The sequence below is a fragment of the Labrus mixtus genome, chromosome 13 (assembly GCF_963584025.1).
Source record: "Labrus mixtus chromosome 13, fLabMix1.1, whole genome shotgun sequence".
Taxonomy (NCBI): Eukaryota; Metazoa; Chordata; class Actinopteri; order Labriformes; family Labridae; genus Labrus; species Labrus mixtus.
The window spans coordinates 14,924,643-15,186,923 of record NC_083624.1 but is presented as its reverse complement, the minus strand read 5'-3'; the positions used below and the strand labels follow the sequence as shown (position 1 = coordinate 15,186,923).

At 40.5% G+C, this 262,281-nt stretch overlaps 5 protein-coding genes and 2 non-coding genes across 7 annotated transcripts; all 7 read right to left on the bottom strand.

Moving 5' to 3' along the window:
* Positions 1-2,441: 2,441 nt before the first annotated feature.
* spegb (striated muscle enriched protein kinase b) lies at positions 2,442-43,498 on the bottom strand. Its single transcript, XM_061053837.1, has 41 exons — positions 42,400-43,498; positions 32,463-32,546; positions 32,196-32,262; positions 30,519-32,041; positions 30,204-30,347; positions 29,285-29,467; positions 28,395-28,561; positions 27,541-27,629; positions 25,115-25,290; positions 23,559-23,819; positions 23,292-23,450; positions 22,829-23,018; positions 22,295-22,524; positions 21,258-21,377; positions 20,887-20,991; positions 20,589-20,795; positions 20,384-20,507; positions 19,840-20,012; positions 19,642-19,754; positions 19,339-19,507; positions 19,113-19,209; positions 18,754-18,954; positions 18,469-18,526; positions 17,249-17,326; positions 16,911-17,083; positions 16,780-16,806; positions 16,509-16,661; positions 15,450-15,492; positions 15,284-15,352; positions 12,415-15,163; positions 12,147-12,296; positions 11,199-11,315; positions 10,649-10,816; positions 10,414-10,536; positions 9,980-10,144; positions 8,930-9,698; positions 7,278-7,517; positions 6,931-7,154; positions 5,239-5,314; positions 4,813-4,962; positions 2,442-4,327 (listed from the first exon to the last, which is right to left on the bottom strand). The coding sequence occupies exons 1-41, from the start codon at positions 42,815-42,817 to the stop codon at positions 4,063-4,065; spliced, it is 10,797 nt and encodes a 3,598-aa protein (XP_060909820.1). The 5' UTR covers positions 42,818-43,498; the 3' UTR covers positions 2,442-4,062.
* A 3,099-nt stretch (positions 43,499-46,597) lies between these two features.
* Positions 46,598-49,230, bottom strand: LOC132987057 (C-X-C chemokine receptor type 2-like). Its single transcript, XM_061053836.1, has 2 exons — positions 48,998-49,230; positions 46,598-48,598 (listed from the first exon to the last, which is right to left on the bottom strand). The coding sequence occupies exons 1-2, from the start codon at positions 49,002-49,004 to the stop codon at positions 47,514-47,516; spliced, it is 1,092 nt and encodes a 363-aa protein (XP_060909819.1). The 5' UTR covers positions 49,005-49,230; the 3' UTR covers positions 46,598-47,513.
* A 2,715-nt stretch (positions 49,231-51,945) lies between these two features.
* nabp1a (nucleic acid binding protein 1a) lies at positions 51,946-56,585 on the bottom strand. Its single transcript, XM_061053835.1, has 6 exons — positions 55,655-56,585; positions 55,328-55,466; positions 54,520-54,591; positions 54,030-54,114; positions 53,427-53,496; positions 51,946-52,922 (listed from the first exon to the last, which is right to left on the bottom strand). The coding sequence occupies exons 1-6, from the start codon at positions 55,746-55,748 to the stop codon at positions 52,711-52,713; spliced, it is 672 nt and encodes a 223-aa protein (XP_060909818.1). The 5' UTR covers positions 55,749-56,585; the 3' UTR covers positions 51,946-52,710.
* Positions 56,586-57,786: 1,201 nt separating this feature from the next.
* Positions 57,787-57,868, bottom strand: trnas-cga (transfer RNA serine (anticodon CGA)). Its single transcript has one exon. It is a non-coding gene; the product is annotated as a tRNA-Ser (tRNA).
* Positions 57,869-61,370: 3,502 nt separating this feature from the next.
* Positions 61,371-79,139, bottom strand: cavin2a (caveolae associated protein 2a). Its single transcript, XM_061053834.1, has 2 exons — positions 78,422-79,139; positions 61,371-64,606 (listed from the first exon to the last, which is right to left on the bottom strand). Exons 1-2 carry the CDS (start codon positions 78,974-78,976, stop codon positions 63,692-63,694), a joined length of 1,470 nt encoding a protein of 489 aa, XP_060909817.1. The 5' UTR covers positions 78,977-79,139; the 3' UTR covers positions 61,371-63,691.
* Positions 79,140-91,254: 12,115 nt separating this feature from the next.
* On the bottom strand, positions 91,255-91,336 carry trnas-aga (transfer RNA serine (anticodon AGA)). The gene has a single exon. It is a non-coding gene; the product is annotated as a tRNA-Ser (tRNA).
* A 1,101-nt stretch (positions 91,337-92,437) lies between these two features.
* On the bottom strand, positions 92,438-220,312 carry tmeff2a (transmembrane protein with EGF-like and two follistatin-like domains 2a). The gene is made up of 10 exons (XM_061053833.1): positions 219,479-220,312; positions 203,256-203,365; positions 167,374-167,503; positions 153,898-153,924; positions 118,564-118,660; positions 104,497-104,645; positions 101,470-101,520; positions 101,116-101,245; positions 95,510-95,668; positions 92,438-93,295 (listed from the first exon to the last, which is right to left on the bottom strand). The coding sequence occupies exons 1-10, from the start codon at positions 219,657-219,659 to the stop codon at positions 93,199-93,201; spliced, it is 1,131 nt and encodes a 376-aa protein (XP_060909816.1). The 5' UTR covers positions 219,660-220,312; the 3' UTR covers positions 92,438-93,198.
* Between the last annotated feature and the right edge of the window lie 41,969 nt (positions 220,313-262,281).

The following is a 262,281-nucleotide window of genomic DNA, read 5'->3' as shown; positions in this document are numbered from 1 at the left end:
TTAAATGTGTCGGTACACTCATTTGTATTATCGTAGAGCTTTAATTTTTTTGTCTTCTATTATTTTTCCCACCAATCTTTCTTTTATTAAATTCTCTTTTGAAAAGCACTTCGGACTGCAAGTGAATTTGTGAATTTGATATAAAGTTTGATATGTTCATTGATTTGAGGTAGCTGTGGCTCAGTTGCTAGTCAGTTGTCTCTTAAAGGTCCCATATTATGCTTTTTCTGGTTTTATATGCCCTTTAGTGTGTTTTCCTGTGCATGTTTAGGCACATCTATGTGCAAAAATTCAAAGTCCGCGGAAACGCGGCTTCTCCTACCTCCTCCTGTTAGCTGTAGCATTAGCTGCATGTAACGCTCGGTTCTAGCCCCGCTCGATAAAAATTTGTCAGTGCGGCGTCATTGTCAGTGTGAGATCACTGATCTAAATCCATTGGCTCGTTGTGGCAAGCCCAGCAGCTCATGTTGTGCTGAGCAACTGACCAATAACGACAGAGCGGTTCGGCAGACCAATCAGAGCAGACTTGGCCCACGTGGGGTCTAACAGTGTGGGCTCAACAGAGTGCAGCTGACGGACTCAGAGAGGAGAGGGAGCAAGGAGGAGCAGTACATGAAAACAGAGACTTTTTTCAGACTTTAGCTATTGTGAACTTACAAAAGTAGGTACATAGATTAAATATACAAACCCCAAAAAGGGCATAATATGGGCTCTTTAACTGGTAGGTCGGGGGTTTGATCCCCGGCTCCTGCAGCCACATGTCGGATGTGTCCTTGGGCAAGACACATATTTACTGCTCTTCATGTCCACTGTACAAACTGCGACACTACTTCCATATATTTGTCATATTTCCTTTATTGTTCATAGCCTTAACAGCTGTCATGCCTTTTCCATGCCTGATTCAGAAAGTCCACAAAATAAAAAGCAGAAGCTATAACAAATACAGTCACTCAATAAATAAACAAATTGCGAACCACACACAAAGCAGCCACATCCATATAATCCAAATCAAAGAAGGTGTCATTCGTTTAACAAACTATTTTCTCTGTGTGTCTAATATCCATCACGAGGCACTGCAACACATTCCACAAAGTACGGCGGAGGATTTTCATACAAAATGTGGAGCGTTCAACATCTTTTGCAAAACCCTGTTGTCTGCTTACAAATAGTTGAGGTGTCATTTCATGTGATTCAAGAACATGATATACTGTATATTGCACAGACGTTTAGAATTGAATGCAACATTGCATTCTCATGCTGATCTTGCATGTTTTTCATTCCAGTTTTAAACGACTTTCCGGTGATTAACTTCTGCTCTGCATAGAGGGAAAAGACGTAGAGCTGCAGAAGAGGGTAGTATTTATCGAGCAGTAGCGTTAGAACATACAAAACTGGTCAAATGATTTCAGAAGAATTACCAACAATCTCTGCCAGTCTATACACAAATAAAAAGAACTCATGATTTTCCCAAATCTGTGCTGTGTGTAAAACACTCATCAGTGTCTGATGGTGATCGTTAATGCACTTTTTAACATCAATCCAACCTGTTGTGAACTGCTGTGCAAATCTGTACTCATCGATACAAGGATTTTTGTGCAAATGCTTTACATTCATGTCATAACTTCACAATGTAAGCAAAATGGAAGAGAGAATGAAACTTGAATTTACTGTAAATGAGTGAGGATGGAAAAGTCGAGTAGTGTGTTACTGATTTATGATCCGTGGAAAAGTTTGGAAAATGTACTTGTACAGACTGTATGCCTTTAGTAAGACTCCTCAAACAAATATTGAGGATGAACTGTCCTTTGGCAAAATTGGAAATGAGGTTTCTCCTGACAGGTGAGACTTAACTTTCTTTAGACACAGACTCAGGTCTTCAGAATAGTCCCTTAAGAGGAAATGTTAGTTTTTTTTTTTAGTTAACCAGCATTCTCTTGATGATAGAAGAATACAGATTAAAAAAATAATTGTATATATGGACTTGTAAAGAGATACATACCTCATGTAGAGAATTAAATACAAGCATGCTTCTCATTTCTGTTTCTTTGTTTACTGTCTCCTTGAGCTCCATGGATGCTGTTTCATTTCAACATTTATAGTTCTGTTTTGGACAAATTTGCACAAGTATTAGGGCGCACTCACACTAAGGCCCAGTTGCTCCGTACGGTGCTTAAGCACAATTGACCCCCCCCCCCCCATTCTCCCGTGGGCCTGCACTCACACTGCTCCAGGACTAACCGGGCCTGAGCACGGTTACCTCTTGTAGCCTTCATAGCGTCCCAATAAAACACATGCATGGCTTTATGAGATCATGAAGCTGGCTTAGTTCACAAGACAGGCGGACTCAAACAATAAAATAATTTAGAAAGGGACGCGTGGTCGAGTCCGTGTCTGCACATCGGGTTACAGTGAGTACAAGACAGCTACTTTACTGACTTTGGGGCTTATTTGGAGTCATTTTAGTCAGATACAGACAAAAGAATCCCTCCATAATGAAAGCTGTCCATGTTGTGTACCCCCGTGGTTGTCCTCAAATACATGAACATTTGAGGGTGAAACGTGCTTAGGCACGGTATGGATTGCCTAGTGTGAGTTGACCCTTAGTGTTGTACGAGCTGGTGTGTGACACATGCTTTAGGGAATACATTAAGAATATTGTAAGGGAAATATAATGCTGAATATACATTTTCTGTCTTATTTAAGTTTTATACCTTTTACTTATAAAACTTTATGCAATTTAAAAACTGTGATTTATAAAAACCAAATAAAGCAGATCCTCAGAGCAGTAGCTGTTAGCATTTGAAAATTACAGCAAAATTAAGAACACTCAAAGTTGTCTATTAAATATCCGCTCTTATTAAATATTCTATCTTAAATATTAAAGGTTTCTCTTTTTTTATGCTGACTAATGCTAAGTCTTAAAGGGCACTTGGATGCACCCCGGTGTCAACAGCGGTTTTTCGACTGCGACTCAATTCCCCACCCACCTCCTGAAAGAGTGTCTGTGTTTCTACATGGCTCATCAATCTGGACTGTTCACACTGGGCTGCAGTGACAGAGTGACGTTTACCTGGAAGCCAATGTGATGCTCGTTAGCTTATTTGTGCTGAAGGGACTCGAGTGACTGCTAACACAGTGACAGATCTGCAGTCCACATTTTCCCCAGGGCAAAAAAGATGACCTAATAACTAATTATATGGAATAAATTCTGCTTTTGAGAATACGAAAATACTTACTATCCTACTTTTGATCACGAGATATGAATTTTTTTGCTCATTATAGGAGTGCTTTTTCTTATAGCCCTTGCAGAGAATCCTCCGACACTTTTTAAAAACTCCAAACTGGAACAGCTACATTCTTACAATCCTGACCGTCAGTGAGATGCTACAGCAGTATAAAAACTCGGGAAACTGTAGCACAGATAATGCTGCTTTGATTCAATCTCATTTAAGATTATGAAGGGGAAAACATGTCTTCTAGGTTGTAGTTTATCTGGTACATAGAATTAGACATCATAGAATGAACCTCTGGTCAGGGTGATACTATTTGATTAGCTTTCCTTGCTTTCTATTCCTACATTGTCATCATTTTGTAAACTGGTAAAAATCCTTTTACTTTCATGACATAATGTTTTTAACATCCATAACATCCATGTTAGGCCTTTCATGGAGGGTTCTAACAATGTATTTAATAAGTGTCCCCTCTAATGGTGATAGAGTTGACCGTAAGAAAGGAAGTGTTTTATCTAAAAAGTATAACAAACCTTGAGGTACAAACACACAACATCCTGTCTGGTATGAACAAGGTCCACCATAAAAAAAATGCAGTCAGGCTCTTGTAACTTTGTAAGAGTTCCCTTCGGTGTTAAAGAATCTTTTTAAGATTTCTTTTCAGAACCAGAAAAGAAAAGAAAGTGACGTCTTTGAAGAACACAGCTGCTGCTGGTTTCTCTAGTTTCCTCTGACCAAGCTCAACAACTCAAACCTGAAGCGACAGACCCGCCTCGTGGCCCAGAGTCTGGTCCTCCTAAAGTCCTGCCAACAGGTTTGTGGAAGCCTCGTTTCACTGGGCGATGGGTGTTGTTGGTGTGGTGGGTGTAGTTGGCACATTCGGCGTGGCAGGGCTGGTGGGGGTTTGTGGTGAGCTCTGGTAGGACCGCAGGAGAACTTTGTGCTTGGTGGCCACCTGCTCTCGCCTGCGCTGCTGGTCGGCCAAGAATTCCTTGAGACGGGTGGTCGTAAAGGTGAGAGTCTGCCTACGAAGGCGCATCAGGTAGGCATCTTGAAGCCAGGAGTTATTGAAGCAGTCCTTAATGGAAGGGCGGGCCCTGTTGAAGACCAGACAGTGAGGGACCAAATGTAACGACACCTGTTTAAAATCAACACTGTACTTCTGTTGGCTTAATCTAAATAGGTCATTTAGAAACCCTAATATAAAAATTGCACAGAGAGTATGGAAGGAGTCTATGGAGGAGGAATCATACAGTACAGTATACAGATATTATCAGAAGCCAGCAGAAAAAGAGCAACACAAAAAATGGTTACCGCTCAAGCCTCCAGCAGAGACTGGCTGGATAGACATTGTGACCGATATCTGCGATGCTGGGATAAAAGGATTGTGCTTGTAACCTTGAGACGTGACAACTAAGCTGCTATTATATGAAAGCAAAAAAAATAGACAGAAACAAAGAGAAAGCACTAAAAAATCTATTTTGTTGTAAAATCAGGTCTGAAAAACAGGGAATAAAAAATACAAACCATGTAAAATTCTGCACAATATAATGATTACAAAAAGGATGAATATTCAGCTTACCAAGGGTAGCTACAGAGGATCTTTTTAAGGAACAGAGAGGCACTTTGGGACACATTCTGGTAGAGTTTAGATAGGTCAAACTTTGCCGCCTGGATCCTGGCTTCTGTCTCCTGAGGATCATTTTCTATAAAAGGTGACCTGCCGCTCAACCTGAAAAAAATCAGGGAGAAGTTCAGACACTAAAGAAACCCTTTAGATACCTTTAAACACAAAATGAACAAAGCACTGTCACATCTCAGATGGGTCACTAGGTCGGTTATGATTTAAATCAATATCACAAAGAGACAAAAAAGGCTGTTCACACGATTAAAATGACTGTAGAGACTATGCAGTGGACACATACTCAATCACAAGCCTCATTTCACATGGAGATTATGTCTTTTTAAAGAGGGCTTGCTGTGTGGAAGCTGTGAACGCTGTACTCACATGATGAAAGTCAATACACCCACGCTCCAGATGTCAGCTGGAGGGCCCACAACATCGCCTTTCAACATCTCTGGAGCTGCGAGGGGAAGAGAGGGGGAATGCAGAGCCTTCATCATTCTACACAGAACTTAAATTACATCTGCAGAAAATGTCTTTGAACCGCTGAAACGCTCGATTTATGATTAACTGCCTGTGATTCGCTGTGTGTACCGACTTCAAGGTGAGTTCAGCTTTCAGAAATGTGTGAATACAAAGTTTTAGTTAGTCCTGAATTCTCCTGTGTTTTCACAGCTAGTGCTCGCCCACTGACTAAACACTTACATAAACTGTCCGCATGAACAGGAATCACAGATCTGTTTCATTAGGCGAGATCTACAACCTATCAAGAGCTTTTAATTATACTCTTTCAGCTTAATTCTTTTATGCTTCTGGAAGTGTTTTTTGTGTCATAACTGTTCAGAAGTTGGTTCAGAAAAGATCACACCCTTCCAAAAATATTGTTTTCTACCCCAAAGGGGTTAAACGATTTGTACAGATAATTTTTACTATTTTAATCATTGGGGATCCCTACATTAACATCCAATGTTTCAACCGTTTCATCAATAAAATGGTATAGAACCGGGGTTCCCAATTCTTTCAGCCCTCGACCCCCCAAATAAGGTGCTAGAGACCGCAGACCCCTACTGTCCCTGGAGGCGGTTAAAACATGTAATGTTGCACACAGTGTGAACACAGAAAGGTCATCGTTCAAGTACAATGTCAGCTGTTCTGCTGTAAACACACTGATTAATTACCTACAAAACAAAAATGAAATGAAATGAAATCTCCTATTAGTCATGTTTTGGTCTCAAACTAGTAGTAACCTCTGGTGTTGAAAAATAATACCAAAGCAGAAGTGAAAAAAACTGCAGTTCCTCGAGTGTCCACCTGACACTTAAAACACCAGTGACTGCAGAAACCAATGAATCCCCATTACAGTACATGTATGCACCATACTATATTAAAATGATACACTTTAACAGCAGAAATTAAAAAGTTTACAGCCTGGAAAAAAAGACAAGTTTGGTCTCAAATGCTCTTTTCTTAATTGATACACACTATAGTTGGTGATTTTTTAATAACTCATCCATGTTGATTTTAATAAGCCCAAGAATTTACATAATTAGGGGCTGAGTTGACGAACAGGTGGACGTGATATTGCTGTTTGACAGGAGGCTTTAGACCCGCCCCCTCTCACCTCTGCCTGTGGCTAGATTGATAAAAACATAGGTAGATAGTATTTCAAACATGGCAACCAGCATCGTTGGGCTTCATAACACCTTTTCAAAACAATAAGTGACATCATTGAGACTAAGTCCATGTATCATAGAGTGTATGGTCTCAACCAGCTCCTATGGGAGAAACATGCCTTTTTAGCTGCCAGTCAGCTAGTTTCTAGCTTTGTATGTTAGCTGTCGTTGTTGGGCAGGTAGCTAGCAACTTACATTGGTGTAGATTTAGTCAAATTAAAATAGGCAAAAGATACTAAATAGCTCGTCAGTGTTTGGTAAATTGGCAAGATTGAATGATAGTTATCTATGAGTTTGAAATCGAGTGTATGCTTATGTTGAATTATTGCAATAAAAACAAAGGCAATAGCTGCTATAGTTTAAACATGAATAAATAAATTCCCAGTATTGTGTAAACTCTTACACATGTACTCCAGCGTTCCGATGGGAGGACTGAACTGCTTGAGGAAGAGTGGGTTGTAGGTCTGAGCGCTGCCAAAGTCGATGATCTTGATAACATTCATGTAGGTGACGATGATGTTCTCTGGCTTTATGTCCAGGTGGAGGATTCGTCGGGTGTGGAGGTAATCCAGACCCTGAAGGATTTGCACGATATAGGTGACGACGTCATCCTCTGAGTAACGGAACCTGAAACAAGACAGGAAGCAGCTCAGAGCAGCAGGTCTTTGATACATCTCTACATAAAATCTGCTCATGCAGCATAAATGGGATTATTTCACATCTGACAAACAAACAGCTGTTTGTCTTCACCTGTCTATGAGGCTGAAGAGCAGCTCCTTCCCGCTGCAGTACTCGGAGATGAGCACCAGGTAGCGCGGAGTGACATAAGCTTCATGCAGAGCCATGATCCTGTCGTGATGAAGTGACTTCAGGATGTCGTATTCCTGCAGCACCTCCTGCTTGCTGTCTGCCTCGTATGGAACAATCTTAGCCATGAAGAGGTTTCCAGTGGCGTTTTCCCGGCACTCTCGGATCACACCAAAACGACCCCTGTGTCATAAATAGAAGTCAGTAGTTGCTTATTCTAAATACTGTAAGTCCATTCGGGAAAAAGGGGCAGTGAGAGGACTATGATTTTCATGCTTAGAAACACATTCCTGCCACTGTTGGTGCGAGTCAGCTTGTGTTCAAACAGTTTGATGATTCATAGCAAGAAGTGCCTGGCCCAGTGTAACACACGTTCTATAAGATGACACTACATCAATGTCTCACCTATGAGATGTGTAATTATTTGCCTTTTTTGATTAATAGAGCCGATGTCATGTGCCCTACAAAAATCCTTTACAGTCTCTGCATCCAGGTACTATTTCCATAATCAATTCAATACAATTTATTTTCATTCAAACCCATCAGATGCTTTGTGTGTTTATTTCATGAGTTCTGGGAGTTTTTCCTGCATTTTACACCCCAGTACATACAGCTGCATATCCTAAAAGCGACACCAGATGGCAGTTATTTTTTATTTGTGGTCAATTAGAATTCAAATTAAAGTCGTTTGCGCTTAAAAATGTTATGTGAGTTTAAATCTTTGCCCTAAAGAAATATTTATTTTTAGGGTTGTGGATCTGAAGGTTTAAACATGTATTTAAAAAAACTCGGCTGGCCTTTGGAACATGATTCAAGATTCATAGTGACAGAAAATTACCTTTGGTTAGAGGCTCAAATGACATCAATCAATCAATCAATCAATAATTATTTGAAGAGCGCAAATTCATATCAAGTGTTATCTTGAGACGCTTTACAAAAGATAGGATGCAGGAAGGAGTTCTCCTTTTATTCCCCACCTTCCTGTTGTCCACACTTACTTGTCGCGGGGTCGGAGCAGGCCATAGAAACATGTATTGGCTTAAAATATTCCACTTTTCTTAAAAGGAGGGTTGGTGGTGTTGACCTGAGCGATATGCCTTAAAGCTTTGTGTTTGCTACTCGATTTCTTATGTTATTTATTTATTTAACTATTTATATTTCATTTATGCCATGTCAATCCTGAGCCTCTCATGTCCAAAATGAGTTTTTACTTCCTCTTCTCTCTGCCTTTTGAACATTTAAAAATGTATAGCCTATATAAAGAAAAACACTGGCATGACTTTAACTTAAAGTAACTTGGCAAGGTGGAGGGGTTTTTTTTGCACCCAGTTTTTCTGAAGGGAAACTCTAATTTTTGTTTTGTTTTTTGCTGCTAATTGCTGAAATATTTTTACAGGCTAGATGCTAACTGTAACAGAGTAGAAAAGGAGCACGTGGATCTTCATTTAGTAACTCTACTTTGATGAGAGGAGTTAGTTTGTATTTGTCAGATGATATTTGAGTATGTTTCCACTGATCTGGTTCTTGATGTATAATTTAGTCAAGCTCCATCTGTTCCCTCTCCGAGGGGTTACTGTAGGGGTCGTGGTCATTACCTTGCTTTTTCATCCATGAAGGTGTAAGGTTTCTGTGGAACTCCCTGGCGCAGAGATCCCTCTCCAGGCTTGCCCAGCGGCGTCCTGCGTCCCGAAGGTGTTGCCCGCCCTGATGGTGTGACACGTCCTGATGGGGTACCACGGCTGTCCCCTCCCTGCACCACTGGCGTCAAGCTCTGCACCACCACAACGGGTGGAGAGATGGTCACAGGAGTGACTGAAGGGGTGGTTGTTGGAGTGGAAGTAGATTGAGAAGACGGAGTAACACGAGTGGTCGCAGAAGGTTTGTACATGGGAACAGATGAGATAGGTTTCCCGATGACAGGCACAGGGGAAGGAGGTTTGTTGGTTATGGCGGGGTTTGCAGATACAGGACTCCGAGGTTTGGGTGGGACAACAGGAGGAGGGGCCAGTTTGTTTTGTGGTTTGCTGACACTGATGCTGAGGGTGGTCTTGGCTTTAGCTGGCGGGGCTGTGGTGGTCTGAGCAGGAGTTTGTTCGGGTGTAGGTGTACTAACAGGCGGAGAAACTGCAGGTCGGATCACATCAACCTGCATAGTGGGTTTGATGGTTACTGGAGAAGGAGGCTTAACCACGGTTGGAGCAGGAGCTGCTGGAGAGGGAGTGGTTGGTGTTGGTGCTGTAGCAGGTTTACTGGGAGCTGGTTTAATAGGAGGCACTTTCATGGATGACATCATCACCACAGGGGGAGGGGAAGTACTAGCAGGGACTGTCTTGACCACCACGGTAGCGCTGGATTTAGCAGGTTCTAAAAAAAAGACGAGCAGAGGACAGATACACATCAAAGATTTGATGAAACATTTAAAATGGGCACTACATGCCACGCAATGACCTAAAACATGGCAGTCTCTTCAAGACATCTCTGACCTATAATAAGATGAGTCAAACGAACACTACCCTAAAGAAACACTATATCTTTTTTAAAGCCAAACATTGATAGGTAAATTGAATACAACTAAATTCATATTTGAAAGCGTTATCTTAAAGAAACACAAAGTTATCTGAGATAACTTTTTAAACAAAACTTACCTGAAGCCTCCAGGCTTACTACCTCTGAGAGGTTGCTGTACGGACCCTGGCCAGCCTTGTTCACACATGCCACCCTGAACCTGAACGAGCCCCCTGCTGGCAAGTCAATCACATTGAAATAACAGTCGGCCACCCCTGTAGCGACGATCAACCAGGAAGTCTCACCTGGGAAACAAAATGCAGATATTTTGATTTCAAAATAGAAATCAGTACAGCGCGAAAAAACTTGGCTGTTTGCGTTCACACATATATCTCTTCCTGGAAATATCAAGAGCTGTTTTGGGAGTTTTCTACAAGTGTGAAAGCCCAGTTTGACACACTCCATTAAACTTGGATGTTTTTGACCCTGTTATAACTTTCAGTACAAAACACAAATCTTAAATCTGACATTATCCATCTTAAAAAGGAATGACACCAGTGTGAGTAAAACTGACCCTCTGTTTTCCTCTCCAGAGAGTATGTGCAGGGGGCCAGAGTGTCTGAGGGCCTCCACAATACCAAGGCTGTGTTGTTGTATTTTTGAGGTATTTCAGGGGTCCCGGGACGATTGGGCAGACCTGTGAAAACAAATGCATCCAAAGTAAAAGCATATTGTGTATATTTGAGCTCTTTCCTTGCTCACAAGTTTAGCCCTGTTCACACGTGGGTGATAGTAGTAGTATTTCTTACGAGCTAGAGATATTGTGCAGGAGCTGGATATAGCAGCCAGAGGGTTGGTAGCAACACATTCATAGACCCCTGCATCTTTCTTGGTGGTCTGCATGATCATCAGCAGCTGCCGGCCATCAGGGCAGGCGATCAAATTCATCCTGGCATCAATCTGCAGCGGCTTCTTATCTGAGGAAAGAATATACATATATATGGTGATCTGTTAAAATGTAATAAATGAAATAAAAGAGTTTGGATATGATAAAAAAACAACTTAAGAACTAATCATACCCTGATCTGAGGGCAGTCAGACACATAATTGCAGGTTTAATCTGTTTCTTAATTAACAAGGAATCTCAGTTGTTTACCTTACCTCCTGTGCTGCTTCTGTTGTCATGGTACCACACTGAATGTTAGTGTGCAGCAAGATGCAACGTAAGACATTATTATTATGTCTCTGCACTCATGCACCCAGGAGTAATTAAGTAAATTACTATTTTTTATCCTGTGAAGCTACACTGATCATCCACCTGTGAGAAACGTTTATTCGTTTTACAATAGAGATCCTCACCTTTCATCCAGGTGATGTTCGGGTGGGGGCTTCCTGCCGGCAAACAGCTGAGTGTAACTGGATCCCCCTCCAGCAGGACGTGATCTCTCAGCTTAATGTGGAATACAGGTGGGAAATCTGGGAGTGAAAGACATCACAACCCTTCGATTACATCCACACTTTAACTCTCCTGCTTCATGATGTTCATAATGATCTGATGTTGCTGCTCTATGTATGAAAGGATGCTCTATAAAAAAACGTGCATTGCCTATCTTCTCTTTTCTCTAATAGGTGGAATTAAAAAGAATGAATTACATCATAGTGCCCTCTGTACAACTTCTGGCCTATGTTCAGGTTTTTATTTTCTACTTCTGCTTTTTTGACATAGCAATGAAAAGATATATTTGTACCAAGGCATCACATGGAAACTCATGAGGTAAACAGTTGCCATGGATTTACTGATATCAGTGTGCATCTATGTGTGATGGGATGGTAGACCTCATAGTATACAAATTTAAAAAAGGTAACTTAAAGAAAGAGTTTGACATTTTGGGAAATTTCCTCTTCCCTTTATATCTTGATCATTGATTCGGAAAATGAATACCTCTGTTTTTCCTTCAGCATGTTAGCTAAGATTGGCATTATTTAAAAGAAACAAAATCAGCTACTTATCTGATCCTGTTTGACCTGCACTATAAAAATGTAGACGTGCTTATTTCAAGAGGGAGGTGGTCAAGACTATTTCTTGGAGCAGTTATTCTCAAAACATTCTCAAATCAACAACAATTTTTTCTTCACTAAGATAATCAGCCGCCAGTTCTAGTCTTATATTCAAGACACGAGACCTTTATCTCATTCTCAGGGATAAGCAGCAAACCAAAATGTCTTTATTGCTTTATGCTGTGATCACATGACTCTGAGACAGAATGCAATCAAAAGCTTTGCATATGAACACTCCTGATGACCTACCAGAGGCTAATTTGGAGTACTGGCGTGAACGCAGGGCACTATTTTCTCTTGAGATTGCCGTTGGTATATCAGGCTGTGATACAGTCTTGTCTCGTCTCCCTCTGGTCAGCCCCCAGCGATCCCAGCGGGACCGACGCTCAGCCTCCACACCTTACAAAAAAAAGACAATCAAACCATCAACCATCATACAAATAGGAATGTACCATATGTAGTCAACTGTAGGGTTATGACTGACATAAAAGTAGTTAGTACAGTAATCGCTTCATACCCTTTGATGTGTCCGACTTTAGGCTGGACATTGAGTCTAAGGACTCTGAGGAGGCCCCGTTACTGGTTTGAGCTGCTAGCTGGTTCTGAGGAACACTGGGGGCTTTTGGAGCACGGCTCTCTGATGTGGCTCGGCGAAGCATGGAGAGAATAGGTGTCCTCTTGGTTTCCTTATCCTCTGAGGCTCGTCTCTCCTCTGAGAAGCTGCGAATTCTCGTGGAGATACCCGCCACTGTCGATTCAATCTTTTTGCGCATTGCCAAAACTGGTGATTGATTAGGTTTCTTTAGAGCCTTTTCATCTTGCTCTGCTAATGAATCACCTCCACCGTCCATGCGCAACATCTCTACTTCCTTTTTGTCCTGTGAGCCTCTTCTGCCCAGAGTCCAAGAGAGCCTACTCCTTGAAGAAACTGAATCATCTTCTTTGGTCACTTCCTCCTTGCGCTCAGTCGATGGAGTTCTCTTCAGCCGCAAAGAGAGTCTCCTCATAAAGCCTTGGTCCTTTTGAGCTTCACGAAGGTCCTGCACTGACTTCGACTTCTCCTCAAGTCTCCTTGATGCTAATTCCAACGGTGCACCGATCGGCCCGGGTCTGTATATCTCTTCCCCTGACTCGGTGGAGTCTGATGAAGTCGCTTGTGATTTCTCCTCATTCTTCGACCGTGACAGGAATTTTAGACTTCTTGAGAGGGAAGACTCTCGTTTTTTAAAGCGGGCCTCAAAGACCTCCTCAGAGGTAATGTCCTCAAAGTCCACTCCTGCTGAGAGCTCTTGTTGGGATGAGGAATGTGGGATCATTTTTGGTGGGCTCGGTTCTTTTGTGATCAGTTCTGGTGAGGCCACCCTCGAGTATACAGCAGGGTGCTCAGTGGTTGAGATGATGGTTGGCTTTGGTCGACCAGGCAAAGATGAAGGAATACCAGCTGGTGGAGATGTTTGTAAATGTCTTTCATTTGATACTGATGATGCAGAGGTGTCCTGCACAACAGCGGGTGCCGATGGTGCTAAAGTTTGTTCATTTGGAGGCTGAAGTGATGGCACCATGATAGTCTGCATAATACTGGCATAGGCTGAGGTCCTTCCATCTGGGAGAACAACTTTAGCAGGAGGCGAGGGTGTTACATAAGTAGTCAGAACATTTGTAGGGGGATGAGAAGATTCTTGTGTTGGGCTCACCATAACTGAGCTTGTGCTTATGACCATATCAGAAGACTGTGGAGTCATATTTACTTCTTCTTCCTCTTCTACCTTTTCTTCAGAGACGTCTACATTTTCCTTAGCATTTGATTCAGCAGTGCTGATTTTTCTGTCATCTTCTTGCTCTTTCATAAACTCTTCTTTTCCTTCCTCTTCATCCTCCATTTTTTCTTCTAGTGTAGAGCTTTCGGCCACAAGAGTAGGAGTAGGAATTCTCTGGCCTGCATACTCTGATTCAAGCATTGGTTCTTCTGATATGCTCATGTCCTTCTCTGAGAAGCCACTTGTGCTTGATCTTTCATCAAAATTACTATCAGTAGTCAGCCCATCCATCTTTTCATTAATACTTTCATCAGGCTTGATCTCTTTCTCAATGAATGATTCCTCACTTTCTGTTTTGGTTGGACTTTCCTGCAATACAGACTCTGGTGTTGGTGCTTTCGGTGAAGGATCCCTGGGTGTTGTTGGGCGGGAGTCAAACCTGGATTGCTCAGTGAGTGATGACATAGATATAGCTTCCTTGAGCCTTCTCTCTTCTAACTTTTCCAAGGGAATCTCCAAGGGAGCTCCAGATCGGCGGTGTAGAGCTATCGGTTCTGAATCTCCTTGACTGAAAGAAGCAGTTTTGCGCAAAATTTTAGGTTTGGGAACCTCATCCCTTGCAGAATCGCTGGATGCAGCTCTAATTAGCGGAGGTGGGCCGAGACGAGCAGTACGAGAGTAACGATCTGAGGAGATCGCTCGTTTTTCATCACCCATTCCTAAGGTTTCCAGCAGAGGTCCTCTCAGTCCACTCATCTTGTTGTCCACAGAGCCACCTCGCAGCAGACGCTGTCTCATCAGCTCCAGTTTAAGAGCGTAGTCCTCTTGACTCATCTTTGCAGTTCCTGGGCTGGTGCTCCTCCTCGGTAGTTCCATAGAGACAGCTTTCTTCAGAACTCTCCTGCCTTCCTCTTGGTTTCCTTCTGCAGCACCTTCCTCAGGTGTTATCCGGAGCAGCAGAGCACTGTCAGCGGAGCCCCCACGTCTCAGCTCTCCTCTTCGTCGCCCTCCCTCTGGTTTGTCGGACTCCATGCTTGAACCCCTTCGCAGAGGTTTCCTCGAAAGCTCGGACTTTTGTGGCAGTTCAGCAGGTGCGTCCTCATCTGAGGAGCCTCTGTCATTGTCTGGTGATGACCTTTTCCGCATGCGGCCTTTACCCGTTAAATCGACCCCTTCTTTATCCTTTTGACTGGGGTCACACTCCATTGCCTCCTGGGCTTGAGCAGGAGACCCAGACCATTTACCACCGCTATCTTGCTTTCCTGTTTCCTGCTCATTCGTCTGGATGTCGTTCAGGGACATCCTGGATCCAGAGAACTCCATGTTGAGTGGCATTGGAATAAACGGCAGTTCATCAAGGTCTTCATCTGAATCTGAGGATGACGATGGCAAAGGTGACCCTTCTTTAAGGTTCCTGGGAACTGCGATGGAGATATGACTGGACGAATCGTTCAGCAACTCAGGTATAGACCTCATGACCATTTTTGATTTGTAGCTGATTAGGGAACGCTGCAGAAGAAACACATGATCCAGTCAAAAAACTAAAAAGCTGTAACCACTCAAACTTTTTAAAGGCCTTTGGGGTGTGATATAACGGACAACCAGAATAAGAAGTCAAATTTAGCTCACCTGCCATTTTCTGCGAGATACAAACTTCTTCAGGGCCTCTGTACTTATGGCCTTCCCCTTGTGAAGTATCTGTACAACAAAAGACATAAAATGCATGACATTAAATTAAGAATGGGACGTTGAGAGTACTGTAAAATAAAACTATCACAGTTATAAGTGGTCTCACCTTGAACCATGGGTGCCGAAGACATTCCTGCGTATCGGGTCTCCTAAAAAAAAAATATTGCATTTTATATTTTTATAAGTTTGTATGTATGTGTGTTTCTAACGACTGTATCTTAATCAAGTTATTCCCAAAATGGGGGTCGGGACCCCAGGGGGGTCGCAAGACACTGTTAGGGGGGTCATATAAACATTTAAAAATGGAAAATTGTAGATTTTTCCCATTATTGTGAAAATACATACATGATAGTCGTTTCTTACAATAAATTTAAAAAATAATATGATGGTGTTTGGGCTATTGTGTGGTGTTCTAATGCCAGTGGTAGGAAAGGCCTAATAGTGTGCTTGGCTGTATGCAACGTTAAATGTTTAAACCACCTCCAGGCACAATGGGGGTCCCAAGTCTCTAGCACTGGGGGTCACAGGCTAAAAAGTTTGGTATCCCCTGGCTTAATCAACTGTACCATCTAAACGATCTGAAATGGAAAGCACTACTAGTGAAAGGCAGCAGAAGAGTTGAAGACATGGACCAGAATAATGAAACGGAAACAAGAAATGTAAAAAAAAACAAAAAAAACATTAACGAGTGTCTTTGTCCTAATGAAGAAAAATACCTGATGCTGTTACAAATTGGAGAGGAATATGTTGAGAAACCTTTAATATGTGAATGAAACCTTAACCAGGGTTGCTGAAACACTTTTTAATCCTCCATGTTGACCTACAAAACCTGCACTGTTTAAAAGACTTCATTCTTATTGCATCAGTTCTGGCTAAAAAGATGTCCTTTTTATTGAGCGTATTTTTATCTGATTTCCTGAATTGCTTGTTGCAGATCTAGATTGTACAATTTATATATTTTTTTTATTTTTTTTTTATGTTTTTTTCCATAAGGCAAAGTGAGGTGAGTTTATTTATACAGCGCATTTCAGCAACAAGGAGATTCAAAGTGCTTCACAAAAGACATCAAAAGTAATATGACAAAGGGCAGACCTGCAGTTTTCTGGGAGTTTGTTCCATAAAACAGATCCTGAGAAAAAATAAGATATTCAGCGTTGTTACTCACAGCCTGTCTGCTACGAGCAGTTTTATGATGAACCCTTTGGCCTCTCTGCAAAGATCAGCAAACATGTTTTCCTCGAAGGCCACATTGTAATTCCTGATGTTCATTACGGAGCTGCGGTCATTCTCTCCAGCAAATGGAGAAACTCCTGTCAGACTGATAACAGAAATAAATACTTTCATTTAGAGACATGTGTAAAAAAAACAAAAAAAACAGACATGGATACTCAGTCTCCCAAAATACACTAAAAACGACAGAAAACAACTGCACTCACCACAGATATGCAATAACTCCAACGGACCTGGAAAAAATAAAATAAAGAGAATCAGAAAAAATGGTGCTTGAGTCATACGAAGTAAATACATGAATTATAAAGAGTTGTGTTTGAAATTCAAGACGTTTTACCAGATGTCTGTTGCTTTTGACACAGGGGTCTGATTGACAATTTCTGGCGCAACAAATTCCGGTGTGCCGTATTTACAGTATTGAGCCTCATCAGGTGTGAACTCCACTGCATTTCCAAAGTCACAGATTCTGATCTGATCGCCATGAGGGTCTGCCATGAGGAGGTTATCAGGCTGAGGAGGGAATAAGAACATAAAGATGAATCTATTGTGTCCAATGATCCGAATGAATAAAATAACAGCAACAGTGAATCTTTGTTTCCTGTGTTTGGATACAATTTATTTATATTCAACAGAAGATGATAAAAACTGATGGGAGGGAGGATCTATGGTATCGACCTTAATGTCCAGGTGTATGATGTTGAGGTGATGAAGGTAGTCCACTCCCTCGAGCAGCTGTCTTATACATGAACGCACCTGGAGGTCCCAAAACACAAATATTTCAGTGCAGCTTATTCTCATAGAAATAAAATATATACATTTGATCTTTACATTGAAAATGATTAAATCAAGGGTAACCAATTCATTTCAGAAACATTTTTCTGATCTATTTCCTGAAATTATCTTCAATGAAATTCTTTGCCCATATGTACATTAACCTGGCTTTCACACTTGCAGAAAACTCCTGAAAATCTCCTGATATTTCCAGGAGGACCTGATGTAAGAAGGCAGCAAGATATTATCCTGAGCATTCACCTCGAGCCAGTAGGAGAAGGTGGTGAGTGACGTTTATATCCTGTGAGTGTCAGTCAAACTGGATTTTTGTCAACTTTACACAGACAGTTAAAACTAAATGAAGCACAATGACATTAGGTTTCATCTCTCAAATTTTTGCATGACAAACCTAACCTATAATGGAAAGATTCATGGGATATAAGCTTAACATGAGCAAATTCTGAGCAGAGAAAGAGGTAACAGAGATGAGACTGAACATTGTCAACAATCAAATTGGCTGAATTAATTTCCCCAGCTGACATTCTAACATAAGGGAGGAAATGCAGTGCTGACCTGTTTTAAGGGCACTAAAGAGAACATTACTCCGCTACGATCTCTGCACACGTGATTTAACGGCTGTATTATGTTTTCTGTTCATCAGTAAGTTGTTCTCTGCAATTTTGTTCATATTGTGACTTCGTCGAACTACACATAGCATTGATATAAAGACAAATATTCTCAATATAGTGTCGTAAAGCGGAGTCTGTTGCTTTGTTCGCTACTTCTGCATCATTTTTTTTACATTACATCTCACCTCAGGAGACCCCCCCGCCCCTCCTCCTGTCTGACAGGGATAGTCTCCAGCTGTGAGGAGCATATGTGAACAGCCAGGTACTAAGAATATCCGGAGCAGTCCACTTGAAATTATCTAGATATTTTCAGGAGTGCAAATGTGAAAACAGCTATTCATGTGTTTAGGGGCTGTTGTACAAAGAGGGAGGCCTGGGATGTTTCTCAGTTGGTTACTTTTAAAAATCCAGCTTACTCCTGCTGGTTCCTCTAAAGTTGCCCACCCAAGCTTTAACTGGAAGATTTGCAGTGTAGTCACAAAACACAGGACTTACATCAGACTCCATTATGGAAGATTTCCTTGTAAATCTGTCAAGCAGCTCCTCGTGGCATCTTTAGAAGTTAATTAAGGCTGTCCTCTCTGGGAACTTAGACTCATTGCACAGTAATTGCTTCTTGCTTGAAAACATGTACAGTATGCACATAACAACAAAAAGTGCAAATAACTGAAAACATCTAACTGTTTTTCTGCACATGATAACATTTCACCTTCTTTCCTAGCCTCATTGTGTACTCTGCATCAGACTTCTCTCTCTGTTTTTACTGCGTAACAAGGATACAGTTCAGTGATGATGATGGCTGCGTTCTTTTTCTCGAAGGCATCATGAAAATAAAGCACTCTCTCGTGATCCAGCTTGGAGAGTAGATTCATTTCTCGGAGTGCAGACACCTTCTTCTTGGCCCGCGTGGAGATGAATTTAGCGGCATACTCCATTTTGCCTTTCTTCTGGGTCACACGTTTCACGTAGGAAAATGCACCTCTGAACACAAAAACAAACAAAGGACCAAAACTTTATGTTATTCTGAGCTCATTAATACTGACAGGTGGAATATTTAAAAATCAGTTCACAGTAGAAAGACAGAGGCTGTAAGAAACAAAGTAATACAGCCTTACTCTGAAGATTTAAAAATGGTTTACCTTCCAATTTCCTTGTGGATGTCATAATAGTCAGTCAGTCTACGCATTTTCCTGAGAATGGTCTCCTCATCCTCTGCTGGATCTTCTTTAGTTTTGGCTACATGTGCAAGTTAAAAATGGATAAAGAGAAATGCCTGACTCACCAAAGGTACAAGAAAGATGTTGGCTTTATTATATGTTACTTCCTCCACTGTTTTTGATGGCTCTGATAAGAGTGATTTCTTACCTTCATGAATGGTGAGTTCAGCTTTGCAGGACACAGATCCTGCCAAGTTCCTGGCAGTGCAGGTGTAAACCCCCGAGTCTTCCGGACGAGCGTTGAGGACCACCAGGGAACATTCATTATCGTCGTACACAAATGTGAAGTGACATCCCTCTGACAGCAGGGTATCATTCTGAAAGTGTCAGCAAAGGTTCTCAAATTATATTACAAAAAAAGATCTGTTTGAGTACATTCTCGTCTTAATTTCAAATATTTAGCTAACTGGGATTATGTAGTGTATGGTGGTAGTTATTTATTAAATCAAACCTTGAACCAGAGGATGTCAGGAATGGGTTTGCCCTCCACAACCACAGCGAAGCGAGGGGTCTCCCCGGCACTAACGTCCAAGTCCTCCATGATAGTTTCAAATGTTGGTGGAGCTGTGGACACATTTTTAAAGGAACAGAACAATGTCACATTGGCTCTTGACAGATAACTGGATAAATAAATAAATCTACTGTGTACCTGCCATCTCCACGTTGAAGGTACAGCTGTCATTGCCGTACTTGTTGGAGGCCAGGAACGCCATCTCTCCGATGTCAGAACTCTTCACTTTGAGCAGCTTCAGCGTGTGCTGGTCGTCATCTGGCATGGTCATCTCATACAGGCCGGGCTTGCTGGACAGGACTGCTCCCCTCCTGAAGAAAAATGTTTGTACTTGTGAAGCAGCCTAAACATATTAAAGTTAAGAGAAAAGCCGACTATGACTGTGCATGTTTGGCTGTTGCTTGAGGTTAAGTCAGGACACTAACATAGACTTCACTGGTTGGGAATCTTTGATAATCCTTTAGACTTAAACAGCTGCCTGTTTGAGCTGTCATACTTATTTATGTCTGCCTGTCATGCACCCTGATTATCCTGTAATACAATGGGCCAACAAAAGTGGCAACTTCAACCTCAATAATATGTTCTAACCAAAGGATGTTACAGTGAAAAGTGTTATAAGCCAATGACTCAACCTCTTGGAATATTTGCAGTTATTGACACTTGATGGAAAAGACACAAATACCTCTTCCAGATGGCAGCAGCGTTGACATGATTGAGCGTGACAGTGATGGTGACTGACTGGTTTTCAATCACATAGACGATTTCTGGCTTATCAATAATCACTGGAGCCTCTTGAAGATAGGAGCCTAGAAGAAACAGATCATTTTACTAAACTGGTAGCAGACACTTATAGATGAATGGGTGCTCTAAAAGAGCAAAGAATGTACCTCTGTCCAGGAGCTGCACCGGGTCTGTGGCAGGTGAGGGCTTGCTGAAGGCTTTGGAGGTGATTGTCAGGACCCTGAAAGCGTAGCGCACGTTTTTGGAGAGGGTGGTGATGGTGTAGGTCGTCTCCTTCAGGCCAGAAGCTATGATGGTCCACTGGATGGAGCCTAATGCCTGTTGTTGGATGGCATACATCAGGGAGCTGGGATCTGAAAGCAAATTGTTGATGTTGATGCTACTTTCCTCTGTTCTCAAAAATATGTAGTGCATAAAACCATCCTTAATATCCCTCTTGCGTACCAATGGAAGGGTCCAGCCTCCTTGGTTTCTTCCAGCTTATAATGATGGTTTTGCCAGTAATAGATTCAATCACTGGTGTCCCATCTGGAGGGTCAGGGAGGATATCTGAAATGAATCACAATATAATTAGAGGTCCTTCCTTTCTCTGAGCTGTAAAGGCTGTGTCACAGAAAGATTTGAATTACTAGAATTCAGGGGGACAAAACAGTCACAGAGGTATTACATTTTAAATGATTCTAAGACAGATATTACACTATTTCTACAACAACGGGTGCTTGTTGACAGATATCTGCTTGAAGACTCTGCTCCAGTTAAAATTAAGTTTCCTCTCAACAGCTGAGAATAATATTCTACTTTTGTTAATTCTTCACCTGTGACATAGAGATGAGCGTAGCAGGTGGCCTTGCCAACTTTGTTAGAGATGACACTCTTGTAGACTCCACCGTGGGCGTGGCACACTGAGCGGATGACCAGGCTGTGGACGTCACGGACTGCATGGGAGAGAGCAGAGATTAAAGTGTTTTTGATATAGACAGTTAGCGTCTTTGAGTCTGAATTTAGAGGGATACAATTAAACAAGATCCCTGCAGTTAGAATAAATCAGGACTAAAAAAAAACATTGACTTGTGTCTGAAAGCAACCTCTAGGGCAGTAATCATCAACCCGCGGCCCATGGGCCACATCAGCCCCTCCCCCCCAAAGCTTCCCATCCGGCCCCCAGAATATAAACTATCTCGGGTGATTAAACAATAAACATAAAAATAATATACCAAGGCTGAAATACTCGCATGAGGTAACACCAACTCCTTCACAGCGGGCTTGACAGCTGTCAGGATTATGAACCATCATATTTTAAAGTCCGGCCAACACACTGTCTGTGTAGAAAGAAGAAAGCTAGCCCTTGTATAAATGTTGATGACCCCTGCTCTAGGGGCTTCGCAAGTATCAACTGCCCTTTCAAATTATAAGTGTGGTATTGGCACATCGTTTCAATTCTTCTTATAGAAGAGAATTGGATGGTGAGTGAGGTGAACAACAGATTAAAGCAGATGCATAAACTACCTGGCTTTAATTAAACACGTTTGGTAACAGTCTTATGGGTTGTTTGAGAGGGCACTAACATACTTGTAATAAAGACAGACAGTGTGCAGCGGCTTATTTCAGAAGAGGAATGAGTTAGTGAACATTATACTTTACTTGTTGCTACAACAGAGTCTGTTGTAGTTATATAATATAATAAAGTTTCCTCTTTTTGCAATTCATAAATGCTTCTTAATCATCTTTTTTTCTATAATATTAATTCTACTTAAACTTCAATAAAACTGCTGTATAATTGCTCTGTAATGTCATCAGTGCTTTGACAGGGCCTGTAAATTGGGTGAATATTAATCCACTTTGAAACACTCACACTGCGTCATCTTCCTGTCCTCTGTGCTCTCAATCCTCTTGCCGTTGTGGAACCAGACAATGGTGGGATACGGCAAACCAGCCACTTTGCATTTGAGCACGGCTTCCTTCCCCTCGATGACGTCCAGGTCATAAAGGGGTTTGATGAAGTCAGGCATAGTGAAACGTTCCACCTCGTTCTCTGGGACCTCCGGCTCCTCTGGGATTGAGGGCATCTTCTCCAGTTTTGCCCTGAATGGGAAGGGAAGAAAGGGGAGAGAGGGAAATCACATTTTATAGGCCATAAAAACACAAGCCCTTTGTCCAAGAAAATAATTTAAAAACCATGCTCCTGGGATGGTGGTAGCCTACTGGTTAAAGCGAGGAAATGAGGCTTAAGACCTCGAGTGGAGGGGGCCCGGATTGGAATCCAACCTGTCGCTCCTTTCCTCCATGTCGTTCCCTACTCTCTCTCTCTCTCCCCTGTTTCTGACTCTATCCACTGTTCTATCCCAAAATTAAAGGTATGAAAATAAAAAATAAAACACACTCTTACATCTGTGAGGAGATGGCTGGCCGATGTTCTTGTATGTAGAGTTCAGCCGAGCTCTCTGCATCCCCGTGCCCGTTGCGGGCTGTGACGGTGTAAAATCCTTCATCATCATTGGTCACATGAGAAATGATGAGAGAGTGGCGGCCGCCTTCCTGAAGAATACGAACATCTTCACTTTCTGCGAGTGGATGATCTGAAGACAAAAGAGGAACCTGTGTTTATACACCACATTTTATGAAGGCATGTAGAGGAGTAATGAATGATTGATGATTTTTTTTTTTAAATGAAAAAAAGACAAAACATTTCCCCCCTGTAGTTCCCCAGAGGGATTCTCCAGTCTAACCTTAGAAACATTGAGTTAAAGGGTCTGTGTCAAGAACATTTTATAACTACTGAAAGAATTTCCAACTTGTGAACAGGCTGTTTTCACACGTTGTAGGTCCTACTGACAGTGGTACAAACTTACCAAAGTGACTCCAGATGACTTTGGGAGCTGGCGTCCCGCTGACTTTGCAGTCAAATCGAGCGTTACGTCCCTCAATCACTTCTAAAACATCCAGTTTCCGAGTGAATAGCGGCTCAAGTGAAGGGAGGACTTTGAGTTTGCCGCATGAAGTCACTTCCTCTGGATTGTAATGATTTGAATTCAGAAGAAGAAACAGAGACGATGGGATGATTAAGACACTTTCAATTCTAAATGGAGCACCTTGTGATGTTTACTCTTTAGATGTACCTTTAGCGGTGCTAAGCTTGCACATGTATGTCCCGCTGTCATCCTCGTGGACCGAGTTGAGCAGCAGACGGCACTTTCTGCCGTCAAAGTGCATCTTACAGTTGAGCAATGCCGGCTGGATCAGTTTCCCGTCCGCCAGCCAGTCCACGTCAGTGTCCTTCGGGCCGATGACATGACACTCAAACAGAACGGTCTCTCCGGCCTTGGCTGTGATGTCCCTGACCGGGCGGACCACAGCCAGACCCGGCTCAAATGGTTGAGCTGGGTTTAAATAGAGGACACAAGAGTGCTGTTAGATTACACCTGGAGGCTGCTGTTGTGAACTAGTGTGTGTTCAAAATAATGGGCCTCATTCACCAACCATACTTAAATCCTACTTACAAACTTTTAAGAAGATTCTGGGATTCACCGATGTTTTCTTCTGTGTGATTTGTTCTTAGCTAAGAACAGAAGTTACGAACACTCAAGAGCGCTCTTACACACATTTGAGTGCTGACCGGCTCAGATGGAATGACTAGTTATTGCATTTAAATCTCCAGTTGTGTTATATTATAGGGTTCATATTACAATATTTTTTTCGTAATATATAAAATATTTTAAAAAATATTTGTGTGATCATTAAATTCCCAGTGGTCTTTTAAAATGAATAAACTCAACATGTCACTTCACTTCACATACATTCATTATATTTATTGCATCCAATGTTTTTATTTTATTCCTGTGTAACAATTCCTCACACTGCTGAATAAAACAGCTTGTTTGCTGCTGACCTCCTGCAGTAGTACCTCCACTTCACAACAATAAAGTTCCTCTGTGTGACGCTGGGGCCATCTTCAATGCTCTCCACAAACTTATTTTAGGCTAATTGGGAACGATATGCACACGCTTTCAACTTATGAACACAGAACAAAAGGAGATAAGAACACAGCTGCGAACAAATCAGTCGTTTAAGAACACGTTGGGGAATCTGACGGAGAGTCTTATTAGAAATCTTCTTAAGAACAACTAAATAAAAATCTTACATCAATTATGAAGAAGATATTGGTGAATGAGGCCCATTGTTCTTATTCACTTGTAGTAATGCTATACATGCTTAAGATATTTCATAAGATACCTATCACTAGGAATTTACCTTTAGTGTAGAACACCTGTAGTGTGTAGAACACAATGTAAACATTTTTAAAAGCAAACTCAAGAACTACCTTTTTAGTAGAGCTTTTAACTGAATCTCATTTCATCTAGTTTTATTACATTTTGAACCTCCTGTGTTTCCTCATTTAGAATAAGTGATAGCGTTTCCTCAGTACCTGTTCTTATCTAGTTATTTTTACCTTAGTTTTTGGATTGTGGGATAGGGGTGGGGGAGGGAGTCATGTTGTTGCTGTTTGATTTATGTTGATGTAAAGCACTTTGGGATACACTTGTTGTATGAAAAGTGCTATACAAATCAAGTTTGATTGATTGATTGATTGAAATGGTTAGCCAAACTAAATTATTCACAAACTCATCCATACAAAGAAAAGTCAAACATGTCAAGTAATGTAAAAGAGGCATACCTTTCACTTCCAGCTTTCCTTCACACTGCTTTGTCCCGTACTCGTTAATGACCTTACATGTGTAAATCCCAGAGTCTGATTTCACGGCTGACTTGATGGTCATCTCAAAAGTGCCTTCTTCCGCCTCCCGGACGATGTGACGTGGGCCTGATTTCACCGTAACTCTGTCCCGCAGCCTGCAAAAGAAGAGGATCGTTGCTATGACTCAAAACAAACTGATGAATCACTTGTTCACCACTCAAGAGTTTATTTTTCATATGATATTTATGCAATAAAGGATGACCAGGCACACTCTATTTCAGCTGCAGGCTCTCTTCTGGCTGGTAGGAAGGGGATGGGGGTGTGATACATTATCCACGGCTGCCAATATTATGTTTAGCACTTTCTTTTCTTCTATTGTCTCTCGAGAGCCATGACTAAGTCCAATGACTGAACCTGCCAGAGTGATTCAGCCTATTCTGGTTTCCTATATTCAAGAATAAGGCATGACAATATTCTGTATGGCTCTAAACGACAACAAATCCCTAAAAGACCAACGCCTACAATGTGTTAGTCAATCTCTCATGACAGTCCATCTCTCCTGCTGAGGCTGACATTTAAATTGTAAGCAGCTTGAAATGTGTCTTGAACGTCAGAGTGCCAAACGGTAAATAATGTTTCCCGACCATGTGAGAACTTTTATAAAGATTTCCAATTAAACACTAAATATAGAATAAATGTGAATAAATGAAAGGCACTCTGACACAGTATACAGATCCTTAATTAACAGGGCTATGTCTACTCCTTTGACTCATCTGAGTCTTTGTTAGGACATAATTATTGACCGCCTTTCTTCACAATGAACTTTGTTTGTAATCAGGACAGTAATTTATTTATTTGCTTCTTGACTTCTGTCCCAGGTTCCTGAAGAGCACCTGATGCCTCTACATTTTTTGACCCAGTGCAGCACTAGCTTCTACCTTTTTTCATAAAGAAATGTTTGCTTGTCACTTAACCCCTTGTAATAAATGGTGTTCTTTATGAGTGATGTAACTGACATTAGTAATGCAACAACCATAGGTTACTTTCATTACTATGCTGTTAATGTAAGTTAGTGCTGATACTCAAACCTCGATCTTCTTATAAATAAACGTTGGTTATAATTCACTCAGCAGACACTTTTATCCAAAGCGACATACATCAGAGATTAATTACTAATCCATTCATACATCGCCAGTGAAGCAGCAGGAACAATGTGGGGTTAAGTGTCTTGCCCAAGGACACATCGGACATGTTGCTCAGCTGGGGATAGAACCCTCGACCTTCCGGTTGAGAGGCGATGACTTTACCAACTGAGCTACAGCCGCCGCACAAGTTGTTAAGACATAAACCCCCCTGTATGACCCCCCTACACATACTTGGCTAAAACAACTGAATCTTGTTGAATTTTTCTTCGCAAGTTCCATTTTTAGGTCAAACCATATGAAGCACATTTATTACTGCTCATTATTGCTTTTGAAATATTCATGATGTAGTAAAACATTGCTATTGCAATGGCAAATACTATAGCATAGCATAGCCGTTTAGCTTCACTGCACGTCTCAGCAGGTGCGAAGAAGATGCAGAGATGAAATGTTTATACAGGTTAAAAGATGTTTTTTTCTTTTAGATATTGATCACACCATTGAAGTGGAGGTGTTCCTATTGAAATGATCAATCTTTAAAAATCACTTGTTAGTAGTTTCATTTTGAAAAGAGCTCAATAGTTAACCAGAACAGCTTGGCACTATAGTGTTCAGATACCATTATTCAAACAGAAGTTAATAGTGCACTTTACTAGGAGCTATTTTCAGCTGTAGATGAATCCACATTTGGTGCACTTGTGAGTGTTTACAGCTGCAGGGTGGTGTTTGTAGGGTTGACTCAACAGAAGGAGCTGGGCACATAAGAGAAAGATGTAAGTTTGGTCTTTTTGGGGATTCGCTAACAATAAGAAAAATGTGGAATATAGCTGAGTATATTATTGGAAGCTGGCTCATGGAAAATATGAGGAGACTCTTCTAACACTCAAGGACCTGTCCATTGTGATGAAGAGCAAACAGTTCTGGCTCATTTTTGTATGGCCTCAGCACTGCAGATTGTTATCTAAGAGCTCATTAGTTTAGCCAGACATTTGTGTTTCTGGGCACTGAGCAGCTCCGTGGTAAACAGAAGACGCTTGTTTTTCATCCCCTTTCCTTATTAAGACTCTTTCTGTCAGCCAGGAGATTGTTAGGCAGTAAACATTAAGCTTCTGCCTCCTTTAACAGATGAAATCAAGTGGCATGCTCGGAGACAAACTGTGCAGTCAAGCAAGCTCTGCTCATGGTTTGTGATGCAGACAAAGTCTATTCCATCTCCCGTGCATGCAGAGCCTTGAAACACTCTAAAGCAGGGAAGAGACTTACCAATACAGCATGGGTTTGGGCTGTCCACTTACACGGACAGACATGGTGACTTCTTGTCCTTCAATTACGGCTTGATCACTCATTGTTACCTGTTTGAAATGTAATGCATGTTAGAAGCTGAAAGACGCATTTCAACTGCAGCATTTTTTTAATCAATGTGTCGATGGGGAGATGATAGAGTGAGTAACATGATCAAACAGGAAAACGAATATGGATAAATCAGTTCTGTACTAGGGGTGGGAATCTCAGTGTAACTCAAGATAAAATACCATACTACACGTTAGGACACAATACAATATGATGCGATACTATATGTTCCCTACCATAATAATATCATGACACAGCGATTATGTGATTTGATCTACTGCAAGATAATCACATGACACATCATAATATCGGTTTCACTGAAGAATACAAAATGCCCCTAATCGCTTCATTCTTAACCTCTTTATATCCCACATCTAGCTATTGTGTCCCGCTGTCAGCTTCTTTGACCAGTTAAGTTCCATTCATGTTACCGTCATTCATACTATGACGGTCATACTTCGTACTAAACCACCCCCCACCCTTGAGGAGTTATGACATATTGATGTGATGAGGCATATAGGCAGGGACGTTCGTTTAGATCGCCATTTTGTTTAAATGAAAACACTGACATTTGGCGCCAGTGTATCGATAATTGAGTCAGGGCGACGTTATATTGCCATATTGATATTTTGTCCCACCCCTATTCTGTACATGAGAAATGTTGTTCCTATACAAGAACTAGCAAGTGTCAATGCAAAACCTAGAGTACATTCCATGTGAAAAAAAAGTACCTAATTAGGCCTCTCTATGTCTATGTACTGTCTCACCAGGAATGAAGGGGGTCTTCTGAATCGTGTATCAATATTTCGAATAGGCTCTGGTCCTCCAAAATCCATGCCCTCCTCCAGGGGACTGAGATACTCCTCATCAGATGTGATAGGGCTGCTGATATCCACAGGCACACCCAGGTTTCCCCTCGCCTCATGTACAGACTCTGTAAAAGCAGCAGGGTGATATGTTGTTTTGTGTTGTAGGTTCATGTAATTCTGCTTACAAGTGAGTCCTATAAACACCTTTCATTTTCTCTCTGCCCACTTTGTTCTTTTTTTTGTTACAGTAAGCACAGCTGTGACGACAAAGGAGTTCAAGGAGGTTATTATTCAAGAAAAAAACCCAACAAAGCCCACTTAAAATATAATTAGAATCTGAGATGTCAAATGTGATATCCAAACAATAGTGGATTCACAGTGGGTGGAGCCAGTGAGCCTCACTGGGCAATTTATAGGTTCAGTTTCGCCTCTGAGTTGCTATGGTAACTATAAGTGAGGTTGTTCAGCTAGAATATATGGCAGAGACATTTTGCTCAAAGAGATAATGACAAGGGAGAAGGAGAGAAATCAGCAGAAACACAATGCCAGAGTGGAAAGAGGCCACAGGATGTTTTTGTCTGAGAAGAAGATGTAAGGTGCATTAGACCGTTTTTTGAAAATGTTGGCCATCCTTTATTCAATCAGTCAATAAATAAAGAATGGCCCACAGAACACAATACATGTTCTGATCCACCTTAATTCATGTGAATGTAAACAACGCTTCCTTTGCATAATAACGCTGATTTAAGAATGTAAGATTAGATACCAGACCTATTGTAAATCCCCACATGGCAGTACTGTAGTGATAAATAGTTTAATCTTATATCCCATCAAAAAGTCGAACTTACCTGGTTTAATCATAAGGGTGGCACTGCTGGACGCTCTGCCCACCTGATTGAAAGCAGTTACACAGTATTTTCCCCCATCGGTTAGTCTGGCTGATTTGATGAGCAGACTATGCCGCTCACCCTCCACTTTGACGGTGTAATTAGCATTCCCTGTGATTTCATTGTTGTCTTTCATCCAGGTAACTTTATGTAGAAAACAGAAAAAAAAAGTACATTGGTTCATTTGCATATATGCATTATCACCTTCTATCAGTCCTCCCCATTTCTTTTCCATTATAAGTGCTAATGTTAATATAAGAATGATCTGTCTATTATCATACTTTGCTGTTACCGCTATTACTAAAACATACTATTACCATTATTACTGGCATTGTAGCTATAACTTCCTTTTATTCATTGTTGTTGTTGCTCTGTTTTTCTCTCCCATCTACAGCATCTCCCTCTATCCCTCTTTCCAACCCAACACAGTCGCTGCAGATAGCTGTTCAACATATGTAAGTCTGAGTAGAAGGAAACACTTGCCCTTCAGCCACTCCACAAATGGAGGTCAGTGCTCTCAAAGAAGGACTGAAGACATGCACAAAATAATTCAGCGGATACATTTTTCAAGAGAGGAACCAAAGAAAATACTGGCGCACACAAATCACTCAAGGCAAATCTAAAAAGGTCTGATTCTGTTCAAGGTTTCTGCCTTTTTTAAAGGTAGTTTTTCCTAGCCACTGTTTCTTTGCTAAAGGTCTGTAAGTAATACAACTAAGAGTAAGGTCTAGACCAGCTCTTTTTGTAAAGTGTCCTAAGATTGTTCTGAATTTGTGCTACATATATGATTGATTGATTGATTGATTGATTGATTGATTGATTGATTGATTGATTGATTGATTTAGGTATTTGCTGGAAAAATACAAATTTCAATGTGTACCTTCAGGAATGGGGGTTCCATCAATGATACATTTTAGCAGCACATCTGCTCCAGCAGATGCTACAGTATCCTGCAGGGGAAACTCAAATACAGGGGCCTCCATTGGGTCTTCTCCAGCAGACACATAAGAATCATCTGAAGAATCTGCACAAATAACATAAGACAATTATAAAGTCATTTTGTGTCTTTTATCCAATTAGAGGAATAACCCTTTTAATAAGGACGCCATAATTTATTGGCTGAACATGCTAAATTACCAGAATGAAACTTCAAACTATTAAAGAGAGCAAAATCAGAAAGCAATACAAATCTAACCTAACTCTGGAGACATGGGTCGAGGGCGGCGCTTCTTGGCTTTGGGTTTCAGCTGTAGTCCCTCTGGGGTGCTGGAGGTAATCTGCTGAGGCTCTCTTGTCTTCACAGTAACATCCTCTTCCATCTTTTCATCTTCGACAATAATTGCTGGGATCCTAATTTTCAAGGCTGGTTTAAATGGCTCCACTTCCATTTTCTCCTCTGTTGGACTGAGCGGTGACATCCTTGGGGGTTTTGGAGGAGGTTGAGAAGGAAAATCTTGCACCATGATACCTCTTTTTTGAACCAGTGGACTTTCAGGTCTGTTCTCAATTTTTCGTAATACTACTTCTATTGGCGTCTTTCTCCCTGAAGGCTGGTCCTTTTGTGATGTTTGCGCAAGAGATTCTGGGATGTGCTGGGATTCCTGCATTCGAGATACCCTTTGTACAAGCGGACTTGGGGGCCTTCGCTCAACCTTACGTAATGTCATCTCAGCAACATTTCTACTCGGGGACCCTTCCCTTTGTTGATAATATAAAGCAGGTGATGATGATCTCTGAATGATCTCTGTAACTGGACTGACTCTACTTAATTCTCTCACTGATCGTTGTCCTGGTAAGTCGGATAACTGCATGGACTCTGGGGTGCCTGCAACCTCTCCAAATCTACTGACTGTTACACTTGTTGAATGGGTACTTGGTGTCCTTTGGGCCGTTGGTTGTTGCTGCTGCATTGGTTGCTGACTTTGTTCCTTTTCTCTCTGTTCCTTTGCCCACTGGGCACGTTCCCTTTCTTGGAGCTTTTGGAGGACTTGTGGAGGAATAGGTTCAATTTTCCTCAGAGGCTGTCGCTGCTTGCTCTTCAGAGTCAGCTGCTCTGTTGAAAACGACTTCTTCAAATGAGGTTTACCCACAAGTTTCTTGATGCGCTGGAGTTCCTCAGTGAACTTGTTCTCAATATCCTGAACTTTTTGGGAGTAGCGAGGTTTCTCTTCCAGCGAAGCAGCTCTCTGTCTAAACATAGATCTACGCTCAGCAGCATCTTCTTTCAAAGCCTCCCTTAGATCCTCCCTTGAACTTTCTCTAGAGATGCCCAACCGGCTTCCTCCATCATCTGAATCTACAGATCCAGCACGGTTGAACCCAGCCCAGGATCTTCCTGAGATGGATCCTTCTGGAATATCAAGACTGCGTCTCCGCTCTTCTAGGCCGCGGACCTTCTCAAAAACCTTTGAGCTTGCCCTGGTTAGCTTTGGAGATGGTCTCGGAGTAAGTTCTTTCCGGGAATACTCGCTCACTGGAGTCTGTGGCCGGGAGTCCTGGGTGCTACTTTGTGTTACAGACTTTGGCTGCTTAACCTTATCCTCAAACTCTCCAGGCACTGTGTCTTGGTATTCAGTTGGCGACACAATTTTCTTCCGCAAGCTAAGAGGTGTAGTTGAACGACTTGGCATTGGAGACGTGGAGGTTCGTTTGATGAGTCTCGGGGACGGGGGTGGGAGGACTTCTGAGGGAGATTCTCTTAAATAATTTTCTGACTGGCTCCTGAAATAGAGGATTAACAGTAAAATCTGTTGGAATCAGTATGTGGTAACTAATTCACAATCTGCTGAGAATCTGTTAACAGGAATGCAGTTAGAACATTGAAGTATTTTATTCATTATTAATAGGAATTTTTGCATGTTCATTTTCTTGCCTGGTTGTGTTCAAGTGATCTTCATGTCCATGCGTTCTACTATCATCTTCTGGACATTTGTCCTTCACTGCATCACATGTAAAAAGGAGATATGACATATGGGTTAGTAATGAGGTACTCATGTTAATTACTCAACCAATGCTGCTTTCTTTGAAACACAATTTCCCATTTACATCATGAAGTTAAGTTAAGATAAAAAAAAGGAATCACAAATTGTTTGAATATTCGAAAATCGATAGCTGTCAGCTGGAATGAAATGTTAGCTACCTGTATGCACATCCTGGTCCTCAACATCCCCAACCTCTTCTTTGGTCTCAAATTGGTCACCTTCATCCTCTGTTGTTTCAGAATCTGAAAAACAGATGATAAAAGTCACATATTATCATCTTTTTAATCAAGTTAAAATAAGTCTCAAGAGCTCCCCAAAACATGTCTGTGAAGTTTCTTGTTCTAAATTCACTCTGATCCTGTATTTGATCATGCCTATAAACCCCTCTATTTCAGCCCTGCTCAGAACAGGCTGTTTCTGTGTCTGTAAATGAGCTCTGTCTGACCACGCCCCTCTCTGGAAGGGCTTGGATGGCTCAGGCTTTCTTGCTCCATGCCCAATTGTTTAAGGTTCGAAGGCAGCCTCAGATGGCAGAGTAAACACCTAGCTGTGGGAGTGCCAACCTCCTGGTTTGTAACAAAAGCAAAGTTTGAGAGAAAATTGGTAGAGTTTGTGCAAGGTCATTTTATTCTTGGAATAAGAACCAATGACGATATGAAGTATTGTTCAAAATGTTTTTTTCATTTTTTTGGATAATGCTGTTGTCATGGTGGTAGCAGCAGCATTGGAGTGATGGTCCTGTATTATTCTAAAAACCTTAAGGCTTAGTTTTCCATTACAGTCAACTCTTTAATGGTGAATGACGACTGCAAATTTACAAATTGTGGAAAGTTATATTAAAAGGTGCATACTTCAGTTGTGCAGCTAGGGAGAGTAACCTTACCTTATACAGAAATATACTGTATCATAATAAGTATTTCAAAAACTGCATATCAAAGATTAACACCACCTTCGTAAACTTCAAGGTAGTTTTCTGACATATTGGACCATTTCTCTTTCTGATTCTCACGGTCCATTTACTTGAAAAGATGTCACCCACAGGGACTAATTAGTAGAGCTAAACTAAGTGTCATAAAATTGCTGCAGCTGTATTGTTGCTGAGTCTATAGCATTCATAATTATCTCATAAACATCTACAGAGTGATAAAAAGAAGGGATATATATATAAAACCATGGAGCAAACAAACAGTTGCGCTTGTATTTTAGTTAGAAAAGCCAATTTCTTTCCATTTTATCCCTTTGAAAATAAAAGTGTGTTCCAGTTTAAACCACCTGAAAGATGACTGTTTTCCCTAGACTGAGATCAAACTCAGTCATTGGTAGAACTCAAAATAGAAAGCACTATTGAGTCACTGCCATCCCAGCAGCTCTCATGAGGCGTTCACTTCACAGTAGGTGTTATTGCTTATAATAAACAGAAGCTATCCGTTGTTCTGTTGCAGTTAAAGAACACAATAGGACAATGTTTGTTATATCGAATACAGTAGACGAATACTGGAAACACTTGCATAAGTCATTGGAAAGGTTCATTGTACCAAATGTTACACAATAAACTTGTTTAATGGACCTTATTTTAAGAAACAAAAAAAAAATGCAGTGAACTCAGCTGAACCTCAAATTGGTTCAAATGTTGAGAGTGTGTATAGAGTTCATAATATTACTCAAAGCTTTTCAAATCTCCATTGAAATCAAGTTTAATTTTACATTACATTTTTCAGCAAATGTCCACATTGTCGATTGGATTTTTTAAATGCAGATGTCCTACATATGGCCAAGAGTCTGCATTATGAATATGTTTTACATAAAACTGACTAAATGAACAACAATTTCTCCAGAGCATTCATTAGTATCAGCAGATATTCTTTTCCAAATTTCACATACTGAAGCAGTTTTCAGATAATGACAAAAATGAATCACACAGCAATCATAAAAGTTGTGAAATAATGAAAAAAAAAAAAGTACTGAAAGGTCTATTGATTAAGCTGCTGTTATAGCTGGCTCTGCATCTTGTTGGCAATGTACTGTAGTTATAGAAGCAATTAGAGCTCTGTTAGTCGTTACAAGCTTCTCTCTACTTTGCCTTGATAGAAAAACAAAAAGGTTAAATCATGCTAGGTAAGTATGAACATATAAACTAACCCCTATACTAACTGCTAAAAGACTGTTATATTTAGATTTGTCATAAATATTGGATTGGGGACATAGCATTAGTGAAGTTGACAATAAGTAGCCCTTTTTAGAAAAGATGGTGGAAATGTGCAAAGAAGATGGCACACATGGATGTCATCAGTGGAGGTAGCAAACTATTTAAACATTTCATCTGCATGGATTGGAAAACAATTAAATTATGACTATCTACTAGATTGACTGACCATTTTTTTCTTCATACAATACATTACCTTCCTCTGAGTTTCTAGCATGCAAATCTCCAAGAGTGTGAAGACATTTAAATCTATAAATTCATAGTGAATACAAATTTAAACATGTATTAAAGGAAACTCGGCGACGTTGATACCCAACTTGAACCCTGAGCATGGTCCTTAAATGGCGAATGGACATCACATTGCTTAATTAGTTTTGCTTGACGGGGGAATGATCGCAGAGTGAGTGCACAGGGTATTACTGTACATATCCAACTATAGTCCCATCCATGAACGTGTGGATCATAAACCTGTCACTGCAACCATACAGAAAACCACATAGCTCAAGTAACAGCTTCTATACAGAGGTATATATTCTGCTGATAGTTGATTGTCTTTGTTTATATGGCATTCTTAGAGGGGAAAGGAGATAGTTCTGTGTTTAAATGACCCTCTTGATCCTATTTTAATACTTCTTAATAAACTATCACCATGTACTGTTAGGGTTGGACAATATGGTTTTATTTTGAATCTTGTATATTGATGAAAGAAGCCAATAACTGTGATAAGGAACTACAAATCCATTCTTACATAAGCAGCATCAGTCAGAGCAACATCCCAATATATCAGCGTTTTAGTGCAACTCTGAAAGACTTCTTTGAAGTTAGTTCAAAGCTGTGGTTGTGCCATGAGCTTGGTACATCTAATCGAAGTTTAACGCTGGTTTTTGTTGGCTAATGTTATTATACCATCCACTGTAACACTGGTCTAAGCTAGTTTCCCTTTTGATGAGTGTTTTACAGAATAGCTTCATCATATTTAATCACTCTCATTGTATCTAGACTGTTTATAAGAAACACAGTGTTCCAGTTGAGAAGCAGCAAATTTTTTAAATGTACTCAGTCAAGATTTCTTGTGGAACATTTTTTTGCCTTGTATCTACTTATTACCAATGACTGAAAACAATAAAGAAGGAAAATAAATCGACAAATAATTGACAAGATAACATATAAGCACTTGCCTGATTTTTTCTTTGGTCTGGATTTTGTTCATGGCCACTGTTGGTATATCCTCGAAAGGTATTTTTTGTCTTGGCTTACATTCAGCAGCAGCAGGGTATTCCCCAAAATACAGGGGGGTTCCGAGCCATTACTACACGCCTAAATCAGGCATTTTTCTATGAAGACATCAGCAAGAATCATCTGACTTAGGTGAAAAAGATTCAACTTGTTATACACTGCAAGACTGCCGGTAAAAGCTCCTCAATCAAAATGCAAAGAAAAGGAAATACAAGGCACTTTGGTCCATTACATAATAAGTTGCCCCTCACAGTCTCAGCACTTCTTCTGAGAGGATCCGTCTCTGAAAAGCAAAGAGAATAGACCTCCGTCCGCAGGTGGAAATGTCTGTTGAATGCATATCATCCACACTGAGGGAGCCCCCCTGTCCACACAATAGCCAGCGACAGTGTAAGCATCTTCCCCCGCTGCGTTCCACCCCACAGGCAGTGCACACCGATAGGCAGAAAAACCAGTGGGAGTGATCCAGCCCTCTTGAGATCAGTGTTCTACGGCATTGGTTGACATTTTTCATTTTTTCCTTCCTCCCCATGTGTCTGTGTCTTATTCTCCACCTGGTGTAATGAGCCGATGGTGTGTTGTCGGCAGAGAAGGGGAGAATCACTGCAACAGCAACAGGGAGCTCCTCGCTCCTCACTGCATTGCTGGAGCTCTGTTAGCTCTCACAGAAAAAAAAATGTGTTACAAGGCGCAGCTATTTCCAAAGCATGTGAAAGATGGAATTGATGTGCTCACGGCTACAGCTATGCTCCTAAAATCTAAAAGAGCAACTGTGTTATTGTACAACACAATTTCAGTTGCTGCTAATGTACATCTGGTATAATAAATCCTGAATATCCTGCATTCTGTAATACAACCACATGCTTTATTTCGAATGACTCAGTATGTAAGAAGTCTTTCCCCCTGAGGGAAAGGAAAAGGCATTACTGCTTACACATTTAATTTCACCACCAAGAATAAACCGCTACACAGAAATAACTGCGCTTATTTCAATCCACATGTTATCACACTGTACTCAGTACAATGTAGCACTGCTCACACACCAACGAATATTCACACCTAGACTGAATAAGGACTTTTTTTTTACAACCTTATACTTATAGATATATCAGTAATGGTTGCATCCAAAAATGCAGTTTTCAACCATAACATTGCATATGCCTACAGGCTTAATTCAAGTGTGAGTGTGTTTTGTAATCTCAGGTCATGGAGAGTAACTTCCTGTTTCAATGGAAGCTGCACTTTATGTGGACTTCTGTTTTTTTTTTAAATAATGTATTGGATTCAACATTGATTAAACAAAGGAGAAATGAAAAATGATTCTCAGCCTAGTAACAAATTAACATGTATAAATGTTCACTGCAGCATGCTATAGCACAGGCTTCGTGCTGAGAATATAACCTGTAGTGGAATAATTGCTTTTCTATTGCAGAGGTGAGAATGTGTAAAAAATCATGTAACCTCAAACACTGCTGATGGCACACAATGAATACAGAGGCTGCCATTATGTTCAATAAAACCCTTGTGGTTAATCATTTATGTGCAGCATGAAATTTAAGCTAAAATGCTGTAATGCAGTGAAACGTTTGTTTATTTTAATTAACAATAATTTACCATAGATAAAATAACATGCAATGTAAATGGACTTGTATGGCGCTTTTTTAGGCTTTTGATTACTCATGGCGCTTTTTACAACACAGGTCACACCTACCAATTCACACACTGATGGCAGAAGCTGCAATGTAAGGCATCCACCAGTATTAACTAATCCATTCATTCACAATCAGAGACGCCGCCGAAGCTGCGGGAGCAACTTGGGGTTAAGTGTCCTACCCAATCACACACCGGACATGTGGGACTGCAGGACTTGGGGACTGAGCCCCTGACCTTCTGGTTGAGCAACGAATGACTCTGCTACTGAACCACAGCTGCCCTGTGTAATATAATAAGGGTTGCTTGTGAAGAGATAATCCCCAAACTCGTCAGTTCTACTGAGTTTTTTAGTCTTATTTAGCTGTTTTGCTTCTTTGTTTTGGAATTTACAGCCGGCATAGCAGCTTTAACATATTTCTAAGTACTGGTGGGCATTAAGCATTGGCATGCAACTACTCGGAAAATAAAGCATTTTCATGAACTCTCTGAGAGCTGCATGATGGGAAATTTGCCACAAGTACGTTCTTGTGCTGTTCACCTTTAAATGTAAAAGAATGTAAATTGAAAGAAATCCCATATTTATAATGGTGATTTATGACATAATTTACTATTCTACGAGAGTATTAAAGATTCATGTTTATTTCAACAACATTTACTCTTCCTAAATTTGAGCACATGAACTAGAAATCTGTCCTGATTAAACATTTAGCTTAAGAGAAATTCTGACAGTCTGTCACTCAAACTCATCTTACAGCTGTAATAAACCTCATAATTTCCCTTTGGGTTTTCTTGTCCTTTCACATTGATTTGTTGATGTGCTTTTCAATTTATTAAAGCAACATGGCCGTGAAGGGGATTTCCACAGTGTGACTTCAGCTCCACCTGTTCGCTCACATTCATGCTCTCAGAAGAAGACAACATGGAGAGGAAACTATCCAAACACCCTGGAAAAGGGCCATGGTCACACTCAGGGGGCGACATCTAAAGCTGCCAGCAGTAGGGCTCTGCAAACAGAGTTAATCTGCAGGCTTTGAACAGACTGTATAGATTTTTGAATTAAAATCACTGCTGCGCCCAGAGAAAAACCCAGATCTACATTTCTCATCAGCTCTATGCAACTTTTTAGTGTCTTTAAGTCCTTTGTTTAAAAGCCTGCAGTTTACTGTGCTCATCATATACTGTTAACCAGTAGTGGATGAATGCATCTATTACTTTACCTTCCTTATTTGTTTCATTTCAGTTCATATATGAGCCTTTCATCTACACATATTTCATTGAAGTTGGACAGTTTATCTTTTGTTTTAATGAATGAATTGATCAATTTGTCAGATCAGTAATTAATCAACTGACTGCACAAACAGCAGCCAGGATTTAAAGGGGGATAGAGACTTTATGGGCATAAAAACTGGATAGATCATTAAAGAAGCGCGACACCGCAAAATGTGGCAGACATCTTTATGCTCCTGCATATTTAGTAGATGTTGCAGATTCATAATAAGACCTTTCCCTGGTCAGTAGAGAGAAAAAAGTCACACAGGGCCGGGCTAAAATTAGAGGTGATGTCTTCCTATGTAACAGGAGAGACGTTGGCCTGCTAACATCACAAAAATCTAAGGCCTGGCACATTCCTCAGTATAAATAACCAGGGAGAGTTGGTGGATGAGGGGGGCGGTACAGAGAGACATTTTCAAAGAGGGAGAGAGAGAGAGAGAGAGAAAGGGTCCAGGCAGTGGACCACTGAGTGATGGGACAGCTGTAGACTACGCACATAGCAAAGCAGCAGAGAGCTGAATCAAACTGAAGGTTAAAATGGAGAATCAAAGGAACACTTCTGAATGGAGATGTCATTTTCAAACCTCGTTTAAAGGTTTTAAAGTAGCTGATAGGATTGTGAGAAGTACTGAGGATTTACAACAGTGTGTGACATCTAGTATCTGCGTCACAATATAAAGTTGCATAAAAAGACAAGACCTTTGTTTGTTATCGATGATCATTTTTAAAGGACCACACCACAAAACACAGGATGCACGGGTTCTATGGATATGGACTACTGAATATTAAATCTTTTACTGCCTGTTCATACTAACAATGCTATGTTATGTCCAGCCACAAGTGGAGAAACTAAACTATGAGAGTCTAGATGACTATTACATGAAACCACTATTTGTGAAATGTCCCTAGTGGTCCACGTTATCACGACTACTGCTTTCATATTGTATCACAAGGGTGTAATGAAATAAGACTTTTATCTTTTTCCCTATAGTATCTTAATTCCGATCATCATGGCTCCCCTATGAAAACTGTGAACACTGAAAATACCATTTTAATTATTCTGTTAAACTATAAAGTTGGAGAAAAGAGGATTGACTCAAAGTTTACTGATGCCTAAATCTCTGTTAAGTAATTGCTTCTTCACTTAAACCAGAAACATGTACAATTTCAGTCTGAATTTCTACAATTCAAGCATTCACAATAACAAGAATCCTGCTGCTTTATATGTATTTGAGTACAATCTTATTCAAGAAGGGAGGAACACAAACTTTACAGGAAGAAGCTGAACTAGGAACTCGACTACGTCATAATATTAATTTTCAAATGCTAAAATGTGATGGTGAATCTTTTATCTGGTCTCTGTCCAAGCATTTATATTAATAAATTAAATAATTAAAGTATATTTAATACAGTGTGCTTTCTGCAGCCCATACTAAAAGGAATCCTTAACATCATGTTGTCTAGTCTGCAGACATCATCACTCTTTAAGTATCCAGTTTTTGTCTCAAGCTTGCACAGAGCAGCTCTTTTTTTTTTTTTTTTAAATCAGCAGGGATTGTTATGTAAGCACCCCGTGCTTTGTTCTACACCATCAGAGTAAACTATCATTTGCCAAAAAACTCAAAACTGATTGTTAAACTGATTGAACTGTGTTCGGCAGTGATGAGACTTGACATTTTTGTGCATACAAATGCATGCCTCATGTGCTCTCTCAGCAGGAAAAGGCAGATTTAAATTGAAGAGTGAGTTTCCACTAGACACTCACGCAGAGCTCTGCCAAACAATGACAGACTACTCGAGCTGATATATGAAGGGCATATTTGTGGGGATGGTAATTTCATTTTTCACAGCAGCTGAGGTGGTCAGAGCGCTCAGGTGAGATGAATTCAAATCAGGGCTGCAGATGACACAACGCATAAGAAGAGGTTTAGATGATCAGAATGCCGGTGTTTTAACAGACAGGAGCCGCACTGGCCTTCAGAGCATCCTCATCCAGACGGGGAGAAATCAGACTGAAATACACTTCAAAAGCTCCCTCTCTGGATAATTAGTCAAAAGCCAGCTTCGTTTAAAGAACTACTCACTTACAGTTTCCCTGCAATCATTGTGGAATCTAAACAAGTTCTCACTTATATGCTCATCTCAAACAGTGATCTCCACAAGTCTTTATAAATAGCAAAAAAAACATGAGCAATAAAACTCAAAAGCAGAGAAGCCATTTAGATAAACGGCTCCCAACAAGTGAAAGCTAAATTATACTTTAACTCAGCATCTGTGCTAAAAAAAAAACAATGATCCCTCTGTGCCTATATCAGACAAATCTACAGTGATTCAGATAGGAAGTGTTGCCTCAACACCACAGTAGTAACATCAATCATCACTTCATGCAGTTTGCAAAATAGCCAAAAAATACAATATTCATTTTGGACACTATGAGTAATTATGTGTAACATGTAGTTTGAAAAACATAGAATAATTAAAGATATTGATTTCCATGTAATAATTGGCTATCATAGATTCAACTAATGTTGGGTCTTTGTAGATAACATAACAATGAGTAAGGTATTTTACCTGCTTTGTAAAGGTTCTTGAGATAACATTTGTTATGAATTAGCGCTTTAAAAGTTGATTGATTGATAAAACACAAGTTATCCAAATAACTGTTGTTGACATTGATGTCTTACAATTAGTACAACAACAATTTATTCCAATACTTGATGCTTTTGTGCCCTTATCAGATTCCATCAAGGGAAAAAAAACTAATTCAATCATTTGGAATTAAAACCTCCTTACTCTTTGTTTATGTGTGAAAGGTTGAAGACAGTCAAAATCATAACACTAGGACAAATAAATATGAGATTTCCATAGAAGAAAACCTCAATCTTAAATAAAAGGGGAATTCACATTTGAATGTGTAAATCAAAGTGAGGCTTTGTGTTTGGCCTTGACATGTTAACACAACATATGTCTGTAAATATGTGTAAATTAGTGCTTTACATTAGAGTTTGAGTATATATGCCAATGCAAGTTTATGCATTTTGTTTCCTCTCTCTTCTTTCCATTATTTTTTAGCACGACTTCTTCTCAAATCAATGAGCAGAGTTAAAAACAAAAAGCAAATTATCTACACTGCCTGGCATACCAGAGAATGACAGCTACACTTTAGCTCTTAAACTACCAAAATAAAAGCTCAAATATTAGAATATATTAGACAGTTGTTGCATTTACATCAAAACCCTATTTAGAGAAGGTGCAGTAGCAAGTTGGGATATCAGCCAGCATCATCACTCAATATTCCAGCTAATGGAGGCGACATGTTTTCGAGATACTTCCTGCTATGGGGAGGCTGGGACTTTTGGATAACTGTGGCATTCTGGGTAATTAACATAGAAGTTAGTAGAGTAAAAGATTTTGTTTTCAGAACTGCATTGTCACAGTGGGTTTGACAATGATTTGACTTATATTGCTGAACATATTTGGTCCCAAAGTGTATCGGATGACTTCCTTATTCTGGAATATCAGATAGTATTCTACATTATAATGAAGGTCTGCCAACAAGGAACTGTAGGTGTTGTGTCTGACTGCTCTGACTACAAATTATTTAGTAGCATCTTAATCTGATTGATTTAGACTCATTTAATGCTGAAAATAAACTCTAGAAACCACAAGGTCATCTCTATTAGAAGACCATACTGTATACCTGTGTGACGTTTTAAATTCATGAGCATTACCTTCACCCAGATCCAAGACGGCGAGTACAGCGCTGCTCCGGGCCTCTCCCAGGTGATTATTGGCGATGCATGTGTAGAGGCCTGCATCACTGGGTTTGCAATCCCTAATCCAAAGTCCTCCGTACTCCTGGTTCTCCATGTTGAGGAGGTCATCATTGTGGTACCAGTACAGGGAGGGCTGGGGGTCTCCAGCCACAGTCACCTTGAGGCGGATGTCGCATCCAGTCCCTACGGCGGCATTCCTCATTTTGCGGATAAAAACAGGAGGAGTCGGAGTGGGAAGACCGGGTTCTCGAGGTTCCGGGGCAGCCTGCTCCAAACTTGATTTGGACCGTTTTGGGGGGATGATGGGGCTTGGGGATGCCACTGTTTCATCTGCCCCTTTTTTCAGGGTCATTTGCACCTCAGCTTTTCTCATGGTGGAACTGATTTGGTAGATCCTTTAATGGATCCTGTAACTGTACGGGTTTTGAATTGCACTAACACTGACTGGGCCCTCTCTTAGTTTTGTACACCAATATCAAGAGAGGCCATTAGATACTATGACAGATTAAGTATACATTACAGTAAACAAAGTTCTCACATTTTGTATTCAAGATTTAGAACTTAATTTAATTTGATAAGCCCAATTTAAATATTTACAAACACATCTGCCATGGATAAAGTGTCCTAGAACCGCTGCTGTCTGACCTCAGTTGTTGTTTAAAGAAGAAGAAATTGTCGTTTACCAGGTAATTTAGGAGATAGCGATAGCTGCCACTCTCTTAGAGGTATTTTTAGGGCAAGACCCACTGGATCAAGTTGCATTAACAGCTCTCTTGACTTGCCTCTTGGAAGTGACGGCCTTGCTTGTCCCCTTCCTTTTCCTGCCCTTTCAGACTGTTGTGAGGATTTCCAAATATGTTTAACTTCTCGAAACTTCTCTGCAGAGCAAAGCGTGCGAATCTTCCTTCCAAGTTTCCTTTCTTAATCCCAGCCTCCTTGGTATCTGTTCCTGCTTAGCTTCTGTGTTTGAATGCAAGTCCTGTCCAGCAAGTTGCACAGTGCCCCCCCCTTTCCTTGTCCCATGAGCTAGACCACCCCACTCATGATCTCCCCCTACCTCTGCCAGTCAGTCCGAAGGGGGAAATGACAGCCACAGCCCGGCAGCTGCATGGTGATCCGTCTGCCCACTCACCGCTAGGCTCCCGCCCCCTTGTCATTTTTAGCCAACCTGGGGTCAGTAGAACATGTGAGATGGTGCAACACTTGGCGCTAAGCCGGGGGTGGTGGGTATGGGACAGATATTTAATTTGTAGGTCAAATGTAGAGGCTGATGTTGGCCTCATAATTGTGGTGAGGTGGTCAAATACCGTAAAACGTAAATGTTATCGCTGTGTTAACATTGCAAGTTGGCAGCTGTAGCCCAATGGTGGATATTTTAAGCATCTTCTATTATTACTGACTCAGTTGTGGCAGTATCTTAGACTGCATAACAGAGGCATTGGACTGGTTTTCAAGATTTGTCGTAGTACTAGTCAATGAAATTGTTGCCTCTGTAACAAAGGAAAGACCTGAAAAACAAAAACACATTTGGTCAAACTTAAATGAAGTGATGCTTATGCTGTATAAGTTATTTACTGCTAAGTCAGTTTAATGCTAGATACCATGGTTCCCAACCTTTTTTGGACTGTGACCCCACTTTGACTTCACAAAACTCTGGCGACCCCAGACATCCAAAACACACACAGCTTTTTTCTAAAACATCGGTTTTCAATCATGTCCTAGTTTTTCTATTGTGTTGTTTGTAAACATTGATACTAGATCACATTTAGGATTTTTTGTGTATTTTTTGTTGACAGAGGAAGAAAGGCTGGATGACTTCTGCACAGTGGTTGACAGACAGAGACAGCAAATTTCTTGTTGAGGCACTGGCTATGGCCCACAGTAGCCTGTGTTCAATATATTTGAATGTACAATATATTATTTCATTAATCAATAAATAAAAACTTCAGGCGACCTCTTTTGAATTTCATATTGGGACCGGGACTCCAAGGTTGGGAAAGCATGCTATATAAAATTCTACTGCAAGCTTGTTGCTATGAGAATGACAACACAATAATCAAAACGAGGTCAAATCACCTGTGGCATTAATGAATCTGGAAAGCAACTTAAACATATTGCTAGTTTAACGCACATGTAACAGAACTGTTAGCAAATAAGTTGTTTATTGTTTTAACTAGATATATGAAGGGTTAGGGAGTAAGCTAAGTTTACTAACTTTTACAAGACTTTATTCTAGTTATTGCATTTCGTAAAAAAAAATAAACATGTCTGATTGACATTATGTAAGTGAGCATTGCTTACCACTCGGAGCTTGATATTGACGCTTTAAAATATTAGTATTATTAATTAAGTAGCATTTCTTGAACAAGTTACAGTACCGTTTCATATCTGTCTTTGTGGACGAATACTTCGTTATGCTACAAATGTAATAAATTGAATAGCGTGGAGTAAATGCGAAATACCCGAAATAATCAACAAACGAGCTCCGCCTGGCTGGGTAGCAATATTCGATATAACACGGTGTTACGAACACGATAAAGTTTACAATTAAAGATGTTAAGACTTACCTTTGAGAAGAGTAGACAAGTCAAACATCGTAAGCTTATTGTTGATTTATCAAGACTGACAGACAATTTTTTGTAGCGACAAGAACCGACAACAACATGAAATGTAACTTGGTCTCTTTACAGGCAAAGCACACCTGGCTCTCTATCGAGGACTGTGATTGGTTAGACTATTTAGTTTATCAAGAGAGAGGTGATAAATACATCTGATTAAATAACATCACTAAAGAACTTTTTTGCATTTTATTAGAAGGCTACTATGAGCAGTGATAGCTGTATTGGTGGAAGCTGTATTATTTATTTAATCATTTTGAGGCTACTTTTTCTTGTAAAGGGATCATAAACAATATTAAACATAAATGTTGCCATGCATTGTATCAGAGTTATCTTAGAGCTAGTTTACATCTGCAGTCCCTCTGCAGGTCATATCAACCATCTCTGTGAGGAAATACATACTGGACATACAACATGCTTAACATGGGTGAATTATTTTAAGATCATATATTAATCAATTAATCAATTAATTAATTAAATACTTGATTTTAAATAAAAGCTAATAAAAAACAACCAAAAAAAGTAAAAGAATTAGGGTAGAAGTCAAACTTATATATCCCTATCCCCGTAACGAGTACCCCCAGTTAATTTTTCACTGAAAATAAATAAACAACAATCTCAGTGTATTTTATATATAAATTGATTTTTTCCTCTGATTTTGATTTCCATAAACTCCTTCCTGCATCTCCCTCTATCCCATTTCTCAAGCCCAGTGCAGTTTTGGCAGATGGCTGTTCATCATGAGTCTGGCTTTGTTTTTTCTTGCAGCTGTAACTTTGCTAAATGTTGCTTAGTGCTCATGATAGATTAACGCTGGGTCGTTGTACTATAGCAATGAGTAGGCCTACTTTTACCTGCTTTTGATAACGTGTCTTGAGATGACACTTGTTATGAATTGGGGCTAAACAAATAAAGATTGATTGCTTGACTGATTGATAAACCTGAAACAACTCTCATGTACCAACAAGCAAAATAAAACAACTTCTTTTTTTAAGCATAGGTTCAGCTTCACCTTCCAGACATAATTTTGCAGTCAAACATATTTTTAAAGAGTTTTTTTTATTTTTTATCTGAATAGTGGCAGAAAATTCAGATTATTTGACCTACCATGTAGTGCTTGCTGAAGTGTTCCTGCTGTTGCACAGCTTCTGTTATTTCAAGCTGCTCTGCTTTTTAACAAACAAAAGAGAAAACTGGTAAATCATATCCTCTATCACTTGTTTATTCCAAAGATAAAAGTAGCCTGTGGGGTGCGTCAGTAGTTACTGGTAAATGGACTTGAGCTTGTATAGCACTTTTCTAGACTTCTGACTATTTAAAGAGCTTTTTACAACATAGGTCACATCCACCCATTCACACTGATGGCAGAGGTTGCTATGTAAAGTGGCCATCAGCAGGAGCAACTTTGGGTTAAGTGTCTTGCCCAAGGACACATCGGACATGTGGCTGCAGCAGCTGGGGATCGAACCCCCGACCGTCCACTGATCCACAGCCGCAGTGGTGTTATATAAATCAGAGACAAAAAGCAGTGTACATTTTTATAGAAATATATTTTTATTTAATGATGAATGCAAGTGGAACCCACCTGCTGTCTAAGGCTAAATACAAACAATTAAAGGCACTCTTACATATCCAAATTTGATAAATAAATCTAAACAAAACCTTATACAGAGTTATACAATATTGTGAAGGATAAGTGCTGATAGGGGATTACACCTTAAACTGAAGGACTGAGCTGCTCTTTCAAAGCACAGTGATGTTGGGAAATGTATTTTCTCAGACTTAAAAAACCACCAAGTGAAATCAGAAAATGTTTACCACACACTGAATTATCTTTGCTTAATGTCCAGTTCTCCCTGAAGCTACATTCTCATCAGTGAAAGCTTTGCCTTGGTGTTGACGTAGATCTATTGTGTTGTAATGAAGTCTCACTTGACAAATGTGTTTTGCACAGTTTCCTCAAAACTAACGCCTGAGAAATGAAAGGATGGGAAACCACAAAAACATATATGGTTGAGTGAAACCGAAATTTATTCGGCTTTGTTTTTTTAGTTTTTTTTTTAGCAAGATTAAAAAAATATATATATATATATATATATATATATATTCATCACAGGAAAAGAAACATTTATAAATTTGATTACAAAATTAAAGCCAAACAAATTTTAAAAAGATATTAAAAAAAGTTAATAAAGCATGAAATATTATTTACATTACACGGTGAAACGCTCAAGACCGTACTGCAAAATTAACTTAAAGGGATAGAAAAATAGTAACAAATATTTTCATTTTTTTATGCAAAATAGTTGAGGCTAACCGAGGGAAATGTTGTACAAAGTTGTTTTCTAAAAGACTGATGTTTAGCAAATATGAGCTGCACTGAAAAATGCACATATGTATCAAAACGAGTTCTGTGGGGTCTTTGAGTCTAAAGTTTCTCTTCTTCTGTTCTCACATGAACGTGGACGTGATCTCTGAAGACAGTGAAGATCTGCTGGATCTTGACAAAGACGTTCTCTCCAAGACGCCCATCTTCTTCAATATATGTGTTAGCCTACTCCTGAACTTCTCGCCCACAAACGCATACAGCACTGGATTAACACAGCTGTGCAGGAGGCCCAGAATCTGCGTGGCAAACATGGCCTGATCCACCGCCATCCTCGCTGGGCACTGGTACGGCACAATCTTAGACCTGAAGAACGTGTCCACCATCACTGCAAGGTGGTATGGAGTCCAACAAAGCAGGAAGGCAACGACCACAAAGAAAATCACTCTCATGGCTTTTTGGCGCTGAAACCCCCCACGGATACGAAGGAGGCGCTTGATGGTTACTCCATAACAGGGCAGCATGACGGCCAGTGGGATGAGAAAACCCAAAGTGTGGCGGAGAACCCGGGTGGCCAGCCTCCAATTACTAGCACTGCCAAGGGTGTAATGTTCTCCACACATTAACTGACTGGAGTCGTGAGATGTGTCAGGTTTGTAAGATGAATGTAGAAGCCCAGGCAGAGAGAGAAGTGTCCCAATGCCCCAGACAGCAGCACAAACTCCCCAGCTGACCATCCGTCGGTTAGCCCTGCGTGCCTCCATAGCTCGCACAATCACCATGTAGCGGTCCATGCTAATGCAGGTCAGGAAGAGAATGCTAGAGTAGAAGCTCAGCTCTTGGATGATGGTGACAATTTTGCACATGACATCTCCAAACACCCAACCCTGTGTAACAGATGTGGCCCAAAACGGGAGGGTTAAAGCCAAGAGGAGGTCAGCGACTGCCAGGTGGAGGAGGTAGAGGTCAGAGGGAGGCAGCGTCTGCTTACTGAGGCCGATCACAAGCCCCACAACCAGATTACCAGGAATGGCCAAAACAAAGATGAGGACATAAAACGCACTGACAATCGCCGTCAAAGCATCAGGGATGACGAACTGTTTGCACGGCTGTGTGTCAGGGTTAATGTAGAACTCTGATTCATTGTAGGTGAAGTTGAGTGAATCATAAGCTGAGCCAAAGTCTATGTAAAAAGAAGATGTGTTTGGATCTGAGGACAGCAAGTGAAACAGAACTTTAGTCATTAAGGTATACAAATAAAAAACATAGGAACATAGACCTACTGAAAATAGTGAATGTGCTTCTTAAGAAATCAGACAGACTAAATGCAGCAGGTTATCACAAAGATCAGAGAGCATTCAAATCTCTAAATTACCGGCAACATTAGAGTTAAACTAGGGGAAGTGTTCCCAGGCATAAATCTCTAATCACATCAGTTTTAATCTTTGCAAAGAGACAGGAACTAAATAAATGTCTTTACATTTGCACATGTTACATGTCAGTTTTATATATCAGGACCAACACATTCACAACTGTCTTATTTTCTATAAACACATGTATCAATTAACTATGAATAAAAACAAATAATTCAAAAAAAGAAAATGCTCACCAGTCATTGTGATGTCTTCTTTGTGGGTGGCAATGGGTCTGTCACAAGGAGATAAGGAACAAACGTTGTGTCTCTCTTCACCCCTCCCCTCATAATAACCAACAGCCTACTTTTTCCTTTTTGCTTCATGCGCACATATTTTTAATAATAGAAAGAAGGTTGTTTTTCTCACCTAGCAAAGTAAATATAGGTTATCACATCTTCAAAATATAGTTAAAATGCGTAGAAGAGCTAGAGTTATATATTTCTGTAGATGGATTTAACCTAAGGGACATAAATCTCTATTTCAATGATACTCTGCTTGTATGAGGCTGCAATCATGTTGTAAGAGAGGTATTTTATTTGTATTCAAAATCTTATTATTGTTATTATTGCAGGGGGTAGTACGTGTACTGACGTCTAAAATGAATTTGTCACTGTCACAGTTTATAATAAACATGTTTAATCCATTTTTTGGGGCTTTTGGTGCCTTTATTTGAGAGATAGGAAAGTGGATAGAGTTGGAAATCAGGGAGAGAGAGAGTGGGGAATGACATGCGGGAAAGGAGCCACAGGTCGGATTCGAGCCCGGGCCGTCCGCCCGGAAGACCACAGCCTCCACACATGGGGCTGCGCGCACAAACCACTGTGCCACCAGCGCCCCGTTTAATTCTTAACTGTAATATTTTAACTTCAAGCTGGCTGTTTGTTTTTTTCTACCAGGTGTTTATTTCCAATAGTCACAGTGAGGTTTTCTATCACCCTCAACACTTCTCTATAAACAAAATCAGGCCACATGATCCGAGTCATCGTGGTCATGAGATGTGCTGTCACATTGCATTTAAAATCGAAAGAGAAACTATGAATGACTATTGTTTACAGATACAAAAACTCTGGATCAAACATCTAAATATTCCTGAAGTGCAGCTTCTTAGAATCCGATGAGTTTCACTGTTGTTATGATGAAGTTTATGAGTCCCTGGTTTGTACAGGACTGTATAAAAAGACTAAGTAACTGTATAAGAGTTAAATAAATCAGGCAGATGGTATTTCAATAACTTGATAAGGGCCAAAGCTTGTCACACTGTTTCATTTAGATATCGTATGCCACATGATGTGACCACATTTCCGATTGACCGTCGCAGCTGAGGAAGTTCCCAGCTCATGACATGCCTGTGTTGACACATGAGCGACTAACATCACATTTCCTGCCACACTTCTCATGTGTTTCAACTTCCTAATGTCACAAGTACTGTTGTTTATTTTTTTTTAAATCAGAACATGAAAAAAAAGTCCCCCCCCCCCCATTTCATCCTTTTTGGCCACTCGGGTCTCTCATTTGAGGGAGAAAACTTTCACATTTAAGGATGTTGTCTGTACCCCATCGTGTGATTTCCAATACACAACCCCATTTCATAAAAGTAGGAACTTTGTGTAAAATGTAAATACAAACAGAATGTGATGAATTGCAAAACATTGAAACTCTATATTTATATGAAAACAGCACATAGACAACATATCAAATGTTGAATCTGCAATTGTTTTTTGGGAAAAAGTATGCTCAGTTTGGGTAGATGGATGTTCAACAGTGGCAATTCTAGAGTATGTTGGGGCCCTAAGCAAACATTTATGGGGGGGAGGGCCCTCTTTTTTTCTCGCCTATAGACGAATAATTCCTCTTCATTTCCCTCTGTTGACTTTCATGGATGGACCGAAGTTCATCAAAAGTTGGGACATGTGATGTCCATGACAGAACTGTGTCTGTTTTTTAAAAGCAGTGCTGTCTGAGGATCTGAAGATCAAGGTCATCCAATATTGTTTTTCTCCTTCGTTTCTTAGTCTTCTTCAGGTTCTTTTAATTATTTTATTACTTTTATCACCAAAAATTACTTTGGATAAGACTCTTTTTTTAAATAACTTATCATGTTACTAACCTGAGGCCAGTTAAGTTATCCATTCTGATTTGCTCTTCCAGGTGTTTTCTTTTGGGATTTACACTTCCAGGCTTTAGTCACTGTCCCAACTTTTTTGCAACATGTATCTGGCATAAAAAAAAATACAATTCAACTTCATAACATCTACATCTATGTTGTCTTTGTGCTATTTTCAATCACATATGGGGTTTAGTAGTGCTGAAAATCATCACCTTTTGTTTTTAACTTACATTCCCCACAACATCCTGACTTTTTAGGAAATGGGGTTGTTATCAAATGAACTCATCTTAATTGAATTGCCTCCCTTATGCTCATTAGTTAGGAAAAAGTTAACTGTAAGAAAGCGTAAATGCATAATGAGTGTCAAAGGATAACATGAGAACCAGAGGACAGAGTTCAGGTGCTTGGTGCAACAAAGGATATGAAGAAACAGGTCTTGTATGCAATGTGTTGTTTAAAACTGGAGAATGCAACGTGAAGGTGTTTGGACTTCAAATTGTGACAGAGGAAGTGAAAACGAGAGAATATGGTTTCTCAACTTGTGCTTCAAAGTGATGACTGTACCACAACCCAGTGCTCACATATCAAAGCAAATGTTTTGTAACATGTTCTAAAAAACTGCAGTAATTTGTTTGTGAGCACTAGATGGTGCTGTTGAGTAAAAGCAGATTGGAGATTGATGGACGATTTGCTGTTAGTGATAGTATCACTATTATATACTGACAGATTTAACTCATTAAAGTGTTTATTAGAGGAGGTCTCCTGCTATTCTACTTACAATGATCCTCTACAGGCCTTTATGATGGAACTGTTCATACTTGTGGCCAGAAAATGTTCGAACACCAACATAAGAAAGAAAAAACTGATAGGGGAAAAAGACGACTACTAATGAACCTTTAAAAGTAGACCTATTTTGTGTAGTCAATGTATTTTAGTTTTAACTGCAATTTACCCAAATGTAAATACATGTTTTTGAATTATTAGTAGGTTGTGGTTTATTGTCAAAGACACTGCAGAAACCAATTGTTGGCAGTATAATTTCTGTAAAATTTATTCGGTGAACCGTTTTGCCAGTTTTTACGTGGTCCCACCTTGGCTATGGTACAATTGATAGCAATGACCAAGAAAAACATGTCCTAAGAAAAAAACAAAAGTCTCATAATTCTATTCTTAAAATAGTCAAAACTTACACCTTTCCCGTCACAGTCACTTCAGATACAGTTTGGTTTAAAGAGAAATGTCACTCCTGCATTCAGTCACAAAACAAATTTTCACCAACTTAAGGCCTTTCCACTAGAAAGTAGAAATCGATTTCCTGATTTAAATGACAGGCAACATTGCCAACATAAGTTAAGAGAAGAAAGTGCGTCAAGTGTTCAAGTAGGGTGTATAGTTTGAAAGAATATAACAGGGTAGGGCAGGGGGAGGTGACACTGGCACAGAGCTGGCAGAAGTTCTAGTGAGATTCAGAGGACAGGGGTGCAGAAGGCAGACCACAACTCAAGCATCCGAGGCTCAGCTATGTAAGAAGTCCTGATAGTGCATCAAGTGGTAGATCACAATGACATTGTGCTGCTTACTGAGTGCACTACGCTGAAAATCCAACACAGTTGATAAGCCTGTAAAAAAAAAAAAAATGATGCAAGTCTCTAATGACGTAGTCTCCAATTCAATTCATTATTCTGAAAGCCAGCATAGGCTGTGACGAGGAGGGGGCACAAATGTTTTTTTTTTAAAAATGGGGATGGGAGACATGGAACTGTCCATCATTTCCCCCCATGATCCCCCATAAACCCACTTTCATCTTTTGGCACGTCGTGGGTCCCTGCCGTTGGTAATGGTAACTGAAGACTTTGCTGCAGTTGGAGGTCCTGCAGCTGTAACTGGAGATGCTCCATTTCCAGGTGAGCGACCATTGGGTCGCCCAATGCCCCCATACCCAGCCTCACGTGGTACACCAGGCGGTGGGTTGTTGTTGTTATTGTTGGCAAACGGGGGCATGGCACCATTTCCTGAGGATGGAGGGAAAAAAAAAAAGTCCACACAGAAAGTTATATCGAGACTTTAATTTTTTTTTAAAGGCTTTTGTCACATAAATCCTTGAGACACACCGCTGAAGAGAATTCACAGGCGTTAATAATACAGCTAATGACAGCAGGATTTAAGTTGTTTCAGTATTTGGTCATGGTGTTAAATTAGTGACACCTGTGATTTTGTTTGACTGAGACAAGTCAAAATGTCTTCAGTGAAAGATGCCTTTTGTGCCTCTAATTCTCATAACAAAAAAAAACCGAGACAAATGTTGTACAACGTTAGTAAGCAATTTAAAAAGAGGCCCTTCTCACATCATTGAATCTAATTTGTGTTGCCTTAAGAAATACTTGAATGTTGGCAGCCTTATTGTGCTGTCACAGGCAGGTCGCACCATTGCACGGTACAAACTTTCATTTCCTGTTGTGTTCAAGTGTGTTTCAGTAGAGAAGGGTTCATTTGCATCAAAAAGAGAACATACTGACCTGGTGGCGCAGGTGTACCTGAATTCTGATTGGGCGGAGAGTTTCCCCTCTGATTCCCATCTGGTTTACCCTGTAAGTGGAAGTCATTGTCATCTTAGAAACACCAACATTGTTGTTCGACGTGAATGTGGAATTACAAAGTAGCAAGTAAGATTTAATTCATAATCCAGTATAGGCCATCAAAAAAGGAGGTTTAATGCAGGAACTGAAAGGACTTTAAGTTGGCCTTTTTAACTAAATATATTCTCCTCCAAGAATGGTCACATTTTTTCATCCATACAGATTGAGCTCCAAATGTAAGCAGCCATATGAGGGAGAGTATCTTTAATTTAGCTGCTACCTGGGGCTTATGACATTCATTTTATTTCAATCTTACCACTTTTTCAGATTGTTTTGGCTAAAGCATTGTTACCATGCAAATGTTTTAACACTTTGTATATCCCAGTCTATCCAATACAGAGTTTAGTTTTAAATTGACATATATTATGCCTTGCTGTTGCACATGAGGGATGTGACTGGTTGCAGACTCATGGCCACTCAAGGCGCTACGGCAAACAAGTCCTAATTTTCCTTAAGACAAATAGGTTATGTTTGAATACTCACAGGCTTGTTTTGCTGGTTTGATTGGGTTAGAAGGTCTGGGTTTGGTTCACTGAAATTTGGAACTTCTGAATACACCATGCAGAACCTACAGGGGGAAAAACATTGTTTGATTGATGAAACTCTGAAACACTCATGGTCTGATCAAACGGCATAAATGTTCATTTTGCTCTTTTGTTTTGAGATATTTGATTCACGTATTTTCAAAAAGGAAACTTTTTTCACTACATTTGACATTAAAGCCAAAATTAGACTAGTGTGTTTTTGTGTGATAAAAGCTGTGTGTTGTCTTAAGAGATATCATATGTGACTGAGAAAGTAATGCTCTTAAATAATAAAATTGTGTTCATGTAAGAAAAAAAAGTTTTGCCAATGTTATTTTTGAGCATGTTTACTGTGTTGAAAGTAACAGGTAAACTATCTCGATCTTAAAGTCTGCATATCAAGGGACCAGAACTTAAGTACACACACTGATTTGAGACAAGTTACTCACTCTCCAATCTTCTGCAGATCTCCTCCTCTTCCAGTGTATAGCGTCAAGCAGCCTTTCCATATTGATGCATAGCTAATACAGAAAATCACAAGGTTGATTTAAGAAAACAAAAGATTATTTCTCAAATATATTTAAAGTCAAGAGTCTAATGTACTTAAGTCAACTGTCAAAAGCAGTTATATATTTGAAAAGATCTGTAACTTAATGTGAAGTTATGTTTTACAATCATTAGACCCACAAACAGATGACTCCTCTTACTTCTGCTCTTGCAATGATGGAAAACATGGTTTTGGTGCAGATGTGGTCAGACCGAATTATTGTACCCAGTAGAAATGACCAGAGGATGTTCTCTATGCAATTAATTTGTTCATAATACATTTCATATTTTAAGCATGGATCAAACATCTAAATATTCCTAAAGTGCAGCTTCTTAGAATCCGATGAGTTTCACTGTTGTTATGATGAAGTTTATGAGTCCCTGGTTTGTACAGGACTGTAAAGAAAGACTAAGTAATTGTAAAAGAGTTAAATAAATCAGGCGGATGGTATTTCAATAACTTGATAAGGACCAAAGTGTTTGTCACACATGCTGTTTCATTTAGATACCGTACGCCATGGAAACATGGAACATGGAAGTGTTTTGGAATTGTTTATATCCAGATTTGGTTCAACAAAAAGTTTGCTTTTTTTAATAGAATAGACTAGAATTACTTTATTGATCCCAAACTGGGGAATTTAAATGAGTAATTGTAAATTCTGAGAGAAAGTATCATGTCTTGTCTTGAGTTTTTCCACAGCACAGTCCTACCCCCTGGTCAGCTTGATGATGTCGCCTGGCTGGATCAGGCTGCCGAGTTCATCCCAAACAGAGATGGCGATGCTCCCGCTCTTGTCTGCCACTTTACACGAGCGAACCTCATGACCGTCTTTCGTCTTGGTGACTCGCCCTGAAAACAAGAAAGCATGAATACACATTTGACAACACAAATTCACAGGGGTTACACACCAAAATGTGATTTAAGAATGTCCCAATATTTCATAACAAACAGCCCATCTTGACGTTGATCTATCACCACTCGCCCCCTTTAAGAACAAACACACACGAGTTGATGGCATGTGAAGAGATGCTACTTACCTATTTCCAAAACGATGAAGACGATATTCAAATTTTTCGAGCCAGGCTTCACGTCCTTTATCAAAAACACGGACTCGTTTGTGGTTGCTGCCATTGTTAGTCGATGCTCGATCAACTTCTGTCAATTAAAAAACCCCAGTAACAACAAGAGCTCACTGTAGTTACTGTGTAGCTACAACGTTAGCTTTTGGCTAAGCTACCTCATTAGCCTGCTGGCCAAGTGGGCACTAAAAGCTACTCCAGACACTTTGAGATATGCTGTGTGGGTGGTCGACTACTTTTGCTTTACGAAAAGTGAAAACTGGCCCCTTGAAAACGACAAACAAACTAGCAATGTGACCACACTAGTTCGCAGTGAACCCCGTACGAGAAGCTAGTTGGTTAGCTGCCCTCTTTTACATTTCAGGACGCAAGTCTCCGTGCGTCTTTTCCCCACGATTTTCGCCATAATGACAAGTTGAATCTTCACAATAATCCAATTCGCACTTAAGCAGGACGATTTTAGCAAACGCTTGTTGGCCACATAAAACAGTATCAGTAAGTTGCGACTCAAACCTCAAGATGTATTTATGACCGCTCCCCCTGGTTATTATCCCTTCCGCTAACTATTAAGAGACTGATTTCACGTCTCCCCCCTGACAACGTATTTATTGTCTCCCCTGGCAACGCAGACGACTCCAGTTTACGTTAATATTTTCAGCTCAGCGCATTTCTGTAGTGATAAGCTTTTAGCATGGCGGCTAGCGCGCAGTCTGCTTTGTTGCGAGACTTGTGTGTCTAAAACTAGCTGTGGTCCCCTTTCAACGAAACAGTTGATCTAAAAGGGTTTATGTTCGGTGCCCTGGTTATTTATGCCTACACAACACTGAACACCTCCCCCCCCCACACACAAAACGCTTTGTATAAAATCTGTACAAGCTGTTAACTTCACGCTTTCCCCTGCTTCAACAAATGCCCCAAATGTGACGTCAAAGCGCAGTGCCGGTCTGTTTTAGCTAACGCGGTAAGTTCCATTATCTTCGTGGAAAAGGGATATACACGTAGACTTTTCCTTTGATGTGCGTCCTAACACAAACAATTCACGCATGCCGACTTAATATTATTTTAGTTTTAATTTATTCGTTGTTCAATTAAATGCAGTCCTGTTATTTTATGCAGAGAATGTGCTTAACAGATAACAGAGAAGATCGTAGTTGGTTTGACCCATTCCCTTCACTGATGGTGCATTCGTGTGGTGTCGGACGCATCGGAAAAACGAGTTTCCGAGTTGTAAAAATGCACATGAACGACTGCTCAAGTCGGAACAACAACTCGCAAACTCGGAAAAGAAATAGTTGCCCGACTTGCCGTCAGAATCGTCATCACATGGGGGGGGGTACATTAGCTAAAAGTATGTTTCGCTAATGTTAAGATACTTTTTTTTTAAAATTAATTCACGTATCAACTTTTTGCTGAAATATAACTTGTATCAGAGACATTCACACATCTTCTTCGTAACATCTACGACGTTTGTTGTTGTTGTTGTTACGACAGACTTCCCGAACTGAAATTACGTCAACACTTATTGTAGAGGTTAGAAGAACGACTTTCCAACTCGGAAACGGGGCTCATCCGAGGAACACCTGAATGCAGCATAACAACCGGGAGGACTAGTGTGTTTTACCGACAAAGTCCAAGAAGAAGCTGAGATCATTTTTGTCACTGAAAGCTCCACTGATCTTTAATTTAACGTAGCCTACATATTGCTACCAGAACAAACACTATTTTATCAATTTATCAACCACTATGTACGCATTTGCAGAGTATGGGGAGTGAGTTTTGGTTCTCTATTATTTAAGATTATAGGAGAAATATTTTATCTCGATGGACATTCATCTACCAAATAAAGCTCCCATAACCTAATCCCTTTAAAACACCACAAATAGCTGCATTTGCACTGTAAATGAACGGGAATGTTTTGATACTCTGTAATAAAACCCGTATTTTAGATTTTGGAGTAAGCATATATCAATAGAAAAATATCCCCTGTCAAATAATGCTTCCTGAACGGAACAGATCCGTATGGTCGCACTTTTCGATGGGTAGCATTTTTAGACATAAATAAAATATATATATAAAATGCAAAACGGTAACGTCACGAACAGGATTCGAACCTGTGCGGGGAAACCCCATTGGATTTCGAGTCCAACGCCTTAACCTCTCGGCCACCGTGACGACTTGAAGAAGAAACTACACCGAAAGATCTTTTAAACATATAAATAAGATCGTCATTTCTACTGTGTGTGATGGCAGAAGACGTGAAAGCTTTCCGATTTGTTTTTTTGACATGCTTATTTTAACAGCGACTTGTCAAATGTCAGATAATGTTGTGGAAGAATGCACATGGTGTCGTCTTCACTTTGGACACAAGAGGGAGACAAACACCATGGTAACTCCAGGGCTCACCTTCACCATCATTGAGGAGTTCAGAGAAAACCTCAACGTGGTAATGGCCTACATCAATATTTGGGGCATTCTACCGAATTAGTTCAAAGTGCAGTCCCATTACAAAAAAATAAGTTTAACAAAACAATTAAGTTTTCAGACATGAATATTTACTGAGATTATATTATGATCTATTTAAACCCAGGGCATTAAATGAGATAGTGATAAGCTAAATAAATAAAACACATTATAATTTATAGGGTACTTTCTATTGAGAAGTAGCTGTCCCCAAATCTGACCCCTAAATTTCAGTTTATGTAAATACCAACATTTTCTAGATTTGTTTCAACTGTGTAATTTAAAAGATCTTTAAGATTTAAGCCACACCCCTGCATTTTTGACCAGGAAGTGACATAGCATCCCTGTCCCCCATGGCTGCATGATAAGCAGCTAAATCCCATAGTTTTTAAATAAATGTGCTCCAAAGTCTGAAAATCAGTGTGTAACTTTAAAAATTGTCACTACCGAACCATTCTCTTCAATTATGTAAACTTTTTGAGGTTTTATGCAAATTATTATGTTTCTATGGGTGTACACCTCTTCAAAGATGTGTTCGCTAGCCATGTGCTTGCTAGCATTCTTTAGTTATGCTCAAAAATGAGGTAGAATTGTCACTACCGAAACAGTCACTACCGAATCATATGGTCAAGTTCGGTAGTGACATTATCATTTCGGTAGTGACAAAATAGAATTTTATTGACCACTTAACATAGGCTACGTGCTTGTAATATTCCCAACATCAAGCATGTTATGAGTTAAAATGAAGCAATAAGGTTGAGGGAATATGATAAAACACTACAAAGAAACTACCGAAACACTGGTTGTTTAAAAAAAAAAAATATATATATTTATATATATATATATATTGAGTTATCAACTAAAACGTTATGATACTGATTGGTTAACTGTATGTTTCATCTCATAAATCATTAACTCTGAAATCAATCTGATCAGTGTTTTACATTTTAGAAAGAAAGATTGGACATAGATTTTGAAGAATTAAAAAAATTGGAATTTGAAATTTGTTAAAAAAATAATTTTTATTGATTTTATTGTGAAAACCTTCAATAAAAATTTGTAAAAATAATCTTTACATAAGGGAAGTAAACATAATACTAACAGGTTAACATAATATTGTTTTATCATAGTTTAATACTATGTTTCAGTAGTGACACATTTGGGGAGAGGAAATACATTCTAAAATTCTAAAACTACAATATCAAATTTGACTGTTCTTTTAGTAGATATGTGTACTTCAGATATGGAACAATATATATAGGAGAAACATTTTGGGAATAAAACTTTAAAAATTTCAAAATATTTCCAACCTGACTTTGAACCTATTCGGTAGAATGGCCCATTTACGAATAGCTTGAAGGGACAAAACGAAAGGCAAGCAAACAAAGCCTATACGCTACTTAACACATTTTACCATTTTGAAGTGCCAGTATTTGTAAATACCCATTTAATCCCTATTTTAGCCCATTTGTGTGTTTTAATGGTTTTAATATGATGAAGGCCTGTTTCTTGACTTAGATATCTTGATTTATTGAGCATTTCCTACATGTGTTTTTCTTTTTCCTATTAATTTGAAATATTGGCATAATTGCTGATGATGCCAGTGTCAATGGACCCGGATACTCAAATTTCATAGGCTATAATCTACTTCTTGTTACCTTTGGTGGTAAGTGCAAATAGGCAAACCTATGATGTCTTCCGCATTTCCAATATTAGGTCTACATCATTCAATTGGAAAATAAACAGGAAATACAGCAACATGGCCTAATCGTGCCCTATTAGCCTACTATAAATACTTCTCATGAGTCTGTAGTTTTCAAGATTTATTTTGTAAGTATAGCTTCAAACCAAATTAGTGTTATTCTAAGTAGCCTATTAAGGACTCCATTTATGGAAAAAATTTGCATGTCTTTTTAAATATAACTTTACAGGGATTTGAACATGTTATTCCCCTTTATTGTAATATGGTGGATGCACTGGGCAGACATCTTTTTTTGCAAATAACACAGCTGTTGCTGTTAATATTAATGGGGTAGGTTATGAAAATGTTTTGTAATGAAGCAAATCTCCACCGTCTTTGACCCTCGGTTTGATTTAGAGAACCCTTAATCTTCAAACTGTGCAGTATGAATAAAGGATTGAGCAATTTAACCACTCCCTATACTCCACAACTCTATTACCTACACTAACCTTCACTAGATTATGTATTATTTACTCTGAAAATTACAATTGCCTAGTGACAGCGGGCCTTAACAGCATGTTTCCTTCAGTACTATAGGTCAAATAGGAGAGTGACTATCATGATACGCATGACACAAAGAACATTATCTCCCATAATCTCATTTATATGAAATGCAGCCTATAACATTTACCTCTCTGCTACACAAGAACTGAAAGTCAAAACAGCAAACATGTGAATGTTATCAAACCTTTATTGATAATGAAAATACTACAATTTTGAAAGGAAGCGCCTGCATGTTTACAAGATGCTTGAAACAAATGTCAGGAGGAGAACATTAACACTCATGTGGAAGGGAATCTTCTGCTGTGAAGGAAACTTCTTTGGTTTAAGGGGTCAACTAAGGGAACGAGCATAAAGAAACTTTTTTTTTTTTTTTTAAACATAGATGATGCTAAACAATATATTACTACCTGGTTATCATGTGGATATGTTCTCACATATGACCAATATAAGACAGGTTAATTTCAAGACAAATACAATCAGACCTTTAGACAAATCTGGACGCATCATTTTTAATATTAGCAGGCAGGAGTATTACCAAAGTAATACATTTGCTTGATTAGGCAGGAAAAAACTCAAAGCCGGTCACATTTAACCTCTAAAGTACAGATAATGTACACAGTAAGCCTAGTGTTCGATCCCTTTTAAGTGAGATGATTTATACATAAAAATCAAGATGAAGAAAGCCTTAGAGAAAGCACATTTCATAAACACAGTTAACAATCAGTTATGTCTATTTATTGGTCGTCTCCCTACAGATCCCATTAAGTACACTGGCAGGTATTTTTTCTTAAGACATTAATTACTTAATAGAAAGTGTTCAGATTATTTAGACTATTTCAAGTGCCCTCAGTTTCTCCTGCTTACTAGAACTTAAGTAAGACTGGTTTTGCATAGCTAGAAATCAATATTTTTTGTTATTTCTTTCCAAATCCTTTCTCCATCTCATCTAGAATAAGAATAGTAGATATAGGGGCGTATAGATAATAGAACCCCGCAGAGACTGACACCAGTATGTGAACCCCTCAACAATTCATTTTAGACATTCACAATTTTCACTTCTTTCTGCCAAGCTGTACCTATATGCCTAACCCTGAGGCAACTTCGAAGAAGTTCTTTTATCATCCTTTCCAAATAACTGAAGATCTTTCTCACACTTCCAGCACTCACACTTTGTCCTTCTTTCACTACAAACTCATGCCCAGGAGCCTCCACGGGGGCAGAAGAACACCTGTGGCCCTGCGCTGTCTCAACAAGTAGGGCCAAGACCATGAAAAATGTGCCGAGCAGGAGCAATCCGTCAAAGCTAGGAATGCTGTCCTCTGCTTTAATCCACCCCTTGACCTCTGTTGGATCTTTTGGATACCTGGTGCCTGGAATCTCTTGCTAGATTATATTTAGGGAGTCAGGGCCATAAAATGCAGGGATGACTTTCAAATCTAATTGTGAATTCATTTTGAACTTCATTCAAGCTCAATTGCATTGGGGTTTTTTTTGCAGCTGGTATTAACTTTTCACCATAAAATAAAAGTAGCATGCATTCCTCAGGAAAGGGGAAAAACATGCACGCTTCCAGACATGCTCAACTATCATTCTAATCTACAAAGAGATAGGAAACATTTCTCTTAGGAGTGCAAAAACTCCAACCAGCTTGTGCATGTAAAGGCACTGTAGGTGTGTGTGTGTGTGTGTGTCTAGGAGGAGGGGACTTAGTGATGGAGCCCTGATATTGTTGTTGTCTTCAACATAGTGTACTACGAAAATATTTAAAATGTTGTCTATGGATGCCTGAAAGAAAAAGACAACTTACGAACACCCAAGTGTCATACTGTAATTTGAAAAAAATCACAAAAACTTGAACTTTATAAAGTATACACATATTTAAGGCGGTTATCTTAGATGTACTAATTTACGGTTTATATGCTCTAAATACAGAGAGCAGTGTGACCTTACATAAAAAGAGAGAAGATAATTTCTGTACATAAACATACACAGTTGTCTTGCAGACAAGGCAAAGGGCAGTAAATTCTTACATTTAGAACATTAGTATTTAAATCAGTAGGTTTATTCGTGTCAATCTAAAGCAGCTTCCATCCTGCTTCGCTGTCCTTCAGTTGTGTCAGTATGATTGAACACAGACATGTAAACTGGTAACTAGAAATCATTTTAGATTTTGCCTTTCAGATTTTGATTTGTGTAATCCGCAACATGACTACTAAAAATATATACATATGTATCCAAATTTTCAGCCATTGTGATGTTTTATTGTTACTCAATTGGCAATCACATTCACTAAAATACTTTGATTTTCCACCTTTAATAGATGTGTTCTATGATGGTTATCAAATCACGAATAACAAGTTAGACATACTGATAGAAGCAACAAAAACATTGAAAAGATGGTGCAATTTTAAACTAAGATCTGGGATTTTTTTTCAGCACAGGTCCAAATGAAATCAGTAAACCTCTAGTTCACTACAAAACACTCCAGGACCGTCCTACTTTAAACCCAGAAAGTCCTCATTCCAACTCTTGCACAACCAAGGCAACACACTGCCTCAAACAGGCTGTGGGCAGGACCTCTGTTGCCAAAGATTTACTATTTTTCACAAAAAAAAAAAAACCACAAAGAACAAAGAGGCTATTTGTCAGTGAGAAAGAGAGCTCCAGAGACAGATAAACAGAGCAGTAAGGAGATAGTTGGCCCAGCGCCCTGGAGATGTACTGCTATTGAAGAGGTGGGCACCCGTTGATTGGAATGAGTGATGGCGCATTGGTGCAATGTTGCTTTCTTTAGACAACACTTTTACAGGGTTTAGGAAGCAATTGCACTGGATTCGGATACACAGTGAGGTCTAGTGGTTAACCTTGCTCATGTCGACTCTTCAAGGTTTTTTTTAGACATGGCTGGTGATAATCAAAGGATATGTAAAAGGTTAGTCCAAGGATGGGCACCTCGATTATGTTGGTCCAAAGATGGACAACTTGGGTACATTAAACCAGGGATGGACGACCATAATATTTTGGTCCAAGGATGGTGAGCCTGTCAGTCCAGGAATGGCTATCTTGAGTAAATTGGTCCAAGGATGGATGACTCGAGAACACTTTTAGAGTATAATGGTTTGTGTTGTGTATTCTGGTTTACTGTGATGATAACGATGGGTAATGGGCAAGAAACCAAGACTGTTTAAGGTGAAGGATGATTTGGGCATACTGGGTGTTCAAAAATCTAGAAACTTTAGGCAGAAAAGAAAGATTTGTAAACTAGAATTGATGCTCTTCAATCATACATATTAAGACACTTGCTCTACAGCAATTGTTGCTGTGGGCATCTGGGCATCTGCTTCTGTCGCAACAGGGCTTTTGTGTTTTTCTTTTCCTTCTTCATCGTTATCCTCCTCCTCCTCTTCATCCTCCCCAACAATTTCATCATTTTCTGGGGTTGCCAAGCCTGCAGAACGCTCACCATTTATCTCACATTCAATGCTTGGTGCCTCTCCATTGATAGCCAGCTCTGCCTTTATTCCATCTAGGTTGGAAGGACTTAGCATCTCCTGAATTTCTGCAACCATGCCTTCTTGGGTATGCACCTCTGCAAGGGGAACCTCTTCATCTCCATCCAAGATTCCCAGAGCAGTAATCTCCACATGGGCGTCGTCTTCCACAGGTGATACCACATCTTGTGTGGGTACTTCCCCATCTCTGACTTTCTTGATATTGAAGGTCATAGGAGACACCTTGAAGGAAGAACTCTTGGCAGTTGGGCTCTTGGGATGGTTAGGGGTAAGGCTCTTCTTGATTTTCTCACGCTTCTCCGGGGGAACGATCTTGGTGGTGATCTGGGTCATCTTCTTCTCAATGCTCTGGCGAGAGAAGGCCTTCTTGAGGCTATCGACCTTCTTCAGGCTGGAGCGCTTGAATTTGTCAGCCCTTCTCTCATATGGGCGGCAAGTGCCCAAACCATCTACTTCCTCAAACTCAGCCAGCTCCTCTTTGTGAGCTGCAAGATATTCCTCTTCATCAGAGGATAGGCTTATGGTCTGAAGGCCCTCCTCTTGGGTGCGGCTACAATCAACAGAGCCAGCAATAGATGGAGTAGCACAAGCAATAGATGGGGTAGGGTGGATGGATTCTGCATCATACTGGCTTGGTTGAGGGGTCTTAAGGGAGTCTTTGACTAACACACTGGTAGGGATCTCGTTGTCTTCCTACAGGGAAATAAGACAGAAATAAGTGGGTTTAGAATGCAGTCACTTGGATCAGTTAACAAGGCTACATAGTAGTACAAGAAAGGACCATAATGAAACATAATGGTCACCTTACTAGTCATGCATAACCAAGATATTTTAGATGTACTTACAAACACCCCCCCCCCCTCCCCCCAACTAAATGTTATGTTAACCCTGGCCAGGGTGAAGATACTGTAAATGGACATTAATTTAATACACACCACATATTTTGTTTTTTCTGTGCGGGGTGAGGACTGGGGAAATGCCTTACGAGTTCTCTCCTCAAGACATATAGTATGAGGAATTCCATCTGTTTCTCTGCAGGAGACGCACACTCTTCTCAATTTTTAGGTCTTTTTTTTTTTTTTTTAATCCCTCTCTGCCTTTAACCCACCCTCCACCAACACACACATGAACATAAACAGAGGGAGATAGAGAACACTAGGTTCAAAATCCAGAGTTCCAGTTTGTTTCTCCTCACTCATGTTCCTCCCATTTGCTGCTCATCCATCTGTGCACAACCAAGCACTCCTAAACATTCAGTAACACACATACACTGTTACACTCCACTGGGGATGTATGACCTACAGTGCCCACCCCCCATTGCCCCCATCCTTTCACACCTAGGAGTGGAGTGAAGGTGCAGCCTCTGTGGATAACATACTCCACTACACTTGTGAAATGCTTATAAAGAAAGCCCCCCTATCGACATCAGCTAAGAGTATCAACAGTGGATGCTTGGTTTTGTGTTGTCTTAACGCAGCACAGTGTACAGAACCCTTTTATGCTTTGAAGTTCAGGTACAGTACAAGTCTTTATGCACCGTTAACAAACATACCTTTACTTGCCATTAGAAAATAAAATCCAGATTTTTCCTTCTAAAAACTCTAAACAATCTTGAAGAACTAGTCCTGGAGTAGGACATATCCTTACAGATGACTCAATGCAACATGTTTTTAGATGGATATACAAAATTAAAAAAAAGGAGTTGAGAGTAATATGATGGAAAACAGAGAATTTCAAAGCACACTTCCTGCAGCTTCATAGGGGTCTTCAAAAGCTTACTTGAGCCCTTTATAAATATGTACAAAACTGTGTGAACGCAAACAGCTGAAATTTTCACTCCAATTTAACCCAGATTTTTTTCCTGCTAGCCCCTTGTACATTGTTGGTACAAAGTCTGGGTGAGCTGAATGTGGGGATATTTAGGTGAATTCACTGCGAGGGGATGGGAGGGGGGTGATGACGTTGAAGTCCTGAGACCGATCTGCGAACACAAACTGTAAAGTGAATAACCCGTGTGACCTCCATGAATGAAATGAAACCGTTCCATTTTGTGTTTTGTTCACCAGCATGTCATTCTCCACTTTTTCATTACAACCAAGAATATAGCCAATTACTATGGATAATATGCATAATTAATTGACTATGGATTTTAATATAGCAGTGCTTTATATGGTTTAGCTTCGTGTTTTTTTGTATTGACAATATGAGCTTAATGTCTATGACCTACAATTGAAACTGTATTTGGTCTCAGGTCCGTGTTTGGGACACTCATATTTGAGATGTTTTACTTCAGGATATGTCAATTTTAAGTACTACTGAAAGTTCCTAGTCATCCTAAGAACACACTGGAACGACACTTTTGAAACAATAGTCTTTTCTGTGTACCATGCTTGTAAGAATGAGCCTGTTACAAAGAATGACAGCATTTCAAGAATGTAAGGCAGCCATGAAGCATTGCTTAAAGCTAGAAGTTGCCTTAGGTTGTTGAAGGAGTGTGCTTTGCATCTTTCCTGGGGTGTCATTAGGCATACTGAAGGACTGGGCCAACCAGATGGTTAAGAGGATTCCTGCATCCATCCATTTTTTCTTTTTTTACACAAACAGTACCTGATCTATTTGTTAATTTAAGCCCACCCAAATCCAACTTGTAGTTGCTGGCATTTTGGTGAAGTGTGAGATAACATGGTTTCAATAGTTATACAACATTTAGCAAATCACATTATCGCAATAATCTTATTTCAATCCTAGTACAACTTCTAGAAGTTTTGTATCACTTTATTTATCCTGATTGCATGATGTCTTTGTTAGAAATTAGGCTATTTGTAAAGAGCACTAAGGATTATGTCCAATCACTGTTACACCTTGGTCTGATCCACAGCAGAACACAGTACTCTATTTAAGACACCAAAACAATTTCATAGTGATTGAAAAGCCTCCCTTTTCACCGCCTTACAGACACCTGATACCCTTTGACTTGATCTCAAACATGCAGGCATGATTCACAGTTGCGATGTGTGCCAAGCATGCGCGGTATCGCCCAGTTAAAACAAATAAATCTGTCAGCGTGTGCATGAAGGCAAACATCAAGCTCAAGAACAGGTCCATGTCGTCAGGGGTAAGTGTAGGAGAAAAACTATAAATGTCTTAGCACTTAAGAATATACAGCACACTGTACAGTTGAGTGGCTTATTATTCAGGGGTGGTACAGTACATATGCTGGCCTTCTTCTGGTATCAATTTGAAATATTCCTTCATTATTTTCTTTTTATGTTCCTGATTAAATATACATCAAAGGAACTGCTTTACTGTGTATGTTGATAGAGAAAACACGCTCAACTCCCTTTCGACGTAAAACAACTGGGTGCTGAATCCCGAAAAATGTTCAAACAAGAAACACAATAGGACAGCACTCCAAAGTTGTATTTTAATTGCCACATGAGCAGACGCTCTTCTTCAGCGTGTAACCAGCAATTTTCTCAAACATACACAGGTGGGACTAATTTATGCTTTTCCAAAATAGGTACTAGTCCATCCCAGAGACTCACTCTGCTCTCAATTTTGGAGCGATGTCCTAATTGTTTTTCTTACTGTGCATGTTGACAGTTTATATTAACTGACAACAACCACTAGAGGAACATGATCATCCAAACAGCAGCGTTGAGTGGGAATGCAGGGCAGGTATGTTACCTAAAATACAAAAAGACAAAGGTAACCCTTTTGGGAGTATCTCTGGTTACCACTACCTCTGGTTTGGTTGGATTGTAATTATTTAGTTTTCTTCTCAGTATCTCCCTCCAGTCATTGCTGTAGGTCTGACTCTGCACCACACCCACAGAACGACTGAACATGTTCATGCAGAATCAAATCATAAAGGCTTTAACTACAGCCGTTTTCACATGTACTCCTAAAAGTTTGTAGAGAATTTCCTCCGGCTCGCTCGAGAACAATTCTCCAGCTCAGCTCACTCTGACTTTCTGCTGAAAAAAAAAAAATACTCTGGGGCTGACAGGAAAAACTCAAAATAAAGTCTGAGGGAAAAATGTGGCTGTTGGCGTTCACACATGCAGCTCTCCCCAAAAACCTTTGAGCAAGAGTGAAAGCAATATACTGTATGTGCGTGACAGCTTTTGTACCAAATACTTGGCATGTTATCAAGAAATGCCAGGGTGCTTGCTTATCGGTGGAATAATTTACACTATTACGTATACTTATCTACCTCATCTGCGGTGTACAAAGTCAAGTTATGTGAGATAACTGAAGAACTAAGCATCTCTCTAAATCTTACCAGTCATGATAAGAAAATCAGAGCCAATATGGCCTATCCTGACCCTCAGTGGAGGATTCCCAGATAATAAACGCTAATCTTCCCTGATTGATCGGTGGTGTTAAGGTTTCTAAAGCATCAATCCCAGAGACCTCAGCTCCAGTCTGGGCATGCCATAGACTTTTTGATTAAGCTCAGACATGTTTGATATAATCAGTGTGGGCACTGGAGTGTGTGGGAGGCGGCAAGTGAATCTCGAACACTCTTAGAAGAGAACACAGAGCTTCTGGTACACACTGTACCAAACCAGCAGCAGCTTCAAAAGTCATTTTAGTTCAACGAAAAAAAATGCAAAACTGAATTCAGTCAAATTAACCCCTTTCCAAAGCCTTGACACAGCAAACCCAAACAAGTTAAAATGCTGTCTGTGTGTTTGGCTGCACCAACAGTACAATACTGCAAAATGAGCGTGTCCCCAGTTTAACCCCTGACAATCTTGGCAAAACATGCAACAACAAACAAAATTCTTCCTAAATACCATTTGACCCAGGTCTGTCCTGAGTGTGTTTGTGTGTGCGAGCGGCCCTTTTCTCTTGGGAACCCCGTTAATTAATGCAGCCTCTAAGCAAGCACTCATTAGCCGCTAAGAATTCGATATGCATGTGTGCGCGTGTGTGTTGCTGTGTCTGTGTGTCTTTGTGTGAAGAAATGTAGGACATCGGCCATTGTTAAGAAACTGCTTAAGAGTGAAAGAAGATGAAAGAAAAATTAAAAAACATTTGGAACAAACCAAAAAAACAAAGTTAATTTAGTGTGACAGCTAGCTTATTGTATATGTTAAATTATACACACTTCAAAGATACTTCGTAGGCTTTGGTAATGAAGTTCCAGATCTCATTTAACAGTTGCATGGTAGATTTCTCATCTAATTGCAAGTCCTGCTAGGTGTTACTAAGGAAGAGCTTATGTAAGTCACTTCTCTGGAGCCGCCTCCTCTTTTCAAACGGGGGAGAGACAGAGAGAGACAGAGAGAGACAGAGAGAGAGAGCGAGAGATCAGGGCGGGGCAGGACGGAGACACTCCTGATTGAGAGCGCTCAAGCGGACTCATGTTACTCCGTGAGTGTGTGTCTCTGTTTATACAATATGTGTAAGGAAACCCTATACTGATACTTGTGCTTGTGTTCTCTCGCCTTTGTCTATGCAACTGACAAAAGTGACTTTGGTGATTCCCTCACTTTTGATCTACTGTCACCAGCGAGAAAAAAATATATTTTTGGTGTTTACACAAAAAGAACTTTGCCATCAACTTCAGCTTTGTGATAAGTGCTAATTAGCTAACTTTACTATTGCCTCATGCTAAACCACGGACTGTATAACGAACGGACAGAGAAACAACTTGTCTCAAGTGAAGCCAAAAGACTTTGAGCTCCTCTTCTTGACTGGTTGTAGTATAGGACCTCCTCCTCCTCACTATACTATTTCACTGTGTGTTGATTAACTGTATTATTTTATGGCCTGCTCCTTATCATGCTACATATTTTATTATAACTGGTGTTCTGCATGTTTGAGTGCATTCTATAGAGGAATATTTATTATCTGGTACCATTAAGCTCCTAGTACATCCCCTCCTAACATCAATCAACGGCTTGCTTTGCAACATATTTGGCATTTCTCCAGAGCAGCTTGATCATGTTTTACTTTCTCATACACTTTATGTAAGTTTGATGTGAAGATGCACAAAGATGCATATAGTAATAAAAACACCCAAATAATGTTCTAAACATGCACACACAAAACATGAAAGAAAGCAACCCAATTTATTTAGTACAACCCTATGACATATATTTTAGATTAATGCACATTATCAGTGGGTTAATATGCATGTGTGAATGTGTGTTAGCAATGTGAACAGGTGTGCTTTCCTGTCCCTTAAGAAGATGAATTAGGTTCTTAATTCTAACCTGAGAGGTTGGTGTGTTGGCACAGTGACTCCCCCATCTCTATTCTATTTCTATCTCCCATTTTTGCCATTGTCCAGCCCCTGAATTAATTAGATTACAGAAAGATTAAGACAAAAGGCTTACAGAAAATAGTTTGCAGACAAACTCATTAATTAATTCAAAGAAACACAGCTTGGATTGGTGTTGAAATGCAGATTTTTTGGCTCAATTCTAACAAAAAAAAGGGGCTAAAGACAAATCTCCAGTTATTTTTTTTCTGCTAATCCTCTCCACCCCTCTCTCCCCTCTGCACACACTCCACTTTATTCATTCAGTGACCGGTTGCAGACAGGTGAAACTTGTGTGATTTGTTTTGATTACATCCATCCTCTAACTGTGCAGTGAGTTGTTTTACACTCAAACCCAACTTGTTACATAACCTCATGCCCCTTCCACCCTTAACCTAATGTGTACGAGGAGCCATCTGTGGACAGAGGAAGGAAGGAGGAAAGGACATGGAATTCAACGATTTGTCATGGGACTGGATAACATGATAAACTCACACTGTACTATACACACAGAGCATGGGAGTGTATACACTGCCCTGTACTAAAACATGTGCATACAAATATTTAAAACATTCAACTAAAAATGGATTCAAATCTCTGCCCAACAGTGTACTAAGCTACACAGTATACTCAGTTAAAAAGTAACATAAATATCTCTTCAGCAAAGTCTTGCCAATTCTGATTTATGCCTCTCGGCCTAATACGTATAAAGCTTTGCATAACAAGCTAAGGCATTCATTCTCATTCGCACCCTCCCATAGCTGCCTCTCTAAAAGAAAACAACACATGTTTACTGGCCTTCCAACTTGCGTAATCACACAACACAATAACCGATTCAGGCGCGACATTTTGCTGACACGCTGGTGGAAAGAAGATCATGGCAATCCAGAGAGGATCACTCGTGGTGACATAAGTGATGATGTTGGACGTCTGGAGAAACTCGGTCACTCAACCCATAATTTACATGATGACAGGTTGTTCACTTTGGATGATGATTTGTTTTGTATTTGGCCTCATATGCTCTCTCTTCATTAATTCTTGCCTGCCATGGTATTCATTGTAATCTCCCCACAGTTGACTGGATCATTCAGGTCACTTAGTGCACTTCATTTACATCCGCCAGATCACCTCGTATAACCCTAACTTGTCCTGCACGGTCTCCTCTGCATAAATGATGAATGAGCTAAATGTTCTCAGCAGTATCACCTCAACACAATCCTGTTTTTTTAATTTTTTAATTTGTGTTGTTCTTGTTTTCACTCTGCTCCATGGCTATGCTAATCTCATTTAGGGATTTTGTTCAAATCTTCAAAAATCCCCCTTTTGCACAATGCTCCATTGCAATCCAATAGGCAAAGTTTGGGGGCCATTGTTTGGTAAGGCCTGCGAAAACCAGGGTTATGTCTGATAAGGCTACCACCAATTGTCGCAATGTTTAGCCCATATGGAGGTCAAAGGTCATGAGTATCCGCAGGAAAGCCAGGAAGTCATCACATAATCTCAGAACATGTTATTATTTTCATGTTTTATCAAAAAGCTGAGAAATGGGAGCAGAGGACCAACATGGCTATTGTTTTTCCATTTCCTACAATGGATGTTGTGTCCTTGGCAATTAGAGTGGATGAAGACTGGGGTTTGAAAAGTTGAGAAGGAGTAAATATGTAGATAGATTCCTGAAGTCTGATGAGAAAATAAGGGAGGTGATAGGAGGAGTCAAAGGAAGATAGTTGGTTTCATTTTGTTTGAATGTACAAAAGGGACCATGAGCATTTCTGTAAGAAGATCAGCAGAGAAACTCCCAGCACTATTTCAATAACTCTGTTTCTCTGATAATTTGCCACCTGCATCTAATTATTTATTTCTTGAGATAAAGTTCAATAAAGAAAGTGCAAGTTGGAGAGTAAAAGTACATGTGAGTCACCAAGTCTGAAAAAGGGCTTAATGTCATAATCGTATTAATACCTGCGTCACAATGCAAAACACGCTTACAACGTGCTCTTGGCAGTTGTGAAGAAAATGTGGTGCATGATGGGATATGCTTGGAAGCCAAAAAAGCAAAATATAATTTTAACTTTTTTGACACGCACACAAAGAATAAGGCTGAGGCTTCGTAAAATACTCATCAGTTCTCCATAAGAGCTGTGAAAAGTGGCTTTGCACAAAAGGAATCTGCAGTTTCAAACTTGCCTGAGAGAGTGAAAAAGTTGAGCAGACTTGTCAAACCTGAATGTGACATCAGGAAGACAGAGCAGTTCAGTTAATTCTTCCTAATCCACAGGCAAGCCTTCTGCTCACAGAGCTTGCAAACCTAAGTATAATCTCTAACTCCACTGGTGGTAGCCTAGCCTACTATTACTGGTTGACAAAAATAGACCATTGTCGTACCTTTGTCTTCTTCCTCTCTATGTTTATCTCTCTTCTCGCTCTTCTTCCCTCTGTATTTTCTCTTGTCTGAAAACCCGTATGAACCACAAAGGGAGATAAAGAATGATAACAAAGCAAGAAGCCAGGCTGGAAACAAACATCATTGTTCATGAGGTAAAGTATGCCTTAAAGGCAGCATAGCATGGTTTTGACTATCACTATAAAGACCAGTTTCAGTCTTTGGAGCTTTATATCCAACAGCAGCCTCCTAGAAATGCTTAAACTCTAACTGAATTGTACGTACACTGAAGGACAAAATGTATGATTGTTACATTTTGTATGGTCACCACTGACTGGCCAAAATATTTTTTTTAGATTAATATCTTATAACATTTCTTGATATCATATAAATTGCTTTTGTATGTGGTCTCCACAGAAGCCTCTGTAAATGATTTATATTGAACACAATTTGCTTAATTACACATTTTGTCTTATTACAGGTGGTCAACAAAATCTCATCTGTAGCTATTAATGGTCAAAATAAGAGCCCCAATACCCTGTGAAAATATCTGCCATTAGAATAAAGGTCAATTACTGATTTTATTGTGAACACTGCATTTTCAGTGTACAGTAAAAGTACGTTGCTAGCTAGCTACCTAAAAGATGCTATTAGCTAATTTGTTTGTCTAAAGGCGCCTTCAGGCACAGCAAGCACCCAAATGTGGTCAAAGGTTTTTTTTTACTGACCATCAATTGCTTTAATATGTTCCAATCTCTGTTCTCAGATAGAAACACCGTCCAGCTCTAAACCAAACCCAAAAAATGTTGGCTAACCACAGACTAATATTAGAAAAGGTGAGCTACAAGGACACAAAAGGCAGATGCGATGACTTTGGAGTAACTCATATACAAAGTAATCCTATTTTTATTGAAGCTAGCCACATCAGCATTACCACACACATCATGTTTAGTGCAAAGTTGACATCGACTGTCAAGACAATCACCAAAACGTCAAATTCAAGAAAGCTAGCTTAGATTTGTAACTGATAAACATTTCTAAATATAACACTACTTGCTACTGACAAAAATAACAACTCACATCCTAATGGCTATGGTATATAACTAGCATGAACAGAAGACAATACTCAGTTACAAACCATTTCTAAATGAAGCAGAGGTCAGGAGTGAAGTTACTTTATCTTTTAACTCAATACTTCTGTTTCTATCCATTTCTTTTTGTCTGTTAGCAACAGCTGCATAAATGATAGTAGCTGGACCGTTTCTTTTCATTAACACTCAGTTCTTTGAAACATATACCTGGTTAAACACTTAGAACCAAGTAGTCTTTAATGCACTGAAACAGCTAGCACTGCTTTGGGCTATAAACTGGCGCTATATATCACCAGGTCGGGACACACACAACAAATCGGAGCCGTAGCCTACAGCCAGTGGCCTGCTCCAACCTGTGGAGATGGACGTGTTTTTATAAAGGAAGACTGTGCTGAACACTACCAAAATTGCACTATGATTATACTCATATCATATCGTATCATTAATTTGATACTCGTATCAAATTAAATATGAGCAGATGGTTTTAACTGAAAGTTTAAATTTGATCAATGACTAAGCATGCTGACTCTCTTGCTGTTGCTTTTTCAGGGGTGTGGCTTTGACAGTTTTTCTTGAATCTGTCACTACAACACATACATGCACATTGTTTGGTCTTAACTGAACACAATTAATTATTAGGCTGTAAACTTTCCCCCCCACTCCATAGTATTGAGCTTGGTGTAATAAACGTAAATGTAAAAGCTTGGGGTGAGGCTGGGAACAGAAGTACCAGTTTGCCCTCCATTTAAGAGTAAGAACTGTACAAAAAAAAGCCTATACCTCCTGCTGCTGAAAGGTAAGATTTAGTCACAACCTTTGGTCAAGTGTTGACTCACAAAAGCACAATGATGAGTGGCAGCAAAGCAAACAAAATGACAATGACTGAAGTTGAGGCAATCACTCAAAAACGTTAAACATTCGCAAGCAACTTCTGAACTGAGAGACAGGTCTGGGTGTGGTGATACACTGCAGAGGTACACAGTCTTGGAAGTTACCAATATCTCATGTAATATAACTAAACAAAGTGCATGAATGAATTAAGAGAATCAAAAAAGCCAAGCCTACAGGAATAACATTCATTACATCAACTAAAGCTTGCAGTCATTGTGTTTGGTTTGGCTTGTGAGCATGTTTCTCTTTCCCTGCCTTGTGATATGAACATTCTTTGATAAGTGTGCGAGAGCTCTGACGGGGGTCACTCTGCGATTACGACTCCCCAACTCGCACACAATCACCAAACATCCTCTTCCCATCCCAGTGAGAAAACCACAAGACTCTCCTTTCAATGCTTAGTATCAAACAAAACGTCACTACAGACCCTCATGTGCAAAGCGGAAGAACAAATTACATTCTTGCATCGCTCAAATTCAACTTGCCGTTGTGGTTGACTTGACTGTTGTGAAGGAATTCCACAAGAAAATAAACACAGACGGGAGGATTAAGATCCCTTTAGCACTAGAGGACTTCTGTCGCAAGAAATGAAATCCACAAACGGATTTAATGCAGCAGTAATGCACATAAAGTAATATATCTCCAGGGTGATTGTTGATATTAACACTCAGGTAACAAGCCTTTGAAGGTAATCTAATAATTGAAAAGGAACACATCTTTAATCAGCAATCCATTTCAGAACAGTAATTACAAAAACAATCTCTCCTCTGTACACACCGGAATCTCACATGGCAGGGAAGCGTGTGTTTTCTGACTCTGTGTGTGTGTGTGTGTGTGTGTGTGTGTGTGTGTAAAAGAGAAAAGGCCAAGAGTGGGCGGGGCCATTTGGAGACAGGAAAGCACTGGTGTGCAAAAACAAACAAACAAGGCCTAAGCAGCAGTAATTAAGTCCTCATTAGTCCTTGTTATGTACAGGAACGCAGCAGAGCGGCAGACAGTGCTGTCATTTTGGACTAACTGCGGCCAAAGCCTGGACCTGGTATACCCGTGCTCTATGCGATAGTGGGCGTTTACCCACAAACCTCCAGTGTTTCCACCTCAGCTAACACATACAGGCTGATGAGTGTTCTGGATCCATTTTGACGTGCTGGAAGAGCAGGAGGAGGGCCCCTCTGCCAATAGCTAAAGGGCTTGTGAAGTGCGTTTGAGGCTCTTGGGTGTGCGGCAATGTGCGTTATCAAAGAATAGCGTGAGGCTAGCGGTGCCACACGCTTTCATCTAGTTTCAGGGAATCATGACAGGTGGCTTAACCAAACACGGAAAAGTTGGACACATGCAAGTTGGATTCTTTGGGAGGCCAAAAAACAGAAGCAGAGCAGGCATGGGAAAACGACGGACATTTATGCATGAACTAAAAGAGGGTGGGCAACAGATTGCAAAAAAATGGAGCAAACAACAAAATCCTGTAGGTAAAACAGGGACGAGGTGATGAGGCAGGCAGTGATAGACACAAAAAAAGACAACACAAACTCAGCGAGGAGAAGGAACAAGGCCTGCACTTAGTTCTTTTATTTCCCGCTCCCCACAGGCACGCACATTCTCTTTTAGCTGCTCTGTAACTGCATACACCTGACCCGACACACCAGCTTAACATCCAATACGCAGGTTGCACGCACACACATGCTGCACACACACACACACACACACGCCCTAACCTGGCCCTGCTGCACCTTTCTACAAATCCTCCACGATTAGTTTGACTCAAAATTGGAGGGAAAAAGACAAGTCAGCAGATGTTTGAGCAGCAATTTTAGCGGGAGCCTATGTGAGCAACACAACAACCGTAATACACAACGGATAAAAACATGCACAGGATGCACTGAAGGGCAGAAAACAAACATGCAGCCAAGCAAGCACATCATAAACATATCATTTAGGAATGCATTTTCAGCACACATCCTCCACTCTTCTCTTTTCTAAGGCAATAGGACACTTCCTTGTTGTGCATAAAAAAATAACCAGTGATTCAGTCAAATTGATCCCGGGTGACTCGCCTGCAGACACACAGAGCCACCTCTTACAGGGGAAGGCCTTGGCACCTGTTGCATTTGAACAACAGAGCCTCAGTACCTGGGAAACCAGATAACAACAGCGGTTAAGAGCTCTCAGCAGCCCAGGCTGTGTCAACAATGCCCCCCTCCTTTTGCTGTCTGGGCACACACTTGTATGCACATGCTGAGACACACCCACACACATTCACATGCATAGATATATATATATTCATGAAAAGACGCGCACTTACTAATGCATAAATACCATGTACGGATCATGTTTTATTTCTTAAATTTCATCCTTCAAATACAATGTGGATCCTTGATGTCAACTGCACAATTAATGCTTCTAGATTCATACAGGTCGAAGTCAAGGTCTGTCTTTTTTGCCAACAGAAGAAGTTTGAGGTGGGTAATGCAAGGATACACCTGTGATTTCCTGGGGAAATCAGGACGTTTATCCCTTTTTTAATGCTGGTATAAAGTTTTCCCTCACAGGTATGATACTGCAGTTGAAGTTGCAAATCCATCTAAAAGCCATCCGTCTGTCTGAATTATGACCGTGGGGTGTAAACAGATCCAGTCAGAGTCAGTGTCTGAGCCCTCCTCCATTATCCTCTACAGCTCCATTCCCAGACACACCCTTCGACTCCTCTCTCTCTCTCTCTCTCTGTCTCTGACACAAACATACAAGTGCCTTACATATGTGTGTATTTCAAAGTTAGAAAACAGCAGAAAATCTTCTTAAACCATGAGTGAATTTTGCTCTATAGGTTGTGTCAATCCTGCGCAACACGTTTTAAGTGTTGAAAATGTCAAAGTGCTCCTCACCTAGAGCATATTACCTTTCAGTGTCAACCAGGAACACATCTAAACACACCCACTACTGCAGTCAAATATCAATGCAAATATGACGCACAAGCACACACACTACAATCAATCTACATGAGGAGTTCATCAGGCAAATATATTCTATGCAAAAAATATGACATGCAGATTCCTTAGTGGGGAAGTCAGGCAATTTTGAATGCCTTTTAAAAGTTTTTGGAATCACGAGTGACATAAGAATTGGCCTGATTAAAAAGTAATGGAAGAAAAGATATTATGGCTTTCAGACTAAAGTGCACGTTCAAGCTCTAAAAGCTCAGGATATTAGATTTCCCAGAATGCAACTTGATAGCATCTTTCAATAGAAGCTATCAAGTTGCCTCCTAAATGCCAACATATTTGAAACCCCACACCGCCAGTTTGAAACGCAGGATTCAAATTTAGCCAACCTATCAAGCCCAAACTCAGGTAATACTGATGACATCATGATGACATCACCGTGGTTTCTTTTCAGAAAATTGCCACATTACACCATCATTTTCTTTGTGAGGAGTTAAATGAGCATACACTGCATGTGGTGTCAGAATAATTGGAATTATTCTAACTTACAACAACTGCAAAAGTGCCGCTATCCATCATACTGTGCTAACAAACATGAAATAGCTTGATTTAAAATTTGAAGCTTGCTTGGTGGTCTTTTATGTATGAATTCACATATTGCATGAAAATGTTTGGGCTCATAACTTCAAACCCTCGAAATGACAAATAAGCCAATAGACCTAGTTTGCCAATAGGTAAAAGCTCAGGAAAAACTGAATTATTATTTCCAAAATCTGGAAATGGGACCATCCAGGGAGCACGTGAATGCATCATTAAATGAATGCCCCTTTAAAATGCCAATACTGTAGGCCTAATTTTAAATTTATATTTTTGAATTAAAGTATTACTTGGCTACTTTTTCCTCCCTATAGCACGACTTTGTTTCCTCACCTGGAAAATGAGCACTTTAAAGTGGTTTCTCTTCAGCAGGTGGGTATGGTTTGCCTCCAGCTTCTTCACCTGGACCGCCTGCTTGTCCATGCGCTCCCGCACTTCCTTCAGGTTGCCACTCACTTTACGGGAGCGCTCGAGCAGCTTGCTGACGCTGTTGGAGGTGCAGATGTGGGTCTTGGACAGTCGGGTCACGTCACCTTGCACGACTTTCACGGCGCCCTCCAGGTCGGCCTGCCGCTGCTCCATGCGCTGCTGGTTGTCCTGCACGGCCTCCAGCATGTTCACCAGCTTGTCCAGCAGCGCCACCACGGTGATGGCGCTCACCTGGCCGCGGTCGACGGGGCTTCCTGGCACTGCAGCGGTGGGGCTGGTGGGACTTTTGAAACCCAGTCGGGAGAGGGTGCTGGTCGGGGTCGGGGAGGCCGGGGCAGAGGACGGGGTAAAGCTCGGGATGAGGAGCTCCGGGTTCTCGGGCTGCAGCTGCAGCTGCGGGATGGTGTGGGTGCTGCCGGTGACGCTGCTCTTCTCGGCGTTGGACGCGTCTTCTTCCATGGTTCACAGGTGGTCAAATGTCCCGCTTTATTGGGGGGTAAATCACCTAAAACAGAGATTAGTGTTTCTTCTCCCTCTTCGACGCTGCTGCCACTTGCTCCAGCTCAGATCTGAAGACAGGCTGTTTTACTTCTTTAACTTGCTTCAGCATCCACGCCCCTTTCCCTATCGACACACACACACACGCAGGCACAAACACGCTGTGAACTTTCAAAACACCTCCCCTGCAAGCCAAAGGGAGGGGCCAGGTTGCTGTGGAAACCGGGCAGGCCTAGCCCTATTGACAGAATAGAGGTAGAGTTGTGTGTGAGTGTGTTCTTCCTTGTGTGCTTCACTTGCTGTGTGTGTGTGTGTGTGTGTGTGTGTGTGTGTGTGTGTGTGTGTGTGTGTGTGTGTGTTTTCATGTGACTGCCAACCATTCTACTTTGTGCATGCCTGGCTGCATTTGTAAAATATGTGCGAAGGCTTCTTTTGTTTACTGCACTTTCTGCTGTGTTTTTGTATTGTGCCAAATGCAGTGGACTTGCATTGTGATAGCGCTTGTGTGTGTTTGTGAAAACAATAATATATTCTGTAACTACAACCCAAATCAGTGTGGCAGTGTTTTTTTTTATTTTTTTTTATGTGCAACAGGAACATAGCTGAATTGTTTCCACTGCTGTGCTGCAGGTTGAGATAAGTCATGGCCCATATTTTCCTTATGTGGTATGTGTGCGTTGAACTGACCCTACGCTTATTTGAGAGTGTTTGCCGGGGTGTGATCGCCCCTTTCCTCTCCCCTCTCTTGTTGTAGTGCTCCATGTCATGGCATGGGGCACACCGACATGGAAATGTGGAAATCCCTGTTTCAACAATGAGCTCATCTGCGCCCTGGCATGATGCCCCGCCTCTCTGCCCCGCTCTCAATCTTTCTCTTTGTCACTATCGCTGTCAGTATTTAATTCACTGTAACACAATCTCTCATTCAATGCACCATGTTTTAAAATAGGCTCAACTATGTGGAAATATGTTGGAAAAAAATGTTCATAGAGGGAGTGAAGCATCTGTGTTATAAATTCCAATGTAGAGAACCTACTGTACGAGAACTATGAAGAGAATTTGTTCTATCGCTGCAGACTGTGGAAAACATTCAGGCCTGCTGAGTTTTATTGGATTTTTGCCTGATATGGTGAAGGCTTGGTCAGCTACCACCTCATCTAAAATCAATACTAGGTACTCACACCCTTACACTGAGATTAAGCTTCATGATACTACCTGTGTGTAAACACAGAAAAGACACACCTAAGAAAAACATTAAAATCAATTGGCAGAGTTCAGAGTCCTCAGGTCCAAACCACATCAATGTCTTTTAAAACTGTGTGGTGGTACAAGTGTTCGCCTGAGTGCTTTTTTTAAAGATGTATTTTTGTGTCTTCATTTGAGATGACAGTGGATAGAGAGGGTCAATTTACTACCATCATATTTACTGTTGCTCTACATAAAGTTCTGCAGAATAACAGGATTAGTTTCTGATTTTGGTAATACATTTTTTTTTTTACTTTTTGTGCTGGCAGCTCAGCTCAACACAAAAGCCCTTTTCAAAAATGCACTCCTGAAAATGTTTAGGTCATTTCAGGAGGACTGCACCTCAAATTGTCACGTCTTGCCTTAGGGGTCTCCTAAAATAAGACATCACGTAAAAGGCCGTAAAAGGACAACACAGAAGTGATTTACGACGCAACAGAGTCTGCTATACAACACAATATTTGCCTTCAATATGTATGCCTCACAGAATAAAAATGTCTACAAAAGACAGGAAAAGATCATACTCGCAAACAGAAAACATAATGCAGGTAAAAAATATCTAACGTCAGAGAGACTCTCGTAGCAGCCATGCCTCTATGCATTTTCAGCCTATATGATTTTAGTTTGGAGTTCTGAAGTGCTTCAAGTGACCATTCAAGGAACTGCAGTGATGGACACTTTTCACTTTAATTTTCTTAGCTCTATAGGATCTAACAAATGTAAATCAGGGAGGTTTTACACTATTAAGTTTGACTATTTCTTACCCCATTGTAGTGACTTCTAGTTTTGATACTTAAGTTTTATAGTTTCAACAAGAATTTTCCCTCAAACAAAAGTTTTGCTGGCTGTTTACCTCTGTTTCCTGGTCTTTGTGCTAAGCTAGGCTAACTGCCTGTGGGGTCATCCCTATGATCCCTCATTTTTATGAAATTTCCCCCTCCATCCAAATTCGGCCCCGTGTTCCCTGAGGCCTACTTTCCCCCAGCATCAAGGGTGGTCCTTTTATATGGTACAGTCACAATGAATGGATGAAAAATTGGACATATTTTATTTACGATCGAATAAACCTGCACAAATAAATCACTCTTGGTTTGTAAAGGCCTTTATGCTGCATTCACACCAAAGTGAAAATCACATCAATTGCTGAAGTTTGATGTAAAATCATGCAAATGATTTGCTCAAGTTGAAAAATGTCAACTCCACTGAACAAGCAGGTGGCACAAATGAGGCATGTAATAATCTGAGGGAACATAGGGCCGAGGGAACATAGGGTTGAGGGAACATAGGGTTGAGGGAACATAGGGTTGAGGGAACATAGGACTGAGGGAACATAGGGCTGAGAGGACATAGGGATGAGGGAACATAGGGCTGAGGGAACATAGGGCTGAGGGAACATAGGCCTGAGGGAACATAGGGCTGAGGGGACATAGGGATGAGGGAATATTGGGCTGAGGGGACATAAGGATGAGGGAACATAGGGTTGAGGGAGCATAGGGCTGAGGGCTGAGGGAACATAGGGTTGAAGGAGCATAGGGCTGAGGGGACATAGGGATGAGGGGACATAGGGATGAGGGAACATAGGGTTGAAGGAGCATAGGGCTGAGGGGGCATAGGGATGAGGGAACATAGGGCTGAGGGAACATGGGGTTGAGGGGACATAGGACTGAGGGGACATAGGGTTGAGGGAACATAGACACACTCTGCCTGTGGGGGTAGCAGATATTTCTGTCAGGACACCAATGCAATGTATTCCCCCAGACTACTATCAATTCTCTAAATAAAAAGAAACTGGTTCTTGCTGTTTTGGAAATAAAAGCCATTCAGTCACGGCTTTCCACCAGCTTTACATGTCAAGTGCTTTTGACACATTCTCCCATGTCAACATCCAACACTAACACCTCTTCTTGAGGTTACTCGCTCTTCAAGCTTCAAAGTTGCCACAGTAGAGTGGAAGTGCTAGACACACACTCGGCTAAACAAATTTCCTTCCTCCTCTGACTGAAAACATCAGTGTTTCTGTCCCCTCTCTCTCTGCCGCTGCTTCTCCTTGGAAACATACACTTTTGTCAACATAGAAGTGTGACCTCCCGCTCCGAGCTCTTGAACTCTGACTCTTCCCACTTTCACCCGTGGGATAGAAGTGGAGGGAATGACGCTCCCATCCTGTCATTCTTCCAGCTGTCCCTGTCCTTTCCTTCCCACCGGTTCACCTCTTCTCCACGCTTCCCCTTTTCGGTAACTTATCTTCTGCTTTCCTGAATTCTTCATGAATGTACAGTGTGAGGAACATTTCACATATTTCCAGTGATGTCTACAGGAATGTTGTCTTTCCCCTCATGCATTTATAACATTACATATTTATTGAAGGTTCAATTTGCTGTTTTTCTTCCTACGTTTACATGTTGAAAATTAAGTCATACACACACGCTGCTCGTGAATGAATTTAAAAAAAAGCTGGTGAAGGGAGCTGGGAGAGATTGATGTGTGTGCCCCCTGGAGGTCATGATATGGAAGTGCATAACCTAACTGACAGTTCAGTGAGTTTTAGACCATTGTAGAGGAGAACAATGAAAAAAGGAGTTTTTTGTGTGCAGTTTCTAAAAATAATGAATGCACTTATATTATCATGGAGACACTGAGTCACTGTCTGCAATTATTTTACTTTCTCTTTTTATTGGCAGTTATAGTCACTACTTGGGTTTGAAATCAACTACAGACCGTTTACAAAGTGAAATCTTCAGCTGTTCTTTAGAACAAGTTCAATTAAAGCTGCTGCAGCAGAAACAGCAATCATCATATCCCTTTATTTCAGCAAACATGCTGCAGCAAGTCATTGAATGATTGAGCTTTGTATCCTGGTTACCTTCCTGGAGTTGCTTCATAATCTTCAACAGGGGGTGTGGTAACCGTTGGCTTTTGGCAGACTACCTGGCTGGTTGATCAACTAGTTTCTCTGTATTTAACAGCACAGTCTCATGCAGCGGAGGACTATATTGAATCCATTTGCATGAAAATAAGGCCTTTATGTTACTTTTCAATGTTTTCACATATCCTGAAAATATCTAGATAATTTCAAGAGGACTGCTCCGGATATTCTCCAGACCTGGCTGCCCACTGCACCTCACAGCAGGAGACTATACCTGTCAGATGGGAGGGGGGGGGGGTCTGAGGAAGTAGCAGACAAATCAACAGAGTCGGCCATACATTGCTATAATGATTTTATTTGCCCAATGCAACGTGTAGTTTCAAGGAATCACAAAATTAACAAAAGGGCGAAGAAGAACATATACTGACAAACAGAAAACATAAGCCGATGATGTGCATGGAGATCGTAGCAGTAGCAGTAGCGTGCACTGAAGAAGCTATAGGTGCTGGCAGAAGAGAATCCGGTTTTTCAGGAGTTTGTAAAAGCCCTTTAACAGCGCTTTCACACTTGCTCTAAACAAAACACAAAAAAAAAACACTCCTGAAATTTTCTGGGCGAGCTGCATGAGTGAACGCAAGCAGCCACAATTTTCACTCAGACTTTACCCGGCGTTTTCTTGCCAGCCCCCTAGATTCCTTTCCTTCACAAAGTCTGAGTGAGCTGATGTGAGAACGCAGTAGGTTATAATCACGAGAATTCCCCTCAAGGGAGTGGGAGGGGAGGGTGACGTAAATTCTCTAGAAATTTGCAGGAGTTCTATGTGAAAACGGCTTAACATGTTTGTTGATGAGTTCTTCAGGGAACAAAACTAACAAAGTCTTTTACATATAAAAAGAGCTGAAGAACATGGTTTACCTTTCAAGTCTGGGCAGAGACAACTCTTTCCACCCTTACAAACACACATTCAATTGCTTGTACAAAGAAGGTTTCTCAATCTTGTTTCATCTTTAACTTGCATTGTAACCGCGCGGTTGACCTTTTTTCCGCCGCCATATTTAAAACCTATCTTTGGCTGTTTACCCTCATTCACCTCATTGAATAGTGTATGTAACACTGATTATGTCCAATGGATGGCGCTGCTGTACATAATTATCATCGTCTTAAAACTGTGGAAAATACCGGTAGAGACTCGGCGCTGCACAGCTCCACAGAAATCTCACAGAACAAGAGCAAATCTTTTCACATATCATTTGCAGACCCTCTAACAATCATATTTTAGTTGAAGGAAATACATTTGACAATAAAATATATATCTACGATTCCTCAGAAAACATGGGTCAACCGCTCGGTTGAGTTGCCAGTCTACGCAAACGGCCTGGCTCAAGTCGCTAATTTCTTATTTTGTTCTCCTTTTCTAACCATTGCTACTCATTCAATTTGTTAAATAAATTATAGGTTATTTTAACAAGCTCTTCTCTCCGTGACGTTTATATATGAAAAAAACTAAACATTTTGTTGCAGAAATTAAAGAAATCCATTCATGCCCAAAGTAACCCTAAACAGGCAAGTCAACCAGCTGGTTGACCTGCATATCTGCTTCCTGATTGGGTAATCTGAAAAATATAACCTGAAATGTTGCTTAATGAAGAGGCAGGAACACAATTTTACCAACAAATAATTTTTTTGCAAATGGATTTCTTAGTGTGGAAGTTAAAGGGTTAAACTTAAAACTCTCCTGTCAACTGCATCCACTGGCGTAAGAAAACGGTGACATCGTCCCTTAACTCCTCACTGTTGTTCCAGGCCACATGTTAGTCTAAGTGTCTGCTTGATGCGGATACAAGAATGCAACCGGAACACCTTGAGGCAGACTTCATGGGGACTTTAATGGTGGTTTCTCACACAGAGGGAGACACTGTGCTGTGAGGTCCAGGAGGAAATACTCACATGGAGGTGTATAGTGTCTGCATTTTTTACTCTGTGTGTGCTTTCAGGTTGTTAAATGCACCGTTTCCACATTTTCAGTGGGGTAATATAGCCTACATAATAAAAAAAAAAAAACAACACCAATAATGAACTTAATTGGTACAGAATTCTTCAAAAGATGGTTTTTGAAAGGGCATGGGAAAATAAAGTTTTCAAAAAAAAAAGAGAGCAAGCAAAACAGGCTGTGGAATCTGGCATGGAAATTATTTTCTGTAAAAAAAATGAGTTACAAGTTAAGAGTCTTCATTGTATATGTTGCATCATTTCTGCATAGTGTTGTCTGTGGTGCTGCTATTCTGGACAGGACACTCCTTTATTCTCTGCAAGGCTTAATTAAAGTTAAATATAACTTGTAGGTCAACACTGAAATAGCAAGCCTTCACTCCTTGCACAGTTTTTCTGAAGTTAGGAAGTCTTTAAAAAGAGGCCGTCTTGTCTGTCTCTCCGTGGGATCTCTTCCTGAGGCCGGGGACTGACCAACGATTGGGAATTTCATTTGGAGTTGGTTGCTTTTATTTTAGATGATACAGTGAGTATCAGAAGAGAGAGTAGGGATTGGCATGCGGGAAAGGAGCCGAAGGTCGGATTTGAACCCGGGTCACGTGCTTGGAGGACTATATGAGGAGCGACCCAAACGCTATAGGTCATCAGCTCCCAAAACTTTAGCATTTTTGTCTTTGCCTTAAGCATGACTCAGGAGAAGAGGAGTCTAAAATACGTTACTTCTTGGAGAAAGACATGAGGCCACGTTAGCAAGCTAGTTCCAGCAGAAAGGTCGAGCTGCACTGATTCCATGCTTAACATGCGTCATTATCCACGATCACCTGACAACACCTCCTTCCAGTTGGCGGTCTATTTAAGCTGCAAGACTTCCGGTCTCATCTCTCTCTCTGCTCTTTCATTGCCAGCTCTGACCTGCATCAGTACTGCTCTCTATCTTCAACCCCACCATTACCCCAGCATCCACCTGTAGGCTCCTACTGGGGGTTTAGGATATCATCATCATCCATCCTCAAAATTTCTGCATGTAAAGAAAAACTGCGAGGAGTGATGAGGTCATAGTCTCCACAACACAAACTATGTTCTTCTGCACAACAAACATTTCAAACTAATACAAACGCGAGTTGTCTGACTGAAGTGATCGGATGCAGTTTTGCTTTACAATCTATTTAAAATGTTGATTTATTCAAATAGTGGTGCCGTCTTGACTTTGCAGTCATAAACTACATGAAACTGTTTTTGTTTTGCTTCATAGCTCTGTTGACACCTGGTTATATCTACATGACAGAAGCTCTCTGATCGGTGTTTAAATGGAACCCCTAATGTTTGTGATTAACATCAACTGCCCCACACAGGTGGTCATACCTATGATGACACGACGGATGCCCGGCAGTGTTTGATTTGTCTAACCGGCTCTGACTGGATGTCTGGTCGCACAGTGGGAAGGAAGGAAGCAGTGGTACCCTTTTGTCGCTAAATCAAAGGCCCCTACTGAGGGGAAAATGGCATGCTGGGACCAAAACAGATGGCGATGGATCTTTAAATGACCCTTTTTCACAGACCAGCGTGTGTTAGACACACACTCGCGTAAAGGTGGCCTTGTACGTTACTATTGGAGTGTGTGTTTGTTTTCGGTAGGTGTGTTATGATGCTATCAATTCTGGAGCTAATGAACCAATTTTGGAGGTGCTGAGCTTTACACACACAATCTCAGAATGTGAGGAACGACCGTGTCTCCGTTTGTGTGTGCTTGTTTGTTCGTGTGAGTGGATGACGTTCCAATGTGTTCAACGCCATCAATTTTCAAACCAATGGGCCAATCATTTCATGCCAGAAGAATGGAAGCTCACTTTGTTGATTGTAAAATCAATGTGAGGGCTCTCCTGGGCAGTCATTCAGCCTGAAGGTTCACAAAGTGTGTGTTCCTGAGAGACAGACATGTGTCTTCCAGCTAAACGCTTTGACTTTGCGGTTATTTCATTAATCAACAGTACTTCTCTCCACACCATTGGTGGAGGTCATTTGATTATGCAGGGCTATGTACAAGATCTACATGTGAAAGCAAACCTTCACATTCAAACATGTTTTCCACAGCAGTAAGGAGCTAGATGAGGAGTTATGCATTTCTTAGATAAGTGTCAGATTCCAAAGCAGAGTGCCTATCTTTTAGTCTTAGTGGTTGTTGGGTTGGGAATGTGCATATGTGGAAAAGTGTCTGTGTGCTGCATGGAAGTTGTTTTTTTTCCCCATAAGTAAATCCAGATCAAGAGAGATTGGTTAGGGGACTCATCTATTCATAGTTATTAATTCTGTATTTCCTATAATCAATCATACCAATGGAAATAATCACAACATACTGTATAAAGTCCTGTAAAAGGCATCGCTCTCTCGCATCTCTCGTTTTACCTTTGGCACAATGTATGTCCTTATCTTTAAAAAAAAAAAAAAAAAAAAAAAAGAAAAAAAAAAAAAGGCCAATGCGGAAGATTCCTCTAAAACAATCAAAAAATCCAAATGAAATGGCCGTGGCAGGAACGGCATGCAACATCTCTGTTCATGCCTTGTGCAAAAATAAAGCCATCGTGCATCATTTAACCTAAACACATACTTCTGTATGTTACACTGAGTATATCGAGACGGAAGACACATCTCAGCCAAGCGGTAACCTCCAGCGTTGAGAAGTGAAGCCAATGCTGAAGTGCAAAATCCTGCAGCTCGTCCAGTGTCTGCTTAAGGCTGGCTGCACAAGTAGCAGAAGTCACCATCGATAGGACTCCTAAGTCCCCTGCAGTAACACATGGGTGACATCTATACTCTATGGTCTCCACCTCCTCCCACATTACAAAAGTGATGCCAAAATACCCCGGAGTTGTGCACTTCAGACTCTGCCATGGTTTTCATTCATGTCGCATCTTCTGCTAACCAAAACATACGTTAAACTTACCAAGAAAGAGATCCCTCAGGTCGGCCACAGGAGAACAGATTCTTGTGTTGTGTTCTAGCAGATAAAAGGGCAACGTTTCGATCTACAAGAACTTCCTCAGGCGAGTGTGGCAGGAGACGAACAGTTTGTTCTAGTGTGTGGCAATCAGCAGAATCATTATCACCTGTTGAACAACCAAAACAGGGACAATACATATAACCACCACAAGAGGGGGACATATACCTCAGGAAGCAGAAAAACTGTAAAAAAAAAAAAAAAGAATACACCATTTCTAAACCCTCTTTGTATTTTACAATGTTGCAACAGAGGCAGGCCCACCCCCTCACTCGAGGTGAATTCTCCTGATTATATCCTGCTGCATGCTCACACACCAGCTCCCTTAGACACTACTGCTGGGCTGGCAGGAGAAACTCCAGAAACTTCTGGGTGAAAAAAATGTGCCTGTTTGCGTACACACGTTCAGCTCACCCCGTAACCTTCAGGAGTTTTTCAGGAGTTTTGTGCAAGTGTGAGCAAAACTTCAGACTTGATGAAGCAGCATTATTGTCAAATGACATATAATATCGGCAAGAGTTTCTACTTTTACATTTTCTAAAAAGACAAACATTCAATTTCAAGTTGTATCCAAGTTGTTCCTCCAGCTACGACCTCTCGCAAGCTGCTACTTGAACAAACTTTCTAAAGTTGAACAAAGTAGGAGCTAAAATATTGATGTTATGTCTTGATATAGACATCACATGTTGTCTGAATGGGTGTAAGATCTCTTTCTTGATAACTTACAACCTCACTGTCTATGTATGACTGTTTTCATTAACTATTGTTTGTTTCCTTTACTTGTGGGTAAAAAGGAATTCCACAGTGGGACCGTCTTGCTTTCCATTAAGTTAACATTCACCACATTCTTCGGCCGCAGATGAGAGCAGATACTCAGACACTCACAGAGATTTCCTTCCTACACCTCCCTGGCCTCGGGCCCATTAGATTTGAGCTGAAACCAGCAGGAGAGGACAGGAAACTGACAGGATTACACTGACTGGGTCTGCTGGGGGCTCCGCAGACACACAGATGTCTAAATAAGGGCGTGACTAGGGGTTGAACTGCAGCGTGAGGAGCCCACCAGCCGACACTTTATCTTCTTGAATAAATAATTTGACTATTAGATATATGTTGATCTGTGTTTAACTTGAGTGTCAAAGTCTGTGATGGGTTTGATGAACAAGTCTTTAACATGTACATGTCACCTAAGAATCTAGGTGACATGAATATATTTCTTTATGTCATCAACATAATCATGACTCATAATGTCATAGTACAGACTAATTTTAAAATTTTGTCAGAAGATACAAAAGATGGAAATTATGGGCTTGGGGATTATCATGTTGGACATTTAATTCAAACAGCCTTACAAACTCTTCCTAAAATGTATAAGGAGGTCAAGAAGGCTGTGGCTGCAGGCGAGAAACATAAGAAGAATCACTAAGACATATTCTTTTTTAATTCCATGGCATAAGTGCTTCTATGTCTGTAAATTAACTTAGTATGACTGTATCATCAGCTGAATTTCTTTCATTGAAATCAGCAAAGTCGGTTGACATTTTCAAGATCTTAAAGTAAATAGAGCATGCAGGAGTTTCCCTTCAGAGAAATACCCCCCCCCCCCCCCCCCCCCCCCCCCCCCCGACCCCTCCATGTCCACAAGTCCATTAATAACAGACATTTTTAAGTCAACCAGAATGACCTGTGTTTGGCCCTGAACGCGGTTCCACATGAGAACTTCATACATGAACTCGGACCTCTCCCCTAATTAGAATAGTCTTGCGGTGTTGCAATGTGACTTTGATGTTTCCAAAACATCAAATCTTGAAGAATGTCATGCATGCTTTGTTCCTGCTCAAGGCTACAGATAATACCTCAGCTCATTCTGTGACTCCATGATTTTTAAGAGCATTCATTAATGGATAACCAGCAATGTTGGAAAAATAAGTTGAGTCAAATTTCTTATTTAATTAAAAACAATATTGTCTCTTAATGATGTGTTCTACATTTCAAAGAGCTGCATTCATAAATGTAGGTAAAAGGTAAAATACTCATGCAGAATTATAGGTTTTGTTATAATTGATGCATATATTGAAATGTTATCCGGGTAATTCATTTTCATATTTAATCCTTAATTTAGGCCTATATATGTTTTAAATTGTAGGCTATGTAACCTTTATTTAACCTGACATTAAAAATCTCTTTTCCAAGACTATCCTGACCAAGACAGGACACTTATCAAAAAGTGTTGAATACTATGAGCTTTTATTCTTATCAATAAAAACGGTTAATCTTCATGTTATGGAAGAAATAGTAGGCCTACCTTATTTTGTTTTTCACTGAAAAAACAAATAACATGAGAGGCTTTTTTGCTCACATCTGATCAGCGTTTTGATTGATGTAGACCAGGGGTGTCCAAAGTGCGGCCCGAGGGCCATTTGCGGCCGTTGAGGGGATTTTTTGCGGCCCGTGACTTCAAATGAAGAATCAGAAGATTTTGGCCCGAGGCCTTGATTAAGATTGGCACATTATCTTATTTTTCTTTTTCATGTTAACAAGGGCTGAACAATATTCCTAAAATAGAAAATGTTCAGTAACATGTAATATGTTGTTATTGTTTTTTTTTAATCTACAGCTTTTACTATTTTCCACATTTATTTTGTAAACTATGAAAAAAAACTATTGCAAAGTTTTTGCAAACAAGCGGACTGCTGTTTAACCATTTAATGACCTGAGCTAAATGCAGAAAGCTTTTCCAAAATAAATGAACCACGTTACAGGCTTGATTCTGAGAAAAAAACAAATAAAGTAGAACGAAGAAATCAAAATATTTGATTTCCTTTTATTAAAGGGTTTCTTTAGCGAGCCTTTTGATTCTGATCTACAAAGTCTTACTATTTTTTCAACTATATTTTAAAAAACAAAACCTGTGGCCCGCGAGCGATTCTAACATGACAATTTGGGCCCGCAAGAAAAAAGGTTTGGACACCACTGATGTAGACTAATAATCATCCTTCACACGGAGGATTTTTGTGGGGAGAAGTCAGCCTGTGCCTTGCGTCGCTTGGATGGTGCCCTCGTTTCGACCATCCGCATGCGTACAGAAATGTACAGAAAACAAACTAAATCATTATTATCCTATAAAAGAAAAAAAAAACGTGACGTTGTCGGCAGGATTCGAACCTGCGCGGGAAGATCCCAATGGATTTCTAGTCCATCGCCTTAACCACTCGGCCACGACAACGGGATACTAATGATTCACATATTCGGAAGAAGTAATCAACAATCGGTGATCATTGATAAATGATTATTATTATTTACTTGGCTGATAACCTCTGATTTCCTCTCGTTGTTCTGACGCCGGTAGCAGAGGTGCTGCGTTCAATAAAACACGGACAACTGAAGCCAGTTAAACATCTTCTTGTGACATTACTGCACTTCAGACTCATACCCGATGATAAATGCATAAAAGTCAGAAACAGATGAACTTGTGTGAAGGAATCGATAATCGCCTTAAACTAACGTCAGATTTCCATATGTGCTGCAAAGCAACTTCAAGATGTCTTGTTATGTTGCTTATCTTCAACATGTAGCCTGTCTTTGTGCTCAGGAGTATAACAATGACAAAAACACATTTCAAATGGAAACAACATCTCAGTGTTGGAAATACTCAGAACCTTTTACTTAAGCAAAGTGCGCATGCTTAAACATGTGCTCACCACAAGGAAATTCATGCAAGAATAACGTTTTGTCAAAATATGTAGCCTATTAGTTAGTTTAGGGGGAACTTTTGCCACCTGCTGGTTAAAATATACAAATGCAGTAGTGATATTATATGCCAAGGTTGGCCAACACAAAAGAGTATTTTATACTAACATAGCCATGCTGTTTCAAAGTGGAAAGTATCATTACCTGAGATCTCCAAGCAAAGGCACACCTGAGTTATTCTTTCTCATCTCATTATAGAAAACCATCCCAGTGTACTACATGTAGCCTAATATAAATAAATAAATAAACATTTCCTTCTGAATAAAGGGATAAAATTGCCTTAAAAAAAACAACCTCATAAGGTACAGTACCTTCAAATTTGTACTTAATTACTGAATAAACCTGATTCAGATACTTGATCTTTTTGAGTTGATTCTAAGAATAGCAAAACATAATGTAGGAATTTAGTCTTTTTTTCTTATGTGACTGAAACTGAAGAAAAACCAATAGAAGTTTATGACACTTCAAAATAATATGGTCTTTAAAATAATAAATGGCTCTGATACTGAGATTTTCTTTGCTTTAGCTTATTCTAAAACAAGTTTAATCCCACCATACACAAAGTCGACACAGCATGTTACATTTCGTGATATAAATTATTTATTTACATTTACAGAAAAATGACCCCATCAAGACAATGTAGTAATAACTATTGGAAATAGAACCCAAGATACAGAAGCTGACGTCTTCGTCACAACCGAACAGAGAGCTCTATAGTAACGTTGTGCCCTCTGTCAAAGGTCTCCTATAACACAAGGTGCAAGGCATCACGTGTAGCCCCCAAACCCCCCACCCTCCCACCCCCCCCCTACTGGAACTGACAACACACACCTCATTTAAAGCCATTACCCTGCTTTGCACTACCCCGATTTTTGCTTAAACCCTCTTCATCTACAAACGACAGACACCGGCTACTAGCCCTCCTCTACCAAAGCTCACGCTTCTAATTCACACTCACACACACACAAACACACTCATACACACACTCACATTCTGTATCCTCAATGCCCCCCCAACACCTCATGGTTCAGTTTTTCAGGAAAAATCCCTGGCGGAAGTGACAAGGTGCTAGGAGACACACGGCAGTCGGGGGGAGGTTGGCGGCTTGAGCAACGGATGACAATTGTTCCCCCTCATCTGAGTCCATCGCTGACTGATACGCCAGCTCTGTCTTTGCTGTGCCACCGTCCTCCCTGGGCGTTGTAGTTCATATTGGGAGAGAGGGGGCGAGGAGTGAAGGGAAGCATCCTAATTTCCGGGGGTTGGCCTACAGAGGGGAACATTTAACACCACAGCGCTCCATAACGTGGAGGGGGACTCTTCCCCCAGTGTCTGGGCTCAGATAAGTCGAGTGGAGGCGCGCATCGTGTTCTCTGTACTGAAGTGGACATTGTTCTGCTTTTGCCGGTTGATCCTGTTGGTCCGCGGGCATTTCCTGCACAGGAACAAGGGTGGAGCAGAAACAGAAGAAACATGTAGGGTCAGTGAGAATCCTGTGACTATTGAGCCCATAAAGCTGTCTACATTTCTTTCAAGCATTGGTTCCCAACATGGGGTCCCACCAGGCGGGAAAAATTACAAAATTACATCCGTTCATATTAACTCAAATCATGATAACACTCATACTCGAGTGTTTATATGAAGGTATTTCGGTAAGAACACGTGTGTAATCAATTTCTGTTGGATCGTCAAAAGAAATACTGTAGAGCATTCAGAAATAAGACCTAACAATGGTAAAGGTTTTAATGAAAACAATTACAATAGATATTTTTTAAACAATCTATCACTTTTTTTTTCCCGAGTCTAGCAAACCTAACATCCCCGTTGAACTGGGGAGGAGGGTCTATAGAGCAGAGATAGTATAACAGCGGATACAAAGAAGAAAACTCAATAAACGGAGACAATAAAAGGAAACAACCAAAAGACAATAAACAAAATGAATTGGAACTTTTTGTAGCTTAAATGACTCAAGTACAACAGAAGGTACTTGAGTCATAATAAATAAATAATAGTCATAATGATAGTAACAATAATACAAAATAAAGGAGCATGTCATGACTAGGAGTTCAATGCATAAGTTCTGGATTGAAAAAAATGTATATATATATATATCTATCGATGAATTAGTAAAATAAATGAATAAAGAAGGGGGACAGAAAAAGGGTGAGTGTAGGGTGTAGCGTGTAGGATTTAGGGTGTAGGGTGGGGACCCTTGAACTGAATACCCAAGGCAGGGTTGGGACCCCCTTGGGCGTTGCAAGACACTGAGAAGGGGGTCGCAAGATTCCTTCCAAAGACATATAAAAATGATTTTGCCCATTATTGTGAAATATACAAAAAGGTAGCTCAAGAGATTGATAATTATTGTCGAGTGTTCTGCTTCTACCATTTCTTACATTTAATTATTGATATAAAGTCACATGTTTGGGCTGTTGTCTTCTTTTGTTGTTGTTCTAATGCCAGTGTGGTCTCCAGTCACTCGCACGGTTATTTAGCGGGGTCGTGGTCTGAAAAGTTTGGGAACCCCTGCCCCGGGGAAATCGGGAAAGGTCAAGTTTTGCCTTTGTATCAGTATATCAGTGCTTCGTGTATTTCAACATCTTCACGCTATCGACAAAAAGCGGAGAAGAAAATGATCTAATTTTCTGAATAAAACTTGGTGGAGACCTGGCTCCAGATTATAATGTAAAACAGAGATGATCCAATATTTGTCTGTGGTCATCTGTTTCTCAAGGACACACTCACAGCTTGCATTCAATCAGCAGCATTCATACCAAGAAGGAAGGACTGCCTGTGTGGAGCTGAGAGGAGCCACTGTGGACACTCCGGACATGGAGTATTTCTGTTAAGATTCGTCAATTAGTTTAGAAATGTCTTTGTTCACACTCCTCACAAGCTAATATGAGCCACGTGATATATTGTGGTCCTTGGCAGTGTTTGCTTTATATGTTTTCTTTGAATAAATATCACAGCTCAGCAGGAAACTTTAATGCTCCTGTAGCTGTATTCTTTCCTTCTTTATCTTCTCTCCTTACCCTCACGCGCTGTCCCTTTACAGCTGCTCCTGCTTTCATTTTGTCCCCCCTCCTCCTCCTCTTCCCCTCCTTTGCTCAGAGGAGCACTTTTGTCTCGGCCAAAACTCTTTTAAAATCTTTTATTAAATGTCATAAATTGCTTGGGTCAGCCGGAGGCAGGGGTGCTGCAGGCTATATATGTACGTGCGAGTGTGTGTGTGTGTGTGTGTGTGTGTGTGTGTGTGTGTGGGATTCTACTGTGAATACAAAATGCCTGTTATAACACAAGTGTGTATGCTTGCCTACACAGATAACTCTGTGGGTCTAGGCTTGTAGGCACACAACTTCAGATGTGTGTGTGTGTGTGTGTGTGTGTGTGTGTGTGTGTGTGTGTCCACAGAGGGAGTGACTTTTTTCTGGTGCAAGCAAGGTGACCTTTCAGCTGTTTCCTCCAGGCTCCACAAACCCCCTTGTGACTCCGGAACACACACACACACATGCACACACATCATGGAAAACACAGCTCCCAGGCTCATTAGTAAAGCTGTGTTTGAATTTGTGCCTGTGTGTGTGTGTGTGTGTGTGTGTGTGTGTGTGTGTGTGTGTGTGTGTGTGTGATTTAGAGCATTACTCACCTGGTAATGCAAAGCACCACCACACAGATGATGACCACCTGGAGGGCTCCGATGATCGAGGCGATGAGGACGTAGTGCAGTTTGCCAGAGCCTGGCACCACATAGAGCACGTTGTACTCTTTGATGTCACACTGGGGGCCTCTGAATCCCGAGTGACAGCTGCAGTCACACACACATACACATAAGCACACACACACACACACACACACACACACACACACACACACACACACACACACACACGCGCAAGGGAGGAGAAAGACAGAAAAAGAGAGTCACTTCTAAAACAGGTTAATTATATGTCTGTCTAATTGAGATGTCAGCACCTGTTTTGCAAAGGCATTGTGGTGTAACAATGCATCGTGTGGCTGTGCAGGGACTGTGCTTTTCTTTGTTGTGCTCAGATGGACATGCCTGATAAGACTGCAGTGGGCAAGCGATAGAGAGAGAGAGAGAGCATGTGTGTGTGTGTTCACACTTGGCGGCTACATTTTCATCATTTTCTCTTTGTTTTGCTTCTGTCCACACTCAGGCTGGAATTATAGCCGTGTGTTGATGTGTGCCTGCTCAGAAATGTAACACAGGGGCTACAGAAGAAATGGAGATACCACATGGAAACTGTGAGAGGTGTTATTGTGGCAAAATATGTCTCCCTCTGCAAGGACACATAAAAGCATTTTCTGATTTTTACAGCTATCTGCAATCTGGCACCATTTCTCTGTGGCTTCCAAAACCTCAACTCAAAGATGAAAAATACCAATTTTCTAACCTGAGAACATTGTGATGAAGGTTTGTTTAGGTTTAGGAACACAAAGTACTTAGTTGTTGGAGAGGGAAAGCTGGCTGGTTTGACAAGGTTACAGAATTAAACATGACATTATTAAGGCTATGGAAAAATTGTTGTTGTCATACGAGATCACATGTTTACATTTTAAAGTCAAGTTTTTTTGTGTCTTTCGATATAAATATAAACCTCACACCTGACTCCATGCGGGCGAAACGTGTTGTTTGTTTGAGTATGTAATTAAATAAAAAGAAGAAGTAATTCAGCCTTCTCGTGTGCGGTGAATCTTCTCATTTGCTGTCCAGGTGATGTTTCCTGCCATCACCTGCACCTAGATATGAAGACTGACAGTGCTGAGCACAGATCATCTACTTTTGCATAAATATTGGATATTATTGCCCTGATCTTACTTATCTATGTATTAGAACAAAAAGCTGTGGATATAGCTAAAAATGCCAGTGTCATGGTTTTCTGTTCTGTTCTGAGAATATCTCAGCTAATATTCAGGGTTTTTGGCTGCGTTGCACTAATGTTAAGAACACATCCTAATGCAGCAGAGTTCACAGATTGTCTGGGTAAATCACATGTGTAACAGGGCTACATCAACCCCTTAACAGATGTTGACCGTGACTGACAGTGTTGTTGTTTACTGACTGACCGATCTTTAGGAATAATAACCTGGAAAACATATCATTTAAAGCCTGCGTGCACCCACACAGGTGTTTGTGATTTGCATGATTAGCCCTCTTCTCAGAAAGATGTGGGCGTGTTCAGGTTTGTTTGACTGACAGCTCCACCAACCAGTTCATTTTGAAGAAAATGAGAAGGAGGATTTGACGACCTTTTATCGTACATGGCTGTATCCGAATTGCCAAGTACCTACTCAATCTTTCAGTAGTCAGTACGTACTATCTGTGCTGCATACTGTTAGTACCTACTATTCAGTATGCACACACAGTAGGCAGATATTTGTTCCTACTTCATCTGATTCATTCAGTATGGAAGTGACGTCATTTACGTTACCCGAACCGGCTGCATTCACCCGTTTTTTTTTGTTTTTTTTGTTTAGCTTTATTCAAGAAGAGTAATGCACATATACAGTCAGGTAAACAAAAAACAATATCACAATGTAAATCAAGTAAAAGACAGATTAAATAACTAAATAACATACAGTACATAAAGAAAAGTACAAATGAAAGACAGTAATATACAGAATATAAAATAAACCAATAAAGACACATTTAAATAGTGAAATCATTATTTAACTAGAGGGGGAAAGGTTTTATAATAATGTATACATTTGTTATATTTTCTGTTGTTAATTAAAAGTAGCGATTTCAGTCGGGACTTTAACTCTAGATTAAAAATGTATTCTATTAATCCACGCTCGTTTGTTTTGATTTGGAGGTTGGATGTGACGTGACGATTTACGTTTAATTTCGCACAGCATTGTAGGTGGTAAAATACAATTCATTTCCTGAAAGCACGCATCCGATCCATACTGCATAAAACCCGGAAGTTAGTATCCATACTGAAATGTTCAGTATACTGAGGTGGACCCAAAAAATGCATACTGAATGACCATGAAAGTTCAGTATACTCAAACTCCCTACTGAAAAGTACGTACTGCATACTGAACTGTGGCTATTCGGAAAGGGCCCATGTTTGGTGATAAATTCTCACCACAGCTCCACCCATTTACAACCTGTCTCGGTCTAATCAGCGGGATTAATAAAAAACGACCTGTGTGGGTGAACAGAGGCTTTTAAATGTTTTGGGGTGCTCGTCAACATCTGCTGTTTTACTCAACATAATAATTAGTGTAGCAATAAAATCACCATTGCTTTTAATCAATCAATGATTTGATTAAAGGATTTTTCAGCAGAGTAAACACAATTTCAGAGGAATTTTCTATGTAACAGGCAGTAAGGACCAGTGTGAAACTACGTTGTATCACAACAAAGGGGGTTAATTTATGGAACAGCTGAAGTGAAGAAATATAAACTTGTAAAACATGAGGACAGCTTTGTGAGAAAAGTGTGAGAAAATCAACAAAACTTTTTTTTCATTGGCCCTAATCCTCTTCATTAAGTTCACAAAAAGTAATTGATTAAAAACTGGTTAATGAATATTGACCATGAGCAAACATCGTAATCTAACCTCTGTAACGTTAACACACCATGCACCAAAAGAAAACAGAGAACTTATTAAAATTTCTGTGCCGTCCAAGGGTGTGCACCAGCTTCAGCCTGGTCACCCCTCCAAAAAAAATGGTCTTCCTCCGCCTCTACCATTTAATCTCACTCTCTCTCTCTTTCCTGCTATCTTCTTTTCTTTACCTGTTTCCTGTCTCTGGGGAGGTTGTTACCCACCAACACCTGCGTTTCCTTCTTTGGCACTGACACAGAAACAAACACACACACACACACACACACACACACACACACACACACAAACATCCTCTTCTTCACATTCTCCATCCCTTTGACCTGACAGTGTGTAAGATGAACACTGCAACCTTGTTCTGTTACGCTTTAGTGCTCTGTTTCCACACACATGAACAAACACACAGACGCTGAAAACACACACACAAACATGTGTCTCTCCCGCAGAGACCACTGTGCTTCACCTTCTCATTAAACTACAGTTCAAATTCCTCCAGCCACGAGGGGGCAGCAGAGACCTTTTACACACTCTGCTCAGTATGCAAGAAGATCGTGTGGCTGGGCGAGCTGGGACGAGTGAGGTTAGAGAGAAAAGGAGAGAGATAGAGGAAGCGAGAGATACCGAGACCCCCTTGGCTGCTTCACTATCAGGCTGTAAAAGATGGCAGACCTAAGCGGCACACATGTACATTCACTGTGTGTGTACTGTGTGTGTGTGCGTGTGGGCGGTGGGGTGGTGGGCTTTAATATCATTCGTCATTGTGCCTCTGGGTAAATGAGAGTCTGTGCTGCTTGTGTTTAAGTGGATTTTGTGTGCTTACGTGAACATCCACATGCACTGTATGTAAACTGAAATGTGAAGCTGTGAGTTTGTGTGCGTCTAAATTTGTTGTATGTTGCTCTTGAATTGCTTTTTTTTTTTTTTTTAACGAGGTTCAATATTTATGATCAAATCATCCAGCTAAAGGGCATTTTGCTGCTCCTCGCTTCTTTAGAGGCTATATCTGTTTTATTGAAATTATTCTTATTTTTGTCAGTATTTGTAGTGGTTGGATAAAACTGTATTCAAGGTACCACTTTGATGTGCAAATAAAACAAGAGTCTGATTTTGTTTCACTCAAAGTTTGCAGATCGATGGGTGCCCTGTGCAAAGCTGTGCTACTCATTCAGGGGGTAGCTAGAGCAGGAACAGACAGCTTTCAAGATCAGAAACATCCAGAGCACACCAGAATTGTTCAGATTGACGTTGGAGTTTAATGCACATAAAACATTGGAGCGCACAATGCGTTTCACATAGCGGCTTCCTCATGTTCGCGCTCCACTTGATAAGCAAAAGTTGATCTTAAATAGCCATCAAACAAAGATTAACAAATGTATCTTCAGGGAAGTATCACGCTCTCTCGCTGCTTTTTGCCATGCCATGTTAGCAATAGCAAGTCGCTAACTCTGTCTGATGTTTGGCAGGGTAGTGCACAGGGAGTTTAACACAGCTCTTGGAATGAAAACAAGTGTCTACTTTTAGTGAAAAACAAAACAACGAGCTGAAAGATGCTAATGTTAATGCTAATTAGCGAGACCCCCTTGCTAATAGAGCGTTGAGGTTTTGATCCTCAATATGGATGGAAACTGACATCTGGACTCCTCTAATACTGTTAGCAGTCCTGACTTCAACCACTTGGCAGTGATACTGTTTTGAGAGTTACATCTTTTTCACACATTCAAAGTGTCAGTCATCAATGACGGTTACAGCAGCAGGCTGGAGTGTTTACAGCCGAGTATAATCACCGGCAGACAGATGATTGTGCAATAAATTATGGGTTTTTCTTAGGATGAAATAGCAGCCAAATCAAGATTAGAATTGTTCATCCTCCTCATTTAGCAGAGAGGAAAGCAACATTATTTTGAATGGTCAACAGCTACATCTCAAAAACACTCCTCTCAGCACATTGTGTAAACAAGCCTGATTATACAACTGAACTGGCTCCATCAATTTCCAAGCATTTGCTCAATTTTACGTGCAATTTGCCAGCCTGCATTACACAACGTCTTTTTGTGTGTGCAGATTAATGTTTGAGAGGGTGAGGAAGCAGCCTCACATTTGTGGTGAAAAGACAGAACGGATATTTTTTTATTGGGATGTGTTAGTATCCAACAGTCAGTCACTTTAAAAACATTGTCGTCAATAATAATTAAGATAAGTATAGCATAACTGATTGCTACATAAAAATCTATGCACTTTAGTTGATAATTAGCAACTACAAAAATAGCCTCATTGATTGCTAGCTATTAAATATTCATTTTACTTGTACTGAGTAGATGGTCAATAGTCTAAAAACTCAATGTATTATTCTAACAATACAACATACAGTGTTATCTTTACCTTTAAATTGGTATATTACTAACGTTTTTCTGAGATATTGTGGCATTAGATGTTATATAGTGTCAAAACACAGTTGGCTTGGTGGTCAAGATGATAATAAACACCTATTTCTTCTCGCAATCGCTTAATTTCTTAAATCAGAATACCTTAAAAGTTATATGATAGACACCTCCTGTTCACACACAATATACTAGTGCGTGTTTGTGTGTGTGTGTGTGTGTGTGTGTGTGTGTGTGTGTGTGTGTGTGTGTGTGTGTGTGTGTGTGTGTGTGTGTACCTGCATGAGGGCTGGGCCAGGACGCTGGGGAACTGACAGTCTCCGTGGACGCAGTAGTTTTTGTAGTGATCCGGACAGGGGATGTACAGGCCCCGGGCCAGCCCATTCCTCGGATCCTCTTTTTCCTCCACTATGTAACAAACACACATGCAAAGTCTATCAATTCAGAATGCACAAATGCTTGTTGCTAAATGTACCAATGTAGAGAAAAGACACAAAAATAAATGAAGAAAGGGAGAAAAAGAGGAACAGAAATGAATGAAAAGAATACAAAAATACTTGAACTGATTGCAGTCAGAGATGAGTGGCAGAGATTGTAATTTCCCAACCTGCCACTGTTTCACCTACACACACCTGTGAGGTCGGTCCGTGCGAAGTGTCCATCTTCGCCTTTGTTCCCGGTCCCTGAAAAGGCCAAAAAACACATTAAAACTGATCTCAGGTCAAAACTACCTCCAACCGCCTCTATTATGGGTGACAGGTTCAAACTGATGAATGAAAATTAGAATCTCGACAAACGGTTCATTGTGGTGTGTGCACCTGTCTAGTTAATGCCTATAAATGTGCACTATTCTCTTCAACAGTCAGAAGCCATCTCCTCTAATGTATCCCACTGAACAAAGGGTAGAATGGAGCAGAGCTTGCTTGAAAAGATCAGAGGGGAATAATGCATTTTTGCTCACCTTATTCAATGCAATGAGTTCCTACTTTTTACAATGGAGGGACAAAAAAATTCCCTCCAATCATAACCATTTTATTACAATTGATTTCTTTTTGTTCCCTGTGGTCGGTGAAATGATTCCTTCAAACGGTCTGTGGGAAAGTATTTTCCAGGTTTATGACGCAGGAGTGATGCTAGGACATTGATCTGGGACTTTTTATTTCTTATTTATTTGCTCATTGAACACCACAGAGAGAATGAAAGAAGGTAAAAGAGAGATCAACAGTTTGAGTCTGGGTGGATGTCATACATACATAAAACCCACACTCAAAGAATATGAGAAATAAAATGCAAGGACTGCTAGAAAGAGCTGATCTCATAATGAGACCAGTATTAGAAATGCATCTGCTACAGACTAAAATAGGAAATCATCAGGTATCTGTATGCTACATGGGCGGGCATCACCCCCACTAAATGATTACATCAAACAGAAGTCAACCAGTTCAACTGGATCCACTGAGCCACCGTTAGAGGCGACTGTGAGATGCCCCTACGACGATCCACCTCAACATTCAAAATGTTCTGTCGTTCAGAGGTAGCACATCATGGACCAGTTTACCATGCTCAGTCACGAGATGCTCCAGCTTTGGAACTTTCAAGGGTCACCTGAAGCTGTGGCTTTGAAGTCTAACCACCAGAGTGTATTCAAACATACATACGTCTTAGTGTGCAACTCCAGTGCAATAATGCATTAATAAACACATTTATGTATGCTAACCATGTGATACAGTATGTACACATACGTCTGTAAATGTTCTTCTTTTGACGTCTTTGTCCGCGGCCAGCGAGTGACCAAGTGGTGTCCTAATTGGTTTTAATTATGCCGTATGAGTGCACTAAATAGTCCTCTACATATAACTCTCTATAGAGTAAGTAGGGAGCAATAATGAGTGTGTGGTTTAATACACAACCATGGTGTTGCTAACGTTAGCTTAGTTTTGTCTTTAGGTTAGGGTTCTGATTGAGGCCTTCAAACAAAGATAGCGAACCTTTCACATCCGCACTTAATAAGACTGCTGTAAAAAATAACACTTGTTCTTCCTTTTTAATTTTTTATTTCAACTAAAAATGTTGTGACTATGTTGTTGAAAATGTAAAGACTGGTTCTTTAGCGTTCTGTAAATTGTCTCGTCTGACACCTACCCACCTGGCAGCTGTTTCAGGTATTACAGATTACAAAACAGATTTAGTCAATCCTGTTGTTGATGGTCTACTTTTCTTTTTTTGGTAATAAAGAGGAAGTTCTATTAGTTCCAGTCTGTTTCATAACCAGTTTAAAAACTGCTCATAGGAGCTTTGAGGTCTCAATGATATAACACCTGATTTTTTTTTAGCGCCCATTAACAGGGGTGCACAAGCCAGAAATAAAAAAGAGTGGGATTATTTTCACACTAAAAAGAAATGCAGAACAGTTTCCCAATTACATGACACTAAACACACAAAGAAATATAAAAAAACAGTAATCTAAATATAAGGCTACCACTTTGTCTCCAGGCTAATATGAGGTTCTATTTTTTGACAGGTTTTTTTTTATTTTTAAGAATTATTTTCAGGCTTTTAGTCTTTATTTGAGAGGACAGTGGATAGAGTAGGAAATCAGGAGAGAGCGGGTAGTGACATGCGGGAAAGGAGCCACAGGTTGGACCCGGGCCACCTGCCTGGAGTACTTCATGCTACGCACATGGGGGACGACCTAACCGCTAGGCCATCTACAGACCAAGTTTTTTCCACACATCCTAAGTGTTTGATGACATTTGTTTCTCTCTTGGTCCTGGTTGGACCAGAATGCATGGAAACCAATCGATCAAGGTGGTCTGACCCAAAGTGTGTCACATGGGGGAATAGAGATTTCTATTTGTGTTCCGGGGGCCGGTTAGCCCTGATTGCTCATCTCCCCATTACTTCTTGAAGCATCTACCTTGGCTCTCTTGTATTGATCAATTGTCCTGTTAGTCCCGTGATGATGCAACGATCTAAAGCGTGCAAATGTTCTCATACACAGAAAAAACAGTTTGCATTGTGACTGTTTCTGCCTGTTTCAACCCAAAAACAGTGACAGATTTAACAATTGAATGAAGACGAAAAAGTCAATATGAAAAGAGATAAAGATGTTTGTGTACCACACCTCAAAATAAAATAAAAATAAAAGAGGAACATGATTGTTATGTGTCTTTGTCTTCTCCCACATGGATTACAAATAGGATTCAGTTTAGGGATTTAAGCACAGAGAATAATAATAATAAAAAAAAGTCTATCCCTGGAACCGTTACAAACAAATGCTGCGCCCAAATGAAAGATACTACACTAAAAAGGAGGGATTACCATTCTGTAAAATTATCAATATACATAGCGGCGCCGGCTATGTGGGGGTTTTAGGGATTATCTTTGTGCAGTATTCCAAAATATGATGAGTGAAAATATGTGTAATTATGAAATGTGGATGGAGCTGCAGCTGGAGGGAGATATAGGATCCTGGTGTCTGCATTCAGCCTCATTTGCCTTCATGGCCTCGCTTGAACCTGAAGTCAACACCTGCCAGACGGATTGACGGCTTCCAGTGTGTGTGTGTGTGTGTGTGTGTGTGTGTGTGTGTGTGTGGGTGTGTTAAGGTGTTGTTGTCCGATTAAGTGTGAGTGCTTGCATGTTTGTGTGGTTCTGACCTTGGCAGTGGCCCAGGTACTTGACCTCGATGCGTTCCTGCTTCTGACAGGACTCCTCCTTCACCTGGCAGGGGTTGTCATAGGAACGACCGTCTGAGGCACACACCGGGTTGAAGCTGATGTGGGAACAGTCGATGTTGCAAACACACCTGCACAATAACAATAACTCTTATTAGAATGATAAACGTGATCGCATTATATGTTATCCATGTCAAGATGCTGAATAAATGAGATTTCAAATATGAATGAAAATGAGAGCAGCTTTGTTCCAGGGAGGGTTCTGAGTGTGTCTGACTGCAAAGGACACAGACTGAAAATCAGTCAGGGATTAAAAATGAGACAGAAAATAACAGTACAGCTTGCACTCAGTCAGGATGTTGGACCATGCATAGTAATCCTGTTCTGACTGAGTTTGGCACATTTAATATGACACAATAGCAAATGGATTGAACTTTGCAGAGAGAGACGCAGGCGGCACAGAGGGACTGATTGACAACGGATGTACCACTACAATGGCAGGAAGCTATACATAATAAAATAATGGAAGTTAGCAGGGACAAATGATAATAAATGAAGAATGTGTCATTGTGGTGCAGAGCCACAGAAAATGACCATAATTCGGACACTTTCTGGTGTATTATTCCTGTCAGATAACACAGACCGTAGCTCAAATGAAAAAATAAAATTACACATTTAAATACTCTCACAGTGCAAACTAAAACAGCTTGGTGAAAAAAAGAAGTCAGTGAAGATTGCAGAACAGCTTGTTTCTGGTTTAACAAAAACTCAACAGAGAACATTGGCTTCAAGGCCACAGGCATGTCTGTCTGGTACACTGTTGACACAGCTGAGCACTGAATCTGGCCTACATTGCTTTTGAACGATATCTTCATTTGAAATATAAGTCATGGTCCCAGAAAGTCTTCTAACCCCTAAAACTAATCTCAAAATGAGTACTCCCTGCTTACTACAGATGTTAATTTAGAGTACAAGTTATTCATGTTTTTTTACACTGAGATCAAGTCTAATTAAAAGTGCTTCAGTTGTTTTCTTACACTCACGATAGCACAGCTCTAAATAGTCCCTGTTTCTTCTTCTCTGTTTATTAAATCACTTATTTCCTTCCAGAAGCTGGTATTTCTGTGGCAGAAACACAACATTCATTTCTCAGTAAATCAGGCTCTAGCGCGATTCCTCCACTCTTAGGAATTAACTGGCCAATTTGCCATCGCACCACAAATTTCCGATGAAAATTTAAGTGCGAGACACTCTGTGTTCGTGTGTCGGTGTGCGGGCTCTTCTCCGTGTGTGACATCTGCACAAATGAAGTAGAGAACGAGAAGGACTGAGCACACACACACCCACCTGCGTGCGTGTGCATATACTTGAGTGTGTTGGATGTGTGTGTGTGTTTTGTTGTAAACGTGGTGTGACCCTCGAGTGTGTGGCAGGCCTGATCAGCAGAAATTACACCCAGATTGCCTTCCCCAGACAGTTGCTGCTGAGTAGCGCTGAACGCTAGATTCTGTAATTATAAATCTGTCATTATTCTCCCGGTCTTTTCATTTTCCCCTGGTGCCAGGCGCTCACTAAAGCACAGGCGTTCAGCTGTCTTACAGATGCATTTGCATACGGCCCACGTGGGCGCCCGCCAACACATTAACTTCTTCCCAAACACACACACACACACACACACACACACACACACACACACACACACACACACACACACACACACAGACACTTTCCCAATCAGCCGTGATGATTCCTACTGCTGACATTGATGTTGATTGAAACGCTGTGCAACAAAGCGTGGCGCTGCTCAGCTACTGTTGTGCTGATGGATCGGCAAAGTAAGAGTGATGTGAAGAAAGGCTTCGTTATGCACCAGAGAAGACACAGCTGTCTCAAGGTACGCATATATCCAAAATCCAAGCTGACACCGAAGGTGAGCCGACGCACCTTTGGATGACCTGCCTCTGCACAGGGTTACACAACCAGACCGTAACACCACGACGGTTCAGTTCAGTTCAAATGAATTGAATGAAGAAAGAAAGCGTCTTTCTTCTAGAAAGTCGACGGCGCTGCAGATATTTTTAGATAGTTTCAAAATATCTGCGGTCAACATTTGTCAGTGTGAGTCAAATGAATCCTCAAAATAAATAGTAACATTATACGCTGTGTAAAGATCATGGAGGACACTGTCTTTGGAAAAGTATCGAGCTGTTCAATTACTCAATTTTTTTTACAACAATGAATTCCACTTACTTCCTAATTTCAAGAACTAACGATACCATGACATCAACCACAAATCCAGAGAATTCTTGGTGACACATAGCAAAGTCTTAATGTGTGTGTGTGTCAGTGTGCACAGACCAAATCTGCTGCTATAGCTATCTCTGCTCTCACATAAGCCTTGTTCACACTTGCACAAAACTCCTCAAGTTTCCGGGTTGAGCAGCATGTGTGAACACAAATGGCAGAATTCTTCACTCAGACTTTAACGTAGAGTATTTGTTCGGCTGCTCATTAAATAAGAAATGATCTAACTCACATGAGCAGCTGACCAGTGCTGGGAAAGCCACTTTGAAACCATTGCATTGCAAACTAACAGTTAAGAAATTTAAATTTGTTTAATATCTACAGCTTTTCAGAAAAAAAGTAATTACTACTTTGAAAAAAAAGATATAAAAAGGGAGCGTACATGTCAGTTTATTTGAGTTTAGTCCAATAACACTGACTTGTTCATTCATTTAAATATGGTGATGGTGATAATTGCAGGCTGAGATTCTGGAGGTTTATTCGTGGTCATACAGTCACAGCCTGCCCTTTTGCATGTACGCTCCACAGAAAGGTCAAGTGTGTGCTGGTGGCTGCTTGAGGAATGAATTGTCCCATCATGCCTTTACGGCAGTTAGTGATGAAGGAGAAGAGGAGAGGGGCTGGTTCAAAGGGGGTTCACTTACAGTAAAGAAGCAATAAAAAAAAAACATTCCTTTCTTTAAAACACACACTGTTTATTTTTCTCCCCTCAGTACATACATATACATATGTATACATCCCTCTCTCTCTCTCTTTCTTTAATTCTGTTCACGAGTATATACCTGTCTTTGTCATTTAACACAACATATTAGTCACGCCCACGGACACACTCACAGCTGCAGCTGTCATTCAGCAAGGGCGGGGTTACACCCTGGATTGTTCGCCATTCAATCACAGGGCTGACATATAGAGACAGACAACCAGCCACACTCACATTCACACCTACAGGCAATATAGAGTCATCACTCTGTCCTAACAAGTCGGCGTACCTGGAGAGAACCCACGTATGCTCGGGCAGGGTATGCAAACTCCGCACAGAGGGGCTCCTGTCAGACTGGGATTTGAACCCGGAACCTCCCCGCTGTGAGGCAACAGCGTTAACCCAACTCCACCGTGCTCCACCGAACAGCCCATGCTTACCTCCCCTCTGTTGAAAACATTTTTCGATACTGTGTGGCAACTGATGTTTTTTCTACTCTGTGAATGATTTTGACAATTTTGAAGTTGACCTTCAATTTCAGTGCAAACTCCTTAAGTTACTGTTAATCAATAGTTATACCAGGCCTTGTCCACTGAGCTTAGCTGTTGTATACTGCACTAAATGTGCTTGGAATCCCAGTGTATTGTTGTGTATTGTATCTTGTTACAAACCTACCTACTATCAAATCTGGTATTGGATGTTAGACTGAGTGTAATATCCTCTTAAGAGGGAAATTCACACTCCTGCCTCACTTTTATTCAGGTGGGTTCAGACCTCCCTTCAGGTGGTTTGTGAAAACTCCATCAGTTAAAGCTAAAATAATGTTCACAGCAAGATACCACTGGAGGCAAATGAGGGGAAAAAAAGTACTTTTAACCTTTAAAGATTATAAAACACAGACTCTAATTTTGCAACAGCCACCCTCAAGACAAGATTAGGCTTACAATTAAAGTGTCTGCGTTATCGTCAAATATCTAAATGAGAATAGTTTTAGCATGAAAGGAAGCAGCGAGAGGAGCTGTGAGGAACTTAATCAAAATCTTAAGAGCTGCTGGAGTAAATGGAAATTCTCTCCACAGAGCAGCTGTAAAAAAAAAAAAGAAATATGGGCTTTATACTTCACACATGTACACAAACGCGCACGACCTCCCATCGTAGAGGAGCTCTCAGCCGTCCCGAGAGGCCGCTGTTGGTCGCTGGCTGATGTCTGGGCTCCATACATTTTTAATGAGCCCTCTCACTTTCTCCACAATAGGCACTATACCAGCAGACTGCAGTGCGTCAACACATCCTAATGCTGCTCGCACACACACTCGAACACCCACAGACAGGCGTGCGTGATCGGTCATACACATGCATGAGGCGGATTTGTGATAAACCCTGTTTTTCCTCCTCCTCTCACACACCAAATCACTGCTTCACACATTCTGCTGAGAGGTACAATGGGGTAGAGAAGTGTTAAATGAAAGTTAGCAGTGTGTGTGTGTGTGTGTGTGTTTGTGTGTGTGTGTGTGTGTGTGTGTGTGTGTGTGTGTGTGTGTGTGCGTGTGAACTGTACATATCCAAGTGTGTGACATGTGTGCGTGAGGATACTTTCTTAGCAGGATGTGTCGTATTGATTAGTTCCCTGCGATTATTTCCCTCCCCTCATCCCGCCCCTCCGCCCTCAGACTGTCTGCTGGCTCTCAAGTGAAAAGGCCACTTTACACACATGTTAACACTATCACACAGTAACGCACACACACACACACACACACATCCAGAATTACACTACGCAGTTTAGTCCAACATATTCACTGGCTGCTTGGTGTTGTGCACAAATCCCAAGCAGCAAACCTTATTGCAACTGAACATAGAATTGATTTTCATAATCTTAGCCTCAAATGTCAGTGTAATCCGTTGCATAAATGAGTGAGAAGAACACAGGAAGAGAGAAAGAGAGAAGAAGAGAGAGAGAGAGACCAAGATGGAGGGATGCAGAGAGAGAGAGTGAGTGAGGAAAGGAGAAAAGGGAGACTTGGTGAAATGATCACCTTGTTAAAACAAAGATAAAGGGGAAATAGATAAGTGAGAGGTGGAAAATACTAATTGGATTAAAGGGGGCCTTAAAAATACACACACAATGACACAAAGTAAAATGAAAAATACATCAATGATGTATAACTGAATGATCCTCCAGGGCACATGTGCTGGGGAGCCCTGACACATTTCGGTCCCTATAGACACTGATGGAAAGTTGATACCACAAAGAAACAAAATACAACTACAAAGAGAAACAACTACAAGAGAGAAACACAAAACAAAGATGAGATATGACAAACAGACACAAAATGAGCCAAAGGAATGCAAAACTGACACAAAGATATGAAATGTTTATGACATGACATGCAAGAGAAGTACGAACTCCAAGAGGCAAATAACTACATTTGAATAAAGGGAATCAAAACTATTACATGGACCTAGAAAATGATGATCTGCATTTACAAACTGTTTGTAAATCTAACCACGGCAGAGGAGTCTCAAAAATCCCACACACAAATGCAGTGAGGTTCACAAATGACAAACAGTTTGTAAATGCAGACTGAACAGTTTATATATTTGTGGATTTCTATTACATATATACAAAACTATAAATGTTTGTGTGTGAATCAGAAATACATTTGAGAATATTATTTTTTATTTGTGGAATTGTTTTACATTTATATAGAATGAAATATATTTGTGTGTGCATTGAAATACATTTGTGAATCCTTCTGTGTGCATTTGTGAATATTGAGACTGATCTAACTCCATACAGAACTACAAGGAAACTACAAACAGCCACAAGGAACAACACACACATGTAAGCAAAATGACATTAAAGAAGTCTAAAATGACTCCAAGGAGATGTAAAGTGACCATGAGGGATGCTAAACCCAAAAATTAAGAATATCTTTTTACAAAACTAAAACAAAGACATGCAAAACCATGATAGAGCGATGCAGAACAATGACAAAAAGAGATGCAGACAGAGAATTGAAAGACAACTAAAAGTATAACTATGAAAATTGACTTAAAGAAAAACAAAATCAATGCAAGAAAAATTAAAGAGGACATGTTATCCCACTTTTCCACCTTTTCAAACAGTCCCCCTGTGGTCTAAATGAAACATCTGTGCTGTGCTTTGGTCAAAATATAACATGAATCAAGCACCAGAGGAGGTTTGTGACCCTGTATAAACCAGCTCTCTCAGAACGCTCCGTTTTGGTGTGTGTGTCTCTTTAAATGAGCACCACCCTGAGTTTTCCCGGTAGACATTACTCCTCTGTAGCAAGGATAAGAATGGCGGACCTGCGCAAAAGTTTTGTTCTAGGCTGGGGGTGGAGTTCATGGGTGGAGATATCTGAGGAGAGGAGGGTATTTTTTTTTTTTTTTACCAGAATCCCACTGTGATGTCACAAGGAGAGGAAATTTGAAACTGAGCATTTTTCTCTGTGTTGTAAGACTTATGCAGACCACAAACAAAGGACTGGATTGGTTTCTTTCACATTTAGTGGGTCTGTAGACACTCAGTTTAACCAAATATATGTTTGAAAACACTGTCAAAGTTTATTTGTCCCCTTTAAACTGACACAAAGGGACTGAATACACAGGGGATACAAAACTCACACAAAAGTAAGTATTTCGGTGGGAAACAAAATTACTACAGAGAGGTTGGAAATGACTTTAAAGAGTCAGACAAATATTACAAAAATACAGAACTACAGTATGGAAATGTAAAGCAACGTGAATAACAAAAAAAGGTCACTCAGTGGCTATTAAAAGATGATAAAAGAACACAAAAAGGGAACATGCTTTTCATGTTGAATGCAAGCAGCAGCTTCTCTCTAGCTTTGTCCGTGTGCTGATGCATTGAATGCTTCCAGTGGTTTCTATAATGCGTGTGCATGAAAGGATCCAGCGCAAGGAGAATAAAGTCATCGTCTGCCTTGCCTGTTGGCCTGTGACTTTTTTTCAATGAAATTCCCTTTTTGCTCTCGATCAAAATGGCTGCAAAAGGGACACAAAGTGCAGCCTTTAATAGCCTCTCGCTCTTCTTTCAGGGGGGGGGGTCTAAACCCAGCGTTTACACGGCAAGTGTCCCTGCAGCCCCTCTCGATGACTGGCCTGCTATCTGCTCCTTCTCTATCTTAATTCTATCATCACAGAACGGTGCTATTGATGGGTTTTGAAAGCATGGCTTTTTTGTGGGTAATTACAGTTTTATACCACAAATGGATCTAAATGGGTTTTCGTGACACTTTATTGATCTTTGAGGGGTAAATTGGTCTTCTGCCTGCTGCCTGCCTCCAGAATACAGAGCTACAGGGGTGCTGTGAGGATAGCTCAGCTATTTGCAACAGCGGGGTCAAATTCACCACAGTTCAGCCAAAATAGGTTCAAACTTCACTCACTATTTTGGACACATTGTTCAGTGAGTCATACATGATGACTAATAAAGTACATCTTATTTCTCTACACACCAGACTGCTCAGTGAAAGTCAGAAGATCAATTCAAAGAACATAATGAAACAAATTACCCTTCATGATAAAAGGTTCTTTCTTTTGATTTTGAAAACTTACATTAAAAACATTCAAATGTCTCGTCATGGTTTCTCACTAAGTTTCTCACTCCAACAACTTTTAAAAAAAATCAAACAGCTGTAATATATGTCATTAATTAATTCTATTTTTTATTATCAAATAAAAATGCATTAGGGGCAATGCGGTCTGGTTGTTTGTTTCCACGCTCCATGAACCGGGCTACAGCTCTGGAAGCGGGCAGCCCAGGTTCAAATCTGACCTGTTGCTTCTTTGCTGCATGTCATTCCCCTGTCTCTCTGTTTCCATGATTTCTGATTCTTATCAACTGTCGTGTCTCTCAAATGAAGGCATAAAAAGCCCCCGTAAAAAATATTTTAAAAAATGTAAATGCATCAAAGCAATGCTTTTATTGTATGCAGGCTTTATAGACGTTTGAGTGTAGCCTGGGAACGGACCTCTAGATTGCTGTAATTGGCTGTGCTCAATCAGCCAATCAGAGCTTTTTTTTTTTTTTTGAAGATTTATTTTTGGGCTTTCTGTGCCTTTAATGGATAGATAGGACAGTGGATAGAGTTGGAAATCAGGGAGAGAGAGTGGGGAATGACATGTGGGAAGGAAGCCACAGGTGGGATGTGAACCTGGGTCACCTGCTTGAGATGACAGCCTCCATGCATGGGGCACGTGCACAAACCATTGCGCCACCAGCGCCCCTGCCAATTAGAGCTTTTTAGGAGGGAATGAAAGTCATAGGTTTGGGGCGGTTTCTTGTATTGTCACAATTGCAAAAGTTTTTCTGAGTAAACTTAACTCGATTTGAGAAGTCATGATCATCCTCACAACAACTCAAACGGGCTGGAACTAAATAACAGTATGGTATGACATTAGCTTGTTTTTATCACGACTGTCTCTCAGTGTGACACGACCAAAATATAAGACAAGCATGTCAACACATTGTTATGTCTTTACTTTCCAGGTTTAACAAACTTCTCTGACATTATGTTGTGTATCAGGTACAAAGGTAAGTAAGCAGATTTCCTGACATGTCAAACACCTCTGTTTTCAGATGAATATTTTTTGGGATAAAAATAATAAATGTATAATAATAATAATAAAAATGAAAACATGAGGATAAACACACAGGTAAATCTGGGAAATTTTTGACGGGATTAGACTCTTATGGCAACATTACAGTGGGGATCCCTTAAGGGAGACAGACATTCTGGTTCAGATCATGTTCTTTCAATTAAAACAAAAACAGACATTACAATGCAATTTACAAAGGCACCAGATTCCAATTCCAAAAACTGTCATTCTACCTTCAAAACAAAGAAGTTGCTGGTCCACCTGTCTAAGAAAAGTTTGTGCTGCTTTGAGAAATACTCTGTTTTCTAAACCGCCTACGTCATACTTCATACTGCAGTATGTACTGCACACTGCTTTCCACCGTAGTATATAGCATGACTGCCAGCTGGTGGTTATCTTGCAGGATGCCCTGCTAAGCTGGTTTCCGGTCTTTGGATGGGAAAGTAAACAACAATCCAGCAGACTGCAAACCTGGCTACAGTGTAGCATCCATTTGTGGTCCGAAAAAAGAACTGACAAGTGATTTCATTTGATTTTCGTGATTTTGAGAATCCAAAAATATATTTGGGGGTATCTTGGTGTGGTTTGGATTGATTGCGATTATTTCCCCCGTTAAGATGGTCGTTTCTGTCTGTCATTTGGATGTCTGACCTGGTGCTTTGCATTGTGGGAAACAGTACATGTGGAAGACTGGTCTGGTGAATACTGTGAGTTTTTCCCAAATCAGTACGACATCGGGGTATTTTAGGTAAACTGCAGATCTCGTATTTGTTTGCATACTGCACACTAGATTTGGCTAAATCAGTACTACTTGTATAGCAGGCAGTTTTAAAAAGCAGCCTTAGGTTGGATAGTTTGGATTGAACACAATACTGGAATAACACACATTAACAAAGAAAAGCCAATCAGGGCATTAGACAAACAGCTCCACAGTTCTGCCTGGTACAATTTCTGTTTGTGTGCATGAACTTTGAAGAGAGAGATGTAACAGCTGTTTGTTGTGTAAAAGACAATCTTAGTCCCAACCTGGATAGAAGGATCTTTAGGGACTCTGTAAGAAATGTCTTCAGATACTTAGAACAAAATATGAGCACTTCTTCTATATCAGTGCAAAATAAACTGGCGGGATAGATACGTCACCACAGTTTGGGTGAGAAAAAAAATTGAATATTCTTTCATTCAGAACAAAAACTCAGAGCTGAAACAAGGTGCCACTTTAGTCTGACCATCAGTATGCACATCAGAGGCCCACATACTTCAAAGAAGAGACTTTATTTATCTCTCTGGTTCTGTATAAAAAATATGAACCATGCATTATCATAAACACTTCACTTTTCCATCACCTGGTCTGTGATTACCATCATCTCTCTGCATTTTTTCTTTGATTAACTGGCGGTTTCGCTTGATTAAATCATCTGCGTCTGATTGGATTAACCTGTCATTGTAATCAAATTGATCCTCCACCAGGCCAAAGGTTGGCTGCTGTTTGATGAAAATTACCTGCTGCTGGGTTGCAATTACCTGTCTGATTATTCAACAGATACATTGGCATCACAACACCTTTGGGCTTTTAGTTGATTAAAGCTTACATGTAGTTTCCTGTTAAGAAGAAGGCACACTTAAATATTAACATGTCTGCTTGTGTTAGCTACTATTTCAACCTAGAGATAGTATTGTTAGGATTTTATCAATACCATTACGACCTATCAATTCTACTTTAATAGTCCATAAAATAAAGACATGACCTGAAAATATGTTGAAAGATTCAACTTTTTTTAATAGTAGCTTTCTGGCCACAAAATTGGAAACCTATTGTGGCTTCTTTCTCCTGTATGACTTCTTGAATGTGGCGGCTTTTCATACTGAGACATACAAGCAGCAGAAGACCACCCTGGACACCCCCTGGATCTCCCACCCAGCTAAAATAACCAGAGCCCATCCATCTCATGGTGCACACCACTTTGCATACCCAGGCGCCTATTATGCAACACTATGGACGCAAACACAGGATCACTCTGACTACTACGTTTGCACTTTACATAATTTTAGGCAGACGCCTTTTTTTTCTTTCCAGCTGGCATGGATGTTCACTTCCTTCTCAAGAGACATTTTTGAAGTCAGATCGCCCCCATTATAAAGCATAACTACGTCTCCACATGCTGTTGAATTACTCCATCAGGATGTCCCGTCAGGAATAAAAACACTCACTGACAACAAAGCTTTTAATAACAAGGTGAATCAATGGCTTAAACCAATGGTTCTCAACTGGTCAAGCCTCGGGACCCACCACCAACTGCTTAGTGAAAGACCACGACCCAAATTTCAGATATTTTTTCAACCAATCATGATTTGTTCAATTAAAAATTGTGCAGTTTTGACCTGAGACAGAACAAACGTCTATGAAAAAACACTTCATAGACTTTTTGACACTATATTTTCCAGTCCGACTGAAAATGGCTCTGAGACCCACTTTTGGGTCCCAAGCCACCAGTTGAGAAACACTGGCTTAAAAAAAAGGCAAAACTGTGATCTTTTGTCTGCTTCTCTCACAGTAAAGTTAAAACCAGTGCAGTTCTTGAAACAAAGTTATACACTACGTAATCACTACAGTCAGTTATGACCCGCTGGTTCGCCTCTAGCTGCCCTATGATATCAGCGCAGGTCTCCCTTTCTCTGCTGAAAGATCTGGATTACAGTTATTATCCTTTGATGTTTTTTTAAAGGTTAATTAAGGTGAATGAGGCTTCATTATAGTTCCACTATTAAATGAAAACAACATTAAATTTAACATTAAATACTGATAGAAGCACAGATTGTCCATGAGCTTAATGGTACTTTCAGTACTGACCAATCAGGTACCAGTACCAAACAACACTGCTTCTTCAAAACAATCTCTATTTCTACCATATGTATTTTTCACTTTGGCTGGCTTTCCTATTTTGTCGAACATCTTTTTAATGTGGTGGGATAGGTTTCATTTATTTTGTTGGGGTTACAATGACTGTTCTTGAGGCTCCATTTCCTTTTATGTTTCCAGTTTTGTGTGCACACATCATCGACAGTGCGTTTTGCTGTTGTGACCTTCTAAAGTCTACCTTGGGGGATTAAGAAATTGCCACTAAATCCATTTCTGTGTTTTAGTGGAATATTACGGTGCATTTGTGAAAGTGGGTGGCATCAGGAGGAGAAGAGTCCAGCTGTTTGGTATTTGCAACGAGGCACAGAATGCATCATGAAGCAGTTCCTTTTGCATTACGGTTATTGCACACCAGGGTACATTATCTTTCCATTACATCGAGCAGTTTGATAGAGTCATCCTCTCAGGGCACGTCTAATTTCTAGCGGTACGTCTGGGATTTCTTCTAAGCACTGCTCTCCCTTTTGCTGATAGCAGCTGATCCTTGTTCCACACCACATCAGTGATGTTGGTTCATTTAAGCTCCAATCATGCTGCAGAAGGCAAATACACTGATGCTTCTGCCCGGTGCAGGAAACAGCTCACCAGTTGAGCTTTCATCTAATTGGTCTTTGCACCCTTGTGTTTACTTTGCACCCCTGAGGATGTTTTTAGCGCTGCTTCCTCGCTAATGCACACGAGTTAGCTGATAACACACATTACCTGCATCCGCCTCATCTGCAACAAATGGTTAAATTTATGACAAACATTATTTCTTCTGAGCACTAGTTTTTTCCTCGTGTGAGTCACAGTCATTTTTGGCCTGACATTGCCGAGTCCTGTAGGGTTCGTAATTGGATTTCCAGAATAAGCGAAAATCTCCTTTCTCTCGGTGCCACGCTCTGGTAATTGAGGTTAAATGAAATGGTCAACCATGCACTAAACCTCGGTGGGTGTTGAGCAGCCGGGGGTGAGCAGTATAGAGAGGAGTTCAAATCTAAACCCTCAGGTATTCAACACTGGAATAGATGCACAGAAGTAAGGTATTATCAGAATCCGAATCAGCTTACGCAGGCAAGGAGTTTGACTTTAGTAAACTGTGTCCTTTATGTACAACGTGAAACTTTACATGTTTCAAACAATATGACAAGTGATACAGAAGCATACTGCATTTACACGAGGAAATAAAATCTGCTCTTATTTTCTGAATTAACGAGATCCCGGTTCCTCAAAATCCCAACAGAAGCTCTCATTTAGACCACTTTAAGAAGCAAAGATTCACAAACTGTTTCATTTTTTTTACACATTTTGATTTGGGTTTGACACGTGCGGAGATTCTCGGGTCTTCAGGTAACATATAATATTCTGATTAGTTTGTTGATCTTTGCAGTTCAGAGGCAAACCCCACTCTGATCTGTCAGGATCAGCTGCGTCAATAAGACATGCTTCACTGATATGATAGAGTAAAAAAAGAGAGCAGATTGTAATTTTCTCACTTGAATGCAATACACCTGCGTCAGGTGATGATGTGTTTGTATGTAAAATGTCTGAAAGATTACATACAAGATCTTTGGGATTCTGTTTAGAGATAAGGGTATTGAATATTTGATGTATATTTTGACTTACAAGCTTGTTTTTTTTAATTCAAAGAATTAAGAACATAAAATCTGATCTAAAGAGTTTACCGTCCGGCGCTCTATGTCACTGTTAGCACCATGGTTTTGCTCCGTCCGACGGTGCACCCTGCTGCACTTCGTCCATTTCTTTAGTGTGAGTGCAGACAGGAGCAAGCTGTACTCACGGGTTCACAAAATCAGAGGAGCACTACAAGTCACCCGGTAATGCAAGCAACAGGTTACTTAGTCTTTCTGGGGTTGATTTGCTGTTCATTCGGTGCCTGTTTTGACATAATGTTGATAAAGTGATAGGATATATGATCGGTAGTCTGTATATTGTGTTTTATTTTGAAATTGAGCTGATGCTCTGCGCGTTCCCTTGTCTGACTTCCTGTCCAGGTCGACGAGTGCTTGCAGCGGGCACCGTCAATAATAGACTATTTGGAGCGGAGCAGGGTGCAGTGGCGCTGCTCGCATGCCCTGGAGATGGACTGTGGAGCTTGCTGTGAACACACCCGCATTGACCAAAGAGGGCAGAGGCGCTGTGGTGCGCGGCACTGATGGAACGCAGTGCACACAGACTATGTGGAAAATGGGGGTTAACTTAAGCCGAGCTGACAGTTAATCACTTCATCTAATACCTAGCCTGCATTTTCAGGCATTAAAAATAATTACATAGAAATAATCTATCTTGTTGCTGATGGTCTCGTTTGCTTTTTAGGTCAATGCATCAATATTAATTTCAGTATTTTCTGTACCAGCTGAAAACTGCTTGCAGGAGCTTGAAATGGCAACAATCACGAGTATAGGGGAGTGCTTTGAAACACAGTGTTGAAGAGTGTCAATATGATTTAATTCAAGCTGTGTTTTATTGTGTTCAAACTCACCAAACATCCTCTGCGTCCACATCACACTCAGCCCCGAACTGGCAAATATCACAGGTGGATGTTTCCTTCTGCCCCGCCTCAGCTGAGCCCTCTCCTCCTGAAAGAGACAAGAAGTGACAAAAGAAATCATTTAATGCTTGTTTCAGCCGAGACAAGACTTCCTGTGTGACTATGTTTCTTAAACGCTACTGGTTAAGTCAGAGGGAGCAAAAAATGTGTAACAAAGGCCCTTAACCATGCACCGCTCACGTGCAATGTGACCGTGAGAAATCATCCTCGGACAACTCAAGTGCATTCACATTCTGCCATATCCCTCCATAATCCCACCCAAGATTACTCCCTCATCCTTTCACTCCTTTCCCCATACCCCCCCCCCCCCTCGCCTGACTCTCATCTATCATTCCCAATATCCCCGCTGATCTTCCTGGAGACCCTCTTTTATTTCATCGCGCTGATTTTCTCGCGCTGTGAGTGCGACGGCTCCTTGGCGGCGGTGTGGGTACTGGCGTCAGGCTTATGGCGGCTTAGGGACCCCGTCGGTGCATATCACGCTTCATGATCGGCCGAGGGGGAGAAGAGAGATGGAGAGAATAAAAAAAAAAAAAAAAGCAATCTGGCCAATCTCAAATTGCATTCTCGTACCACAGAGGACTCCTCCAGTCTCTGCACGCTTTCACTCGTCTTCACTCTCCCCTCGGCCCTCTCCTCCATTAGAAAAGCTCTATTTTTAAACTTAGTAGGCCCCACGAGGACAACTTTGGAAAAGGAGACGAAAAAGGAGGAATTTGGCATAATTTCCCCATGTCATATCTTTCATCTTCCCAACTGGCACACATGCACAGACACCCACGCTGCAGCCACTGTGCATCGCTCCCCCTTGTCCCCTCCTTTATTTTCCCCTCTGAGACGTTTGTTACTTCTCCTCGTCCCTAGCGACACGCTGGATGAAATTGAAAGAACTGCTGTGAAGAGGTTTAACCTGATTTTCTGCTGCCGAGCTTAACTCTTGTTCGGCTCTTATTTTAAGGTCGAAGTCGGTTAACTTCACTTTCGCTGTCTTTCACTGTTGAATACAGTCAGAATATTATTGGCCTCCTCCATAACACTCAGCTTGGATTTTGTCGCCGTTGGCTAAGATTATCCCAACAGCTTCATTTCTCGTCTTTTGCCCGTGCCCAAAAAACACAATACAGCCTACAAGAGTGAGAAGTTCCATTGCAGAGGATGTTAAGCTCCTTTCAAACGTCCTGCTTTGGCTCTCAGTGTTTTTTTCTTTTTTTTTTTCTTCCTGTTTTTTTCAAGCTGGCTCTGAAGCTGCAGGTGTTGGAAGGCAGCCGTGCCGGTGAGACAGCATGTCCTCTGAATGTTGAACATTTGCAGTCAGGTGGAAAGATGTACATTCTGTATTCCCAGCTGTGTTTTGCTTTACCTTCAGGTCACACGACCGACAAGATAGCGACTAAGGTGTGAAGCTGCGTTGGCGTGTAGCCCACCAGTGGAGTCCGTTCCAGCAGATATTCAACAAATATAAAATACCACAATCTAATATATTTCAAGTCTCACTGGATCTTCTAAATGCACCTTAAAATGTCATTATGTATGATAAAAAAATAACTAATGAATGTTAAGGAAATCATTTTGGCTGATGCTTTACTGAGTGTGTAGATACATACAGCATGTTCTGCCAGAAAGACCAGAGGTGGCATGTGCAAAGCTGGCAGTAACAAGACTGAAAACCTGGGATTGATTAATAACAACAAGCTGTGCAGGCTGTACCTGTGTCAGCTGTCTCAGCTGCTGATATCATACACCTTCACAATAGCTTAACAAAACTTTATCTGGGAACTGTGAGGTTCAACACAGAGGTCCAGGAGCCTCTGGACAAACCAATCTGCAGCTCAAGACAGAAACATGAAGAGAAATGTACAATCAAAAATATGGATACTACACTGGGACCGATACAAGATTTTTTGGGCCGATACCAATATCAATATTAGGGAGTGAAAAAAACTGTCATATCGTTATATAGGCTGATATTTATTTGATCTGTAGATATATATATATGTATATATATATATATATATATACATATATACATATATATGTATATATATATATACATATATATGTATATATATATATATACATATATATGTATATATATATATACATATATATGTATATATATATGTATATATATATATATATACATTTATGTGTTGATACCTGAAATGCAGTTATCAAACTCTAGTGTAAAATATATACAGTATAATGAAGACAAGACGGTCACTGTACTGCATCACCTCCTGACACTGTGGAGAGTGATAATGCTTGTTGTAATCTATATAGCGCCCTCTGCTGGTGAAAGAGAACTGCTAGTGTAATACAACGAAACTCAAATGAGATGCTATTTGACTGGTGAACAAATCTCGTAATATCGGAGTATATCTACGATAAAATTAGCCGATACCGATAGTCACTGGATTTGCTAATATCGGACGATGTTATCGGCCGATCCATTAATCGGAAGAAGTTTGAATGCTGATGGGTCATTTAGGGTGTCACCAGGGTAATGTTGGCTTCGGACCTCAGCACCGATGTAAATGTTACAGAGGCATAATGGTGCAGTGAAAACATCTTGCCACAGCAGGCACTTGAAAGTCTCTCGTATGATTTAATGTATACTTAATTGTTTCCCTCCATCACAACAATTAAACGTGGAATCTGAAACAGACATAAAACACCAACCAGATGAAGTAAACTCAGTGAGTTCCCCTTCACAACAATCCTAATTCAACAAATCTTACAGATCCCCAACAGTTCCATAGAAAGGACTTGTTTTTTTTTTTCTCACGTCAGAGTTTAAGGTAGTAGTGAGGCAGGACTGCAGCCGATTGAATTAGCCACTTGTGACTCTTGGACCACTCACCTAACTGTGGCTGTACTTATTTCAAACTGTCCTGTGCGAACTGATGTGTGAAATTTTCTCAGGTTCTCACTAGCTGGTCTCTCTGTAGCGCCACTCTGTCAAACGATCGGCTCCACATAACAGCTCGTGGGCAGGCAAGCATGTAAGCTCTCCTGTTAGAGGAGAGTCATGGTGTTTCTTACAGGTGTGCACGTTCATGCACGACACTGATGCCGACACTGTCTCCTGTCCCTCGTCTTTCTGTCCTGACACATCTTTTATGCACACCATCACACCCGCTCTTCCTCTCACACACGCGGTGCTGCAGCCCCAATTACCAAAGGCGACTGGGGACGGGCAGTGTTTTCCACTCCTCAAATCCCTGATAGAGTCTCCTGTAGCACTAACACAACATCTCCCCTGCTTCTGCGTCTGCTAATCCCTCGAATCAGGAGACACGAGCTGGGTAATGACTGAAATGATTAGCCCTTCTACTGCCCCTACAAGCCCCCTCCCCCACACAGACGCACACACACAACCATACACATCACCTTGTATCGATCCACGCCTGGACCAGACCGGTCGACTAGCCTGATCTGTGACAAGCACAACACAAATCCCTTCTTTGATTTGTTCCTTTTGTTTCTAGCTGCTCCCCTTAATAAACACAATATTTCTTGTTGTAAGCATAGCAGGGAGTGGAAGGGAAGAGAGCCAAGGCAAGAAAAAAACAAGATGCGACTTGGACGAGATTTGACGGTGAATGTTGAGTAAAAGGGAGACGACAAGGAGATGAGACGAAAGAGAGCAAAAATGGTTGTTCATGTATGAATATTCTGTGGACCTTTATTTAAGGATAAAATAGTGTCTTTTATCCGGTTACTGGTGTCGACCATGCTGCAGATGAAACCGTGTAAATGCTTGTATGCACACAAGTTCATGATAACACAACTGAAATCAACACCGTGAGAAACCCGAGACTCCTCTGGTGATGCTACTCATGCACTCAAAAAGCTTTCCCTGTAGAAAAGAGGAAAGGTTTGCTGTGAGGGAGGAAAACCAGCGTGACCGGCTCTGAGCTCATTTCACCGCAGCAGCCTGAGACGCTTTTGTGGAAGCACGCACTGAGCCACGGGTTTGTCTAATGTAAGTTTTAAGACAGAAACAAGGACTGCATCACTGTGCATGATGATCTAAATACCTTTACAATGATACATTTGTCTTTTGAGAGTGCAGATGTGTTTAAACATGAAGCCAATCTAAGTGCAAAAATCTGCAGCAGCCTCGAAAGTCCACTTTAGGTTGGCTCCAATAACCAAGAAATCCTTGTTTGGTCCCATATTGAACAGCCGAACAACTTAACAGAACATAACAACAAAAAAAAAATTGGTATCTGGGATAAATATTCAGGATATTTCTATATTTTCATAATACGCAGCGTTGCGAGGTGACTGACAGATTGCCTTGTTTGCCAGAAAACTTAAGACGCACCTCAGCCTTACCTCTGTTCCTGTTTCTAGACTGATCGGAAGTTAGATTGAGGTAGCATTTCCAATATGGCGACCACAATTGTTGGGCTTGATAATGCCTCTACAGATACCAATGGGAGATTTCACTGAGACTTCATCCATGATTTATAGTTTGTCTTGGAGTTATTTGACAGCCTGATGTAATGCTTGTGTGTCTGTATGACACATCAAGGGCTGACACAATGTTGGTATTTGACAACTTGGGTGTGAGAACCGGCTGGTACAACATCCTATCACTAATTTAAATCTGTCAAATGGCTACATTATCACAACAGTCCAGTTCATTTTGCATATTTTACCACTGGAGTGTTTAGTCACCAGTAAAGTCAAAGCACAGGCTGTGCAGATGTGGACTGGAGCTGATATCTAGCTTACAGAGCAAAAAAAAAACACGAGCAAAAACTGTACAAGGACACACACAGGCATGGTGTGTTAGTGCCGCTCTGCCTGTAGACAATCAGTGAAACGAAAAAGCAGTTTTAGTGCGAGCGACTGGGAAAGGGATCATTTAATTGCATGAGCATAAGGAGGGATCGCGAGAACAATTTCTTTTAGTGAGCAAACAACCCCACATCCCAACATGCGCATACACAAAGACACACACACACCCAAACACAGACAGCAGATTTAGGGCACTGTAGCATGCAGCTATCATGGGGATGATGAATGAAGCCCACACATCCCTGGAAAACAGAGCAAGACCACTGCGACCTTGGTTGCAAACACACAGGGGAGAGACAGAAGAGAGGAAGGAGAGAAAAAAACATGGGCTGATATATCCCACATATCTGTGTGTGTGTGTGGTATCTGAAATGGATTCAATATAAACCTCTCATGGCTCGCTATTCTTACTGAATCACCCTTCAAAGAGGTCCCGACCGGGCTCAGACACAACATGTTTCAAACCATACAACTCCCCGGAGCAATTTATAGATCTGTAAAGATTGCATGGGTGATGGCCATGTGATGTAATATGAGACTATATAGGCTGTCTGGCAGCATCTTATACCAGTGATATCTATGTTAATAGTCAGGAAGGCAGCACATCTAGTGGCCATAGTTGATGGACGAGAGAAAAACTTAAGTTTGTGACATTGTATGTAAGAAGAATGAAGTCCACCCAGAGTCTTCTTTGGGTCTGATTGGTGGTTAAAACTAACCAGTTTATTCTCAATCTTTAGGCGTCAACAATTTGTCCCAACACTCACCTTTCAAATATAACACATTATATAATGTTTGAAAGGTGATCATTATAGATGTGTTTCACCTTGGGACATTTTGAATATTTGACCACACCTGCCATCATATCATCATATCAGCACATTGGTGTTTAAATCTAGATATCTGGGTGTGGCCCCAGTCCTTTGTTCAAAAATAATCCACTGAAGAAGTGCTCTGGTCGAAACATTGTGATGAATTAAAACTTTTTTTGTGGCATTTGAGCAAGTGTGCAGGCCTATCTGCTTCCCCGTACGTTGATTTAAACCATAACCTGGGAGGGCAAATCCACTGGCGCTTTCAGAGGCCCAGCTATTTCTGCAGGCGGACCTGACTGTTTCACAGTGTCAGACAGTTATCTCCTGTTTTTCTCCAGCAAGTGCTTACAGGTATGATTGGAACATGTTGCCTACCAACTGTGGAAAGGCTAATTTAGCTCTTGTGGGTAATATTAAAGGGAAACAATCCATGAGGTTGTATGAGTTGGAGACACTGTTGTGCAATGTCATTATATATTACATAATACATTAAAAATGCATGCGATCCCTATTGTGAACTGAAATAGATATTGCAAGTGGAGAATTGGTTAAGGACAATCCACGAGTCAAAAGCTGTTAATTATTAATGAGAAGTCATCAATGCAGATTAAAAAAACAAAAGCATCCTATACAGACTAAGAGGACAGTGTAGGTATACCAAAGACTGTATACCATAGCCTACCCTCGTTGATATAAATTAGTGGGGAAACTATTAGAAACAGCTCTTTGTTAAACACAATACAAATACAGAGAAGCACACAAGCTTATAAAATCACCATGAAGTTCAATCAACGCTGAGCAGTGTATGCAAGGCTGTTGTATCAGACCACATTCGTTTTATCTCTGTGTTGATGATAAATCACTCCTTATACATAGATTCAATTGCATCGAGTGTTCCAGAAGAGTTGTACACAGGCAGCAGAATAATTGCACCATGCCAGCAAAACAAAATTAGGCCTATTGGCAGGTGTGATAAATCTTAGCGAGGGCTGTTTTCTTCCAGTAAACTGACATGCGATCCATGAAAGGTGATACAGGAAGCAATAAACATGAGCCAGATAGCTGATAATGGCCCTGGATTATGATACTGAATCTATGTCGTATCTGCATCTCACTGCAAGCGGTGCACATGGCTTGAATTCATCTGAGATGTAGTCTCTCTGTTGCACTGGGAAGCTCCATTAAAAGAAGACCACGCTGACAATTAAACTTTGAGAGCCATCACTCAAAATGACATTATCAACAGGCCGCTGCCCCAAGTGGCCGATCTGACAGGGCGAGCAGGGCCAGAGAACAGAAGACAGCCAAATAATCCATAAACACAATGGACATCAATATTGAAAAGATGACAGATGAGACTGCCGACAGAGGCCGGGATTCAATTTCTATTCTTTTTTTCCCCCTGCAGGACACCATATCGCTTTTCACAAAGTCATTTATCAGCCATAAGGCCGATGAGGAGAAGCCAAGCTCCTCCAAAAAGTGAGCCAAGGGCGGTTGTTCCAGTGACGCAAATGACAAAATGAATCAAGCACGGGGCAGTAATGACTATGATATGAATAATGACACTATCAACATGCTTGGTGGGATTGGCAGGGAAACTCAAAACACACTCTATACAGTAGTAAGTGCAACAGGACCAACACATATCTATAAAACAATGTTAAAAATTAGAATGCAAACAAGAAGCACATAATATTTGCTTTGGAGTTTATACTTTAAGGTGGAGTCAGTAGCATTGTTTGTTGTAGCTGGTCAACACAATCAAACTGGGTCCCTCCTCCTGTACTGGGCTCAATGAGTGTTCTTTTAGTTGGAATTCAATTCAGTTTAATTTTTCAAAAGCTTTTTGTAAGGCATACGCACATTTATGTTTCCATGATGCAGGAACACATGGCAGACATGCATCATGGAGAAGTCCAGTGAACAGAAATGAATAAAGCAGCTCATACAGAAAAAAAGCAAAACAATAAATGTATCAGGTATTAAAACAAAAACAGAAATAATGCATAATGCACCAGCGACAAATCATGTCGTACATACATTGATGAGAATTGCCACATGATCCCATTAAGGAGGGGACAGAAATGTATTGAGACTTCAGAGGTAGTTTCACACTGCAGAATCTGTCGCTCCAGAGGACACACTGAGCCCTCTGGAGCGACACGTTTCTTCATAAACTTTATACATAAAGTTGTGGCTTGCGATCGTGTTACTTATATATCATCAACCATTTTTTTAACAATGGTCAAAGTCACGTTTAGTCCACATGACCAGCCCCATGATAATAACTCCTCTAATTAAACGAACGCTCACTGTCTTGAGCTGCCTGTGACTCACACAACGTCTACCTAGAGCCGCATGCTGTCTTACCTTGTGACAGCAGCAGCGTAGCAAGTAGCCTTTACGTTTTTACATGCAGGGACAAAGACTTTACATGCATAGTGGTCAGTTCTTTAAGTAAAGTTGACATCAGAGACTTTTATTGTAGATTATTAATGAAACCGACCCCCACCCCCCCAAAAAAAATATTTTTTTACCAAACTTATTCCAGAGAGTCCAGAGAGGGGAGACCGAACCACACTCCCAAACGTAAGGAGTCTTTTTTTGTGAAAAAGTATTTCACCTTGCCCGCTTTGGCCTGATCACTCCACAACTCACTTGTATGATGGACTCTCCGATTCAGTGTTATTACTCATTATTGTGCAGGACCCAATTAGAAAGGATTGCATTTGTAATTTGTTATTCCTGCATGAAAAAGAGCATCTTCATATGCAAACATTTGCTTCTTTACCTTCCTTGACCTTGCTGCTTCATTGTCAAAACACGTTGTTAGTGAAGAGCCATGTCAAATGAAAATATAATTTTGCTTTGCTGTGGACAACAAAGGTTTCTAATAATTTCAGATTCTTGTTTACTCCCCTACTTTCCTTGACACGCAGTTCATCAGTAACTTGCCACTTCTAACAAACTCCTCACATTCTCCGACAAGCTGATGTATTCCAGAGAAGCCTTTAATAATTAGTGAAGTGCCATTCCTCTGAAGGTCACAGCCAAAACATGCCTCGCAAGAAAGGTAATAAATAAATAAAGCATTGTTGGGGAGTGCAATTTGCATCCTACTCTACCTCTAAATCATTAACGCTCAAGCAATGTACCTCCTGTCAGCATGTCAATTATAAGGAAGCCATCAGTTTGCAATGTTTGTTGATGTGGTGGTATCACTTTACTTTAAATATGGAGACTGGGCATCGTTATCAAACCTATTGTGACATATAGAGGAGTGACTTCAGCAGAAAACACTGTAAAATGAAGTGAATTGAGAGCCTGCTGAGTTCACAATGGCCAAAAAGCAGTGAATGCATTTTGAAAACAACAGCCTCTCTAACTTCAGACAAGTGTGGCCTTTTGAAAAGTTCAACTGTGTCCATGATTGTTAGTTTAAAATTCCCCTGAACTAACCCTCAGTCAAACTTAGCACAGCACAAACACAATGACCTCCATCTCACCCTCCAAATCCCACAGCACCGTGACACAGCTGCAGACAGGTACAACTACCTTTGCTGGTGACCGTGCAGATGTTAAACGAAATCATGAACAAGGGCCCCGGCTGGGCCAGAGACTCTCTGAATGGATTTAAAAAAAAAAGAGAATTATGGCTTTAAAACTTTTATGACATCTTTCAAAGCTTTGAGAGGATTAGACCCAGCATTCTGTTCTTCTCTCCTCTCGCCTGAATGGCTCAGTGACCGTCTTTCACTCCTGGCACCGATCTGCAGCCAACAAGAGCTCAGGAGTGGAGGCTGTCCAAAACACTTCACTTCTTTGGCCTGTCTTTACCTCCAATATTCTTTATTTTAATTAAACATTACTGAAGCAGAGTACTGCTTCTCTGTAGTTCTTGACTGTTAAACAGATTTGCAAATTATTAATTAACAAATTAAAGCAGCAGCAGCATCAATACACAAGACTGTGTCCTTCAAAGGGCTCCATGTTTTTTGTTACTTGTGTATAATAATACATTCAAGAAATGTCTGACAATTAAGAATTTGCTTATTCACTCTACCACTGAGATTGTAAACCATTGGCAATCCTCGTCTATCACCGTCTGAGAGACAATACAGTACATGCCTCTGGGAACAGATGTGATTTTCTCCGTAATTCTGGTGAAGCCAGCCCGTTAAAAGACTTCCTGGAAGGACTTCCTATTTCATCCTGCGTTTACGTTGCGGACGTAAATGTTGTCATTTGCCCGATCAATAACACAGCCATAACCAGAGCAGCCGACTTTTCATCTGTTGAGTCTCGGGTCAGCAGTAGAATGAGTAATACAGCGGCTTCACTCTGGCTCACTTCAGCAGTATGAGCCCAAAAAAAAGAAAACGCTTCATCAGGTCTGTCCTCAAGAGGAGAAAAAAAACAACAACTTTTAAAATCTTTGTTGAATGAAGGTACTAATAGCTGATTGGCTTTTGTGACACAGCATCAAGCAGATTTTTGGCCCAATTTGAAAGGTTTGATCTATAATGGATTGTTAGCTTCACTTGTACGCAGATATCTGTTTCTAGAAATGAATAATCCTTCTTTAGATTACAGCCGATGGGATCTGCTATGTCATTAGCGCAGATAACACCCCGCCTGCTTTTTGCTGTCAACACGAACGCTTTGTCCTCTATACACCAAAGCCTGCTGAAACGTAATTGGTCAATGCAGCTAAGACTACAAATATTGCTTAAAATCAAGACTGCCCCTGATACTCCATGAGATGCTTGTTCACATGGGTCCTGCGTTCAGTTTAAGCCTGTCAGACAGAGGGGAGGTCTCAGGAGGCCATGACATAAAAAAGACACAGCAGAAACCCAAGAATGCAGACGAAGCAACAGAGGCTGACACTATGATGACAGTTTTTGCCCTCATATCAATGCTACATGTAATCGGACGTATTAACAGCTTTAAGCAACGTTAACATACAAATGACAAACTGGTGCCCCTGCTGGGCCAATGATCCCACCAGGGGCACATTTTCCTGAATAAATATACCTGCTGTGTTCACCCATCTCGCAGAATAAAACTCTTGGTTGTGTTTGGGTGACAATTGTTGATGTTGCATCCCCACACAGCTCATCCTGAAGGTTCTTTTGCACATTACTAAAACAGTACTTTACAGTGCTAGTAATATGTTATATTATGGTACCAAACAAAAATGTATGAGAAATATGTGATAAAAATAAACCGATCTTTACTTATAAAATCATGTTGAGTTATCTTTAACATTAACATAAATTTAAAAGGAGACATACAAAGGGCTTGTGTATACAGATCACAGTACTATACATTTAAAGAGGAAGCATTAAGCTTGAAAGAAAAAACTTAGAATCAAAGCCAACTGTGGGTGATTGGCCCCAAACAAGCTCTAGTCCCTCTGCTTAAAAACGTTTTTTAGACCAATGTTTGTGTGTGTGTGTGTGTAAACAGTGAAGTACCAGGGTTAGTTTCAAAAGCAGTTCATAAAAAATTCACACGTTGCACTTTTTTTCCAGCTATTTATCCCAATCTAAGAAACATCTGAGGCTTACTCCTTCAATAAGTCCTGTGGCTTTACAAGAAGAATTCAGATCAAGCACTATTTTGAGATTAAATAACCATAAAACTACAATTTATGAAGCAAGTATTGAACATCCTGCATTTGGAACAGCTCAGTATTATGCAAAAAAAAAGAAGCATTTCACAGTGCTTTGCGTCACCAACAACAAGATGTGGAAGCTGCTTTTGTGCCTTTCATCCTCTATATTTGCTACGGCCCTTTTTTCTCAACAGTCCCTTTTCTGTGTTGTGTCCCAGACAAGATTCCTTCTTTAATCCGGAAACAAGCTGAACTAGCCTACAGCAAGTCACATTGGACTCCAAATAACACAAGGAGAAAAGCAAAGCAGCCTATTCCTCTCTTAAGAGGACACCCATCTATTTAAAGTTTGATTCCACTAATGCATTATGACGAAGCCACAGCTCTGGCCCACAGCGTTCACTGTCTATTAAGATGGAAAGAGTTTTTTTTTTCCTTCTAAATCAACCACACTAAATCATTCATGCTTTGTTTCCGTTTTATTCCAAGTCTGTTTAATTTTATATAAATGTTAGATTGCACCACCGAAGTAGCAGAATGCAACGTATTGCCATTACTTGGCTGTTTTTGTATAATTCTCCTTCCTTCCATTACTCCATTATTTGTCTGCATAAACACAGCTCAAAAGGATTTAGAGTTTTCTATCCAGAGCTCGCATCAGCATGCTTGTTGGAAATTCAATTAGTTTTCCTCTCAGTTCGCACAAGCAGCTAGGCCTCTCTAACCTTGGCATATTTACTTTCCAAGCCCCCAGTACAATGTGGGGAAAATACAGAAACGAGCAAGCAGGGAGTACCGAGCATGCTCTTTTTCTCTGTCTCCATCTTTTTTTATTCACCCATGTGGAAAATTGTGGAACACGTCTGTCGAGTGCTCCTTCTGCAGAAAATATCTCTCGTCATGCTGTCTGAAGAGTCCACCTTGATTATGTTAGGTTGGAAAGCTTCAGTGGATATGTAGTGAGACACACGTTAATATACTGTGGCTTCATGTTGGAAATGACCCTGAAATTATACAAGGTAGCCGGGAAACATATTTGTGTCACATTATGTTGGGAACACCAACACATGTGTTCTGAGAAAGGCTAATAAGAGCTCTGTTGACATGCAGGAAAGCAGCAGCAGCAGGTCCAATTCACCCTAAGGACTACAACCTCTGTACATGGGGCGCGCAAACCAACCACTCATCCACCAGCGCCCAAGCTCTGTTTTTTGATTTGCTAATACCAGATTGTCCAAATGTCAAAATACAGCTCATAAATGTCTCAAAAGCAAACAATTGACCTTTTGGATAATTCCTTTACTTTTTGGTTGACAGTTGGATTTAAACATTACTACCAGACTGATATATTTGCGATATATATAAAGTTAACACCATTGGAGACCATCAGCTAGCTTATGATAAAAAAACAGAGGTGGGGCAAACAATTGGTGAGTTTCCTAACTGGTACTTGAGCCTACTGTGGAGTATCTCTATAAACTTGGTATTTAAATGGTTTTATCTGAAGTTTCCACCTGTTACTTCTTACTCCAGCAGCATTGATATTGAACAGAGCAAGGCTAGCTTTTTCCCCTGCTTCCAGTCTTCATGGTTTAGCTAATCGCCTCTTAGAGTGATATCAATCTTCTCCCCAAACAGAAGAGCCATTTTATTTCCAAAATTGTTAAAGTACTCCTTTCTGCCTTCAGAAACACTTCGGGGTGTACTTGAAGCTAATAAGTAGTTACTTTAGCTTTGATTAAAAAGGTAATGGCGCAAATTTTCCAAATTCGGTAGACTCCAGTCATAATTAAAATACCAAAAGTATAATGCAACATTTGTTCAATAAAGTCATCAAACAAAGACCTTTAAGCTTTAACACACTGGAATGAAGGCTACCTAAAGCTCAAGCTAACCTAGAAACTGGGTCTATTATCCGAACTTATCTTGTTACTGTCCTTGCTGCTGGTCATGGTGATTATCTCAACTTATCACAGAGCTGTGTTAAAAACACAAATCTGATTGGCAAGCTATGCCATTTGTGAAGACGACCAAACCGTTATAACCAGGATGCCGCTCTTATAATATTCTCTGGAGGATTAACTGTAACCATATGAATCCATGGAAAGAAGTCCTGTTATATTTGACGTTGGTGTGTTTAATGTAGGGTAAGGGGAAAGGAGAGGATGATCATGGAGGAAAGAGGTTAAAGATGCAAAAAAATGTTGGCTATGACATCTACAAAAAGGAAAGATGACACTTTAAGTTCAAGTGGAACGGATCATGGTGTGGGAGGTGGCGCTTTTAAAGAGTGCTGAATGGAAAAGATAACGTCAACAGACTCCGACTGATGGGGCAGAAAAACTCAGTCAGACATTGATTAATGCAGATCTGTTCACCTAGTCTGACTTCATCATCATTAGGAATGTTTAGATTTAACCATTGCTAAGGACGCAACTCAAACAGGGGATTCCAACAGACTATTTCTTTAGCAGAAGAAACAAATGTTTGTTTTTCAAGGTTTATTTTGGGGCTTTTTAAGAGTTTGTTTAGAGGCGGGACAGTGGATAGAGTCAGAATTCGGGGAGAGAGAGAGAGAGAGTGGAAAATGACATGCGGGGAAGGAGCAATATGTGGGATTCGAACCCGGGCTGCCTGCTTGGAAAACTATTGCCTCGGTACATGGGGCACACGCACTAACTACTACGCTACTGATGCCCCGTAACAAATCATTTTTAAATCATTAAAATAATTTTCAAATCCATATTTTGTTTCAAATGATTGAATTCCTAAGTAAGTAGCCGTGTAATGAGTAGGATGTAGTATGGTGAGCAGGTTATCACACCCCTCCATGGTGAGGTGCTGGGGATTCTTTAAGTGATATCAACCTGCTCACTGTACATCATCTCTTTAATGTAACATTAAGGCCCAAATATATCCAGACTCTCCTGCTGATCTGGGTCCTACAGTTCAGTTGGCAACACACCAGACACCAATCCCTTTTCACGTAGGTGGTAAGCCCACATGGCAAAACAAGACAGCAGCTGAGTAATGACTGTTTCTGTAAGCTAATGACACGTTTGACCAGCAGTGTAATTACATACTGTGTAATTTGCTGTAGTTATTACTGCTAAACATGGCTAGTGTGGCAGCTTGAGGTTGCTAGCTCTCAGAGCTAATTTGCACATGCAGATGATGTTTCAGTGCTGTCTGACTGCACCACAAGTAGCCATTGTTCCATAGTGGAGGAGCTCATTATCACAACAATAGAAGTCCATATGCTTAAGTACTGTTATGCTCCAAGCCACTGGTTTTTAATTGCATCATCTTGCAGAACAGGTGACAGCTGTCAGACATTTTCAATTGACTGTTTCCCAGCCAAGACTTAATGTCAGTTTTTAAAAAATACTTTTCCAAAAGCATTACCTAATTAATCTTAACAGGCAGCAACATGACCCATTACATCAGTCTGTTATATACTCCTCTGGAAGGAACAACAGATAACAGAGAACAGAGAAAGAGACAAAGAAAAAGAGATATGAATTTGAATGTGGAACCTATAAGACTAAAACTGTTCTCATATGACCATTACTCTACTATTTATTTCCAATGGCTGATTTGATATGATTTATGTTATTATTGCATGGTGGGCTGTAAAACTGAATTGACCCCCTGGGATATAAAAGTTCTGAATCCTGATCTATTGGACTGTCAGTTAGGAATAAATTGCAGTGCATTACCTGGTCCTACATTTTAGATTGTTTTGAAGGCATTTGCGGATCTAATATATTGGGGAAATTTTGGCAGCAAAGATATTACAAACAAAAGGAACCAGAAAATATCACAACAGTTACTGTAATGCAAGTGCTGCATAAGAGTATTGCACATAAGGAAATACAATGCATATAGTCCAATAATTGCACAATTGAAGTTCTTATACTACTCTGCATCAGTGATTGGGTGAATTATTTCTGGTTGTGTGCTTATATGAAGTACTGGCAGCAGGCTTGGTTAAATTGGTATTGACATGCCATCAGAGCAGCTCCTTCCCGGGCCTAAATAAAGGTGTTTAAAAGTTGAATTACTATTTTGTTTGGGTGTGTCATATTGCAGAAAATACGAGCATCCCAAATTACCATTGACTGACTTGGCATCAGGTTTAGATACCATACCATACCATACCATACCATACAGTAGGATACACTGTATTGCCCCTTGGTGAAATTTGCCTTGGACTCAAGAGCTACAAACATTTGGCTGCCTACACAGTACAATTGATAAATAACAAATAAAAATCCAACAACAATCTACATATAAATAGAGAAGTACTCTTAGGTTGGTAGAAGTGAACGTCCATGATTTAAACTAAACCTCCTTTAAGGTAAAGCAGTAAAAAAATGTGTGAATCTGTATGGTGTGTTTTTGAATGCACAATAAGGGCGTAAGGCACAAAATAATGGATTGTATACATAGACTTGGCATTTTTGACCTATCATAAAAAGTTAGTTTGAATCAATTGATAAAAAATAATTTGCCTCCTACATAAAAGTCTTTTGTATTCAACTGTCAGCACAAGGTTGGAAGAACCCCTGAAGCACATTAGCATAAAGTTGAATGTTTTAAAGGATTTTTTGGCAGTGAAAGTGGGTATTTCCAAGCTTTTATTGAACCTAGCTGACTGTAAAAGAAAAATGTCTTCTCCAACATCCACTCATTAACAAATTAAAACGGACTCATCCTCTCAAAAGGCCTGTATTTACGTACTGGGATATTAATCCAGATAAAGAGGTGCTTTGATGTTATACTGGCATCAGTCCAGGCTTGAATCTTGTATCTAAAGCAGACAGGCCTATCTATTCAAACATTACTTTTATACAGAAACATACATCAGGGATAACTTGTTAGAGAGGAATCCTCTCCACAGCTGGAAGCGTCTACTAAACGAGCTGCTTTTTGTTCACATGGTCTCTTCTTCTTTCAGTTGTTTCAAAAGCTTCTCTTTCATTTTGTTTTCTTGCTGCTCTGAGCCACTTTCGAATGACTTCAATAACTTGTTTTACATCAGTTTTTTGTAAATAGATACAGCCAAGAAACCAAAACACTCATTTCATCACTTAGGAGTCCTTGGAAAGACATCTGTAGTGTCACTTCTGTGGGTAGAGCTGAACTTCACAGCAATTTCTACATTTTAAGTTCTCTGGAACAGCTGTGTTTAAAGTCACTATGCATCTCCAGTGTAACATCAGAGTAAGATTTATATTTACCATGCACTACTTTGATAAAGAAACTCATTTTAGCATTACATAGTTTCATGCCTTGTTACTATCATATCTGATACAGTACAGTCTTGTTTCTAATCCTGGCTCCTCAGGTCATCAGGTGGAGGTCTTTCAGTCATACCCAGATTTAGATCAAAGTCTGGAGAGGGGGCCTTCAGTTACTGTTGTCCTTCTTTCTGGAAGCAGCTCACTGCTGACCTGAGGTCCATCACAACTGTCTCTACTTTTAAAGCTTAAATCAAAATCTTTCTCAAAACCTTTCTATCTAAGGTATCGCTTCATCACAGCAAGTACAGAAGAATCAATAAGATAAAAGGGTATAAATGATATTTAAATTCTGAACAGGGCTTTAGGATGTGGCATTTCTTTTTATCACAACATACAATGGGAGTATTGTGATAAGGATTTGTGATAATGACGATGCCTGAAGGAACCAGTTAAACTTTAAAATGTGGAATATCCAACTTTAACCCTCATATCATAAATATGTTAAAGTATATATTCTTGGTGGGGCTGTGAGCTGAGCTGCTGCTGGTTTCTTTTTAGGTAGAGTATCCATTCCTGTTTATCTTAAGATGTGTATTTGGAGTTATATTATCCACAAGTGCCTCTTCCTCTTCAAAGCAAACTCCACAACATTTTTCCAGACACAAGATGTTGGGGGGCTGCAAGCTGAGCTGCTGCTAACATTAGCTCAGCTTGTTTATGGGAGCTTAGTTTGTTTTGGGGATAACGAATCATTAAACATTCATTGTTCACAAGGTTTTTACAGTGAGACAAACTACCACAGGTCTCATTGCTTCAAAGAAAAAAAGAAAATGGTATTTAAAATCCACCCAAAGTTAAAATATTACAAATCTGTGTCCCTCTAATAATCATTGTCAGACTTATTTCCAAAGGGAGGCTGCAAGCTGAGCTACCACTTATTACCAAGTTATTGATGCCATGTTAGCAATTATTTTCTACAATAACTCCAGCATATGTGTACTCCTTTATGTTCCTCACATGAAAGCAAACATCTGCAGACTGACTGACAGATGTTGATACTTTCTGTGTCTGATAGGCTGTTTGATTGATCCATGACTGTCACAAATGTTCAACATTTATTGTTATTAACATAAACTTATGACAATTCTTGTGAAGATGTATTAATCATGTAGCAATTCTTGAGATATATCATTTTATCCACCTACTGTATATAAAATATAAGTCATTAGTGTTTTTCAAATGTATGTACTTCATTCCTTTTCTCTGAGCAGATGATCCCCTGACAATTGCCTTCAGTGACCCTCCTGTCCTTGGGCAATGGCACATTTTAGTAATCTTGGCACAGTTATGCCCCTTCTGCTCCCATCACCTGCTTGCTGAGTTCTGCATTGGAGACAGCTTTGGATGTGTCTGCTTCCAGCCTGAACTACTCTCGAACAACTCCGTCCGTGAAGGCTGGCTGTCCACAGAGCCCCACCGTGCCACGTCTAATCCCGCCACCAGCCTGCGGGGCCAATTGCACGCCGCTGAGTATTGGAGAGGAGCCTTGGACAGCCGGATGACTGGCAAGCAGTGGCAGGGTTTTGGTCTCTTAGGGGTAGAAGGAAGAGAAAACTACGAGCTAATGGCTAATCCTGTGTGCATAAGACCACAAGAGAGGATTGGCCGGGGCTAAAGGGAGAGCTACAGAGGATAGAGGATAGAGGATGGGGGATCAGACCAGGGGAGATGAAAGGAGCTGGAGAAAAGTTATGAAGAGTAAAGCCACACCAGGATGAGGAGGATATGAGTGAAGGGAGAATGATTGAAAGCAAGATCTGGTGATGACTAACTGAGATATCCAACAGCACAGATATCTGCCTTGGAAAAAAATATTATGAGAAAAATGTTTTATCAGAGCAGGAGTTTGTGTCACACTGCATCTTACACCTTGATAACACCACAGTAACATTTGGGCAAAAACAGCATCTTTAAGTCTGTCAAAAAGCTCTGAATGGGTGGGAGACAGTTGAGTGATCTTTGTCTGCGGTTTCATCGATACGAGTGACGGCAGTTGTGAGATCCACTGCTATTTAACTAAGAGAGATTAATGCAGCTTTAAATGGCAAATGAGTGATCAAATATACATATTATCCCATAAGGCCAGATTCAGCCTGATTTTGACTTTGGAAGATGATGTCAGTCCCCACTTTAAAAACCACTGTTTCTCTCATACCTGACAAACAGTGGACCAGTCCATGGAGAGCCAATTAGAGTACAGCCCCAAGAAACAACACCATGTCCTGCTACCCTGGTGGTTTTCAACAGTGCCCATCTTAACCTCAAGAAAAAAAGGGAATGTGGCAGAAACACTTTTACAATAAAGTATTTGTACGTGACCTTCCCTAAGGTAGGCTCTTTTAAAAGAGTTATGGTTGAGAATGATAAAAACAGATGATACAGAACATTCAGAAACACTGAATCAACTGGATCAGGTTCCAAATAGGTACTTTTCCAACCTGAACCAGCTGTCAGAGAGCTAAACAACATGCTTCTACTAAACTAGCTGTCAGAGAGCTAAACAAAACGCTTCTACTAAACTAGCTGTCAGAGAGCTAAACAACACGCTTCTACTAAACTAGCTGTCAGAGAGCTAAACAACACGCTTCTACTAAACTAGCTGTCAGAGAGCTAAACAACACGCTTCTACTAAACTAGCTGTCAGAGAGCTAAACAACACGCTTCTACTAAACTAGCTGTCAGAGAGCTAAACAACACGCTTCTACTAAACTAGCTGTCAGAGAGCTAAACAACAACACGCTTCTACTAAACTAGCTGTCAGAGAGCTAAACAACACGCTTCTACTAAACTAGCTGTCAGAGCGCTAAACAATACACTTCTACTTAGAATCTAATTCCTCATCAATTTGTCTTTTAACTTTCTTTTGAAGAAAGGATTAGTTTTGCTGAGAGAAAAAAAAGAAAAGAGCAACTTTGTGCCCTTGCAACAGTGGCAAGGGCACAAAGAAATATAAAGAGTATTCCTGAGTATATTTAACTTCTACAACAACTATGCAGAGAAGGGCAAAAGAAAGACAGTGCTGAGCTGTTGTTTTTTATAATGACAGGAAAATAGAAATCAGCAAGTGTCTTCAATCCAGTAGTTCTTCTCCTGGAATGTAATTTTTAGAGGCCTCTGCTGTACAAATAAATATCTTCTCCGCTAGTCTTTACTTTGAATCGGAGCGCTCTCATAGCACTCCTGCTGACGCAATTTCAAAGAGTAAATAAACATGACGTCTGTCCCGTCTCTGCCAATGATCCATTTCTACTCTCAATATGATCAGCTCGTGGAAATATAAACAAACCAGCAGCCATACTGGGCATTCCCAACGCACAACCTTTACGTTCTGCTCTCCAAACACAAAGCCTTTAGCACGCAGAGTTTTCCCCCCACTTTGGTGCCACAAGGGATTTGCACGCTCATCCTCAGATGAGTGTTGAAGCCCACAAATAAACAGCCCTCAGATGTTTACATATGGAGCAAGACGCTGCCGAAGGCCTCCAGAGAGTAGGTGGAAAGCTCATTTGCACTGTCAATGAGAAGAATCAGAAACTGCTGCCTGTGGTTCAAGAAGATTCAAATGTATTCAGGTTTGGAGGGAAATATTATAGACAAGAAATCAAGGAGGAAAATGTCCACTGAATCAAGCTGCCATGCAGATGTTTTCAGGTTCTCATACAGGAAGCTGAGAGTTTTTACTTTTGTACTAAAGTAAGGCAAACGTCACATTACATCAACCTTTTACACTTAACCCTTTCAGATGTGTGATAGAAATGAGTCTGCCAATTTCTAAAAAAAAAAGTTCTCATAGTGACGTCATTGCTTTTTTGTAATGTTTTCTTCAAATACGTCATATACCAATTATCTGCACAACTGTAGCTTAAGCATACAAAATACTTCTTCACACTCCAGGAACGTTTTTTTTTTTTACTTTGTTTTGGTATTTCAGGTTATGCCATTCTTAGATATCTCTAATGTTATCTATCTTTAGCTGTTTTTTTCCAATACAGGCAAAAATGTCCCATATACTGCATAGTCAGTGGGCGATGTTGGCAGCTTCACTTGCAGTCCTAATGGTACATGTCTGTCTCAGCACTTTAAACTGGTTTATTGGTCACACTGGTATAAAGGTGATTCAGATCAAATCAAACAGCCTTGGGGTTTTCAAATATATAGGATAAACAGTGTGTACACCTACGGTTGGTATGGATGGTGGGACGAGGAGATAGATGTATGGGCGGACAAGGAAAAAAACTTGGGGGTGCTCTAATTAAAAGGACAATGGACAAACAAAAGACTCGGGAATATATCTTAACCTGCCATCTACTCTACTGTATGTATCTAGTATTATTGTGTAAGTGATGTGATTATTAACATAAGCTTTACATCTCATACACTAATGGAAGTTAGTTAGCAGCTTTTTGTAATGTAATCTTCTGCTACCATTATAGCTCACTATACTAATGGCTTCTGTTGACAGTAGACTAAATAACAAACAAAAATCTCCATGATGTCCAGGACATATTAACACCTCAGCTGTGAATATAAGTCTCACATAAGACGACCTGTTCTGGGTTACTGCTTAACTGAGCGTCAGCGGAATAATAACCGCCGCAATTATCTTCAAGCAAATGAGGAAATGTTCTTCTCCGAGGAAGAATGACCCTCAAGAGAGACCATAATGTGACTTCTCTCAATATCCGTTCCTTCCTCCCTCTCTCTCTCTCTCTTTTTTTTCCTTCTTTCTTCATACCTGGAATCCAGGCCAACATCTCTATAGTCTAAATTGCTTCGCTAGCATCATCCAGCCACACGCAGCCTCTAATGAGCTTCTAGCTCGCTGCTGACAAAGGCAATGACAGCTGGTGAGATTAAAGAAATCTAGGACTTGACCAAACTGTAACTTGTGGGGAAACTATCGGCGAGGGGAGGAGACACTCGGAAAGGAACACTTATTTAACTTGAAATGTAGCATTTAGAAAAAGAAAAAAAGGGGGGGATACAATCCAAGAGGAAAAATACATAGTGACTGAAAATCCATGATGTTATGAATAAATCAGGCATCTTAAAACTAATAGTAAGAAGAGTGTTGATAAAAGCAGTATTCTTAAATCCTCAAATTGAGAATGTGAGCTGAGATAAGCATTCCAGTTCCATTACAAGTGTTTTTATCTGGCTTACATAAAAAGACATGACCTGAAATCCCACAGGAAGGGCCGAAAGGGCGAGTGGATGTCTGCTCTGCTGCTGCTGCATGAAGGATTATGAGCCTTCATTTATCCGGGACATCCTATCTGTTTCCCTGAGTAAAGTCTTAAAAGCCTGGCAGTTACACTGTAAGACTGTGTGTGTACAGCAGATGGTTATGGCACTATATAACTACTGAGCTGATATATAGTATGCCAGGTTTACTCAGAAGAGGAAGATACTGTCAGCCATTTATTTTGTTATCCACTGTGTCTTTGGACATTATGAGGAAGTTTTACAACTGTACGAGTGCATTTTTACAATGATTGTTTCTCAAGTTAGATAAAAAGGTCAAACACAAACTGAGAGGAGCAGATCCAATATGTTTTCTGACTGATTTGTCCGAGGCCATGAAATCCACAATATGACAATCTAGGTACCACTCTTTAGAACATTCAGGGCTTCACAATTCACCTGGTAATAATACATATGCAATGTAAGATTAGATACCAAAATCCAACAGTCAGGCAATAGCAGTAACAAAAATCAGCATGACTGTGTTAGAATTTAAAAACAATGCTTTTCTTTTAAACCGGCAAGCATATGTAACAGATGTTTTAGAAGCGTTCTTTTTGGTTACATTTGGGGAAAAAAAGTCTGACCAAATGGTGTCATATCTTACAAAGAAGTCAATGCTGAGATTTGGGGGGGGGGGGGTTTATACTTTTATTGGAGAGACAGGACAGTGGATGGAGTCGGAAATCGGAGAGCGAGTCACAGGTCGGATTCTACAGGTCGGATTTGAACCTGGGCTTCCCGCTTCAAGGACCTCAGCCTCTGTACGCGCTGTGCGCAAACTAACCACTCTGCCACCAGTGCCCCCAATACTGAGATTTTACCACATGATTTATTCCCCATTCCTCTGACTATAAGTCTTTTGGTTTCACTAAGACACTATATGGCATGACAAACATGTATGTTAAAGCCTCAGCGAGGAACTTTCTATCTGTGTTGATTTTGGCGACGCCTGTGGACAAAGTGGTACTTCTTTTCACTGATGAATAAAAAATCTCATTCTGCATTCTTTCAGTCAAACATATCACTCACTGTGAATCTTTGCAGTGGAAAATGTAAATGAAGGCTGATTTGGTGGTATCTCACTTCCTTTGACACCTACCCTGCGAGGATGAATAATCTTTATATAGAAATAATCTGTATTGATGATTTTACTCTAGTTAGCTTTTGATGGTCACATAGAAGTATCAGTATAAAGTTCAGTCTGTTTCATAACCATTTGAAAAACCCTCACAGGAGCTTTAACCAACAGAAGTTACTTGAATTAATTAATAAAAATTACTTTTAAAATGTAAATACTTCATGCAGGAACTGAACTCTGGATAAAAGCCCCATCAATTGTGCACATTTATAATCTTTGTGCTACTTCCCCTGACCAAAACGCCACATTAAAACAATAAACTGGAGGAAGGTCCTGAAATGATGTATAGCATGTATTTGATAAGTCTGACCACTCAAACAACTGTCATTTTTGATAACTCATGATCGGGAACAAGCTGGCATATCAAAACAGAAGGCATCATAAACCATGCAGTGAATATGCCCCCTCACACACAAACACGACAGGGCTCAGATTCCTTCCTAAAAGCACACCTGACTCCCCTGTTCCCTCTCTTAATCCCAGTCAAATCCTGCTATAACAGAAAAAAAGATCAATCCTGCTATCTCTCAATTTCAATATCCGTCCACCCCTCCCCTTCAGTGGGCCTCGATTCGGCACAATCTCCCTCCCCCCCTGTGCTGCTATATCCCTCTCAGCCATGTTCCATTATTTTCAGGATGAAAAAAAAAATGACAATAAAATCCCTGATGCAGGTGAGAGCCAGGGCTGGCCCAAAGGTGACCCAGCTATTCTCATCAGCCTCTGTCCCACTTTTCAGCCACCTGCACTGATGGCTCTGACACACGGCGGCTGCCACTCGCCCGCTTACGTTCCCCGTCTCTTACCTGATACTGTCTGAACACCCCCCCCCCCCTCCTCCTCACCACACCAACTCATCTCATTCAGAGCCCCCTGCTGTGCACACAAAAACACACACAGAATAGAAATTTTCATAATAATTTCAGAGTGGTATGATTGGATACGTTCCCATGGAGAGACAACAGTAAAATAAAAGCAGCAGAGGTGAGAGATGGAAAAAAAAAGGAGAGTGTGCGTGTGTGTGTGTGTGTGTGTGTGTGCGTGTGAATGTTGTGTAGATGAAGGGATCTGATGGCTTTGCCTGTATCTCATTTGCAGATCCTCTCCCTCTCGCTCGACATTACTGCCTTATCCCCGAGCCAGAATCGAGGCTTATCGGCCGAGCCTTTCTCATGTGAACGTTCACTGCGTGAGAGCGTGAGACAGATCTGTTTCAAGAAAGATCTCAAAGTGCATAACAATAAACCTCACATGCTCACTCTCTTTTTTCAAGTGTGTGTGTGTGTGTGTGTGTGTGTGTGTGTGTGTGTGTGTGTGTGTGTGTGTGTGTGGAACAGGATCCTACATGTACACCTTGTTATCTTTATTTCACAATCATCAGTCTCCAAGTGTGAAGATAAATTCAGATTTGAAACGCTGCTTTGTGTTAGATGTTTATCCAAGGTGATTTATATTCCAGTGAAAACATTGTTTTAAGAAGAGTAATACTGTACCTTAGCCTTGATACTAGGCTACTTATCATGCACACAGCTGCTGGATTTACAATGTTAACATTAACATATTTTTGTATTTTGTTGGTGCCATTCAAAACAAAGCTTCAACAAAATGTGTTCCTCTCTGCAGATAAGCCCCACCCCAAACTCCTCTTTGGACACTGCAACATTTTCCTTTTTTTCCCCCCAGTATCTCAGCTCATGTCATTATTATTTTAATTACAGGATTTTCAAGAATTAGATTTAGTCAGTCTGTGAGCTCAGCTGCAGCCCCTCCAGCTCCACCAAGGAGCATCAAGAGGAGACACATTTTTCATGTGGAATCTTTTCATTCTGGTTTTTATTACAGTTTGTTTTTTGGGACGAGGACACCGCTGTGGATAATTCTGCTCCCAGTAAAATCATTTGTGAAAGATGAACACTTAAAACAAGCAGCACAGCTCACAGCCCGGGCTGACGACCTTTTTTGGCCAAAGAAAAGCGCTGGAGGAATGCAAATCCATTCAGTGTTCAAAATAGTTTTAATTACAGGTTGTGATTTGGATAGATGAAGACCCATGAGTATAATTCAGCTCCTAGCTAAAGCCTTTAGACGATAAACCCAGTCACCATGAACTGGGTCTGTAACGTTTACAGCCCGTTGCTCCTGCTGTGCCCTTTGTAAAATGACACAGATTAAAAAAAAAGAAACAGCAGAGATTTATAATTCAATTCCAAAAACTTTATTTGAAGCAAACACTTTACTCTTCCATCAGTAACAAGTTACTTTTTCTGTGGTAAGGTTAATGTCGTAACCTTCCGGAAGTTCCTTATTCTATTTCAAAATAAAAGCAGGTTTGTATCCAAACAGGAAGTAAAGTGCCCTTAGCTAAAGACGGTACAACAATTCTAAAGAAAATCCATCCATCCATCCAATATCTCTATGTTTGAGGTCAAGGGGTACACCCTGGACTGGTCACCAGTCAATCACAGGGCTGACATTTAGAGACAGACAACCAGCCACACTCACATTCTCACCTATGGGCAATTTAGCGAGCATGTCTTTGGACTGTGGGAGGAAGCCCCACATGCACGGGGAGAACATGCAAAACTTCATGAGAGAGGCCCCTGTCTGACGGGGATTGGAACCAGGAACCTCCTCAATGAAGAGGCAGCAACACTACACCACCATGCAGCGTGTTCCGAAATTAAGAAATGTAACCATCTGACAGCCCTATGAAAACTACCAAATTAAAATGATAAAATAAAAAAGTAGAAAAAAAGAAGCTCTAGTAAATTAACAGAGCTGTGTGAGTAGACAAATACTAATGAGTAAAGTGATGATAGTTTGACTATAAATTTGACTGACACATCGCACTTTGATTTCCTCTTATCTTCTGGATTTTTGATTCCCCTCATTGAATTTATGCGGGTTAAAGGGAGAGTGGCTGTTCCTCTCTTCTCTGTCACTTCTTATGCCAGAAGGAACCCCGGAGAGAAGAATGTACAATTTTATATTTTGGTGCCTTAGGTGGGATTATGGTTTCGTGTCCAGGCAATTTCAACCATTATTGAAAAGCTTGAACAGAGGCTAACTTCTTATCCTTCCTAAAAATCCAAATAGATTGAGTTGTTTTTTTCTCCACTTGGACGTTAACACACTGATATTTCTCATCTACTCTTCCTGCTCTAACTCATGTCACTCAGTCGTGGTCTACCAGTTAAAGGAGCATTATAAATACTTCACAGAATGGGGGTACATGTTAACTAGCTGTGTTCTCTTAGCTGTGGACACCTTCATACCCTTCGGGCTAAAATGGAACACCTTGCACCGATTGTCTCACGTTGCTCTAATTGTTCAAATAAGCCAAACTAACCTCTGCAATAAAAGCAGTGAAGCTTTCCTTTAATGTTGAGGAACGTCAGCTTCAGTGAGGTTCAGACCTTGCAACAAGACTGGAGGCCTTTCTGCTCCCTCGGCTTTCACCTGCCCATTAGTGTGGAACATATTGGCTAGATAGCTGCTGTGTGTGCGTGTGTGAGTAAGACATGCAGCATAGAATGACCAAATAGGACACACACAGACACACGGACACACACACACGGACACACACACACACGGGTGGGCTGGCGGTGGCGAGCCTTATCACAATGCCACAAAGTGGGAAGATTAGATTACTCACTTCCCTAAACCTCTAACTTGGTTACCATGGCAATAGCAGTGTGACTGGGGCCGCAGCTCGTCATTGTGGAGGCTGCTGGAGCGGGAACGGACGCACGAAACAATCACCAGGGGAACCAGAGGTCAGGCACTGATTTTACCTCAGTTACTCACGGTCCTGTTCTATTCTGCGCTACTCTAACTTCCACTTGCTTCCAAAGTCAAAGCGGCCAAATCAGGTCATCTCATGTGCTTAGACATCTATTTCTTATACACACACACACACACACACACACACACACACACACAGTAGCAGCAAAGCCGGGATTAGTCTTCATTATGCTCTATGTTAGCTAATATTACAACCGACCCTGCAGTATTAGGCTTTTGATTGAACGTGTTGCTCCAGAATGTTTGAAAAGTCAATAAAATAATAGTGTTGAGTGCTACCTCATATAATCATTTTTGTGCATAGCTGCATACCGACCGGGGGCGATCAATCGAAATTGAATTCATAATTGCAGCACAGTAGAGCCTCGCCCTTAATTCAAATTAATGAAGTGCTTGCAAATCTATATTGTTGTGGGTCTGATCATTAGATTAATTACCCCAATCGGGCTATTGTATTTCAATTAAGTCGAGTGCTGTGTTTATCTTTTCATTAGTCAACACTCAGAAAAGTAAAGCTAAAATAAAGAGTGGAGACAGGGTGTACAAATGTAACGTGATTATCTATCTAAAGGTACTGTTATCACTAACAATGGTGGGATGATAGGATAGTTATTTTTATGTTCTTGATAGCAATGATGGATAAGTGCTCGGGAAAATATAGCCAAAGGAAATAAGGTGGCATAAAAGACCAAGAGAATGCCCAAAAAACTTCAAATATAAATACTGCAGCCTGCCGTGATAATGCTCGTTTCCTTGCCGCTAAAGTCCCTCCTTTTTCACCACTCTCACTGAAAAGTGGCTCCGATAAGTAACAGGACACCGCTTTGACCTTGACGGAGCACTTCATTTAGATAAGAGTTACCCTTTTGAAGCTCCAGTGAAATTAGGTCACTTTAATGCTGATAGCCCTCAGAGCATGACGGCGTTTCAATCTCTGACTTTGAGGCTGAAAGCAGAGGGGTTCTGCTGGCTCTTTACCGGTCTTCTCAATGGCTCTATGTGAGGCCAATTTAGGTCTAATAGGGGAATTTTTCAAAAAGGAGATTTTTTTAAAGATTAAATTGAAAAATCCACAGAGAAAGCAAAGAGCAGAAGTACATTTAGGTATTTTAAAAAGATACTGAATATTTCTGATTACTGATGGGCAAATGTACAGTTTAATAGGCTGGATTTCTGAGAGAGAGAGAGAGAGAGAGAGAGAGAGAGAGAGAGGGTTCATTTTTAGGTACTTTTTAGCAAATTAACACCAGTCTCTCAAACCAAAACAAAGCTGTTCCTGAAGTATACCTCCCCCACTCGCTGAATGTGACCTGGTGCACCCGATTCTACGACTGATCTCCTTCTGATATCAACCCAGAGTCGAATCGGTCCTTGTGTCTTTGAAGGGCTAACGGTTGGACAGGAAGTGGTTCATGTGAGCGAACCATGTTGGAGTCTCTGAGTGAAACATAAACAAGCTTAAGGCTGCTTTACATTTTTTTTGCATGTTACACCTTTCACATACTTTTAATACCAGTATTGGTTGTGAACCTTTGTGTACATTTTGAGAGGATTTACTGTCAAATTGAGCTAAAAGCTAAAAGGCTAACTTGTCGGCAAAGATATTATCACTGATATCAGACGTTAAAACTGAACAGAGCTCCTGACCATCCTTATCTACCGCCCACTCCTGTCACAAGGAGCAGAGAGGGATTTTCCCCCCACTGCACATTTCTTGTCACAAATGGACAAACGTGTCAGAACAGACATTTTATGACAGACAAAGTGCATAGTGGTTAGTGTGCCCGCCCCATTTATGGAGGCTATGAAGCGGGCGGCCCTGGTTTGGATCCAACCTGTGGCTCCTTGTTATTCCCCACTCTCTCTCTCTCTCTCTCTCTCGCTCTGATTTTTGACTCTATCCACTGCCCTAACTCTACGATGAAGGCACCAAAGCCCCAAAATAAAAAGTATGTGGCGAGAGAAAGGCAACAAAGGCCTTTCTTTTCTCACCTCTTAATGCTGTTCTTAGTTGTGACACATTTTAGGACTTCTCCCACCAAAATTGTTGTCTAGAGAATATAAGGTGCTTGGTCAACATATCCTAGAAGCTATGGGCCCCCCCACTCTCTTTATCTTTCTTTCCACAAACATTTACCACCTCAGCTTGTATCTCTTTGGTTTCCTTTATTCAATAAGCTGCCTGGCTGCTGCAGACTCCTGCGTAGTCGTGTTTAAAAATACACTTTTGAAGGCTCTGCTTGTTCTATGTCTCTGCGTGATCATGTGAGAGCAATTAGATTTCTCCAGCCTACAATTTGATTTGGACAAATGTCTGATCCTGACTAACGGGGCCATGTGACCGCGCACTCGTGTCCTCGGGGGCTTCTCTCGGCATGGTTGACTTGTGGTGTTTTTTTTTTTTTCTTCTTCTTCTTTCTGACTCACAAACAAAAGAAGAAACAATCCAACGAGCATCAATGTATACATGCTGGTGTTAGAAGTATAGCCTGCAGGCTGCACACACACACATTCACACGTTTTACAGCCAATGAAACGGGCAAAGAGCCAGAAGAGCGGACTTTTATATGTGTAGATTTATCATTGGCCATTAAAATACATTTGATTTTTACCAGTATGCCTCTCCACTGCTCATTTCCTCAACAGGAGTCTGACCCTTCTTTTACAACCACTTTCTTTAACCTTCTCCCCTGCTCATAAAACACCAGCAGCTTTTCTCTCCCTCCACCTCCTCCTCCCATCTCCTCCGCTGTATCTCTCCATCTACTTTGACCTCAGCTGTGGTTCTATCTTTACAGGGCGTGTTTGTGCGTCTCCTCCTGCCGTCCATGCCCTCGTCTTTTTCTTTCGCCTCTCACTCCTCTTACAGCACAAAATGCCCTCTCTGCCTCCGAGCTATTTTTTTCCTAATTGTCTCTTTTTCGTCCTGAATGATCAATTCGTCACACATTTATCTGACAGTTGAGAATAAAGACGGTTCTCAAGACTCGACTTTAAAACACCCAGGGGTCTCAGAAGGTGATGGAGACTTTCCAATGGGGTCATTCAGGGAAACCCTTTTTCTACTTGTAATGAGGGGGCACCAGACTATTTTCAGTGAGCACAAGGACACCAAACTCCTCGTATGCCTGATGCTTTATCATCCAATTCAACTGCTCTTCCTGTTTTTATGATGACAAAGTTGTTTGTGATATAAGTTTCAGTATATTCAGTCTATATGTTGCTGCTCAAGAATATGATAAGTGCATGAGAAATTATTTACACATTTCTCTTCATACACTTTGTTGTTGCTGGAATATTTCTATTGGGATAAATATAACAGAAATTGAATTGCGGTATGTACAGAATTTCTAACCAAATATCTTTTTCTACTAAACAAACATCGAGCCTTAAAGCAGCTTTACTTCACCTACTCTTTGTTTTGGACCTTTAACTGGGAAGCTCTTTCCTTTGCCCTGTTTTTGTGTTTTCTTTTAAAGCTGATCTGACATAGTGTCAGAAGTGTAAAAGAAATAACCTGAATTTTCACACTTTGGACTTCTAGTTTTAATTTACTTTCATGCATTAATGCAGTGTGAAGATATGTGTTTTGTGTAGCAGGGCCGACCTGTATTTTTTTTTTGACCGTGCACTTTAGAGACCCTGTCGGCTACTGTGGAGAATTTTGTGAGCCTATTTTTGGTTATAAACACACACAGAGAACATTTATACCTCTGTGAATATTCTTCTTCTCAGCAGCTGACTCTACCCTAAAACCCGCCCGGGTCACTCCTTTGCTTAACCTGTTGAGCTTTACCCCCCCCCCCCCCCCCCCCCCCACTTGCAGAGAGGCGTTTCTGTGATTTTACAGTATCATTGTAATATCCCAAACACTTTCATGTTCAGGTTGCTTTCATCGGACTTCATTCTCTCTGAACAGTGTTTGTTCACCATCCAGCTGCCAAATCCAGAAGTAAGTGTTCTCCGTACTGTGAGATAGTTTTACCTCCAACATCTACACTAAATTATTCTATTAAGAATGTAGAAATGATTAGCAGTTAACATGAAACCAAATCAATGATTCAATCATGGCTCTTTATTATTGTATTCATTTAGAAAAGGGTTGCAATTAGAATTTAGTGATTAATTTTACGAGGATATTAGGGCTGTCAACATTAACTAGTTAGTCACAATTAACTTAGACCGAAATTAATGCATTTTTTGTTTTACTTGTGACTCGCATGTTTCCTGTCCCTTAAGGTGCACTATGGATAAGCCTCACAGTAATGACAACGAATAACACTGCTGCATCTTTAATTGGATCACTTCACTTCCAAAAACGTCTAGACAACTCAGTTGACAAGTCAAAAGTAATATCCACCTTACCACATCAAACATTTGACTTTTTTCCTTTAAGCTGTTTTCATTTACTTTCTTTTTCTGTGGTTAAGTTCATATCGTGGAAAACAAAGAAGGCTCGCACACTACAGGGCTCCAATAGTCCAGATGGTGGTAGTGACGTTTGGAGCAGACCTGTTCTTCAGCAAACTGAAGTTATTGTCATAACCTTCTATTTACCTGAAAGTCCTACTTCTTTTCAAAATAAAAGCAGGGTTGAAATCAAACAGCATACAGCTTAAGACAGTACAAAACAACAAATGTAATTTTTAAATGGAGAATAATGGAATTTCAAACATGCGATTAAAAATGCGATTAATCATGATTAACCATTAAAATTTTGTGATGAATCATAATTCACTATTTTTTTGTTGGTTTTTGTTTTATTTTAATTTGTAAAATATTTCCTGGGAAGTAAAAAAAAACAGGTAATGCTGTTTAATTTTAACTTAAAGGCTTTATATGCGATTTTTTGATCCAGTAGATGGCACCCTTGAGCACCAGCATGAAACCAAAACAACTCGCGCTGCATTGTTGTGTTAGCATGCTAATGCTAACGATCGTTATTATGCTCGTATCTTCATACTGCATGTACATTTACACAAAATGACTGCAGTGAGTACAGTATGTTATTCTTCTTTTCTCTAGTCCCTCAATTAAACAACTTTTATACGCGAGGGGATGAGCCGGCCTGGCAATAAACAAACCGAAGATAGGACTCGGAAAACTCGGAAAACATCACAGACAGCGGGGCTCGGGTGTTACATTCATTGAAGACAGTCATGACTCACATACTTATTTTCAGAGGATATACTTGATTTCTATTATATTTAAGTGTGAAAAATTGCCTATAGAGCCTTTAAGTGAACCTACAATCGTGACCTACAATAAAGTGCTTAAATACCCTGATAATGAAGTTCAATGTGAAGCACAGCAAATGTGAAAACTCTGTTGAGCAGACATACTGTATATGAAAATGTGTTTGCTTTTTGTGTCCTCTTCCTCGTGTCCCTTATCGCTGTCTGCCCTCGTCTGAGCCTCCATTTCAGAATCACCCGCCTTCTGTTTTCTCAGTTCTGTTATCTATTTTGTGACTTTCCTCAGGCCATTTCTTTGTCTACCACCCCAGCCTGCATGTCCTCTCTCTCTTTCTCTCCCTCTCTCTTTCTCTCTCCCTCTCTCTTTCTCTCACTCTCCTCTCTCTCTCGCCCCCTCTCTCTCTCTCTCTCTCTCTCCCTCTCTCTCTCTCTCTCTTTGGTTGACCTAGCACCAGTTTCATTTCCGCTCGTTCATCCGTCTGTCCGCCGCCTTTTTTGGGACTAATCTTTTTTCCAATCTCTCTCTCATATATGCTTGGAGAGCTTCCATGCACAGGAGTTAATGAAGGAACTGCATGGGTAAACACAGAGGGGCACAGATAGAGACGGACCAGAGTACATATATGCATGTGTTCAAACATGCACTGACAGATTAGTTTGACTTCTGACTGTGTGCTGTCTTCACACATTACACACATTACATTACAGCTCGGGCTTGTTGCTCAATTAGGCAACAAATTAAGAGTCTTAGTTATTAATCAGCTGAAGGTCTTACATGATTAGTAACTCAAACAAAAGTTATCCATTAAAAAGTCACTCACAGCTTTTAAGCTCTTCTCCATCTTAATACAATAAACATCCCACTTATAACCCCCTGAAAACATGTGTCCTCTTCCAGCCACAGCATTTATTTATTTATACTCACACTACAAAAAAAAGCCATTGCGCCCTGACAGAGGAAGTTCAGGGAGTACAATTAAAAAGAAAATGTGCATGTTCTCTATGGGTGGATTTGTATTTGTAGAACTAAATAAAAATCCTCAATAAATCACGTTGAGAAGGACTGCGCCAATAATGTTGTTGTAATGTTTCACTGAAATGATTCACCAGAAACTGTGAACACAAAGTTGTGTAATCCTGACAAATCTTACAAAGTGTAGTTTCTTGTACTAAGTATTTTCTCCCATCCAGAACACACATTTCAGTCTGCATAAAAGCCGAGTTAAACTATTTGCTAAGATTTTAGGTTTATTATGTTGTAAACAAAGAATTTAATAGTCAAAACCTGATCTATGTCACAGATATCATTACCTGCATTTACAAGTTCATGCTAATGTATTAAAAGGCTTTGCAGGCAGAGATTTGTCCAACGTTTGTTCTGTCTTTACCTCTTTTTGTCTCCAACATTTCCTTTATTGAATCTGGCACTTCATATTGCCACTTCTCATTTGAATAATGTATTTTTTATTAATGGTGTTATAAGTGTGACTGTGTGCGTGTCTGAGAGTGTGTGTGTGTGTGTGTGTGTGTGTGTGTGTGTGTTTGTGTGTGTGTGTGTTTGTTTGTGATGTACAGCCTCTGTTCCTCTGTGTTATGTGTCCTGTGTTGTTGTTTAGTTTATTCAGTGATGTTTTATAACTATTGTGACCAACTAAGAGACTGCAGATGAAAATTAGCTTCAATAAATAAGCTTCAATAAATCTAAAATAAATGTAACTACTTCATGTTCCACTATGCTTGAACACTAGATGTTTGATTTATATGATTTTCTCCAGTTTTGGGCAGGTTAAGTAGTTTGTTTTAGGTCGTTTTTCTCAATCTAAAAGCACATCATGGATTGGTGAGGGCGATTACAAACAGGAAAGTAGCGGCCAAAGAAACCAAAAATAAGACCTGAAAGACACTAAAACCAGGCTGCATTCTCTAATATGAAACCAAACAAGCATCGCTAATTTACCCCATTATTGTAGTGCCTCCAATCGCCACTTGGGGCTGGACTGCACAAGCGTGCCGGTCAGCATTAAGCCCCATAATAAATTGCCAGAATCTACAGCAATATTTACACATAATTACAGCATGTAAACAGTACATAATATTTGTAATGCTTTCTTGTTCTCTGAAGTAGAACGGTTAATTTCATGTATTCACTGCTTGCTCTGCCTCCAAATATGTGTACAGACGTGCAGTGAACTGCCTACATTCAACAAGCTCAATTTACTATGCAAGTCAACAACTGCACTCAGCTGTCGACCCGAAATGAATCTTATTCTGTAAGAAACACTTGTTTTAATTTAATAATTAGCAAGCAAACAACATTAGCTTTGGGCATGGAGTTTGAAACTTCGATAAGTTTGCCAAACTAACATTTCTCGCCAGCTCCGCCTTCGTTCAAATACTGTAACGTCTGGATCCAGAGAGAAAGAAAACAACACAAAAATAGATGGTGATGATTATACCAAACTCAAGACAGTCTAAAACCCAATGGGTGATGTCATTGTGGTGGTTTCCACTTCTTATACAAAATCTATGGCTCAAACACTTCACTAAGGGAAATTGCAGAGCTGGCTGATGAGTGACCGCTTTAACATGCAAGTACTCATGTGATCCATTAGTAATAATGGAAACACATATTATAGCTGCTTTATAGCTTCATGAAACCATAAAGAAAGTACAAGTGCAGCGATGTGATAATGCCAGAACCCAACCTTATCGGATATGAAAAGAGCATTTAAATTGCTCTTATGTGCAGTGGAAGTTATTGTACTCACATTTGGATTATTTTTAAATATTTCATGATCTTCTAAACTTGCATCCATCCAGCTTATTTAAACCGATTTTCCCGTTCAGGGTCGCGAGGGGTTGGAGCTGAACTCGGCTGTCATTGGGCGAGAGGCGGGATTACACCCCGGACTGTTCGTCTGTCAATCACTGACATATAGAGACAGACAACCAGCCAGACTCACATTCACACCTACAGTCATTTTTAGAGTCACCAATTAACCTAACGAGCATGTCTTTGGACTGTGGGAGGAAGCCGGAGTGACCGGACTGAACCGACGCATGCACACGGAGAACATCCAAACTCCACACAAAGAGGCTCCTGCTGATTCCTTTGAAGACCCTTGAATTATATATATTTTTTTATTTCTCTAAGATGTCATGTAGTGTTTGGGTCTTAGAAACACAAGTGGTTTCCATAAATAAAAAAAAGGCTCATGCTTTGAGTACACATGTCTGGTTTTGGATGACTTTGAGTACAGAGAAGCACACTACAAAGCAACGCATGTGGAGTCAGAAATAAGAAGGAGGAGAAGGTGAGTAATCTTACCATCATCTCCTGATCCTGAGCCGGCATCTGCGGAGGAGAACAAACACAGTTATTAACCAGAGGCACACACAGACACAGACATTAAGCTGAATAAGCGTGTCTCTGCATATGTAAGTGTGTGTCTGGCCTGCAAGAAGGAGATCTGCTTGAGAGTGCATGTGTGTGTGAATAAGACTCAGTTATCCTGTGGGTGTGTTAGAGTGGGACGAGATCCCTCCAAAGGGGGCGAGGAAAGTGAAACTGAGAGTCAGATTTAAAAAGGAAAACAGAAATCAGATGCTTGTGGATGCCCTGAGGCTTTATGCATCATGCAGCTTCCATTTTTTTTTCACATCACTACATGGATGATAACACCTCCAACTCCATGGTAGGACTGAAACGGCACCAACGGCCCTGTGTTTCCAGTTGTCAGTGTTTTTGTATGTAGACGACTCTTTGCTGTTCTTTGCAGAGCTCCCTGAACGCATCGAGCTCACTGAATTGTTTAACGATACAGCTGTGAAAGGGTTACTGATGAGCACTTCGAAGAACAAGCCCCGAGTAATTTGAGCTGCGGCATAAAGCGATCTGCTAAAACGCCCCGGGCCAGACACCAGACGCGGAGCCTCAGAGGACTGTGAGGGGGATAATAGCTCAGATCCATAAGAATACCCATGTGAGATGGGTTTATATGAAGAGGTGCACACACTCGCTGGATTATTGGGGACATCACAGCCCTAAAACACACAGAGTATGACCGAAAGGCTGTCCTGATACTTTAATGGCATGAGCTCGGTTCAATAAAATACATTTCTGACGGGATAAAACATGTCTCGAGTGGGTTGATTCTTCAAGGTCAGTGGAGCAGATGGTCAGAAGTGCTAATGGAAAGTAAATCTCAAAGCACCCAGTCGCAATTTGATTGTAATCAGAGAGGGGAAACTGCCTGGAAAATACATTTGAATTTAGAAGTTTTGTGAAAGATGTTTTTCATTTAATTCCCCCATTTTTTTCAGTTCTTTTGCAAATAAAATAAATATGAATAGCTTTTCCCGTTCGGGGTCGTAGTTGGCTGGAGCCGATCCAAGCTGTCTGTTGAAATAATATTGTATTATACTAAAAAGTATCACCAGAAGATGACCTATGGCAAACGTTGTCACTGTGATGAATTCAAACTTTTTGTGGCGTTTGGGTTTTGCAAGTGTGTGGGCCTATTTTTTTCCTCAGTCTGCTGTTTTTGCACAGCCCTGCACCTACGCTATGTGCGTATAACTACCTCCTTTTTCAAAATTTAAATTGTGACAAATAATGACAACAGTTGAGATGTTTATTTTCGTTCCATTTTCCTCCCGTCGCACCCCAAGCCCAAAATAAAATCTGAAAATAAGCTCTGAAAGCCGCATGGCAGGCCTTCAAAGTAATAATGCAATACAATTAAATAAAAAAACAAAAGAATGAAAGAATGATGAAATTTTATAAGAAAGATTATAGATTTATATGGGCCTTTCATTTCTTAAATGTTATTATTTTAATCTTCCTTTTTTTCAATCATTGCTATTTTTTAAGAACAACAAATTTGTGTATAATCAAGCAAGATTCCTCATTGTGGGTTTAAATGAACCCAGTTATCCAGAATAAATTGACTGGACAAAGACGACAGAAAGCATTGTCAGTAATCTCAGAGTAGTAGAACTGTATACTTGTCTAAGGCCTGTTGATTTGGATAAAGCAGCGTTTAACACTGATTCATAGACTGCTGCTGCAGATGGTGTCGGTGAGTGTTGGTGTCTGAATGTCAGTGAATGCATCACCAGCACCAGTCCAACAGTGCGGCTAACTGGCTTAAAAATCCGTATTGTGTTAGTATTGGCTCTAGTGCAGACCGATGAGAGACTCTTTATCTGCTCTGGAGTTACTTTGTTGGAAACAGTGAGGGAGAGAAAGGAAGTGCCCATAAAGATTTTAACTGATCCACTAAATGAAACAAGAGGGTTGAATTACTGTTTATGGAGAACAATCCCAGCCAGACTACAAAACAGTGCTAAAGAGGGTTGAAACGAGCCAACGGTGGAATTCTACAAGTTGTAAATAATACACCTTTTTATCAAACACTATTACTGTCATTACCGCCCTTACCCCAGTTCTTACAGTTGGTGCCAAAGACGGAGCACTTCCACATAAATAATACAGCTGCGGATCATGTACCTGTTAAAGGTTCATCCTGCAGGTTTTACTGCTCATTGATTTGTTTAGAGGCCTCAGAAAAGGACCTCAAGCTAGTTATTTAGAAGTGTCATGGTTCAATCTTGTTTTTCATTCTATCATTTTTGGAAATAGCCGCAATACTAAAACTGAATGTGGAGCTGAATCCCAGATCAAAGCACGTTTAAGGCCTCTGAATATTTGGTTGGTGATTGAATGTCGTGTCAAATATTTGTATCTTTGTATCTTGCCTGACCATGTCTGACAATAAAGTAACATCAACTCAAATCATAAAGAAGAAGAGGTCAAAGCTGCCTAAAGTCTCAGACAAACAAACTTTTATGAATGCTGTTGCAACTCTGATGCTATAACAAAAGTTAGGCTACAGTAATTCAAATGTCAAGAATCCAGTAAAAAACTTGAATTCTTTGCAGTATTAAAGATACAATATGTAGATTTAGCCACCAGGGGGCTCTCAATCAAAACTACAATAACAAAAGATGACGTCGATGATAGCGGGGAATTATGGGAGTTCTCTCTACTATTCTCACCCTCCCTCCATCCCCGGTTAAAAAACGACATCCGCGTTGATGTAGTAAAGAGGAACGGGCGAAACCGACCTGAGGAAGAGAATATGTTTACCAACGACGTATCCAAGTATAATTTACATGACGTTTTTATCACAGCAGCACAATACAGCAAGAGTACGGCAGCTTTCAGTAGAAGCTCCCACTTCCTCATGCAGCAGTCTTGGACGTAACATCCGGTGTTTCCACGGCAACGATAAACATTCTCTCAGTCATGGCGGCTCATCATGGCGGCCGCCTCGACAAGACACGTCCCGTAACAACTACAAAATGAACAATTTCTCTGGCTTTGATAACAGTTGAAAATATTTGAGGTAATGTAAGTACTACAAAAAAATATAACATAGGCTTAGTCAATTTTTTATTATTTTAGATATTTTAATGTTAGACATTGTCATCAAATTCTACACATTGTACATTTAAGGGATGAATTGAGAATGATCATAAGTATATATTTTTCCATCACTTGTACTTATTTTTTATGAATTTTATTTATATACTGTATATATATTTGAATCTGGTATGTTTAGATTTCATGGGATTTTGATAACAATTAATGTTTTGGTATCATATCTGTTTTGTTTTTTTCTAAACCCAACTCAAGTAAACCTTGATTTATCACACAGTGTGTTTCAATGTTGACCCAATGAAGATGACTTGATACGATATAACATCTCATCCAATAATTCCACTACACAGTCTGAATTCAAGAGTGGAAAAAGACATCTAACCCACTTTCACACTTCACAAGGATACACAGAATGAGTTTGGTTGAATTGCACAGCATGTTAAAAAGCAATGTTCTTTGTTTACAAGTTGAACTCCACAAGGCAGCTTTGAGGTTGAAAATAAAATCTCTGCACACAAGTTTGACAAAAAAAAAGTTCTCACCTCTGTCTCACCCCCTTTTAAACCTGCAGAATTTCCCTGACCTTGGAGCATGTGGGACACTAAGTGTTCAGTGTTTCATGAAAAAGGCTTAGCTTGAAGGATCAGGCAGGAGTCAGAAGGGGTTCATGGGAGATCAATAAAAATCTTTAGTATCTGCACAAGGGTAGAGGTTTGAGGAGAGAAAGACTGGCATTAGAAAATAGAACAAAATGGCCAGGGAAACAGGCACAGGCTTACTTTTCTGCTGTTTGTCTGCCAAATGAAGGCTCACAAAGAGGAGATACCAGGCAATTCTATTTTCTGAGAGGCTCTGAGGGTGGGTGAGATTGCAGAGGAGGAGTGCCAAGTGGAAAAAAAATGGTAACCTCCATTGACAACAGATGATTGAAGTATTTTTTTTTCTGTTCCGGGGCGATTGATTAGAAGAGGGCAGAAGTAGGAACAAGGAAAGCGAAACCCTCCAGGGGAACTGTTATTAACATTACTTTGTGGTGTGCTCAAGAGGCTTTGCTGCATTTCACACAGACTTTACACACATCGCTTTCTTGTCTGGAGTTGACTGCATGAACTCCAGGGCTGAACCCTAAGAAGTCGACTGAATGTCAGTCAATGAAGCGTGTTAATCTGCCAAGTTTTCATAATTCAGGTATCTGCTGAGCAAAAAGTCAAAATCAATCAAGGAGCAGCACCGTGTCTGTTGTCTGTGTGCCTGTGTGCCTGTGAAGCCGGGCCAACACTGAAAGATTTTAAAATCTTATCAGATGTTGAAAATCCCCCACACCAAGCACCAACCTCCCAGTTGAAAAAGAAGCCAATGCAGAGGTTCAAAATCCTGCAATTCGTCCAGTGTCTGCTTGAGGCTGGCTGCAGAAGCACCAGAAGTGAACAACAGTTCCCAAACTGGAAGTCTTTCTAAATCTAAACACCCTGTGTACCCTGCTTTAGACTATAGGCTATCTTATGTGCTCATGTCTGAGCCCCCCCCCCCCCCCCCACTACATCACAAACATATATTATTCTCAGGGGTAACATATGCATGTGACATACAATATCTCCCATAAGTCGGGACCATTGATTTGTATTTAGTTAGTTAGATGCATCTTGCTAGGCGACGCTAGCTAGCCAACTGAAGACAATAGGGGTCTCCTAACTATGATCCTGAGGGCTGAAGATGAGCAGAGGAGGGAGGATGTAAAATGTGTTGAAATGACACATTCATAGCCATGTGCAAATGCTGCAAAAATATATATGTTTAATTGATATGATTTTGTTTTTCTCTGTAGCAAAGTGCTAACCATTTCCTCAAAATCGTAGTCTCAGCTCTGGAATCAAAACCATTTCAGAACCAAATATGTTTTGAGATCATCTAATTCAAAATGAATATTAAAAACTTTGAATACAGCTCAGGAATAACTTATTTAAAGACATCCCTAATGGACACAGATTCCTCCTTAGGTTAATAAGGCTTGGTTTTTAATGGAAGACGTGGCATTATGGTATGCAGTTTTGGGTGGTAAACTCCCAGTGAGTCCCCTATATGGTAAAAAGCAAAGTTCATATTCTAAAGGGATTTCTACACTGTGAACACTTGTGATTTTTTTGGAAACACATTGTCTTTGACATTAGTCAGCAGGCGGCCAGTAACACATTACTCTTGTGCAGAAAATTCCAATCCCTCAACTGGAGAAATGCTTGTACAGTATGCATTGAGTGTACATAGTTTAAAAACACAACCCATGTGAAATATCTGCAACAGCGACCCTTCGGCAGATTATTCTCTTACTTTTCATTTAACTGGAGTATTCTGATTTTCAATTCTGGATTGGCTTTCCACAAATTTACTATTCACTGTAAAGACTAAATGAGATGTCAGGGGATATGAGGAGCAAGTTTTGCACCTTTGAACTTACATTCCACCAAGGCATAATTTGATAGGAACATTTTCAGCTCAGTAGGATACATGGGTTTTTAATTTGCTGGCCACGAGGGGTTTGTGGTTCCTATGATTCAGCAAGAATCTTCACTATCTTACTGGCACAAATAGCCCGCTACATAGAAAAGTGATCCCAAATTGGAATCTCAGGAGTGGTGGACCTTCCAGCCATCACTATATCAAACTGTAATTTGACAGAACTGCTGAGGTTTCCTCCATGATTGCCATTAGAAAGTGCTTCAACACTCCAACCAGCTCTGCATCTCTAAGAATTATATCCATATTACACGATTCTGCATGCCACGTTTTATGTCCAGTTTCACCGTATAGTGCTGATGTCGGAGGTGGTGTGCGAGGAGGAAAGTAAGGGAGTAGAGGTGTAGAGGAGGACTGACCTGTAATTAAAATTAGCATTTTTATTTACCGTGACCACATTTTGTTCCCTGACCCTCACTGATCCATTGATGCCATGCTCAAATATTGCAGAAAGCCATTTTTTTAAAGCATTGGCATTGGATATAATCCAGGATTTTAAAGAATGATCCAATAAAAACATTTAAGGCTAGTTGCAGGGTTGCTCGAACCTTAAATGTGGATGTGGATCTGTGACTCATCTTGATCTCTGACCTCCCTGGAGAAGCAGCATGGTTAAGGAAAATCTCCCTCCTGATCATTCATTTAGAAAATTACAATTACTTGAAAAACATCAAGTAATTATCAATGACGAGTCATGGATTTTTTTTTTTGTTCACAGACAATTAGTGGAGTTGTGATGACTTCTCCTGCACTGTATGTGATATATAACTGATACCATAACACTGACAGTAATTCAGCTCGTGGTCCACTGATTACCCAGAGTGTGCTTCTTAAATCATCATCCAAACATATTGCTCCTGTTGCCTGTCAGTGCTCAGGGATTTCACTGCGACCAAATGGTGATTAAACATGTCATCAACATTTTAACAATGTGTCAGTTAAACAACCCTCTCCCATCTTCATGTTTAATGACGCACTAAAAGTTATACACTCGTCACTTCGGGGAACTGAGTTGGAAATTGCTTTGTTAGCGCTAACTTTAGCCTAACACTCCTGTCCTTTGGGAGAAATAGACTGCTTGGTTTGTTTCACTTGGCTAAGCTAATGCTTAACTACTCCTCACTGTGCTGGGCTAGCACTTGGTGTAATAGGAAAGTGGTACCATCCTGCGCTCATCAGCTTTTACTGGCCTTGCCCCACTGAGAGCTCTCCCTGTTATCGACTTTTAAATCAGAACTTCCTTATCTGGCGGTGACATGAAGGTAATAAAGACTGGAATGGACTGGGACTGGACAGAAGGGAGGTGTAAATTTGCTTCTTCGTCTGGCAGATGTTGCACATTGGAGAAGTCAATAAACGACTAAAATACCCCACTTTGTAAGATGTCACCAATCTAAACCTTTTTTATATAGTGTTGTGTATTATGTGAGCTTTGCTGCAGCAGCCAATACAAAGTGCTTTTCCTTGGGGACCAAAAACAGAAGGCTATGATATTAAATCGCGTTAGCTTTCGCCTCAGTGCCGTCACTTAGCATGAAACTAGCACCCCAGCAGGCCTCCTGTTTACTGTTTAGACTGACAGAAGTTTCTGACGTCTGGCCTCAACACCGTCTAAGAGGGTTAATGAGAGCACATAACACTGTGCAGTGAGGTGAAAACCACCAAGGTTCTTTAAAAAAATCCTACATATATGTACTGAAATTGATCTTATATTGCAAACTGTTTTCATTGTTCACACAACATCAACAGTACTGTTCACAGTTAATCTTGACCTTTTTTGTTGTCGCATGATCTCCATTGACTGCGTTGACTGAAGGACTTTAAGGCTGAAGGACAGATCGTGTAAGCCAAACATTGCTTTAAAAAAATAAAAAATAGAGAAAGAAATCTGTGTGTAATGTTGAAGCAGTTGCTAGAGGTGAATCTATAGAAAATAACTGCATATCTCTATTTTTGGGGGTATTTAGAAATGCAAAAAAAAAAATGCAGTTACTCTAGTATCCACTTGAGGCTCTCTGCTAAAGCCACATGATCCCCATTTATGTAGGTCCCATATACAAATGCCAATTTTTACAGCAGAAATAAACACCTATACTGGTTCCAAAACGAGTTTGGTATCAATAACTAATTTATTTATTGGTACGTGCTGTACAGGGAGTTACTAAAATAAAATCTAGTCCATTTTGTAATTATTAAGGCTCAGAGTTAGTCATGAATTCTATTATTAGGGGAGTAGCTGCATTGAAACATTGCAGCTGCTAGGCAGAAGGCTTCAGATCTGCCTTAGCTTTTACCTCTCTGCCTGTATTTAGATCGAACAAAAGTAAGGTTGAGATACCATTTCCAATATGGCGCCCGCTATGTTTGATACAGCCTATGGGTAAAAGGCTATGTAAAAGAACAATGTAAGTCTACTTTATGAGGTAATGAAACATATTTTTATTGTTGTCCACAGTGCAATTAAGCTTGAAAAAATAAAAAGGTATTGCATTAAGTCCATCTTACTAATAGCTCTTAGAGAAATAAAAAGATAAATATTTAAATTGAACAGTCCTTTACACCTACGTAAATTACAGAGTTTCCCGAGCAGCTACTAAATAGACCTTGTTGTGGGATTGTTCCCTTTACATTAAAATAGCAGGACACGCTGTATTTTGACTCTGATCTGATAAAATGTGGGATAGAAAGAGTCAAAGTCACATTATGAACACTACATCCAGATTTTCTTATAACAGGTTTCCCTGAGAGATATCTGGTTCTTGGTATTTTTCTCCTCAGCTCGAAAACAAGTATTGGCAGAGGCAGGCTGACATATATCCATTACACTGTGTACTGTTGGCGCTAATGGGATTTTGGAAGGTGGAAAGGAGGACAGGGAGGTAGAGAGAAAAGAAGAGGAAAAAGTGTTTGTGACAGTACATGTGCAGCTCGGGTAAAGTACTTCTGATGCTTGTATTCCTTACTGTGAGTTTCTCATATCACTGGTATTCCAGATATTCTAACCTTATCCACGGCTGTGCTCATTTTAAGTTATCTTAGCCTTTTAGTTGATACTCTCAGCTAAGTGGTGAAGAAAGCAGGGAGGAAACCCTTCAGAAGACGCTGTCTGCCCTACTTTTCCACATGAGAGGTTTGAGTGTAACACTTTGTTATGTAAGAAAGCTCCCACACAGCAATCTCATGTTCAACTTTCACATGAAAAGCTGACATTCAGAAACTAGAATTTAAATATTTCCATGGTATCAATGATTTCAGTCGTCAAAATTAGATATTTATAATATATCTGAACAAATCCAAGGTAGTACGTTGTAAGTAGGCCTGGGCGATATGACAAAAAATGTTATCACAATAAAAAAATTCATATCAGTCGTTATCGATAATTATCACAATAATTGTCAATTATTATTTCTTTCAAATTTAAAAGCTGATTTTTGCTCCTGAGTGAAAGTTGAAGAAACCAGATGGTTCATTATGGTATAATTATACTTTATTGTCAGAACATGACGAGTTATAATTAAACAGAAACATTTCACCATCATAAGCTCAGAGCACGGAGTTGGAAAACGCTGATATGACTGTTTGTTGCTGGGTAGTAACACTCACTGGCTCGCTGGGGACCACACCATGCATAAACAGTTTATATTAGTTACAATACGATTCTCACTAACACTCGTTTATGACATTTGGATATTTCTTTCTTTCGGTGTGTTGCGTTCTTCTACCGGGTCATATTGTTTCCAATGGGGGAACAGGTTCATGGTGTCACCGTTTTAGCTGCACTTCGGCACAGTTAACAGAGAACTTAACTCTGTTTTTTGTCAGACTATAAAGAGCCAAAATGTCTCTAAACTCCAGAAGTTAAGCTGCCTTTCTTATCGTCTTGTCGAAGATATTTTCTCATGCTTTGAGCCAGTAGGTTCGGTGTTTTCTTCAGAGTAGCTATCGCTAATTTCCTTTCTGCTCCTGAGGTGCATGTATGCCAAAAAACCCTCTACGGGGGAGGCCTTTTTTTTATTTGAAGGGGGCGCCACAGTGATTTTGTGAAATTTGTTTCCGAAAACACAATCAGATGGGGATTTTCGTACAAATAAAGTAGTTTTATGTAAAAACTAAATTTCTAGGAGACTAGGCTGGTCCGCAGCACTACTTTCAAGGTCCGTTAATCACAAGATTGCACCACAAAAACACCCTCATTTGAACTCTCCATTAACTTCTTAGAAGCACTGCTTGTGCAATGAAAGAAGGGAGTCTTTATCCCTTTTCTCTTTCAAAAGATACACAAAGCTGTGTCACACAGTCCAGCTTACACGATCACATATCTTGAGAAGGACTTCACAAACAACCCACTGACTGATCATTGCATGTGACTGTCTACTGGCACACAAAACACTGCTTCTGTTCCTGCAGTAACATTTCCACCTCAATCTCTGCATGTTCTCTGCGCCGAGCTGAAGCCCAGTCGACAGCCTTTTAATGGACTTCTGCCAGCTGCCTGTCACCGTGGGTAACTGAGTCAGACACTGCTCAACTCAGGCTACCACTACTACCTTAACTTAAGCTGTGATTCACATGCTCGCCTCAGAAACAGCAAGTGGATTCACTCATTCATAACTAAGCACATTATACAGGACATGACTCACTAATTGGTGGATTCAGAAGGAATTTCTTTGGTGGGCGTCAGGGAATGCTTTTTTTATTTCCTGAAGTATATCCTCATCCGTTTGGATTTGTCATCATAGGATTAAACACATTACATGGGCCAAACCTAATTACACTTTCTAATGAAATAAAAACCAAGAGGGGCCTGCTTTTGTGTGTGTGCAGATCACATTCATCATTAGATTAAACAAATTCTTTCCTTCGGGTTGGTCATTTTCATCAGGAATGTCCAAGTTTCCTTCATGGCAGGGTCGGTCTTGGACCCCATTTGCAATCATCGTCTGTCCATCTCCAGCTAAGATAAATGCCTCTTAGAACCTTTTCTTGGCAATTCTGGAGTGGTCAGCGTTTAGTGTTTCCACCAAAGACTCCCTTTTTCTTGGGGGTGTTTATGTCGCAGAATGAAAGACCATCATTTCTTAGTCCATTACATCCCCTGGAGTGACGCTCATTCATCTATTTCTCGTGAGTCTCAGTTCATCTGTCGATAATAAGTAAAACAACAGCTTCAATCTCAGCCGTATTATCAAGACATAAAATAAACATTTTCTTTATGGCTTAATTGCAATTAATGGTTCTTCTGTTTGCCAAATTAAAGACATCTTGATGCAGGTCGAGAAAAAATAATTATGCAAGCTTTGTCAGGTCTGTCCTCAAGAGGAGAAGACACCAAACTTTAAATGCTGCTTTGTTGAGTGGAGGTCAGAGCGATCATTTCTGATGCATTTCAGGTTTTTGGGGAATCTACATGCTGATTGGCCTGATTTGTCGCTCAAATTGAACTGTTTGATCTGTAGCTGGTGCCCGTCATTATCACAATCTAACATTACTCTGCTGTACATACATTTGTGTTTATGAAAACTGCATCTAGATTTCTGTGAAATTCAATCAAGTATGAACTTTTCTGTTTTTCTTCTGCTTGCAAGCAGTTAAACGTTGCTTCCCACCTACCAAAGCTTCTCACCACAATGCTGGGTTAGTGACTTTCAGTGATAATGCTTACTCATTATTCCGACAGCACAACATAATGACGAAAGCCCTTAATAGTGCACTGTACGGTGAGTAGTGGGTGATTTTAGACACTACCGGTGATTATCTTTCCAGTCAATAGAAAGATTAAAATAGTAGGGGAGGCTTCGGAAAAGGGAGAGAATAAATCCTTGCATTTTTACACAAAACCAACATCAAACCAACCAGTTTTTGAAGGAATGTGCAGGAATCGATTTATAAGTCAATCTCACACTTCACCTGTTGATTGTTGTGCACATTTAATGGACGTCTCATCCATAATCAGGCTGTTAGGTATACAGACGCTCCACACAAATGTAATTTACAAGATGTAATCTTTTATTCACTCAGTTAAATGACAATGAATATGCAAAAGGTTACACTGAATATAGCTTCAATAAAATACTAATTTGTTTATCCACCGACATGCAATTGCTATTCTATACGTATTTACAGATCCTTCCATTCACTTAGTCTGGGAGCAACAACTGCGGAGTGTTTGCACTGAAAATTGGCTGAACAGGAAAGTGGTAATGTTGAGATTATTGAGCCGTCGTCGTTGCCACCAAACATCTTGGCATCCAAAATGAGCTATGTAGGATGAAGACAAACAGCCAACATCTTGTTGTGTTATCTCTGCACACACTAGTAGACATGTTTGTAACACTCTGATATAAAAACACCTGCTTTTAAATTGATTAAATTATGCCAACTAAACAACCAGCGAACTTGGAATGACATCACAGGACTACAAAAGTTTAAGACCTATGATGTGTAAACATTATACAGCGTGCTAATGAACTATTCTACTGAGAAACAGTCAACATGTACCATGTACCAACATGCTGTAATCAGTAGCCCAATGGCACGTGGAAAATGTATCAGGGGGCTGGCAGGAACAAATTCTGGTTCAGTCGGGTTGAAAAATTAATCAGTTTACGCTATTAATGATAATTTCAAGAAATTTTCAGGAGATGTGTGTAAGTGTGAAAGCCCTATAAGATTGACATCCAAGGCTGCTGCCATCATGGCTGAAAATAAACATTATAACTGTATTGTTGATTTAACACTAAGGGATTTAATTGGAATAAAACAATAAAACCACACCTGCCTTTAGATAACACAACTATTCGCAGAATCAGCTTTGTTAGTCAAAGTGTCACCTGGACTAGATTTCCTGCATTGTATGTGAACACAAAGCAGTGAGCATATTACTTCGCACCCTCCTCTCTCGTACTCTTGATGTAAATAATACAGTAAGAAGTCATTTGAAATAAAGCAAGAGGCTTCACTAGATCTCTTACAGAATGAATTCACGTGTCCTTTGAAGAAGATGAAAGACTGAAATTCTCGACATAATCCAGAAAAAGCGAGATGAAACGGCCTTCAAGATGATGTGTGATTCAGTCATCCCATTTTCTGCTTTGTTGAGCATGCCTCTTGGCAACTATGTTACAGTTACTACCTATGACAATTCGCCAAGTATTTCCACGTTACGCCTTTTGACACTTATTGGAATATTACATAACGAAAGGTCATCGCTGTCAAGCTTCCTTTTTACTTTCCGCCTAAGAACCTACTTTTAAACAAACTGTATAATGAACACGTTTAACTCTGTACTCCTTCCGTGCCTCCGGGCCAAATGCGGGCTTCAGTGAGGACATTGTTTGCATATGATGAAATCTTCATGTGTTTAATGAGAATACATGTCACTGTCATTGTAGTGGCCCTTGTTACACTAAAGTTGGGAGAATTACATCAGTCTGTCACCTCCAGCCTTTTCATCATCGTGTACTTTCTGCAGTTCCTTCCTTCCTTCCTTCATCCACTGGAAGCGTTTGTATGTTTAATGATATTAGGGTCTGGAATTGTTCTTCTGTGCAATTTTAAAATTGGGTTTAGATTTCTAAGAGGTTTATATTTATAGCATTACAGCTTTGTATCATTAGCATTCGCTAGCACAGCTATGCAGGAGTATGCTCTGCTTGTGCGTTCTGCAGGGGAGTTCTGGTGTTCAGCACTCCTCTGCATTTTTCTGAGTGTGGATGTGTGTGTGTGTTAGAGAGAGAGAAAGAGAGAGAGAGAGAGAGAGAGAGAGAGAGAGAGAGAGAGAGAGAGAGAGAGAGCATGTGTGCCTGTGTAAATATATCTGTGTAGGCACCATGATGTAAATGTACATACCAGCAGGGCAGGCGCCTTCTGACATGATAAGCACTTCAGACTGCTGCTTGCAGGCATCCCTGCGCAGGAAGCACTCGTTCTGGTAGTTCTGATTGTTGGAGCCGCACACTGGGACATAGTCATTGTTGCACTGCAGACACAAGAGGAGAACACAGGTAAGAGGGTGAGCATAAAACATGATGTCACATCAGAAAACAAACAAACACATTGAATACATCCTGAAACTTGTGTGTTTTTTCAGCCGTCAGGTTTCAGATCGGATACCAGTGTCTCGACAAGATGTGAGGTTTCTGTCGACTACATTTCAAGAAATTGTGTTGTGTAGTTTCCTTGATTTCCCTAGGCAGCTTTTTGATTTAATTGAGAAAGGGATATTCTCAACTACAAACATAAAAAAAAATAAAGATGGAAAAAAAGATGCTCATTGAAAAGTGAAGTCGCAACGAAATGCAAGAACTTGAAATACACACCACTTGTTTTCAAACATTAAAGGTATAGTGTTTGAATTCATAAAGCTTTTATTTCCTCCATGTATTTAGAGAAAAACTACCATTTTATTGAATGCTTGACAAACTAAACAAGAAATATACTGAGTGAAAAATGAATGTGCACAAAAGGATCCTTTTGTACCTTCATTACAGACACCGTCGGTGTCTCAGTTGTTTCAGTTTAAAAATAAGATCAGCTTTTCTTCGATACAAGAAATTCAGTGCATCAAGTGCTGTCACAGTAATCTCTGAATTTGTCCCCTCTTTAAAAAACCCCAGTATCAGTCCAAAAGATCCCATATCATGCCATGCTCTAGTCAGCATTATATCTACTTCTTGAAGTGACTAACCATCACATCACGCTTTAAAAGCCCTTGAAACATATTTTCTCATTCAGCTCATATGAGTCATGGTATTCTGCATGAGAACGTGCAGTTCTGCTGTTGTCGTTTATTCAGTCACTTGCATATTTCATGTCTGCTTTTCTGTTTTTTTTTAATTTGCATTAAAGATTTGTGACCCATCGTCTTAATGCATCAAGTTCTTTGTGCTGCAGTATGTCCTTAAGAGAAATGGTCGGGCCTCTTCTGCTGCTCAGCTCTGTTGTTGCTCCACTGGAGCAGGAGCAGGTTAAGTGACTTGCTCAAGGGCACTGAGCACAATAGCAGCTAAGTTAGAGGAGAACATTACTCATTCATTTCCCCACATGCTTTGTTGGCTACGGAGCAAGTCAAGAGTTTTCAGATGACTGATGGTTCTTTTCTTCCAAGTTCTTTTTTTTTTTTGGCTATGGAGGAAATAAATTCATTTGATTTGATATTGATTCTCCTGTGCAACACCGCTAGAATAACAAATGTGATTATTTAATAGAGAAATTTCCCCCCTCGATTCCCTGGGAAGAAGGAATGCCTATAAAAAGGTACAAAGGAATAGTCGCTCCACAGTCACAGCCCATAACTTGATTTGGTTTTAAAGGGCTTAAACGTTAGGCAATGTGTGAGCACTGCTGGGTGTGACACCGCAAGGACAAGGGGGCTTGTTGGAGAGCCCCCCCCAAAGGAGCGAGGCTAAGGAGCTCACAGCTCTTTGTCTCCACTTCTGTTCCTCTCTTAGTCCCCAATGGATTGACCTGGAATCTGTTCTCTCTGGGCACAATCATCTGCCTGTGCCCTCGCAGAATATCACCAGGCTCTCATGAGAAACTCCAGTATGGAGACGCACTAACTCACATACAAGTCTGTGTTCAGAGCGACGGGACATCTGAACTACAAGATCAGAGATACAGGTTCATTCTATTCAATTTGAGGAAAACAAGTATTCTCAAAGTAACAATACTTTTATGAAACCATGTGTCATCCCTTTTCAGATTGCATTCAACAGTATAATAAAACGTCACATTTATTGGTCACTTACACAATTATACTTGGTTTTTGGTATGTGTCAAGACAAGAATTATAAAGCTTATATACAATAGTAATACATTTAAAGTAAAGAAAAAAAAAAACCTCTCAAGAGTATGGTAGAAGTTAGGATCCGGAAAGCCTAGATGCTATGTTGTGGTTTTGGGTTCAAATCCGACCTCTGCGTTTCGCTGCTCGCATGCATCCCCCCCTATCTCTCCTCCCAACATTTCCTGTCTCTCTTCAGCTGTCCTATCAATAAAGGCAAATAGCCCCCCCCCCCCAAAAAAAAATAAAAAAAAAAAATAAAATAAAAAAAAAAATATATATATATATATATATATATATATATATATTTAATTCTTAAAATATAAAAGAAGAGTAAAAGAAGAAATTGTATATTATACGTTAGTACTTTTGAAATGTATGGTAAAAATACTCTGACAGCCTGTGTTTGTATGTTTCTGTGTTGGTGTCTGTGTACATATTTACATGTATGACTGTTTTCTTTGTAGTGCCAGAGAAGTTGATGTCATATCCTGCTTGTTCTGGAGCACTTTGGTCCACAGACTGCTCCTCACAGTATATGAAAGTCAACTTCCTGTGCCTTTCTCTCTCTCGCTCAGCCAGACCGAAGCCTGCATCATTTGTTTGATTCATGTGAGTGCACTCTTCAAAACCCTTCACCACACCATGCTCATACACCCAAACCCACACCACTGATGTAACAGACTGAACACACCTCATCCCCACTGTTAACTTTAAGTGTACCTGCTAACGTTTTTAAGAAATTATTCATTTATGTTGTCAAAAATTATTCATTTATTTTGGTTAAAACCCTCCTCTTGTCTTGTCATGGCCCATGAGCTATGTTCTTCACTGTGTTTGAACTTTCTGCTTTGACCACATTTACCTGCAGCTTTACATAAATCCATAACAGAGAAAACAATTTTATTTCCTGCTCATCAAGACATTTTACTTGTCTCTCCCTTTGTGCATGAATCAAAAATGTATCAGCTCGTTGTATTAAAAGCTCCCAGCATCTATAGTTGCACACTATCTTGATATCGCCAGATCCTCTTCATGCACTGTCAAGTAGTTTGGATTTGAAAATGCCCGAAGAAGATCTGTGAGATCGAGATAGTGTGCGGATATTTTTTTTGATTCATGCCTTCAGTTTGATGTTTAATTCAGAACCTGTGAAAGTTTTTCTCTGGAATCTTTCGGAAACACTCGCGGTGTACAGTCTCTGTATGCCCTACAAAACTTAACCAAAAAGAAAACATGGAGGAAAAAATATATTTTTTTTTTCCAATGAAAGAACAAGGGCCTTCTTTTCAAAATGAAACTGTTACATAGTCTGCAGGAGAAGACTCTAGCAGATTAATAAAATGTTTACTTTTAATACCTAAACTTCATCAAAGAAGCCTCCTAGCATAAGAAAGTCTGTTGGTTGTAAATGTATAATAAGAGTGACAATAAACATGTTGACTCTTGAAAATCTTCATCGATGTTTGAGTTGCTTAAACAACTAGTTTCCAAAGCTTGGTGCACCTAAACTTTGACAAAACAAGTGAAAGCTGTGAACTTTTGTTCTGCATATAAACCTGAATACGTCAAAATGATCACCTTTGTTCTGACATTTTTACACACAAATAAAATAACAAAACAGAAAAAGAACCAAATATGTTCAACATAAGTTCTTTAAGAAAGTGAGTCTGACAACAGTAACAGGGAAGTGTGTAAAGGAGAGATACACAAACTGGGAGTGAGGCTGCTTAAGGACACAGTCCACTGTTTATGATCAATGAGAGCACGAGGGGACTGAACAGAAGTTTCACCTGATTAGAGTCAGCAGGATAATGTATGTAAGTCCCACTTCCTGTCAAGCATTGGTCGGCGTATTTGTTTTTGGAACCAAGGGAGGCAATTTCCCTCTCCTTCGGGTGTTGTGTAGTTTACAGAAACTATTTTCACTCAAACTGCACATCCCAATTTAGTTGGCTTAGTGTGAATGTCATGGGAGACGCACACGAGGTCTGATGGCCGCGAGGAGAAGCACAAAAATAACCACACCATTGATTCAGGAGCCCGAGAGCATCGCAACGATCAAGTGTGAACACTGTTTTTAACCCGCTGGGGGGGCGGGGGGGCGGGGGGGTGGAAGACAAAAGAATACACACAAAGGAGTGTAAAAAGGAGAGGAGGAGGAGGAGGAGGAGGAGCTTGGAGGGAAAAGAGAAAGTGCACACTGGAACTTGATCAAAGGGATTGAGATGCAGGAAGGGAAGAGGCAAAGTTGATGAGTGGGATTGGGCTTGGGGGGGGGGGGGGGGGAGTCAGCGAAAATGGATGAGGGCGAGACAGAAGGGGACTGAGGGCTAATGAAGGTGAGGAAAATACAGAAGTGAGATGTAGGTAGAGAGAGAAAGACCGAGTCCTGGCACAACCAACTTGGCACGATAAAAAAAAAACAACCACACAGTGCCTGAAGAAACCACAGTTAAAAAAAAAAAGGAACATCATAAAATGAAAAAAAAGAAAGAGAATCGAGAAGAAGAAACGGGGACAGAGAGAGGGAGAGGAATAGAAAATCCCCTCAAAGGAGAGCGGGAGAAAATGAAAAAAAAAATGGCAACCCCACAAAGGCGCTTGGAATAGCTTACTGCAGGGCCCGCGCTTTTTTTTTTCAGCCATCCTCTATCCTTCCCCTCTGTCTTCCCCCCCCCTCCACTCCCCCTCCCCCTCCCTCCCTCCCACTCTCTCTCCCAGCTGGCTCAGGCTGTTCTTAACCTGGGGACTCTCACTTTATGCCAGGCGTGATGCAACGGAAGGGAAAGCTGCCCGACAGAAACCCTGCGGGTGTCTTTTAAGATCGCCTTCTTTTCTGTGAAAACTCCCCCCCCCCCCCCCCCCCCCCCCCCCTCCCTCCCCAACACCCCATCTCTTGATCATCCCCAGTATTTGGCTCTCACCCCTGCAGAACGAAGCGGAGTGATGAGAGGATGGGTGATTTAAAGCCTCCGTCTCATCAGAGGAGGTGCAAGACAGTGGATGCAGCTGTGTGCAAGTCATGCGTGGGTAGAAAGACGGATACAGTGTCTTTTGGGTCTCTTACAACATGTTGTGTGTATCCTTTCTAAATTTAAGTTAGGGGAGACCAGGAGTTTTTTTTTTTTTTTACATTAATTGTCATGAAATATTACCAAATTACCCTTCCACACATGTTCCCTATACGCAGGATTGTCAGTGTTTGATGCCCTCTCAAAATCTGAAACTCTGGTAATAGGTAAGAGAGGGAACCTGAGTGAAGCGTGCAGATAGGGGAGTCTTCTAGGGTAACTGTTTCTAGTTTAATATCACTAGAAAATGTCTAAGGACATATACACAATTCAAATGCAAGAGCGGAAATGCTACCTACAGGCAACTCAAGAGAAAATCTGCACAACTCAAACAACATCTTCAACATACTCATTAACTCGATGTGATTGGCTGGTGACAATTATCTGCTGTTTTCACATTGTCCCTCTTGGAAACTTTACGTTGACTTAAGAGAGGAGAGATTGTTTCAGATAATAATTTCCTTGTCGATCAAACCGGCATCTGAATTCAGACTAGGCCACTCATCTAGGGGAAAGAAAAAAGGGGCCGTAAAGGCAGCAAAGCGAGGAGAGAAGGCCCGTTATACAGGATACAACAAGTCTAGGGCTAAAGCAGTCAACTTATTTTGCACATACCTAAATTCAGAGAGTGCAGAAAAAGTCTGCTTAACAGATTTGAAATTGTGTGGTGTCACTTGCAGCACACCTACTGTTTGCAAGTTTTCAGGAGTGCAGTGCATGTCAGAAAGGGGCTTTGGACTAGTTTGGAGCAGAAATAGATTACCACAAAAAAAAAAAAGAGCACACTGAGACAAGACATAAAACATTGCAAGTCTTCATCTTGGAAAAAGAACCCCATGACTCTTACCCACTGATTATTCATCCGGCACTTCTCTTGTCATGACAGTGACGAAGAGAGTGAGCCACAGTCACAGATTCTTTACTTTCAAACCGACTCAAGATTGGTTCTCCCAGCACTTATTCTTTACACATGACCATATTGGAAACAAAGGCTCTCTTGTTATAGTCATTGTCAGGGTGCCACAGCTTTGATCCGTGGATTCCTTGATAACTTGCAGCGTGTGAAGTCGGCAGTCTGCAAATATCAGCTTCGTCAGCTGTTGCACTTAACTGTAAGTCAGCCCAGATGACTGTCAGCTAAATGCAAATGGAAGAAGACAAAGGTGCCAGGAAGGATCTGAGATATGCGTTTGAAAGATGGGGCCATTTGAGGGAAGATTTGGGAGGAGGAGAAATGAAGTGAGTGCATAAATGAGAGGGGGGGTGAATGAGACAGAAGGTGAGACAATTTGATCCTCCACAGCTCTCTGCAGACGAGGGAGCGAGGGCTATTGGCCAGCCAGGGCCATATGGCATGGCCTTATGTGCCCGCTGGCTCTGGCTTTTCAATGGTCACAGACATTGCCCCACATCTTCGCTGTGACAAAACCTGGACGGTCGCGCAGTGTCTCGACCAATAGCACAGGGACAGCAGAAGTGTTGATGGTACCGTGTGTGTGTGTGTGTGTTTGCTTCTATTCCTCTGTGTGACTGGAATGGCTTAAATCCCTTTCAGACCTGCACAGCATTACTGAGAATTTCCAGACACTGTCCTGGTGGGTTCCATGTGTGAATGCACATTTCTAATCCACACACCCTGACTTTAGGTACCTGTTTTAGGTACTGTTCCTGCCAGCCACCTGGTAAAAAGTCGTCATGATGTCAAGGTGAGCCGGTTATAGTTAGAAACGGTCACAACGAGTAGGTAGGAGGGATGATACGTTACGCTTCTATTTACTCTTTGCTGCTCGCTTGAGATGCCTGTGTTCTTTTGCTACTATTGTATTTCCATTGCAGAAACATTTTGCCGTGAAACCCAGAAAGAGTCACCCTTACAGAAGACTCCTGCACCTCCCTCTGCATGCTCTACCGAGGCGCCCCGTCACCTCAACCAAACGCAGTACTTGGGGGGGTTGTTAGAGCACATCTGGCACTAAAAGTCAGACACTGGAAGGTAAACGTGTAAAATGATATTCTAGAAAACGTCAGGAACTGAACGTCCTTTACATTGTCTGGCTCTCATGTGTGAATCTGTCAGTAGTGAGAGGATTGATTGATGGATCGATTGTTTTTGGTTGTCTCATGCACACAAAAAAAGTGTCCAACCCTCACAGATGAACAAAAGCAAATACAGCTGCAGTTGTCAACCATTTCATTACATTTCATTTCAATACAAAGTGACATGTTATTTGAAAATTGGACTCCTTCAAAGTATTGTGCATTTCCTCCGAAACTTTGCAAAGACAATCAGCAACACAAAGGTTCACTTGGCACAGTTAAAGTCATCCCACAAACAGTCAACAGGAAATAAAACTAAAGAATGCATCCCTTATATCTTCATGGAAAGGAAAAAATATAGAGACCTTCCTCTCAGTTCAGGCTCTTAACAGTAAATTAAACTTGCACATCTTGGGTTAGGGTTAAGTGTTTAAAAGAGAAAATGGCATTAATGTCAAGTTAAACAGGTGAACCTAGTTGTACTTGATCATCCATTTTTGTTATTCATTATTACATGCTGCATCTTACTTGCAGTAAGTGTGTTTCTACCCTTCTTCCATCCAAACCAATTCTCATTTCTGTCCCTTGAATGAATGCTTCCACAAACCTCCTGCAGGGGCTGCTGTGGTTCTGCCTTCCTAAAACTCCCCTCATCCGACTTCCAAAAGCTAAGCACTGGGACTGCCGCCAGGACCTGTTGTCTCCATACCTGCCTGGGATCGGTGCATCAAACACACACACACACACACACACACACACACACACACACACACACACACACACACACACACACACACACACACACACACACACACACACACACACACACACATATACACATACAGACAAGGCAACTAACGCACACACCGTCAGAGCACTTTGCACACAAAAAAAAGGCATCCACACTTTACCAGGTCACAACACACAACAACCTTGCAAAACAAGCAGAACCATCATCATTCATTCAGTGCCTTATAACAGCTCCCAATGCTGACTTCACCGACATAACTGCCGGTTGACAGGGGTGGAACAAAGACAGGTGGTGGGAGGAGGAGAAGGGGAGGAAGAGGAGCTGGGGAACGCAGAGTGAAAAAGCAGTTATGAAGAGGAGGATCTGAAGGAAAAGGAGGGAGGGAGGAAGGTGGAAGAGATAGTTGGAAAGAGTCGAAGCAAAGCTGGTAGAGCGAAGGGGCAGAGGAGGGAAGAAAGAGATTGAAAGGCGTAAAAGTGTTCGTAATGGGGGAGGATAGATGATAGCAAACGGCAGGAATGAGAAGAACAATGTGGAGGAGTGGCGAGGGACACGCACAGCATGAGAGGAGGGCGCACGAGTGGGAGACAAAGGAGAGGAGCGACGCAAAGTGAAGGCGAGTGCACGCACCAGTGCATGACTGTGGAGCGGAGGGATGGAGAGCGTGCCAATTTGAGGGGTAGAGCTCTGCGAAATGCATCCAGAGCAAACATGACAGGATATCAGCATCAATAAGCAGAAAACAAATGACTCATCTGTCCGGTGGAGCTCCTCTCCACCAAAACTCTGCTTTCTACGCTTATGCAAAACGGATCCATCGCAAGCAACAAATAGTCAGATGTTTGCAAAATCCTGCAGCTAGAATTCACACTGAGGTATGTGTGGACTGCAGCGCAGCAGGGGGGGAGTCATTCTGCTAGTGAGCTGTATACACTGCTAAAGTGGCTGGATCTGAAGTGAGAACATGAAAGAGAATACTCTAACTTTAAATAATGCACTTGTTTATATTTAAAAAGTATTCTAAGGCTGTGTTCACACTTGACTTCTTTTTTCAACTGCCAGCGCCTTTTTTACATACAAGCCTATGGGAAAATGAAAAAGTATGACGCCTTTTCAAAAAGCGGACGCCTTTTTCAGTTGACTTATTTCAACCTTTCAGAAAAGCGCTGGGTGACGTCAAGCGCTTTTCTGACAGCTGACCAATCAGGACGAGTAGTAACCTACGTCCCTAGTTACCTGTGCCCAACAACGGCAGACTTCCACCAGATATGTGTGCATTGCGTGTCCGCTCCGGTCTGTTATGGGTCCGTGCATCCTCATCCGTCAACACCCACCGGCTGCGTTCTCAGTCCGCAGCACGGAGAGCACAGCCGGACAGCAAGAGTGCCGAGACAAAGGAATTCCTGTGGTAATTTAACAGATTCACTTGCTACAGCACGAGATAATACGATGTTCGTGGTATAAAACTCAATAAAAACCTTATAAACACATAAACAAATGGTCGTTTTTCTGAACCGTCAAAACGGAGGGTGTTATTCTGAAAATAAACCGGATGTTAGGGTTAGGGTTAGGGATGTTGTATCGGTGTCTGACTTCCCGTCCCACTTGTTCTTTTTTTGTGCTAAATTGATGCGTTGTGTTCCGGCGCGGTTGCACCGCAGACTAGATCCCGTTGTTAAGGTTACAGGACACTCGCGAATAAGCGCTCAGAAGGCGCTGAAAGCGGCGCTTTTTTCTGAAAAAATAAGTCAAGTGTGAACACGGCCTAACATGAAAAATGTCAAATCAAATCCAAATCTGACGTATAAGTGAACCAACCAAAGCATGATATCTTGGAAATCCATCATTAAAGTTATGGGTTTTTTCTGACAATAGTTCCTTTTTTTCGGTTCGCTCCGCCTTTTTTTTGCGGCCGCTCCATGTATGCTGGGGTAAAAACTATCTCGAAGCCTCTCTGTCATAATTTTCAGCTCCTTGTTGTTACCTCCACTCACTTGAGGATCTTTGCAATAAGCTTGTTGCAATAGTTTTATTTTTGTCTTTCATTATTATTCATTCTCTTTATTCATGTGGTAGTTTTGTGTGACATGTAATCTCTATTTCTTTTGGTTAATTTGCGGACATAAACAGTTGGTGGACATTAATTAAGAGGTCACTTTACAGTCCATCTGACCGGCCAGTGTGAGATCCACAAAAAGCTCCTCACTCGGCTGGGGGTCCCTGCAGTGTTTCCTACGTCTGCCCCTTGGGTCTGATGCCAGGTCACTGTACTTTAAATACCTTCAAAGGGAGGCATCCAGGGAGGGAACCAAAGTGCCTGGAGCAACATTAGTCAATGTGAATAAGCACATTTCAAAGTCCTCTCAAGATCCCTTATTGTCACTGAAACCATACTGAAGACGGGTTTCTTTTAAGTCCTTTCCAATCCCAGCAGAACTGTAATTACTGATTCTAACTGGCAATATATCCAGTTATTAATCCCTCACTTGTGGATACAAACACAACATACCTACCCATCTCTACATACAAACAGGAATGTCTTTCTGGCTCGGTGTGATTACATAACTGACCCTCATTGCTTGCCTTGCTCTCATATGGTGTCTGCTGTGACTTAGAGGGAGATCAGAGGAAAATGTATTTGCCTTCGACAGCAGCACTGATAGTCTTTTGGAAATATACACAATACAGATACAGAGAGTTACATGAAGAAGAAATGCATGAGATTTGATAACACGTCGAGCTAAAAAAACATGCTTCTGCTTTCTTTTCCCGTAGGCACAGTTTGCAGTGTGTAATTGGACAGAATATGGCCAAACAGCTGCCATTTGTGAAAAATCTGGATCCAGAAAGACTTCCACTGAGACAGTTGTACTTGAAATCATCTTTAACTCTGTGCTAATTACAGGGAAATTCACCAGCAACCACTCAGGCCAGCTAATAGTGGATGCCACCATGGTGTAGTTTCTGGATGATGTGGTTTAGAATATGGTTTTGATGGAACTTGAGGCCTTTTGATGTAGCATTGAAGTCGGCTGTGAGTTTAAATCAGTGGTGTAGGATTGGAGAAAACACTGGATTTTCAAGCAGGAGACTGTTTTGATTCCTGTTTGGAACAACAGTTGTTATGTTGTATGTACTTAAGTAAGTTTAATGCAAGCCTATGTAGGTATATTTCAAATCAAACCATGATCCTTCTCCAGCACCCAATAAAGTAATTCCTCCTGAATATAAATACGTAATATCAACTGGTTTCACAACTTAATCCATGGGTCCATAAGTGTCCCACTTTCAAGTTATTCAATTAAAGTTGACTTTTGCAATGTTTGTACCGGAAGTCAAACATAACATTTTTTTTTTTTTTTTTTGGGAGGGGGTAGCTTTTTGCGCTTTTATTTTAGAGATAGGAAAATGGAAAGAGTCGGAAATTCAGTAGAGAGAGAGCGTGGGGAATAACATGCAGGAAAGGAACTATTGCCTCCGTACAGAGTGTGCACGCACCCACTAACCATTACGCTGGGTATTTATGATCACTTGCTGGACTGCTTACGTTTTGTGAATTCTAGCACACATTGCATGCTAACACTCGAGGGATTCCTACATTTTGGAATATTGAAGTTTAGGGCCACAGTTCAAGCTGCCTTATTTCACAGGTTGGGTGTGAGAACTTATTGCTCAGGCACAATCCAACTTTGAAGTCTTACTTACAGTGAACAGATACATGAAGAAAAGTGGGCAGGCCTTTAGACACGTGTTACATGGATCAGCTTGTGATTCCTATAAAGAAAGTTACGTGACAAAAAGGTCGTTTTGGAAGCCCATGGGTTAACATTCTGCACAGCTGAGTTCAAAGGCAGTTCAGTGTTACTAAAGTACAACACAGTGTTTGGTTAGTTAAGAGAGAAACTTCACACCAGCCAAGAAAAACACATTTCACCATGTTAGCTCCACACTGAAGAATCACCATGGATATAAAGTTCTGTTAGAAGAAGCCTTTCTATTGACGGTCAATTAGGAGGAAGCTGCAGGTAAGAAACATAAGGCTACGGTTGCTATGTGGTCAAGACAGCAGTGAAAAAATGTTGCCTTTTATATTTCAAATGCTGACGCTTTTAAGATCATTAGAGCTGAAATGAGAATGATACAAATGTTTTGATGCAAACAGACGTGTATACATTTAGGCCGACAACAATCCTGCACACATACACATGAATACAAAAATATCCAGTTAAAAATATTATCCAGTACTTAAAGGGAAAAAGATGATGACTACTTTCATGAATAAATGATAAGAGTATCATTATAAACATCTTAGAAAACACATAATACCCCTTCAGTTCCAACACACTTATATGTATTACAGGATTGTTATTAATACTGTTATGGCCTAATGTCTAATAATTCACATAATAACTCAATTTTTTAAGTGTTCTTTCACTACTGAAGCCGTTCTGCTGTGTCTCTTCATCTGTATATTGAGGCTCTTGGCAGACCAAGTCAGGCATTTGTCACTCTGCAGACGCTCCAGTGCAGAAAAAAAAAAAGTCTGAAGTTGTAAACAATTTGATAATTATCATCAAGAGTGCGTGAACGAGCACTCTGCATTCTTGAAAAGGTGCTCAAACACTGCCCTCAAACCCAGAGTCCACGGATTTCTCGGCCTCTTTGCATCCGATTTAGAAAGCAGCTGCGCAAGTATCAACACAGAGCGTATCACATGCTAATGATATGACTGACTGTGTTCGAGGGCTGCTATTCTTGCACAGCGAGGACGTTCTGCACATGCAGCAGCCTGGCAGATGCTATTCCCTAAGAAGGGCCTTAACTCAAATGGAGTTAATGTTGCAGCCTTTCTGTCAGCGGCTCTCAGTCCCGGGACAGCTTACTCGTATGGACTTACATCTAAACTGAATGCCTCCGCTCTCAGACTACCAACTAATGTGTTACTACGACCATCGAGCCAAACGACAGGCCTGCAGCATAGAAACTCAATGAGGTGACTATAAATAAGCAGGTACACTTAAGGACACACAATTCAACCGCCATCATAAGGTAAAGGTCACTATTGTATACTGTATGAGCGCATTATTTTAAGGAAAACTGCCATTTATGCAACACTCAGGAAAATATGCTGTTATGCATTACAAAGAAATGCTTAAATGTTGGGTTTGATTTGGTAAATCGGTAAATTTGGTAAAAAAACACCAAATGGAATTGCAATCAGATGCCATGCTGATAAAAGTGACCGTACAAAAGTTGTTGGTTGAGTTTAAACCTCACTGTTTATCGATTCCAAAACCGGTCATCACATCTTCGTAATGCTTTGCCCACATCACAAACAACTTCCTCCAATGATTCTTAATAGAAAACTGAATAAAACACATTCCAGTCTCTACTTCAGGGTCCCCATCCTCTGGAACAACCTCCCAGAAGAGATCAGACTGGCAAGCTCTTGTTTTTTTTAATTAGAAAAGCGCCATACAAGCTCGAGGCTATTTACATCTCATAGCATTTAAAGCTACAGACACAGAAACAGCCTGTTCTGAGCAGGTCTGAAATAGAGAGGTTTTATAGGCATGATCAAATACAGGATCAGAGAGGATTTAGAACAAGAAACTTCAAAGACTTGTTTTATGGGAGCTTTGAGACTTTGTTGAAAAGGAGGATAATATGTAACCTTTAAATACTAAACATAATTTAAACAGAGATTTTGATCGTGACAAAGGAGGCACTGGATCGGATCAGAGAGGTGCCGGTCCCGGTAGGACAAATTAAGCTCTGCCCCTTAAAGCTGTATAACAAGGCAAACTTTTTCTATAACTTTTATGACTGTGAAAGTGGGCATGTTGACTTTCATCTTAAAAACAGATTCAGCGGCTCAGAACTGCTGAAAAGGGATTTAACTCGGCTGAAGGACACTCTTAGGGACCGTGTAAGCATCTCAGGCACTACTCCGACATAAAACAGGGGTATGAAATGCTCCACTACACTGCAATCCCATCATCAGCATGTGTGCTATGTAGAATGAATTTCAATGACAAGTTTGACATTTTCTGGGGGCGCACGGAACTGTTTCAAGAGGAGAGAATCCACTGATCCCGGCTGCGAGCGAAGGTGCCACGCAATAATGTATTGCATGGCCTTCAAATCCTTCCTTTGAAATGTCTGAGTGTATCCAGAGCCATCAGAGGAAAGACACAGATAAACATGGAGCGGAGAAAGAATCTGACACTGTTTGTGCATCACTGAAGTACACCTAAAGAGGTAAAGAAAGAATCAGTACCCTCCTCTTCTACCCACAGACAACTCCTGCTGAGTCTTCCAGAGGAGAAGTGAACAGGGCGGCTACATATTAGACTCTAAACTCACACTTTGTCTGCTCTGCAGGCCCCCTCGGCCTTGCATGAAAATCTGAGAGTTTAGCCATTGTTGTTCTTGTTGTTCACCAGAAAATGTAACGTGTGAGTGGGAGATGTGGGGTTGATTCAGAGGATTGAAACAGGGTATACCATTTACCCATTTCACATGCTGTTTGATTTTCCTCCCAATGCAGCAAGCAAAGTAGACTGTTAGAAAATGTCCAAAAGAATGCTATTATAATTACAATGTTTAAACTTGCAATTGAATGACTGATGCGACTGCAATCCCAGACCACATGACACAATTTGTTCTATCAGAGCCTTAATCCAGTTATACAAGAAATGTTTTTTTAACCTACACAACCAAATTTAAAATCTCTGAATTTGCCCCAAATTTAGCATATCTGTACAGCACTATATATTATAGCATTCAAAAAGTTGCACACAAATTTCATGCAAAATCCGTACACATGTAGCCTTCTGTGTCCCATCAAGATGTAGAAGGCAGCATCTGCCTGACATCTGTTTCAAGGTACCCTTTACTGTATGTCAAGAATTGGATAATCAGAACGAGATAGAGGACCCAAAAGCAGACTTTCAGATGAACAAAATAAAAAATAGTAAAAACCAAAAGGCTTAGTTTGATTGGTCCAGAGACTCAATTATGAACTGAAAGTTAGAAATGGGTGAGATCACTAAAGGAGCCACGAGGAAGATCATTAAGATTAAGGGTTGAGGAAACAATCTGGCACCAAGGAAACCAGGAAGTTAGGAAGGTGATGGTAATCAGACACATGTGAGATAATCAAGGCACAGGTGGAAACAATAAGGATCACACACATGCGAAAACACTCAAAGGCAGGATGTACAGCAACATACACGAGAGGGGAGGGTGAAGGACGAAATAAAGCAGCCAAAGAAAACAACACATCATTAGCTTCTGTTTCAAGGCTTCTTTCTGTATTTGTTCCAAGGTAGAACTTCTGCATCTGCTTTGAAGGTCTCCCTTTTCTTCACATCCAACAAGCTATTAGTGTAAGACAGGTTCTTTGGGTTGAATTGGTACGATAATTACTTAATTAAGTTTAGAAAATACATCACTAAGTAGGGAAAATCCAAAGTAAACATTGCCTTATTACTTTACACTGGACCTGAATGCCAGTCTCCAGGTTAAGCCCTTCCACATTTTTTTGACCCCTAAAGGCCACCACAAGTGGGCCACACTGATTTCTCTACCCTGGTCACATGTTTCCCCTTGCTTTCTGTTCAGTCTTACCAGTTGTGCTGACAATCAACAATACAGTGGATTGGAACAAATGGGCTCATGATGAGGTTTAATACACATAAATTAAGCTGCATTCATTTTTTGGCACAGCAACAAATATAGGTGGGGTGGAATATGCCTGCAAGATATGAGAAAAAAATTGCTATGTGCAATAACATTGTTCAATATTGAGATAAGCCATATTAATTGTGTTAATGGCCAAACGAGCGCCTATACTAGGGATAAGGCACCGTTTTTATGTCTATATGCTGAATTTCATGTTTTACACACTACCTGTGTTTGCAACATCTCCCTCCTGAATCCCCCCCCCCCCCCCCCCAAAAAAAAAAAAAAAACCCCAAAAAACATGTTGTTTTCCACTGAATTGGCACTGATTAATCTGAGGGTCGCTGACAGCTAGCTTTTTTGCTTCATCTGACTGCATCCAAATGGTGTGAAAGCATGAACATTAAACTCAGGCCCCCTTGCCATCAGGTGAAATGTTCACATGCTGAGTGAGACAGCATTTTGTTTCATTTCATTTATTTATCGCAATGAATTCAGACTTTTGCGATGAGTTAATAACAAGGGTCAGATCGCGATCACAGTTAAATTGCGATACACTGTGCAGCCCAAATAAGGGGAATCCCATAATATTACATTGATCATGCTGGTGTAGAAAATATGACTTGTAAAAGGAGTGTTGTGTCACATATTGTAAGAAACACAAAGTGTCAACAAATGATTGACAACACAGGAGCGGGCTGTTTGTTTCCTTCTTGCAGTCATCATATGTGGTTTTGCCCTGACCACAACTGTGTCCTGACCTTAAAACATGATTTTATAATCGACCATAAACTGTCTCTTAACATTCACTCAGCTCTTCCAGATCAATTTTATTTATGGAATAATAATTAGCAATGATTCTGCAGGGCAATAAGTTCAGCCTCTTTCATGGATTTTATTTTCATTCTTGTACGGTTGCAATGGCTCTTTACCGTAAACAGTGGTTTGTGAATTACATTATTTTCCCGTGGGGCTTATTGTTTCATACAGATACTTAATAGATGCAATAAGAATATACAGAGCTGCAATTATTTGCAGTTTAAAGGGAGATTGAAGCTGAGCTTTCAGCAGTCATCATATTAAGTTTTATTGTTTCAACTCGTGCAAAAATCCTCTCATCCAGCCGTTATACTTTTTTTAAACGTCAGATTTTCCTCATTTTTGTTCTGTTGGAGAGATTCCTTTAAAAAAGCTATTAAACTACAGAAGTGTATGGAGGGTTTTGTTGTTTGGTTGTATGGATAGGAAGGCCATACATAAATAAAGACATATTGAAAACTGTTCATTTGTTTGAATTTGACATTTGTTTAGTGTAATATCACAAATGTAAAACACAACAGATTTCTAAAGATTTAGACTCCTCACTATTGTTGAGCAACATAAATAAGAAAAGGGGAACTGGTCTTGTTCAATATGAATTACATTTCTGACAGCTTCACAGCAGAGGAGTAACCCAGACCTCAGCACACTGAGCTGAGCAGTGTCTATTTGTTCCATCCTTTGAAAAGACTGGAAAGGATGTCTAGACTTACAGCTGTGTGAAGATATGAAGAGAGGGTCAAAATGTCAATTAAAACTGTAATGCACTCTTTACAGACGATGATCACAGTCTCTGATTTACAGAAACAAGAACGTCCACCCCATCCAGCTTTCACATTTACGTATATGTGTGTGTCAGATTTCATTTGCATTCAGTATATAGGTGATCCGTTAAATATTCTTCTGAGACCCATGGTCTAGAAATCAACAAAACCAGGTGTTAAGTATTCACCGTCATCGACTGTCTGTTACCATTTCTTTCTAGTTCTGATTTTATATTCATTTTACCAACACCTACAGGTAACTGCTTCTAAATACCACCACTCCTCAAGACCTGAAGATTGCTGTGCTCATTTACGGAAACCTCTCTTCCCATTTTGGAAAATCTGTTCACCAAGTGATCGATACTGTTGACAGTCCGCCTGCATGCCCACTTGACAATACTGCTTGTCTCAGGATGACACAGACATTATGTGGCAGGACACTTCAGTCAGCTTGGCTTATTAAAAAAATAAATAAAAAAAAGAACAGCAGCCAAAATGAAAGTGGAAGCATTATTGCATCTATAAAGAATCAATAGTTACACAATGCATCTCTCAGCAAGTAGAGCTCTTTTCTGCACGGTTGTTGCATTGGCTTGTTTCAAAAGAAGATGTTCTACAACGCAGATAAACCCACAATTAGCCAAAATAAAAAATAAAAACAAGGGCTGCTGAATTTTTCAATACCACGATTCATCACACAGGAGATTTTGTTTAGTTTAAAGTTTAAGCTACTATACTTCCTGTTTGAATACAAACCAGTTTTTATTTTGAAAGAAAATAAGGAACTTGTGGAAGATACAGCATTAACTTCACCACAGAACTCAGTATGGATCTAAGAGTAAATGAAAACAGTTTAAGAGGACGGTAGAGAAGTGAAATGTTTGATGTCTCGATGTGGAGATTATCTTTGACTCCGGGAGATGTTTCTGTCACTGCCCTGGCTTAGCTACGGTAAGCCTTAAGGGACAAAATAGCACACGATCCAAACGATCTAAAAACATGTATGTATTAATTTGGACATTAGGGGCACCGGTGGACGAGTGGTCAGTTTGTGCGCCCCATGTACGGAGGCTGTAGTCCTCAAAGTGGACTGCCTGGGTTCAAATCCAACAAGTGGCTTCTTTCCCATGTCATTCCCCACTTTCTCTCTCCCTGATTTCAGACTCTATCTACTGTCCAATTTCTCAAATAAAGGCATAAAAAACCCCAAAGATAAATCTTTAATTGGGACCTTTATTGTGTTAACCCCGACAGCCCTAATGAATACATAACCTTTCTCAACTTCTCCGAGCAATTGATGCAATATATTTCTGCTCATGTTCAGCTGATTCTCAATGTATTTAGAGCTCAGCTCATAAAGCAGCATAAACACACCTGACATTTCTCAGAACATTCCTCAGAGACGGCTCGGTGCTTCCTCTTGCTGTCTTCGCTTTAGCATTGTGTGCAGTAGACTCCCACTGGAAAAGTAGCGTAACCTTCTGTTCTTTTTTTTTTCTTTATGTGACAAAAGAAAACCTTTAAAATGTAAAAATTGCCCTTCTTACGTACATAAAAGATGCATTTCGGTTTAAGTAATCACATCCACACCTCGCATATAATCAGGGATGTGCTGATGGTTAGCTGGCTGAATCAGTGTTGCCCACACACACACACACACACACACACACACACACACACACACAAACACAGACAGAGAGAAGAACACATCCAAACACAGACACATCCTTCATCCACTGAGACCTGACTGATAGCCTGATCCATTTCCTGTATCCATTAGAGGCGGCTCTAGATTATGCAATTCATCCCAAGGCTATCATCCACCTCTATCAATAATAAACATCTCCGCGATAAAAAAAAACTGGGGCTCGCCTCAGAGGATGGAGCGGGCACCGCCTAGCACGTTCCACTTCTCGTGAAGCGATCTCTTTGCTCGGCCCCCAAACACAGCACAGCGTTCGCCTTCTACAAGTCTCGTCTCGAGCAGCAGAGACCCTCCGGCACAATCTTTACTTCTGCCTTCTCACACTTATCAAAGCGGCAGCTTTATCGGCTCCGACAGAGACGTCTCAGAGCTCGTGGTGGTGGCAGGGAGCACCTGTGGCTCAAGACAGGAGACAGACGCTCTCGTCCAATATTCCTCTGCGTCTGTGACGGGTACCCCCCTTCCTTTTTTTTTTTTTTTCAATCAACCAGCCCAGTCGTCCTCTCACTCACATCAGGGGCAGCGTTTGTGACATGACCTGGTGTTGGTTGGGGAGTAAGGGGCTTGGGAAGAATGAAGAGTGTGGTTTTAAAAACGCACACCTTTTGTGTTTGATATTAATGAATAGATTTAGTGCAATGCGTTTTATTTGAGCTATCTGAGGCTACAGTCTCAGGCTAATCCCTGGTGATGCTTATTGAAGCCAGATTTCCTCTACAATTTCCTGAATTTACATGAAAAACAGGCCAGAGAAATTGCAAATGAACATGCGTTTTCTTCCACTGCTTTCATGTGAACATCTAGAGTTGGGAACATAGAGGTAAACAGTTATTTCCCAAGGTACTTTAAACCGTGGCCTAAAGAAGGGGGATGCTAGGTGATGTAATATTAAGGCTACATGTCCATCTTTGAATGATGGATATATGGTTTTGACATTAGTTTGAGCCTCTTCACCACTTCAGTGATTTTGTCTCCTCTCTTGAGTGGATGCTTTAGCAGACATCTTATTAGCTGCTTCATGTACGTCATGAGTTTTTCACTAAGTCTGTTTTCAATGCACTTTTCACATCTATAGCTTTGATTTAACCCCTGACTCTTTCAGACAAGCTTTAAGAAAAACATTTCCTCGAATATTTATTTGATTTCACTCTGTTTTTAAGTGCAAATCAAATACACAGAAAAACAGATGGCTGGACTCGACCTTGAGATCCGCAACTGTCTTCCTGTCACATTGCAGCTCTTCACGGTGTCACATTTCTATGACCGTCTCTGCTCTAACTTACAGTAGAGATGTGCAGTCTGGATTTCTCTAATTCTTTCATGCTCTAACAGCAGATTTTTGTTAAGATTAAATTAAACACCATTGCACAAAGTATGCATAGTTTGCAGCAGCTGACAGGCGGCCTGCAGCTCTTATCAAACATGTGCACAGTGGCTTCTTGTTCTTTCACCATCACTGTCATGCAGTAATCTGTCTTGCAAAACTGATTAGATATGCAACTTTTACTTACATGAATTACACTTTTCATTCCATTCATTTGGCTTGAACTTGCAGGAAATGGGGCTTCAGTGTCTGGCTAAAGGACTGTTGTTCAGCACTGTACTAAAAGACAGACTGAACAACTGACCCTGAGCATGCAGGCTGCAATTTGCAAGTTTTCAACATAGTTATACAACTCAGTTCAAGTTTAATTTATGTCTTTAAACCTTCAATTTGTGCTTTTAATTAGTTTTTTTTCTTGATGCATTTTGCATATTCAAGGTTTTAATGAATAATCCATTATGGCTGGATCACTCAGCCATTGAACGTCACTTAGGAGACAGGAATGTTCTTGTTGATAATTGTCCTCAGCACAATTTCCCTCCATTCAACCATTTGTGTTAGTATTTTCAAACAAGACAAGGAAAGGTGCATCGCTGCCCTTTTGAGACAAGAAACAGTGTTGTAACTAAATATTTAAAGGTCAGGAAAAGAAAGTCAGCTATTTGCATAAAGACACGTCTTACTATCACAATAAGAGAACTGTGTCATTGTGTTAGAATGAAACAGGTACTTGTTAATTATTCACAGCTTTCAGTCACCTGACTGGTGCAGAGACCTGGAGGACAAAATGAGCCGTTAAGGTCTGTGGAGCTGAGGTGCCAGTAGCCTCGCGGTTAGTGCACATGCCCAATGAACAGTCCTCCAGGCGAGCGGCCCGGGTTCAAATCTGACTCCTTTCCTGCATGTCATTACCCACTCTCTCTCTCCAGATGTCTGACTCTATCCACTGTCTCTCTAATAAAAGTATAAAAAGTCCACAAATAGACATTTTTTTAAAAAGGGAACGAAAAAATAAAACAACTATGTGGAGCTGCAGCGCAGGTTTTCTAATTGTCCATCTTTTTAAAACGGCACATGTTGGGACGCTGGTGGCGCAGTGGCGCAGTGGTTAGTGCGCACGCCCCATGTATGGAGGCTGTCTGTCTTCCAAGCGGGCCGCCCGCACAAGGCACAAAAATCCCCCCAAAAAATGAATCTTTAAAACGGCTCATGTTTATATCACAACTGCAGAAAAACAGCGATATTAAGATAAACTGCATCTTTTGGTCGCCTGTGACCCTTAAAAAGCGCCTGGGACACTATTTCAATCACTAAGAACAGAAAAGTCCTGAGCAGAAATTCCCTTCTGGGATGTTTACAAAGATCAAGAGGAGAATCCTTCTCTTTACACAGACTTCAGAATTAAAGTCAACAAGAGTACGAACAGCTTATTGTGTTTTTTTTGGTGTTGTTGAGTCAAAAATGGTGTCGTTTGGAAGGTGAAGGGCAACAAATACCTTATCAAAACCATAGTTGAGTGCTAATTAGCTAACAGTACCTTGACAGTGTCAGGATGACCCATGACTTATGGGGGTCCATAAGTTTGTGATGTCAGGTGAAAGCTATGACTTGGACTCATGACGCAGAACTGGCTTATTTAATGTTGGACACAGGGAAACCCCTAATAACGGCATGATGAGACAGAAATGAAGCGAAGTGGTTTATAAGGCTGAGATAACGGTCGCTGTCAGAGTTGGGTAAATTATATTGATCAATCCTATCAGTTATTTTGTTTTCCCAGAGGGAGGGTCTTTATTTACCGGAGGTTGGAGTCGACTGAAAAGAGTCACACTCATATGCAACTAAAGTTTTATTTGCCTTAGAAAAACTTCAGCAAAGCCACGGCAGCATAGCCTGGACTCATGGAAAGCAGTCGATGGAAGAGAAGGTGAAGTGAAAAAACAACAACAAAGCAACAGTAGCTCCCTGAGGAGTGCTGTCAGAGTGACAAATCTGTTCTGTGCCTGACACTGTGTTGTATTCTGCAGACCTCCTGGACAGAGGCCTGTCAAGCGTTGTCTGAGTAAGTGACAAACTCCTCTCCCATGATGCCTCGCCCTGTTTACGAACACTGGTCAAGTCCTTACAACGGGAGCAAAGACAAAGAGAGGGGGAGCGGGGAGACAGAGACGAGGGAGGGTGAGCTATTTGGACAGGCGGGGGAGGGAGGGAGACAGTCAGAGAGTAATGGGAGAGATGGAAGTTACTGTGACAATGTGAAGATGGAGAGAGATAGAGGGGAGGCTAGGAGGTGGCTGGCTTTTGCTTCTGCTCTTTAACCGCTTGGCAGTCTCCTCTTGATTAGGGGCCTAGCCCGCCGGTCCCCACGGAGTTTCCCCGGCAGAGTCGCAGGAGACGGACTCCTCTGTAATAGTGTCTGACAGGCCGGCCCGAGCCACAGAGGAGCTGACACAGATGCTGTGTTTTTTTTTTTTTTTTTTTTTTTTTTTCCAGGACAGACCGACACTATTCCTCCCCAAGTCCCGTCCCTGTCTCCCCTCTCAGCCTTGGCTGAGTAGTTTCAATTTAGCGGTTAACTCCGACCCCAAATGTGGAGGGAAACTTATTTTGTCATTAAACGTATCTATTATTTACATCCTGGAGCTGGAGGAAAAAATAAAGTAGTGAAAATAATCAAGGAATCAAAACTCAATGATTCATTTATAGTGCAAAAAAAAAAGAAGTACGGAAGCCCTGAGATGCAAAACATAGCAGTAAATGATTGATCTCAAAACCAATTAACCAATCCACAAATACATTCAATTAAATGATCAACTGAAAAATCAAGTCATAAAAAATTATTTTTTTCAGTGAAGATGTGCACACATTTGTTATACACTTTAACTACAGATGTTTCTTTAGAATTTTAGTTGATTATTCGTACTAATAAAAACAACTTGTGCAAGAGACAGAGAGAGAGAGAGAGAGAGAGCATACTAGGCCAAGCGAGAGTGGGGGAGCTTGTAGTTACGCACAGAAGTGTAGGTAAAATAAACAACATATCCTCTCGTCACCTAGAATGAATGTTTCCTCACTGTTCTGTGATTTAGAAACTCTAAATCTGTGTGAACTTTCAGTGTGAAGTTTATCATCTAAACTAGTTAAAAAATTGTTCTAAGCTGCTGTGAATATCCGAAGTTATGAATAAAATAGGAATTTGCACAGCAGAAAGTATGATGTCATCATATTTAAAAAACTCTCACCACCCTCAACTATGACCGACCTCCACCTCCCCCTGAACCCTCAACATACCCTATTACTCACACAGCTTATACATGTTCATTCAAACTTCTTTTTTTAAGTCCTGGTTAGAAATTGAGTGATTAAATATTGCCTAAACAGCAGATGTTACGTGAACATGATTATATCAGCTCCTTCCATGAAACGCACCAGCATGTGTCAAACTCTTAATTATATCATCATCACTTGCTTTGTGTGATCTGCATGTTCTCACATTTTCAAACCACAAATATGTGCCTCAGAAATGTGCCTCCTGTGCGAACTTGTCCTGCTGATTTTAATTGGTAAATTTGTCGTGCAAAGATCGAGAGGTGGTTTGTTCTCCACCACAGAGAGCTCCGACAGGACAGACAAAATAATCAAGCTTGGCAATTAACACAACAAACAAAAAAAAAAATATATTGGATCACAGGTTATATTAGTTATTCACAACTTCAGGTAAACTGTGAGATAACAAACTCCCAAGGAAAATTACACAAAAAAAAAATCTTAACAACCTATTTAGGGTCTTCCAGAGATCAGAGAGTATTTTTATTTAAAGAGGACATATTATACCCCTTTTCCACCTTTTCAAACAGTCCCCTGTGATCTAAATGAAACATCTGTGCTGTGCTTTGGTCAAAATAAAACATGAATCAAGCACCAGAGGAGGTTTGTGACCCTGTATAAACCAGCTCTCTCAGAACGCTCCGTTTTGGTGTGTGTGTCTCTTTAAATGCAATGAGCCCCCACTGAGTTTTCCTGGTAGACATCACTCCTCTGTAGAACAAAAATGGCGAACCTGCGCAAAAGTTTTGCTCTAGGCTGGGGCTGGAGTCCATGGGTGGAGATACCAGGGGAGGGGAGGGGATTCTTTTTTTATTTTTACCAGAATCCCACTGTGACATCACAAGGAGGGGAGCAAATAAGACTTTGTAGACCACAAACAAAGGACTGGATGGGTTTATTTCACATTTTGTGGGTCTGTAGACACTGTAGAAGTGGATTTTTTTCATAAAATGTTCCCTCTAAAATCGTTTTTAAATGCTTTAAAGCATAACAAAATGCTAAGAATGACAGTTTTTCTGCCCTTGTATATGCGTTGCTGCAGCCGGAGTCTCAGACGGATCTCTCAAAGTCTCAGCAGATAAACCAAATCTTTCTGCATGGACTGAAGCCACCGGGGGTACATGATGACACATGTTTTTTGTAGACTAAGAACCTCGCAGGAGGACCACAAACACGCTGGGTAGTGATTGGAAAAAAAGACGGATGAGAGGACAGAGGGAATGACGGGCAGCGTGCAGCCAGTAGGAGATGCAGGGTTGAAGGAATTAGAGGAAAGAGGATTAGGCCGTGCAAAATACTGATGAAACAATCCACTGCTTATCTTATTGTGAAAGGGGAATACATTAATTTGCTTAGCTAGAACAACAGAGCGATGAAGCAGGTTTTTATTTGTATTCACCAGCAAACAACATCACAGATTCAACAACAAAGCTCTGCCTTTTCGGGGGGGGGGGGGGGGGGGGGTTATCCTTCTGGAATGTTCTTTTTCCAGTTTGAGAAAATAGTCTCAAGACAGAGAGATGACAAGCACAAAAAGGCTTTGAGCAGGATGAATGTGAAAGGCTTTGTCCTAGAAAGCAACAAAATATATATCAACAAATGCCTCCTGAGGAATCTCAGCACGTTATAGAAGAATCACAGTGTTTGTGTACAATAACTCCATCATAGCAAACCCCTGTGTCGGGTATGTATATGATTTTATGGAGCAGAGCAAACAAGGGTGAGGAAATGGCTGTGTCATGGTGTGTAAAGCTGTGCAGGGTGACAGAAAAGGATAGGAGAAGGGGTTTTAATAATGGACTTGAGCTTGTATATTTCTTTTCTAGTCTCCTGAATACTCAAAGCGCTTTTATGCCTCATGTCATACCTACACATTTGCACGCTGATGGCAGAGGTTTCTATGTAATGTGACCATCAGAACTAACTAATCCCATTCATACACATTCAAATGCTGCTGACAAAGCAGCAGGAGCAATTCGGGGTTCAGTGTCTGGGGATCGAACCCTCGACCCTCCATTTGAGAAACAACGACTCCACCAAATGTATAAAAAGGAGACGTTAGCTTAGGCTAACTTTACCAACTGTTCAGTACTGAGTCTGGCGGGCCAACATATGGTTTTGAAATAATACTAGTGACAGTATGACAGAATTATTTGATAGAAGTTCAGTGTGGCTGAAGGGCATTACAGCAGGTCAGGCAGGTTGTGTTATACTTCATGAACGAGCTGTGTTAAATGTGTAAATGTTGCTTACATATTTCCAGGTCAAGGTGGGATATTTACATCCCTGTTAGAACATTGGACAGTGCCTGTGTTTTTGAATTGTAAACTGTGATCACAACATTTGCACTTTTAAATTGTTGTTTGCTCTTAACGTCTCGTTTGTGAACTGTTCCTTGATCATGTAATGTTTATTACAACGTGTGCTGCTGCCCTCTTGTCCGCAGGTCACCATTGTGAAAGAGATCTTGAGCTCAACGGGTTAATTTCCTGCTTTACGAGCTTTAGATATCACGTTGCATCCCTTAAATATGAACTTCTTCACTCTGTGAATCTTCATTTTCCCATTATAAAGAGTATGACGTGGTGACTTTTTTATTAAAGACGTACAAACTGAAGTGTTGGTGCTTTGTATTGACGAGCTGTTGACACAAATGACAACACTCAAAGACTCGTCAATAAACGGCTCGCGGTGAGCTGAACTAAATATTTCTCAGGTGTTGACACAAGTCGTAGCACATTTCAATCATGGACTTAGATATTAAAAATGCACCACCATCTCCACTTTGTAAAACAAGCTAACAAGCTTTATTATTGAGAAAAGTGAAATAAAATGAATGAATCCTTTGAGGCACTGCTGGTTTCTCTCCACAGATTGAAGAACCATAGGAGACAACTGGAGGAGATAAACATACATTCTTGACTGCTTTAATCGTTTGCAGAGTAAATAAAGCACCTTCAGCTGATGTCAGGTAACAGTTAAGTGTTAACTGGCGGCATGTGGGGCTTTCTCTATTCATAATGCAATATCAGAGGGATCAAACTACCCGGGATAAATGTGGCCACGAAGAGATAAAAGAACAAAAAATGGAACTGTAAAGGCTGTTTGAAAATAGCTCTTTTTTAATGTAGGTCACATCCATTTAACTTTAGTCTTCAGCCGCTGCTTCAAAATAAAACAAAGGGCCCTCTTCAGTGCACTCATTACCACTTAGTATCAGTGGCTGTAACGGATACAGTGCGAGAGGCACGGTGCATTCAGTTTTATAAATAGTCTGAAATATGACCCTGGGATCAGGTTGGCATTTTACATTAATGTCACCTTAGACTCAGGTGAATGCGTATCATCATCATCTCTTTTGGTGTGCCTGCTGTTATGGCTTCCCTGCATCAAGAAAATAAATTCATCATTATTCATAATCTCAGTCCCAGTCCGTTCACATGGCCCTGGATAAAAGGAAGATAAATGAATGCAAATATATGGAACAGGGTCTGCATCAGAAGCTGGTGTCAGTACCACCTGCGCCTGTGTGTAAATCTGTGCGTATCTGTGTAGTTCGAGCTATTTCATTGTTTTTTACATTTGGTCATTTAAGCCCGTTTGTGTGGATGTGAAGACGTTTGTGTGTTTATGTGCGAGAAGAAGAGGAAGAAGGAGGAAATGAAGGAGGGAAAAAGTCGGGTTGCAGCAGTTAGAGGATCACTCTAACACTTATGGCCTGAGTGTGTTTTTGAAAGGTGTGCACTAAAGCATTTTCACAGCTCCTTGTTTAGTGCAATATGAAGGACGCGCTGCCCTCCTGCGCCCTCCCATCACATTGTATGAACCCACATTAGCTCTCAGCGCTCTTTGAAGTGCTGCAAGTTTCAGCAGTCCAGCCATCACAACCAAAACATTAGACAGCTTCCGGCAGGAAAAAACCGAGAGAGCAATTTGAGGTCAGGCATTACAGCGAATAGTGGCCACATCAAACAAGCAGCGGGGAGCATATTGAAGAGCAAATGTGCTGCCAACTTTATGCTTAGTTCTTTAAGACAAAGTCAATAAATATGCCATGCTGACAGAACGTACATTATGATGTTGGACAAGCATGTGAGAGGATTTTGTCAAGAAGAGGTGCAAATTATTCAAACTGAAATGATCATTATGAAAAGTGAATTAAATGTACTGGTGTGAGGGCTGTGCTCATTATATCGTCATGTGCTCCTTGCAAATACATGTATCGATGCAGATGTTACAGAATCAATATGGCTGCAAAGCTGTCATGACAGTTTTAAAAGACGATGGACCTATGGTGCAGTTCACAATAACACCATATTCATAGCTCTGCTAAGATATTTTACTGTCTGATCTGTGAGGACCTGGATGGAAGTGTTTTAAGTTGTAAGTTTCTTATGTCTCTGCTCTGATTCTCAACAATAAAGAACAGCTGTAGTAGTGAATTATGTGTAGGACCAAAATCCATGTTTATCACGATATGTATCGTATGGTGGCCTCTGTATCGTATTCTGGGGTTGTGGGAAATACCCAGCCCTTACTGCAGTGGATTTCAACATTCAGCCAAAGATTTATGATTGAAATGACCATCTGCACGAACCAAACACATGTCAACACACACCTCTGTTCAGACTATCAACATAGGTTATCAGTGCTAAAACGATTTTATAGTGTTTATAAGATATGATGATTAATCGATCAATGGTATGGCTTTCTGAGATAAGACAAATAATGCAAAGCCATTACTTTTTCTCTTGTTTTTGTTTTGCATGCATATTTTACACTGTAAAATCAGATTGTTTGGTACTCTTTGGTGGTCTAATTATGAAAAAGTAAAGACACCTGAAACCTAATTTGGCATTTCCATGATACAAATGACTCCTTGTTTATCAGATTACATTATTGTACAACGAGTAGCATGGTAGAGAGTTAGAAACTCTAGTTCTATACAGAACTTGAATTAGTGTGTGTATAATTAGTAAGTATACTCAGAGAAACAGCTATTTTACGCTTCAGCAATTGCATTCAACATAATGATAACAATCAATTTCATTTTGGATTATAAAACTAAAGTCTTTTTTGTCTTGGAAGTTAACAGAATAGCTGTTATTCCGTATAAATCTAGTGATAACTGTTGGGTCTGCATGTGTACCTCAATATTTAATGTAAATGAAGATCTTATGTTAAACATGAGTAACAGTCCTCCAAACAAAATGTCATTATTACATTTCATTAGATCTACTTTTAGATCTGAAAACCATTTGTTTATGATCATAGACCGCATAAAATGTGGACGTAAGTGATGTCACACATTGTTTTGGAACCACAACATCTCATTTCACTGTTACGCAGATGACACCCAGTTATACCTCTCCATTCAACCCAAAGACCAAACTGCAACTGCATTTGTTTTTTTTGCACGTCTACATTGGTTTCATTGTTCAACGCTGCTGGCTGGAGGTTGTCGCTTGGTTATGATTAGGGTGAATGACAAACTTGATTTAAACTAGAGAAAGATCAGCCTGACAGATAAAAGTGATCAGAACAGACAGTTGGTAGGTGTTATACTGTGAAAATCAATGTGTCATAACAAAGTCAGACCACCCAACCAAACCTCCACCCTGAGATCAGGGTAGAGCTTTAGTTACAACAACAATGTGGCTCATTATGTTTCTGCAGCTGAAAGATGTCATACAGTACTGGCTTCCTAAGAGAGGATAGAGAATGTCTACATCTGCTGCTTTAAGGATTATAATCACAAAACAAAGCTGTGGTTTTATCTGAGGAGAACAGTCTCAAATGTTGAAGTGCAGTTGCCAATTATCTAAGCCCAAAATTCATATTTCCATTTGACATACTGCTTAGGTTGCTTCCATGTCCAGCTCCAGCATTACTGTTGACTTTACTTAATACAGTTCAATTTGAGCAGTGTCCGTTTATTCACACACACTGAAACCTGCTGTGCAGTTTTAACACTCTATTTGAAGCAGCATGAAGTTAAATCTTTGCAGCGTTTGTTTTCAAAATAGCCAGGAGCAAGAGACATACAGTTCTGAGTTATGTTGATGTTATTGCCTTTTCATTTAAATTTAACTACCATTTAAACACTTGCCAGCACTCTCACTTTGTGGTAGATATTTTATGCGATGGCTGCTGCCTCATTCTTTGAGCCCGCAGCCACAACAATTCCTTCTCTTTTTACATTACATTGCATTTTTATTAGCTGAATGACGGGATTTACTTGAGCATTTGTGAACAATGTATAATAGTGATTGTAAGGAAGACAAACCAAAATACACTATTAGACTAGATTCTGTTTTTTTTAAACATGACTCATTCCGTCAAGTATGTAGACAACCACACACACAAACATTGTTTCTTTTAAATAGTTACAGTTATTCAAAAACAAACAAAGATTTCTATGTCATAAGTTCAAAATCATCAGTACTGTTCAAAATAGCATTAATAAATGGAAAATAAGCTCCACTTGTATACGATGTTTCTAGTCCTTACAGGTCACATTAACCATTTCATACACTCATCCACATCCTGATGGTTGCTTTGTTAAGTGCCAATGTACACAACAGTATTGATCTCGTCATTCAAACACATTTACACAACTCAAGGTATGGCTTCACGGTAATTTAGATTCATTGTTTTGCCCAAGGTCATTTCAACTTGTGGACTGAAGGTGCTGCGGATCAAACCGCTGACCTTCAAGGTTCTTTAACATTGAAATAAGATCAAAACCTATTCCATCGGGAAGGCTAAAAGAATGTTGTGACTATAGCCTGCATTCAACTGTTCTAGTCATTAAGTATTACTGACATAAATAACCTCTAGCATTTCCTACAGTAATCCTAGAGGTACTATCAAAACACCTGGCTCTCATTCACCCACAAACTCTTCCCCAGGAGACCCTCGGAGATCCAAACCAAGAATGTAAAATATTGCCTGCTGCCTCAACAAAACTATGCAAACATTTCATCCTGCCTGTTATGACTTAAATATGTGCTGGATCACATTTATTAGATGCTTTGGTTGTCTTTGGCCATTTTTTCCCCTCTTAACCCATGCAATAATTCCTCCTGTGGGACCATGAGGTGGGCCATGGTCCTGTTCTGGACAATGTATTTAATGGTGCAATGACTTCTTCTTGCCTCTCAATATCTCAAAGACAGAAAAGATGCTAAATGACTCATAGAAACCCACCTTTCACAGTACCGGCTTGCATTGATGTCAAGTACTTAGGTACCATCCTTCATGACAAACCGATGCTAACACTGACACCATCAGCAACAAGGCCAAAGCAGAGGCTGTTCTTCTTGGGAAAGTTTAGGGATTTTAGTGTCGATGAATCCCCTTCATGATGATCTGTTGGTTTGGTCACTTCAGCGTTGTTGACATAAACAGCCTAGGAAACATATTTACACTTTGCAGAAAGATTGTTGGTATTGACTGAGATGATCTTGGCCATGATTTTCAGGGTCATTTATCTCAACAGCAGTTGGGTTTTGAAATAAGCTGTAGGCATTGTTCACTTGTACTATGGACTGTTGGACTTTGTGTCTCATATCTCACTCAAGTCTATCATGTTGAAATCCATAGGAGTTATGTATGTATATGTGTATTCATATCTTTGAGCAGTTTTATGAGGTTCATAGCCTGTGTGGACTTCTCTTGCCAACCAAATGGCACCTCAGGGACAATAAACATTTCCCAATCCAATCCAATATCATCAATATGTATACTGCTGGCTAATTGAACTTACTGTTCACATGTTGTCATTTTAATTCATCAATACATACAATCAAAGATAAAGGGACAATCATCAATCAACATGAATTCATTTGATTGATTAATTGATTGATTGATTGATTAATTAATTGATTGATTGATTGATTGCCTGTGTCCACTAACCCCCTTTTTTTATTGCTCTGGCAGCGCTCACAACCTCACTTTCAGAGCCCTTCTTATCAGCACAACCGTTACGAAAGTTGGCTCATGGCTCTTCCACTTAGCCCAGCAGTGGACATAACATATGTTTTTAATTGCTTGTTTCCATTCAAGAATCGAATTTCCCCATCGGTTTAGTATAGAAAATATGCGCTGCTGGCACAAACAAACCCCTCAGGGAACATGAGGCTGTAACTCATAGCAACTGGTTACACAGTGTCAGAGATGATCTGATGTCACATGTATGTTTTGATTATCTTTTCTATCAGTATTATGATTTAAAAGTTCAAAACTCAAATTGAAAGGTTTAGGAAAGATAAAAAGAAAAAAAAAGACTGCAGACGAACTTAACCTGCACACTTGTGAAGATGAAAAAGATTCCTGATTATGCTTCCGGCTGGTAAAAACTGTATCCCCATCCGCCTCTGCATAAATTGGCTGACCTGGTGCACTTAAAGCAGCATTTGCATTTCAGAGGAGTTAGGTCTCCTCCAGTATTATACAGCAGCTAACATTAGAAGGTATGAGAAGAAGAAAAAAATATAAATGGAATAGGAAAAACAGGAACATCAGAGAAGAATTGAAGACAAAACTACAAGGACAAAAAAAAATCAGCACACAGACACTTGAAAAGGTACAAAAACAGAAAGTCTACTATGTATAATTCTATCAAAGCCTGTGGATGTAACACTGATGTTACTTTCTGTAAAAAGACTGCAGGATTAATTCATCATCAATCAAGAACCTTTATTAGTGTTTGCTAATAAAGGTTTGCTAATTAGTGTTTGCTAATATTAATGCAGTAAAGGTGTTGCACAAAAGAATCACTGGTGATATTATAAAAGACATGCACACAGTTTGCTGGATGTAATTGTCACAGCAACGTAGGTATAGATGTTGTGTAACCAGCTCGACTTATTTGTATAACTTTAAAAAACAAATTTAAAAAAAAAACGACTACATTTCAGAAACACCTGACAGAACCTGTGAATCCCCCTTTTAAAATGCTTACAACTAGGGGGCGCTGATAGCCTAGTGGTTAGTGCGTGCACCCCATGTACAGAGGCCATAGCCCACCAAGCGGGCGGCCCAGGTTCATATTGCGACCTGTGGCTCCTTTCCGGCATGTCATCCCTCACTCTCTCGCTCCTTGATTTCTGACTATTCACTGTTCTGTCTCTAAAAAAGGCTTAAAAAGTCCAAAAAAAAAAAACCTTTTAAAATTCTTACAACTAGAACTCCATGCAAGAACAAGTTTTCTGGAACAAAGAGCTGTACAAATGATGACATAACCTGTCTGCATTTCTTGTTTGTGCCTACAGAAAAGCAATTCCATTTAGAGCTCTGACCTCAAATACCATTACAAGACACCATTACCCAAAGCAATGACATGTGCCTTTTAGTCTTTGGTGGACAGTTATACTTGAAGAGTTTCACATAGCCATGAGCACACATATTTTTAGACTGAACGACCCTTTGGGGAATCAGACTTGTGACCTGTCATTAACAAAAACCAAAGTGACAGCAATCGCTTCTTCCTACAGCTATTGTGAGATGAATTACAAATATAAGTGATCAGTGTGAGAATGGCGTTAGCTGTAGGAAGCAACTCATTTTAAGGTTCAAGAAAGTATGTTCTTTTTTTCTTGTTGCAGTTTGACTCCACTTACTGAGCGAAATTGTGGCTCTTTCATGAGTCAGTGTGAGGCGGATCTAATGCATCTTGGCAATGAATAGTGTCCATTGATCCCAGCATGCCAAACTCACTTCCTCCTCACACAGCCCCTTGCATGTCTCATCCGTTTTTTCTATGTGTGAGAGTCGCCTCCACACCCGTCCAAAGATTCTGGTAGAAGATGACATTTATTCAACTTTTGTGTCTACTCTGACAGACCTGAACCAAACTGCCAAAAGGAGAAAAAATTGTCTATCTATTTATCTGACACTGACTGGGATTGACTGATGATTTCAGGGCATGGCAGCAATTTGCGAGGCTACGAAGGTCATGTTTACGCTGATTGATGAAATGAAGACACTGCCATCAAAAACCCTCCAAACAGACAAACAGAAGACTGCGTAGCACAAGTTGACCTCAGACCCGCTGTATTAAACCAGAAATTGTGGTATGACCTGCTCTTTTCTGAGAGCACAGAGAGCGCCTCACTGCACAGCGACAGCAGTATCAGTGTGAGATCTCCCGGAGAGGAATGGAGCTGTAATGCCATTTATCTGCAGGCCTCTGTTAACGTTTGCTCCAAAGGGAAGTACGAAATTGAGATAAAAGCCGGTGACCAATCGAGTGTCAGCTTGCCTAGTGCCTGGCTGCACTGATGACGTGCTGATAAAAGCGACGGATGAGAACACATGCTACCTCTTCAGATCCCAGTGGCTTCATATATCTGGGGCCCTGCATGGGATATTAGTCTGCAGAGCTCGCAAATGTTATACCAAAATCAATACTCGGCTGACTGGCTTGCTCCGTTTTTATTATAGGTCTGGTCGTAAAGTTAAGTATGAGTCATTATCAAGAACAGCATAATTTCCCAGGTTTATGTCATTAACGAGCACCTTTCAGTCTTTGGTCTCATCAGGGGCCATCTTTTTTTATGAATGCAGAGAGCGTACATTGGTCTAAGAGAGTGACATTGGGGTTTCATAGGGATCTATAAACCCTCCCCCTGGGGCTAATGTTGTCCAATCAAGACAATGGACTTCGATCCAGTCGAATATATAAATAAACAACCCTTTAAAAAATGGTTTGACTTTAAAAGTGTATTACCTTTCAAATGAAAATGATTCTAGAGACAGATGTCATTATGGTTACATGCTGTGTCAGTCAAAGCAGTCTATATCTCTAGCCAATTTATTCTTACTTCAAGACCCTTCTTGAAGAATCACACTATGAAAGCGAATCAAAAAAGAGGGATGATTGGAATCCTCGACAAAATCTTGTGCAAGTACAACAATACATGTCAGCCCTCCAGGGAAGCCTCGCCTCGCCACCAGCAGTTACTTTTGCTACGCCTCGTCATGCTTTCCATTCTCTCCAGTACATTCTGCAATCATAATGGTGACAGACATGCTGCTCAAACGTCTTGGTTTGAAACAATGAGTCTAGGATTTCAGACAGAGGTGGACAAAAGCATGCTGAGCATTTCTAGTGAGCAGCCATCAATGTTGTAGGCTGATATGACCATCCTCACTCGCAGATGTTTATGTTATATCTAGCTTTGAATTAAGCTAATGTTAGCTCCATTTTTTATCATGTTGGCCTCCTCTTACTGTTGTTCATTTGACCACAAGTTAATTTAAATCACAAAACTCAAGGTTTTTAAATTAGGACTATCTACGGTTGTTTTCTTTCCAGGCCATCCTTGTTAAGGCGGCTGGAGTGTAAACAAAATCAAAATGAAAGTATAATCAATCAATCAAGCAATCGGTCTCTATTTGAAAACTGCCAATCGATAACAAATGTTATCTCAAGAGACTTTACACAAAAAGAGCAGGTCTGGACCGTACTCTGTGAAACATCAACACTCAACACAAAGATGCTAACATTAGACTGAACCCTGATAGCATCCAGGACAAGGGCCCAATGTGTTCATTTCAGAAATGTAACCAACAAACATAAAATGGGCTGAAATGGCCTTAAACTATGATACTTCTCCAGTTTTGCAACTATAAGCCATGTAAGTAGTTCTGACTTAGAAATAATCAATTTTATCCATTCCCAACACTATGCTCCAGAGTTTTTGGTTTTATAGTGGCTTTAAAAAAGGCATGTTAAAATTGAAGGTTAGATCCTTTGCAGCCTAACACACCTGACCAAAGTAAGGACTTATTAGACGATAAAGTCAATTTTTGCTGATTGCAGCCATCCTTCGTTTTCAGAGTTAAATGTGCTGTCCTGTAGACGCAGATTTAGCCTGCCAGCGTACAGGACAAGAGGACCTATCGTCTTCAGGATCTCTCTGCCCATGTGGTTCTGTTCTTCTGACCCCTTTGAGTCCTTCAAAAATCAGTTAAAAACATATATTTTAAGACAGTCCTATGGTTCATCATGTCCACCCAGATACTTGTTGTGTGCTTGGTCTATGTTTTACTCTGCCAATTATTGTTCCTGGTCATACCAGGATTAGATTTGTCGCTCTGTGAGTCAACCCTGTGTTGTGTCTTTATTTCTGTATTTTATTCTATGTGGATGGAAAGCACTTTGTGACCTTTGTCTGTGAATAGTGCTATATACATGAAGCTTCCTTACTTATTAAATAGCGTATCTATCCCGGCTCCCATTGTCCTTTTAAGGGACTTTTTATGTTGTATTTACTGTTGGCTGGATGAATGTATAAAATACTGATGACTGCCTCTCACACTGATGATAAAGAAAACCTTGAACCTTGAACCCTGAAACCTAAAGCTAGGACATCACCTTTACATTCTTGTTCAGTTCCATCCAAAATGCTTCAACATCAAACAGCTTATAAGAAAAAAGACAACATGTCTTACCTTGAAGTCGCAAATGCACGTCACCATGTTCCCAATTCTTAGACACTCCCCATCAAACTTGCATGTGTTGGTGTCGCACAAAAACAGGTCTGTGTCCCGGTCATCAAAACCTGGAGGGCGAGAGCCAAAAAGAGACATCAGTGACTAAGCGCTTCTCTGTTCATCCCTCAAGCAACTCTGAGCTGAACCCCATTCAGGGTCACTCATAATGAGTGTCTACCATTAGTCATGGCTCCCACAGCACGATACACACTTTGATCACACACTTGTCCACTTTGAAAAGACAATGCTCATACGCAATCCCGTCCTTCGCTGCCAAACATGATGAAATACATTTTAACAACACTGTTCCCTGGACTCTACTGGTGGGATGAACAAAAGATTTTTCTTCATTTGGTGTTTTGATGATGGTGGAGGAGAACACCGTCTATTGTGTCAGTCCAAAATCCCCCACAGGTGTTCAATGGATGTGACATCTGGTGTCTGCCAGAGCCTATCATTCACATCATTGTGTGTGCTGTATGAAAGAATCCGCATCGTCTTTGTTTCACAACTAATTTATTCATCTTTTTCCCTGTAATATTCGTTTGTTTACAACAGCGCTGTCTACCCGGGCGTTGTCCTGTAGAGGCAAACCCGGTGCCTGATCCGATTCAGGCTGCGTTAGAGCTCTCAAATGACTCCAACAAAGCATCCTGAATTAAATCACAGAGTCACATGGGCATGATACTGTAGACTGAGCTCGAGGCTATTAGTCTACCTGAACTGATTGCTTACAGAAAGCAGCCACATGTATATGTCGGCTTTTGCATTTCAAGGTACACAAGTCAATATCAAACCAAATTCCAGCTGGCAGAGTTGTTAATTTCATCCATAAAGAAGCAACCACAGATATTCCCAGCAGGGCTTTTTTACCATTCAGGGTATTATCATTAATTTTGAGGTAAACAGAAGAGAGGGTGATACTTTATTCAATATTTGTTGAAGATATAAATAACACTGGTGAAAAAGCTCACCTCATTATGATATGATACTAACAATATTTGCACAGGCAAAATTCATCCAATTATGAGGAGGAAAAAAAATCCACTTGCAGAGGCGAACCCTTTGACTTTTTGATATTAAAATGGTTTAATTTTTTCCTGAAGATAACATGAAAGGATATGATTTCAATCTATTTTGGGATGGTATTTATTCCCAAAAGAAGACTCTCAATTTGTTTAGAGAGTGTAGATTTGGAGAACTGAGTGCAAAAACACAAGCATTATTATGCATCTCTACATCTGCTACATCAGCGTTAAGAGACACTCGAGCCTGACTGATAAAGCAATGCTTTTAGGAGATTATCACTGATATATCAGTATCTGCATTGATCTTCAGATATGCAAAAGAAGATTCCAGGACACTCTGAACTGCTGATTTATATTGATGTTGCTGTTTGTTATCTCTCCTTGGATTTACATTTTTATGTTTTGTTTAGCGTTTGTATGGGATCCCCAGTTATGTTTGTGTCAACTTTGATGGTAACATAAGTGACATACATAAGGGCTCCTTCCCTGACACAGACAATGTATGACATTCAAACATGAACAGTCAGTATGTTCACTTGCACGGTTAAATCGATTTGCGGTTATAACTCGATTAGGGTAATTAATTGGAACTGTCCTTGTCCCAATATCAGTACAAGCACTGAGGGTGAAAGTGATTCATTGTTGGTAATATCTCTGGCTCTGTTACGGTCGGTGGTGATTTGCCACTTTTCAGCTATTTCCTCAACCTTCTTCCAGTAGACCAACGTCACATACCAACAATCAACATCAAGTTTGCAAGCAACGCTGAAAAGTTGGAGTTGGACTTTCACAAATCTACTTTTTCTAACTGCACGTAAACGTACTGCTTGATGTTGGTTTTGAGAGAGCTTATGTCAAGTACTCGCATCTAACGCCATGCATGAAAAATAGACAGATGAAACAAAGCTGTATGTCCAAGGCTGCACTTAAATGTCTTAAAGGGAGGCAACATACAAGGAGAATCACTGTGGACGGTCTCTTTTAAGGCCTGGAGTTATTTTTTGTTTTTAATCCTTTAAATACTTAATTTCCAAAGTAATGACAAAGCCGTCTCTCAACTCGGCCTGTACAAACAGAAGAGCGGTGTCATTGTAGGACAGAAACAGTGTGACGGCTGACTGGATTTATGTTGATTAATCGTCATCCTTTACAGCGGCCATTGTGCCCACTGGTTTGGTTAATTACCTGAAACCTAATGTTTAACGTTTAAAGGGTAGAGGGGGGGGAGCAAATTGTGGACTTGGAAGTTTAAAATATTTATCAAACATCAATGAAGCAGTTAATGTGAAAAATACAGTTATCCAAGGAGCGCCGGCAGAATGCGTGGTGAAATTGGAATTTGAAGCCGACAACATCAAAGATACTAATCGTGACGATGAACAGTGTGGGTTTGTTCCTTTATTTGTTTCACTTCATGCTGTGTGTCCTCGTGAAAAATGGTTTAAAATAGGAAGTATGCATACTTAATGTTTAACCCGTGTGACTGGTATCAAATAAGCATGCATTGTTAATGGTTGCTGCACAATAAACAAGTCTTCATGAATTAAAGCGAGTCTTCTTTTATGTATGACACAGTTGATTAAGGCTGGTGTGAAAAATGCATCTGCTCCTCCAGATGGTGAGTCAGGTACATCACTTTTGAGTTATATTTCAGGTTATTCAAATCAGCCGTATTCAACCAGAAAACTGCAGTGTTCTCAGATATCTCCACGTTGAGTGTTCATACAGGTAGCCCCCTTTATGCACTGCGGTCCTCTAAAGAGTGAATAAATGTCAAGTTCAGCTAACAGCTCTCCTGCAGCAGGATGTCACTGTCAGGCTCAAGGACACTTCAACATGTTTTTTTATTTTCATGTTAAACTCTTACAACTATCACTCCCCCAGCATCAGGCACGACTGTAAAGAATGTTTCATTCATACACAGCCAAGGTTTCCATACCTTCACAATGATGCATTTCAATAACTACTTCTAGTCCATCAGTTTGAAACTACCTTTTTACTAAATCTTCTGGAGTGTTTCAGGTACAATTGATAAAACCTTTTAGCAGTGCTGTTCTCAAATATAAAGCTCAAAGTGAGCTCCTTTGAAAGCTTGTCCTTTACCTTACATTACTGGCCAGATATTTGACATCAAGTTTTAGTGACTAAATCCTGAATCCTAACTGATTACAGGATGTATGGGGCTGATACCAATATTTTTGGGGGGTGATAATCAACTACAGATATATATCAAGTAAAGTGAATAATTTGATCTTAAAGGAAGAATGTGCAACGTTTTGATCCAGTAGATGTCGCCCTTGAGCACCAGCATGAAACAAAAACAAACAACAAACTGCTAACCTCCGCTATTCTGAAGCCTCCGCTCTCCCCCAGCAGCACACCTCCAATCCCTCTCCATTCGCGTTCGCATGAGGGAGTTATGAATTAAAATGCACCATAGTTAAGCACTGTTGAGTGCAAGCGGCGGACAGAATTTCTCTTGGCTCGAGCTACAATTGCCCGTGTCCTGCATTATTGTTTTAGCAGGCTAATGTTAGCACACTTTGGTTAATTCATAGCTTCACATTGCACATAGATTGACACAGAATGACCGAGATCTAAACACACTTACGTGACATCCAAATAAGTAGTGAGTATGTTATTCTTCTTTTCTCTAGTCCTTGACTGAAACAGATTTATTCTCAAGGTCGTCCCGTCCATGTATACATGATGTAAACACGGCAGTACAGCTGATGGGACTCACGCTTCTCACTCATTGTAGACAGTCATGACTCAGAGAGACATTAACAGAGGATATATTTGATTTCTGCTGTATTTATGTGTAAAATGTTGCACATTCTGCCTTTAAATTCAAATAGTGTGAGGCGCCAGTAGCCCAGTGGTTCATGCGCGCACGGAAGCTATCGTCCTCCAAGCAAGCGGCCTGAGTTCAATCTGACCGGTGCCTCCGTTCCTGCATGTAATTCCCCACTCTCTCTTTCCCTAATTTCTAACTCAATCCACTGTTCTCTCTAAAATAAAAGGTACTTGGAAAGCTAGTCTCAATACAAATCACCTTTTCACAGAATACCAATATTGTCAACGAGTGTAAGTGCTGAGAAGATGATGGCGGGTCTTGATGCTTGCATGTGCTGCAGACAGTGCTGAGAGTGTTTCAAACACCATCGCTAAATAATGCCAAACAATATTTTCTGCATTAAATGTTCAGCAAAAAGGTTATTAAATAGGAAAACAAACACAGAGACATTGATATTTATGTGTTATCGGCCGCTAACATCTGATGATATCGGCAAGCTGATATATTGGTCAGGCTCTACAACAGGACTCAACCCCTTCTGTCTCCTAACTGAAACAACTTATGCTCCTCTCTATAGCTAATAGCCCTCCTTGGTATGGGAAAACCGGTCAGGCAATAATACACCACGGAGGAGAAGTCCACTACTAAAATTGAACCTGCTATTTGCCAGGGCTCCTGAAAGACTATGAAGTGCAAGCTCTCAGTGCAAAAATACAATCATCCAGCCAAGAACAGTGACATGAGAGGCCTCAACGTTTGGATTGCATGGATGGAACAAAGCCCTGAGCCCCAAGAGGGCCATACAAGGCAATCTGGAAACCCACAGAAAAAAAAAAATTGGCACCCTGGCAATTGACATGTTGATGGCGCTCAGCAGGGAGAGGCATTGTTATGGTGACAATCAAACTGCTGGCTAGGAGTATATAAATGATAGGAAAATATCAGCTGCCTTTCATGCCAGCTGGTAGACTCTGTGAAAAAGAAAAGGCCTATATTTTATTACCTTTTTAAATCTTCTTTAGAAGTCAAGCTACACTTTTGATACTTTGATATCTTAGCATTTTTCACAAGGTTTCCTGGAAAGCAGGCTATAGGAAACCAAAGGAGAAAGCAATCAATTGTTCTTAAAAGAACATAAATTAGATGGGAATATGGCTCCTCCATGTACCATTAAACTGTCCTTTGTTTTAACTAAGAAACAGATGTGTGGCCTTGGACGCTATCAGCAGCCAGTAAGCAGAACACGAATGACTTACTGACTAATTCATTACTGATTCAATCATCCTGATCATCTCATGAACAGCAGCATTGGTATTTATAAAGATAAACTGAAATCACAGAAGAGATCTTTCTGATGACTTTTCACAAGAACACAAGTGTCACTTTCGTTCTACGGGTGTCAAGTATCTGAATGAAACAAGTACAAAACATAATAGAGTAAACACCACAGATGATCACTTCGCTGATCACACATCACGGCCAACACGGTGTGGGCTTCAAAGACGACTCAAGACGCACAACTCTCGATTCGTTTTATGACAATGACTTCCTCAAAGCCAGAACAAATATAGATTTACGCTACAAACGGTGAGGCAATTCTTTTTTCTTGTCAGTGTGGGGCTTAAGGCATGCAATTCTCTTAAAATGTTATTACATATTACATTTAAGTGATAATAAAGGACTTATCATCCAAGTGATACAGCCCAACCTTCTTTTTTTTTTTTTTACCAAAACAATAAATGTGTCCATCGCTACAATCCCTTTTCAAACGTTGAGCTCACGTCCATGTCAGCCATGAAGTAGTTGCTTGGTAGAAAGAATGAAAGAAGGATTTTAGATTTTATTTTAATACTTAAAGTGCCTGTCAGGTTTTTTTAAGCTGGTTTTGAGAGAGGATGAAATGAATAAAGATGTCTCTACACCTACAGAAGCAAACAAGACCATAAGCATAAAGTTTGATCTTTAATTTGGGGATTTCTGCCTTTATTGGATAGGACAGTGGATAGAGTAGGAAACCAGGGAGCGAGAGAGAGTGGGGAATGATATGCGGGAAAGTAGCCCCAGGTGAGACTCAAACCTGGGCCGCCCGCCTGGAGGAATATAGCATCTGTATGGGAAGCGACCTAACCGCTAGGACATCTGTGCCACAAGATTGATCATTTCTGAATTGTTAATCTAAAATGCTGCCATAGAGCTTGAAAGCACTCTTCAGACAGACAGACTTTTTTTTCACAGCAAAGTAAAAATATTTGAGAGTTAAAGCAGGAGGACATGCTTTGTTTAAAAAAACATACTTAAGCATGTACAGGACAAGATCGGTACAGATATGAGAGTCACCACTTCCAAACGGGGGTGCAAAAATCCTCAACAAACTGAATATAGGCTACTGTACATGGCCCAGCTAAAAAGCAAACGCTAACAGATGCCATATTGCCCTAGCAATTACATAGTGCTCCCCATGTTCATAGGCAAAAGTCTTCATCACGGCGTGTGTGGGTTCGAATCCCACCTCCCAACTTTTCCTGTCTCCCTTCTGCTGTCCCATCAAATGAAGCCAAAAAAATAAAAAATAAAGCAAATAAGAAGGAAAGCATCTAAGCCCCTTATTTAATGTACAACACACTCCTTAACTTCTACCAATAAGCAGTAATTAGTATATTGTTGGTAGGCCCGTAGTTGTGGGCCTAACTATTGCAGAAAGAAACTTTAATAAATGTGATATAATGGCTTAAGATCATTTATGCTTTGTATGTACATGCTATCAAACAACTACTTGATATGTGTTAACTGTGTTGTTACTAATTCAGTATGCAAATGAACTCCTCTTTGTATTATTTGTAGCTACCTCATACAACTATTGGATTCACTAATGATGTGTTTGGTACAACACAACATAAAGGGAAGTTTAGATTTGAACATGGAAAATAGCTCAACATCTCCTATTCCTGCAACTATCTACACAAATCGTTTTCCCTGTCGAGCAGCTAAAGAAACAAACCCTGACAGCTCTGCACACACAGAGTTCTCAGAGTATTACATCCAGACAATTTAACAAAGTAAAGCATTTACTGTTATTGTTCGATCACAGGCACCTGTGATACATATCTGAGCCCAAATGCTTTCCTGACACCTACAGAGCCCCTGCCTAAAAAGAAATACAGAGTGCCTGTGAAGTCAGAGAAAAAAGAAAAGTAAAACGTGACAGTAAATGCTGCAGAGCTCTTTCCTCCTAACACTTGAGCTTGTATCTCCAAAAAATCAGGCCTAACCCACATCCCTATGATAGCATTTAAAGGTTTTTACAACAAGCATTTCAATGTACAGAATTATAATCAATAATAATATAATCATGTCAGTATCTCAGAGCCTCTCAGAGACCTTTATGATGAAAACAACTTTTGAAATAACTGAATAAGTCTTGATAAGGAATATCTGCTCAGTGATTAATCATGATGTAAAATACTTCTGTACTGCCATTATTGTTACAATAAATACTAAACCCTGACTGAAAATCAGGGGCTGGATTCTCAAAATAAAGTATCTCAACAGTACATTTCAGAAAAAGTTGAAATAGTCACATAAGGGCGAAGCCAAGCGAGGTGACCTAGAACAGAACTAGAAACATGAATGCTATGTAGTAGGATAATATATCATAGCTTTCACATGACAACACGCCCACCTGGCAGAAAGAAAAGTTTTCTGCTGTACACTAAGGAGAAGTTACCAGTCTCAGATGCAAGCAGGGTTAGGGTTAGGGTTAACCCTAACCCAGAGAGGAGGAGTTTGTGGATCAAAGCTCTTAGACGCTCCACTGTCCTGGTGTCCTGGTGAGGGAGGAAAAGAACAGACTGATCTTCATCCTGCCATAAAATATTGTGTTAACAAGAGCAACATTTTGCTGCCTTTTAACCAACATGACTGCCCCAGGACACTGACTGTAAATGACCGCTGACAGTGACCCTGATACTAACGTTAGATAAAGTTAAATAGCAAATGTAAGCTAGTTAGCACTTTGCTTTGATGATAAAGATTTTCTTTCTCTTCACTTCCCAAACAACACCATTACTTTAGAGATTGAAGCCCAAAACTTGCAGTTTTTCATTATATCTACATGTTCTTGTGCATCGTGCATCTTTTTGGAGAAATTAAAATACAAAACGCCCGTGCTGCAGCTCCACGTGTAGTGTTCAATGGTGCGCGCAACATTTCTAAACCTGGGTCAGTCACATGCCTAAAAACTATATATTGAAAATGTAAGATATCCAATAGAACTATTTTATAAAGCATATTTAAAAATATCAGTTGACTTAAGTGTGACACAGTAAAAAGGACCATAATGTAAATAAAGTCAGACAGACATAAAAGCCAAGGAATACAAATATTTTTTAGCAGAGGTTTAGTAGTAGTAAAAAGTAGGTTAGCGACCACTTTCATATCCTTTGTGGTGCAGATATCGGGCCCAGATAAATCCAGTACGGCCTGGCCCCGGGGGGTAGGATTGTGACCTGACCCGGCTTCAGGCCGTGGGCCGGTCTCAGGCTCGGGCCGAGAATGTCACCTCTAATCTTCTGTGCCTTAACCTTTCTCCTGGGAAGTTTTTCTCACTACAGAAGGAAGTGATCAGCTGACCTGAGTGAACTTGAAAGACCTCCAAAAAAGATGGAACATACAGTAGTTTTCATGCCTTCAAGGTTAGCAAAGGAAGTCTGGCAAGAAGGGCAGAGAAAACAGTTATAGCGTAAGGAAGGAGAGTAGAATAATCAGCAGCTGTTTTAGTGAGAGACCATCATTTGCTAACTAATCATTATTTTAAAAAGCTTCTTTAACATCGAGGCCAGGGGACTACAGATGAAAAGTAGCGTTTTGGCTAGTTGTGGCATTTTTACCCATGTATAATCATGTGTTTTATCAATTTGCACTGTCCCCTTCCTAAATAAACTGAATTGAAATGAACAATACCAGCAGTTAGAAAAGACAAAGCAATGTTTGATTCAAAGGATTCATATTCACTTTTATCAATACTTAACGACCTGTTGCTGTGCGAGAGTCCATACAAAAATCTTACATAAAAATACAATTCAAAAGTTTGTCTTCCTATTTGTAGAGTGGATCGCTGCAGTGCTGACATGCACAACTTAACGCTGCCTTCTTTCCCGTGAGACTGCGCAGGTACATGTAGACCATGTTGATGAATTTTCCATGGATCACATGCGGTCCAAACAGTTGGGGATGATCCAAACGGATCACTGATCGACTGTGATCTGTTCCACCCATAGACTGTAAATATTTAAGCACACAGCCTGAGTGACTTCACCCACGTGTTCCTGCAGGGGCTCCGGGGGCTCATCGACACCAGCCGCCATGTTGGAAATCCTGTCTCACTCTAACTTTCAGTCAAACTAATAACATGCTGAAAGCTGGAGATGAGACCATTTTTTTTAGCCTCCTGACAAACAGCTTCACTATGCCCAACTGTCAATCAGGCGCCTAATTATGCGTAGCTGGTATCGTTAGAAAAATCTAAACGGATGCGTTATAAAAAACGACCCCGTACAGAATGTGCCCATAATGACAACAACGAATCAGACCTATTTCCTTATTTTGGACCACGTCATAAACATGTTAATTTCTGCTGTAAAAACAGGATTTTTTAAATTTGATGTGTATGTGACTTCTGGGGCTCTGCAGGTTTTCGCTCTTCCACATTGGCTTCATTATTTCACACTAGAGGTTGCCGCTTAGTTCCATCACTAACTGATAGTGAACATCTGAGTTGTTTATACCTACCCCAGAGATATTTGAATTCACAGTGTTGTAATGTTTACTATCGTATACAAGGCAGTATCAAAACTAGTTGTGGTACAAGTATTACTTCTTTCACTAATCCTGGTTGATGTAATCTTTTACATCATGAACTCAAAAGCAAGGGTTAGCTACATTTGTATGCAACAATACGGTTCTAACTCTACCTGACAACACTCCACAATCCCCTTCTAGTGTTCACCACGAGGGTCAGAAAAAGACAGAGAGACAGAACGGGAGGCTAACTGAGAGAGAAAAGAGAGCGAGCGAGGGAGAGAGAGAGAGATGAATGAGTTGTTTCAGATGTAGAAACGGGAACAAAAGCCAGCACTGTTTCTTTTCATGCTGGGAAAAATGTGACTGTGACTCAATTTGTTAAGAGTCGAGTTTAAGCAGAATAAACACAGGAAAAAAAACGATGTCCGTCATGATAAAAGCAGGGCTAACTGTTAACTCGACCTTCAAATTAGACCAACTGAACACATGACAAATTAAGCTTTCAGTGACAGTCCAGTAAGGCTGACAATAAAAAAGGCCTGTTCACTCTTCCCATCAGCTTGTAGCGTTAATCCAATGGCACTGTAACACAGCCTCATTGTTCGCCACATATTGCTTTTGTAGCTTTCCTGTCATTCTTCCCCTCCAGGTAATTTATGCTGCATTTAGACACACCCCTCCAACCCCTATAGGCTGGGAAGACGACAGTCACTGTTTTTTTTTAAATTTTACTTCATAGAATTCGTATTCCACAATTCAAAATTTGGATTTTATATTTGAAAGATAAATTACCTGAACAAAAACTTTGTTGGCACAACTCTCATTGTGAGGAACTTTTAGTATGTAGAACTTAAGCCCGACCGATTAATCGGCCAACCGATAATATCAGCTGATATTAGATATTATATCCAGTGACTATCTGTATCGGCTAATTTTATCGCAGATATGCGTCCGATATTATGAGTCATTCACCAGTCAAAAATCATTTAATTTGAGATGCATTGTATTACACTAGCAGTTCTCTTTCACCAGCAGAGGGCACTATATGGATTACAACAAGCATCACCACCCTCCAGAATGTCAAGTCGTGATGCACGTACATGCGCAGTTACTTTCCAGTTGAGTGACCATCTTGTCTTCATTATAGATCTTTTCCACAAGTGTTTAAAAACTGCATTTGAGGGATCAACACAATAAATGTGTTTTTTTTTTTTATATCTATCTATCTCTACAGATCGAACACAGAGCTCAGAAAAATATCGGCCGATTTATTGTACTTGATTTTTTGCTTCCCCTAATGTCAATATCAGTATCGGCCCCAAAAATCCATATCGATGGACAGTGGACAGAGAGAGTGAGGAATGACAGGCAGGAAAGGAGCCAGAGGTCGGATTCGAACCCACGGCCGCCCACTTGGATGACCACAGCCTCCATGCATGGCGTGCGCACCATAACCACTAGGCTGACCACCGCCCCAGCTGCCATTTTTTTAATACATCTTCGTGATTGAGGGGGGATTCATTTGTTTTGTCGTTGACTTTTTAAAAAACATTTTAGTCTTTCTTTGAATAAAGTCTCTCTCTCTCTCTCTCTCTCTCTCTCTCTCGCTCTCCCTCTCTCTACCTCCTCCTCCAAATGTTAATGAGAGCGGCTTGATTCATGCACAGCCCAAGTAACACGGTGTCAAAGGCCTTGGAAACGTACACTTCCTGTCCCTGCCCTGCAGCTCCTGGAGGAGATTACAGCGAGCTGAATAATTAACGAAAACAAGCTGGCAAACATCAAATATTGAAAAGGTAATGTTTGTATGCTAACGATTAAGATGGCAAGTGAAGCACTTACTCCTCTAAGAGAGAGAGAGAGAGCTTGTCAGCCAAATGCATCTCCTCCTACCTAGCATACCTGCAATTTCACAACCCTATAAGAAGATCGAGGAGTCCCCCCCACCCCACTGTTTTAAGCATTGTTCTGATCAATAATTAAGCAGGCTGAATTAATAATGAAGGCTGAATAACCACATTGGTGAGACATCCTTTCTTGACCTCTCTCTCGTGCCGGAGGCCTTATTTCTTTTTTTACAACTTTGCAACAGGTTTTTAAATGTTTGTCATGGGGAGAGTTACAGTTCAGCCTTTATAATGTGGGGTTATTAAAAAGCACAATAACTCTTAAGCGCTAAAAGCACTCACATCATAATCAGAACAGGGTGCTATATAATTACAGCAAGGTTTTAAAGAGGTTTATTTCTGCATGGGGAAATAAAACATTTTCGATTGAACAACTCTGAAAAAAACGTCCTCAATGCAGCCCGTTTCCAACGAGTTCATTTTGCTCTCTTTTTCATTACACCTCTATACCGCTGTCTAGTCGTATTACTCACAGATTTCTTCCATAGGTGCAGAGCTGCATGCAAGAGAGGCTCTTCTGACCTCCGTGTTGACAAATCTTGAAAGCAGATGGGCGATTCCCTGCAGACTATACTGGTAATTCACTCCACTTGATGGGATTTACAGAGGGGCTTTGCATATTCTGCTCTCATCCCTGTCACTTCAACTATCAAAGCATCACATAAGTCAACAATGGCAGAGGGATTCAGGGAAGAAGGGATTGTGGCCCCTGCATAGAAGTGGCCCCAGAGGAGAGATATTGAGGAGAATAAATATTACAGTAAGCACTCGTACAATACCAGCGTTAAAAAAAAAAATACTGTTTGATCTCTGGGAAACTGAATTGGATCAACTGGTACCAGGAGAGCCATTCAGCAAGGGATTCATACAAACAATCTAAGCTTCCACTCGTTTTAAATGGAGATGAATAAAATGGCAAAAAGACATGCGCTGATTTGTGGCCAAAGTCTGCAAGTGCACCTTTTGAAAGATAATACAGACTTCACTCATTTATCTCAAGTGAAACAAGCCAAAATATTACAGGCAAAGTGCCACCAGTGCTTTGACTGTGATAATTACACAAAATGATGACTACACAGTCGACTGAGCTGCATGGATAATAATAAACCTGCCAAATAGTTTGAGCAGGGTTGGATCTTTATCTTCATTTACACTTATAGAAACTAAATTAACTGAGCGTTAGATTTTTATCGTGGGGTAATTTCCTATCGCACCAAGCTTCATTCAAACATTGCGTACTTGTTAAGATTTGGTAAGTTTGTTTGAAAAAAAAAAAAAAAAAGAATTCAAGCTGCACCAATAAATAACTGAATGGAGGAAATGGAGAAGGATTAGGGCCAGGCTGACACAGGATTTCTGAGATAGTTAGGGTGATGATTTGTAGGATGACATAAACACCAGAGCACCCTTTGGAGTTCGCTTCTGAGCTGGAATGAAAGTGGACATGAAGCGACTGCAGGAAAATCTCAGGGTCAGTCTGCCTTCAATGTCCAAGAAACAACAACGACTAACAAAGATAGGACGGTGGATGGAGTCAGAGATCAGGGACAGAGAGAGTGGGGAACCACATGAAGAAAAGGAGCCACAGGTCAGATCCTAACCCGGGCCGCCAACCACGAGGAGCACAGCCCCTGATCATGGGGCGAGCCCCAACCACTTGGCCACCAGCGCCCCAAAATGTTTTCAGCTTTTTAAGAATCATTTTATATTGGTTCAATATTTGTAGATCTTTGTAGGAATTTCTGTTTTTAACTGTCAGTATTTTTAGTTTGGATAATTAGCACATTTTACTGGCGTATTCATGATCCAGCGGGAGGTGTAAAAAAATCTGATCTACAAATAATTTGATCAAAACACCTTTTCCACAGGAGACCTCTAGCTGCCTTGTTGTCAGAGTGACAGTTAACCAGCAGGCACAACAGCAGAAACAAAAGCAGCGAAATACAATTTAGAAATAATTTATTGAATTATTCACAACTGTCCTTCGCTTACATTGACGTGTGAAAATGTTTCCTGTGGGAAAAGGTGCTAGAAGTGCCACCAATCCCCTTCCTCATTACCTACTGGTTTATTGAAGCAGGTCATTAAAGTTGTGGGAAATTCTCAAAATAACCCTTTCTTTTTAATCATCTCTATGAAATGGTCTCTTTCACCGCAGTGGATATTTTCATGTTTGGGTAAGTTTCTCTTTGGAAATTCTTCTGTGTTGATTACAGGTTCACACACCTCAACTTGAGACCCCAAATATGTGGCTATAGCTGACAAACTGAAAGCCTGTCAAAGAGAGGGAACAAATCCTCTCACTTACATGTATATGACTCATATCAATAGTGTTTCCACATGTTCTGCTTACTGCAGTTTGACACATATTTATCCTGATGACACACTGGGTTCACTTAAGGCATCTCCAGACCAAATCTGCACTCCAGAGAGAACAAAGATTATCTCAGTGTTATAGGGGCATTTTAGGATCCTATGTTCTGCCTCTGTGATGCCTTCAATGGCGACTGTCCGTGGCTGTCCACAGATGCAAACCAAACAGAATGACAGTCTTTGTCAAACCCTGTTCTTCCATGTAACAGAATCTCTACTTGTTTAAAAGGCAGCACTGCTGAAACTGGTGCCCCGTTGCAAGTATATGATCACTACTGCTCATCATATCCGCGTTCTAGCACTGAAGTGACATTGAACTCATCACTGCACTTCTTTCAGCCCGCCCTTCTGTCCATACAGACTGAAGCAGTAACACATTAGTGTTGTTATGTGCAAGTCCACGATATACAGCAAAGAGTGGATAATTAAACCACTGCAATTACTGCCTGGTTTTTAATGATTACAGTGATGGTTTTCTCTTTTTCACAATGAGCCTTGTGTCACTTGTTCGGTTCTATTAATTCTAAGTGATGGGGGCATGCTCGTGTGCATGCATTGGACTCAGTATTATGAGCACTTAAGCCCCCTTCCGAGGCGTGTTGGATAAAAGCCTCCGTCTAAATGCAATACAAGAGTGTGTCAGGAAGTGGGGCGGTATAAAGGCAAGTGTGTGTTTGGACAGGATGCATTGTCTAGCATTATCGGGCATTACCAGCGGATCATCACTGACATCAACAGCGGCATGGAAATCCTCCTCAAATATGAAACAACACATATGATGTGGATCAAGAATCTAGAGATGCAAACTGAGGCTCAGACACCAGGGTGAATATGTGCAAAGTTTGAGATGAGCTTATTCATTAACGCTAATGGATTCTTATAAGAAAACTTCAAAAATACACAGAGCACCCATAAAAAAAAAAAAATCAGAAGAGAAATCCCTCCAAAGCTTCATTTGAAAGAATTCAATTATCAAAGGTGCTCAGAATAATGACAGCAATGCTCCAAATCACAAAAAAAAAAGGATATTTCTCATTTGCTCCTGTGCTTTAATTAAGCTTGTCTTAATTAGTTCATTATCATAATCAAATTCATTTTTAAAACTTTGATATCCAAATGTGGTTCCTGTCTTCTGAAGGGGAATTTCATTGGTGAAACTGAAAATAAATCACACTGAAGTCACTGGCTGTTTTTATAATCTCCTGTCACCACACATATAGTCGTTGTATGATGCTTGTAATATATCATGGACATGCATCCCCTCTCTTTGTATTAACATGTCATCCAACGATACCGACAATCAGTGTCAGGCTGCAAGTGGCAGTCATGGCTCCGTATTGATGTGTGGCTGTTATGAGCTATAATATCAATGGTGCTGCTGATGCTGCTTGCTGCCCGTGAGTGTGTGGGATCGGCTGGGAGCTATTTTAAGGGTTCAGACTTGGACAGGCGACAGGGGAAATATATGGCGGCACAGTCGGCTGATTTACAAAGGGAGGCGAGGCTGTCTGCGTGCTCTGCAGCCCCGGTCCCGATCCTTTTATCGCTTTGGGCACCGAGGAGGGAAAACAAGTTTACAGCTCGGTGGCCTATAAAAGAAACGACTACATTAAGATTTAGTCCGAAGGAAGGCGCGATCAAACAACTATAGGATGCCAAATACGACCATCAAACTAGATTGATTATTTCCCGATGGGATGTTGGTCCAAATCTGAAGATTTAAAGAGAACACCAAGGGTAGAATAATTCTGTGTGAGTGTCCGATCCTAAAACTAACAGTGTTGGTGTTATTTCTGTGGCGTGCGTCATGTTATTCCGGCAACAATCTTCCCAAATCTTTCCCCGTCTTTATTTCGCCTTAAAATGGTCCTCAGTGTTGCTGCTTTCACTTGGTCTCGGATCGAAATCATCGATCCCTGCCTGCCGGGTGATTATTCTGTCATGATCTGATCGTGCAGTTAGACTAACTCAAGCAGGCTATATGCACATCAAGCAACCCACCAAACACTGTGCATCCTCTCCTCACTGGGCTTCGCAGAGCTCACTGTGCGCTCTGCAACACCGACAACAAACCCAGGACACAAACACAGAGCCATAATCACACACACAAAAAAGAAGCGTCTGCAAGAAAATATCCTCCAAACTTTGATTCGTTCCCTTACTGCTGCGTAATCCTGCTGGTCTTATAGTTCAACATGCTTAACTTGGACATTGTGTGCGAATGAAAATAAAGCAGAAACAGAGCCATAAACTATGTCTCCATTAAATCACTCTCACCGGAGCAGTTCCAGCCGGTCGGCGTCTGGCAGTCGCTGAGGGAGGACGGGAAGGCGCGCAGTTGCTCCACAGGTAAAGTGGCGAGAAACGAGACTAGGGTGATCCGGAGCCAGCCTCCCGCCGTCCCGCTCCACTGGCGCAGCCGTCGGGGCTCCTCAATCGGTGCCTCAGAGACACCCATATCTCACTGGCCCCGACAGCACAGGCGAGGTGGGAAAGAAACGCAGACGCGCACCGGCAACTCCAATCCCAGCAGGTTCAGCGGGGCGCCTAGAGACCGACAGCAGACCATTTTCCGAGCGAGACCGTGCGCCCCATGTAGCAAAGCAATGCCCCAGTGAAGACTGACCGAATGGGGTTCCGCCCGATCCAAAGGGTGGCTGCTGCAAGGAGAGGGATGGGGAGGGGGGGTGGGGGGGGGGGGGAGAGATAAACTGCCTGTCGAGGGGGTTAGTGAGCGATGGAGGAGGCTGTGTGGGATGGAGTCGGGTGGAAAAGTTAGCCAGGAAGACTTGCGAGAAAGGAAGGGGAGGATGCTCGAGGATGAGGAGAGGGGAGGGCAGATGGGAAAGAAAATAAAGAGGGGAAGGTGGTAAAATAAAAAAAAGGAGGTAATAAAACTGTGAAAGTGAGATAGTGTAGCAAGCGTATCCCACGGACAGTGTCTGGAGACGTGCGGCAGTTGTTGTGTAATAGTATCCACGGGTGAAACGAGCAGCTCACCCTGCACGAGCGGAGCGGTCCTCCCGTTTACTCTGTATGTGCTGTGCGCTCTGAGTCGCAGCGAGTTGGTCCCTCTCGCTCTCTCTCTGTCTCTCTCCCTCTCGCCCTCTCTCTCTCTCTCTCTCGCTCTCTCTCTCTCTCTCTCTCTCTCTCCCAGCAGCTACTGTCTACCTTGCTTATGATCACGTGGAGTGTGATGCGAGGAGGAGGAGGAAGAGGAGGAGGAGGGGTGTCCCTTCATAATAACTTGAATATCTTGCTGGTGGAGTTGGAAAAAGGGAGAAAAACAGATATATATATATATAAAAAAAAAAAGTAAAGCAAAGAAGGAACATAGACTGCCACAGACGTGTAGGTGACGCCCCGGTTACTGGCAGTATAGGAGGAAGAAACACTGCCTTTATAATTGGCCAGAAGCATTTAAAAAGTCTGCCGGAATCGATTCGTCCAGCCTGGCCCGGGATAATTGCTCTGCTTTGAAACTACACTGATGCTATTCCTAGGTCTCTGCCTGCAGGCAATCTAAAGAGACCAATATTATTCATATATAGTTTTGGACATATACTGCTGTCACGCGGGCTGAGATGCCGCCGGTAATTGACACACTTTCGGTCTTGAAAGACATAAAGCATAAAGCATCTGTGCCCGTTAAAGAGGTCAAGTCCGACATCTTTGGACCCAGAAAATTAGAGGGCATGCTCTTGGAAACGTTTTCCTCTACACAGAGGAAACAAAGAGGCTTCTGTAAAGGCGTGTCATGACTATAAGGACACTTGACCTCGTGGTAGCAGGAAGGCAAAGCTGCTGTTGCCTCCAAAACAAATAATCCTTTTTTTTTTGTTGCTTTTATCAGTTAAAGATCATCAGACGGAAACAGTCATCCTTCATGACAGCTAACAGGGTTTGTGACAAAGAGTTTTTTTCCTGCTGTAGTTCATAGAGTGGTCTGTGCAGATGAGAGCGGCTGGAAGAGCTGTTCCACTTCTGCTAACGAAAAATCTACATTTACTTAAAAAGAAGAAAAAAAGATGGCTTGAATACAAAAAGGCACGATTATAACTTACTATCATGGCGAAAGGAAAATGTATCTACAAAATGCAAATGAGGTTTGATTTTTTTAAATGTTTGACCCATGTTTATCTGTTAACATAGAGGCAGCATTGATGACCTATACTGCAGCCAGTCAGCAGGGGGAGCTCTACATGTTTTGGCGTCTTGGTCGCAGGATGTCCCGACCCCACTTTGGGAACCACTGGTCTATGGTATGAACTCTATCAGCTGATTAAGGCCACAAGGTTTGACAGGAAGCTCAGAGGAGATTTCAGTCCTGTGATTGGACCTTGTGCTAAGTGTTTCATTCATAGGGACACAAATATAATTTTAGTATGTAGAGCTAAAGCTGGGTTAGCTGCACCCCAAGTGTTAGAACAGGCTGGTCATTAATCAAATATTTAGTGGTTTTATTACCAGGTTATCTCTTTGAAGTATCCCTGAGCAGGATATTGAACCGCTAATTGCTCTGATGTGAGTGCAAGGGGAAGGAAAACGTGCTTTCGACAAAAACACCAAGCCAATCAATTTTTTTTAAAAGGATAACAATATAGAGACTGGTAGTTTTTGTCTGCAAATTTGTCAGGCAAAAATCTGAGCAAGAACAGCAACAGAAGTTGACAGAATATGTAAAGTGAGCTCAAAGTATGACGAGCTAGAAGAACAGAGACGCCTAACTGTCAGGATAGTGGCAATGCAACCCAAGGCTGCCTTTGTACTGGGGCTCATTGAGAATTCAAAGCAAGGCCTCTCTCTCTCTCTCTGCTTACAGCAATCTTCAATTGTCCACCAAGGCATTTTGGAGCATACTGTAGAAGTGCTGCTTTCCAGGCAACCTTGTGTAAAAGTCGATGTGTGAAATAGGAGCTCAATAGGAGAAATGGATAAAATAGGAGTATGATTTAGAGCAGTGGTTCCCAACCTTGTTTTCCTTGGAGCACCGCTCCTACTTGTATCTAAGCTGAGGAGCCCCCCCCCCCAGACCCTAGGTTGGGAACCAATGATAATGATTTGGAGTAATAGCATTCTTTGTAGGCAACAGAGTACAATTCATATTCAGTCTGTAGCGGTTGAGAGGAAAGTTAGTCCTTGATTGCATCAGTTACACCTGAAACACAGTTGCCAATGTTACCTTCACATTTTCGAGTCATCCTGAGTCTTGGCAGAAAGGGACAAAAGCTACTTGCCAGCGATAACCAACAGGGCCACACCGGCCATTCTGGACCAGTTTCATTGGTTGGCAGTTTCAACGATTCTGGCTGATGAAACACACTGTAAAAGAAAGAAAAAAATATCTTAACATCTGGGGGCTGTCACACTGAAGACTGTCCCAGTTTAGTGGCTAGAAGTGGCTGGGGATGGGGAAGCTATCACATGGCCATGGGTCATGATCACACAGTTAGGCACATGGTCATAACTCAGCTGCTTTCAATAGAGTTGATTTAACACAAGGCCATGTCTGTGAACTAAAAGATGCTCTGGGTCAAAGCTCCAAGGTTGTATTTCCTTTTCCAAAGCCTAGTTGTTCTGAAGTAATCCAACAGCAATAAAGCTATCAGATAGGATCAAAATAGAAATCAGTTTGTGCAAAGGAACAAAATGATTAAGTAATCGGATAAGATCAAAACTTCCAGTCTGTGTTGTTCTAAACTTATGAGCAGGATAAGGATAACTTTGATCCAGAAAATCAGAATCATCCTGATCCAAGCAGAGGGCTAGACTCTAGACTAGATTTAAATGTAAGTAAACTTTTAAGTTGGTCAATCATTACAACATATTGACAAGGTAGCTGAGATTTGACGAATGATATATTTATCTTGCTCTATAATTCTGCATAAGGAAAAGATTAGATTTGCATTTTAATGACAGATTTTGGTCACATACAATAATTCAGCAAGATGCATCTATATAAAATATTTAATATTTAATTTACGGCAGCTTTGAGGATCTTTCAGTTTGTGTGGATTTTGGCGCCCCCATGTGGACAAAGTATGTACTGTGAATTCTCCTTCAAAGCAGCGGCAAGCAAAATTTGGTAACCGTTAAAAGACCATATCTGGATTAGGTTCATCCAGTCCAGTTAGTCTTTAGAAAACTGGTGTGAAAGTGATTATGTTTTTGAACAAAAAGGTCCAGGACTTCATAGCTCACCATTAAAAGTACTGAAAGTCGGCTTGCTTGCATAAGAAGGTGGCTGTTGCTGTATTAGGAGAGTGGATGATGACTTTTTGTAGGACTAGATTCACCATTAGGGGTTGTATTTTACTGGCAGGGCATGTAAACAAAGCAGCAATGTGGTTAGAGAGTTCAGCCAGGCTGTTAGGGTGAGTCAAAGAGCCAAGAGGAATATTTGTAGAGTGACAAATCTGACACAAAACGTTTGGAGCATTCTGACGGCATCCGACTCCAATGGCTGGTACAAAGGTCATCACTGGGTTGATGTCTCACAGGAAAGATAAGACTTAGGGAAAGCTTAGGAAATATCAAATTTATGTGATAATACAAGTTCAATATGTTGAATTAAACCACATAATCCATGGTTGTCTGTTAAGAATTATTTCTGCAATACAAGAGATTTTTTCTTGCAGTATTGTGTTTGCAACAGAATTTGTCTGTTGATAATCCATTTAAAGCTAGTCTCACTTTGAAAAAGACGAATTTTAACAAAACAAACTAGCTAGTCCTACTCTGTTTTTATTCTGCTGAGATGGATCAATGTAACCAAAGCCAAACCTTCAAACAGACGGATGGTTCCAACAGAGCAAATACAATTATATGTGTTGAGCCCTTTGTCCCTTCCATTCTTTATTCGTTAAATGTGGGATTTTTAATTCTTCTTTAAAACTTTCCTAATAATTTACACGTTTTAATTTCTTCACTATAGCTGCTCCATAGACAAACTCCCTTTGTTGTGAAACAATACATTTTTGCATTGGTCCTCACTCCTTCTTTACTGAACATATAAAGACCTCTTGGACTGTATTTACTTTCCTTCTGTTGGAAAAACGTATGGATGCTGTTTGTGTCTGTACATATGGATCGTTTCCTTAAATGTCAGAGTATTTAGTTTGATGACGATTGGGTTTGTTGGTTCTGTGTGAGAGGTTTTTGTTTCATGATTCTTATGGCTCTCTTCTGAAGGATGATACATGGTTCTGTATTTGGCTTGTATATGTTACACTGTACTTCCACACATTAACTCGAAGTATGACGGAGCAGCACAGAGTGTATAGTGATGGTTGAACCACTAGAATCCAAAATGAAAAAAACCTCCAATGTGGAATCACAACAGCAGGGAAGACTGCTACATAGTTAGAGAGTCAGGGGTCAAAGTGAATCATTTCAACATCTTGAGGGAAGAAATTTAATAATTAAAGCCAGTAAACATGGCTGCTAGCAGTTAACACAGCTGCTAATAGTTATGTTGTAGCATGTTGAAGTAGGAAATAATTCAAGAGGGACATTTACTAACTCAGCAATGATAAATGGGTTAATAACACCACTGGTGGCACCATTGGTGTTAGCCTCAGGACAGTGTTGTAGTTTAGTCCCACCAGCATTGGGCTGCATCTTGACTGGAGCGCTTGTGAGAGCGCTTTTATCCCAGTTGATGGTTGACCAAAGACCGATTTGTCACACAATGTATCATCCTGGCTCAAGGTTAGCGGTGCCCTACTTGCTGGAAGCCAAACCATCCGTCTTCCTTAGGCCACCTTTGCAGACAATTTTGTCCCTTGTTCTGACATTGCAGCAAAGCTCACATTCAGTAGTAATTACTTTTGTTATAAGCAAGCCTTTACCAAAATAAAGTGTTGATGTAGTGCACCATGATTATGTCACCAGAGTAGCTTTATTGGCTCTCTTTGGACCAGAACATTTCAACTGATTCATCAGTAAATTTGTAGTAAATCCTGCTTTGACTTGGACCTCATTCTTGGACTAAATCTTTCCATAACAACTGTGAAATAAATAAATTAAAAGTAAAGTAAAATGCATTGCTGGTACATGGCTATAACCTCTTTCAACATGTGTTTGATAAAAACAAAAAAACAAGTGCAATAAAACTTGTATTACAAGAATAACAGCAACATGGAAAATCCCTCTGACCTTTCTCCTTAACTCATTGTTTTATGTCACTCAAAAAGCCAAAATAAGGGGGTCAATGTAGCCTAGGGGTTAGTGTGTACACCCCATGTACACAGGCTATAGTCCTCCAGTCGTGCACCCAGGGTTCGAATCCAACCTCTGGCTCCTTTCCCGTATGTCATTCCACTCTCCTCCTTCCCTAAATTTCTGACTGCCTACTGTCCTATCGCTAAATAAAGGCATAAAGAGCAAACAAATAAACCTTAAAAAAAGGCAAAATAAAAACTAGCATTACATAACACAAAATATATATCAACTTGGTGAAACAGCGCCCTCTAGTTCTGCTGCAACTGTTGTCACTGTGACAACCAACCCTTGCAACAAATAACCCGTCTGTCCTACTCGCTCTAGTATTATATGTGGAACTAATTTGTAAGTGTTACTGCAGTGTTTCCCCTACCATTATATTTAGGGGGACGGCCCGCCCCCCCAATGGCAACCCTCGCCCCCCTTGATGGTCAAGTTCATTGAAGGCCTGGGTGTGTGTGGTTGTGTCTGACAGACGCACACGCAATAATAAAAAGTCTGTAAGAAGCATCAGAAAATAAAGTAGTCGGCTTAGTTGACTTCGGACTTTTCTTGGCATGTCTCTCTCTCTGCCATTACTCAGGGGATGCGCCTTGAGCATGCTGCATTCAGGGGAGCTCAGACAATGATAGATACATTCAGGTGCGCTCAGAAACGGGAGTTGCAGGAACAAAAACTAAGCTGGACAGACCGTTACAAGTTCAAATAATTGTTCAGTTGTTATATTGACTGCTGTCATTAAAAGAAACACATGAACACCATTATTCCTTTAAGTATCTGTGGCGCTGTCCGACTCCCCCCCATCCCCCCAGAGCTCTAAACCTAGGGGAAACACTGTACTGTCAACATTAAGTGGTTCTGGTGTTCAAAATGGTTTGTATAAAGTCCCTCCTTAGAACAGTGTAGCTCTGTATTATATTTATTTTCATAGGACACCAAGTGCATTGACTTTTGTCTCAAACTTCCACTTTAGAAGACAAAGACTTTGTTTATCTGGCGATGCAGGACAATGCTCTCTCTGTTGGGAGTTTGGAATGTAACAAGTTTCTAAAGTCATATATGCCCAATATAAAAGACACTTTAAACTTATATACCTTGTCCAAGACATTCACTGCTTTGGACTTTCTTTAAGAGGCCAGAAGTGCAAAATCCTCTTCATTCTCACTTTCTTGAAGCGGTCAAGAAAAGTTCTTCTCCGCTGTGTAGGTGGATCCTACACAACTACACAAGTCATGCTGGAGTCAATCTTCTTTAAAATCTTCACCCACATAGTTTTTGCAGGTTGTAAACTAAACAACCTTCTGATTTGTTCGGATTAGCGTCACCTTAAAGGCCAAACACTTCTTCTCTGCTCCTCTCTCGCACACAAACACAGTTCTAAAAGTTGTTGTATATGTAAAGGTCATCACAGAACAGATCGGTTAGTTTGTTCAGAATTGTTCAGAATCATCCCAGAGAAGTCTGCTGAGTGTTAAAATCACATGTAGCTAACGCTTTGAACTGAATGCAACAGAAAACACTTTGCTCTGACACTAAACAGTAATTTCCTCCTCTGTGTGTGACTCTTTTATCTCTGCATTAGTCTGACTGAATACCTGCTCTGGTATCAGTGACGCCCAGGCAGGCGATGTGAGGGGGAGGTTTGGCTAAAAACGCAGCCTAGCCCCTGGCTAAAGGCTAATTACATTTCTGACTTGCTGAAATGTACACCGTCTCCTGAGAGAGCGTTCTGGAATAACACTCAGCCCGGTATCAGATATCTGATGATTGATTTTTACTTCATAATTACTCTAATGTATTAATAAATCATCAATTTCTTTGGTAAATCCAGGGACTGGGGATGTCATGGGAAACATTTGCTGGTGTATATTACTCACGCTAACAGTGGAAAGGTTAGAGTGCACATCAGAGTGTATGGTGTATGAGTGCGCCAGCGTGTGAGAGTGATTGCTGAGATGCGTTATAACAACATGATATCACATTCTCGAGAGCTTTGGTTTCTTTTTGTGTGTTTTTAGGTGTGTGTGTGCGCGTGTGGTTGTAACTGGCAGGCAGAGCGCTTGTCAAATCATCTTTAAACTTTTGTCCCAGCACACGCTTGATTGGAGTCACGACTCTGATGCGTGTCTCTCTTTGATTGTGTAGCTGCGGGATTATAAAACCATGATTAACTCCCAAGTTCTCCAGAAGAGATTTGGCCTGCATGTGCCGACCTTCTGTTCCAGGAATCATCATCATTTTCACCACCATCATCATCACCTCAAGCATCATTATTCATCGTAATCATCACGTTTATTGTACTTTGCCTTCAACCCTTTCAACCATTCTTCTTCCTCTTCAGGCCTTCATATTGGCGCAGTATGTTATTGTCGAGTTGTTAAAGGGCTTTCTTCCGCCTGAAGATAACGAAACACATTTGCAATGCTCAATCTTGTATGCATGTGGGATCTGCACTTCAAGAACAGCACTTAAATGTAATTGCACTGTTATTATTATGATATTGGAATTGAAGGAAACTATTCCATACATTATGCCTGCATAGATTGAATGTGTGTATCTGTGTGTGCTTCACTGCTTAAAGTAAAAATCTAGCTTCTGTTGTTACTGTTAAGGCCAAACCTGTTAACTCAAAATGATGTATGAAGGGAACCCCTTGCTGCCAAACAAATAATTAAATCAAATTTCCCATACGTATGGGTGCACTTTTGTGTGTTAAATGCCAGTCTTAAAGAGGTGGATGCAGTAGGATGAATGATGGGTGTACAAAAAAACTGGACTAGGTCTGGCATGAGTCTGGGACCTCTAAAGGTCAGAGAAAGTTGTTATTTGGGTGGGATGGTTATTAGATATACGCTTTCTCAACATTTAGGTAAGGGCTGCACATCGGTGCAGAGGTCAAAACTGTCCCCTCACCGCGAGAAAGTTCTTAGTTGGAACCAAGCGGTAACCTCCGTTGTTGAAATATGAAGCCAATGCGGAAGTGCAAAAGCCTGAAGAAAGTATTAGCTTATTAGCTCATGTCTCTATGAACACTCAGTACGGGGGTGATTTCAAGATTTTTTTATTTGTCACATGTTCATACAGATGTGCAGTGAAATGTAAAATGTAGATTTTATGAAGGATAAGCGTTATTCACAATGAATGATAGACGGGCACGTTGTTTCCCCAGGAGTCTTAAAGCTCCAGCCCTCTGCCTTTTTTGGGAGGGGGGATACGCACAATAAATGTGTGTATCTATATCGTTCTATCTCTAAAGATTAAACATAGATCAGAGGAAGATATCGGCTGATATCTGCATTTTTCTATTCCTAATATCGTTATCGGTACCAGGTCCCAAAATCCCATATCGGTTGGGCCCTAATTTGTACTGCTGTTTCCATTACTTACTGGACCTTAGACTATATATTAAAGTGGCTATACTGTACATGCTGTTTTTATGATTACAATTTAGCAATAACATTATCGAACATTGTGAAACACTTGTATTGTAATTACCAGAGTCTGATGCATATGTGAATTTCTGCAGGCATTGACTGAAACTGTTAATATAAATGGAAACATTGTCAGCAGAATATCTGTTATATTCAAGAATACATAATTATAAAAAAAATCTATTATGCAAACACCTTGGAAAAATAAAAGATTTCCTTTACATGTCGATGATAATGCGAGTAAAAGGTACAATATAAACAACATGCTCGTCATTTGATTCCTCTTCCAACAGAGGATGAGAGCTTCGTCGTGCAACATATAGTTATTTTTCCCACATAAATATATACACTGTAAAGGAATAAAAACAGGGAAGAGTGCATCCATCCCTGACACAAAGCCAATCAGTCCATGAAATATCCATCATAAATATCCCAGTGAGCTCTCAGTCGGATGGATGCTTGAAGGAATGCATGAGGAAGTATCTTTATCCTCTTTCCCACTCGTGGGAACTAATAGAGTTAGCCTGAGGGTAATAGCCTGCGGTGGAGGAGAAGGCAGCTGCAGCGTTGTAGTTACAGTCAAGATATAACACACGGTGGATGCTTACAGCTAACGCACCTCCTGAAAGATGATCCCTTGCAATTCCAGTGTGGATGGCATCAGTTGGAGTCCATACAGCGGCATACATCATCATACACGACTAAAGAATCATTGCTTCCGTGAAATTAGACCTATAATCATGCTATAACATAATTAACCTCGGATATTTATATACAAAGCACCTGGGACACAATTTCCTTGCTATGTGTGCACAGTAATTACATGGGGACAGATATGGACAGGTGTACATGTTGAGCTCAGAGCTTCAGTAACTTTTATCCAGAGAGTGCCACCCACACCTGCCTACATGAAAATCAGCCACCTCTCACTTTGAATAGTGATTTTAATGAGCAGGTGCTGGGCACAGGGACAAAAGGCATTCAGCGGCTCATCTCTCTGATTGCAGGCAGCCCTGCTCGTCTGAGTCAGATAGCGAGGGAGGGATCAACTTTTTCTCTCTCTCTCTCTCTCCTCTTGGGAACTTTCTGTTGTTTGTGTGTGAGAGTCTTTTTTGTTTACGGAGTATCCTTTTAGAATAAACAGGAGGAGAGAAATACGTCACATCTTCTGTTGCTGTAAGCGCTCAAATGAGTCCAGGAGAGATTTTTTTTTTTTTTTTTTTGTTCAGGAGGGTTTCGCTTTTATGTGCAGCTGCTCTTCGTGCCTCAAGTTGAAAATCTCTTCTGAACTTTTCAGAGAGATGCTGGTGATGTCATTGTTGCTCATTTGGAGCAGGTGCCACCACCCTGGCAACAAAGACAATGGAGAAGAAGCCTGACATGGTGGTGTTCCAATTGTATCCAAAAGAAAATATAACAGAGAAAGAGAGGCATATTAGTATGGAGCGACAGGAACCGGGCTCTATCTAACAAAAGCTCTGAGAAGATGATATGATGATGGTTGATTTACTGTATGGGCCATATCTGCATGCTCTACGGCTGTCAAATCAAGCAGGGGGCATTAATTAACTAATCTATGAAGAGCACAAGAGTAAGCATAGTCTTGTTCCTGGTAAGAAAAAAAGAAATACAAAATAGGCTGGACCATTCTTTAAAAAAAGCTCATTATAAAAGCAGGTATCACGCATCGGTTGTTAAGACTGTTGTCATTGTAACAAAACTTCATCCCAGCACCCTGCTACGCCTTTTTTGTACTTTTTTTCATTTCATTTCAATCACTTATTTCCCCTCAAGCATATTGTAGTATCTTCAAAGTCACATTTGTAACAGATTGTATCCACATTTGTAAAAATGTTTAACAATGGAGCAATAGAAAGGGATGCCACAGGTTAGGCTCAACACTGTGTTAAAGGCACAACAATACTCTGCAGAAATAAAAGATTACGTCACTATAGGTTAAGGTCAGTAGAGGTTATGTTCACTATAATTGTATCTACATAAAGGGGGGAGGTGCATTTACTGTAATTAATCAAACTCTGTTGCACCAAATGGCAATCACACTAAGTGACAAATCAAACACACCTTCCATGTTGACAGGGGCAGAGTCTGGTCAGGTTAAAAACGTGAATAAATGAAACCATGCAGCCATGATGCAGATCAAGAAAGGAAAATGATATGACAAAGTAGTCATGTATTATTTTTGTCAGAAACAGGGAGACTTCTCCTGTCTTCAGAGAAAGACTGTAGAGGAATGATGTGTCATGTTACTGAAAATGTTTAATTTGTAATGTGAAGATTCATTAGCCGAGTGCGTGTATCGTTACCCGCAGTCAAAGTCAAGTCAAGTGTAAACTTCATTCAAATTTAATTCAGTACATTTATTCACAGGGCTGTGTATCTTTAAAATATAATGGGATGCTGTTGCATATCTGGTATATCCTTAACGTACAGCATTGGAAAGCATTGTAAGCAGTTTGGCCTGTCCAAATTCATGCCAACACTTTTAGGTAAAGCCTCTGCTATTACAACATCATGACTGTGCACATGGGTACAAGGTGAGCTCCATTGAGACACGATGGGCACATACCACATGCAGATGAACTTGGTACAGACAACTGACCTCAACAACATGCATCTCCTTTTAGATTGGGAGCCATGAATGTCTGAAATCTTTGAATGACTTAGGAAATGTTCTCTGGGCTGAATGTTGCACAAATTTCCAGAGGCGCTGCTTGTCAACAAAAATTTGCAATAAGTGTTGGAAACCTCCCTAAGGGGGTCCCATCTGACAGCAGTCACCCTCATTGGGCAGCTAAGCTTTATTCTTGTGAAACATATGGAGTTATCCATCTTTGGTGAAAAATAAAGCAAGACAGTGTGAAGTGGATAATAACAATTTCATATAAAAGTCAATGACTGAATGCTGCCACTAGCACTAGCTCTTTTTTCGGTAGAGCACAATTTTCAAAGGTTTACTTGTTAGTTATTTACGTTTTAATTAGTCTAATTTTTATTGTTCTTTAAATTCAAATGTGGAAAATAATACTAAGGTTAAATAAATAAATTTAGTTAATTTTTGCCTCTGTCCCCAACAGACTCTTAAATCGCCACTTCAAATTCCAGTCATACTCCATAACTTTGCAGAAGTGTGACAACTGTTATAGCCCAGGTGGGGGTCCACTCCATCATCAAACCCATGGTTGTACAATGGGTTATCAAACATGCTCATATGGGCGTGATGGGTGTCAATTAAGTTTTTGTCACATATAAGGTACAATTCTTATCATCTCCCCAAGTCAAATGTGAATCAATTTCGTTGATTATTGTCCGCTAATCAAAATTAATTCAGCGCAACCAATGTATGCACAAACATGACACAAGCTGCAAACATCACAACAAATCCATACCAGAAACAGATGAAGGCACTGTGTTGTATTATGTTCCCTATACAGCCATTCTAAGACATTTTTCCTGTTTCAGCAAGAGAGAAGTGACAGTAGATTTGTTGTGTTGGCTGTATAACCATGTGCGCTTCCAATGCCAGAGCTGGGGCGAGAAGGTCATACAAATTGGGAATGGGGAGACCAATTATTTCAGTGGTGACAGATACAATTCTTTGTGACAATAGGCATATTGGAAAGAAATGAGCAATGGCAATGAAATTACACCTCAAACACATCACAGTGTAAACTCTAAATATGTATCAAGAGTTCAAACTTAAGCAGTTTGTAAAGGTAAAAGTAGTGTGAGAACATATGTCCAAATGATGACTTAATCACCTCCAGTGGCTCTTGCGTTTGACTTTTTGTATTTTTGATTTGCTTATCTGCCCAGATAACCTTCTATGTGCTCAACACAGCCATGAAACCAAATCCTCAAAGGTCGCTGACGACAGGAGTGAACAAAAATCAATACGACTGGCTGTGATCACAGAGGACATTTTGAGTTACAAGGGTTTTGTCACTTAGGAAATAACCTACCTTGGCTTTGTGGCATATTGCTGGTATGAGATAATGTCATGAAGAAAGGTTATTGTGTAGGGCTGATGAACGTGTTCGCATGACCCCAATTAAAAAAAGACCAAAAAGAAAAAATAACTTTTTTTTTTTTCCAAACATGTACGTACGAGACTAATACGTGCCTAGAAGAAAAGCTATTGCTCAAATTGCTACAGACATGCTCTTGCAGTATCATTTTCACTGCAGCACAGTCTTTAATAAGGTTTGTAGGGCACACTTGATTTGAGTGACAGCAGGCAGTTATGAGAAATTAGTGCAATAGCCAATGGCAAAGGAAAGAACTATATTGAGAAGATGTTATCTAGGCTACAGTGCAGACAGGAGGAGAAGGAATCTTTTGTTGACAGCCTTGTGTCTTCATTTTCTGGGTTAACCTGGTTGAAGTGTTGTGTTTTTTGCCACCGCTGACCCGGACTCAATTCTCAAGATTATGGAGGTGGAAAGAGAGACCCCTCGAGGCGTCAACAGAATGAAGGGTAGGTGTGTTTTGTTGTCTTCTTCATATTGAGCATCTCTACAGCATGATGACACTGGGGCATGGTCACTTAGAGAGTACTTCAGGATGGGGTACAAAGGTGAGCGGGAATATGTCGAGAAGAGAACTCATTTGTCTTCAATGTTTTATTCATCAAAAGCCATGGCCTCAAATGCATACCTTACACTTTGGGTCTGTAAAAAATGCTTCAACAAATACCTCAGAGCTTAGTGACACCGTAGTTGACAGGAAGTGTGGGTTGTTTCAAATCAAGTCTTAAGTAATCCATATGCCAACAATAGTAGGAAAATAAATAACTCACATCTGACCCCAGGACTTCAGGACTTCAGGTTCCTGAGCCTGGCGAATATTATTCAATGACACACATTGAGGTTCTGATTAACTAAGAATAGATTTTAGCTGCCAATAGCTTAAAAAAATATTCATTTTTTTCTCCCAATATCTGCTGTATCTAACTGCTGGGTCTAACTCAAAAAGAATGTACAGCTAATAATATTCAGGCACAAACATGCCCAAAAGTTCTCCAGCTCTGTGCAGTTTGTTCTTGTTTTGCTGCCCCTTAAGGGCCTGTTGACACTAACCCCAAATTCCCGCATAATCCGTGCATGCTGCGGTCCGTCTCTGCACGGTTTTGCTCAGTTGGACGGCCCCACTGGATTCATTTCTTGAACGTTAGCACAGTGGAGCGCAGCCATGATCAGCTGTACATACATTACAGGAGAAATACAACCCGGGATTAAGAAGGGAAAAACGTGGAAACAACATGTTGCTTTGTCTTTCTGAGGATGATTTGTTGTTCATTCGGTGCCTGTTTTTTACGTTATGTTGATAAAGTGATGGAAAATATGATCATGAGTCCGTACATTGTATTTTATCTTGAAATTGACCGGAAGGTCTGTGCATTTCCTTGTTTGACTTCCTGTCCTGGTTGTTATATTCTGTCCAGCTTGACGCATGCCTGCAGCGTACTATATATACTTGCAGCATATCTGAAACGGAGCGTAGTGGCGCTGTTGGCACACTCCGCAGACTGACCGTGGTGCTCGCTGTGGAAACACAAAGATTGACTAGAGTGGAAGCAAACGGCGGTGTAGTGCGTGGCTCTGTCGGTACCGCGGCATGCACAGAGTATGTGGATATTGGGAGTTAGGCAGTTTTCTGTGCCGTCAGTGCCGGCGTCATCTGGTTTTTAGTCAAGGCGCTCACAGTTGAAAGCAGTTCAACTTTGGGAAAAAATGAATTTGCTCAGAAGGGGGCCAATTGTTCCCCAAATGACGCAGAAAGGCTATCTGCAATCCTTGTATGAATCAAGCCCCAAGTGTTTGGAGATTGGTCAAATTGGGCAAGGGACAGACTCAACATAATAATTCTTTCAACAACTCTTTCCAGACCCTCTGAGTCCTGATGTAACTCAATGGAATGAAGTGCTGGAAACACCATTCTTTCAGGATCATATTACGCTTTATTGTTTCCAGATTTGAATGTTGTTTCAAATGCACCCTCAGCCTGTCCTCATCTCAAAGTGTTGACGTAAGCGTACAAAGTACTCCCAAACTTTTGGGCTAAACCCAACAGGCTTTAATCTATACTAGAGAAAGGTGCATCTTGGGGTGCTGGTTTAGCTCAGCTGGTAGAGCAGTTCTTCATACATCAGCTGCAGGTTTGACCATTTGGTGCAATTTGTGCATTCATCATCCACACTTTTTCCTCCTTTCCTCCTCACAGTTCCTGTCTCTCTTAAGCTGTTCTAGCTTGTAAAGGCAAAAAGCAAAAAAAGAAGCGCATCCTACACTGTTGCTTGTTCAACAGACTTGTAAGACCAAAAAAGGCCACTCAGGCTTTCATTCAGGGAAATGGACAGACCAAACAACACAGAACCTCCGCCAATGAGGATGGGATCTGAGTTCCAGGTGGAAACTAAAACAATATCAACCTTTCTCTTTATCATAATCCATCTCATGGTGTTATTTCTTAACCTCAGGTACATAATGTTCAATATTAAAGACATGTTAGACTGCGCCATCTAAAGGCCAAAGGGTATCGACTAAGTGTTCATATTACCTGAGCTGGATGATTCACCTTTTTCCCTCATTTGTTTCAACCAGTTACAATTTGATTTTGAATTCCTTCTCAGGCGACGAAAGACTCAAGCACTCCCATAAGACTCTCTCTGCATTCTGTTTTTTTCCTCAGGACTAGACAGGACAATGTAAAGCCCATTCGGACCTCTACAAAAGTCTTTTTGCACTGCATGAAGTCCGTTCTGTTGGAGAAATAAAAAAAACAATGGCAGAGCATTTAAAGATGCCATTGTCACAGACAAATGGTAAACTCTGACAGTCAGGGTTTCACCTCAGCACTTGTTGTATGCTGGAACATAATGTTCAAGAGTAATGTGACCGGCTGATGGGTTACCATGAACCACCTTATTCCATTCCCCACCTGAACTTTGTTGTTTAAGCGTCACACACTCGTCAAGTTTTGGAGAAATTCAGCTCCAAGTTTGTTTTAGGCTCCAGGAAAGTCAAAACTTATAGACATAAGGCAACTGTTTGTGTAGTATATGAAGTTTGTTTTCAGTTAATTACCTGTGGCCACCTGTCGTACCGATGTAAATATTGAGTCTATATTCTCTAGTTATTTTAAGCATACTGCATACCTGCTGCTCCATGTATTGGTCGCAACACATTTAGGTAGGTTTCATCTTATGTTACATAAAGCGTATCTGCACAGCCAGCTATGCAATAACTCCAGGTATGTTGTAGAGGCAGGGTCTAACCTCTATTCTTTCTGCAAAAAAGTTATTCCCACATGTGTGTATCTTAATTTAAAGCTCATGTTAGCAATGTTTGGTTCTTTTTTGTAACCAAAAACCTCATCCTGATGTATCACTCATCAGAAGTCTGTTTCTGCAGCATACACGTGCAGTAGTTGTGTCACTTATTGTTTGGATTTGATGCCCCACCATCTTCCATACAACCAAGGATGAAAGCAGGCCGGTACGGTCCAGTACTTAAGATTCAGTGGCGGTACACAGTCCTGGAAAAAAGTGGAGAGCAGCTGCCTTCCAAAACCTACATTCAAAACCAGTCCTGGTCACACTTTCAGCAAGAAACACATCTGCAAACATTACGTCATCTTAAACAACACTGTGTCTCCTAAATCATTCCAAATTGCATCTGAACCGCTTACAGTGTTTTGAACCGGGCTGGATGGAACCTACTTGCTCTGTATCTCCTTTCACTGGTACGCGTCTTTAATCCCAAATCACAGCGCCTTGTGAAAGGGTGCGTTTGATATGGTTGGCTCACACGCCATCAGCATGTTTAAAATATCTGTGATTGTTTTGTAGATATCATATCGTGGAGGGAAAACCTGCCTTCTGTGGAAAGAAGTTCTCAACTGTTGTTAAATAAGGTGTTAGGTGTTAAGTTAGGCTGTTTTGAATAAAAACTAAACAAGTAATGAGGGTAGTACGTTTTGTCCATTTCCAGAGTAGCCTGTTAAAGTCGGCACCTTAACCATTGAAACAAATATTTAGCTGTACTCAATGTCAGGTGTTTCTTATGTCTTACTACTCCATACTAAAATATCGAAATGTTTTTATCAAGGATGCATGAAGCCGAGGAGAGATAAGTTACGATGGAAGTTAAAGTTCTGGTAGAATTTAAAACTACTTTCACTCCTGCTTACATTCCTTACATTAATGTAGATTGGGAAACATATTCTTTCATTATTGCTGTCATTAGTAAACAGGTCCTGGTGTTGATCCACTTTCCCCTCAGATCACCTGAGAAAAAGTGATTTAAAGCGACTCTTCAGCTGCTAAGAACGAGTACAAAACAGCTTTTACAACACCTGATCCATTTGCAAAGATCTTAACGTTAATACCTCTATAATCATGGAGAGCAATAATTCTACACTTGAGGCCAGTGAAAGAATATAACAGGAGGAAAAATGTGCAATAAAATGAAATAAGCTCATCTAGTTGGTGCTTAAAAAGAGGTCTGAATTGCTGCTATTATAAGTCAGAATTGCATCATTATATAGTAATAAGTAAAAGCTTCACAGTCTTTCTCCGATCCTCTTGGCCATTTTAAACTCTTCAGGTGCTCTTGTTAAAGTCAGCTAGCTTTAAATGTTCCAGCTCAGGTCAATTGAAGAAATTCAATTGTGGCCCCAGAGGGCAGAGAGGCTACATCATACTTCCAGCCCTGCAAAGTAATTAATGTTGCAGTTGGCTCGATAACTGAAATCCTTCCTAAATCTTCTCATCTGTGAGGGAGGGATCCTGCAGACCTTAAGGGCCTCCTGCCGCAATGAGGCAGCTACAGACTGTTGTTCATGTCATTAGCTTGAGCGGCCCACTCAGCTAATTGGTTAGGCAGAGTTCATTTGGCTCCCTTCTCTGATTTGGCTATAGCCACTGGGGATAGGAAGAGTGAGTAATTAGAAACTCAAATTAAATGTAGTTTTCACAAATGGCTCGGAGTACGCTGATTGCATGCGATGTGACCATAAGTTGCCCTTCATGTGTGGTGGCGATGTCAAAATTTGCAGGTCATAGGTTAGAAAAGTATTGTTTTTTTTTTAATGAGGCATACTGTAATGGTAAGCAAAGGATGATGCAGTTTAAAGAAAACTTTGCACACATTGAGTGACAGTGAAGTGGGACTCTCCGGCTCTTATTTGAACAACCTTTAACTTGAAGGAACAACCTGAAACTGTACCACATTGCTGTCTTTCCAACAGTCGAGTGAGAACATAAATACCAGTCTTGGGCCTGTTATTAAGGGTCGTATTGTCGCAATACAGCTAGCCTGGCTCCTTCCATCCATCAATTATCTATACCACTTATCCTGTTAGGGGTTGTGGAGAGGCTGCAGCAGGTCCAAGCAGTCATTGGGCTGGACAAACAACCAGTCACACTCACATTCATGGACAATTTAGAGTCACCAATTAACCTAAGAAGCAAGTTTTTGGACTGTGGGATGAAGTCAGAGAATTCAGAGTAAAATCAGGCATGCACGGTGTGATCATGCAAATTTCACACAGAATGGTCAGGATTCGACTGATCTGAAATGTTTTATTGTGATAACATGTTTTAGTCATATCGCCCAGGCCTAGTTGAAATGCATTCAAGAAAAAGGAAAGTGAATACAAGGCAGTGCAGTTCACAGAAGCTCAGGAACCTCTTTGACAGATTGGAGAGGTTAGTCAATGAGTTAAAAATATTATTGAGTTCTAACCCTTCAACAACCCAATGCAGCTTTTATTGGTCTTTACAAAATAAAGACGTTAAATGTTTGTGAGGATGTTTTAGGTGCATAAAAGATTACCAGGCCAGTAAGCGTCCTTTCAATAAAGCAATTAAAGGTTCAAAGCAATTGTCCAGATCCTGAAATAGAGCCTGCAGTTCTCATATTACTCCTCACACTGCCTCAGTGATAAATGTTTTCCAGTGCTCTGGAGAGAGGTGATTTTGCCTTCATTTTCGTCCAACGGACAACCTCCAGACACCTACCAGGGCTGATACACTTTATTCAGTTGAGTGTCAGAAATGTGACACCATCTTTATACTCTCTTCTTTGCTGTGTTTCTGAAGAGGCTCTCCTCTCTCTCTGCTCACCTCGGCCCTGCAGAGATGTTCATACTCTTTTTGCATTTTTTAAAGATCCATGCCACTGCACATCTTTTAACCAAATTGCTGGCTGTCAGTTGCTCCTAAAAATAAAGATGCAAAATAAGTGGACTGAAATTTGACACTAGATGGTGTCTCAGAGGAAGCTGAACACTTCTTTGAGGTTGGCTCTGTGGGAGACTGGAGCTGGTTGTGCCCCTGTAGCCTTCCACAGTCATCTGACATATGCAGTGCTTTGCACTATTACACGCTTTGAGGCACTGATCAAAGGAATGAGCTCTAACAGGGCCAGGAAACAAAAACAGAAACAAAGGAAGAAATGATTTTGTACCATCCCCTGTTCCATGTCTACGTCTGTCTCATCACGGCCTCTCTGCCTATACTGACTCCCCCCACACACACACACCATGTCTCACCCTGGATCACTTTCCCCACGTTTGACCAGACAAATGATTTCTTCCAAAGAATTGCCATTAAAGGATCCAAACTGCAGTCGTGTGTGGTTCAGAGTGACCGCTGCTACATTAAGGCCCTCATTAAAGATAAAGATAAAGATAAACTTTATTGATCCCCCATGGGGGAAATTTTTGTGTTACTATTATTGGCTGGATTCAGCTTCAGTTTACATTTGTGTTAGTCTGTAATAACCAAGTTCAAAGCGTCACAGCCGGTGATCATTCCCAATTCTCCCATTGCTTACACTTTGTTGCAGCTTTTGGTGTCTACAGAAGCACAGAATACTCTTGAGGGTCTGCATGAGACAAAACAAGCTTTCAACTAAGTCCAGTGTAACCAAGCTGCAGTAAGATATGTCGCTTGTAGTAATTGAGAGAGGGGAGCCAGTCCTGTGTTACACCAAAAGTCAATGATAATGCTTTTCCTTAACAGAGACCTTTGCGTCACCTAAACCTCGCCAAACAGTCCAATTTATGTTAACCGTGTGTCAAAAAGGAAGTTTTAGGTAGTTGGTTTAGTTCAGGTGCCCCACAGAGGCTACAGAACCTTACGCAACAACCACAGGTGTCACTCCTCGACTCAACCCTTAGATGTATATCTACCCTGCTCGGTCTTCATCTGTTCCATCAATAATGAGAGAACGCCAAGAAAAATCTAACAAGATAAGGAAGTGATCAGACGCTACCTCCTCAAAAGATGCAAAAGTGTTGTGTTGAAAATTCAGTGTTTCAACCCCAACCCCCATGAAAAAAATGTTGTGGATCAATTTAAAAATGCTTGCTATTGATATAAAAAAGGAATTTCTGCTGTAATGATGTCATCAAATGTTTCAAACTTTCAAATGATAACCAATGCAGACCAAAAATGTGACATTTCTCATCACATCAGAAAATACTTTTTAACCCTATGAAAGTTCAATCTCGTTTCAAAATCTGTTGTACTTTATCCTTCATTAAAAATATATTCAATACATTATTGAGAGACATGCTACACACACACACACACACACACAGCCCAGAAATAAACACATATCCACACGGGTCTGATGGATATGCCTGAACAGAGAGATGTCAGAGTGAGGGGCCTGCCCTGCACACTTGAGGGCGCCCCAGAGCGATTAGGGAATCAGAGAATTGCCAAAGAGCACATCAGCAGTGCTCTGGAAGTAAACTGGAACCTCTCCAACAACCAGTCCAAATTCCATACTTGGTCCAAACCAGGACTGGAACCAGCGACTCTCTGGTTCCTAAGATAAGCCCCTACAGACTGAGCTACTGTTGGCTTTCAGTTGTCTCAATGGTGCATATATGTGTTAACACCCTTTATGTCTGACTTGATCTTAACCAACAGATTTAAGCAGCAACAATATACAGTATAGAGGGAAGCATCCAGTTGTCAAATTCAATGATTTATCCACCATGTACTTCAAAACCAGGGTTGATCAGAGACAGGCTTCTCATGATTTACATCATGTTCATGAATAAGTTATCACATTAATTAAGACAAAGGTGAAGGTACCTCCTGAAGTTCCTCTGCCAGATTAACGCTGGTGTTTTGTTCATACGAGGAAGAAGTTCACAGCATGGCACATTTGCCTTCTTTCTGCAGGACTGTCAAACCTTAGCCTGTGCTTTTGGACTTTCATTCCTTGGTGTGGAGAGTAACAGAGGGTGCAGTGGATAATTCCAGCCTTTGCTCTCTGTACAGGACATGCACTGCAGAGTGACTGAAGTGCACACTTCAAGGAACAGTCTGTACTCTCTCAAAGACTTAAAAGAAATGTAATTCGATGTTCTCTGAGAGCTGAGAGCTGCACATCGAGTGACATTCTCCAACTTCTCTCTGTTGCTTTGGATCTCTCTGCAAATGACTTTTGTGCATCCACATTATTCTGTAAAAAGGGAGGAAACTTGTGATTTCTCTCCAAACCATTTGTCTTTCACAAAAGAAGTTCTTCATGATACAGCCCCCAGAATCAGATAATAATATTTAAGCAGCATGTGTCAAAAGATTGTTGTGCTATTTTAAGCAAAAGAAAACAAGTCATTAAAAAATCACTTCTTTTTGACCACCCTGTTATTTCAGTCAAAGCTGTCACTGATTGTTTGGCATACCTTACTTTGGCTGTCAATCACAATCTGTCAATCAAGAAACCGGACTGTTTTAAAAGGTGAAAAACATGCTTGCAATCTTGGTATCCATGACACCCACAATCCTACTAATCTAAAGTACTTCAGCTTTCAGTGACTTGATCCAAGTTAAATACATTTTTTTCTCTGGTCAGAGGACCCCAGATCCCCCTGCAGTTATTCCTTCCAAGTTTGCTCCAAACCTTTAAAAAATCAATTTGATTTGGTTATTTTCTACCACATTTTTAGTGATGGCTTCAGGCCTATGGTTCACACGTAAGAGGGTATTTTCTTTTAACTGAGGTTTTACTACTCCGTTTCAAAAGATAGTCCTGTCCAGTTCTCAAAAAAGTCCAAATGAAAACACAAAATGCACTGATACAGCTGTCATGAGTCAAAAACAATGCTAAAATTTTCCCGCCATTCCCCTTAAATCACCATTTCATTTACAAAGTTGTCCATTCAGGCGCCTCTGCTCGTCAACATAGTGAGAGAACAGCTGTGTATGTATGTGTAAGCGTGTAAAAATTCCAGTAAGTAACGTTAACCCCAGCACGAGTTTGGTAACGTCTCCTATTGCTCTAATCTCATGAAAACAAGGGACAGCGTCTCACAATGATGTCAAACTGAAGGGAAATCGTCGCAGAGTGTGTCATTACAAGCCAACGCCTTAAACAGAGTTTCTGAAGATCTTGACCCTGGAAGGAGTTTTCCAAACGGTGCATTTTCAGTGACCTAAGACTTGTCTGAACAAAGGGCCAAAAAGCACAGAAAAACCTCCATTTTCAAAAATACCCGCCAGGCCTTAGAAGCATTACAGCAACGTATGTGTCCAAGACAGGAAGGTGCAGTATGGCTTGATGTCTCTGAAGTCACACACTGAGCATGCATGGGCTGATGCTCAAATCACTGTCTGCCATGCTGGCTGCTTCTGTGTCAGAATGTCAGGCCCTTACAGCATGTGTAGGAAAGACTTGTTGCCAAAAGAGGTAACACAGCTGAAATGCAATGGAGCATGATGAAGAGGTGCATCTGTTCAGCAGTGTAGCAGAGGGCCCAAAGAACCAGACCAAACCAGTCTCAAAGGCTTGATAAAGCAGTGCGACCTCTGTAGGGAACCCCTGAGCTTTTGTGAAGTGCTCAGTTGGAGGGTGGTCCCATGACGGGAAGAGAAGACAGGGTTGCTTTTTCGGGAAGCATGAGGGAGGCAGGAAGAATCAGGGAAGCACCAAGAAAAGCCCACAGAGCAACCTCCACAAAAACATCCAGGGATTGAGGCATGCAGGGCAAAGCAAGATGCAGAAGTCTCAGGCTCAAAGAGGCTGGAAGATCAGACTTGTATAAATATCTGAATATCAAAACAAAACACAATGGAGGCACAATAGACTAGAGAAAAGGGAGAAACAGATTGGTGCACAGAACTACAAAAAAGACTGAACATATACTACTATAATTAATAGCCACTTTGTCTTACAGATTGAAATCAAAAGTGTGAAATGGGATAAGTTTAAGACTGAACTACAAATGTTCAACGATGCATTCAAATCTTCTTTCACTGGTTTACACGGTGGCTTTATATTAAGTTCATTGCTTCATTGGTGATGGATGAGAAATGAAAGTCGGTCGTCTCCCAACTGGAAGGTCGGCGGTTCGATCCCCAGCTCCTGCAGCCACATGTTAGATATGTGTGCAAGACACTTAACCCCTAGTTGCTCCCGCTGCTTTGTTTGCAGCATATGAATGTATGAATTGATTAGTTTATACTGATGGACTCTTAACATAGTCGACTCGGTCATCAGTGTGTGACTGTGTAGGTGTGACCTGTGGTGTAAAAAGCACTTTGAGTAGTCAGAAGACTAGAAAAGCGCTAAACAAGCTCAGGTCCATTTACCGTTGAGCAATTACAGAACCAGACCGGTCGACTCTAAGAGACCATCAAGTAATGTATTTCCTGTCATATAATAACACAGAAAATGTTCCGCTTCTGTACAAAGTCCTTGAACGATAAATGCACCTAATAATTTGTTTCTTAAAAACACATTTTGAGCACCAGAGAGGAAGAAAAAGACGAGGGGCAGTGAAGTGCTTTCACACATCAGAGTTTGATTTGTCTGAGTAGGATCATTTCAAACTGATTAAACCATCAAATCAATGACTCAGATATCAGTCCAAAAGACTTCTTTGACTTCTGCCTATGAGATAATTGATTAAACTATTGTTCATGTGAGTAATGTTTGTTTGTTGTAGTGTATTCTCTCTTTCCCTCTCATACAGTTCTCAACCTCAGTGGCAACTGACTAGTGCAAATATACCTCCATTTTCTTATACTGTATATACATCGTTCCTTTCTTCTTTTCCTTGAGTTTTATTTATTTTGTCTTCCCTCTTCTTCTAGCAATCTGAGAAATCGAAGGGATAAAAAAGGCAACAAGATATCATTTTTTGGTTGGTCTTGACCACGGACTGTATGTAAAGAAGGACAACACTCCTCCACCTCATCCAATTGTAGAAAAAGTGAAGCCAAATTACCAGCCACAACAGGCCCTCATGTAATCTAAGCCTGAGTAGGGATCATCTGGTGGAACCGTAGTATTGATATCCTGCCCCTTCTACTTCTAACTGTACTGTTAACGAACTGGTAAAACAACAAATATCACTCTTGTCGGTTTTTATTGAGCCATTTTTGCCTTCCCTGGACCGGGCGGCTGAAGAGAGTTAGGAAACGCTTGGAGGAGAGCGTGCGGGACGACATGAAACAAAGGGCTGAGGGTGCGACGTTGAGGTCTACAGCCTTTACACATGGGGCACGGGGTAAAACCCACAGGCCATCCAGCACCCTGACAATTCCTTTTCATAGCATCATAACTTTAAAAAAAAAAAAAAAACTAAACTTCTCAGATAAATGAACTCTTGGACATACATCAGCAGGATAAGGAAGATGAGAAATGTGTTTGACAAAAAAGTATTGGACATGTTTTTTGATTTTCTACTTTTGTCCCATCGTTTAACATGGAGAACAAATCGTTTCATACAGTCTATGATCTGGAACAGATAAACCAAACTACATGCACTCCCCCCTGTGACTTCAGTACTATAGTCTGATTCATTATGACTGATTACTGTGATTACCAGTATTGAGTTCAGTAAGATTTTGATCAATATTCTAAAGTAAGCCCATAGAAATTCTGAGATCCAATACACCTTCAGTCAAATTGAAAAAAAGAATAATAAGGACGTAAAGAAATCTCTCTATATGTCTTTGATCATTTAGACTCCAAGTCCCAGGTTTCCTTGATCAATCGTACATATTCTGCAGACCAATCGTTTGCAGAACTTGAACACAGACATGTACCAGGCTCATAATCAGACACATCCAGGTGTAGACAGACAGCATGCATCAAACGCACCTCCAGGATTTAGTCTACTCTCCTTCACACACTCACAGCTCCAGACTCATGTCCACGTCTGTGTCGGCCGATTCAGACGTGTAACGTATCTGCGATGCACAGACCCGCCTGTAATTAAACACCTCAATGAGCAGATTACGAGTTTCCCCATTTGGAAATTTCATTACCATTTCCATAATTGGATTCCAAATTTAATTAGTGCTCCTGGGCTAAACAGCATGTGATCGGAGAGCGAATGCAGATGCTGTCAGAGGTCTTGAACGCTTGTTTTAACCCCGCTTACTCCTCTGACACCTTGGCAGGGAACAAAGTGACCAGAATAGAACAAGAATTCATCCTCATTTCTTCTACAAACACAAACTTTAACAGCTAAAAACATGGTGGAAATGTGTTCTTAAAATGCAAAGTCTTTACAAAACAACCTGTTGGTGTACTAAATTATCCTTTAACCAGGTATCTACTGAGGCTTAAACCGAACAAATTCACGAATAAACACAAGCTAACTGAGCTGAGAGCTGGGGGAATGCTTACATAAGCTAAATGCTAATGCCATTTCTGACATGCTGACTTTAATAGTAATGAGTCATTAGGATTCTACAGGAAAGTTTCTTATCATTGCGCAATCTCAGTCAAGACTGTGTCGAAAACAAACTGATCAAGGTTTCATCACTTACTATCAATAAGCAGTAATTAGGAGGTTATTGAAGGAAAACTCTTAGTTACCTGTAACGGCCTACTAGCTTTAGACTATGATCATGTAGAATACGGTACTAATAATGAATTAAAAGCCAAGGCAGCCAGTGTGCCACTAATTATAAGCAACTAGTTAGTGGTGAATATTGTGACCTTAATTTTAAAGTGTTACCACATACAGTGATTATATTCAAATCAATAAAGCCTTTAATTTCTTCCTAAGTTTGTGAAAAAATAATTTTCTGCATCTGACTGAGAAGGACAATGAATAAGTTTGGATGATTTTAACTGGCTAGCTTAAATATGATTATCCCAAACTGCATTTAAAGTTTGTGTGTGTATGTGTGTGTATTTTCCAACACATATGGTTATTTATTATAAGGAGTCGTTTGACATTTTGGGATGCATGCTTAGTTACTTCCTTGCTGAGATACACCCCTGGCTTGCGGGAAAGTAACATGAAGGACAAACACAAGCTGTATAAATTCAAGTTTGATACATAAATTAAATCAAATGGGATAGACGATGAAGGCCTAGGTGGAAAGAGACTTTTAACTTATTTGAACTCTACCAATAAGATTAACCTGAGCCCTATTAGTGGGTTTGTTTATTGATGTCAATTACATTAGCATTTTTTAAAGTTTGATATCTTAACACTGAGTACTTTCTAGCTAAAGGTTATTTGCATCACATTTCCTAAACACACATACAACTTTTAAGGTAAAATATTATACTCCTTTTCAACCAGTTTAAATAAGTCTCAGAGCTCCCCAAAACATGTCTGTGAAGTTTCTTGTTCTAAATTCACTCTGATCCTGTATTTGATCATGCCTATAAACCCCTCTATTTCAGCCCTGCTCAGAACAGGCTGTTTCTGTGTCTGTAGCTTTAAATGTAAATGAGCTGTGTCTGACCACGCCCCCTCTCTGGAAGGGCTTTAGTTGTCTGGCTTTCTCGCACCATACCCTATTGTTTTCGTTAAGAAGGCAGACTCAGAGGGCAGAACAAACACCTAGCTGTGGGAGTGTCACCCACCTGGGGGAGGGGTTACTGCCCTTTGTGATGTCATGAAGAGAAAATCTCCAAACGGCCTGTTTGAGCACACATTTTCTGAAAAGTGGAGCAGGCAAAAGTCAGAATGTGTGGGTCTGTAGATGTACTAGGGACACATATTAAGTGTTTGAAAAACATTGTAAAGTGTATTTTGCATAATATGTGACCTTTAAGATGCAAAACACATGTCTATGCTTGAAGTATGGACAAAATTTGGCAGTAATTTAAACAAGGAATTAATCTTTTTTTACTTTTTGATAAATGTTCATTTGTATGAGCGGAGTGCATGTAGGTGGTACCTTGGTATTTTTTGGATACTTCATATCGGAACATTTTAAAATTTATTGTTTTGTAGATCAATTCAAACATGATTTAAAAAAAAACTGATTTCTTGGATACGTGCAGTGACATTCTGGACTCTTTTCATCAAGTTTGAAGTCAAGGAAAGTCACATCTCCCTGTTTAGAATAAGAAAATGTGCAGCATATTAGCAGCCTGTACATGCAACTTGTTATTTTAACCTTCTGAATTTGTGTCAGGAAATCATGCCTCACATTTTTAGAAGTAAGCCTTGAGCAACATGTTGCATTTGGCCTTTTGGTTCGACAGGTTCTGTCTTTAAGATGTGATGAATAGTCTCAAACAAACTCAACTTTTTGTGATTCAATGTGAGGACGTCATGCCATGATTGATCCACCTATTCACATAGCTGAATTTTTCATTTCCTTTGTCCTTTATGCACATCCAGAGCTCCACAAACACCCTAACCATTTATTCAGGACTACACCATCCAATTTAAAACTTTTTGGCCAGTCATCAAATCATGTAATAGGATGCATGTTTCCACAGTCCAGAGGTTTTATTTCGAGTCACATGCACTTTGCAGAGAGCAAATGTGCTTTATGTAAGCATTATTTTTATGTCCACAGGGGTCAGGAGTAATAGCAGATCCACCCCTCTTTAAAAAAAAGGAACATAACAGTAGATGTCCTGGAATAATAATGATCTTAAATTCAATAAAAAGGCCTCAAGCTCAAACAGCACTAAAGTTATCCACAAACTCAGAGCACAATGCTTGTGTCTTAAGTACTTGCACACACAAAAAAAAACCTGCAATCACCTGAGAAAACAACCATGGACTTTGTTCAGGGATGAGACCAGGGGGAGGAAAAGATTTCAGTAGCACCAGAACAAATAAACATTTTTCAGTTCTTGGCACCTGACGGAGACTTTCAGGAGTCTGCAGCCTGAGAGCTGCAGGCCTCAGCTCGACCTCCACAGGAAGCCAGCCCGAGGCAACATCACTGTGAGGATGTTTATCTGAAGGAGGGAACAGGATGAGTCTCACATCAGAAGCACATTCCAGCAGTCCCATATGTCAGGTAGGTAGACATCTTAAGTGTATTGACTCGATGACATGTGCTCTCTGCTGAAAGAAACCTCTCAGAGTTTAATTATAGGTTTTTAAAAATGTGTGCAGCTACTTAAGACTGTCATGGAAATAAATACACAAGTCAATCTATCTGTGGGCTGGGCTTTATGATTTTTAATTTTCTTTTCTTTTTTTACATTCTTTATTCATCCCGGGGGGGAATTCTGGTTTACACTCTGTTGCATGGGTTGCTAAACACTGCTACACAGGGAGCATGTTAGAACTGTTGGGGGTTTGATGGCTTGCTCAACTTCAGCAGTTCTCATCAAGTGACCTGGCACCTCTCCAAGGATGGAAGCGATCAAGTGAACTGGTTCAGATATAACTGATTCTACCTGAAAAAGTCTAGGTAAAACTAGGATAAATATTGGAGATCTTTTAGTTTAGTTTATTTGAATCAGGGACAATGTACAAAAAAACATTAGTCTCAGAAGAGAAGAGATGCTTTGTACCAGATTTAGCTAGCTAGCTAATTTCCATCTGTTGTCCCTGGGCAGGAAAAATGGAGAGAGGTTAGGAGGCAGGTTTCTCCTGAACGTTTCAAGACCGGTGCAGAGCTGGCTAAACACTGAAGCTTCAGTGTGTGCGACACCTTTTAGGTAGGTGTGTAGCTGACATGATTGACAGGTGAGCGCGATGAAATGGTTCATCAAGAGGCTTAAAACCCGGCTGAACTCCAGCTCTCAGCCTGTCGTTAGGTTGACTGACAGTTAGGCTGACACAGCATTTCCAGCATGGCGGCTGCTGTCGATGAGCCTCCAGAGCCCCCTGCAGTAACAGACGGGCGACGTCACTCAGGCTTCGTCCATTAATATTTATAGTCTATGCTTTGCATCTTAGCTTAGAAAAAGCTAAAGACCCAGCTCTTTCATGAATATCTAAGCTTAACGATATTATTGATGATGATGATGATGATGATGACAGTGTTTTTGATACTGATTAGAACTCTCAATAACAGCTTTCGATTTTGTGCTTTGCCTTTGTGCACTTCCTGTCAGCACATGTGTGTCCGATCTGACTTAAAGGTGATCTTTTGCACTTCCGGATGTTGTTTCCTCTTTTCTATATCATTGCTTGTGTTGTACTTAGTCTCTGATGTACGTCGCTTTGGATTAAAGCGTCTCCCAAATGAACTGTAAAACTGTAGCTGTGCACTCTATTATTTCAGCAAATATTCCCATTCCTTTCCTTTTAGAAATAAAGTTTGTCCGGCATTACCACTGCAGTAACATTACATTTATTTTTCATCCGTGAAAAAGGTGGACAAAAAATGTATTGTGGGTCCCCACATACAAACCCACAAACACACACATACACACAATCTCATTGGAGATCCCATAAAGCATTAAAAATGCTGATAAAATATTCTCAGCCACGGGATCACACACACACACACTTCAACTTACAGGTTTTTGATAAAATGATTTTTTTTTAACCCTGAAGATAATTTTGTCTCTCTTCTCCTCTGCAGCATATCTCTCTCTCTCTCTCTCTCTCTCTCTAACCGAGCTGCTTTGTCAGACAGTTGAGCCGCCTCGGGCAAAGTTTGAATTACTTTCAAGTGACTTTGTTCCATTCCTGGTATCACCTTAGCCTAAACTTGTCTTGAAATCTCCACAGGCAGGGAGGGAATAGACGGGGATATTGATTAGTGTTCTTTTCAGGGAAAGCTCTGAGGTGAAGCGTATATATCAATGGAAAGATGCGATGGAGGACCATTATAAGGTTTTTCTAAAGTATTGAATTAATTTCTACATCATAGTAATGAAGGTAGTAAAACCGCTTGAGGCTATCACTTAATTAGGTGGTTTCTAGACACAAGAAATCAGTGTTTAGTTTTATTGGGACAGAGAAGGTCAGGAAGTTCACCCTAATGGAAAAGCCCCTTATGGTTACAACCTGAAATTACTATTGTGTTAAACCCATCTTTATTTTTAAGGAGATGACAATTATACTGTAATATACCTGAGCTATATGTGAAGCGTATTAAGAAGTGGGACTACCTATTTTTTCTCCATTCCTTTTGGCATATCTATAAACATGAATCTTCTAGATCAGTGGTTCTCAACTGGTGGGTCTGGACCCAAAAGTGGGATGCAGAACAGCTTTCTGTGGGTTGCGAATGTGTGTCTAGAAATGAAAATTGTGTCAAAAAGTCTATAAAGCCCTTTTTAAGCTCTCTACCTGAGTTTCTGAGGTCCAAACTGCACCATTTTTCATTGAATAAATCTGACTGGTGGAAAAATGTCAGAAATTTGGGTCATGATTGTTCATGAAGGAGCTGAACCACGGCTCTCGATGAACTCTGACTGCTATCTCAATCTTTTTTCCTCTGGTTGGTGTTGTCAAAGGTTCCATGTTTCTCACTCATCCATGTTCACAGGAGCAAGAGATGTCAGCATAACCTGAAGAGCACCGATTCCAGACAACACCGGACCTTCTGGGAAATCTGTCAATATTTGTTCTTGTATGGCAGGTCATTTCTAATGTGTAAAAAAAAAAAAATAATAATAATATTTAACACTTAGAAACAAGAGCTCAAGAAATGATTTCTTTTTAATGCTGACTTTCTGATGGATGAGTCCTTGAAGTTTTAGGTTCTGCATAATAATGAATATCAGTGAAGTCAAAGCATTAGTTTTGACCTTGCTGAAAATGTCGGTTTTAATGTTGATGAATCCTCATCAGTTACTAATGTCTCCATTCACTGCAAACTCAGAAAATACTGTCCATCAATATTAGGACTCATGAGAAACAGGAAATATAACTTTTTTTATATATGAAAAAATCTAAACATAGCTTGTTCTTAGCCTTTATAAAAATGTTTTTACAATGGAAACCAATGGTTTGCTTTTCTTTTTCTGGTGAGTACTGTCTTAACTTTAGTCTGTATGAAAATGCATTTAGTCTCAGTGATGTCACCCTTTGGTTTCTGAGGAGGTGGCTATGAAGTCCATTAAACTGGGAACTGCTAAGCCTCGATAGCAAACTGGGACTTGAACCGGCAAAATGCATTAGTGGAGAGTGGAGTGGGGCTGCTACACACTGCTATGCAGGGAGCGCACCAGAGTAGTTGGGTGTTCTGTGCCTTGCTATAGTGTTTTTGCCATTCTATCCATGTTTTTTCTCATTCTCTCTTATCCACCCTCAGCGTCACAGCGTCACCACAGCTCCTCAAATGCACCATGTTTTGTTCTAGTCTGCTTATGTTAGTTTAGTTTTTGACCATACAACCCGCACCCATCACACACTCACACCACAGCCGACACAGTGATTAACTGTCAAACACACCTCATCCTCTTTGTAAATGCTTATTATCTTTGGTATTTTGTATTAAACTTTACACTGCTTAGTTAAAAAGGTATGTTTCATTTGTTTTTGTCAGGCCTTAAGAGCTGCGTCGTGACAACACCACCACCTTCATTAACAAGTGTGCAAACATCCTAACTCAACACTCTGCTCTGGAGTCTATTTAAAGCCACCGTCACACTATCAATTTCTGCTTCCCCACTATGGCAGAATTAATATGCAACAACAAAGCTTGGGATAATTAAATCTTCTGTCCATTTTCATTAAGCTGCAAGTGTGACACTTGAAGGAAGGAGAGCTCCTGTTGTCTGCGTGCATGTGTTTCAGAGAGGCTCAAAAAGAAACAACAGCAAATCAAGGTTTTACTTCCTATTGCATATTGAATTAATCAATAATGGACTGTGTTTTATATCAAGTGGAGGCCAGACAAACGGTGATGGGCTCTTTAATTATTAAAACATAACATATGTTAGATGTGATGTATGCAGGAAAAACAGTCGATTGCTCTCTCCGGTTGGGGAGTGGGTCATTGCCCCAAGTGAAGGAGTTGATGTGTCTCGGGGTCTGGACCGCTTTGGAGGTTTTCCGGGCACGCCCAACTTGGAGGAGACCCTGAGGTAGACCTAGAGTTCGTTGGAGGGATTATATATCCCGTCGAGCCTGGGAACGCCTCGGAATCCCCCAGGAGTAGCTGGAGAACGTTGCTGGGGAGAGAGAAGTCTGGGTTGACTTACTCCGCCTGCTGCCCATGTGACCCGACCTCGGATAAGCGGAATAAAATGGATGGATGGAAGGATGGATACATATGTAAGTATATGAAGGCTTGTATAAGACGTGTACAAAGTATTCACTGTGATATCAATCAAGGTAGACGATTAAAATGGAGCTCTCCTGCTGATCAAAACATGTTTGTTGATGACTCATAACAGCTTCATTTCCACCACACAGTATATTCCTAATCAGTGTGCTGCTTAAAAATAATATTTTGTATGCTTGTTAATCACATCCTACCGTATATTATAATGTGAATACGTGTAGGACGAAGTGCAGTGTTAGTTCTCCATCAGAGTTGCACTGCAGATCGTCTCATTTGCTTTTATAGATCTTATAGAGGCATTGGTATTAATTTCAGTCGGTTCTTCAACCATGCAGCTAAAAACTCCTCAAAGGTGTTTTAAAAGGCTGATCAAGTAATATGCTGTGCACAAGGAAACAACAGGTGAGAGAGTGAATGATGTCAGAATGACTGTATCTTCATAATGCATTGACAATAAAGATGTGGATCTGGAATGAACAATAACTATTTGTGTGGAAAGCGGGATGTATATACAGTGTTAAATGGATTTGCAGATAAATCACTCGTCTAGTTCTTGAAACAGCCTGTGTAAAATCTGACAGCCCATCAGAAGACTGGAAGTGTGTTTTCTAATTATCAACTATAAACTGCTGTTTATGAATATTACTCATGCCATACGTCGCTAATAAGATACGATTCGGTTTATTCCAAACGTGAAAACAATTTCAAGGTCCAATCAACTCAGCAGCCACAATCTACGCATCTGTCAGACCACAGGCAAAGAAACAACTATTTTGACTGTCTATTGAATTACTGTCTGAAGAATTGTGTACTCTATAGCCGTCAAAAAAAATTGTCTGGCTGCATTCGCAATGGTCCCTAAATTCCAAGTACAGTGAAAGACTTAACCCAAACAAATACTGTACATTCATAACGATCCACAGATTGTTTCAAAATCACCTCCGCTTTTTCCTGATTTCCCATTGCACTTCTGTCGTAATTTTTTTTTATGAATGATTTCTTTCAATTACAATACATCCAAATGGCAGCCACACTCTGACCTCTTGACTGACACCTCATTTGACTTATTACCGCCTTCTATTCACTGTTGCCAGCCTTTAATAGCCAATGAGAGCATGAGTTGAAAGGAGATGCCTGACCCCCGGTTCTGAAATATCTAAGATACCAGGCAGATAACACGTGACTGTGCCAATCCCTGACGTTTCGTGTAGCCAATTACATTCTGAAATGCTGCTTCAATCAATAACATGCATCCTGAAAGCAGTTAAAGCATTTCTAAGCCAAGACATTTTGCAATTTGTGATGAATGCCTGCCTTTTTTCAACAGCAGTGTGCAGGTTTGACTGTTTTTTGTAAGAATTAAAAAGAGACCTTATTTGTGCTCGTTGAAATGGTTTAAGAACAGCATTCAAATTCCCCGCTGTATGCCTGGATAAGCCTTTTAGGCAAAATTCAAGGACTCAATAAAAAGGCTTAGCAACAGTGTGCACGCATCATGTGAGGTGTCAGGTGGGCCGGTACGTTGGTACAAATAATCCAGGTCCTCACACAACACAGAGTTAACACTTTCTGTATTAGTCATTAGTCTTTGTTTGAACAGATGTGCACATAATGTTTTCTGACACTCTCACACAAAACCTTTCACAAAGAAATTAGATCTCTGAAGTTTTTAACACTCTTCTGAGATCACTAATATTCAATTAACAGGTATTTTAAAGCAGTTCAATGTGATTCAAAAGGCAGTAAGCAGCTTCATTAGGTTTCCCTAGAGAGTAGTGAGCTTCATTTCTGCATAAGCACTGCTGTGTGTCTTCTACCGTGTTTAGAATGAGCAGCGCTGAATTTTTTTTTTTCTTTTACCTTCTCCCCATGTCTGAAAGCCTGGAATGCAGTGATAGGGCACTTCACAAGGATTCCAAGATAAGAAAAAAGAAGGAAACACTTTTGGGTAGGTCATCTTATATCTGGAAATTTGCATTTTAACACTTGACAGAAATCACAGAAGTGTGGAGATGGGCAGCAGTTTCCTTTGCATTAGTGTGACTTATGAGCTAATCAGTGTTTTGGTGAGCAGGAGAGCAGGCCGTAAGATGAGCTAAAGGCCTCATCTTCTCCCCTGGAGACGCATGCCGGTGCCCTGCTAATGGTGGCTAATTTGCGAGTGAGGCATAATTGGGTTCCGGAAGCACAAACGCCACGGGAATTGTGAACACCAGCAGAGATAGTAGCCGGGCGAGGGAGATTGTGTGTGTGTGTGTGTGTCTGTTTGGGAGGGGGGTTCTGATAGGTCTTGCTCACAGTGTGTACATGCATGGCATTAAACAAAGTGGATCTTATCTTATACTATAAAAGTGTGCATTTCTTTTATTTGTGTGTAATCTTAATGAGCCTCTTGGAGGGTTTCACCATTTAATGATATTGATCGTTTCTCTGTAAGTGTTCATGTGTGTGTCTACAGTCTCTGAGAAGGTGTCTTTATGTAAATGAGACACCGTAGGAGGGGAAGAAAGGCTTCAAAGCTCGCTGCAGGTACAACTATTCTACTGCTATGAAAGCATATACGAGGGAAGCACACCAAGCAAGCTGCTAACGGACTGTAGGGCAAGAGGGAGAGAAGGATCTTACTATTGACCAGGAACATTCAGATCAAGAACATGACAGTGTTATAAAAGGTTGCCATGAAATAATGTGCAGCTGAAAAATGTTTAAAGGCCTTTTCCAAATGACACACCCTGCAGGCAGGTTCACTTTTCAAACATACAACAATGTACACTGTATGCCAATGGGGATGCATTCTGGAGTTATACAATAATGCATTACATATATATATATACACTTTAAAAAAAAAAGACTTAATAATGCATTACATATATATATATATATATATATACTTAAAAAAAAAATTGACTTGTACTAAAATGATTAAAAAATAAGTGTTAAAAAAACGCAGGTGTTAAGTAGTGATTCAACCTCTTTGTTGAAGATAAAACGAATAAGAGGCTTTCAAATGTATTTACTGTATAAAGTAAAATAACAGGAGGTTATTTCAAACTTGAGACACCATGAAGCTTAAATAATTGAGACATCAGTTGTGTTCAAGGCCCAATATGGAATTTTTGGGGCCGATACCGATATTTGGGGGGGAAAAAAATCCGATACCAATATATTGGCCGATATCTTTATCAGATTTAAGTTCGACCTTCAGAGATAGATGCACATTCATTGCCTTGCTCCTTTAAATGCAGTTATCAAACTCTTTTGGACAAGATATTCACTATAACACAGACAAGATGGTCACTCAACTGTAAAGTAACTTCTCATGTATTTGCATGTATGTATGTGCATCGCTCGACACTCTGGAGAGTGATGATGCTTGTTGTAATCCATACAGCACACTCTGCTGGTAAAAAAGAACTGTAATGAAAATGAAATTCTTTTTGACTGGTGAATAAATCTAGTAATAGATGCATAGCTGGGATAAAATTAGCCGCTACATATAGTCACTGGATATGTTAATATCTGCTGATATTATCGACTGGACGATTAATCGGTCGGGCTCTAGATGTGTTTCCCGATCGACACTTTTTAATACATTGTTTTCTTCATGTCATGCCTGCCGTGTGTGATATGCACAGATCCATTAGCAAAAGAATTGTATTTTCTACGTGATATTGTACTTTCTGTATTTAAAATGAAATTGCAAGGGCTAAAAGTTTAGGATGTCTACTCTATTTTTTTGTGGGCGGGGGGCTTTTTGCCTTCGTTGGATAGGACAATGAATAGGGAGATGATTGGGAGAGACATGCAGGAAAGGGGCCACAGGTCGGAGTTGAGCCTGGGCTGCCCACTTGAAGGACGATATCCTCCATGTATTGGGTGCGACCTAACCACTAGGCCATCTGTGCCCCATGTCAACTCTATTCAAGTGTGGTTTCTTCCTGTATCAAGCTTTTTCCATCATGTTTTCTTATAATAGTCATCCTGTTCCTGCTTCACATCTACAGACAATTAAGCAAATTCAAAGCAGAGAGCCTCTCAGAGTCAATCATGTGCTGCTGATGACCCCTAAGTTTCAAATCTCAGGCAAAATAACCTTTCCCCCTCTCTTGCTACATCCTAACTCAAAATAGAAACTTTGTCTCCAGCTGTGTTGACACCAAAGGTGTTTGCATTTCAGCGTCTCATTTTTGGAGTTGCAGAGATTCTTGATGTCTGGCTCGCTCAGTTCATCCCGTCCTTCTCAATTACACACAGCAGAACAGCTTGAGGTGCCTCGATTACGGAGAAATATACTGAAACCTTCATTTCAGAATACTCAACTGTCTCATCTTAGTATCTATGCAACTTGCAAATGACACCATGTCACCATTCAACTCTTTTAATGTAGGATCTGTTTGAACATTAACTACTCAGCAGCAGAATGAACTCATCAAGCCAAGTCAGACCCTTGAACTCAAGCTCCTATAGATGTTCAGATGTAAAAGGATTCCTGGCAAGGTTCATCTCATTACTCCAACACAACATTACATTCTGTTATCTAACAGGTCCAACATAGAATACAGTAAATGATGTCTTCAGGGTTGATTACATGCTGGCCTTTAGAAATGTTTAAGGTTAGCTTTGCCAACTATGAAGGCAGGCCAGACAAACCTGGAATCGCCCTGAGGCACCGCTTAATGAAAACTGAATTGAGGAGAATTTCTGAATGTTTTTGTTTGTTGAAAGTTTTAAGATGAAGCGCTGTGTTTTTATTCTGGTACTTGACAGTATCTTTGTTCAACTGTGCAGTGTTGCTCTCATGAGGTTGACGTCATGAAGTCGAGGCATCGGTGCAGAAGTCTCTGTTGTTTACCATTTAAATGACAACCATTTTGGTCATCATTGAAACTACCGCTACTTTGTCGGTAGTGTGCGAATGTGTGTGAATGGATTAATTAACACTGATGTACACTTTACATAGACGCCTCTGCCATCAGGGTGTGGAAGGGTATGTGACATTTAGTAATCTTTCTTCCATGTTTTAGCTGTTAATTAACAATATAAACTCCTCTACGTCAGTTTAATATCACAGCTTTTAAATCACACGCTAACACTCTGTAACCATGACGTTAGGGTGCTAAATATTGGACAAATATTATGTGAAGTTTGATGATGATGCAGAGAAGGAGAGAGACAAGAAATCCAGCCACGCTCTCAACCTTTGGGTTAGACCCTGATGAAGGCCACAAGCCGAACCGCATTGGTCTATTTAATTGAATAAAGTTGATCTTCTTTCAACAATCGTGCTGGAGCATATTTGACCTCTTCAAGCCTTTCACTCTCCATGCAACTTGGTGGTTGGGGAAGTTGTGCCAGAAAATCCCTACTCTGTCTCATCATGTTGTGGGTTGTCAGGTTGCGGGGAAAGAGGGGTTGAAATTGTATGCAGTTGTGGATTGAGTGTGTGTGAATCGTGATCCGTAGATGATCCCTAGAGGATCCGGCAACTTTGGAATCTGCAGACAGTCAAACACAACGCATGGATCTTTGTTCATGGATTAATTATAATAAGGCTGTAGGGCCGTGAAAATCACAGGAGTTTCCCGTGAGAAAAACAAAACAGGAGGGGGGCCGGGAGGTGGTCTTGAAATATGGAGGAGACCAGGGAAAAATGGGAGTGTTGGCAGGTATGATGCAAGTGTGGCTACAAAAGAAAAACCTCACTGTCAACCTGCAGCAATAATGTAACAAATCAACACTCAATTACAAAGGGTAAATGAAGGACGCTAATAAAGTCAGAAATGTAAATGTGGGAATATGCTGTGTGTTGCTGATTCTCTGATCTGTGTTTTTGGTTTTATGATGCTGAACAAAGACTTTTCATGCACTCCCCTTCATTAGCATCATTGTCATTTGCTGCGCTGCATAGTCACTGTCCCTGAGCTGGTTTTTAATTTGCTGTCACTCTCCATTCAGCTTGATCACTTTGCCTCACATGCTCACTACCTCTGTGATAGTTGAGTGACATACATTGTGATCTTGCCTGAGTCTTTTAAACCCCCCCACCCCACCCCCACCCTTTCCGTAAACGCTCCTGAACTGCAGTCCCATACAGTGAGCTTCCCAGGCAACAGCTATGTTTGCATTATAGTGTTAGCTTTAAACCAGGTATCAGAAACTGCAATCCAGGAACCATCAATGAGCAATGCACTCGGAGGAAACACCGACCTTATCTCATTTTCCTGAGATGTTTGAAAATTGGTTGTGGGTAAATCTGCTGTGCTAACACCCACCTGGTGTGGCCTATTCAATATAGATTTTGACAAGTAGATGGAGTTACTGCTGCCTGTGTTGGATACACAATAAAAACTTCTCAGATATTATCTTCATCACCTGGAGAAACCCCATTGCAGTGGTGCTTTTCTGTGTGGGAGCAGGGCTGGAAGAGCCTAATGTACAGTAGGTCTCCCAGAGGTGGAAATGCAAGTGTGTGTGTGTGTGTGTGTGTTGTGCAGCTATCTCTTATTAAAAAAATGAAAAATATATCCAAATGTGTGTAGTTACACTTATGTATTGCACATAGCATGTGTGTATCTCTCCACAGTCCACGGTGTGCATGAGGCTGAGAGAGGCTCAGGTGTGGGGATGTGGCTTTAATCAGACCTCCTTTTCCTCAGCTGACAGCTCTTTTACACTCTCCGTCTGAACTCTGCTTCTTCACCACGAGCCAATATATTACTGCTGCCTGGCCACAGGGTCGTCTTTGGAGAGTTTCAGGTCCTTTCTGAGATAACCATTAAAACCCTGTGTCTGCAAAATCAAGAGAGGGACTGTGACTCAGCTGAACACAACATCTAACTTATTCTACAGTTTACTTTCCCTGGACGTGGTTTCTATTTTGATCCTAGTGATGGTGGGTTGTGTCTTTCCTTCTGTGCTAGCAACCTGATTACTATACAAGTCCTGAATATATATATATATATATGTATATATATATATATATATATATATATATTAAATCCATAATCTATTCCATTAATTTGTATCAAGTGTGTATAGTAAATAGTAAATTAACTTGAGCTTGTATAGTGCTTACACATTCACACACTGACGGTAGAGGATGCTATGTAAAGTGTCCATCAGTATTAACTAATCCCATTCATACACAGTTATACACTGTAGACGAAGCAATGGGAACAATTTAGGGTTAAGTGTCTTGTCCAAGGACTCATCGGACATCGGACTACCGCCTCTACCACTGAACCACAGCCTCTATGACTGTAGGTACTGCTCCAGCGTTAGTTCTGGTCCCTTTAGTCATGTGATGGTGGCCTTACACCTGACATTTTCAAGAGAATTCACAAAGCAGCAACCTCTGGTCTTGAAACAAGGAGGCAATGGGGAAGTACAAAATTCGGCAGTTCGTCGATTGTCTGATTGAGGCTGGAAATCACATACGCACCCGGTAAAAGCTGAAATTAACATGTTTACAGCCTGGTCCAAAAAACTAAATAGGTCTGATTAGCTTAAGTCTCGATCAGCACACACTATTCGGGAGGTGCATTTAATGATATCTCACCCGTTTTGATTTTCTGAATGATAGGCGTCAGCCATTGCTGACCTGATTGACAGGCGGGCACGGTGTAACGGTTTGTCAAGACCCGCCTCAGCTCCCGGTCTCAGTCTGTCGTTAGCTTGACTGAAAGTTAGATTGACACAGCATTTCCAGCATGGAGACCACCACCGATGGGACCCCCAAGCCCTCTGCAGTAACAGATGGGTGATGTCACTCAGGCTTCGTCCATTAATATTTATAGTCTATGGTCGAATCAGAAGTAGCCAAGTAACGGTTGCTAGGAGAGGGGGTTGTGGACCAATCAGAGAGCCATGAAAAGGGTCAATTGGCTCCAACGTATATCAGATGTACCTGCAAGATTATTTAGTTAAAACAAGAAGATCCCCTTTTCCTATAGATGTAAAATGTATTCTTAGTGAAAATATTATTAGATTAAATGAATCTTGTTTTACATTGACTTAGCCAAAGATATGTTAGCCAAATGACAAAAAGACTATCAGGATAATGTGGAATTCTGTTAGTCAGACTGTATCAAGATGTCTAAATACAACAAGGCTCTAAGAGAGAGCTCTGTTCACTGGAACCAAAAGTTTGAGTTTGAAAGTGACGGATAAATGTCGGAGAACTAGATCAGTATGTTCCGTCTTGTTCTAAATAAAATCAAATATATGAATAATTTAATTTGGTCCCAGCTGCATGAAAGCAGCTAGTTGTAAAGACACAGCAAGATGCAACACATCAACTGGCTGCTTGTCTTCGGTGACTGTCAGTAAAACTTCACCAAGGAATTATTTCTGCAACAAAAGAGGGCTGAATCCTTTAACATTGTAACTGCCCAGGATGATTTGGGTTTCTTTAACACTCGCAGATGTTGCTCTGCAAGAAATTAGATAAATATAACTTAACCTGGAAAAACCAAGGCTGAAAATGAGCTCCATTGTTTTCTACTATAAGATGATATTAAAGTGAGGTCATGACCAGAAATGTAGGAAGTTTAGCGTTGAAAGTAACATAGATTTAAATGTATAAGATGCACTTTAATACCTTTTGTTTTCATCTAAAAAGTATATCTAAAGCGGTGGTGGTGCAGTGGTTAGTGTGCGTGCCCGATGTACAGAGGATGTGGTCCTCTGAGCCGGCGGTACAGGTTAGAATCCGACCTGTGGCTCTTTTTCCTGCATGACATTCCCCTCCTTGATTTCCGACTCTATCCACTGTCCTATCTCTCCAATAAAGGCCCTTCCTAAAAGAAAAAAAAAGTATACCTAAAAATGAAACCAGTATAAAAGGCTGCGAGACATTTTTTAGGGTGTTCAAATCTATATACAGCTCCGTCAAGGACATGAGCCATTGCTATCAGACATTGAGCACGACCTTACAAATTCTGATCCATTCATTTTGTTTTACAAGTGGACACTACTCTGTTGAAAATGTGCTGGGATACAATAATGGAACAGGTGGGCGACGCCACTTTTTAACAGCTTTTCTATCTCATCAGGTCATTATTATGCAGTTTAATAAATCAGTGGTATACTGTTCAGTACATAAACCTGAAGAGGTGTTGGTTTGATTGAAGAAAAAAAAACTCCTCAAAGACAACAAGTGACCAGTGGAGGTGGCTAGTGCGACTCCAGGTAAATAAGTTGCAGGCTGTGGGTCCGTGAGCCCAACTACCGTAGTGGTAGCTCACTGGATTTCAAACTCCACATGTGTTTGTATTTGCGATGCTCAACGTCTGCCAAAGTTCACACACAAAACGAAGCTGGCAACACTTCAAGGAAGCGAATACAGTACATCTTAATTCTGCTAAAAAATAAAAAAAACAAGGTTGTTGTTCTGTTGCTTTCCGGCTGTTGCCTGCATTGTCCCATGAAGTAATTAACAGCTACGCCAGGCACCAATAGCAGAGGTATAAATAGTACTGTTGCCTCAAACCCCTGCTGCCCCTTCCATCTACTTTCTTAATTGGCTTTGAAGTTCCATTAATTAGCCACATCCCATTTCTGCATATGTATTCTATATCAGCTTAAAGGTATGGCCCTGATGATTGTGATAAATAAGACTTTTTTAGCTAATTATGCTTTCTGGCTCATTCAAAAGGCAAAAGAAGTTTAAACAGCATAAATGTATCCTAACACCTTCAAGAAGACCAGCGAGACTGAGTCAGCAGCCTGTTGAGCTTATGGCAGCGCTTCCTGCCAAATGAATACATAAACACATGAATATCAGAGTGAGGCAGAGTGTTCTTTATTAGTGCTGCATGAGCACCAAGATTATCTTGAAAACCCTTCAAGGTAGTGGTCAACAAAGACGAGTTCCTACACTCCAGAATTCCGCCCATGTCAGCAATACAAAGAAAATATCCCCTTTGTTGAAACTCTTTTAGGGAGCACTCACATTACGCCCAATTGTCCTGTTC

What these genes read in the sequence shown, in the direction of transcription:
- cavin2a (XM_061053834.1), bottom strand. Translation starts at nt 78,976, where the DNA reads ATGGAAGAAGACGCGTCCAACGCCGAGAAGAGCAGCGTCACCGGCAGC. An exon ending in TTAAAGTGCTCATTTTCCAG is followed by an intron (nt 64,607 to 78,421) that starts GTGAGGAAACAA and finishes ATTTCCCTGTAG; the next exon opens with GAAGACAACGAGATCCCTAC.
- tmeff2a (XM_061053833.1), bottom strand. Translation starts at nt 219,659, where the DNA reads ATGGGTGTCTCTGAGGCACCGATTGAGGAGCCCCGACGGCTGCGCCAG. An exon ending in GACCGGCTGGAACTGCTCCG is followed by an intron (nt 203,366 to 219,478) that starts GTGAGAGTGATT and finishes CTCGCCCTCCAG; the next exon opens with GTTTTGATGACCGGGACACA. An exon ending in CTCAGGATCAGGAGATGATG is followed by an intron (nt 118,661 to 153,897) that starts GTAAGATTACTC and finishes TGTCTCTTTCAG; the next exon opens with GAGGAGAGGGCTCAGCTGAG.
- spegb (XM_061053837.1), bottom strand. Translation starts at nt 42,817, where the DNA reads ATGAGAAAAGCTGAGGTGCAAATGACCCTGAAAAAAGGGGCAGATGAA. An exon ending in GCTGCTGCCATCTGGAAGAG is followed by an intron (nt 20,013 to 20,383) that starts GTATTTGTGTCT and finishes ATTTTTCTTCAG; the next exon opens with GAGGGGAGCAGTCCTGTCCA. An exon ending in GGAGTTATTGCATATCTGTG is followed by an intron (nt 16,662 to 16,779) that starts GTGAGTGCAGTT and finishes TTCTGTTATCAG; the next exon opens with TCTGACAGGAGTTTCTCCAT.
- nabp1a (XM_061053835.1), bottom strand. Translation starts at nt 55,748, where the DNA reads ATGGCAGCAACCACAAACGAGTCCGTGTTTTTGATAAAGGACGTGAAG. An exon ending in CTTCATCGTTTTGGAAATAG is followed by an intron (nt 55,467 to 55,654) that starts GTAAGTAGCATC and finishes TCTTGTTTTCAG; the next exon opens with GGCGAGTCACCAAGACGAAA. An exon ending in AGGTACACCTGCGCCACCAG is followed by an intron (nt 52,923 to 53,426) that starts GTCAGTATGTTC and finishes CTCCATCCTCAG; the next exon opens with GAAATGGTGCCATGCCCCCG.